This window comes from Lithobates pipiens, unplaced genomic scaffold, assembly GCF_037356315.1.
Source record: "Lithobates pipiens isolate NorthernLeopardFrog02 unplaced genomic scaffold, aLitPip1_a1.2 Scaffold_11, whole genome shotgun sequence".
NCBI classification, from domain to species: Eukaryota; Metazoa; Chordata; class Amphibia; order Anura; family Ranidae; genus Lithobates; species Lithobates pipiens.
The window spans coordinates 3,616,139-3,819,719 of NW_027507696.1; the positions used below are offsets into that span (position 1 = coordinate 3,616,139).

At 44.9% G+C, this 203,581-nt stretch overlaps 4 protein-coding genes across 9 annotated transcripts in view; 3 read left to right on the forward strand and 1 right to left on the reverse strand.

The window, feature by feature from the left end:
• Positions 1-9,112: 9,112 nt before the first annotated feature.
• REXO4 (REX4 homolog, 3'-5' exonuclease) lies at positions 9,113-21,549 on the forward strand. Of its 2 annotated transcripts, XM_077468205.1 has the most exons (10): positions 9,182-9,251; positions 11,605-11,723; positions 11,824-12,065; positions 14,130-14,437; positions 15,655-15,807; positions 16,401-16,594; positions 19,019-19,107; positions 19,534-19,608; positions 19,846-19,920; positions 20,876-21,549. In XM_077468205.1, exons 3-10 carry the CDS (start codon positions 11,856-11,858, stop codon positions 20,999-21,001), a joined length of 1,230 nt encoding a protein of 409 aa, XP_077324331.1. In that variant the 5' UTR covers positions 9,182-9,251; positions 11,605-11,723; positions 11,824-11,855; the 3' UTR covers positions 21,002-21,549. The 2 variants fall into 2 exon arrangements, with proteins under 2 accessions (XP_077324330.1, XP_077324331.1); XM_077468204.1 differs by lacking the exon at positions 11,605-11,723 and having other exon boundaries at positions 9,113-9,251.
• Positions 20,577-154,500, reverse strand: STKLD1 (serine/threonine kinase like domain containing 1). Of its 4 annotated transcripts, none has more exons than XM_077468197.1 (20): positions 154,261-154,498; positions 94,611-94,697; positions 91,019-91,063; positions 85,674-85,748; positions 83,221-83,325; positions 72,349-72,419; positions 68,898-69,013; positions 66,393-66,505; positions 65,354-65,514; positions 55,321-55,451; positions 53,197-53,274; positions 50,601-50,711; positions 50,372-50,512; positions 44,636-44,764; positions 34,746-34,871; positions 34,538-34,666; positions 34,286-34,426; positions 31,153-31,232; positions 24,510-24,560; positions 20,577-22,485 (listed from the first exon to the last, which is right to left on the reverse strand). In XM_077468197.1, exons 1-19 carry the CDS (start codon positions 154,354-154,356, stop codon positions 24,513-24,515), a joined length of 1,983 nt encoding a protein of 660 aa, XP_077324323.1. In that variant the 5' UTR covers positions 154,357-154,498; the 3' UTR covers positions 20,577-22,485; positions 24,510-24,512. The 4 variants fall into 4 exon arrangements, with proteins under 4 accessions (XP_077324323.1, XP_077324324.1, XP_077324326.1 ...); XM_077468198.1 differs by lacking the exon at positions 154,261-154,498 and adding an exon at positions 96,649-96,811; XM_077468200.1 differs by lacking the exon at positions 154,261-154,498 and adding an exon at positions 95,423-95,552.
• On the forward strand, positions 102,793-168,079 carry SNAPC4 (small nuclear RNA activating complex polypeptide 4). The gene is made up of 24 exons (XM_077468196.1): positions 102,793-102,835; positions 102,959-103,093; positions 106,321-106,358; positions 108,471-108,602; positions 111,963-112,088; positions 112,958-113,036; positions 114,663-114,744; positions 117,838-117,942; positions 121,292-121,364; positions 124,071-124,235; positions 129,011-129,158; positions 131,753-131,859; positions 132,868-132,962; positions 135,465-135,559; positions 138,717-138,805; positions 140,873-141,346; positions 143,128-143,220; positions 145,370-145,586; positions 146,521-146,591; positions 147,414-147,536; positions 154,724-154,751; positions 156,218-158,460; positions 160,804-160,909; positions 167,368-168,079. The coding sequence occupies exons 2-23, from the start codon at positions 102,964-102,966 to the stop codon at positions 160,900-160,902; spliced, it is 4,812 nt and encodes a 1,603-aa protein (XP_077324322.1). The 5' UTR covers positions 102,793-102,835; positions 102,959-102,963; the 3' UTR covers positions 160,903-160,909; positions 167,368-168,079.
• A 32,149-nt stretch (positions 168,080-200,228) lies between these two features.
• CARD9 (caspase recruitment domain family member 9) overlaps positions 200,229-203,581 on the forward strand; it is a 77,665-nt gene continuing 74,312 nt past the window's right edge. Inside the window, exons 1-2 of one of the 2 annotated variants that reach the window (XM_077468192.1) lie at positions 200,229-200,400; positions 202,825-203,032. The gene's annotated coding sequence lies outside the window, so the exon portion shown is untranslated. The remainder of the gene's footprint in view (positions 200,401-202,824; positions 203,033-203,581) is intronic. The other variant, XM_077468193.1, reaches the window with a different exon arrangement.

The window sequence follows — 203,581 nt, forward strand, 5'->3', positions numbered from 1 at the left end:
CTGCGCATGCGCGAGTCGCGCGGCGCTTTGTGAATGGGACGCGCTGTGTTAGGGAACACACAGCGCGCCCAATTACCCAGAAGACCGAAGATCACAGAGGAGCAGGAAGAAGGCAGATTAGGAAGACTGCCTAGCAACAGCAATTTGTGACCAGGTAAAAAAAAATTGTTTTTTTAAATAATATCAATGCTCTTTTTTTTTTTTTTTCAGGGTAGCCCTCCACTTTAAAGCGGGAGTCCGCCGGGACTCCGCGTTTTTTTTTTTTTTTAAAAGCCAGCAGCTACAAATACTGCAGCTGCTGACTTTTAAAATAGTGACACTTACCTGTCCAGCGCGCCCGCGATGTCGGCACCCGAAGCCGATCTGTAGATCGTTTCTCGGGTGCTGCCGCCGCCATCTTGGGTATGGGAATCAGGAAATGGAGCCTTTCGGCTTCATTTCCCGGTTCCCTACTGCGCATGCGCGAGCCGCGCTGCACAATAAGGACGGTCCCCGCTGCCTCTGGAATCCGTGTGTTTTCCCAGCAGGCAGCGGGGCACTTGCGGAAAGGGGCGGGCACTTGCGGAAAGGGGCGTAATCTACGCCCCTTTCCGCAGAGAGCTATCCCGGAAGTGGGTGCATTTACCTGGATTATCCAGGTAACTGCAACCCCCTCCCCCCTGAAAGGTGCCAATTGTGGCGCCGGAGGGGGGGGAGGATTCCGATGAGCGGAAGGTCCATTTTAGGGTGGACTCCCGCTTTAATTCAATTTCCTTTTAGATTTACCTTCAACTGTGTAGTACCAGGGCCTGCCTGATTGCACACAAACGGAAAGTGTTTTGATTTGACCTCCTAGACCAGTGATGGTGAACCTTGGCACCCCAGATGTTTTGGAACTACATTTCCCATGATCCTCATGCACTCTGTAGTGTAGATGAGCATCATGAGAAATGTAGTTCCAAAACATCTGGGGTGCCAAGGTTCGCCATCACTGTCCTAGACCTATTATATGGTTTTGGTAATAGGAAATCTATAGAAGAAAACTGTATAATGTATGGCCAGCCTTACTCGGGGGGGGGGAAAGCTGCTTTTACGCTTTTTGCTGCGTTTTTTACCGCGCTCAAAACAAAAAACACAATCCCTTTCTATCCCCGTGGGACTCCTCACACCACTGCGCTGCAGGTGAAAAGTCCTGCAGGCTGCCACTTTGGTGCCCGTTTTCAAAATTGCACTAAAAACGCAGGTCCCAATTGAAATGAATGGAACACATGGCAAAAAATGCATCGAAAAAACACAGACGTGTGCATTTTTTTTGTCACATGTCCAATTTTCACCAGGTGCATGCTGGGTATTAGGCACCCAGAAACGCACTTGAAACGCATCAAAAACATGCATTTTCATACAAAATCCTGTACTTTGGGTATATGACACCAGATGTGCTGCATGCCATCTACCCAGCTAGTTTGGATCGCTGCTGAAGGTGTCAAGGGGACAGGGGCACCCTCTTATACATATATTGGAACTGTCCATTGAGAGTCCCCTATTGGACTTCGGTCCGGCAAATTACTGTCTCGTCTAGTTGGGGGATCAATCCCTTTCTCCCCAAAGTTTTTTTTATATTTGGCTGGGCCCCACTTAAAATCCCTGTACCCCATAAGAAACTGGTACGTCACGTCTTGACAGCAGCTCGCTGTCTGGTGGCATTAAATTGGAAAAGGCGCTCGCCCTCCCCTGCGAGAGGCGCTCCACGCCAGAATTAAGGACGTGGAGTTGATGGAAAAAATGACTGCCAGAAGCTCATAATAGGGTCTGGGAGTTGTGGCATCTCCGGGAGGACCCTCTATGAACAGGTAGGCCGAACCAGTAAGCCCTTGTACACACGGTCGGACATTCTGACGGAAAATGTCCGATAGGACCGAGTTGTCGGATAATCCAACTGTGTGTGGGCTCCATCGGACTGTTTCCTTCGGAATATCCGACCAACAAAGTTTTAGAGCTGGGCTGTAAAATTTTCTGATGACTTTGTCCGATCGTGTGTAGAGAATTCCGATCGGACAAAGTGCCACGCATGCTCAGATCAAATTCCTAGACCAAAGCTATTGGCTACTAGCCTGAACGTAGTCCCGTCGTAACGAAATAACATCACCACGTTCCGAACGATCGGATTTTCCGACAACTTTGTCTGACCGTGTGTATGCAACACCAGTTTCGGACAAAATCTGATGGATTTTGTTGTCGGAATGTCCGACCCGTGTGTACAGGTAAGCCTAAATTAAGGCTTACCTGTAGGTCCAAGAAATACCTCCTAAACCTTACCAATCATTAGATGTGGTGGCTGCATTAGTTTTCTTTTTTAACCCTTCTTTTCTTCTGTTTGCACCTGGTGATCTGGCCCATAACACACCTCTTGTATTAGAGCGTCCCCACAAGGGATGGAGGAGCAACAGAGACACCTTTGGACAGCAGCATGGGGAGTGTTGCATGTACTAGCAGATTTACATACTCTAACACAGTTTTTCTCAAGGCGCCCCAACAGGTCATGTTTTCAGGCTTTCCATTATTTTGCACAAGTGATTTAAAGCGGGAGTCCACCGGGACATTCCGCGTTTATTTTTTTTATTTTTTTAAAAGCCAGCAGCTACAAATACTGCAGCTGCTGACTTTTAAAATAGTGACACTTACCTGTCCAGCGCGCCCGCGATGTCGGCACCCGAAGCCGATCTCTCGATCGTCTCTCGGGTGCTGCCGCCGCCATCTTGGGTATGGGAATCAGGAAATGGAGCCTTTCGGCTTCATTTCCCGGTTCCCTACTGCGCATTGCGCGAGTCGCGCTGCGCAATAAGGATGGTCCCCGCTGCCTCTGGGATCTGTGTGTTTCCCAGCAGGCAGCGGGGCACTTGCGGAAAGGGGCGTAATCTACACCCCTTTCCGCAGAGAGCTATCCCGGAAGTGGGTGCAGATACCTGTACTGTACAGGTACCTGCACCCCCCTCCCCCCTGAAAGGTGCCAATTGTGGCGCCGGAGGAGGGGAGGGTTCCGATGAGCGGAGGTCCACTTTAGGGTGGACCTCCGCTTTAATCAGTTTCACTTTCTTAGTAATTACCACAGCCGTTTCATCTGAGGGAAATCCTGAAAACATGACCTGTTGGGCGCCTTGAGAAACACCGCTCTACCAAAATTGAAGGCAAACTCTAGCTCATATTTAAATGGCAACTACCGCAACTTTTATTTTTGGAACAAAGGCTGTACATAAATAAATAAAAGCTGATCATTATAAGGACCCACGTCAGTGATAAATAAGGACGAGCTCCGGCGTGTTCGCACAGCCCACGTGCAGGGCCCGCCAGGAAGTCTGCGCTGCGCTAATCACAGGCAGTGAGACACTGGCCCGATGCACGGCTGCAGAGATCAGGAAATGTCTCACTGCCTGTGATTAGCGCAGCGCAGACTTCCTGGCGGGCTCTGTACGTGGGCTGTGCGAACACGCCGGAGCTCATCCTTAGTGATAAATAGTTTGCCTCAACCCCCTAACTGCTACATCTGCAAGACAGCTTGTTCTGTTGAAAAACAACCGACCTAAAAAGAAATGGAATGCGGCCATCACGTCTACGAATTGGTAAGATGCAATATAATGAATACTTGCTTTTAGGTTTAACCACTTGCCGCCCGCCCTATAGCAAATAGACGGCGGCAAAGTGGTTTCATAATCCTGACCGGACGTCATATGACGTGATCAGGATTATGAGCCGCTGCGCGCCCCCGGGGGCGCGCATCGCGGCGATCGTTGTTGCGGGGTGTCAGTCTGACACCCGGCAACTATGATCTCGGTAAAGAGTCTCCGACGGAGACTCTTTACCACGTGATCAGCTGTGTCCAATCACGGCTGATCACATTGTAAATAGGAAAAGCCGGTGATCAGCTTTTCCTCATTCGCGTCTGTCAGACGCGGGTAGAGGAGAGCCGATCGGCTGCTCCTCTGACAGGGGGGGTCTGTGCTGATCGATTATAAGCACAGCCCCCCCGAGGATGCCCACACTGGACCACCAGGGCCGCCACCAGACCACCAGGGATGCCAAGGACAAGGTATGCCACCCTAGACCACCAGGGATTCCAGTCAGTGCCACAATGGATGCCAATCAGTGCCCACAATGGGCATCACTGATTGGCATGCATTATTGATTGGCACTGATTGGCATCCATCAGTACAATATATTATAATACAATGCCGCCTTTCAGTTCCCATCTGTGCCGCCTATCAGTGCCTACCCATGCCCACCTGTGCCGCCTACCCATGCCCACCTGTGCGCCTACCCATGCCTACCTGTGCCGCCTAACCCATGCCCACCTGTGCCACCTATCAGTGCCCATCCGTGTCGCCCATCAGTGCCACCCATCAGTGCCACCTATCAGTGCCACATATCGGTGTCCATCAATGCCACCTCATCAGTGCCACTTCATTGGTGCCACCTCATCGGTGCCCATCAGTGCCGCCTTATCATTGCTCATCAGTGTAACCCCATCAGTGCCCATCAGTGAAGGAGAAAACTTACTTATTTGCAAAGTTTTGAAACTGAAACAAAAAAAAAACATTTTTTTTTTCAAAATTTTCAGTATTTTTTTATTTGTTTAGCAAAAAATAAAAACCGCAGAGGTGATCAAATACCACCAAAAGAAAGCTCTATTTGTGGGAAAAAAAATTATAAAAATGTCATTTGGGTACAGTGTAGCATGACCGCGCAATTGTCATTCAAAGTGCGACATCGCTGAAAGCTCAAAATTGGTCTGGGCAGGAAGGGGGTTTAAGTGCCTGGTATTGAAGTGGTTAATACTGTCCAGGCTGGGTTCACACTATCTTCGCATACGGCTCACAGCAGGGGATTGCTGCGTCCTCGTTCACCATTTCAGGTCCGATTTCAACAGAAATTTTTGGATGGATTCAGACCTGAAACGGACCAAAAGACGCACAGGTCCCGATGCAAATTCGCACCAGAGTGGCAGCGGAGATATGTGAACCGGTGTTCTGCCATATAGTGTCCTGCCATCGGATACTGTCCGCCCCGTACTGCGCATGCGCAGCGCTTGTGCAGTACGGAGCAGAAGAAGCTTCGGGAAATCTCAGAAGATGAACGGCGCCTGCGCCGCGAGGGGAGGTGGTAGCCCCACCATCCAAGCGGACATAGGGCTGCCGATATTGGAGGGCCGCTCGCCACTCTTCGGGCTCGGTCTCGCTGCGCTCGGCTCTTTTTATTCCAACTCTATGTCCACTTGGATGGTGGGGATAGAACCTGGACTCACGGCGCAGGCGCCATTCATCTTCAGGTATTTTCGGAATCTGCGTGTGCTGTGTACTGCGCATGCGCAGTACACAGCGGACACTATCCGATGGGGGACACTATATGATAGGACACCGGCTCTGGAGAGAGTCTGTCAAAATCTCCTGCTATTAGGAGTTGGATGTGGAGAAACCGCATCCAATTCACAATATTGTGAACCCGGCCTAAAGAAAGAACAAAACCTAAAACGTGTTAATATGTTACATTCAAGCTCAAAGTTTAAGTTTATCATCTGTAAAATATTACACAGCAAACTGGCTGCTTGGGGTATCCTAACCCAACCGCACCTGCCAGCAATTCACAGTCATGGCCGGTGCTACCACTAGGCAAACTAGGCAGCCGCCTAGGGTGCACTGCTGCCTAGGGGGTGCCCGGCTGCTGATTTTCCTCCACCTCTGCAGCCTGCAACTAACTCAGTCACTGGAAGCTGCTCCGTCCGACCGGTGGTGTAATTAGAAGCGCATCACAGCACTGGAGCCCCAGGGCTAGAGGAAGCAGAGCCAATCCTTCCTGTATAGCGCTGCCTCCTGTCACATGGGCAGGGCAAAGGCGGTGGAGTCAGGGGTGGAGCCAAAGAGGGCAGCAAAATTAGGTTTCGCCTAGGGTGTCGAAAATCTTTGCACCAGCTAGGGTTGCCGCCTATCCAGGATTCACCCGGACAGTTCGGGTTTGGAATCATGTGTCCAGGTTTCAGACTGCCTGAAACCCGGACACTTTATTTAGACTGGACTATGGCTTACCAGCAGGGTTGCTGGCTTAGAGTGTGTGTTACACCCTTTCTCACTGCCCAAAGCCAGCACTGACAACCCCCCCCCCTCCCCCCCCCAACACACACACAGGCGGGAGAGGAGAGAGGGCTCGATTTACACCTCTGAGCTCACCATCCATCCCTGTCTGTGACTGAAGTCTCCCCCTTCTCTCTCCTGCCTCTGAATAAGTACACTAAGGCAAATCAGGGCTCTCAGAGCACCCCTTACATCAGAGTTCCCCTTTACACCAGAGTAGGGCTGCAACAATAAATCGATATTATCGATAATGAAAATCGTTGTCAACCATTTTCATTATCGATTAGTTGGTCCGCACCTCCCGCCTGTCTGTTCGTTGAAAAAAAACGAAATAAATCCTCTCCTCCTATGTCATCCTTCCTGTGTCCTCGGCGCCGCTCTCTGTGACCAGGCACGCACTCGCCGCTGCACGTCTGCGGCGCGCCTCTCCTCCTCGCTGATGTCACATGATCATTCACACAGATCTCAGCCCCGCCCGCTGCTGCCTCGAGGGAACAGAGAGGGGAGGCCGAGAATCTGTGAGGAGGACACTGAGCCGAGCTGCACACAGAGTGTGAAAAAAGGTAGCGGCTATCGGCTAAACGTTGTACCCAGTAAAAGCACACACAGCATTCAGTGCCCCATCATCATTTGCTTTCCTGGGAGGGAGAGGGGGGAAATAGAGCCACATTGGTGTTTCTGCAGGGGGGAGGGGAATAATAGTGCCCCATTGGTGTTTCTGGGGGGGGGGATAGTGCCCCATCATTGGTGTCCCTCGGAGGAATAGCGCCCCATCATTGGTGTCCCTGGGAGGAATAGCGCCCCATCATTGGTGTCCCTGGGAGGAATAGCGCCCCATCATTGGTGTCCCTGGGAGGAATAGCGCCCCATCATTGGTGTCCCTGAGAGGAATAGCGCCCCATCATTGGTGTCCCTGGGAGGAATAGCGCCCCATCATTGGTGTCCCTCGGAGGAATAGCGCCCCATCATTGGTGTCCCTCGGAGGAATAGCGCCCCATCATTGGTGTCCCTCTGAGTAATAGCGCCCCATCATTGGTGTCCCTCTGAGTAATAGCGCCCCATCATTGGTGTCCCTGGGAGGAATAGCGCCCCATCATTGGTGTCCCTGGGAGGAATAGCGCCCCATCATTGGTGTCCCTGGGAGGAATAGCGCCCCATCATTGGTGTCCCTGGGAGGAATAGCGCCCCATCATTGGTGTCCCTGGGAGGAATAGCGCCCCATCATTGGAGTCCCTCGGAGGAATAGCGCCCCATCATTGGAGTCCCTCGGAGGAATAGCGCCCCATCATTGGAGTCCCTCGGAGGAATAGCGCCCCATCATTGGTGTCCCTGGGAGGAATAGCGCCCCATCATTGGTGTCCCTGGGAGGAATAGCGCCCCATCATTGGTGTCCCTGGGAGGAATAGCGCCCCATCATTGGTGTCCCTGGGAGGAATAGCGCCCCATCATTGGTGTCCCTGGGAGGAATAGCGCCCCATCATTGGTGTCCCTGGGAGGAATAGCGCCCCATCATTGGTGTCCCTGGGAGGAATAGCGCCCCATCATTGGTGTCCCTGGGAGGAATAGCGCCCCATCATTGGTGTCCCTGGGAGGAATAGCGCCCCATCATTGGTGTCCCTGGGAGGAATAGCGCCCCATCATTGGTGTCCCTGGGAGGAATAGCGCCCCATCATTGGTGTCCCTGGGAGGAATAGCGCCCCATCATTGGTGTCCCTGGGAGGAATAGCGCCCCATCATTGGTGTCCCTGGGAGGAATAGCGCCCCATCATTGGTGTCCCTGGGAGGAATAGCGCCCCATCATTGGTGTCCCTGGGAGGAATAGCGCCCCATCATTGGTGTCCCTGGGAGGAATAGCGCCCCATCATTGGTGTCCCTGGGAGGAATAGTGCCCCATCATTGGTGTCCCTGGGAGGAATAGTGCCCCATCATTGGTGTCCCTGGGAGGAATAGTGCCCCATCATTGGTGTCCCTGGGAGGAATAGCGCCCCATCATTGGTGTCCCTGGGAGGAATAGCGCCCCATCATTGGTGTCCCTGGGAGGAATAGCGCCCCATCATTGGTGTCCCTGGGAGGAATAGTGCCCCATCATTGGTGTCCCTGGGAGGAATAGTGCCCCATCATTGGTGTTGAATAACAGTGCATAGAAATATTGAAGAATCACTTATTTTTATAAAACTGTACAATACATACATAATATTACACCACGTCTCCGCACTTTTTTTTTTTTTTTACTTCTAGTTGCAAAAAAAATTATAGTTCACCTCTTTTCAGAATGTTTTTGTACTGCTGCAAAGTTGTGTAATGTTAATGTTAAACGTTTTTTATTCTGCAGTTTGAGTGTAACGCAAACGAAAAAATTGAACATTACCTTTTTTTTGTGATTTTATCCGATTAATCGATTATGAAAATAATCGTTAGTTGCAGCCCTACACCAGAGGCCACAGTGTTTCCCCTCACATCAGAGTCCTCAGTGTCCCCCCATAAATCAGGGTTCCCAGAGCATCGCTTGTTATAGGCCCCAGAGTTCTCCCTCACATCAGAGTCTGCAGAGTCCCCCCTTACAGTAAAAGGGAACTCTGCGAGTTCAGATGTAAAAGGAGGAACTCTGCGGACTCTGATGTAAAGGGGGACTCTTGTTATTAACTTCATATGATTAGAAATGTTATTTAATAGAAAAATATATGTATAGTTTATACTATTAAAAAAATTGCTGTGCGCCGCTAAAGTGTTTGGGTTTGACTTGAAGAAAAGGTGGTGACCCTAGCACCAGCCCTGTTCACAGTGCAGCTCACAGCACCCTCAGGAGAGAGGCCTGCTATCACTCCTGTGCTCCAGCAGGGTTTTACACATATTCACAAAAACTTCTTTCCTGCAGATGGGGTTCTCAGATGCCTACTGTTACCCTTGTCCTCCAGTATAGTCAGCATATTATTACCTGTTACCTCTTTCCTCCAGCAGGGGTCCCCAGATATTCAGCATGCAGTAATCTCAGTCCTCCAGCAGAGGTCTCCTGAATACCAAAGTTGTGGAGGAACGGAAGTGCTGCAGCTCATGTTGTACACGGAGGGATTTGGCCGGCGGCTTCCGGTCTTCTCATGTCACATGTGTTGTTGGGAAGTTGAGTAGAGCTGCAATGTGAGGAGCTGCACACAGGTGAGATGTCTGCAAACTGCACAGATTGTATTGTGTCTTCCACATATAACATCTATTTCTATTATTATGAGTTTAGATTTCATCTGTTTCTCTTTGGGCCATTTCTTTGAATGGAGCTTTACATGTGTGTGATTCTCATCAGATGCTATTTTTTTTTACTTTTTCTTTAAAGAGTTTTTGTTTCTTTTACGTGTTTTGAACTGTAATATTTCCACCTTGAATATCACTTCCAGTGGGAGGGAATGAGCTGCTGTATGAAGATCCTTCTCATTACATCTAATAGGGAACAGAAGGATCCTGCCTATTACTGCTTACACCAGTCAGCCATGACATTATCCACCATAATAGTATGACCATTCACAGCCCTGAGCCGTCACGGCACGGATTCCAAAATAATATCCACACGAATAATAATTGGCAGGAGCCAAGGTTTGCCAGCAGAACATTGCCCAAATAGGGTGCCCACGTGTCCCCGGATTGCCCGGGATCGTCCCGCAATTCGCATTTGTGTCCCGGGCACCTTCATTCAGGGACAATACATCGTCCCGGAATGAAATGAGGACACATAGCCACCCTAATAGAAGATTGCTAAACTGGTTGCTAGGGCCACCCCACCTGGTGTCTAGCAACCAGTGAAGTCACATTCGCGCAGTCTCGGAGCAAAGCCGAGGGGAGCAAGACCTTTACCCAGTGCTGACCTTAAAAGGTGAGCAAATGGAACTGGGGCTGGGGACAGTACAGTAATAAATGAGGCTGACAAAGTGGAGCCCTGCCCTGGGGGGCAATAAAAAAATTAGGCTGACAATTGGGGGGGGCAATAACAAAATGAGGCTGACAAATGAGGGCAATAAAATTAGGCTGACAAGTGGGGGAAATACAAAATATATATGTAGAGAATGTATACCACCTGTCTAAACTGGTGACCACTGCTTTTTTGTTTTTCCAAAAATTGGCAAAAAAAGTAAAAAATCGGCTGTTATTCGGCTGGCATGAGGGCGTGCGCGCTTGGCGGGGGGGGGGGGGTGTCCCTGAATGGCAGTTTGGAAATGTGGTCACCCTATGCCCAAATCTGGCTTGCCTTCTTCCCATCACTTCCTCAGGTGAAGGACTCACACACCCGACCATCCACATGATGTAATGATTTTGGCTGTGGACACAGGTCAGCACAAGTGCCCTGTCTGGTCCAGGAACCACGAGTCTCTTGCCCATTACAGCTTAAATCTAAAAGGGAAAAGGTGATATAAGGGTTGTGCTCAGAACAGCCTACAGCAGGGGTGCCCAACCAGTGGCCCGGGGGCCACATGTGGCCCACGGAGCTCTCTGATGTGGCCTGCGACCTCCTGCTCTGGGAGATAATAGAATACTGTTATTAAAGGTCAGTTTATTACTAAAATCACAATGTATATAAGGGCATATATTTTCTGCAGTGGTTACTGATCTGCAGGTGCAGAGCAATTTACCTGCGGGTTACCTGCACGGAGCCATAGACTTCTATTATTACCTGCGAGTTGAAGGTAAACCGCAGCGCATCAGTGTGAAAGCAGCCTTGGACCCCTTTCACATGGTCAGTCCGACAGTTCGACCAATTGGACCCTCCATTCATTTCTAAGTAGCGGCAGACATAGTTTCATAGTTAGTAAAGTTAAATAAAGACACCAGTCCATCCAGTTCAACCTGAGTGAGTGTCTACAATTGTCCCTATCCCTGTACATTGCACACTCGCATTGGTCCCTACCCTCAAGGAGCCCACAATCCAAGGTCCCCATTCATATACTAGGGCCAATTTTGGACAGAAGCCAATTAACCTACCTGCATGTCTTTGGAGTGTGGGAGGAAACCGGAGTACCCGGAGGAAACCCACACAGGCACAGGGAGAACATGCAAACTCCAGGCAGGTAGTGTCATGGTTGGGATTTGAACCAGCGACACTTCTTACTGCTAGTTGAGAGTGCTAACCACTGTGCCGCCCGCATAAACTGACTTGTGTTCTACCTCCAATATGATCCACTAAAAAGTATTGTGGGCTGCATCCATGTCCACTCTCAAAATGCAGAGTGGACACAGACATGCTATCCACCCGCTCCGTGCATTGTGGCCCGCGACCGGTTACCAAGTCGCTTAAGTGGCCCTTGCTCTTCAAAAGGTTGGGCACCCCTGACTTACAGTCTAATAGGGAATGGGAGCTATGGGGCTCCTGCTTATTACAGTTTACATCTAATAGGGAACAGGAGCTATACTTGCCTTTTTCGCTACAGCTTACGGTCTATTAGGAAACAGGAGATTTGGGGATCTTGCCCATCGTAGCTTACATCTAATATAATATTTAGTTATAGGGGGGCTTTTTTTATTACAGCTTGCATTTGAAGGGGAAGGGGAGGTATGAGGGCCCTGCTCATTACAGCTTACATCTAATAGGAAACGGGGGCTATGAGTGTCTTCGGTTACAATTTACATCTAATGGGGGAACAGAAGGTATGAGGGTTATGCCTATTACAGCTTATAGTGAAACTTACTAGAGACATAAATGTGGTTTAATAGTTTTATGACTGACAGTTCTGTATTGAACTTCCAGATATTTATTCTGTCACCCATGACGGGACGGAGATGGGGAAGATTGTAGTGAAAAAGGACAAACCATCTTCTGGGGAGCAGGAGAAAAAAAAACTTAAACATACCAAAAAACAGAAAAAGAAGAAATTCTGGAAAAACAATCCAAACGTTACCACCCAGCAGGCTGAGATCAAAAAGATTTCTGCGCTACTTCCACCAAAGAAGCCCGAAGAGTTTTCTTCCAACTGGAAGGCACTACAGGCAGTGAGTATGGCCTATATTTGCTATGGTATTTAAACTTGGCTAAAGTGAAAAATGAAGCCTTGAAATGCATGCAGGTCTTGGCTGTTATGGGTTGTTAGTTTTCATCCAGGACTTGCTGTAATGTCCAATGTCATCCCAATGCCTAAATTGGCTTGTTTCACTAATTTGGTGTTCTGGGAACACTAGTTGCTATGAATTTGCAGGCCAAGTTTTCCCAACTTTGCCCACTGTAGACTTTTTTTTTTTTTTTCCCCCTGTCCCTGAGTGAGAGGGTTATTTTGTTGCATGCAGTTTTTTTTTTTCTCCAGATTATCTTGCAATCTTTGTATATTGACACACACCTGACAAAAACTTAACAATGTTTCTACTTTAAAAAAAAAAAAAGTAATATTAGAACTGTTGCTAGTAGTAGTCAGTCACATTTAAAGTGGTTGTAAACCCTTACAACACACTTTGACCTACAGGTAAGCCTAGATTAAGGTTTACCTGTAGGTCCAAGAAATATCTCCTAAACCTACATGGTTTAGGAGATATTTGCCGAAAGACAGGCACCGCTGTCTACGGCGCATGTGCCGCGGCACCCGTCAACAGTGATATGCCGCGCGTGGCGGCTCCCATGCGTGGCGGCTCCCATGCGTGGCGGCTCCCATGCGTGGCGGCTCCCATGCGTGGCGGCTCCCATGCGTGGCGGCTCCCATGCGCATGCGCATGCGCGGGAGTGATGTCATCGCGGCTTCGCCGAATGACAGCGGCGGAGCAGCGAGACCCACCGAGAAGATGGATGCGCCGGACTACAGGGGACAGCGGTGACTTCGCTGGCTCCTGTGTCAGGTAAGTGACACATAATGGACTACTATGCAATGCATAGTAGTCCATTATGCTTTACCTTTGCAGGGAATGAAAGAGGAAGTAAACTCATCAGGGTTTACTTCCTCTTTAACTGGGCCTGTTTGGTAATACAGAAAAAAATGTGGCTTATCTCAAGACGTTGCTACTTATTTCAAGACGTGAAATTTCAAGTTGAATGTGACTAGCTATACTATGACGTGGATAAATTAGTACCTTCAGACCTACTGACAATTTGGGATGTATACCATGAAACTGGTGATATAATACATAGTTAGATTTATTATTTGTAATCTTTATAATCTGCCTTCATGGCTATGATAAGGTAAGTGAGCTGGGAAGGATTAAAGAGGAAGTAAACCCTGATGGGTTTACTTCCTTTTTGATTCCCTGCAAAAGTAAAGCATAATGGACTACTATGCATCGCATCGCATCACATCGCATAGTAGTCCATTATGTGTCACTTACCTGACACAGGAGCCAGCGAAGTCACCGCTGTCCCCTTGTGTACGGAGCCTCCATCTTCTCGGTGGGTCTCGCTGCTCCGACGCTGTCATTTAATGGAGCTGCGATTACATCACTCTCGCGCATGCACACGGGAGCCGCCACTCGCAGCATATTGCCGTTAACAGCGGCGCGCTCACTGCGCCTGCTCGACGCTGTCTACGGCGCATGCGCCGTAGACAGCAGTGCCTGTCTTTTGGCAAATATCTCCTAAACCGTGTAGGTTTAGGAGATATTTCTTGGACCTACAGGTAAATCCTTAATCTAGGCTTACCTGTAGGTCAAAGTGGTTTGTAAGGGTTTACAACCACTTTAACTGTTGTGTTTAAGGCACCTTGAAATGAAGAAGGGAACTCCCTATTTAAGCTTAAAATCAGCTTTTAGTGGGTGTGTGGCAACTCTGAGCACAGATATCAAGTGCTTACCCCATCTGAACTGGGAAAAAAAAAAATGTTTTCGAGACTTTTGCAGTAATATATATGTGTGATGGCATTATTATTTCAAGGCTACCTGTCAGGATTGAGGCTGCTATTAGGTGCAGGAGGACCCCAATGCTTGTGGTGCCCTCTTCCCTTGAACTAGCATTATTTCTGGAAACCTGGCAGTGGTGGCCCCCATCATGGGGTGGGAGACGCCATTGTGCCAGGTAGCGGCTGTCCTAATAAGTTATCTTTACAAGTTAATGCAGTGTGTTATTCTTATTTCCTTTTTTAGTTACTGACATCCGAGAAGAGCAGCACTATTACTGAATCAACACCAGCAAAGCCCTTTAAAAAGGAGGAAAAATTGACAAAGTTAGGAAGGCAGAAGGCTGACCCACTAATTAAAGAAACCGCCTCCAGTGTCTCCACGGTCAAAGAGGGTCCAACTGACGACAGAAAACCAAAGAGAGCTACAGAGAATGCTGGGATTATAAACAAGGGAAGTGAGAAGAGAAGGAAGTTACAAGCAAAAGGGGACGAAAAACCTTCTAAACTTCACAAGAAGAAAGCGGCCGAAACAAGCACACCGGAGACACCAAAGTATGTTATTTTCTTTACAATGGCTGGGCCAATTCGGTTCTGAACTAAGTTAAAGAGGGATTCCACCAAAAAAAAAAATATATATATATTAAAAGCCAGCAGCTACAAATACTACAGCTGCTGACTTTTAATAAATGGACACTGACCTGTCCCGGGTTCCAGCGATGTTGGCAGCCGAGGCCGATCGATCGCTCGGCTCTCGGCTGCTGCCACCACCATTCTAGGTGAGGGAATCAGGAAGTGAAGCGAATCGGCTTCACTTCCCGGTTCCCTACTGCGCATGCACGAGTCGCGCAGCGCAATAGGAATTGTCCGCGCTGTCTCTGAGACCCGTGTGTGTCCCAGCAGACAGCGCGGCAGGACAGGAAATGACATAGACTCCCACGGGAGTCTATGCCCGGAAGTGGGTGTAAATACCTGTCTTTGACAGGTATCTCCACCCCCCTCCCCCCTGTAAGGTGTCAATTGTGACACCGGAGGGGGGGAGGGTTCCGATCAGCGGAAGTTCCACTTTAGGGTGGAACCCCGCTTTAATTCTCCAAATGTACAGAGATTCTTATATTTTAATGCCACCATCACACTGTACATTTATATGGCACCTGACACATTCCTTGGTTCTATATAAACAATGCTAAACTTCTCTGCACTATTGGAGTTTAAACTGTAATGTCCCAACCACAGTCACACACTATTATTCATTTATTTTGCTCTGTTCTCTGTACAGAGAACACTGAACTAGTCACAACAGTCTCTGCTTCAGGTGAGCTTGCACTTTAATGTTCCAGTCACATGCTATTATCGATTTTACTGTATATAGCTCTGACATATCTTGTAGTGTTGTACAGAGAACACTGAACCAGTCACATCCATCTATGTACCAGAGAAACCTCTGCTCTGTCTCCACCACAGTTGCACACACTAGGTCAGTGACGGCGAACCTTGGCACCCCAGATGTTTTGGAACTACATTTCCCATGATTCTCTTGCACTCTGCAGTGTAGTTGAGCATCATGGGAAATGTTGTTCCAAAACATCTGGGGTGCCAAGGTTCGCCATCACTGGAGTAGGTCTTATTTGGGTTGATGGTAGTTAACCTGCCACACAGCGCGAGACAATACAAAGCCAATGTGCTCATTGTCCTGGGGGGTCCAACTCCGCACCTCTGGTGCTGCAAGAATGTTAACTACTTTACCCACTCTGCTACATTTTGGTTTATAGGCTTGACCTCTGGTTTGATGACGTGGATCCGGAAGACATAGAGGCAGCGCTGGGACCAGAAGCTGGTCATATTGCCCGCAAGATGCAAGGCTTGCCAGAAAAGAAGTCTGATGCAGTAGACATGATTCTGGTGAAAGATCGAGCGTTTGAGGGGTAAGCTACAATAGAAATCTGAACTATAAGCAATAAGTGGGCTGACCTCCTGAAAATGCTAGTTTATCTGGCTTTCACTGGATTCCATGCTTTCTGAACCATTGGCCTAGAACAAACAGTGAAGGTTGAATACACAGTGAGGTGCTTGGCAACAAACATTTTCAGAGTAAGACTTGGTTTCCACTATTGCGACCCCCAAAGTCATGCGCTTTACTGTGCCACTTTGCAATGCGATTTCATGCAACTGGTGAGAACCATGGGAGGACAAGTTGCACTGAAGTTGGAACAAAGTAGGACAAAAACCTTTTTCTGGAGCTGCTGCACCAATTAGAACGGGGACCATTGAAATACATGGATTTTGACTTGTAATGCGACTTCACATGTGTCAAAGTCACAACTTACAGTAGTGGAAACAGAGCCTTAGAGGCCAGCAACGACTACCTTCATGTTTCTCTTTGAAAAGGTCTTCCTAAACTCCAACCCCTTGACAACCTCATGGCTGAAATCCCTCAGTCTTCCCTTTTTTTTTTTTTTTTTTTACACCTAAGGTGTAAGATGGCTTTCAATCTGTGATTGCATTTATTTTCTCACAGGCTTACCAGGACAGTTGCAATGGACTGCGAGATGGTTGGTGTGGGCACAGATGGTGAAGAAAGCATAGTTGCCCGGGTGTCTCTGGTCAATCAGTTTGGCAAGTGCATTTATGATAAGTATGTCAAACCCACTGAACATGTTACGGACTACAGGACAGAGGTCAGCGGCATCCGGCCTGGGAATATTAAGAACGGTAAGAACTTGCAGCATTTATCATTAAGGGTAACGAAGGGTTGGAACTATAGCTCCTTCCCCATTTTTAATTTATTTTTTTGAGGTTATTAGGCAGAAAGCTGTATGGTATAGATCAGGGGTGTCCAAACTTTTTTTTTTTTTTTTTCAAAGGCCAGATTTGATGACGTGCACATGCGTGAGGGCCGACCATTTTTTCCTGACATTCTTTAACCACTTCCTGCCCAAGGTACATCCTTGACTTTGTGCGGGTATATCTGAATGATGCCTGCAGCTACAAGCATCACTCAGATATTGTCTTTTTCACCCGGCGTCGATACCCTACACTATAGGAACAATCATAGCAGCTGTTCCGCCGCTTGATCATTCTTATAGGCAGCGCCCCCCCCCCCCCCCTGCTGCCCTCCGGTGCTTCTACTGACTCACCGCTTCCATCGGTGAGTGGGAGAACGGATCCACCGGCCCCAGATGTTTGCCATAGAGATTTCCAGCGGACCAGATGGTCGCCGGAGTCTCTATGATCGTTTGGAGGCTGAGCACGATGTTTTGATGTCACACGCGGTCTCTGCATTCAAACAAATGGCGCCGCCTCGGCTGGGAAGCCGAGATCGTGGTGTGTTTTTTTTTTTTTTTTTTTTTTTTTTATTATTTCAGGCTTCCCAACCTAGAGTTGAGATCTTATTGACCCCATAACTCACTGTAAAGAGGACCTGTCATGCGACATTCCTATTACAAAGGATGTTTACATTCCTTGTAATAGGAATAAAAGTGATTTAAAAAATATAATATAAATATATATATTATAAATATTTTTTTTTGAAGTGTCCAACTAAAAAAAGACAAGTAAAATTTTAACAAAAAAAATAAAAATTGTAAAGTGCCCTGTCCCCGTGTGCTCGCACACAGAAGCGAAGACATACTTAAGTCCTGCCCACATATGAGAACGGTGTTCAAACCACACGTGAGGTATCACCGTGAACGTTGGAGCGAGAGCAATAATTCTAGCCCTAGACCTCCTCTGTAACTTAAAAAATCTCAAAGCGTCGCCTATGGGGATTTTTAAGTACGGAAGTTTGGCGCCATTCCATGAGCTTGTGCAATTTTGAAGCGTGACATGCTGGGTATCTATTTACTCGACGTAACTTCAGCTTTCACATTATGCAAAAAAAAAAGCAAAAAAAGTGTTTGAAAATTTGCTGCGGAAATACCGTGCGAGATAAAAAGTTGCAACGACCGCCATTGTATTTTCTAGGGTGTTTGCTAAAAAAAACGTATATAATGTTTGGCGGTTCTATGTAATTTTGTAGCAAACAAATTATGAATTTTGTGTTCGTCTGAGCACTATTACACTGCCCAACAAGAATTCTTTTGCCTTTTGTAGCGGTGTGTGATGAAGAGATGAGCTCGGCGTGTTATTTATATAAACTGTATTTATCGGCTTATAACATGCACCTTCACTTTAAAAAGGAAGTTTCAGGAAAAAAATCTTAATTTTTAAATAAAGAACTGTGAAGCAAAATAAGGGTCAATGCCCATCAATGCCCATCTGCAGCCTCACAAGTGCCATGAATGCAGCCAACCCCGTTGCCATGAATTGAGGACGCGGGCCAGACTTTGGACATGCCTGGTATAGATATTCTCAATTTCATTGTAAATATTTTCAGCCCATGTCTAACTCGGTAAAAACCTTGTTGTTTATTTTTTGGGTGTTTTCCTTTCAGAAGTTCATTGAAGCAAAAAACAGTTCAATGTGATTTGTGGCTTTGTATTCCTGTACCCTCATTTTAGTGTTGAAAATATTTTTATTGAAACATATCAAGTAAAAACAATAAACAGTAACCATCATGAGGCAAATGCAGACAGGAACAGTAACAGGAGTACAATTACGGGAGGCCGGCTAATGACAATCGGCCATAGCCGGTCCCTGACGGGAAGCTGGGAGAGTAGAGAAGACGGCCTGCTGACCGATCCACGAGGCCACAGTAGTGAGAAATACTCATGGGTTACTACATGAGGCATTATTTAGACAATAACATAAAAAAGATAGAAAGAAAGAGAGAAGAGAGGAGCAAAGTAAAGAGGAGCAAGGCGGTATAGGGGAAAGCTAAGTAGCAAGAGGAGAGGAGGGAAACGGGGGAGGAAGGGGGGAGGGGAAAGGAATATGGGCGGGGGGGGGGTAGGGTAAGGGAGAGCCCACAGTGTCCTCATGCGTTCAAGATTTGGTTCATTAGAGTGTCGGAGGAAGAGAAGCGAAGCCAGATCGACCATTGAGAAATAAACTTGGCGTAAGTGTCATTGTCCAGTGCCAACATCTCTGTACCCTCATTTTAGACACTTGAGAGGTTGTCCCTTTTTTACCATTTTTTTTTTTTTTTGCCTCAAAATGAGTGGAGCTACTAACTGGTAGATTTGTTTTGTGTTTCAGGTGAAGATTTTAAGGTTGTACAGAAAGAAGTGTCTGAAATCCTTAAGGGGCGTATCTTGGTTGGTCATGCTGTGCATAATGACTTGAAGGTGGGTTGTTTATTGGCGCTCAGTAAGTTTTATCCCTCAATACTGGATTCACTGTTTACATATGTGTTGTGTGTGAACAATTATAACAGACCTTACCAAAAATGACTTTTTTTAACGTAAAAGTTGGTCATATAGGATTTGCATTACTAAAGTTAAACGGACATGTTTTATGATTGTACAGTCTCCTTTAGATCTGCGAACAACTATATGTGGAGGTCTGCCTGATTATATTCAGGCAAATGGGAGGTTCAGGTAGGACCTCACATTGAATAGTTTTTGTTCTCTACCTGCAAGTATATTTGTGGAAATCCACTCCTGTGTCATGCTCATTAGGCTGTATCCGTGGATCCCTTTGTTCTAGTCTACTGTAGTAAAATTTCTGTGTTTCGGCTAGTAGCTTGTAATCCCATTACCTTTTTGTTTCAGATTCTCTTTTTGGATCACCCTAAAAAGGCCACCAGAGACACCCAAAAGTACAAACCCTTCAGAAAAGAAGTGAAGGTATGTCCTCCTATATACTGGGGTGTGTGTGTGTGTGTGTGTGTGTGTGTGTGTGTGTGTGTGTTAGCTTTCTTACTTTTTAGCGTAAATGGGGGGGAATGTTCACCAAGGAGTTGGAAATTTTACTATAAAAACCATTAAAGTGATGTCCCGGTTCTAGCTGTATTCTTATGAATAGTATTGTCCTTCATCATATAAAGCAGCCTTCAAAATATTTAATTTTTTTTTCTCTGCTAGAGTGGACGTCCATCTTTGAAACTTTTATGTGAAAAGATCCTCAATGTCAAAGTACAGACAGGTGAACACTCCTCGGTAAGTCAGGATCCAGGTCTTGCACCCCTTCTGCTGTAATGCTCAAGCTAAGTCTATGGCTTTGACAACATTAAACTAATTAATTTTTTTGCATTTAAAGTGGTTGTAAACCCTTACAAACCACTTTGACCTACAGGTAAGCCTAGATTAAGGCTTACCTGTAGGTCCAAGAAATATCTCCTAAACCTATACGGTTTAGGAGATATTTACCTGAAGACAGCCACCACTGGGTAAGCTGCAGATCGCGGCGATATGCCGCGAGTGGTGGCTCCCGTGCGCATGAGTGACGTCATCGCTGATCCGGCGAATCGCAGCGCCGGAGCAGCGAGACCCACCAAGAAGATGGACGCTCGGAACTACAGGGGACAGCGGTGACTTCGCTGGCTCCTGTGTCAGGTAAGTGACACATAATGGACTGCGATGCGATGCATAGTAGTCCATTATGCTTTACCTTTGCAGGGAAATTTAAAGAGGAAGTAACACCCATCAGGGTTTACTTCCTCTTTAAAGTGTGTTGTGTGTTTTTTTTTTTTTTTTAATACCAAGATACAAAAAGGTTAATAGTCTGGCACACAGCCTAAAAAGAATCAACAGTAGTTGTTGCTCTTAATTCTATTACAATAACTGTTACGAAATTAGGACAGGAGGGCAGCCCATGAGTTTGACAACATTTTATTTTGTTAGATTCATATGGGATTTTTAGACAGGGGATCCCTGGGGCCCGATGTATTCCCAACTATCTAAGAACACTAAAAGCTAAAGTTGGAACTTTGTTATTATAGTTCCTAAATGTAGTTGACAAAACCTTTTCCCGTCATCATCGCAACAGCCACAAAAATAAAAACTCTGCTGCCTTACTAAAAAAAAAAATTACTTCTGTTTTGACTGGGAACTGTAATGAAAGTGTATAAATGATTAACATTAAATACAGTTTTTTTTTAATTTTTGCCTTTAGGTGCAAGATGCGCAGGCCGCCATGAGGTTATACACCATGGAGAAGAAGAACTGGGAATCGGGAATTAAAGCAAAATACAACAAAACTAAAGTGGAACCCCAAAAAAATGGAACAGTCTTCCCTTGAATAGCTCTGGTTGGACAGTTTAAATCCTGTTGACCCGTTTTGGATGAGCTGCCAGACTCGCCATCTTTCTTCCCCTATGTCATTTTGGTGCACCTTTCACAACTGATACATCTGAGGGTGTGTGTCATTCCTGTGAATTTTGTGATGGAAGAAATGTTAAGTGAACTTTAGACTTTTCAAAAAAAAAATTTTAAAAGATCAAAGGAAACGAGGAGAAAAAAACTGCTCCCCCCCCCCTTTCCTAGGTAATGCAGATAATATAGAGAACACAGCCAACTCATAAATTGGGACTTGTGATGTTTTATGAAATGGCCACTTTTGGAGATTATATAATTACAAACTATGGAGAGTCACTATGTGCAGTAACAGCTGCAATCGGGAACCTGAGAGTGAAACCTTCTTTTCTACTGTACATACTGACCACAGGTTATACAGTTCCATATCGTGTCCCTTTTTTTTTCATTTGCTTTGTAAGATGTCACTCAAGTGAATATTGGAATTTATTTTCTTCTCACTGTACAATATAGAAGAACCTCAGATTTACATTATTCACAGTTGTTTTTTTTTTTTTTTAAAGGGACAGTCCACCCAAATTGGAATTATTACTTGTAAGTGTAATCTATTTGACTAAGTCAGCCCCTAGCTTACTATTTTATTTTAACTAAAACTGAAGGCAAAACGTTATTTTTTTTTTTTGAATAGAGTGGAGAGGAATTGGAAAACCTGTTAGCAAGATTTAAATTCTCTTTGTCCTGTTTACCATTATTACTGAGACTAAAAGAAAATCCCAAATTTTAGGTTGTCACCAGAACAAGAATTCAGGGGAAATCTTCCAATGGGAACACTAATTCTGACCTCACTTTGGAGGGATTTTCTCTCATTTTCTGTTCTGGTAATGGGACAGGAAACAACCCCCCCCCCCCCCCCCATAATGAGACACAGGTGATGGTGTGTAAAAAATAAAAACGCCACTGGCGGTTACGCTATACAAATTGAAATAATTGAAGCGTTTTGCCTAATGTAGGAGTGATCTCTCCCTGACATACATTTTTGAGTCTGTTCCTGCCAACATGAGGTTTTTTTTGCTCTTTCTCTAACAGTTTTAATAATATTTAAATAAAATCCAACAGGGATGGTGGGAACCCCTTACAATGTAGGCAGTACAGACATCTCGCCAACAAAATCCAAAAGAGAGAGAAACACTGTCGCTGGTTTAAACTCCAGCATCCTATAAAAACTGAAATACGTTTTGGATGTACTACCCTTTTAATTCTCGGGTGTTCCCAATTTCTAGCAATATATACAACACGTTTTTGTGGTCTTCTGTAAATTATGTTTTTTTTTCCAATTCATATAAATTTTCTTTTGAATATTTCTCTTCCAGTTTTGGGCAGTTTCAATGGTCGGGGGACTCCAGCTTGTCGGATCTTGCTAACATGCCTATTCCACCATCATGTCTTCCGCTTGCAGACATCTGTCATGATCTTTAAAAAAAAAAAAAAATACATTTTATTTTTTAAATCCTGATTTGAAACATAAAATATGTTGCGCGTCCTCAATTGCAACAGTAAGTCAGATCCAATCTCTTCAAAGTTAGGTAAAGTGCCTCTTAGACCAGTGGTCATCAACCCTGTCCTCAGGGCCCACTAACAGGCCAGGTTTTTTTTTTTTATGTATTACCTTGGAGGAGATGCAATGATATCACCTGTGATGTATTAGTTATCTTGCAAACCTGGCCTGTTGATGACCACTGTTACCACTTAGACAGTTGTCACTGCAACAAGTGTAATTGTTAAGGCGGCATCTCAGAAGTTTAGATTTCCTCTCACAGCGGAAAAAAAAAACGCACACACTTTAAATATACTTTTTGGTGTTAAAAGGTGGTTGGAGCTGGGAAACCAAGCTCATTCCATGTATATGTAACAAGTCAATGGATAGAGAAAGGAAAACTCTGGACAGCCGCACTCCGGATCCAATCTGAAATAGTTTGTGCCTTTATTTTTCAGGTAAAAAAATCACCACATCACACGAACCACAGCAAAAGAGAGAATATGGAACAAAAAAGTGTTGACGCGTTTCATGCTGAAATCAGCGCTTACTCATTACTAAGCTATGAGTAAGCGCTGACTTCAGCGCGAAACGCGTCAGCAATTTTTTGGTTCATATTTTCTTTTTTGCTGTGGTTCGTGTGATGTGGTGATTTTTTTACTTGAAAAATAAAGGCACAAACTATTTCAGATTGGATCCGGAGTGCGGCTGTCCAGAGTTTTCCTTTCTCTATCCATTGGTTTGTGCAATTAGCCTGCACCTGGGTCTCCCTTTTTGTCTGGAAATTAAGCAGTTTTTTTAGGTGGATCGGTGGCTTTCTCTTCTCCCTATATGTAACAAGTGGTTGGTCATTCAGCTTGCACCAATCTGAGATTCAGATTTCAGGTGTGCTGTTCCTATAATAGTTTCCAGCAGAGTGGGTTGGAAGAGGTGCCATATTTTTATTGTAGCAGCAACATTCAGGTACATCCTTCTAATACTGTGCATCTATCTTGGGGTGGGGGGGGGGGGGGGGGTGACACACCTTGGTAAAAATATTTTTAATAACTGAAGGTGGATGTTGTGCCTGTACAGAAGCTGATAACTGTTTTTTTTGTATTATGTGTAATAAAAATGTTTTACTAACTGATGACTCTGAGATTGTCATCCTTTTGCAGGACAGAATGACAAGAAAGGAGGCGAGTAATTGCCCCTGGGGCAGGAAAACGGGGACAGTACTAATCTGTAAAACGCTTCTACATTTTACTGAAAAGAAACAAAAAAAAAAACTTACATTGCTATCTGTGATCCCACTGAAGAGGTTTCCCATAGTTTTTTCTTTAATGGAAAACCTTCCCAAAAGGGAAACGTAGACAAAAAACCGACCGAGCCTCTCGCTTTTCTCTACTTTTATACAGAACCAAATCAAACAAATTGGCTGGAGTTTAATAGTAGACACCCTCACAAGATATATTTATGGCACTTCTTCTGTACAAGCAAGCCCATAAAATATTTTCATATATTTTGCAGATAAAGTAGCCAGTTGTATGCTTTAAAGTGGTTGTAAACCCATGGGGGGGGGAGGTAAGCAACCTGCAAAGCATAATGAGCTAGTATGCATAGCATACTAGCTCATTATGAATAACTTACCCGAGAACGAAGCCCCCAAAGCGGTCCTCCATCTTCATGTCTGCCGCTGCCATGTATCCCGGAGTGACTTCCGGGTCTCGCTGCTCCGGCGCTGTGATTCGCCGGAACAGCAATGATGTCACTCCCGTGGCATATCGCTGCGGCCTGCCCAGTGCGCTGCTGTCTTTTTGTAAATATCTCCTAAACTGTGTAGGTTTAGGAGATATTTCTTGGACCTACAGGTAAGCCTTAATATAGGCTTACCTGTAGGTCAAAGTGGTTTGTAAGGGTTTATAACCACTTTAAGTGTTTTTCTTTTTCCTAAAAAGTAGGATTGCAACTAATAGGTTACCTCTCAGTTCTCCATCTTGGCAAGTGTTGATTCCACCAGTGTTACAATCTCCTAAAAAAAAAAAAAAAAAAAAAAAAAAGTGATCAGATGGATTAAATAAGGGGCAGCACTGCAGAATTACAATTTATTAACCGTTTTCATACATGTTTGTTTCTCAGTTTCCACAGAGGCAGAGCACAGGTACTTGTTTTCTGTGTTACATAGTAGATAAGGTTGAATAAAAACCATGGTCCATCCAGTTCAACCTGTGTAGGTGCACATGTGTCAGTGTCTATAATTATTTCCTATCTCCTTGTATGTTGTGTTCTTTAAGATGCACATCCAAAAGTCTCTTAAAAATACTCATACTCCCCGATGCCACCAGTTGTGGAAGAGAGTTCCACATCCTTATTGCCCTGACAGTGACAAAACCCCTGTGCAAGGTTAAAATGCTTCTCCAACCTCATTGTGTTGCCTGGTGTCCTCTTACACACCTTGGTACAGAATAGTTCCCCCCCCCCCCCCCAGTCGTCTTCCAGGACAGCCCATGAGAGAGGCCCAGCCTCGAACAGGAAACGCATCACCAATACACTTTAAAAGGCAGTCCCTCTGCTGAACTGGTCAGTTTTTGGCGTTTCCTCCAGACGGAGGAGATGCATCACCTGGAACCTGGGTGAGGGAGGCCTCTATTCTCTGTTACACCCACATCTTTACCTACTTGGCTCCACTGGGAGCAGCTAGTAGGATTTTCTGCAAGATGACCCTCCAAGACCACTCCTCGGAGGAAGGCGGTAGCTTGGTTCCCTTTCTCCTTCTTGCCTAGGAAAGGCCATGACTGGAAGTGGCATACCCCCTTGACAGCAACCAGCACAGGCAGCATGGGTTCCCAGTCCAAGTGTCTGGGTGCATGCACTGTCTGCACTATAGGACAATTTTGGGTGGGGGCTCGGGCAGTAGTGCCGTGGGGGTTATCGGTTCAGATCCAACCATGCCATCAGAGTCCTGCATGTTTTCCAAGCATGCAAGTGGCACTAAAAGCCGTGGCTGGCAAAGTCAGAACATAAGAGCAGCAACTTGGTTATATACCTTCTGCCACTTTGCATAAGGCTCTGACAAACACAGCCAGCAGCAAAGCCTCCTCATCTTCAGCAATGATTGCAATAAGTGAGGTGGTTTCAGGTGCGAATAAATACGCGCATGTGCAATTAGTCTTGTACAATGCAGTGAAAAGGTATTCATACCCCCTTGAAAATGTCCAAATTGTTTCATGTTACAACCAAAACGTACATTTATTTTTTTGGGGCATTTTAGTGGCACATAATTGTGAAGTGGAAGGAAAATTATAAATGGTTTTCAAAAACTGAATTAATGGGAAGATGGATGGAGCCAAATACAGGGCAATCTTAAGCCCCATACACACTATCAGTTTTTCTGCTGAGTTTTTCCTTCAGGTTTACCAAAACCATGTAGTGCAAGGGCCTGCCTGATTGCATACAAATGGAAACTCCTAAGGTTTGACCTCATATTATATGGTTTTGGTAAATCTGAAGGAAAAAGTCAGCAGAAAAACTGATAGTGTGTATGGGGCTTTAGAAGAAAACCTGTTGCAAAAGACTTGAGACCGGGGCGGAGGGTCACCTTCCAGCAGGACAACGACCCGAAACATCCAGCCAGAGCTACAATGGAATGGTTTAGATCAAAGCAAATTCATGTGTTAGCCCTTTTACACACGGGTCGGACATTCCGACAACAAAATCCGTCGGATTTTGTCCAAAACTGGTGTTGCATACACACGGTCAGACAAAGTTCGTAACCTGATGACGTTATTTAGTTACAACGGGAGTACGTTCAGGCTAGTAGCCAATAGCTTTGGTGTAGGAACTTGATCTGAGCATGCGTGGCACTTTGTCCGATCGGAATTCTCTACAAACGGTCGGACATAGTCCGATCGGATCATGTTGTCGGAAAATTTTATAGCCCTGCTCTTAAACTTTGTCGGTCGGATATTCCGACGGAAACAGTCCGATGGAGCCCACACACGGTCGGATTATCCGACAACACGGTCCGATCGGACATTTTCCATCGGAATGTCCGACCATGTGTACAAGGGCTAAGAATGACCCAGTCCAGACCTAAATCCAATTGAGAATCTGTTCCAGCTGTAATTGCAGTGAAAGGTGGTTCTACAAAGTACTGACTCGGGGGGGGGGGGGGCTAAATACAAATACACACCACACTTTTCCCATATTTATTTGTATAACATTTTGAAAACCATTTATCCTTTTCCTTCCACCTCACAATTATGTGCCACTTTGTGTTGGTCTTTCACAAAAAAAAACCCAATAAAATACATGTATGTTTTGGTTGTAACATGACAAAATTTGGAAAATGTCAAGGGGTATGAATACTTTTTCAAGGCACTGTATACTTTTGTATATGGTTGCTAAGAATTAATGCTCTATTTATATATTTTCACATAAGTTTCACCCAAAATTCATACAAATTTATACAAATTTATGATTGGACCCCAATGAAAAGTCAGTCCAGTGCTCTACAAACCAAAATCCCTCCTCCTTACACCAGGTCTTTAGCCATGCATTCATTTCTCTAATCTCCCGCTGCCTTTCCTTTGTTGCACACGGCACGGGCAATATTTCAGAGAATATCACCTTGGAGGTCCTTCCCTTCAACTTGCAGCCTAGTTCTTTAAATTGGTTCTTAACCACTTCCCACCCGGCCAATGCATATATACGGCCGGGTGGGAGCCGTCTACTCCTGTATGGACGTTCAGGAACGTCATTCAGGAGTAGCGGGATCACCCGGACACGGCACATCTCAGATCGGCAGGAGGGCTCTGTGATTGGCCCTCCTGATCACATGACGGCCGTGTCCAATCACGGCCGTCATGTGATGTAAACAAACAGCCGGTTGCTAGGCAATCGGCTCTCCTCTCCTCACACGGAAGTCACCGCTGAGGAGAGGAGAGCAGAACGCTGCAGCCGGCTGATGATCAGTGAGTATGGGCTGCTTTTTACAGCTTTTTACTCACTGATCATCAGTGTAGTGTAAACACACAACACACCACACAGTATAAACACAGTCCCCACATATGTCCCCAAAACACACATGTCCCCAAAACATACATGTCCCCAAATAATAAAAACACATGTCCCCAATAATAAAAACACGTCCCCCACATATGTCCCACTAAAATCACATGTCCCAATGATTATCTGCACACATATGTACGTGATCACCTGCACACATATGTACATGATCATTTGCGTACATATGTCCGTGATCACACAAACCAATTATTATACACTTAACGGAATTTTTTTTACCAAAAACATGTAGCAGAATACATTTTGGCTTAAATTTATGACAAAATTTGATTTTATTGGATTTCTTTTCAAATAGAAAAAAGAAAATATTGTTTTTTTTCCAAATTTCCGCTATTTTTGCGCTTATATCGCAAAAAAAAAAAAAACCGGAGTCGTGAATAAATAACACCAAAATAAATCTCTATTTGTGCGAACAAAATGATAACAATTTCATTTGGGTACAGTGTAGCATGACCGCGCAATTGTCACTGAAAGCGCTAGAGCGCTGAAAGCTGAAAATTGGGCTGGGAAGGAAGGGGGCGAAAGTGCCCTGTATTGTAGTGGTTAAGGAGCCTCCGCCTTCCATATCTTCTTTCATTGGTTCCAACGTGGACCAAGACAGCATGGTCATGCCCAGCCCCTCCCAGTAATTTATCAATGCGGTCCACTACAAGCCGAACCCTGACACCAGGGAGACAGCAAACCATTCGTTTGAGGCGTTCCTAGCGACAAATTATTCTATCAGTCCTGATTATAGAAGCCCCTATTACCACAAACTATCTAGGCCAGGCGTCTCAAACTGGTGGCCCCCCTAGCTGTTGCAGAACTACAAGTCCCATGAGGCGTTGCAAGGCTGACAGTTACAAGCATTACTTCCACAGTCAGAGGCATGATGGGGCTTGTAGTTCCGCAACAGCTGGAGGGCAGCCAGTTTGAGACCCTTGATCTAGGCCTACCCGCACTACCCTCACCACCCCTACTAGATGGGCTGCTCTCCCAGCTGTTAGGGGTAGCAGAGACATCTTGGGCTGCCACCTCTGAGCTTGCCACTCCCTCATCTTCACCCAAATTGGCAAATCTGTTTGGGTGCTCAAATTCAGGGCTGGCCTTCCTTTTCTGTGAGCCCCTACCACTCCTAACTACATTAACCCGTCTTCCTACCTGATAATCCTGACTTGCACCTCCACACTCCCCATTAACACTACTAGCCACCTTATTGACTAGCTGCTTGACTGCATCTGGCTTTAGTACTTTTAGACTTTAGTCATTGACCCAGAACAAGGAGAGGGGAAAAAAATGGAGAAAACACATTATCATTTCCCTTGCTTTGAATTAGTGATGCAAAGTATTAAAGCTAGAAGATCCAGGGCCGTCTTTAGGGCAGGGCAAAAGGGGCAGCTGCCCTGGGCCCTGTCATTGTTGTGGGCCCAAAGCAGCTGCCTCATACTTGCCAACTATCCCAGTTTACATTCCCTTGAAGTTTTAGTCCTGTGCTGCTACTAATGCTGCCCAGCTCTGCCCTATTGTTGTGTACAGATGACTCACCTGCAGACGCTGTGTTTACATGGAAATAACCGGCATTCATATGTAAATAGCAGTCACATGCATATGTAAATAGCTGGGGCCAACTGCATTAATATGTAAATAAAGGCAGCATTCATAGGTATATCATGCCCCCCTGTAGTGAGGAGAAGATGTGCTGTAACCTATAGCAACCAGTGAGCAGTATTACTGTACAGCAAACTATAGCAGCCAATCAACAAACAAAAATGTGCTGTAACCTCTAGCAACTAATCAGTGAGCCTTAAGGAGTGCTGTAACCTCTAGCAACCAGTCAGTAAGCAGTAATAATATGCTGTAACCTCTGGCAACCAATCGCAGCCTGATCTGATACAGTAGACTGATTTTAAATCTAGCTGCTAGAGAAGGTGGAGAGCGCAATTGCATGGGGGGAGGGGGGCCCTAAGAAAATTTTTGCCCAGGGTCCAATCAATATTAAAGACGGCCCTGAGAAGATCGACATGACAGCCATGGATTAGCATTTTTAGAAGGAGGGTCTGTTACTGATTTCCTTTCATTAAAAGTAAAATTAACAATAGTTCTACTCCTTACTCATCTCCTGCCATAGAACATTTTACTCTTTCTATTATATATTTTCTGCTAATTGTACACCGAATGCAGTGCATATGCAGTTTAGTGTGTATAAGCGTCCCATGGTGGGACAATGTAACTCCTGCATGCAGGTACAGCTGTAGAACATAGGCTGAAGACTGAGCACTCCAGACCTGGAGGAGGCCCAAAGAAGTGGAGTGATGAGGCTGAGAGTAAACACATACCTGGAGTGAGGTAAGTCTGCTATAGTGTTTAGGTATGCTGTGCAAAAGCACCCACAGTGACATATTCTTTCTTTAAAGCAGTTCTATAATGCTTTTATCCAGGGCTCAAGTCCTGCGGGAACGCATGGGAACGGAGTTCCTGTACTTTTCCCACAACAGGAACTCAGTTTCTGTTAGCAGCCGTGTCCTGCAAGACTTTGAAGTATGTGAGGTGTGTGGCAGGTGCTACACCAGCAGCCGCCGACACAGCTCACAATAGTAAGTGCTGCACACCTGACCATTCAGGTATTGCCAGTAGGGGGCCCCATGACAGCTTCCGCTTCGATCTACCTGTCAATCACAGCTAGCTGATGGGTAGATCAGGTCCCTGCTGCTAAGAGATTGTATTTAGTCAGACCTCTTGTGATGCGCTCCTCCCCGCCGGCCCCTCCTGATTTTCTCCTCACCCCCCCCCCAGTCTCCTGCATACTTGCTCTGTGTGTCCCGCTGAATCCCCCCTCCTCTATCTTCAGTGCCATATGATGAGAGACCCCAGAGGAGGAGCACAGCTATTCTGCTCACAGGACATGCAGGGAGAGAGGTGAGCTGAGGGAGGAACATCAGTTTGGGGTGGTAAGCTGAGCACAATACCTGGCAAAGTTTAATGCCAGGAGGGAAGTTTATGTGGAAATATGTGAAGGGTTGGAATAGCAGCGAGTGTGTGTTGGAGCCCCTGCAGAGTTTGCAGCCCCCCCCCCCCCCCCCCAAGCTAACATACATCTCCTAAGCAGGAACACATCACTATCTCCCCAAGCATTCTGTCCAGATAATGTGCAGTTCATTTATCACCTTTCCGTTTAACCCTGTGTTATCCAAACTCTGTTCAATGAAAAGTGTAAACTCACCACATAAACACTCTATATACAAAATAACATTCCCCAATAAAGATCAGAACATGATGATCACATTTGCATGGAAGCACAATGGAATGAATGGTGATTATTCAGAGAATTACCGTATTCATGTTTATTGAGGATTGTTTTTTTTTTTTTTTTATGTACTAACAGTTAAGTTTCATACACACAATACGAAAATTGGATGAAAAATACCACTTTTGAAGCGTTCGTGCATATGAGCGTATCATTTTTTTTTTTTTGGGTGGGGGAGGGGATCTTGGGTGGGAGTTCCCACACTTTTTCCCCAGGACTTGACCCCTGCTTTTATCACACTTGAATTTTTCCTTACCTCCACAGACTCGTACTGATCTTTAATTTCCCTCAGCAGTTCATTCATGTGCTGTGAGCATAATTCGGAGTGTGTGCTTCCTGAAAGAGACACAAGAGGGCAGAGTAGTAACTGCTGTTGTAACTTGTTATTTTGGCTCTTGTCCTAGAATCTATCACAGTAGTGAAGCTGAAGTTGTTGTGCTTTAGGCTGAACATCTTCAGCTGTACCAGGGGGATATGACCAACCCTGGATGCACACTTTGTATCTAGGGACAGTGGTTCGTATGTGCCTGTAGCACAGAGTGCTGTCGCATCCGATGCAGTCCAGCAGCCTCTAGCTGCCCATCTGAATACCTTCCAACTTTTTGAGATGGGAATGAGGGACACCTATCAGCAAACGTATGCAGGAATAGGACCCCCTTAACCACTCTAGCCCTGGAAGGATTTACCCCCTTCCTGACCACTTGTTTACGATATACGGCACTGCTTCACTATTGCGCGGTCATGCGACGTTGCACACAAACAAAATTGATGTCCTTTTTTTTCCCCACAAATAGAGTTTTCTTTTGGTGGTATTTGATCACCTCTGCAGTTTTTATTTTTTGCGCTATAAACAAAAAAATTGCGACAATTTTGAAAAAGAAAGCAATACTTTTTTACTTTTTGCTATAATAAATATCCCCCAAAAATATATATAAAAAAAACGAATTTCTTTCTCAGTTTAGGGCGATATATATTCTTCTTCATATTTTTGTTTAAAAAAAACAAAAAACGCAATAAGTGTATATTGATTGATTTGCGCAAAAGTTATAGTGTCTACAAAATAGGGTGATAGATTTAGGCATTTTTATTATTCATTTTTTTTTTATTAGTAAGGGCGGTGATCTGCGATTTTTATTGTGACTGCGACATTATAGCGGACACATCGGACATTTTTGACACTATTGTGGGACCATTGTCATTTATACAGAGCTCAATGCTATAAACATGCACTGATTACTGTGTAAATGGCAGGGAAGGGGTTAAACACTAGGGGGCGATCAAAGGGTTAAGTGTGTTCTAGAGAGTGATTCTAACTCTTGGGGGGGGGGGGGCTACCACTGACATGACAGCTATCACTGCTCCCGAAGACAGGGAGCAGTAGATCTCTGTCATGTCACTAGGCAGAACAGGGAAATGCCTTGCTTACATAGGCAATCCCCATTCAGGTGTTCCGTGACACGATCGCTGGCCCCAGGTGGACATCGAGTCCGCGGGACCCACGGACACGGTCATGGAATACGTGGCAGGCGTGCGCACGCCCACAATGCCTCGATTTAAAGAGGACGTACCTGTACTCCCATTTGCCCAGCCGTGCCATTGTGCCAACGTACATTGTCGTGCGCTGGTCGGCATGTGGTTAAAGCAGAATTGTACAAAAAAAACAAAAAAAAACAAGATTGGTTAACCACTTCCCGACCGGCGCACGCCAATGTATGTCAGCAGAATGACACGGGCAGGCATATTGGTGTACAGGTACGTCCATTTTAAAATGCCGCCCTGCCATCGCGTGCGTGTCGGTACCCCCGTGAGTCCGGTCGCGGGTTCCGCGGACTCGATCGAGTCCACGGGGACACCCGTGATCGTCTCACGGGGCGGCTGAACGGGGAGATGCCGTTGTAAACAGCATCTCCGAGTTCTGCCTAGCAACAAGTGATGCTGATCTCTGCTCCCTGTGATTGGAGCAGAGATCAGTGTTCACTAACACAAAGCCCAGCCCCCCACAGTTAGTAACACGCCCCTATGAACACTTAACCCCTACACTGCCACCCACTAGTTAACCCCTTCATTTACACAGGAATCACTGCATTTGTATAGCATTGATTGCTGTATAAATGGCAATGGTCCCAAAAATGTGTCAAAAATGTCTGATGTGTCCGCCATAATGTCGCAGTCACAATAAAAATCGCTTATCGCCACCATTACTAGTAAAAAAAAAAAAAAGATTAATTATTAATAAAAATGCCATAAAACTATCCCCTATTTTGTAAATGCTATAACTTTTGCGCAAACCAATCAATAATCGCTTATTGCTATTTTATTTTACCAAAAATATGTAGAAGAATACGTATCGGCCTAAACTGAGGGGAAAAAATGTTTTTTTATATATTTTTGGGAGATATTTATTATAACAAAAAGTAAAAAAATAATGCGTTTATTTCACAATTGTCGCTCTATTGTTGTTTATAGCGCAAAAAATAAAAACCGCAGGGGTGATCAAATACCACCAAAAGAAAGCTCTATTTGTGGGAAAAAAAGGACGTCAATTTTGTTTGGGAGCCACGTCACATGACCGCGCAATTGTCAGTTAAAGCGACGCAGTGCCGAATCGCAAAAAGTGGTCTGGTCTTAAGCCAGCAAAATGGTCCGGGGCTGAAAGTGGTTAATACATCATTAAAGCGGGAGTCCGCCGTTTTTTTTTTTTTTTTTTAAAAGCCAGCAGCTACAAATACTGCAACTGCTGACTTTTAAAATAATGACACTTACCCGCCCAGCGCGCCCACGATGTCTGCACCCGAAGCCGATCTCTCGATCGTCTCTTGGGTGCTGCCACCGCCATCTTGGGTATGGGAATCAGGAAGTGGAGCCTTGCGGCTTCATTTCCCGGTTCCCTACTGCGCATGCGCGAGTCGCGCTGCGCAATAAGGATGGTCCCCCGCTGTCTCTGGGATCCGTGTGTTTCCCAGCAGACAGCGGGGGACCTTCGGAAAGGGGCGTAGATTCTGCGGAAAGGGGCATACCTTCTGCAGATATCTACGCTGGAAGTGGGTGCAGATACCTGTACTGTACAGGTACCTGCACCCCCCTCCCCCCTGAAAGGTGCCAATTGTGGCGCCGGAGGGGGGGGGGATTCCAATGAGCGGAAGTTCCACTTTAGGGTGGACCTCCGCTTTAAAGTCACAGCTGCTATCCTATATACTGAACTGATAGAAAAACCGCAGCACAGTAACAGTGCTGTTCTTGTCTGTAGCACCAATCGGATGCTTGCCTTTTTTTTTTTTTTCTAATCACAGTAAAAGCACAAATAGGATTGCTCGATACAAGCAACGCCTTCATTTTCCTTGCACAGGTATTTTATATAAATGAAATTCTGAACTACAGATTATTCTTACCGTAATTCGCCATCTGGTTAAAGAGTTGACAGATATTCTCTACAATTTCTGGGTCATCAGAGTAGAGTAGATAGAGCTCTTTAATTAGAGAGAGACCATTTCTCCCAGATAGAGGCACCAGAACGCGATAAGCAGCCAGTTCTTCAAGAACAAAAAGAAAAAAAAAAAAATCACACTGTGGAATATACAGCCCATATGCAGAGGATTCTGGGAAGATGCTACAGGCAGATGCTATATACATATATACAGTACCTGAGTTTATCGCTAGACCTGTCAATGCCAAGCAAACATTTTTGGCCAGAATCGGGCGCTCCGCATGTATCTGTAGGCAATCCAGGAGCAATAGTGTTACAGATTCAATTTGATCCTCCATCACGTGACCTGTAAGATGTGAGGCAAACGCTTGTAGAATGGGCATAATAATGCATTTCTGCCCCTCTAATTTGCTTTTCCAACCTACCTTTCAGGCACAGAATCCACAGGGCTGGGCTTGCCGATTTTACCAACTGTCCATCGCCGGCATGTTTCTGAATCAGTGCTGTGATTAGTGGCACTGCTTTTTTCAGGTCATTATCTGATGCCATCTCTGCGACAGCAAAAAAATATGTGTAAGTGGTGCAAAACTGAACTCTATGAAGATATAGGGGCGCATTTATAAAAACGGTAAATGTTACATAGTTAGTAAGGTTGAATAAAGACACCAGTCCATCCAGTTCAACCTGAGTGAGTGTGTCTACAATTGTCCCTATCCCTGTACATTGCACACTCACATCAGTCCCTACCCTCAAGGAGCCCACAATCCAAGGTCCCCATTTATATACTGGGCCAATTTGGGACAGAAGCCAATTAACCTACCTGCATGTCTTTGGAGTGTGGGAGGAAACCGGAGTACCCGGAGGAAACCCACGCAGGCACAGGGAGAACATGCAAACTCCAGGCAGGTAGTGTCGTGGTTGGGATTCAAACCAGCGACCCTTTTTACTGCTAGGTGAGAGTGCTAACCACTACACCACTGTGCCGCCCAAGTCTGTGTGTCCGCCCATTCTAGTCTGTGTCTCCATTAAGGAGATTTATTCTCACTTCATGCCCCAGTTACAACGTTTGTGTCCCTATCCCTGTACATTGCACACTCACATTGGTCCCTACCCTCAAGGAGCCCACAATCGAAGGTCCCCATTCATATACTAGGGCCAATTTAGGACAGAAGCCAATTAACCTACCTGCATGTCCAGGGGCGGACTGACAACTCATGGGGCCCCCGGGCAATAGGAGATTATTGGGCCCCCAGGCAATCAGACATTATGGGGCACACAGTATACACATACATGTTTCTATTGGTTGAGAAGGAACTGGAGAGGTGGGGCAGCTATAATCTCAGGATTTTTAGACCAAAAGGATGTCGGTAAGGGACATTTCAGAGACAGATGTAAAAAAATACACAGATTTTTACATACTGTCCCTGGTTTTACTGAGGCTGGCAACCCTGATGGGGCCCCCTAGTGGCACGGGGCCCTCGGGCAGTGCCCGAGTGGCCCAATGGTCAGTCAGCCCCTGTGCATGTCTTTGGAGTGTGGGAGGAAACCGGAGTACCCGGAGGAAACCCACGCAGGCACAGGGAGAACATGCAAACTCCAGGCAGGTGGTGTCGTGGTTGGGATTCAAACCAGCGACCCTTCTTACTGCTAGGTGAGAGTGATAATCACTACACCACTGTGCCGCCCTAAATGTGACTTTTACCAAACTTGCATTGGTGGTGAAACAATCACTGTCATTTAAAATCAAATGCACCAGGAATATTCATCTGCAGTGAATGTTTGGTGAATGTCAGATCATCTGCTTTATAAATAATGTAAATTATAAAAAATAAAATATGTATTGCAGTGGTGATTTCCTATTTTTCTAAATAAAATTGTAAGCCCTTGTACACACGGTCGGATATTCCGACGGAAAATGTCCGATTGGACCGCGTTGTCGGATAATCTGACCGTGTGTGGGTTCCATTGGACCGTTTCCGTCGGTATATCCGACCGACAAAGTTTTAGAGCTGGGCTATAAAACTTTCCGACAACACGATCCGATCGGACATACTCCGATTGTGTGTAGAGAATTCCGATCGGACAAAGTGCCACGCATGCTCAGATCAAATTCCTACACCAAAGCTATTGGCTACTAGCCTGAACGTAGTCCTGTCGTAACTAAATAACGTCATCGCGTTCTGAACGATCGGATTTTCCGACAACTTTGTCCGACCGTGTGTATGCAACACCAGTTTCGGACAAAATCCGACGGATTTTGTTGTCGGAATGTCCGACCCGTGTGTACAAGGGCTTATAAGTGTTTGTATCTGTATCCATTTCAGCCTCCTGTCATTACCTGCACAGCAGCACTAAGGCTTGATTCACACTAACGCGTTTTTTGATGCATTTTGCAGAAATGCAAGGAAATTTTTTAACATGGGTTCATGGAACATGTTCACATCAATGCATTTTCCTGACGCATCCCATGGCAGCACACACAGTGGGGTTGTGACTCCGCCTCCACAACCTGATAGGACTGGTTAGCTATAAGGTTTGAAGAGGAGTCCACCGTTGCATTCTCCTTTTTTTCCTCACCTGTATGGGACATTACGTTCGAGTTCGGTTAGCAAGGAACCCCTTACCGCACCACCCCAGCTAGGTTCAGCCTCTCCTACTTGGAAGTCCCTGTCCGTACGGTCTCTAAATGAGCCATAACGCAGGGAGCCCCACTCTGGTGGTCTCAGGGGCAAAAAATTACTAAGCAGCAAGCCTTTTTAAGAAAAAACAACAACAACCTTAAAAAGGTTGTAATAACTGCAGCGGTCTCCCCCCTTTTCCTATCTGTTGAGCTCCCCAACATGTCTCCGTTCTCTGCCTACCTTCTGTTTCAGTCCTCAGTTTCCTTCCTTCTTTTTTCCTTTTTTTTTCCTTCCTTTTCCCACTCTGGGCATGCTGAGCCCTGTAGTCCCACGGCGCTGTGTCCCTTCCATCATGGCGGTTCCGTCTGGATGTTCGGCGCTCAGGAAGTGACACTCTCCCTTGCCCTCTGCGTTTGCCAGCATCCAAGATGGCGCAGGGCGGCGCAGGCGGCCAGTGCGCATGCGCGGCGGTGACGTTATTCCTCCAGCGACGGCGGGCTATTTAAAAAATGTCATTTTCGTTTTGAAGTGCTGCTTGTGCCTTCCACGCCATCTACCAGCCTGATCTCTGCACACAGCCTGCTGCCTTGCAAGACAAGTCCTCCTGAACTCTGGTAAGCTGCTTTTCTTTCATCCTTATGCACTTTGCCATTCATTTATTTGCTGCACCTTCTGCCCATACTCTGCATTGGCTCTTATACTGAAAACCTCTGGTCACAGGTGTACTCTATTCTTCCTCATGGAGACCGCTGCCTTAGTAGACCATCCTAGAACCATAAGGTAAGGGGGCGTATGGATTGGTAAGTAGCGAAGAGGAGAAAAAGAGAGCTCTGCCACTAATACCTTTCATTTTGGTAGCTCTGGCAGGTCTTCGGGGTCATCCCATTCTAAAAGAAAGGAACGTTCCCCCTCAAGACACTCTCACTCTCGGCGAAGTCGGTCAAGGTCTTCCCGTCATCGCAGAGAATCGCCATCCTCACATCGAGAGGAACACCATACCCGTCCTGCGGTTAATACCTGCTGGGTCTGCGGAGCGCAAGCATTACCTAGTAAGCTTGTCTGCCAAGTCTGTCTGGAGGAAGCAACCCGGGACAAGGAAGCGGACGCTAGAGAAGCCTCCAATATTATAAGAGACTCAGTTAAGGAAACGATCCTGCAGGTGACAGCTTATGACCCAATCAGGTCATCTAACTCAGCCTCAACCTCTCATTCTCCTCAGGATCCAGATGACTCCCCAGAGGATGAGGATCCTCTGACTCCTACAGTTTTTGACTTTGCGTTAATAAACCCCTTTGCGAAATCGGTTAAGGAGGCGATCGGTTGGGAGGAAGAGAGAGACGTTCCGCCTAAGTTAAGGAAATACTTCCCTAACCTAAAAAAAGACCCTGAGGTCTTCCCCTTTATCGAAGAGCTAGAGGAGCTCATAAGAGATGAATGGCAAAAACCAGAAAAGAAATCCGGCTTAAATAACAGATTAGCGAAGCTCTATCCCCTAAAAGAGCCAGCAGTGAATCCTCTTATCTCTGCTCCCGTGGTAGACTCATCACTGATGCGCTTAGCGCGCCATGTAACCCTACCAATAGAGGACGCCGTAACCTTTAGAGATGTGATGGATCGCAAAATCGATCTCGACCTTAAGAAAGCCTACTCAGCAGCGGGGGGGGCCTGTAGGCCCGCAATCGCCCTAGCAGCGGTCGGTAGAGCCATCACCTCCTGGACATCTGGAGTTGAAAAATTAATCGCAGAAGCGGCGGACCAAGACAAAATTATTTCAGCTCTGCAGGAACTTAGCCTTGCGGGTGATTTCGTAGCGGAGGCGGCAGTGGACGTTATTCGGTCATCAGCAAGAGCAATGCTGGCCTCAGTAACTTCCAGAAGGGCTCTCTGGCTAAAACCTTGGGTTGCTGATGCGACTTCCAAATCCAGCTGGTGTAAGATCCCTTATGATGGCACTAACCTTTTTGGCTCAAAATTAGATTCCGCAATATCAAAGGTCACGGGGGGAAAATCGGGTCTAATACCATCGGACAGAAGATCCAAGCAGCAGAAAAATCCGCCTTTCAGACGTCACCTTCCGGAAAGGTACCGGGATGTAAGGTCCTATAGACCCGGCAAAGAATTCAAACGGAATTGGCGAAGCACACAACCCTCTTTTGTAAGAGTCCAAAAATCGAAGACAACCGCGCCGGGAGACCAACAAAAATCTTTTTGATGCCACGCATGCCCAGCCCGCAATAGTTGGTGCGAGGCTGAGGCTATTTGCCCAAACTTGGGTAGACAAAATAGAAGAACCCTGGGCGGTATCCACCATTCAGCAAGGTCACAGGTGGAAATTCAAGCAAAAACCGCCAAAAAACCACTACAAATCTACCAAGCTACCCTTTTCGCGCCTGAAGCGAAAGCTTTTAGTCAGATACATTATGGAGTTGCTCCAGAAGCAAGCAATTATAGAAGTTCCACAGGAGCAGAGAGGAGAGGGGTTCTACTCCCCCCTTTTCTTGGTGTCAAAGAAAACAGGCGACCTGAGGCCCGTGTTGGATTTAAAGAAGTTAAACCAAATGATTCTAGTCGAATCATTCAAGATGGAGAGTCTCCAATCAATATTACTAGCAATAGGGGAGAAAGATTGGATGCTCTCGGTCGATTTATCCGACGCTTATCTACACATTCCAGTGCATCAAACCTTTCAAAAGTATCTACGCTTTGCGATAGGCAAACAACACTTTCAATTCAAAAGCCTCCCATTTGGGATATCAACGGCACCCAGGACCTTCACAAAGGTGTTACTTCCGGTTATAGCACTACTGAGAGAAAGAGGTCTAAGAGTCCTACACTACCTCGACGATATTCTTCTTCTAGCAGACAGCCGAGAAATACTTCTACGACATCGTTCAATTCTGATTTCCACACTCCAGCAATTCGGGTGGATAGTGAATTGGAGGAAGAGCAACCTGGTCCCAGTGCAGAAGATGGTCTTCCTAGGAGCCGAATTGGACACCAGATCCAACACGGTAGGGCTTCCCCAGGAGAAAATTCGTCCTCTTATCCGCAAAGTGAGAAAGCTACTATCAGTAGAACACCTATCTGCAAGAAAATGCTTAAGTATTCTGGGCTCAATGTCATCAACCTTTCTAATGGTTCAGTGGTCTCAATGGAACTCCAGGGTATTTCAGAATTCGTTCCTAAAACAATGGAACGGGGTGTCCATGTCACAACAAATAACAATCACCAGAGCAGTCAAGGAGTCAGTACGTTGGTGGACTCAAACCAACAATCTAACTCGCCGTCGTTCTATCGTTCATCCACTCCCAGAAATAGTAACGTCAGATGCCAGTTACCTTGGCTGGGGTGCGTATCATCTAGATCGGGGAGCACAGGGCCGCTGGCCCTTCTGTCCACAGGGGATAGTCTCGAATGTTCTGGAACTCAGGGCTGCATGGCAAGCACTTCTAACTTTCAGTCCTCTCCTTTCAGGGAAGAATGTCCTCCTGCGTATGGACAACACAGTGGCTGTGAATTATGTCCACAGGCAAGGGGGCACAAGAAGCAAAGTCCTAATGCGGGAAGTACGACCTATAATCGAGTGGGCCCAAGTCTACCTGACGGATCTGAAGGCAGTATACGTACCTGCAATTCACAACCAACTCGCGGACGATCTAAGTCGAATATTTATTTCAAACAACGAGTGGTCTCTCAGTCACAAGGCCTTTACTCTTCTGACACACAAATGGGGTGTTCCCGACATAGATCTGGCAGCGACTCCAGCGAATCGCAAATGCACTCGCTTCTTAGCAAGGACCGCCTATCCAGCAGCAACAGGGATCGACTGTCTCCACCATCCTTGGGAGTTTCGCCTTGGTTACATATTCCCCCCGGTGCCCTTGATAGCCAGGTTTCTGGCCAGACTGAGGACTTCGTCTTCCACGGTAATAGCAGTGTTGCCCTTCTGGCCCAGAAGACCGTGGTTTCCGGCCATCCTGCAATTGAGCACAGAAGAGCCTCTCCCACTTCCACTGTTCCCAGACTTGCTCTCACAGGGGAAATTTCTACACCCGTCACCAGAACGACTACACCTGACGGCTTGGAAACTGAAAGGGAAAGGTTACTAGATCAGGGTTGTTCATTAAGAGTAATATCCACCTTACAACAAGCAAGGAAGAAGTCGACAAACGACATATATAATAAGATTTGGAAAAGATTTTCTGCAATAGCCCAGCTACAGTCCTGGAATCCCCTTTCTCCTTCAGTCTCTCAGGTGTTAGAATTCCTACAACTAGGCCTAGAGAAAGGCTTAAGATCAAGCACTTTAAAAGTTCATGTCTCTGCCATATCCGCAATGACAGGAATCAAGTGGGCCTTAAATCCCCTCATCATCCAATTTCAGAAAGCATGCCTAAAAATAAGGCCTCCTAGAAAACCAATTTTTCCGACCTGGGACCTATCGATTGTCCTGGAAGCTTTAACCAAAGAACCTTTCTCGACGGGGGGATCAATATCCCTATGGGACTTGACACTAAAGCTATCGTTTCTAGTTGCAATCACATCGGCCAAGAGGGTCTCTGAGCTGCAAGCTCTACTAATCAAAGAACCACACCTAGTTTTCTTCCCAGACAGGGTCGTACTCAGACCTTCGGAACGGTTTGTGCCAAAGGTAGCTTCTAGCTTCCACTTTAATCCGGAGATCAATCTTCCCGTATTTCTCAACACAGATGGAAACCCACACCCTCTGGACGTGAAGTCTGCAATATCCGCCTACCTGGAGGCTACCGCTCCATTCAGGAAGTCAGAAAACCTCCTAGTCATTCCGCATGGCGCCAAAAAAGGTCAAGCGGCTTCCTCAAGAACAATATCCTCATGGTTGATTAAAGCCATCAAAAAAGCATATCTAGTTCAACATCTTCCAATACCGGAAAGCCTGAAAGCGCATTCGACGAGAGCGATGGCGACCTCATGGGCAGCATACAGCAGAGTATCACCAGAGACTATTTGCAAGGCAGCAACTTGGTCATCAAAAACCACATTCATGTCTCACTATAGAATAGATCCGGCTCAATTAACCACGGTTGAGTTCGGGAGATCAATTATTCAATCAAACTCATCTATATCCTGTACTTGAGTAAATAAAGAAAACTTCTAAAACGCACCCTCCCATGTAGCGAGTTATTTCCCACTGTGTGTGCTGCCATGATGCGTCAGGAAAACGGAAAATTGTATACTCACCTTTCCGTAATTTTCCTTTCCTGACGCATCCCATGGCAGCACACAGGATCCCACCCCTCTAAGGTGATAGTTACTGAGAATGCAACGGTGGACTCCTCTTCAAACCTTATAGCTAACCAGTCCTATCAGGTTGTGGAGGCGGAGTCACAACCCCACTGTGTGTGCTGCCATGGGATGCGTCAGGAAAGGAAAATTACCGAAAGGTGAGTATACAATTTTCCGTTTTTTGTGCCTCTGCATTTTTGGAAAGGGTCAGGGACTTTTTTCATGCAAAAGGCAGCATTTTGCATGTAATAGAAGTCAATGGACCTGCATCAAAAACGCAAGTACCGCTTTTTTACCGCGTTTTTACTGCGATTTGCATTTTTTTTCTTTTTTTTTCACTGTATATATCTGGTTGCTAAGCAACCACAGTGTAAAAAAAAAAAAGGAAAAAGAAAAAATAACGCGAAACGCGGCAAAATCGTGGTAAAAACGCGTGTCCAAAAACGCGACAAGCACCGCAAAAAGCACTGCAAAAACGCTCAAAAGCAACATGCATAGATGTGAATCGAGCCTAAGGCCTGATTCACACCTACGCAGGTTGCAGTTTGCATATTGCAGGTGCCTTTTCCGTTTTTCAATATTGAAAGTCTATTGAAGTCTATGGAATCAAAAACCAGAAAAAAAAAAGTCCCTGGCCCTTTCCATAAAATGTACAGATGTGAACTACATCCATTGGAAACCATGTTAGATTCACTGTAGTGTGTTTCTGCAGAACTGAAAACGCATTAAAAAATGCATAAGTGTGAACCAGGCCTTGGAGAGGGAGGGGCATCACTATGGGCCAATCAGAATCTGGTAGAAGTGCATGTGCTGATAGAGGGAGAGAGCAGATTTTTCAGGATGATGTTGTATCAGTGCGTTTCTTCTCCTTCATTGTCTGATTAGCAGATGGGAGATGACACTACCGTGTTCTTTACCTTAACCACTTCCCAACCAGCGCACGACGATGTACGGCGGCAGAATGGCACGGGCAGGCATATTGGCGTACAGGTACGTCCAATATTCAATGCCGCCCTGCCATCGGGAGCGCGCCGCCGGCGGCGCGCTCCCGCGCTGGTCGGGACCCTCGGGCATCCCCGTGATCGTCTCACGGAGCGGCCGAATGGAGGAAATGCAGAGTAAACAGTATTTCTCCATTCTGCCTAGCAACTAGTGACGCTGATCTCTGCTCCATGTGATTGGAGCAGAGATCAGTGTTCACTAAATGAAAGCCCAACCCCCCCGCAGTTAGTAACACACCCCTAAGAACACTTAACCCCTACACTGCCACCTACTGGTTAACCCCTTCACTGCCAGTGTAATTTACACAGGAATCACTGCATTTATATAGCAGTGATTACTGTATAAATGACAATGGTCCCAAAAATGTCCGATGTGTCCCCCACAATGTCGCAGTCACAATAAAAAAAATCGCTGATCGCCGCCATTACTAGTAAAAAAAATAATAATAAAAATGTATTAATAAAAATGCTATAAAACTATCCCTATTTTGTAAACGCTATAACTTTTGCGCAAATCAATCAATAATCGCTTATTGCGATTTTTTTTTACCAAAAATATGTAGAAGAATACGTATCGGCCTAAACTGAGGGAAAAAAAATGTTTTTTTATATATTTTTGGGGGATATTTATTACAACAAAAAGTAAAAAATAATGCGTTTTTTTCAAAATTGTCGCTCTATTTTTGTTTATAGCGCAAAAAATAAAAACCGCAGAGGTGATCAAATACCACCAAAAGAAAGCTCTATTTGTGGAAAAAAAAAGGACGTACATTTTGTTTGGGAGCCACGTCGCACGACCGCGCAATTGTCAGTTAAAGCGACGCAGTGCCGAATTGCAAAAAGTGGTCTGGTCTTTGACCAGCAAAATGGTCCGGTCTGCAAGTGGTTAAACAAAGTAAGTAGTGTGTCCCTCCTGGATGTGTTGCCTGGCAGAGGTGTATGAATCGCATACAGTGCCTTGGAAAAGTATTCATACCCCTTGACATTTTCCATATCTCCCCAATGATGTACAGGGCAGCAAAAAACTTCAAGGGTATTAATCAATCATTCTCTGCGCCCTATAAAACTAGAAATACGTTTCAATAGGTCTGCACTTGGAGGGGCACATTGATAGTACCATACAGTATGTGATTAGCATGCATGCTTTCTGCTGCATACTCCTGGGACATCTATACATTTATTACACTTTGGAAGCAGGATAAAAATGGGGACTTGGGTCCCCTTTGCTAGTTAGCAGGGTGGAATGCCGGGGAATGTCGTTTCATTCATTTGTGAACTGCCTCTCCCATGTGCGTCTTTCTTATTGATCATAAATTGATGAAATGATTGCCATTTCTCTTTGTAAAAAGTACCTAAGTGTGATCTGTGCTGGGACCTGAATAGACCAAGAGCACTAGAGCTGATTGCGGATATTCATTTTCTACTCACCAGTCATAGCCAGACTCCAGAGCAGGGCACAGCAGGGCACACACAGCTCCCTGCTTTCCAGGGACTGTTCTGTAATCTTTATCAGATCTGGAAGGAATCCCACTCTCGCCAACACCTCTGCTGCCACCTCTAATGAAATAAGCATGTCGTTATGGAAATTAACTCTTTACTATGAGAAGGGTCACTTTGTAGTTAAAAAATAAAAGACACTGGTTGTCACACAAAAGTCAAAACAATTCCAGATTTTCCACAGCAGGATAAAAAAAACTAAAGCTTTTTTTCTTATTACAGTTGCATGCTTACAGAGACAACAAATGGGAATGTTTGACCATTGCAAGGTCCATAAAGACATGGATGAGTGAGTTTGGGGTGAACTTGACTGGCCTGCACAGAGTCTTGACCTCAACAACATAGAATGCTTTTGGGAATGAATTAGAGTGGAGACTACAAGCCAAGCCTTCTTGTCCAACATCAGTGCCTGACCTCACAAATACACTGAAAGAATGGTCAAACACTCCCATAGACACACTCCTAAACCTTGTGGACGGCCTTTCTAGAAGTGTTGAAGCTGTTATAGCTGCAAAGGGTGGGGCCACCTCAATATTGAACCCTATGGACTAAGACTGGGATGACATTAAAGTTTATGTGCGTGTAAAGGCAAGTGTCACAATACTTTTGACAATATAGTGTATATACATATGGGATCTTGCTTAATGTGAACCTGTATTTTGTCCATTCAGGCTCACTTTAAAGGGTAACAAAAAACAACATGGCATATACAATTGCTACACAAGCTATGTTGCAATTTATTTGGACCAGTGCAGAAAACAAGGTCCATAAAGACATAGATGAGGGAGTTTGGGGTAAAGGAACTGGACTGGCCTGCACAGAGTCCTGACCTCAACCCCATAGAACACCTTTGGGTTGAATTAGAGCAGAGACTGCGAGCCAGGCCTTCTCGCCCAAACATCAGTGCCTAATTTCACAAATGTGCTTCTGGAAGAATGGTCAAACATTCCCATAGACACACTCCTAAACCTTGTGGACGGCAATCCCACAAGAGTTGAAGCTGTTATAGCTGCAAAGGGCGGAGCCAACTAAATATCAAACCCTAAAGACTAAGACTGGGATGACATTAAAATTCATGTGTGTGTAAAGGCAGGTGTCACAAAATTTTTGCCAATATAGTGTATATACACACAGGGGTGGACTGACAACTCATGGGGTCCCCGGGCAATAGGAGATTATGGGGCCCCCAGGCAATCAGAGACTATGGGACCACACAGTAGACACAAACGCACACACACACAGCATACAATCACACAATATACACAAACATGTTTCTATTGGCTGAGAAGGTACTGGAGAGGTGGGGCAGCTATAATCTCGGGATTTTTAGACCAAAAGGATGTCGGTAAGGGACAACAAAAAAAAAAAAACACACATTTTTACATACTGTCCCTGGTTTTACAGAGGCTGGCAACCCTGATGGGGCCCCTTAATGGCATGGGGCCCTCGGGCAGTGCCCGAGTGGCCCAATGGTCAGTCCGCCCCTGTATACACAAGGGATCTTGCTTAAAGCGGATGTCCACCCTAAAGTGGACCTTCCGCTCATCGGAACCCTCCCCCCCTCCGGCGCCACAATTGGCACCTTTCAGGGGGGAGGGGGGTGCAGGTACCTGTACAGTACAGGTATCTGCACCCACTTCCGGGATAGCTCTCTGCGGAAAGGGGCGTAGATTATGCCCCTTTCCGAAGGTCCCCCGCTGCCTGCTGGGAAACACACAGATCCCAGAGGCAGCGGGTCCATCCTTATTGCGCAGCGCGAGTCGCGCATGCGCTGTAGGGAACCGGGAAATGAAGCCGAAAGGCTCCACTTCCTGATTCCCATACCCAAGATGGTGGCGGCAGCACCCGAGAGACGATCAAGAGATCAGCTTCGGGTGCCGACATCGCGGGCGCGCTGGACAGGTAAGTGTCACTATTTTAAAAGTCAGCAGCTGCAGTATTTGTAGCTGCTGGCTTTAAAAAAAAAAAAAAAAAAAAAAACGCGGAGTCCCGGCGGACTCCCGCTTTAATGTGAACCTTTGTTTTGCCCATGCAGACTCACTTTAAAGGGTAACACAAAACAACATGGCATGTACAATTGATAAACAAGCTATGTTGGAATTTAATGTTATAAAACAATGACCTTTCCTTTTCAATCTGCAGCGCTGTCATTTTCTGCATAATTGAATGCAATATGGCAAACATTTCATTTGGTTGTTTGTGTTAGGCCGCGTACACACGGGCGGACTGTTCGTCCAACTTTGTCCGCTGAACAGTGTTTCAGCGGACAGTCCGCTCGTGTGTGGGCTTCAGCGGACAGTTTCAGCGGACAGTCTGACGAACAAAGTTTTTCGGAATTTCCGTAAGACTGTCCGCTGAAACTTGGTTTGAGCGGACAGTCCCCTCGTGTGTAGGCTTGTTCGTCAAACTAAGTTCCGCACATGCTCAGAAAGAATTTACACGGCGAAGGTTGCATTGCAGTGTATCGGACGCCGAATTTCTCGTCCCGTCGTACGTGCCGTTCACGTCATCGCGCAAGTTTTCAGCGGACTGTTTGTTCGTCGTGTGTGGTCAAGTCCGTTCATTCAAATTTTGAACGGACTGTTTGTCAAACTGTTTGAGGAACCTAGTTGGGCGGACAGTCCGCCCGTGTGTACGTGGCCTTACTGGCTCACTGATTTGCCCAGTCTGCACAAAGATACAAGCCAGATTTTAGGGACTCCTGCTTAGACATGTAAGTTTTGGTGAGATACTCCCCAAGGGTTTATGGCTTCTAAAGGGACATCAACAAAACATGGCACTTTACTATAAGGTTTGTTAACATCTTTGCAATGTACAATGATCACCCCTAGAGTAATTGTTTTTTGCTCAAGAAAAGTGGGTTAACTCTTTAAAGTGGTTGTGAACCCTTACAAACCACTTTGACCTACAGGTAAGCCTAGATTAAGGATTACCTGTAGGTCCAAGAAATATCTCCTAAACCTACACAGTTTAGGAGATATTTGCCGAAAGACAGGCACCGCTGTCTATGGCGCAAGCGCAGTAAACAGCGGCGCGCAGGCACACTGAGCGCACCGCAGTTAACGGCGATATTCCGCGAGTGTCGGCTCCCGTGCGCATGTGCGGGAGTGACGTCATTGCGGCTCCGACGAATGACAGCACCAGAGCAGCGAGACCCACCGAGAAGATGGAGGCTCCGTACACAAAGGGACAGCAGTGACTTCGCTGGCTCCTGGCTATGCGATGCATAGTAGTCCATTATGCTTTACCTTTGCAGGGAATCAAAGAGGAAGTAACACCCATCAGGGTTTACTTCCTCTTTAAAGCTGGTTCTGGCACTTGCCTTCCCTTCACATCCTTACCACTTCTTTGACTGCTAGGATCAAGGACAAAAAAAACTTGTGTAAGCTCCGAGTTAAACCCAACTGGTGCTTACACAGGGGCTTGTCTATGTGACAGTGTTGGGCCAACCACCAAGCATTAGCACTGTCACACTAGAGGAAGGAGAGTGAATGACTTGCTCCTCCACATATAGAAGTACTATATCCAGGGCCGTTTTTAAGGCAGGGCAAAAGGGGCAGCTGCCCTGGGCCCTGTCATTGTTGTGGGGCCCAAAGCAGCTGCCTCATACTTGCCAACCATTCCAGTTTAATTTCCCTTGTCTCTGATATCTCAGTGTGAAGTGCTGCAACTAATGCTGCCCAGCTCTGCCCTATTGTTGTGTACAGATGACTCACCTACAGACCCTGTGTTTACATGTAAATAACCAACATTCATATGTAAATAGCTGCATAGATATGTAAATAAAGGTGACATCCATATGTATAGCATCACCCCTGGAGTGAGGAGATGTAACCTCTAGCAACGAATCAGTGAGCAGTATTACTGTACAGTAATCTCAACAAGTAGAAATCATGTGCTGTAACTTCCAGCAACTAATCAGTGAGCTGTAATGTGTGCTGTAACCTCTAGCAACCATTCAATGAGCGGTAATGATACACTGTAACCAGAGCAGGACTTATGGTGGTGGGGGCCCCTGGGCTTGAGTCACTTTCAGGCCCTACCTTATATACATTACCGTATTTATCGGCGTATAACTCGCGCCCCAAGTTTAGGAGGGAACTTTAAGGAAAAAACTTACATTTAAATGCCCATCAATGCAGCCTTATCAGTGTCCATCTGCAGCCTTGTCCAGTGTCATTTGCAGCCTTGTCTGTGTAGCTTTGACATTTGCAGCCTTGTCATTGCAGTCTTGAAGTTTAAAAATGGCGCCTCTGAGATACAGAGTCCTGTGTATCTAGGCGGTTCTCGGGTCCTCTCGGCGACTCTCGGGTCCTCTCGCAGTCCCGAGCGGAGCCGAGAGTAGCCAAGTGTACTCGGCTCGGCTCACAATCACGCCCATCATGTCCATCATAGGGTGGGACTGGGTGTGACCATGAGCGGAGCCGAGTACAATCGGCTATGTATCTCGGCGGGGTCAGCGGGGCCCCCTTTTGGGCGGGGCCTGTGGGCTTGAGCCCAGTCTAGCCCAATGGTAAGCCCGGCCCTGACTGTAACCTCTGGCAACCAATCGCAATAGCTGCCTGATCTGATTCAGTAAACAGTTTTTGAGTCTAGCTGATATTTACTGTATGTCTCAGAGCAGGTGGAGAGCAAAACTGCATGGGGGGGGGTGGGGGGTGGGGGGGGGGGAGTCAGGAACAGTTTTGCCCAGGGTCCAATCAATATTAAAGACGGCCCTGACTATATTTACATAGTTTTTAAGTACAAAACAGTTCCAAGTAGAGAAAAGGATGAGCATGTCCAGAAGGGTAGCCAGCAACCTGCTACATTGCCATGCATGAGCAAAACAAAAAAAACATACAATGGGAGAGCAGGCATTGTACTATGAATATTACCTTGATATACGTGCCCCAAGGTAGTATATCATGATGAATGACAGCATAGCAGACATAACTTAAAGCAATGACTTAAAGCGGGGTTCCACCCTAAAGTGGAACTTCCGCTGATCGGAACCCTCCCCCCCTCTCCGGTGTCACAATTGGCACCTTTCAGGGGGGAGGGAGGTGCAGATACCTGTCAAAGACAGGAATTTACACCCACTTCCGGGCATAGACTCCCACGGGAGTCTATGCCTCTTCCTGTCCCTGCGCGCTGACTGCAGGGACACACACGGGTCCCAGTGACAGCGCGGACAATTCCTATTGCGCTGCGAGACTCGCGCATGCGCAGTAGGGTACCGGGAAGTGAAGCCGCAGCGCTTCACTTCCTGATTCCCTCACCTAGAATGGCGGCGGCAGCAGCCGAGCCCCGAGCGATCGATCGGCCTCGGCTGCCGGCATCGCTGGACCCCGGGACAGGTGAGTGTCCATTTATTAAAAGTCAGCAGCTGCAGTATTTGTAGCTGCTGGCTTTTAATATTTTTTTCCACAGTGCAGTCCCGCTTTAAATAACTGGACCTTTGGAACAGAAGCAACAACCGCAGACACACACAGAACACAAAAAGGCATTCATTCAAAGCAAGCAATATGCAGCAAGCAATAACAGCCCAATAGAATTCAGCACTAATCTTGCCTCAGCAAAGTCTGTTTTTGCTTAATGTATTAAAGCATTTTGCATGCTATGCTGCTTGCTCGGTCTTATAGAATATAGCTGATAGTGTTCATAATTTTACATTGTCTGGCTCACCACTGACTGTAAGCATTGTCATCAGACTGAGAATTCCAGACAGTAGCGGTGCATCATGGGAGTAAAGCCTTGCTGTCTCCACCAGCATATTGATGAAATGGTCACTGGTCAAATATCCCTCTATGTCTCCTTGTTCCATCCCTGAAAACAAACAGCCCCTCCGTCACTATATGTAACAGAATTTTTGCAGACACGTTTACAATTTATGTTCACACTGTGGACGGATCACCTTGTGAAAGGAGATGATGCAGGATTCTGCTGCCTTCTAACTGCACATCGGAAGACTCTCGGTGTGTCGTAATTGCTTGTGAGACTAGCTGTATGATCTGCCCCCGAGGTCCTGAAATATGACAACCTTTGTTAACCCCTGCAGTGAGATAGAGCAAGCCACAATAAAACATATCGGGTAGCAAAATATGTAAAAAAGAACTCCCCTGAAAACCATCTGTCTTGCGTTAACGTCAAAGTCCTGGCAGGTCTTTGGACAGATGTTGTGACCGTCCATTGGGGTTTCTTGCCAAAGTTTGGAAGCCGATGTCAGGCTTTTCTTCCACAGAGAAAAGTCATTTTAGGCCAGTTTAAAGAGATGTGAATCAACATAGCAGTATGTTAATAGGATGCAAAAGGAATTTACACCAACATACAGCAGAGCGAGGATTGATCCCAAGACCTCAATACCACAGGACTAAAGTAATAACCGCTATTTGTGAAATCTAATTTCATCAACAACACTTCAAACAGCCATAAAACATGTGGAAGGTTTTAAAACATTAGGAGCTATGCATGGCACCTCCTCCCTTTGCCTGATGTAACTTTTAACAATGAGGGTGGCCACAGACACACCATACCTACACTGACTACCAACGACCTTAAAGTGGTTGTAAACCCTCCCCCACAACTTTGTCCCATGTAAATCGGCATAAAAAACCCTAATGAACACTGCTTGTAGATATCTCCTTACTTGCTTAGTATTGTTGTAATCCTTGTTGTTCTGTAGAATGAAGTCACCGAGCATGCCCAGATCTCCCCTGATTTACGGCACACTCTCTATGTCTTATCTATCTGTTATCAGGACTTCCTACGGCACAAAACTGAACTCTGCTAATCACTCAGAGCTTCCTCCTACACAACATGTGACCATGTGACCTCACATACAGTCTAAACTTGTCCATTACTGCAGTCTTATCAGCTGAAGCTGATAAGTCTGACAAAGGGAAACATTAGACATCGGCACAAGTAAATACTACGAAATAAACAAGTAAGCTATGAACAGGGAAGCAGGGTTGCCATAGAAACGTTGGATTGAGAAGGAGGCTTGGTTAACAGTACAGGAAGTGCGCAATGTAAGGACGGAAATACACTCCACTGTGGACTCAGAAAACAATACTTAAGATGGCGCTGCCTAACCCCTAGAAACAAGTTTTTTAAAGTTTCTTTAAACAGTAAGTAATATGTGATTTGGGCTGGATTACAGTGGCTATAGTCTGATAATTACTTATTATAATGGACTCAATGAAAAGAAGCATCAGAGTGGGAGAGTTTCTTTAAAGCAGGGTGGACACAGAAACCAAATTATAGTTCCTGTCTAGTTTGGGTGATCAGCCAAGTTGTATATTGGCAGCCCCTTCTATATAGTGGAGAACCTCAGTCAAGTTTTCGTTGTTCCCTGGGCATGATTTACTAAAACTGGAGTGTGCAAAATCTGTAGCATCTGTACATGGTAGCCAATCAGCTTCTAACTTCAACTTGTTCAATTAGGCTGGACCTGGTTGGTTTCTGTGCAAATCTGTGTGACGGAACTGATCCCGCACTTCGATTAGGTGCTTCGGTCAGTATACCGCTTCCTAGGTCTGAATATAGATATCAGATATTCCAACCGCTCACAAGCACAAAACAAGACGACACTTGCTTAGCTGCTCAACATGGACTGTTTTATTAGAACCAAAATGCCAAGTATTTATAATACAGTAGAAGACTAAAACCTAACCTAATTAGCATGAGCTAATTATCTAAATCAACACTCAGACTAGTTGACTGAGGGATAAGACTTTTCGGCTCCTAGCTCACTAACAATTCAATAAACATTACCATAAACATCAACACAGGGTTAATTAGCCCAAACAACAATGTGTGGAATACTATTACAAGCCAGACTAGACTCATTATACAAGCCAACAGACAGGTGGCTGGAGTTCATGACATTAGTATCTGACAGTGTGTGTCCCAACAGCATGAGGCAACACACATTATATATACATATATATACAGCATTGAATCTGATTGGCACAGATTATAGTGGGGTTCTCATTCACCTTGTGCCCCTTAAAATACAGGGCCCATAATCAGTCGGCAAGAGGCTCGCATTCAGTCCTCTCAAAAAGCCTGTGCCAGATTTTGTTTTAGTAAATGAACCCACCTGTGTCCTTGTGTGGGAAATTCACCTTCATTTCCTGTCCTGACAACAGGAAGAGAGGGGAAATCTCCCCAATATGTAATACAAACCTGACAGATATTCTAAGCATTCCCCACTATCCAAAACAAAAGTGAAGGGGAATCTTTTCTCAATTACTGCCTTCCTAGGATTCCAATAAATCCAACAATTATCAAATGTGTCTAACATGGCATATTACAGGGTCTGGCTACTCAGAAAGGTTAAATATGTCAAATGTCCAATTTTCTGTACCACTGTAGAGATTCTTACTTACACAACTTTTACTGTATATAATGTTACTTATCTTCATATATTGTAACTTTTATCGATTCTGGTTGTATTTAGACTCCCTGGACTCCCACCCCCTCTATTGTAAATGCCTGAGGTCACTTACCATCTTTGGTATATCTGGCCAACACCCTTAATGCTGATAATTGGGCCTCTTCAAACTCTTCATAATTTTGCATGAATTCTGAAACAAAGATCACACGTGCTCCCTGTTAGCCAGTCTGTAAATAGTAGAACCGTATTGCCAAATTCCACTGTTTAAACTAAAAGCGTGCAAAATATCATATGAGAACATGACAGTGAATTTCAAACCAGATAGCGAAATCAAAAATACTTACAAAACCTTACAAAAATACAAAACCTAAAACAACTGCAGTTTTTTGTTCAGTGCTTATACAGTATCTTGTAGATCAGAGCATTTATTAGCACAAAACTCCAGATAAATAACAGAAATCAGGATTGTGGATGGATCGCTAACCACCTCTGTCTAATTTTTGTTTAGGATTTTGGAAGAAAATGTTTTTGCAGTTTAAAGTTTTGTGTTGATGGAAACTCTTAGTCAAAGAACCAACACATTTTGATCTATTTTGTATATTTTTTGTTACATATATTTAATAATAATAAGATAATATTTATATTATTTCATATACCGTATTTATCTTAAAATCAGGGAAAAATCGCGGGTGCGTGTTATATGCCGATCCTCCGTGATTTCTCAGCGATTTTTGGGCTCTGGGCGGCTTTCAGCCGCCTTCGGCCCTTCTCGCGGCTTTCGGCCGCCTTCAGCCCTTCTCAGCGGCTTTCGGCCCTTCTCCGCGGCTTTCGGCCGCCTTCGGCCATTCTCGGAGGCCGAAAACCGTAGAGTACGGCCGAAGGTGGCCGAAAGCCGCGAGTGTGGTCGAAAGCCGCCAAGTATAGCCGAAGGTGGCCCAAAGCCGCTGAGTACGGCCGAAGGTGGCCCAAAGCCGCTGAGTACGGCTGAAGGCGGCCGAGAACTACCGGGCGCCGTAGAGATACACAGGACATCTCGGCGGCGCCATTTTTAAAAATAAAAGCTGACGTTATCACTGAGGGGACAACGATGCACAAGGCTGCATGACGGACAGGCTGCAATGACAAGGCTGCAATGATGGACAGGCTGCATGAAAAGGCTGCAAATGACACTGACAAGGCTTCAGATGGACACTGATAAGGCTGCATTGATGAGCATTTAAATGTACGTTTTTTTTCCTTAAATTTCCCTCCTAAAAGTTTTTTTCCTTAAAATTCCCCCCTAAACTTGGGGTGCGTGTTATACGCCGATAAATACGGTAGTTTATGTGAAAATATTATTCAATGTGGTTGATGTTTATATGCCTACTATATTTCTATTCCATATTACATTTACAGTTGTAAATTCTTCTTTTCGTGGTTATCTGTATTTCACTGCAGTCACTTCTCTCACTAAGAACTGCTGAGATAAATGTTTTACTGTATAGAGAGTGGAGGTTTTTTTTTTTTTGATCAGTCACACTAGCTGATAAATTTGTATTGATTGAGGATCAACAAGCCACAACCACTGTTCAGCATTGCTAAGCTGAACCAAGAAAGTGGACAAACATGGCTGGCTCAATGTACACATGTAGTTACTAAGTATGAATGAAAGTTATTATGTGTCAGCAGGAGGATCCACCGAACACAACTGGAAACAAGGAAGAGTTGCTTTCTAAAGACATTTCAGCTGGCTATTTCAATACAGAAAGGATGACCCACCGCTCCAAAGTAATCCTCGAGGACTGAAGCTCTGTCTCCTATTGATGAGCCCCAGGTGCTGACCATTACACACACCATGAGCAAACAAGCAGGACAAAACTCTGGATATCCGCACACTGGAAAAAGACTTGAAATCCAATCTTTAATTGAAACAACGTGGGTCACATCAAAACAAAATCAAAAAATCCACAGCAAAAGAATAACAGGGTACAGGAAAACTGACGCGTTTCGCACCATAATCAGTACTTGCTCACAGCTATGAGTAAGCACTGATTACAGTGCGAAACGCGTCAATATTTTCCTGTACCCTGTTATTCTTTTGCTGTGGATTTTTTGATTTTGTTTTGATGTGACCCACGTTGTTTCAATTAAAGATGGGATTTCAAGTCTCTTTTTCCAGTGTGCGGCTATCCAGAATTTTGTCCTGCTTGTTTGCTTATTTCAATACAGAAGATGGATTCCTCTATTGCTGCCTTACTTAGGATGCTCTCTAGGTTGTTCTCTTCGAGTTGATCCAAAACCGAAGGGGGCAGTGTCTTCTTCACTCCAGACAAAGGAGAGCCAACCAGAGCCAAGCATTTCTTGATGTAGGGTTCAGTCACCAAATCTCTGTGGATTAGAGCTGTTAGTTTGTAAATATAATCCAGCAAAGCAGTCATCATTCTATGTTTTAAAAGCAGACGTTATATAATATACGTGTGTGTGTGTGTGTGTGTGTGTGTGTGTGTGTGTGTGTGTGTATGTGTATGTATATATATATATATTGTAATGTTCGGGTGATTAAGCACAATTGGTAGATGCACGTTTTAGTCTACATCAGGCAGGCGTTTTATGGTTAAGGGCCTGGTAGCCCACGTTTATTATAAGAAAACAAAATATTAGTTCATCCAGTAATCCCACGCAGGGGTTTAAATTCATTCAGCACACAAATGAACATACCAAGCCACCTGGCTCTCAATTGTCAACAGTTCCTCTGCTTGCTCCCAACAGATTTGTCAACTCTTTCCAGCCCCCTGGACTCACCGACTTCCTTAGTCTTCCTGACTCTCAAGGTTGTCAGCCTTTCCCAGTCCCTTACACGGACTACAGTCTCCCACAGGGCAAACCACTCTTCAGCCAGCAGCAAGCTGCTCACACTCCACCACACCCATCTACAACTTCCTGTCTTGCTTTTTAAAGACACTGCCTTAACAGGTGGGTTAATCAATTTTATTCCCTTAAAGAGAGCACAACCCAAACAGAGGGGAAATATAGCGTCCTTCCAGGATCCAGCCACGGCGTCCATTACATATCCCCCCCCTGTGTTTCGATCCGGAGGGAGGAACACCAGCACCCATCATGATGGTTGGGACACCTCTGTGCTGGCTGTCAGCCACGTAGGCCCAACCCTTTTTCCGGGTGCGCTTCCAGGAACATTCCCCCCTGGATCTTAACAGGTTCCTATATTTTCCTATACTCAGCCTTCCTCTTCTTTTGGGGTCCCTGGGCTTATTCACTTTTCTTGGGGGAACTCTGCCTTCCTTGATCCCTCCTTTCAACTTACAAATACCCATTTTACCCTTCACCATCGGTATTTCTGGTTCAAAACAGTTTTTCTTGGTACCCACTGCAACCAAATCATTGTTTACAGAACGAACTCTTAACAGATCACAGCTTTCCAATTCAGTGTTTGTTAGAGGAAGACCCGAGGAGGGACTACATCCGACGGGACCATAGCACAGCTCCATCTCACCCGTTGTCCAACACTCCATGGTTACCTGTTCTAACAAACTACCCTGACCCAAGCATAAACCATTTTTTCCAGGTGTACACATTACATTGTTATGGCAACCAACATTAACACTTTCTCCCATAGTGTCTCCGGGCACCTTAACTTGTACCCCTGGGCCAGTGACAGAAAGCATCTCTGCTACTGCTGAGTCCATTCTGGGCCCTTCCTTCTCATGAGGCCTAGCGGGTAAGGCAGTATCTGCGCCCTCTACTGACAACTGCTCCGCCGCACCTCGGACCACACCAGCAGAGATTTTTCTAGTCACCGCCCCAGGCGGACAGACCTCTGATATCTCAAGCAGTTCTCTCGCGTGCCTTCCATACCAATCAATAACTAGAAGTACGCTCACAGAGAATTTGGAGATCCTGTGCCAAATGGGTAACCATTGGTCCCACCAATTCCACTGTTGGTCATGGTTTCCCAGCACTGCCTGTACCACCTGGCTCCACCCATTGGTGCTACGCAGCACCACCTGGTCCAACTGCAGTGGAGATACCCAAGTATACAGCAAGTTCATTTTTACCAACTCTAGCATTTCCAGTAAGGTTTCGGTCATCTCTAAACATCCCATGTCTAAACACCAGAACTTTCTAGGGTCTTCTACCCTGTCCAAGACATGGAGGGGCTCAGCGACTGCAGGTTGAGAGGGTGAGACATTTGAAGAGACCTCATCCTCCTTGGAGGTACTCATCATCACGGCCTGTTGCTCCCCTGGAGAGCTGTCAGACACATGTCTCACACTTATCCCTTCTGCACCAGTGTTGGTGAGCCTCTGCAGGTCATTACAAGCCACACTATCACTTTGATACTCAATATCATTTAGCTGTGGAGCTGTGGACAACACATCTGCGATGCCAGTGCCCTGAACTGCTTCTTCAGAGGGGAGGGCAGCAACCTTTGCAGGGACCAAGACGCCCTCAACCACCTGCGGGTCGACGATCCCCCTGTCTGGCATAGCAGTTGTGTCCACAACCTTGTTACTTAAGCTAGCCTTATCCAGCATGGCTAGCAATTGTTTGGCCCAGCTGTCCCAGTCCATTGTGGTTCCACCATGGGTGTTCCACAGCGTTGCATCACCTGCTGTAGAAAGCCGCACAGAAACCTGGGATTCATTAGCTTTAACTGCACATTCCTCACTTCTATATACATCATTTTGTAACACCACACTTTTATCAACGTTGCATTGGGGTGATGCTTCATCACCTAAAGCTTGGTGCAGCACACCATTTTGAACACCTTTTCCTGGTGGCATTACAGACACATTCAGCTTTGTACACTCAATTTTTGCAGGCTGAATTAACCCCTTGCCCACTGGGCTACATGTAGGGTTGTGGGGCTGCGCCCACACGCTCTCACTGTGTGAATTAGTCCCCCCTTGTTCCACCAGCATAGCACCAGAGCCATCCTGGGCAGCCTCTGACTCCAACACATGGAGACCCCATGAGACTTCCATGGACAATCCTGTGCCTCTGCCTGTCATGGGAGATCTCCTACTCTCATCACTGGTAGTGAACACATTACCAACCTCACTCTCAGATATGACATTACAAGAAATACATGTTTCAATGTCATTACACTCATCACGTTTAGCAATAGTATCACTTTTGTTAGTACGATCATTAGCATTCTCATTACATGTAGACACAACTGCTGTTTTTGTGGTTTGTTTATGAGCCACCATAACCTCTGAGCGACTCTTCACAGCACCTGCTCTCTGTAAAGGGGCACTTTTGCCTATTTGGGCAGCTCCATAGCTGACCTGGGAAACTCTCTGCTCCAACACTGCAAGCTCCTTGGAAGTTTCCCTGGGCAACCCTGCAGCAGCTGTCACTAGGGAACATGGTACCAGCACTGTTTTGGTCACCCCTAGCTCAATTTTTCCAGCCATCTGCTGGATCATAGCAGGCATATGCAGAGTCCCCATGTCCTTTTCAGTCTTTAGCCCTGCGTCTAGTTGGGCTTTACGCTGCGCCTCCCCACTGCTCTGGGTAGCACAATGCAGAAAGTCTATGTCCATTTGTACTGCGGATCTCCCCACTGGACATACTCCCACTTCATTGGATTCAGCATCATAAACTGAAACAGTCTTACCAGTTCCTGCAGCTGATGTCATAGCCTTCACTTGAGTGCGTTGTTCCACTGGTGTGGTGTCTCCACAGGCTGACTCCCCCATGTGGCCATGGAGCAAAACTGCAGCCTTTCTGGACCCACTGACGCCCCCTGTAGGTAACACAAGATCCTTTTTGATAGGGGTAACTGCAGACTTGCGCTCCAAAGCTGGTTGGCTATACCTCATGCAGGATTCAGGCTGATGTGCTCTTCTTTCTGGTCTGACGACTTTCCCTAAGCGGTCATGACAGAAAACCTTACGTTTCTCTGGATTTTCAAAACCTAGGTCTTCAGGTGACACTTCTCCCATCCCGGAGCATTGCTGGCGGCCCATGATGCGATGGAACTCTCCTCTACGAAGAATTTCCTCTTTAAACTTGCGGTAGTCATCTTGGTCCCCATCCATCAAATGGTAAACCGACCGGAACTCCATCCGCAATAAGGTTTGTAGCAGTTTTGGCCACCGGTTCCTAGGCCATTTTCTCTTTACAGCAACTTTTTCAAATTTTACAAGGAAGTCTCCCACCTCCTCTGTAGGCAGCATGGGTTGCACATAGTCAGAGGCCAAGATCTCAGCCCCTTGCAGTGCACCCCACTCTTTGCGATTCCGCTTGAACCATTCATTCACTGTCTCACAAATCACTGGCCCCTTTTGACTGGCCCTACAAGGTGGAGACATCTTCTCAGGCCATGCTGAGCTCAAGTCCTCTTTAACTTGATTAAACATGAACTTCTTGCTTTTTTGACTGCCTCATCCTTACAATCACATGCACACAGCAGCTTGTAACAGTTCTCAGCAGAAAAAGAAAAAAAAAATCTGATGTTTGATTCTTCCTTCACAGGTACACAACCTGCATGCAACATAGTCCATCCAATAAATGTATACGCAATGCTGTTCGCCTGGCTGCCACACACAGCTAGCAGTAGTTCCTGATGCGACTCACCATGGAGCAAGGACCCGGATTCCATCGTCTACATGCCCGCATTCTCCACCACTTGTAATGTTCGGGTGATTAAGCACAATTGGTAGATGCACGTTTTAGTCTACATCAGGCAGGCGTTTTATGGTTAAGGGCCTGGTAGCCCACGTTTATTATAAGAAAACAAAATATTAGTTCATCCAGTAATCCCACGCAGGGGTTTAAATTCATTCAGCACACAAATGAACATACCAAGCCACCTGGCTCTCAATTGTCAACAGTTCCTCTGCTTGCTCCCAACAGATTTGTCAACTCTTTCCAGCCCCCTGGACTCACCGACTTCCTTAGTCTTCCTGACTCTCAAGGTTGTCAGCCTTTCCCAGTCCCTTACACGGACTACAGTCTCCCACAGGGCAAACCACTCTTCAGCCAGCAGCAAGCTGCTCACACTCCACCACACCCATCTACAACTTCCTGTCCTGCTTTTTAAAGACACTGCCTTAACAGGTGGGTTAATCAATTTTATTCCCTTAAAGAGAGCACAACCCAAACAGAGGGGAAATATAGTGTCCTTCCAGGACCCAGCCACGGCGTCCATTACAATATATATATGTAATGTAATTGGACAAATTAATATAATCATAAATAAAAATATATTTTTTAAAATATTTTTTGAGAATCCTACTGGCAATGACTTCCTGAAGTCTGGAGCCCATGGACATTACCAAAGACTGAGTTTTTTCCTTTCTGATGCTTTGGCAGACTGTAGCTGCAGCTGTCTTTAGTTGTTCTTTGCTTGTGGGTCTTTCTGCCTTTAGTTTTGCCTTTAGCAAGTGAAATGCATGCTCAATTGGGTTGAGATCAGGTGATTGACTGGGCCATTGCAGAATATTCCACTTATTTTCCTTTAAAAGCTCCTCGGTTGCTTTTGCAGTGTGTTTTGGATCATTGTTCATCTGTACTGTGAAGCGTGGTCCAAATCGCATTTGCTGCATTTGGCTGAATCTGGGCAGACAGTATATCTCTAAACACTGCATAATTCATCCGGCTGCTTCTGTCTTCTGCTACATCATCAAACACCAATGACCCAGTACCACTGGAAGCCATGCATGCCCATGCCATCACACTGCCACTACCATGTTTTAGAAATGACGTTGTGTGCTTTGGATCATGAGCTGTTTCAAGCCTTCTCCACGCTTTTTTCTTCCCATCATTTTGGTACAGATTAATCTTAGTTTTATTCGTTCAAAGAATGGTTTTCCAGAACTGGTCTGGCTTTTTTAGATGTTTTTTGACAAAGTCTAATCTGGCTTTTCTATTCTTCAGGCTTATGAATGATTTGCATCTTGTGGTGAACCCTCTGTATTTGCTCTTGTGAGGTCTTCTCACGATTGTAGACTTTGACAATGATACGCCCACCTCCTAGAGAGTGTCCTCCACTTGTGTGGCTGTTGTGATTGTGAATGTGGTTTTTCATTACCATAGAGAAGACCCTGCGATCATCCACCACTGTTGTCTTCCGTTAAAGTTCAGGCCTTTTTATGTTGCTGAGCCCACCAGTGCATTCTTCTTTCCTCAGAATGTACCAAACTGTTGATTTGGCCACTCCTAATGTTGCTGCTATCTCTGATAGATTTGTTTCGTTTTTGAAGCCTTACAATGGCCTGTTTCACTTGAATGGACAGCTCCTTTGAACGCATGATGTAGGTTCACAGCAATAAATTTACAAATGCAAATACCACTGCCTTAGCCCTTGTACACACAGTCGGAGATTCCGACAACCAAATCCGTCGGAGTAATTCCGACGGATTAATTCCGGAAGAGGTCCGGAAGTGATGTTGCATACACACGGTCGGACTAAGTTGTCGGAAAATCCGATTGTACATAACGTGATGACGTTATTTAGTTACGACGGTACTACGTTCAGGCTAGTAGCCAATAGCTTTGGTCTAAGAATTTGATCTGAGCATGCGTGGCACTTTGTCCGTCGGAGTAGGCTACACATGATCGGAGTATGTCCGATAGGAGCATTTTGTCGGAAAATGTTTCCGGCAAGTTTCAAAACTTGGTCCGTCGGATATTCCGACGAAAACAGTCCGATGTAGACCCCACACAGTCAGATTATCCGATAGGAAACATTCCGACGGAATCTCCGACCGTGTGTACAAGGGCTTAGAATTCATTCCAGACCTTTTACCTGCTTAATTGATGAAAAATTAACAAAGGAGTAGCCAACACATGGCCATGATTTTAATTCAATTGTCCAATTACTTTTGGCCCCTATTCTTAAGAGTTGTATTTCCTAAACCGTTCCTCCGATTTGGATGTACATACCCTCAATTAAACTTGAGAGTGTGCACTTTTAGCCCTTAAAGTGGTTGTAAACCCTTACAAACCACTTTGACCTACAGGTAAGCCTAGATTAAGGCTTACCTGTAGGTCCAAGAAATATCTCCTAAACCTATATGGTTTAGGAGATATCTGCCCGAAAACGGGAACCGCTGTCTACGGCGCATGCGCCGTAGACAGCGGCGCGCAGGCACACTGAACGCGGCAGTTCCAAGAATGGAGCTGCCGCATTTGTCGCATGCGCACGGGAGTGACGTCATCGCGGCTTCGCCGAATGACAGCGGCGGAGCTGCGAGACGCCTCCAGCAAGATGGATGCGGCGGACTACAGGGGACAGCGGTGACTTCGCTGGCTCCTGTGTCAGGTAAGTGACACATAATGGGCTACTATGCGATGCGATGCATAGTAGTCCATTATGCTTTACCTTTGCAGGGAAAAAAAGAGGAAGTAAACTCATCAGGGTTTACTTCCTCTTTAACCATTATATAATTAGAGCTTGAATAATAATTTTGGGTAAATACCTGAAATAAACTAAAATTGTGCCTGTGTCCAAATATATATGGACCTAGCTGTATATATACACATACATACACACACACACACACACACACACACACACACACACACACACACACACACACACACACACACACACACACACACACACACACACACACACACACACACACACACACCATTTTACACGCACGTGAATTTTCATGGCACCCCAGGGTTGAATATTGAGTTGGCCTATCCTTTACAGCTATAACAGCTTCAGCTCTTCTGGGAAGGCTATCATTTTACCAGAAGCGCTTTCGTGAGGTCAGGCACTGATGTTGGACAAGAAGGCCTTGCTCGCAGTTTCTGCTCTAATTCATCCCAAAGGTGTTCTATCGGGTTGAGGTCAGGACTCTGTGCAGCCAGGTCCAGTTCCTCCTCCCCAAACATGCTCATCCATGTCATTATGGACCTTGTTTTATGCACTGGTCCAAATAATTTGGTGGAAGGGGGATTATGGTGTAAATGGTTGTTTTTCAGGGGTTGGGCTTGGTCCCTTAGTTCCAGTGAAGGGAACTTTTCTGGCGTCAGCATACCAAGACATTTTGGACAAAATTGTGCTTCAAACTTTGTGAGAACAGTTTGGGGATGGCCCCTTTCTGTTCCAACATGACTGCGCACCAGTGCACAAAGCAAGGTCCATAAAGACATGGATGAGCGAGTATGGGGTGGGGAGAACTTGACTGGCCTGCACAGAGTCCTGACCTTAACAACATAGAACGCCTTTGGAGACTACAAGCCAAGCCTTCTCGTCCAACATCAGTGCCTGACCTCACAAATACACTGAAAGAATGGTCAAACATTCCCATAGACTCCCATAGACATACTCCTAAACCTTGTGGACGGCCTTCCTAGAAGTGTTGAAGGTGTTATAGCTGCAAATAGTGGGCCACCTCAATATTGAACCCAATGGAGTAAGACTGGGTTGACATTAAAGTTTATGCGCATGTAAAGGCAGGTTTCCCAATACTTTTAACAATATAGTGTATGTACATATGGGATCTTGCTTAAAGTGGGGTGCCCCTAAGAAAACAAAAAATTAAAAGTCAGCAGCTACAAATACTGCAGCTGCTGACTTTTAATAATCGGACACTTACCTGTCCCGGGGTCCAGCGATGCGGGAGAACGATGCCCTCCCTCGTTCCCCGCACCGCTCGCGGCGCCGTCATTCGTACTGTGGGTACCCCTGGCTGTGGCTTCACAGCCGGGCACCCACTGCCCATGTGTGAGCGGCGCAGGGCGCTGTGATACGCCGCACAGTCATCTGGGACACGTGACAGGTCCCAGGTGACTGTGCGGCGCGAGAGGAAGTGATGTCACCAGCCCGGGCAAGGAAAAAGGCAGACTACGAGGGACCCCCTAGCAACAGGTATTGAGTAAAAAAAAAAAAAAAATGTCCAATTATTTATTTATTTTTAAGAATTTTAAGCACTTTATTTTTTGGTAGCAACACCACTTTAATGTGAACCTGTATTTTGTCCATTCAGGCTCACTGTAAAGGGTAACAAAAAACAACATGGCATGTACAATTGCTACACAAGCTTGGTTGCAATTTAGACCCCTTTCACACCACACCACAACTTGCGTCGGCGGTAAAACGCCGCTATTTTTAGTGGCGTTTCACCGCCGGATTTGCGGCGGATTTGCGACGCATTTCGGCCGCTAGCGGGGCGCTTTTACCCCCCGCTAGCGGCCACGAAAGGGTTAAAACCGCCGGCAATACGCCGCAATAGCGGCGTTTTGCCGGCGGCATTACAGCGCTGCCCCATTGATTTCAATGGGCAGCAGTGGTGGAGGAGCGGTAAACACACCGCTCCTTCACCACTCCAAAGAAGCTGCTGGCAGGACTTTTTTCTGACGTCCTGCCAGCGCACCGCTGTAGTGTGAAAGCCCTCGGGGGATCACACTACACACAATGGTGCAGCTTCTTTAGGGCGGATTGCAGTCGCTATTTCTAACGCTATAGCGCCTGCAAAACGCCCTGGTGTGAAAGGGGTCTTAATGTTATAAAAAAAAGGCCTTTCCTTTTCAATCTGCAACGCTGTAATTTTCTGTAAAATTGAATGCAATATGGCAAAAATGCAATTTGGTTGTTTGTGTAACTGGCTCACTGATTTTTCCAGAAGTCTGCACAAAGATACAAGCCAGTTTTCTGTCCTAATAGTTTTGGCAATATAGTGTATGTATATGTAAAAATAATAATCATAAAAATAAAATAAAAATTATATATATATATATATATATATATATATATATATATATATATATATATATATATATATATATATATATATATATATATATATATATATAATATTATTATTATTATTTTTTTTTTTATGCAACAGGATTTGAAATATAAGCCTTAAGTTAAATGTAAAAGGTATTAAAGGGTAAATCCTAGATTTAAATTTGGACTTATGAGATATTGACTATGTGATTAGCGCTCCGGCTTTGTTGCGCTCCTTCTGTCTGTTTGGGTTTCCTTTGGTTGCTCCAATTTCCTCTTTAAACCCCCAAACAACTGCTATTTGGTGTCTCACTAAAACTGCCCCTACAAAGTGTACATGTATGGGTGGACCGATCAGTTCTCTATGCAGTTTATAACCGAATGCCTCTATCATGGTGATACAGATACACTAGCGTCAATGTTGTCAGAAGCCTACTGATATGTTTTTGGATTGTTGGAGCACCTGGGAGAAAACCCACACAAACATGAACAGAGGATACAAACTCCATGCAGACAGAGAAAGGCCATTATTCAAACCTGTTCAGCCCACCAAGTCTCGGTATTCCATACTCACTTAGTTGATGATCTCTCTTCAGGGTTATTTTTTAGCATTTTTTGCAACAGGCAGCAAAGATCCTCTGGGTAACCGGCTAGCCCCTGAAGTGTCTCAAAAACTGTGCCCAGGCATGATGAGTTCACCTTGACCATCTGTAGCAGATCAGTAATGTCTCGATCCTGTGCCAAAGCATAAATAAACCAGCATTTCATTGATCTGTTATGCCGCGTACACACGATCGTATTGTCCGGCAGACTAATGCCGCGTACACACGATCCGCCGAAACGCATTTCACCGGACAATTCGATCGTGTGTGGGCTTCAGTGGACTTTTCCAGCATAAAGTCCGGCGGACTTAGAAAGTATTTTTGCAGTCCAATCTTTCCGCCGGACTTGGGTTTCAGCGGACAATCCGTTGGTCAGTGTGCTAGTCCGGCGGACTAAGAATGACGCATGCTCAGAAGCAAGTACGAGAAGGAAGCTATTGGCTACTGGCTATTGAACTTCCTTTTTCTAGTCCCGTCGTACGTGCTGTACGTCATCGCGCTAGCAAACGCCGGACTTTCTGTGTGTCCGTGTGTGGCCAAGTCCGTTCGGTAGAAAGTCCGCCGGACTATCCGCCGGACTAAGTCCGCCGGACAATTCGCTCGTGTGTACGTGACATTAGTCCGGCAAACAATCCGCCGGACTTTATAATGAACAGACTTGGCCACACGCGGACACTCTGAAAGTCCAGCGATTTCTAACACGATGACGTACAGCGCGTACGACGGGACTAGAAAAAGGAAGTTCAATAGCCAGTAGGCAATAGCTTCCTTTGCTTCAGAGCATGCGTTATTCTTAGTCCGCTGGACTAGCACACTGACGAACGGATTGTCCGCTGAAAGCCAAGTCCGGCGGACAAATTTTGAGTCAAAACAACTTTTTTAAGTCCGCCGGACTTTCCGATGAAATGAGCCCACACGCGATTGCTGGACAATTCGATCGTGTGTACGCGGCATTAGGAACATTAGACTGGTGGAGTAAATTTGGGAAAACAATGATTCTAAAGAACATACAGATTGGACAGAAGTCGTCATCAAGTCCAACAAAATGCATCCCAAAGACCAAACATCCGACTTCTCACTGTATATACAATGGACAGATTCCGGGGCCATAAAAACCTTCTGCTCTGTAATTAAAAGTGGCATAAATAAATAAAATGTTGATATATAACAGCTGAATTTCTATAGTTATCCCAGCAGGCTAAAACTGGTATGCCCAACATGGCTGAAACCATACTTATGTATGCTAGGTAAAAAACACGACAGACCCTTTTTAAAGACAATAAAAAAGCAGATAAAATCACAAAATGCAATTAATTAATAGATTTTATAGATTTAACTACTTTCCCTGCAATAGAATAGCATCTAATATAGAGTACCCTCACAAACTATGTATTTCAGGCAACTCCCTCCACTATGTCATCCTATCTAAGCCCTTGTACACACGGTCGGACATTCCGACAACAAAATCCGTGGGATTTTGTCCGAAACTGGTGTTGCATACACACGGTCGGACAAAGTTGTCGGAAAATCCGATTGTTCAGAACGTGATGACGTTATTTCGTTACGACGGGACTACGTTCAGGCTAATAGCCAATAGCTTTGGTCTAGGAATTTGATCTGAGCATGCGTGGCACTTTGTCCGATCGGAATTCTCTACACACAATCGGACAAAGTCCGATCGGATCATGTTGTCGGAAAATGTTATAGCCCAGCTCTAAAACTTTGTCAGTCGGATATTCAGACGGAAACAGTCCGATGGAGCCCACACACGGTCGGATTATCCGACAACACGGTGTACAAGGGCTAACAGTACAGATGTAGACTTAGCATTGAATCCTTGCTATGGATCGTAAAAGCTGAGGGTTATTTGTGGGTTATGCCCTGTACACACGGTCGGACTTTTCCGACGGAAAATGTGCGATCGGATCTTGTTGTTGGAAAATCAGATCGTGTGTGGGCTCCATCGAACTTTTTCCATCGGAATTTCCGTCACACACAAAGTTTGAGAGCAGGATCTAAAATTTTCCGACAACAAAATCCGATTGTTTTAAATTCCGATCGTGTGTAGACAATTCCGATGGACAAAGTGCCACGCATGCTCAGAATAAATTACGAGACAAAAGATATTGGCTTCTGGCCCGTTTATAGTCCCGTCGTACGTGGTTTACGTCACCGCGTTCTGAACGATTGGATTTTCCCACACCTTTGTGTGACCGTGTGTATGCCAGACAAGTTTGGGCCAAAATCCATCTGAAAAAATCTGATGGATTTTGTCCTCCGTATGTCCGACTGTGTGTACAGGGCATTAGACTTGCTTAGTTATTTGATTTGGAAAGTAAGACTGACCAGAAAAAAAAAAGAAGGAATACAAATGTAGATGTCAGACAGACAGGTGTAGCATACACAGTAAGATTGTTTTCACAGAATAAAAAAAGAGAATTTCTAAAATGATAATAAGAATTAATTTGTTGCCTTTGTTATAAATACAGTAAAGCCCTTGTACACACGGTTGGAGAATCCGTCGGAATGTGTCCTATCGGACCGTGTCGTCGGATAATCCGACTGTGTGTGGTATGCATCGGACTGATTCCGTCCGAATCTCCGTCGGACCCAATTTTCCAACATGTTGGAAATATTTTCCGACCAACTGGTTTGATCGGACATACTCCGATCATGTGTAGAGAATTTTGATCGGACCAAGTGCCAGGCATGCTCAGATCAAATTCCTACATCAAAGCTATTGGCTACTAGCCTGAACGTAGTCCCATCGTAACGAAATTACGTCATCACGTTCTGAATGATCGGATTTTTCGACAACTTAGTCCGACCGTGTGTATGCAACAGTTTCGGACAAGATCCGACGGGCAAAATCCGACGGGCAAAATCCGACGGACAAAATCCGACGGATTTGGTTGTCGAAATCTCCGACCGTGTGTACAGGGGCTAAGACCCCTTTCACACTACACCGCCCATTGCGTCGGCGGTAAAACGCTGCTATTTTTAGCGGCGTTTTACCGCCGTAGATTTACGGCGGATTTGCGGCGCATTTCGGCCGCTGGCGGGGCGCTTTTACCCCCGCTAGCGGCCACGAAAGGGTTAAAACCGTCGGCAATACGCCGTAATAGCGGCGTTTTGCGGGCGGTATTACAGCGCTGCCCCATTGATTTCAATCGGGAGCAGCGGTGGAGGAGCGGTAAACACACCGCTCTTTCACCGCTCCAAAGAAGCTGCTGGCAGGACTTTTCCCTGACGTCCTGCCGGTGCACCGCTGTAGTGTAAAAGCCCTCGGGGCTTTCACACTACAAACAATGGTGCAGCTTCTTTAGGGCGGATTGCAGGCGCTATTTCTAACGCTATAGCGCCTGCAAAACGCCCTGGTGTGAAAGGGGTGTTAGTGGAGTTCCCTGAAAAGCGTCTTTTAGAACCAAAAAGTCGCCACTACCTGGAGGTATGGGACACCTAAGAAACCTCTGCCAGATGTTCAGGAAAATGATGTGTTTTTTGCAATGCTCTTACCAGGATCCATTCTTATCTTCACCTTCGCCTCATCTGTCACCAACGCCTTCGGAAGAAAATCACTTACCACAAACGTGTCCTTGTTTTTTACAAAGATGTTGCTGGGTTTGAGGTTTCTGAGTCAGAAGACAGAAAAATATTTAAAGCACAACTTCAACTACAATCCCTTTTTTTTTAGTTTAGGGTAGAGTGAGAAAGGGTTAGACATGTGCAGAGTGAAATATTTTGTTTCGAAATTTCGTTTTCGTCCGAAAAATAAATTTCGTTACTCCCGAAATTTGTTTTTATTTATTTTGTTTTTCATTCAAAAATTGCATTCGTCCGAAAATCCACATGCATTACGGTCGAATCTGTCTTTGAAGGCTTATGGTGTCTGTCGAATGTATAAAGAAGATTCGACGGAGCTGCTAAACTCTATATAGCCTATAGGTGGAGCATTTGACTTCGGAAATGTACGATTGCAGCGTCGTACAGTTTCGATGCTCCGTCGAATATTATTATAAACGTGTGTGTTTGTCGTTGCTTTGTCGAATCTCCGTCGTTCATGTTGAATGAATGGTCTAAGCTCTTGTACACACGGTCGGACATTCCGACAACAAAATCCGTCGGATTTTGTCCCACGGATTTTGTCCGAAACTGGTGTTGCATACACACAGTCGGACAAAGTTGTCGGAAAATCTGATCGTTCGAAACGTGGTGACGTTATTTCGTTACGATGGGACTACGTTCAGGCTAGTAGCCAATAGCTTTGGTCTAGGAATTTGATCTGAGCATGCGTGGCACTTTGTCCGATCTGAATTCTCTACAAACGATCGGACAAAGTCACTTGTCGGAAAATTTTATAGCCCAGCTCTAAAACTTTGTCGGTCGGATATTCCGACGGAAACAGTCCGATGGAGCCCACACACGGTCGGATTATCCGACAACACGGTCCGATCTGACATTTTCCGTCGGAATGTCCGACCGTGTGTACAAGGGCTAAGTCTCACAGTGTCAGGTGTCATCTTTTCTCTCTATGTCAAATATTTTCTCTCTGTCGAATCTTTTCTCTATATGATCTTGGACTAATAGAGTTAAGGTTAGGAACATTCGACCACAGGTTCAATAGACACAGATTGTTATTGTCAGAGTCACGTCAAATCTTCTATTCTATATCGAACTGTTGTAACAATGAAAATGAAAATAAAGCATTTATTTATTTATGTCGGATCTTTCGTTTTTCGAATTCTGCGCTTTCGTTATCGTTTGTCAAAACGAAAATACCCGAAATTCCGGCGAAAATGCATTCGGACGAAAACGAATGCACATGTCTAGAAAGGGTAACAATTTCTGTTTTTGTAACCATTGGGAAGATTTTCCCTTACTTCCTGTGTGGTCACTGAGTCATGAACTGAGCAAAACGTCTACAATGTGGTAAAGAGAGTAATAAAACATTTTTATGGAATGCAGGAAAGGGTGAGTACGTCTTTCAGGTTGTTATTGCTGTCTCTGTCCCTAGAAGGCTGGAAAGCTGATGAGTAACTGCTGGAATGGGGGGGCAGAGATGCTAAGAACCACTTGAATGACATGTGTGCTACCTCTGGTAAATTGAGGAAGCAATGTTTCATAGTGGATGCAATTACACAGGTCAGTTAGGCCTTGTTTTAAAGCTCATTGAAAATTATAGCGGAACTAAAGTCCCTATATTTGCCTTTATTTTAACGGTCTGGCGTCAGCATCTGGTACCCTGCTTCTTTGGGTGCAGGGCTGCACCTGACTTCATTGGCCACATGTGCAGGAGTGAAGTCATCCCGGCATACAGGTGCTGTGCCGGAATGTAAACTGAACTGCACTTATGCAGATCAGTGTACATTCCAAAATAGACTGCGAACAAGCAGGTAGGTCTGACATCCCTTGCTGGCGCCAGCATCTGGTACCCTGCTTCTTTGGGTGCAGGGCTGCACCTGACTTCATTGGCCACGTGTGCAGGAGTGAAGTCATCCCGGCATTCAGGTGCTGTGCCGGAGTGTAAACTGAACTGAACTGCGCCTGTGCAGATCAGTGTACATTCCAAAATAGACTGCGAACAAGGAGGTAGGTCTGCCATCCCTTGCTGGCGCCAGCATCTGGTACTCTGCTGCTTTGGGTGCAGGGCTGCACCTGACTTCATTGGCCACATGTGCAGGAGTGAAGTCATCCTGGCATACAGGCGCTGTGCCGGAGTGTAAACTGAACTGCGCTTGTGCAGATCAGTGTACATTCCAAAATAGACTGCGAACAAGCAGGTAGGTTTATTTTACTGCAGACATTAAAATTGTCACTTTAGCTCCACTTTAATATGTAAACATTTATGGGCTCATTCACACTTAGCACACTGACTGTTTTTTTTCCGCACTGTATAAACACCAGACATTGCTAGGGCACATAAGAAACAATTGTTTTCTTTGTGCCCTGTTCACACTACAATGCAGCAGGAAGATGTGGTGCCGAGCGCTGTGGTAAAATGCACACATGTAGCATTTTACTCCAGTACTCAGAAAGGCACTGCATGTCACTGCACAGCAACGCATCACACCGGCCCCTCACTGCAGCTCACTGTTGGTAAAAACTGACAGCTGCTCACATACTCAAACGGAGCATTTAGCGTGCGGGCAGTGTGAACAAGTCTTAAAGCAGTAGTAAACCACTGAAGAAAAGCAAAAAAAAACCTGCAAGACAATGGCATAATGTGCTAGTATGCATTGCATACTAGCACATTATGAAATATTTACCTTAGAACAAAGCTCCCACAGCCCAACCCGGTCAGCGCTGAGGGGAGCTGACATGTTGCCTTGCAATTTGTTCTGGGGTCGCGGACTCCAGCGCTGCAAGTGGCCAGAGCCATGATTAAGTCACTCCTACGCATGCGAGTCCTCAGTGCCGGGCAAGTTCCAGCCCGATAGGCCGGACCTTCACTGCGCATGCGCCGCTGACATCAGAGGCTGCATGCAGGGTGAATTTCTCCTGTAGGTTTAGGAGATATTCATTTTAAAATGTCCAAGCCGAGTATACAACCGCTTTAAATGTCCATGGCCTGGCTATAGCTCCTGAGCATTGAGCTCTGAAGAAGGGGGCTTGTCTCCAGAAACGCGGCAGCTTTCCAACTACAGTGATCTGGTTATCCACCATGCTGGAGTTATGACTTTATATGCTTGTGACTGCCTCATATTTGTGAGCACGGTATGCTTTTGGCTTTGTAATAAATCATTATAGTGTTGAAGGTAATGTACCAGGCGTTTGTGCCCTTCTTTGTTTGCTTGCAGTGCTTTGGAGTTTCCTTGCTCAAGGAGAGCAGCATCACTTGGAACAGTGCCCATGTACCATAGGATGTGAGACAGAGTGAGCGCTGAGGCTTTTCTCTTTTTGGGTTCTCTAAACTCAGTGACTTATACATTAGCAAGGAAGTAATCTGATGATTAAAACTAAAGGGTACCTGTGGGGTAAAGCTCTTTTGTGAATGTAAAAGAGGGCATCAATGACCTGAGCAAGAAAACACTGAAGAATCTGTAAAGATAGAAAAGAAAGATCTAAAAAAATACTCGAGGTTTGCATTTCTTTTTCAGTTATAATGTATAGTTGTTGACTATTGAATACAACAGCAGACTACTCTGTACTGCCTCATACACACGATCGGACTTTGTACAAACTTTCCCGTGGACTTTTGTACAAAGGGCGTTGGCCATAAGTTTGTATTGCATACACACGATTGGACTTTTTAGGCAACAAACACGAACGTAGTGACGCTTCAACATACTAATGACACTTCAAAAGAGGACATTCAAGTACTCCAGCGCCACCTTTGGTCAACTTCTGTATTGTTGTCTGATCTTTTCCATTGGTTCTGAGCATGCCTGTTTGTACCTTGTACAAAAGTCCGATGGTTTTGCGTACACGCGATCGGACTTTGCCCCATCGGACTTATGTTGTCAAAAAGTTTGTCCGTTCGCACAGCCAACAAAAGTCAGATGAAAACTGAAAAAGTTTGTCTGATGGAGCGTACACACGATCGGATGTTGCTCCAAAAACAGCTTATTTGCATGTTTGTTGTCAAAAAGTGCGATCGTGTGTACGGGCCTTAACTGATAAGGCCCATACACACCATCGGACTTTTTGACAACAAACATGCAAATTAGCTGTTTTTGGAGCAACATCCGACCGTGTGTACGCTCCATCGGACAAACTTTTTTGGTTTTCATCTGACTTTTGTTGGCTGTGCGAACGGATAAACTTTCTGGCAACAAAAGTCCGATGGAGCAAAGTCTGATCGTGTGTACAGAAAACCAGAGGACTTTTGTACAAAGTACAAACAGGCATGCTCAGAACCAATGCAAAAGATCAGACAACAATACAGAAGTTGACCAAAGATGGCGGTAAAGAGCAGAAAAACCACGTTATTTGGTGAAAGTTGGCTGAAAAAGTCCTGCTGTGTGTATGCAATACAAGTTCTCGGCCGACGCCCTTTGTACAAAAATCCAAGGGAAAGTTTGTACAAAGTCCTATCGTGTGTATGAGGCTTTACTCTGTAAATCAGATGACCGTTGTAACATACCTGAAGGCCACAGAAACTCTATTCACATGCTGTAGATACTGTCCATATTTACACCACATCTAGTGCACATCCACACTCTAATATTAATATTCTGGCAGTTCTGTGATTGTTCCCATAAATGTCATTGTGATTTACCTCCTGTGTCACAGTAATTATTCCCATTACTACCAAAGTGATTATCTGCGTATTAATGGTATTAGGATTACATTCTTATAGATACATAGATGACTTTCATTAAAGTGGAACTTTAACCATAACAACTTTATAAAATATAATGTTCTTTAGCAAGGAACATCCATTCTACTTTAAAGTGGTTGTAAACCCTTACAACCAACGTTGACCTACAGGTAAGCCTAGATTAACCACTTGCCGACCGCCGCACGACGATATACGTCGGCAGAATGGCACGGGCAGGCATATTGGCGTATATATAAGTCCATGCCTGCCCGCGGGTGGGGGGCCCGATCGGGCCCCCCCCCGGTGCCTGCGGCGGTCGGCATTCGTTCGGGAGAGATCAGGGATGAGGGGACGGCCATTCATTCATGGCCACCCCCTCGCGATCGCTCTCGACGAATGGAAATCCCCCGTGACATCACTTCCTCTCCTGTAATGTAAACACAGGAGAGGAAGTGATGTATTCTCTCCTCCGTGTCGGTATTTTCCGTTCCGACACGGAGGAGAGCGGATCGGTGAGTTGCACCAACACTCTACACACACAGTAGAACATGCCAGGCACACTCACACCCCCCCTTTACCCCCCGATCACCCCCCCAATTACCCCTGCCCCCCAGTCACAGTGACACCAATGTCATTTTTTTTTTTTTTTTTTTTTTTTTTGCATTGGTGTCATTTGTGACTGTAATAACTGTTAGGGCAGTTAGAGTTAGCCCCCTTTAGTTCTAATGTACCCCCCTAACCCCCCCAATAAAGGTTTAACCCCGTGATCACCCCCCGTCGCCAGTGTCACTAAGGCTGGGTTCACATTGCAGCGGTTTATGAGAACGAATGTGATTCGCACCGCACTGCAGTGCAAATCACATCCGATCTCTGTGCGATTCGAGTTCAGCCATTCGCCGCACCCGCCGCACCCGCCACACCCGCCGCACCCGCCGCAAATTCGCACGGGACCCTTTTTTTGGCCCGCAGCAGAATCGGATCGCATGGGTGTTCACACCATGCGATCCGAGTTTGCAGATCGCACTGCGATATGCGAACTGATCTGGGGGTGTCAGTAACATTTCACTGACACTCCCAGCAGTTCGCATAGGGCAGTGTGAACTGCCGCCGGGAGGCATGCGATGCGGGAACCCGCCGCGGATTCGCGGCGTTTCCGCATCGCTCCAGTGTGAACCCAGCCTAATAAGCGATCATTTTTCTGATCGCCGTATTAGTGTCACAGGTGACGCTAGTTAGGCAGGTAGGTATTTAGGTTCGCCGCAGCTTTTTATAGCGCCAGGGACCCCCATATACTACCGCATAAAGCCCCCTGATTGCCCCCTAGTTAACCCTTTCACCAGTGATCACCATATAACTGTTACAGGTGACGCTGGTTGGTTAGTTATTTTTTTATAGTTTCAGGGCACCCGCCATTTATTACCTAATAAAGGTTTAACCCCCTGATCACCCGGCGGGTGTCATTTGTGACTAATAACTGTTAGGGCAGTTAGGGTTAGCCCCCTTTAGTTCTAAGGTACCCCCCTAACCCCCCCAATAAAGGTTTAACCCCGTGATCACCCCCCGTCGCCAGTGTCACTAAGGCTGGGTTCAGATTGCAGCGGTTTGAGAACGGATGTGATTCGCACCGCACTGCAGTGCAAATCACATCCGATCTCTGTGCGATTCGAGTTCAGCCATTCGCCGCACCCGCCGCACCCGCCGCAAATTCGCACGGGACCCTTTTTTTGGCCCGCAGCAGAATCGGATCGCATGGGTGTTCACACCATGCGATCCGAGTTTTCAGATCGCACTGCGATATGCGAACTGATCTGGGGGTGTCAGTAACATTTCACTGACACTCCCAGCAGTTCGCATAGGGCAGTGTGAACTGCCGCCGGGAGGCATGCGATGCGGGAACCCGCCGCGCATTCGTGGCGTTCCCGCATCGCTCCAGTGTGAACCCAGCCTAATAAGCGATCGTTTTTCTGATCGCTGTATTAGTGTCACAGGTGACGCTAGTTAGGCAAGTAGGTATTTAGGTTCGCCGCAGCTTTTTATAGCGCCAGGGACCCCCATATACTACCGCATAAAGCCCCCTGATTGCCCCCTAGTTAACCCTTTCACCAGTGATCACCATATAACTGTTACAGGTGACGCTGGTTGGTTAGTTATTTTTTTATAGTTTCAGGGCACCCGCCATTTATTACCTAGTCTCACTAGTGTACCCCTAAATTTAGGGGTGTCTACTTTCCAAAATGGGGTCATTTGGGGGGGGTTTGTGCCATCTTGGCATTTTATGGCCTTCAAAACTGTAACGCCCTTAGAAAGCCTGAAGGCGGTGCTTGGTTTTCGGGGCCCCGTACGCGGCTAGGCTCCCAAAAAGTCCCACATATGTGGTATCCCCGTACTCAGGAGAAGCAGCAGAATTTATTTTGGGGTGTCATTTCACATATGCCCATGGCATGCGTGAGCAATATATCATTTAGTGACAACTTTGTGAAAAAAAAAAAAAAAAAAAAAAAGTTTGTAATTTTCCCGCAACTTGTGGCAAAATATAAAATATTCCATGGACTCAACATGCCTCTCAGCAAATAGCTTGGGGTGTCTACTTTCTAAAATGGGGTCATTTGTGGGGGTTTTGTGCCATCTTGGCATTTTATGGCCTTCAAAACTGTAATAGGTAGTGAGGAGTGAAGTCAAATATTTACGCCCTTAGAAAGCCTGAAGGCGGTGCTTGGTTTTCGGGGCCCCGTACGCGGCTAGGCTCCCAAAAAGTCCCACATATGTGGTATCCCCGTACTCAGGAGAAGCAGCAGAATTTATTTTGGGGTGTCATTTCACATATGCCCATGGCATGTGTGAGCAATATATCATTTAGTGACAACTTTGTGAAAAAAAAAAAAAAAAAAAAAAAGTTTGTAATTTTCCCGCAACTTGTGGCAAAATATAAAATATTCCATGAACTCAACATGCCTCTCAGCAAATAGCTTGGGGTGTCTACTTTCTAAAATGGGGTCATTTGTGGGGGTTTTGTGCCATCTTGGCATTTTATGGCCTTCAAAACTGTAATAGGTAGTGAGAAGTGAACTCAAAAATTTACGCCCTTAGAAAGCCTGAAGGCGGTGCTTGGTTTTCGGGGCCCCGTACGCGGCTAGGCTCCCAAAAAGTCCCACATATGTGGTATCCCCGTACTCAGGAGAAGCAGCAGAATTTATTTTGGGGTGTCATTTCACATATGCCCATAGCATGTGTGAGCAATATATCATTTAGTGACAACTTTGTGTAAAAAAAAAAAAAAAATTTTTTTTTTGTCATTATTCAATCGCTTGAGGCAAAAAAATAAAATATTCAATGGGCTCAACATGCCTCTTATCAATTTCCTTAGGGGGTCTACTTTCCAAAATGGGGTCATTTGGGGGGGTTTTGTACTGCCCTGCCATTTTAGCACCTCAAGAAATGAGATAGGCAGTCGTAAACTAAAAGCTGCGTAAATTCCAGAAAACGTACCTTAGTTTGTAGATGTGACAACTTTTGCGCAAACCAATAAATATACAATTATTGACTTTTTTTTTACCAAAGACATGTGGCTGAATACATTTTGGCCTAAATGTATGACTAAAATTGAGTTTATTGGATTTTTCTAATAACAAAAAGTAGAAAATATCATTTTTTTTCAAAATTTGCGGTCTTTTTACGTTTATATCGCAAAAAATAAAAATCGCAGAGGCAATCAAATACCATCAAAAGAAAGCTCTATTTGTGGGAAGAAAAGGACGCAAATTTTGTTTGGGTACAACATTGCATGACCGCGCAATTACCAGTTAAAGCAGCGCAGTGCCAAAGTGTAAAAAGACCTCTGGTCATTTACCAGCAAAATGGTCCGGTCTTAAAGTGGTTAAGGCTTACCTGTAGGTCCAAGAAATATCTCCTAAACCTACACGGTTTAGGAGATATTTGCCGAAAGACAGGCACCGCTGTCTACGGCGCATGCGCCATAGACAGCGGCGCGCAGGCACACTGAGTGCGCCCCTGTCAACGGCGATATGCCGCGAGTGGCGGCTCCCGTGCGCATGCGCAGGAGTGACGTCATCGCGGCTTCACCGAATGACAGCGGCGGAGCTGCGAGACCCACCGAGAAGATGGAGGCTCCGGACTACAGGGGACAGCGGTGACTTCGCTGGCTCCTGTGTCAGGTAAGTGACACATAATGGACTACTATGCGATGCGATGCGATGCATAGTAGTCCATTATGCTTTACCTTTGCAGGGAATCAAAGAGGAAGTAAACCCATCAGGGTTTACTTCCTCTTTAATAATTATGCCACCAAAATTAGTGTGTGCTGTAAATTGCCTCCAGCAGTGTTCCTGTTTCTTCCTGCTGGAGGCTGCCATTTTGCTGAAGTCCAGAACGAAACCCTTCGATTTACCAGTTTTAAAAAAAAACAGTTTGATTTGATTGTGTCCTCAACCAAACTGTCAAGCTATCAAATGACTGGTGTCCTAACTGATCACATGTGCAGCACCATGGCAGTTCAAACAGAAGCAGCTTCCCTGGCTGTAAAGGGTAGGCGGGTTTAATTTTGCTTTCAGCAGATCGGCCTCTACAAACTCAGCAGTGCCTAAAAATGGAGAGCAACTGAGCATGTGCAGAACAGGGAGAGACAGTGTATTACTGGATTTCAAACAGCATAGGGACTTTTTTTTATGATATACATAGCTATACCTGCAAAAGTCACTGGCCTGAAGGGATTTAGCAGGACTTAATTTTCTGACTAACGTTCCACTTTAATGTCATAGTGATTATTTTCAATGATATCAGGGCGATTAATATCAAGGGAAAAGTACGATTTTCTTGGGTAATTTTTCTTATTTTGTCGCTTAAAGTGGAGGTCCGCCCGCCACTGCAAAAATTAAAAGCCAGGAGCTCCACATACTGCAGCTGCTGACATTTAATAATAGGACACTTATCTGTCCTGGAGTTCAGTGATGTTGGCACCGCCCCTGATGTTTCCATCAGCTGTCAGGTGCATGCTGCCTCCGTTTCTACTAAGGGAACCCTACTGTGCATGCGCGAGGCTCTGCTCCTCTCTCCTCCTGGCCCGGCAGCCGGGGAAGGAGGAGAGAGCCCGGATGGTGATGTCAATACCCGCAGGTGAGGCTCCTGGAAGTGGGAACAGGATACCTGTGAAAGACCTGTATCCTGTCCTCCCTCCCCCCCCCCGAAAGGTGCCAATTGTGGCACCTGAGGGGGGAAGTAGTACAACAAGCGCAAGTTCCAATTCTGGGTGTAACTCCACTTTAAAGTGTAACTAAAGGCAAAACGTCTCTCTCTTTTTTTTGGATAGAGTGGAGATGCATTAGAACAGTGTTTCTCAACTCCAGTCTTCAAGATACCCCCAACAGGTCATGTTTTCAGGATTTCCATTATTTTGCACAGGTGATTTGATCAGTTTCACTGCCTTAGTAATTACCACAGCCGTTTCATCTGAGGGAAATCCAGAAAACATGACCTGTTGGGGAACCTTGAGGACTGGAGCTGAGAAACACTGGATTAGAACACTGGTAAATTTTTTATTTTACTGTCTGTGCCATCAATTAGGGATATTCACTCTCTTTTCTTTACTTGCCTTTGTACTCTTCACCTGGTTGCCACCACACATGCTTGACACCATTTGAACCAAACAAGTTATATTATTTTGGTCTCATCAGACCACGGGACATGGTTCCAGTAATCCAGTCCAATTTGATGCAGTATGTGGCGTATGCCTAGGCCATCTTTATGTAAAACAACAATTCTTTTTTTCAGATCCTCAGAGAGTTCTTTGCCATGAGGTGCCATGTTGAACTTCCAGTGACCAGTATGAGAGAGTGAGAGCGATAACACCAAATTGAACACACCTGCTCCCCATTCACACCTGAGATCTTGTAACACTAATTAGTCACATGACACCGGGGGAGGGAAAATGGCTAATAGGGCCCAATTTGGACATTTTCACTTAGTGGTTCGCTCACATTTGTTGCCAGCGGTTTAGACATTAAAGCGGAGGTCCACCCTAAAGTGGACCTTCCACTCATCGGAACCCTCCCCCCCTCCGGCGCCACAATTGGCACCTTTCAGGGGGGAGGGGGGTGCAGATACCTGTACAGTACAGGTATCTGCACCCACTTCCGGGATAGCTCTCTGCGGAAAGGGGCGTAGATTACGCCCCTTTCCGCAAGTGCCCGCCTCTTTCCGCAAGTGCCCCGCTGCCTGCTGGGAAACACACGAATCCCAGAAGCAGCGGGGACCGTCCTTATTGCGCAGTGCAACTCGCGCATGCGCAGTAGGGAACCGGGAAATGAAGCCGAAAGGCTCCATTTCCTGATTCCCATACCCAAGATGGCGGCGGCAGGACCCGAGAGACGATCTAGAGATCGGCTTCGGGTGCTGACATCGCGGGCGCGCTGGACAGGTAAGTGTCACTATTTTAAAAGTCAGCAGCTGCAGTATTTGTAGCTGCTGGCTTTAAAAAAAAAAAAAAAAAACGCGGAGTCCCGGCGGACTCCCGCCTTAACCTCCTTAGCGGTATTCCCAAGTGTGGCTCGGGGTGAATTTTCAGTACCAAAAGCGGTAACCCCCGAGCCACACTCAGAATCACATTTCAGGATCCAGGCAAAGTTACTTACCTTGTCCCCAGGATCCTGCAATGTCTCCCCGCTGTGTGTGCGAGCCATGTCTCCGCTTGATTCATTACAGTGACGAGCTCCGTTCCCTGCAAGTGTTGCAACGCAAGGGGACGGTGCATGGCGCAAAATTCAAAAAAGTGAAAAACACACAATACATGCAGTACATTGTAATCTTATGGATTACATAACTGTATCAAATTATTTCACATCCTTTTGTCCCTAGTGGTCTGCCCAGTGTCCTGCATGCAGTTTTATATTATAAATACTGTTCTTTCTGCCTGGAAACTGGAGATTGTCCATAGCAACCAAAAAGTGTCCCTTTACATCAAAAGCGGTTTTAGACCAGCTAGAAAACAGAGATAATAAAATTACAATCACTTGCAGAATTTAGTGATTCGTGGGGAAATCTTTCATCAAACACTTAAAGTAACCACAGCGACAATTCTGCAACTGCGCAAATTTCTTTGCGAGTTTTTGATTTGATTACATTATTGAATAATTTTATTTATTATATTATTTATAATTATTTATAGTTATTTATTATATTATAATTTATGTTTTCATGTTTCAAACTTTATCATACCCGGGATGTCTACTAGACTCTGGTTTGGACAGATTTAAGTGAGTTATTCCTAAGAATTACAGGACTACAATATAAAACGCCAAATTTCCATGCAAAACAATTGTACTGCTTTCAGCATCAAAAATCTGACATAAGCATACCGCCAGGGAGGTTAATGGCTGTGTGTTGAGTTATTTTGAGGGGACAGCAAATGTACACTGTTATACAAGCTGTACACTCACTACTTTACATTGTAGACAAGTGTCATTTCTTCAGTGTTGTCACATGAAAAGATATAATAAAATATTTACAAAAATGTGAGGGGTGTACTCACTTTTGTGAGATACTGTATATACAGTATTTTTGTATATACTCTATATACCAAGACCGTTTAACCACTTGCTTACTGGGCACTTAAACCCCCCTCAGTCCCAGACCAATTTTCAGCTTTCAGCGCTGATGCACTTTGAATGACAATTGCGCGGGCATACAACACTGTACCCAAATGAAATTTTTATCATTTTTTTCCCACAAATAGAGCTTTCTTTTGGTGGTATTTAGTTACAGCTCGGAGTTTTATTTTTTGCTAAACAAACAAAAAAAGATGCAAAAAAATAAAAATAAATCATGTTTAATAGTTTGTTATAAAATTTTGCAAACGGGTCATTTTTCTCATTCATTGAAGTGCGCTGATGAGGCGCACTGATAGGCTGCACTGGTGGGCACTGATAGGCTGCATTGGTGGGCACTGATAGGCATAGTTAAGGCGGCACTAATAGGCACAGATAAGGCGGCACCGATGGGCACAGATAAGGTGGCACTGATGGGCAAAGATGGGCACAGATAAGATGGCACGGATGGGTGGCACAGATGGGTGGCACAGATGGGTGGCACTAAGGGGCACTGATAGGTACCACTGATAGATGGGACTGATGGGCACTGATAGGTGGCTCTGATAGGTGGCACTGCTGGGCACGGATATGTGGCACTGGGGTGCAGCACCTTTGTTGAGGCAGATTGTGGGCACTGCTGGGTGGCACTGTGGGCACTGCTGGGTGGCACTGTGGGCACTGCTAGGTGGCACTGTGGGCACTGCTAGGTGGCACTGAAAGGGGGGACACATTTTTTATTCATGTGGCAAAGCAGGGGGCAGGTGGGCACTGGCAGGGGGCAGGTGGGCACTGGCAGGGCGTGATCGGGACTGATGAATAATGGCCGATTACCGGCTCCGTTATATCACATGATCAGCTGTCATTGGCTGACAGCTGATCACGTGATAAGGGGTCGGGATCGACCCCTTGCACGGATCGGTGATCAGGCGAGTCTCGTAGACTCGCCGATCACAGAGCGCAGGCCACTCGTACACGGGACGACGTCAATAGACGTCGTCCCGGCAAAGGAGATCCGCGCTGTAGCCGTCATTCGGCTATAGCGCGGGTCTCAAGTGGTTAAGAAACATTAATACTAGGTTTACAAGAACACTATGAGCATTCAAAAGAGAGAGCCCTGTGCTGGTTGTATTCCTTCAGGTACTCTGTCTCTCATTGAAACCTCTGACAGCCTTTGAGAGTGTAATGCCGCGTACACACGACCGGACTTTTTGACAGCAAAGGTCCGACGGAACGAGTCCGTCGGACAATTCGATCGTGTGTGGGCTCCATCGGACCTTTGCTTGGCAAAAATCTGGCGGACTTTAGAAATAGAACATGTTTTACATTTTTCCACTGGAACTCCGCCAGACCGAGAAATCCGCTCGTGTGTATGCTAGTCCGACGCACAAAAACTGACGCTAGGGCAGCTATTGACTACTGGCTATGAACTTCCTTATTCTAGTCCGGTCGTACGTCATCACGTTTAAATCCGTCAGACTTTGGTGTGATTGTGTGTGGCCAAGTCCGTTCATTCGGAAAGTCCGTCGGAACTCCGCCGAAAGTCCTTCGGAAAGACCGTCGGACCTAGTCCCCCGAAAAGACCGGTCGTGCGTACACGGCATAAGGTTGAAGTCATCACTGACTCATTAAAATGTGTATGTAAATTTCAGCTATTATTCTTTTTAAACAACAGGCTTTTTAATACATGAAAAAGTGGAAAACATGCAAAAAGGACCCAAGTGCTGCCTGTTGACTGGCTGTACGAATACCAAATATTATCTTATATTTATCTTTTTTTGCTTTTTTTTTATACTGAGTCTTGAACAAAATACAGAAAATATGTACAAAACCACAATACAATCCATGTGATGTCAGTTAGTTAAAACTCTACTCTTGGCACAGCAAGAATGCAAGCACTATAATGATTATTCTCACATTAGAGCTACTGTAATTACATTCATTAACACCATAGTGCACGTCCCTTTTGAATGTAACTACTTACGTTGTCCTTAATCTTTTTTTGCTGTCCCCTGTTCAGATGCACAATATCAGATAGATTATCCTGACCACAGTAATCCATCACCATACAAAAAAACAGCGAGGAGCTCTAAAGAGTTTGCATATAACAAAACAAAAATGTTAAAACCAAGTTTCCAGTTCTCAAACACATGTGAATCATACTGTCTGATGCAAGAGAATAGATGATAATCAGAAACATTGACCTTGGTGTAATTCTAGCCACATAAATTAATTCTGCAATTTTTTTTTTTATATCAAGGCTGGGTCAAACTAATTCCGCGTACACACGATCAAACAATCCAGTGGAAAAGTCCCCTCCGTGTGTGGGCTCCGGCGGACTTTTTACCCAAAATTCCGGCGGACAAAGAACAGAAGAAGAGAAGACGGCGACAGAAGACCGTGCCACTGCTTGTAAAAGAGCTAGAAGAAGGCGCGGAGGTCCGGCAAGAAGAACCGAAGAGGGGGATAAGACCCCCCGAAGTCGGAAGATGAGGGCGGCGGCGACGAAGAAGAAAGCCGGGCACCTCCGCTAGTGAAAGAGCTAGTAAAAGAGCAGAAGATAGCGGTGGAGTCCGGCGAGAAGACCCCCCAAGACGGAAGAAGACCCCCGGAGCTGTGCAATAAACAATTTTAACCCTTGTGTGTTGTGTTTTTTTTTTACTTTTTTTTTCACAGGTGAATGGGTAGGGGTACATTGCACCCCATACTCATTCACATAGGGTGGGGGGCCGGTATCCAGGGCCCCCTTATTAAAGGGGGCTCCCGGATTCTGATAAGCCCCCCCCGCCCGCAGACCCTGACAACCAACGGTCAGGGTTGTTGGGAAGAGGCCCTTGTCCTCAACATGTGGACAAGGTGCTTTGGGGTGGGGGGGCCACATGGCCCCCCCTTACCCAAAGCACCCCCCATGTTGAGGGCACGCGGCCTGGTACGGCTCAGGAGGGGGGGAGGGCGCGCTCGCTCGTCCCCACCCCCTTTCCTGGCCGGCCGGGTAGCGTGCTCGGATAAGGGTCTCATATGGACCTGGGGGGGACCCCCCACGCCATTTTTTCGGTGTAGGGCTTCCCCTTTAACTCCATACCAGGTGACAGGGCCAGCAACGCTTCCTTCGCTGGTCCCGGCTACCTGGAGCCGCACTCAAAATGAATAGACTTTCCTCCGTGTGCGTGGGCAAGTCCGTTCATTTTAAAAGTACGGCGGATAATCCGACGGACTATGTCCACCGGACAAGTCACGTGTGTGGGCAGGTCCGCTCGTTCGGACAGTCCAGCGGCTTTACGGCGGTTTGTCCGCCAGACTAAGTCCGCCGGATAGTCTGATGATCGTGTGTACGTGGCATAAGTCTAAAAAATGTGGCTGGTAAATCACACAAATTAGGATTCGCTTTTAAATCTGCAAGTTTTTGGAGTTTTTCATTTTGATGCAAAAAACTGCTAAAACTACAATGGAAATGTGATTGTGTTTAGACGACATGGGCCATGATGACTATATAAAAAATAAATAAAAGATTTCCTACTTCATCCAACAGAAAGTGTTTGGAAAATTGTCCACAAGCTTCCATTATTTTTTTTTGTAATCAGAGTATCGAAAACATCCCAAGATTATATGTGGTTGGACTGAAATATTTAGGTAATGTAACTTTAGTTTACCAAAAAAAGGGATTGTTTATTTGCAGAGGTCTAGACGGTCTGCTTTGCAAATACAGCATTGTTGAGTTTTTGAGAAGATTATAAACGCTGCATAGAGGAGTGATTGCTGGATGAAAGTTCATTACGTTGTTGAGGGGACGGCGCCATCCATTTACAGGGGTCCTTCCAGTTCAACCTGCTGTGTAGTTATCTTGCAGATCTGAAATGCATTAAGCTCCACTTCCAGCCAACTCAATTAAGAATTAAGAGCTCAGGAACTCAGAGCAGAGCCATGTCTTCTACGAACTCCAATCAAAAAAAAAAAAAAAAAGAATAACTCATTGACCCTGCAGAAATTATTTTCTGCCACTGGATAGCCTCAAATTAAATGCAGGCCTGCATAATTCAATCCACTTCTTCTGAGCCCAGGCAGTCGTGGACCCTCGCAAGCCTGTAGTATAATGGAAATACCCAAGTACCGCTATATAAATTATATTTAAAATTATACAACAATTAACAATTACAGAGTTGCTTTCATGTGTGCATTTTATATCAGCCTAAATAAACCATTTTAATACTCCAATATTTAAATGCTCTGCGGAAAAGAAACAAAAAGAATAATACCCAGATTGTGTTTTTGTCCATTATTCACTATGTGGGTGGGTCCCCCCAAGCATAACCACTATCAACTGATCCATTTCGATCAATGTAACCTGTGAACTTTGATGCCAGACCCAGGAGCTAGGCCTTTAACAGCAAAAGCCAGAGGACGTTATTCTGATGATCTGCAGTATGGTGAATACCTTACCTTATTATCCCAGACCATGAAGAACTCTATATATGGGCAGATATTGGGGTGTTGAAGCTCCAGGAGTGACAGAGCCTGTACAGTAGAAAGAGAAAATGTAAACCAAATATGCACGGATATCCCTAGAAAGCACAGATATTCATGAAATATTTTTTTCTTAGCAAGACTGCAGCTTCCTGCCACATGTCTCTAGGTTGTGCAATATTCCTGTATTTGAACCATAATGGAAAATTGTATCAAATACTTACTGTAATTTTCCTTTCCTGAAGCCAAACCATGGCAGCATACGAGTGATAGGCTCTGCCTCTTTTCCACTCCCTCAGGACCAGTGAATAGCATAAATTCAAATTAATGTCTCCTCCTCCCATGCTCGTCTCCAGGATTTCTCCAGAGCCTCTCCCATCCTCTGGAACTCGCTACCTCCACTGGTCCGGCTATCCCCTACTCTTGCTACCTTCAGACGATCCCTGAAAACTCATCTATTCAGGGAAGCCGATCACGTCTCCAACTAATCTCCTACCACTTCCATCAGCTCATTCCCCACAGTTACAACCTTTTGTACCACCTGCCCCACCCTATTAGATTGTAAACTCTTCTGAGCAGGGCACCCCTAATCCTCTTGTATTTTATTGTATTGTAACTGTATTGTATCCTTTTTATATTGTAAAGCACTGCATAAATTGCTGGCGCTATATAAATCCTGAATAATAATAATAATAATAATAATAAATTAAAGACCTAGTTAGGCCCCACCCCATTCTTTGTATTTGGCTACATACCAAAACATACAAGGATGGGTCCGTATACTGACATGGTTTGGCGTCAGGAAAGGAAAATTACAGTAAGTATTTGATCCAATTTTCCATTTTCCTGATGCCGCCATGTCGGCATAGTAGTGATAAATAACTAGGTCACAAGGCGAGCTCTACTTGTCGAATCAATTTTAAATTAGAATGGGACAGAAGACGAAACAGTCCTTCCTCAGCTTTCCACTAATGGCAAGATCCCCAGAGCTACTCTGTGTCGCTAGAAAAGGTATCCTGGGGTGGCCATGATACTTCCCTGCAGATGGATTCCATGGACGCCTTCAAATGGGCAGCCCATGAGACCAAAACCACTCTGGGAGAGTATGTATCCACTGTTGAAGGAGGTTCACAACCCCTCACCCTATATGCATGATCAAACCTACTAAGACCAGGAGGTAACCTCTTTCCTCTGATGAATTCCAGCTGGAAAGATGAAAGGCTTAAACCATGATCTGAAAAGGGCAATTGTGGATAGGGACTTCAACTTTTGTACATGTCCAATTTGTGTGACCCTCCTGAGTGATCCTCTGGGAAGGTAAGCAATGCCCAGGTGACTGTTATATGGATGGCTGTCGCTACCCTTGATACAAGATGCTCTACCGGACACAAGTCTACTCCTTCTAGAAAGAAACTAATATATTTTTTTGAAGCTCTCAGAGCTTGAATCTCAGAAATCCTTCTGCTTGACGATCTTGCGATAGATACTGCCTAGTAGATAATGTCACAAACTGAACACTGTTCTGTTGAAGAAAATGGTCAAACTGATTTGAAATCCAGCAACACCGATAGATTCCACTGGGAAAGATCCTCCTTTGTGGTGGTCAAAAGCTCCTGTTTTTAAAATTTGTGCAAACAAAAGGATTTCCGGCACAGCCTTGTTATTGCCAACCTAGTCGACACTTGCAATCTCAAGGAATATAGGCTAAGGCTCATGCCTAATCTGGTCTACAAGAAGTCCAGAACAGCTGTCACAGGAGGTGCAGTAGTGTCAATATCTCGCCCTGCTAAGAGATAATGCAAACTTGTTCCAGATTTTGGCATAGATGTTGTTAGTAAAGTGCCTTCTCACACTCCACAAGGTAGCGCTCATCCTGGAGCAGGCTAGGTTCTCAAGCTACCCCTATCAGTCGTCCTGTTTGCAGCCACGGCCTGCGTATGTGCAAAGGGGAATCGTCGTCTGTCTCATGAGATGAACGGCCACGAAAACTCAAGGCCCTCATTGTCAAAATGGAAGAATGGATATGACTACCATGTTTACTCTCCACAGCCTCAAGAGGAATCTCATTACGAAAAAAGTTGGTGGAAAACATATAGGCTAGATTGCAGATCCATGGAGAAAATCAAGGGAAGATCAGTCTCTCTGCACAACATGGCATCAGTTGCCTATAGTCATCACCAAGGAGGAACTTGTGGCAATATGCTATTAAGAGAGTGAACCCCATGCTGTCGGGGTCAGGAAATTGCCTGCAAATTCCGAAAGCAGTTTACCTCCTAGGGGACTTGAACACACAGACAGACTAACAATCATACAAACTTTCCAGAGCACGAGTGGGCCCTATACTGTAGATCTTCTATGAGCTGGTCCACAGGTGGGGCCAACCACAGACCGGTTGGAGAAAATCAACCACAGATCCATGGAAAAAATCAAGGCATTTGTCCCCTCTGCCTTGGGGTGTGGAACTGATTCAGACATCCTCCTAAATTAGAAATTGCTGTGATTGCATTGCTTTTCACAGGGATTTCTAATTTAGGAGGATGTCTGAATCAGTTCCACACCCCAAGGCAGAGGGGACAAATGCCTTGATTTTCTCCATGGATCTGTGGTTGATTTTCTCCAACCGGTCTGTGGTTGGCCCCACCTGTGGACCAGCTCATAGAAGATCTACAGTATAGGGCCCACTCGTGCTCTGGAAAGTTTGTATGATTGTTAGTCTGTCTGTGTGTTCAAGTCCCCTAGGAGGTAAACTGCTTTCGGAATTTGCAGGCAATTTCCTGACCCCGACAGCATGGGGTTCACCTCTCTTAATAGCATATTGCCACAAGTTCCTCCTTGGTGATGACTATAGGCAACTGATGCCATGTTGTGCAGAGAGACTGATCTTCCCTTGATTCTGTGTAGTAAGAAGAAAGGTGCTAAAGAAGCTGTTTGGATTTCTAGGGTATTTAAAACTACCCCGCTTGGCTGGGAATCTCCCATTGGACTGAACCAACAGTTTCTCACAGTGTGCCTTCCAGGCTATCTTTGCTGAGATGAATAGTAATTGTGATCTAGTCTAATGGTTCTAACGGGGGCGACTTCATCAGATTTTCCCTCTTCTGCCACCACCGTATGTATAACCCTACTCATACTGAGTGACAGTTGATAACTGTGCCAGATTCTGTTTCCTCTATTATTCTAAACATCCCAGCTTAAACTGTTGAAGTCAGATTGAGGCACTGAGAAATGGTGAAACAAGTGGAGATTACTGTCTTCAGCATTCCTTCTTTGACTTCCACCATTTTGTCTGGTGGAAGCCAAACAGAGGAGTTGGCAGAGTACCTCCCGGCATAGTAACTGTTACGTTAGAGAGAGTTAATAAACCAGCCATATCCCCGCAGGGTGTTTATGAGAATCTTTTGGTGCATCAGCAATTGTTTCAGACCTCTGAATAGAAGAACAATGTTGTCCATGTATCAGCGCACCCGGAGAACTTGTTCTCTGAGTGGAGCTAACACAAGAGAGGCTCAACCCAGCCGGATGCTGCATGGAGGCAGAGGTGGGGACATAGAACTGCTTACTCTTTACTGGTGCATGGAGGTACGAGGAAAAAAAGAAAAATGGGTTGGGTCCTAAGGTCTTTAATATATGCTATTCAATGGTCCTGAAGGAGTTGAAGAGAAGTGGAGCCTATCACTAGTATGATGCCATTGTGGCGTCAGGAAAGAGGGTTAGGCTCCATGCACACTGAAGCTCAAAAAAGCTTTTTCTGGACGCCAGATTGCTGGCAGAAAACGCTGCTTGAAAAACATGCTTTTAACAGTGTTTTGTACTAGCGTTTATGAGCATCTTTTAGCGTTAGCGTTTATGGGCGTTTTCAATAAAAATACACAGAGGACACTCCAAAAATCTCACAGTGCATTCCAAACTCCCACAATGCATTGAAAAAATAAAATGCCAAAACACTAATTAACGTGTGTTTATGAGCGTTTATTGGCGTTTGTAGTTTTTTGGAGGTGAAAAACGGCACTTTGAATGCAAATTTCTGGCTTTCAGAAAAAAGCCCGTAAACTCCACTGCTCATTAAAGCTAAATAACGTCCATGTGTGCATGGACACATAGGCTAACATAGAGTGGAGTTTATGGGCTTTAAAAAAAAAAAAAAACGCCCAAACTCCAATAAACTGCAGTTTATCAGCTCCAGTGTGCATGGAGCCTTAGGCTAATAAATGCTCATAAACGCTAGTACAAAACGCTGTTAAAAGCACGTTTTTCAACCAGCGTTTTCTGCCAGCAATCTGGCGTCATAATTTCACCACAAAATGTTTATAATTGACTGGAATTTCTTAAAAGAAAAACACAAGTTTTAGGCTCCATGCACACTGAAGCTGATAAACTGCAGTTTATTGGAGTTTGGGCGTTTTTTGTAAAAGCCCATAAACTCCACTCTATGTTAGCCTATGTGTCCATGCACACATGGACGTTTTTCAGCTTTAATGAGCAGTGGAGTTTATGGGCTTTTTTCTGAACGCCAGAAATTCGCGTTCAAAGTGCCGTTTTTCAGCGGCAAAAAACGACAAACGCTCATTAACGCTCATTAACGCTCATTAACGCTCGTTCATTAGTGTTCGGCATTCTATTTTTCAATGCATTGTGGGATTTTTGGAGTGTCCTCTGTGTATTTTTATAAAAAACGCCCATTAACGCTAACGCTGTAAAACGCTCATTAACGCTCATTAACGCTAGTATAAAACGCTGTTAAAAGCAGGTTTTTCAACCAGCGTTTTCTGCCAACAATCTGGCGTCCAGAAATAGCTTTTTTGAGCTTCAGTGTGCATGGAGCCTAAGGCTCCATGCACACTGAAGCTCAAAAAAGCTATTTCTGGACGCCAGATTGCTGGCAGAAAACGTTGGTTGAAAAACCTGCTTTTAACAGCGTTTTATACTAGCGTTAATGAGCGTTAATGAGCGTTTTACAGCGTTAGCGTTAATGGGCGTTTTTTATAAAAATACACAGAGGACACTCCAAAAATCCCACAATGCATTGAAAAATAGAATGCCGAACACTAATGAACGAGCGTTAATGAGCGTTAATGAGCGTTTGTCGTTTTTTGCCGCTGAAAAACGGCACTTTGAACGCGAATTTCTGGCGTTCAGAAAAAAGCCCATAAACTCCACTGCTCATTAAAGCTGAAAAACGTCCATGTGTGCATGGACACATAGGCTAACATAGAGTGGAGATTATGGGCTTTTACAAAAAACGCCCAAACGCCAATAAACTGCAGTTTATCAGCTTCAGTGTGCATGGAGCCTAACTGTTACTGTCCCCGCTAGCAAATTACCTCTTCTAGGGCGAGATTGCCCTCCCGCTCATCTATACACTCCACCTGTCAATGATACAAAAGATTGAATGTTATTATATGTATTATTAAGAAAATCACCTTTGTAAAAAAGAAACCTTTAGGCTAGGTTCACATTGCTGCGATGCGGGAACACCGCAAATCCGCGGCGTTTTCCCGCATCGCATACCTCCCGCCGGCAGTTCACACTGCCCTATGCGGACGGCTGGGGGTGTCAATGTTATGTTAATGACACCCCCAGATCCGTCGGCATATCGCAGTGCGATCTGCCGACTCGCACAGGAATCGGATCGCATGGTGTGAACCCCCATGCGATCCGATTCCGTTGCGGACCCAAAAAAGGGTCCCGTGCGAGTTTGCTGCGGGACCGCTGCGAGTTCAGCCATACTATCTGTATGGCTGAACTCGCAGCGCTACGGAGATCGGATGTGATTTGCTGTGCGAATCACATCCGGTTCTCCCCCCGCAGCGGTGTGAACCCAGCCTTAATGGAATCAACTATGCGCTGAATAACATTCTGTATACTAGTGCCAGGCCGTTAATCAGCATACGGCTTCATTGCCCTGCAACCAGATAGCTGTACAGTTCAATGGGTATCTAAAGCTGCAATGCCCGACCAGAACTGGCCCACGTGAGCAATGCAAATTCTTCAGAACTTAAACAGCTTTTTGAAAAAAGAAGTTCATATAACTGGGGGTGTGGTTGCCATCATCCCTTATTATTATATATCCTGAGATTCCTCTTGTGATGGGATTTTACAGGCAACCAATGTATAGACAAAATACAAATTAGAATGAATTGTTTGTAACATTGAATTTTGTCTATACATTAATTGCCTGTAAAATCCCAACACAAGAGGAATCTCAGGATATAGACCTCAAACAGCTATCAGCCCTCCACAGTGAGAGTTAATGAGCCAAAGTCTATAAGCCATAGGTATAAAACAACCACCACTTGTATGGCCTTGAAATGCAAGATTGGAAAACTATTTTGGGACTATGCTCTGATAAAGAGGGTTTGCTCCTTAAAATGCATTGGCATGTACACTCACTGGCCACTTTATTATTAGGTACAGCTTGCTAGTACCGGGTTGGACCCCATTTTGCCTTCATAACTGCCTTAATTCTTGGTGACATAGATTCAACAAGGTGTTGGAAAAATTCCTAAGCCTTTGTATACACGGTCGGACATTCTGACGGAAAATGTCTGATCGGACCGTGTTGTCGGATAATCCGACCGTGTGTTTTAGAGCTGGGCTATAAAATTTTCCAACAACATGATCCGATGGGACTTTGTCCGATCATGTGTCGAGAATTCCGATCGGACAAAGTGCCACACATGCTCAGATCAAATTCCTAGACCAAAGCTATTGGCTACTAGCCTGAACATAGTCCCATCGTAACGGAATAACGTCATCACGTTACGTACGATCGGATTTTCCGACAACTTTGTCCGACCGTGTGTATGCAACACAATTTTCGGACAAAATCCGTCGGACAAAATCCAACGGATTTTGTTGTTGGAATGTCCGACCGTGTGTACAAGGGCTAAGAAATTTTGGCTCATATTGACATGATAGCATCACGCAGTTGCTGCAGATTTGTGGGCTGCACATCCATGATGCGAGTCTCCCATTCCACCACATCCCAAAGGTGCTCTATTGGATGAGATCTGGTGACTGTGGAGGCCATCGGAGTACAGTGACCTCATTGTCCAGTGGTGAGATGATTGGAGCTTTGTGACATGGTGCATTATCCTGCTGGAAGTAGCCATCAGAAGATGGGGACATTGTAGTCATAAAGCAGTGATTCTCAAACTGTGCACCGTGGCACAAGTGTGCTGCATTCGATTTGCAGGTGTGCTGTGCGAGTTTTGAAAAATATTTAAAATTTCTAACGTTTTGAAACCTTAAACATATCGAAAAATGAAACGGAAATCAATGTCACAAAAAGTAAAAAAAAAAAAAGTAACATATATAATGCGTAATTTCGTAATGCGCGACTTGTGCAAGATCTCGGGAGAACTCGATCGCTTTAATCATATCATAATAATAGAGACCGTTCCATTCCAACTTTAATGCTTATAAATAAAGTTTGTTCATTGTTTAGTGATGGAGAAATACTTAATCAAGTCTGGAAGAGAAATTGTTAAATGAAAAGCAAGGAAGCAAGCGAAAGTAAAACTAAATATATATGTATATAAATAAATAAGGTCTTCACCACAAAAATATTTTTCAGGTGTGCCGTGAAAAATATTTGGATCTTTTTGGTACACCACGAGACAAAAAAGTTTGGGAACCACTGTCATTAAGGGATGGACATGGTCAGCATTGAAACAATACTCAGGTAGCTCAGTTGTAATAAGGGACCCAAAGTGTGCCAAAAATATATCTTCCACACCATTACACCACAACCAGCCTGGACCATTGATACAAGGCTGGATGGATCCATGCCAAAATTCTGACCCCACCATCCTAATGTCGGAGATTTCCCCAATCAGAAGAGGGCAGCATTGGTGCAGCATTGGCCGTCATCTTAGTAAAAGAATGCGATATGCCCAGGGCAGGACTTACCATTGGGCTTGACTGGGCTCAAGCCCATGGTCCCCACCCAATAGGGGGCCCCGCCGAGATACATAGCCAAGTGTACTCAGCTCGGCTCCGCTCACAGTCCCACCCTATGATGGACATAACGCAGGGACTGGGTGTGACTGTGAGCCGAGCCTAGAACTCTCAGCTCCGCTCGGGACTGCGAGAGGACCCGAGAGCTGGCGAGAGGACCCGAGAGCCGCCGAGGGCCACCGGGAGGACCAGAGAGCCCCCGAGATACACAGGACTCTGTATCTCGGCTGCACCATTTTTAAACTTCAAGACTGCAATAACAAGGCTGCAAATGACAAGGCTACACTGACAAGGCTGCAGTTGGACACTGATAAGGCTGCATTGATGGGCATTTAAATGTAAGTTTTTTCACTTACACTTCCCTCCTAAAAGCTTTTTTCCTTAAAATTCCCTCCTAAACTTGGGGTGCGTGTTATACGCCGGTGTGTGTTATACACTGATAAATACGGTAATGTATAGAAGGTAGAGCCCGAAAGTGACTCAAGCCCAGGGGCCCCGACCACCCTAAGTCCTGCCCTGGATATGCCCCTGCCTACATCAAAGAGTATTTCAGTCTCTGAAACACCTTTATCGCTGTCATGTTAACTGTATGAATTCACGTGTTTCCTGAGCATATGCTCAGCTTGCAAAGCACTCAGGTCGGTAGCCTGCAAACCTAGGACACTCTATTTCACATGCATCATTGTTAGATTCTTGCTTAAACCCGCCCATTCCAGCATCCTCATCCCTGATATTAATTAATAAGGCCATCTATCACAGCTTCGGACCAACAATGAAGTCTGGGAGCTTCCGGGGTGCTCTATAATCTGGTTCAATGAGAGGCACCTCTTTAATCCTGCCAGTGGTTCGCCAGCTTTGGACTGCCCCTGGGTTCACTTTTAGGGAAATCGTTAACCTCTTTCCTGAAGAACCCAGTCAGAGTGTCAGTATATTATCTATAGATGTGTTTCAGACCTTTTTAACAGCAAATCTCCTTTGTGACGCTGGCTCCTCCACAAGACAAGTCACCCCAAATGCTCCAGGCGGCCATTCCTCCAGCACCTGTTAATATACAAATGATTAAGGGCATATGAGACTCATGCATATGTATATACAGTATGTACATTTTTGGACGGAAAGGGTCATTAAAATGTATCTAAATCCAAGAACAACAATGTAATATATATTGCAGCTAATGCCTCGTACACACGATCAAACAATCCGGTGGAAAAGTCCGGCAAACAATCCCCCCTGTGTGTGGGTGGACTAAGAAAGTATTTTTGCACTCCAATCTGTCCGCCGGACTCGCATTACGACGGACAGTAAGGCCGTGTGTGTGCCAGTCCGCCGTACTTTTGAAATGAACGTACTTTTCCCGCCCGGAGAAAAGCCCGTTCATTTTGAACGCGTCTCCAGGTAGCCGGGACCAGCGAAGGAGGCGTCGCTGGTCCCGTCACCTGGTATGGACTTAAAGGGGAACCCCTACGCTGAAAAATCGGCGTGGGGGTCCCCCCCTAGGTCCATATCAGACCCTTATCCGAGCATGCTACCCGGCCGGCCAGGAAAGGGGGTGGGGACGAGCGAGCGCCCCCCCCCCCCTCCTGAGCCGTACCAGGCCGCGTGCCCTCAACATGGGGGGTTGCCTTGGGGAAGGGGGGGCCGCACCTTGTCCCCGTGTTGAGAGAAGACCCCCGATCCGCTCATCCATTCCACTTTAGGGTGGAACCCCGCTTTAAATACACAATTGAAAGGTTTTGTTACATCTGTTCAGTGAGTGCAAAAGATACCTGTTGATCCTGCCAGAAATCCAGCGGTGCCCTGTGCAGTCTTATTGTAAGCAGTATTCTTGGCCTTGCCCAGGTCTCTTCTACAGAAGAGGAGTTGTTCTTTAGTCCTGACAGGCTTCGGTGTCACAGTTGGTACCTTTCAGGGGGGAGGGGGGGTGCAGATACCTGTCTATTTATTTTAGTTACTTATATAGCGCCATCAATATACGCAGCGCTTTACATATACATTGTACATTCACATCAGTCCCTACCCTCAAGAAGCTTACAATCTAAGGTCCCTAACTCACATTCATACATACTAGGGACAATTTAGACAGGATCCAATTAACCTACCGGCATGTCTTTGGAGTGTGGGAGGAAACCGGAGTACCCGGAGGAAACCCACGCAGGCACAGGGAGAACATGCAAACTCCAGGCAGATAGTGTCATGGTTGGGATTCTAACCAGCGACCCTTCTTACTGCTACGCGAAAGTGCTACCCAACTACACCACTGTGCCGCCAAGACAGGTATTTGCACCCACTTCCGGGCATAGACTCCCATGGGAGTCTATGCCTCTTCCTGTCCCGGCGCGCTGTCTGCTGGGACACACACGGGTCCCAGAGACAGCGCGGACCGTTCCTAGTGCGCTGCGCGACTCACGCATGCGCAGTAGGGAACCGGGAAGTGAAGCCGCAACGCTTCACTTCCCGATTCCCTCACCCAGAATGGTGGCGACAGAGGGTAAGTATTGTTCTACAAAGGGAAATTTGTGGGGGTATGCTAAGAGTGTTCATTTAGGGGGCTTTGTGTGGGGAAGGGGAATGAGAGAAGAGGATTTGTGCTGGGGGGGATTAGGAATTTTTAGGGGTAGAGAATTTGTGCTAGGAGAGGGGATATTTTTTTCTTGGGGGGGGGGGGGCATTTGTGCTGGGGGGATTTGGGGGATGGGGGCCAAAGATTTGTGCTGGGAGGGGGGATTTCAGAAGGGGGGATGATTTGTACTGGGAGGAGGGAAAAGGATTAGTGCTCAGTTGCCAGCACTGGCGGAGGTCACAACCCTCGGGGGACACATTGGGCCTGTGTGAAGGGGGGGGGGGGGCTGATGGACACATCAGTAATAACATATGAGAGGAAGAAGTCTGTCAGCAGACAGCCGGACCATGCACACAGTGAAGGGGCACATCAGCGGTGAAGGGGCAGACTCTGCCCGGAGCTCAGTCCAGGACGCGTTCTGTGGATCATTACCTTGTATCTCTCCATCGCCGGTCACTAATCTCAATCTTGGGCCTCGCCGGCCTTCGTGGAAAGTAGCGTCCACCTGTTACCATGGAAACGTTCGTGAGCAGCCGCGCGCGCACACGTTCTGAGCGTTCCATCGTTACCATGGAGACGGCTGGAAAAAATGGCACGCCCCGCCGCTCTGATTGGCCGGCTGTCCAGCCTCTCACCTTCAAAGGAGTAGCGGTACGGAATTCCTGGAGGCGTGGTTTGCTTTAATACTCATTTAAAGGGACAGTGGCCATAGAAATGGCGAGTTTATAGGCAAACTCCGCGACCCATTAATATATAAATCCTGCGGCTCCTTCACATGCTTGTGTATGGGGGGAGGGATATAGACCCCCCCCTATTCCTCCTTAGGCGGTAAAGCCAGGCGGTCTTGCTCTGGAACTGAACAGAGAAAGAGTTGAGTAGTAGGGAAGAGGCAGGGCTGGTGCGAGGATTTGTGACACCCCACCAGACATATACAATTAGTGGACCTCCAGCTGTTGCAAAACTACAAGTCCCATCATGCCTCTGCCTCTGGGTGTCATGCTTGTGGCTGTCAGAGTCTTGCTATGCCTCATGGGACTTGTAGTTCTGCAACAGCTGGAGGTCCGCTAATTGCATATCCCTGCCCTAGGCAAAACCTAATTTTGCCACTCATCTTTTCCCTGCCCCTGTATACCCCATCTTTTTAATTTAACACCCATCAATTGCAGCCTCACCAGCGCCCATCAAATGCAGCCTCACCAGCGCCCATCAAATTCAGCCTCACCAGCATCCATCAAATGCAGCCTCACCAGCGCCCATCAATGCAGCCTCACCAGCGCTCATCAAATGCAGCCTCACCAGCACCCATCAAATTCAGCCTCACCAGCGCCCATCAATGTAGCCTCACCAGCACCCATCAAATTTAGCCTCACCAGCATCCATCAAATGCAGCCTCACCAGCGCCCATCAAATGCAGCCTCACCAGCGCCCATCAAATTCAGCCTCACCAGCATCCATCAAATGCAGCCTCACCAGCGCCCATCAAATGCAGCCTCACCAGCGCCCATCAAATGTAGCCTCACCAGCACCCATCAATGCAGCCTCACCAGCGCTCATCAAATGCAGCCTCACCAGTGCCCATCAATGCAGCCTCACCAGCACCCATCAAATTCAGCCTCACCAGCGCCCATCAAATGCAGCCTCACCAGCGCCCATCAAATGCAGCCTCACCAGCGCCCATCAAATGCAGCCTCACCAGCGCCCATCAAATTCAGCCTCACCAGCGCCCATCAAATGCAGCCTCACCAGCATCCATCAAATGCAGCTTCACCAGCATCCATCAAATTCAGCCTCACCAGCGCCCATCAAATTCAGCCTCACCAGCACCCATTAAATTCAGTCTCACCAGCGCCCATCAAATGCAGCCTCACCAGCGCTCATCAAACGCAGCCTCACCAGCGCCCATCAAATGCAGCCTCACCAGCACCCATCAAATGCAGCCTCACCAGCACCCATCAAATTCAGCCTCACCAGCGCTCATCAAATGCAGCCCCACCAGCGCCCATCAATGCAGCCTACGGAAAAGCGAAGGTTACATTTTTGTGTGACCCTCTGCTTTAAGTAAAGTAGTGCGTGCGCACAGATGTAAGCTCACCAATGCAGATTATCACCTGCAACAACTCATGAATGAAGGAGGCTGTATGCAGCACCAGGAGCTGCCTGGCATGAAAATATTCGAAAGCGTTTACACTGTACTGCAGAATGTGCCTGTGCGCACTCGGTTCACACTGCAACATAGGATATGACTTGTGAGACACAAAGTCGGATGACGTGAAATTCAATGTTTCCTTATGAGAGCTGTCTTTACTGATACTACACAAGTCTGTCCAACTTTTAGGAAAGGTTCCTGCGCTACTTTGATACGACTTCAATACGCCAGAGTGTAAAAGTCACCTCAAAGTCGGACTCCAAAGTTGCGCTGAAAGTCGCGCAACTTTGGAGCCAAGGCTGGACTGGGACAGAAATTTGGCCCTGGACTTCATCCAGACCGGCCCACTTACATTTTGAGTGTCCCATCAGCACCCCCTTACATCAGAGTGCCCCATCAGCACCCCTTACATCAGGGTGTCCCATCAGCACCCCCTTACATCAGAGTGTCCCATCACCAGCCCCCTTACATCAGAGTGCCCCATCAGCACCCCTTACATCAGGGTGTCCCATCAGCACCCCCTTACATCAGAGTGTCCCATCAGCACCCCTTACACCAGAGTGTCCCATCACCAACCCCCTTACATCAGAGTGTCCCATCACCAACCCTCTTACAACAGAGTGTCCCATCAGCACCCCTTACATCAGGGTGTCCCATTACCAGCCCCCTTACATCAGAGTGTCCCATCAGCAGCCCCCTTACATCAGAACGTCCCATCAGCAGCCCCCTTACATCAGAGTGTCCCATCAGCAGCCCCCTTACATCAGGGTGTCCCATTACCAGCCCCCTTACACCAGAGTGTCCCATCACCAGCCCCCTTACATCAGAGTGTCCCATCACCAGCTCCCTTACATCAGAGTGTCCCATCACCAGCTCCCTTACATCAGAGTGTCCCATCAGCATCCCTTACATCAGGGTGTCCCATCACCAGCCCCCTTACATCAGGGTGTCCCATCAGCAGCCCCCTTACATCAGAGTGTCCCATCAGCACCCCCTTACATCAGAGTGCCCCATCAGCAGCCCCCTTACATTAGGGTGTCCCATTACCAGCCCCCTTACATCAGGGTGTCCCATCAGCAGCCCTCTTACATCAGAGTGTCCCATCAGCAGCCCCCTTACATCAGAGTGTCCCATCAGCAGCCCCCTTACATCAGGGTGTCCCATCACCAGCCCCCTTACATCAGGGTGTCCCATCAGCAGCCCCCTTACATCAGAGTGTCCCATCAGCAGCCCCCTTACATCAGAGTGTCCCATCAGCAGCCCCCTTACATCAGAGTGTCCCATCAGCAGCCCCCTTACATTAGGGTGTCCCATTACCAGCCCCCTTACATCAGGGTGTTCCATCAGCAGCCCCCTTACATCAGAGTGTCCCATCAGCAGCCCCCTTACATCAGAGTGTCCCATCAGCAGCCCCCTTACATCAGGGTGTCCCATTACCAGCCCCGTTACACCAGAGTGTCCCATCACCAGCCCCCTTACATCAGAGTGTCCCATCACCAGCTCCCTTACATCAGAGTGTCCCATCAGCAGCCTCCTTACATCAGGGTGTCCCATCAGCAGCCCCCTTACATCAGAGTGTCCCATCAGCACCCCCTTACATCAGAGTGCCCCATCAGCAGCCCCCTTACATTAGGGTGTCCCATTACCAGCCCCCTTACATCAGGGTGTCCCATCAGCAGCCCCCTTACATCAGAGTGTCCCATCAGCAGCCCCCTTACATCAGAGTGTCCCATCAGCAGCCCCCTTACATCAGGGTGTCCCATCACCAGCCCCCTTACATCAGGGTGTCCCATCAGCAGCCCCCTTACATCAGAGTGTCCCATCAGCAGCCCCCTTACATCAGAGTGTCCCATCAGCAGCCCCCTTACATCAGAGTGTCCCATCAGCAGCCCCTTTACATCAGAGTGTCCCATCAGCAGCCCCCTTACATTAGGGTGTCCCATTACCAGCCCCCTTACATCAGGGTGTTCCATCAGCAGCCCCCTTACATCAGAGTGTCCCATCAGCAGCCCCCTTACATCAGAGTGTCCCATCAGCACCCCCTTACATCAGGGTGTCCCATCACCAGCCCCCTTACATCAGGGTGTCCCATCAGCAGCCCCCTTACATCAGAGTGTCCCATCAGCAGCCCCCTTACATCAGAGTGTCCCATCAGCAGCCCCCTTACATCAGAGTGTCCCATCAGCAGCCCCCTTACATCAGGGTGTCCCATTACCAGCCTCCTTACACCAGAGTGTCCCATCACCAACCCCCTTACATCAGAGTGTCCCACTGAGCCATTGGCCCACCGGGAAACTCCCGGTAGTCCCGATGGCCAGTACATGCCTGTTTGGAGCCCACCTAGTGTGAACCGAGCCTACAAGTACTGTCAGTGCATCACAACTCTGAGCGCAAACTGCATTAAGCCTCTTTCACACCATGGTGCAGAGATGTCAGTTTTCGGCGTGCGTTCTGCAAGGGCTCAAAAAAAAAAAACCCCAACGGTTCTCTATGTGCCCTGTTCACACTAATGCAGATTTTTTTTCTGTGCAGGAATCTGCAACGTGTATGCAGTTTTCCGCATGGGGAAAAAAACCTGACGTGCATAAAAACTGATGTCCGTGTACATAAAAATAAGGTAAACTGATATCTCTGCCCAAGTGAAATCTGTGCAGTTTTCCTATCAGTTTTCATGCACATATGGTGTAAACAAGCCCTTAAACTTTGCTGTGATCTTTGCAGACATATAACTTAACCACTTCGCGCCGGGAGGATGTCCTGGGACGGCCTCGAATTCCCGGGGGTATATCTGAATGATGCCTGAGGCCACAGACATCATTCATTTTCAGCCGGTGATTCCCTGCACCATAAGAATGATTATAGCGGCTGTTGCGCCGCTTGATCGTTCTTACGGGCGGCTGGAGGGGACGTCCCCCCCCCACCCCCTCCCGCCACCCTCCGGTGCTTCTACCGACTCACCGCTTCCATCGGTGAGTCGGACACAGGATTCACCGGCCCTCGGATAATGATCATAGAGATTTCCGGTGGAGCAGATGGTCTCCGGAGTCTCTGTGATCGTTCGGAGGCCGGGCGCGATGTTATGACGTCACGCCTGGCCTCTGCATTCAAATAAAGGCGCCGCCTCGGCTGGGAAGCCGTGATCATTTTTATTTTATTTTTTTATTTTTTTATTTTAGGCTTCCCAGCCTAGAGGTGAGATGTGGGGTCTTATTGACCCCACCCCCATATCTCACTGTAAATAGGTCCGATCGTGCCATATTCCTATTACAAGGGATGTTTACATCCCTTGTAATAGGAGTAAAAGTAATCAAATTTTTTATTTTATTTTTAAAGTGTCAAACTAAAAAAATAAAAGTAAAATTAACAATAAAAAAAATAAAAAATTTAAAGCGCCCCTGTCCCCGTGAGCTCGTATGCAGAAGAGAACGCATACGCCCCGCCCACTTATGAAAACGGTGTGCAAACCACACATGTGAGATATCGCTGCGAACATTACAGCGAGAGCAATAATTCTAGCCCTAGACCTCCTCTGTAACGCAAAACATGTAACCAGTAAAAAAAATTTAATGCGTCGCCTATGGGGATTTTTAAATAGCAAAGTTTGGCGCCATTCCAACGAGCGCGTGCAATTTTGAAGCGTGACATGTTGGGTATCTATTTACTCGGCGTATCTTCATCTTTCACGATATGCAAAAAAATTGGGCTTTTTTTGTTTGTTTTTTTAAAGCATTTTTTTCTGAAAAAAACGTGTTCGAAAAATTGCTGCGCAAATACCGTGCGAGATAAAAAGTTGCAACAACCGCCATTGTATTCTCTAGGGTCTTTGCTAAAAAACATATATAATGTTTTGGGGTTCTATGTAATTTTCTAGCAAAAAAAAATTATGAATTTTACATGTAGGAGAGAAATGTCAAAATTGGCCTGGATGTGAAGTGGTTAAAAGAAAAAATTGGGCTAACTTTACTGTTTTTTTTTTTTTTTTAAAGCATTTTTTTCCTGAAAAAAACGTGTTCGAAAAATTGCTGCGCAAATACCGTGCGAGATAAAAAGTTGAAACAACCGCCATTGTATTCTCTAGGGTCTTTACTAAAAAAAAAAAAAAAACATATATAATGTTTTGGGGGTTCTATGTAGTTTTCTAGCAAAAAAAAAATAATGAATTTTGCATGTAGGAGAGAAATGTCAGAATTGGCCTGGGCATGAAGTGGTTAAAAAAAAAAAAAAAAAATCTCCAAGCAAGTCATTTCCTGTAATGTGTTTTCTCATCTGCAAAGGGAAGGGAAACAGCAAATGCTGCAAGTCCTTGTGGGTAATATATGCAGATCTGTGAAGCCAGACCACGCCCTCCGCCTGCACGCTGCACCGTCTGCTCAGTCACGTGGAGGCGGCTGGCTGACACTGCACTGTCATTTGCATATGATTACCCAGAATGCCTCGGTGCTGCTCTAGCAGTCACACACCAGTGTTTGCAAGGTAGGCCTGCTACAGGAAACCCTCAGTCCTCTCTCTTCAACTAACTTGCTTTAAAAAAAGAAAGTCTCTTGTGTCCATTTTGCATTTTATGCTGTTTAATTGTGTTTTTGTTCATTTTTTTAGGCACCATGGCCGCATTTGATCTGAAGGCGGAGAAGGATAAAATCCAGAGGGAGATTGAAGCACTTGAGAGAAGTTTGGGTCCGAATGCTGCAGCGCTCAGTGTGGAAGTGTCCGATTCTGATGACGATTCTGAAGGTCAGCAAACTATAAATGTGTCGCTTTGTTTTATAAATGAAGGAAAATCACGAGCGGGCGCAGTAAGGCAGAGCAAAAAGGATGTTTTGCTTTATCCGTTTATATTTCATACGTTTACAGAGACGCTGTACAGAGAGCGTCAAATCATCGTTTTTTTCAACAGAGCCGTTCTATACGTTCTAATGTCTGAACCGCAGTTACGCGTTGTTGTTATTATTATACATTTATATAGCTCTTGTGCATTTTGTGCTTCTGTAAGAAGAACGTTTTACCATTTAAATCAGTCTGTGTGCCAGGGGGTAGTGATGGGCTCGGGCGTGTTCGCACACCCCACGCGCAGAGCCGGCCAGGAAGTCGGCGCGGCGCTGCGCTAATCACAGGCAGTGAGACATTTTCCCGATGTGCTGCTGCAGAGATCAGGAAATGTCTCATTGCCTGTGATTAGCGCAGCGCTGCGCCGACTTCCTGGCGGGCTCTGCGCGTGGGGCGTGCGAACACGCCCGAGCCTATCGCTGGCCAGGGGAGCTTACACTCTAATCTCCCCCTTAAAGCGGAGTTCCAGCCACAAACGTTTTACAAACACTGGCCGATCCGTCCATCGGATTGGGTGCAGGCGCCGCCATTCTAACTAAGGCCCCTTTCACACTGGGGGCGGTTTTCAGGCGCTACAGCGCTAAAAATAGCTCCTGTGTAGCGCTTGGAAAAAAACAGCCCCCCTTTCACTCCAGTGTGAAAACCCGAGGGGCTTTCACACTGGAGCGGTGCGCTGGCAGGACGGTGAAAAAAAGTCCTGCTAGCCGCATCTTTGGAGCGGTGAAAGGAGCAGTGTATTCGCCGCTCCTACCCATTGAAATCAATGGGACAGTGCGGCTATACCACCGGTGTCCTATCATATAAGGTCCTCCATCCAAAAGTGTCCGCTGCGTACTGCGCATGCGCAGTACACAGGATGACAGATTCCGAAAATTGCCAAGGATGAACGGTGCCTGCACCGTGAGTCCAGGTTCTATCCCCACTATCCAAGTGGACATAGAGTAGGAATATAAAAGAGCCGAGCACAGAGAGGCCGAGCCCGAAGCGTGGCGAGCGAAGCTCGCCCGCGAGGGGCCCTCTAATATTCACAACCCTATGTCCGCTTGGATGGTGGGGCTACCACCTCCACTCACGGAGCAGGCGCCGTTCAGCTTCGGAGATTTTCCGAAGCTTCGTCTGCTCCGTACTGCGCATGCGCAGTATGGGGCAGACACTATATGATGGCCGGACACTATATGGCAGAACACCGGCAAAGCGCTGCTGCAACGGCACTTTGCGGGTGTTTTTAACCCTTTTTCGGCCGCTAGCGGGGGTTAAAACCACCCCGCTAGCGGCCGCAGACCGCCGCTATTTATAGCTGCTCTTTACTGCCGACGTCCGCACCGCCCCAGTGTGAAAGGGGCCTAAGGGAAACCGGCTGTGGAGCCTTGCATTCGCATGGCACTTTGTGAATGGCCAGCTTGTCTTATGGGACACAGACAGGTCCCAGAACACAGCAGGGGGGACTCAAGAGGACATGACGTCCTGCGCCATGGCCCAGCTGGAACAGAAGTACACTTCAGTAGTACTTCAGAAAAAAAAAATGTTTTTAAATATCCAAAAACGAGGGGGTGGTCTTTTTAGTTTAAGACCACCTTTCAAATTGGGTGGAACTCCGCTTTAAACACACTGGTATACGTTTATATAACTCTCACATAGTCCGTGCTGCTGTACAGAGAACATTTTACCATTGACATTGGTCTCCGAACCAGGGGAGCGTGCACTTTAATGTCCTCCCCAAAGGTACAGATTGTTAATATACATTTATATAGCTCTAACATATTCCATGCTGTTGTACAGAAAACATTTTTACCATTTACATTGGTCTCTGCACCACAGGAGCTCACACACTAATGTCCCCACTACAGTCACACACTAGCAGTATTCTACATTTATAGACTTGTAACATATTTTGTGCTACTGTATGGAGAACAGCCTACAGTTGCAGTTCGTGCACCAGAGGAGCTTACACTCTAATGTGTCCCTCGAAGTCACATATAGGGATGAGCTCAGGCGTGTTCGCATGGACCACGGGCAGAGCCCGCCAGGAAGTGAGCGCAGCGCTGCGCTAATCACAGGCAGTGAGACGTTGCTTGATCTCTGCAGCTGCACATCGGGGCAATGTCTCACTGTGAGTGATTAGCGCAGCGCTGCGCCTGAGCTCATCCTTAGTCGCACACTGTTGTGCATTTATATTGGTCTGATATAGTCTGTGCTGCTGTACAGAGAACATTTTACTATTTACATCGGTCCCTGCACCGGGGGGCGCTTACACATCATTGTCCCCTCTACAGTCACACTTTTATTATAATATAACTCTTCGACCCCTTTCACACTACACCGCCCATTGCGTCGGCGGTAAAACGCCGCTATTTTTAGCGGCTTTTTACTGCTGGATTTGGGGCGGATTTGCGGCGCATTTCGGGCGCTAGCGGGGTGCTTTTACCCCCGCTAACGGCCGCGAAAGGGTTAAAACTGCCGGCAATACGCCGCAATGGCGGCGTTTTGCCGGCGGTATTACATCGCTGCCCCATTGATTTCAATGCGGAGCAGCGGTGGAGGAGCGGTAAACACACCACTCCTTCACCGCTCCAAAGAAGCTGCTGGCAGGACTTTTTTCTGACGGGGCTTTCACACTACAAACAGTGGTGCAGCTTCTTTAGGGCGGATTGCAGGCGCTATTTCTAACGCTATAGTGCCTGCAAAACATCCTGGTGTGAAAGGGGTCTAAACATACTTAAACAGTGTTGTACAGAGAACACGGAACGATTCGCATCAAGCTCTGCACCAGAGGAGCAGCTTACGTTCTATTGCCCACCCACAGTCACACACTTATACCTTTTTATTAAAATTAAATCTTCCCAAATTTCCACCTTCGGCAGTTGTCACCAGGGTAGGTCTCCCTTTTGTCACCTCTTGTTCTACTGACAGTTGTTATATTTTAAATTATCCTCCCTCATTTGCTGCCTTGTTCTTCTGGGCAGTGTTGTAGTATTTACACATTTTTATGATATAATATGCATGAGCAGTGGAAGTTTATGATATTCTCTTGTATTTGTTTCTGTGCACATACTAGTTGTATATGGATATTCTTGGGGGGCTGAATTTATTTTTTACAGGAATTCTTTACCTGTTTTGTTGTTCATTATTTGCAGATGATCTTGAAGAACAATTTGATGGAGAATTACAGACAGTAAGCATGCTTAATTTTTTTTTCTGCTGTTTAAAGTAGTATATTGTATAGAATTTATTTATCAAAAAAAAAAAAATGTGGTCACCGTGCTGAGCTGCAGCATGATGGCCAAGACCATACAGCGGTTTACCAGGACAGGTTACACTCAGAACAGGCCTCACCACAGTCGAACAAAGAAGTTGAGGGGTGGGGGGCGGGGTCAGCCTGTCAGTGCTCAGACCATACGCCGCACACTGCATTAAATTGGATGTCCCAAAAGTAAACCTCTTCTAAAGATGCTGCACAAGAAAGCCGACAAGCAGACTAAGCACATGGATTACTGGAACCATGTCCTGTGGTCTGATGAGACCAAGATAAACTTATTTGGTTCAGATGGTGCCAAGCGTGTGTGGCAGAACCAGGTGAGGAGGACAAAGACAAGTATGTTATGCCTACAGTCAAGTATGATGGCGGGAGTGTCATAGTCTGGGGCTGCATGAGTGCTGCCAGCACTGGGGAGCTACAGATCATTGAGGGGACCATGAATACCAATGTGTATTGCGACATACTGAAGCAGAGCATGATCCCCCTCCCTTCAGAGACTGGGCCACAGGGTAGTATTCCAACATAACGACCCCAAACACACCTCCAAGACCACCACTGCCTTGCTAAAGAAGCAGAGGGTAAAGGTGATGGACTGGCCAAGCATGTCTTCAGACCTAAACCCTATTGATCATCTGTGGGGGATCCTCAAATGGAAGGTGGAGGAGCACAAGGTCTCCAACATCCACCAGCTCCATGATGTCATCATGGAGGAGTGGAAGAGGACTCCAGTGGCAACCTGTGATGCTCTGGTGAACTCCATGCCCAAGAGGGTTAAGGCAGTGCTGGAAAATAATGGTGGCCACACAAAATATTAACATTTTGGGCCCAATTTGGACATTTTCACTTAGGGGTGTACTCACTTTTGTTGCCAGCAGTTTAGACATTAATGGCTGTGCGTTGAGTTATTGTAAAGGGAAAGCGAATGTACACTGTTAAACAAGCTGTACACTCACTACTTTACATTTTAGAAAAGTGTAATTTCTTCAGTGTTGTCACATGAAAAGATATAAAAAAAAATTACAAAAATGTGAGGGGTGTACTCACTTTTGTGAGTGCGTGTGCGGAAAAAATACATTATATATAATATCATTTTTTATTTTATTTTTCCTTCATAATTGACTGCTTTGATAAAGCCTCATTAGTTTGAGGCAGGGGGTCAGGGGTTACATCGAATCTAACTATTACTGCTTGTGTCCTTGACCTCACACATTGTCCCAAAGTGTGTATAAGATCAGCAAATGGCGGAGCCCCGTACTTATTCATAATTGTCATGTCCACATCATTCTTTCATTTGACACTGTTATGCACTCTTAGGAACCTGGGGAGGGGGGGGGGGTGTAGTTGACAGGGGGCAACCGCTGTCAGAGTTCAAGTGACATTCTCACTATGGCTGTCAAACGGAGAAGACTCAGATGAAATGGGTAATGCTCAATTTAGGGGAAAGTGTGAATCTTTATCAATCTTATGCCGTGTACACACGATCGAATTGTCCGGCGGAATTGGTACGGCAAACAATGCGGCAAACAATCCGCCGGACTTCATAACGAATGGACTTGGCCACACACGGACACTCCGAAAGTCTGGCGATTTCTAGCGCGATGACGTACAGCACGTACGACAGGACTAGAAAAAGGAAGTTCAATAGCCAGTAGCCAATAGATTCCTTCTCGTATTTGCTTCAGAGCATGCGTCATTCTTAGTCCGCCGGATTAGCACACTGACGAACGGATTGTCTGCTGAAAGCCAAGTCCGGTGGACAAATTTTGAGTCAAAACTACTTTCTAAATCCGCCAGACTTTACGATGGAAAAGTCCGCTGGACCCCACACACGATCGAATTGTCTGGCGTACTGTGGTCCGGCGAACTATTCGATCGTGTGTATGCGACATTAGTTATAATAATTTAAGACTGTTTTTTCATTTTACAAAGGTTCATATTATCTGGTGACTGTGTGTTTACATCACTTAATGCTCTGCTTGCCCATTCTATCTGCCTCTGATTCTATGCCATTTTTCCTCCTTCTGTTAGGATGATGTCACCTGGGAAGATGGCGGGAGCTCGGCAGAGATGTGCCTGCAGATGAACCTTGTATACCAAGCGGTAATAGAGGAGAAACTGCAAGAACTGGAGGTGCTGATCGCACAGAATAAGGAGCAGCAGGTATTGTGGGGGTTATTAGTGGCAAAAGAGGGATTTATTTATGTATAATTCTAGAAATACTTACAAACGCCATAACAGATTGGTACAGATTGGTACCGCTCCAAGACTGCAGTGCCAGACTCCCAGGTTTACACTTTGTATTCAAGTGCTGCCAGAAATGGAGCGCTCCAAAATGTAAGGCCCCTTTCACACTGGGGCAGTTTTCAGGCGTCACAGCGCTAAAAATAGCGCCTGTGTAGAGTCTGAAAGAACCAGCCCCTTGCTTTCACACTGGAGCGGTGCGCTAGCAGGACGGTGAAAAAAGTCCTGCTAGCCGCATCTTTGGAGCGGTGTATTCACTGCTCCTAAACCGCTCCTACCCATTGAAATCAATGGGACAGCACGGCTATACTGCCGGCGCTTTGCGGGCGGTTTTAACCCTTTTTCGGCATACCGCCGCTCAAAGACGGTAAAGCGATGCTAAAAATAGCGGCATTTTGCCGCCGATGCCCGCACCGCCACAGTGAGAAAGGGGCCTAATATTGCATGCAGATACTGCCGCACACTGTGTTCAGCTACAATGTAATGGAAAAACTGGATTTAGCTCCGATCCCAGCCCATCAGTCACATCCTCTGACATGTTTCATCCACATTGGGTCTAATCGTAACCTCTACAGTTAAGCCCAATGTGGGTGAAGAATGTCAAGGGGCATGACAGATGGGCCGGGGTCTGAGCTGAAGCCTGTCTTTCATTTATCTTACCTTGGAGTTGAATGCAGCGTGTGGCGGTATTTGCATGCTGTAGAAATACTTATTTTACTGACTTGTATAGCAATGCATTTTTATACAGCACCATTCACATCAGTCTTTGCACGTGAAGGAGCATACAGACTAATGACCACCTATAGCTACAAAGACAAACATTAGGGTCAGTTTGTTCAGACATATATTAGAGGAGAAATATATGCTTTTGGATTGTGGGAAGAAACCAAAACAGAATCGGTAAGAACTTACAAATTTCAAGCAATGTCCAGTCTAGTATTGGACTTGTGGCCCTGTAAGCCCCTGTACACACGGTCGGACATTCCGACAACCAAGTCAGTCGGAATTTTGTCAGTCGGAATTTTGTCAGTCGGAATTTTGTCAGTCGGAATTTTGTCAGTCGGAATTTTGTCAGTCGGAATTTTGTCAGTCGGAATTTTGTCAGTCGGAATTTTGTCCGAAACTGTTGCATACACACGGTCGGACAAAGTTGTCAGAATGTCCGATCGTTCAGAACGTGATTACGTTATTTCGTTATGACGGGACTATGTTCAGGCTATGTTCATAGCTTTGGTGTAGGAATTTGATCTGAGCATGCGTGGCACTTTGTCCAATCGGAATTCTCTACACATGATCGGAAAAGGTCAGATTGGATCATGTTGTTGGAAAATTTTACCGAAAAGTTGGAAAACTTGGTCCGTCGGATACTCAGACGGAAACAGTCCGATGAAGACCACACACAGTCGGATTATCCGACAAAACGGTCCGATCGGACACATTCCGTCGGAATCTCCGACCGTGTGTACAAGGGCAAAGGCAATAGTGCTGTTCTGATGTTCAGCATGTAGCAAGGCAACATCACCCAATTATCATTTAAGAAAACTAACAATTTTCCATTCCATTCACTGTGACAGTGAGCTATAAGCCAGTGTGCAGGGAACTATGTCCAGTTCCCCAGCACTGCCAGCAAGTTGCTGTGGCAATAAATGTAGAACCTTTGAGTGTAAGCATGAGCTTTTGTGACCGGAGCCTTTTAAAGCGGTAGAAAATTGCAGAAAAAAAACCCTGCAAGACACGAACATACTTGCGTTAGAAAGAGGCTCCCACAGCTCGCCCGGTCACCGCCAAGGGGGCTGACCTGTTCCCTCAGTGTTTCTTCCGGGTTCGTGGGCTCCGGCATTGTGACTTGCCGGAGCCGTAATGACGTCACTGCCGTGCATGCGCACAGGAGTCCTTCGTTCCGGCACGAGCTGCCAGACCTTCAGCACGCATGCACCATTCACGTAAGCAGCTGCATGAAAGGAGAATATCTCCTAAACTGTGTAGGTTAGGGAGATATTCATTGTACCTACAGGTGAGCCTTATTATAGGCTTACCTGTAGGTAAATATTACCAAGTGGACAATACAACTGCTTTAAGGAATCTGGTACAAACTGCTCTCCAGCAGATCTAAAGAAGGGCTGATTAGTTTTGCAAGGTCAAAATGAATCTCCTCTTTATCAACCTGGTGCCCAACCTGTGGCTCTTTGTCACTTCTTGCCGGCTCTAGTCTGTGTTTCCCTGTTGCCCTGTTATAGCAGTGAATTCTAGCAGTCTCATGTAATGGGTCTCCAGTTTAGGACTGTTTTCTGAAGCATGTCCCCAGTCTCCAAAAACACTTATAGCATGTCTGCAGTCTCTGACCATCTCCTGTAGCATGTCAGAAGTCTCTGACTATATCCTGCTGTGTACCTGCTGTCCCCAGGGCCGGACTTACCATTGGCTTGACTGGGCTAAAGCCCATGGGCCCTGTCCAATAGGGGGCCCCGCCAAGATACATAGCTGAGTGTACTTGGCTCGGCTCCGCTCAGTCATTCCCAGTCCCACCCTGCAATGGACATAACACAGGGACTGGGCATGACTGTGAGCCGAGCCGAGTACACTCGGCTCTGCTCGGGACTGCGAGAGGACCCGAGAGCCGCCGAGATACACAGGACTCTGTTTCTCGGTGGCGCCATTTTTAAACTTGGAGACTGCAATGACAAGGCTGCAGATGGAAGGGCAAGGCTGCAGATGGACACTGATAAGGCTACATTGATGGGCATTTAAATGTAATTTTTTTTTTTTTTTCCTTAAACTTTCCTCCTAAACTTGGGGTGCGTGTTATACACCGATAAATACAGTAATGTATAGAAGGTAGGGCCCGAAAGTGACTCAAGCCCAGGGGCCCCCACCACCCTAAGTTCTGCCCCGGCTGCCCCTGACGCTAGATATTCAGTGAAGGGTCCACCATATCAAGAAAATTTACCACCACTGGTCTATCATCAATCTATAGGTGCTCTACACCTTTAGCGAGCTACCAACCACTAGAAAAAAGTCTCTATTTCTTTGAAGAAAAGGCCAGAAAGTGTTTGCTGTTCTTAATAAGCTGAGTCTCACTGTCTGCCCAGATTGGACATATATCTCGCTACCTGCTGTCAGTAAGACTTTTATTATTCTCCATAAGACTTCTGCCTGTCCATGTTCTTTCATGCAACGTTGAAGCAAGCATCATACCATCATATAAAGTATTTTTTGTTAACGTTTTTTAATAAAACTTTTGCAAATTAGCAGGTATGAAAATCTGTATTCTCATTTCAGGAGGAGCTCATGTGGGAACTCGCTGGCCGAAAGACTCAAAGGGCTGGAACCACTAAACTCTACCCATTAAATCTGGCTTTGGGCCATTTCATGAAACCATACTTTAAGGATAAAGTCAGTGGATTGGTGAGTTTTTTTATTTTTTATTTTTTTCTCTCATATAAGGATTTCCCACCTACCTTCTTGCGTTATCTGGGATATTGCTGCCTATATCAGAATGTGAGATGTAATTGCATTTTGTATCTCTTAAATGGGGTTGTTAACCCACAGTGCGCAATTCACACTATTCTCTGTTTATTATTGTAATCTGCCCCTGTGTCTGTGCCTTTATAAAAAAAAAAAAAAAAAAATGCAGCTATGTACCTGATTTCAGAGCGCCACTTGCGCTCATGTGACCGTCCGGCTCTCTCCTCTTTCAGCCTGACAGCTGCAGTGGGTGGGGCCGAGAATTCCCCTGCTGACGGTCACATGAGCGGTGCTCTGAAACCAGGTATATAGCTGCATTTTTTTTTCTTTTTTTGATATGAGGCACTGACATGGGGCAGATTACATTAATAAATAGAGAGCATAGTGTGAATTGCGAACTGTAATTTTAGCAGCAGGAGGGGATGGGCCGGACATGGAGCTGACAGACAGGGAGCGGGCGGAGGAGAAAACAGAAGAGGACAGGAGAGCTGCAGTTGACGGAGGCACGTAAACTGACTGTCAAGGCTCAGCAGCCATGATAAACTGTGGTCAGTTTACAAAGGGGGGGGGGGGCAGAAGCAGGCAGCATCAGCCAGGTATTTCAGGTGTTACAGGGGGCCAAATTACACATCACAAGCACTGTGCTGTTGTTCATGCTTTAAAGGAACAGGATCCATTTATTTTAATTTTTTTAGGGTAACCGACCCTTTAAAATGAATGTGGCTGGCGCTAATAAAGTTGTGTGAAATGCAAATGATAATTATGTGTAAGGTCTGTAAATTCCAGAATTACTTTAACTTTCCTCCCAGGGGCCTCCAGCCAATCAGGAAATGAAAGAAAGAAGTGCCCATATTGTAAAAGCATTTAAAGAACTGATCCACAAGAATTGTAAGTAACACATTCCCTCCCTCTCACCTCTAATGGCCGTGCACACGATCTGAAAATCGGCCGGAAAATACAGATTTTGATCGTACCATGATTGGATTGTTAGTACAGAACTTTTCGAGAGCCGATCATGACAATATATCCAATATTATTTGATCGGACAAGTGCAAAAATTTTCCTCGTACGATACCAGATCGTAAAATTTTCGTTTAGTCAATACAGTTGTCATCCAAAAATACAATACAAGTACATTACAACACATGACATCACTTGCGATTTTGTTTTTTTGTTTTTTTTTCTGTCGTATGAGAATTTTCGTGACTTTAGTAACCTATTCAATTTCTACTTGCGACTATTAAGCGAAAAAAGTCGTACGATCTGTCGTGCAATATTCGGATCGTGTGTACGGGCCATAAAGCTGGTCATACACGGAGCAAAGTCATAGACGCTATCACTTTTGCGCACACCAATCAGTATACCCATTTTGGGTTTTTTCCTTTTTAACAAAAACATGTAGAAGAATACAACCCCTTTCACGCTGAGGCGCTTTACAGGCGCTACAGCGCTAAAAATAGCACCTGTAAAGAGCTGCTCCTGTCTCTCCAATGTGAAAGCCCGAGGGCTTTCACACTGGATTGGTCCGCTGGCAGGACGCTAAAAAAAAAAGTCCTGCAAGCAGCATCTTTTGGAGCTGTGTATACATCGCTCCTGCCAGTTGAACTGAACGGGCGCCACCAGCAAAGCACTGTTGCAGTTGCGCTTTTTGGGAAGTTTTAATCCTTTTTCGGCCGCTCCCGTTAGAGGCCGAAAGCCCCACTAAAAATGGCGGCGCTTTAAACTGATATATATATATATATATATATATATATATATATATATATATATATATATATATATATATATATATATATATATATAAAAAAATTGTATTTATCAGTTTAAAGAGGAAGTAAACCCTGATGGGTTTACTTCCTCTTTTTTTCCCTGCAAAGGTAAAGCATAATGGACTACTATGCATCGCATCGCATCGCATCGCATAGTAGCTCATTATGTGTCACTTACCTGACACAGGAGCCAGCGAAGTCGCCGCTGTCCCCTGTAGTCCGCCGCATCCATGTTGCTTGTGGCGTCTCGCAGCTCCGACGAATCACAGCGGCGCAACCGCGATGACGTCACTCCCGCGCATGCGCACGGGAGTCGCGCCTCGCAGCTCCGCCGCTGTCATACGGCGAAGCCGCGATGACGTCACTCCCGCGCATGCGCACGGGAGTCCACAAATTTGGCAAATCCATTCTTGGATTTGCCGCATTTAGTGCGCCTGCGCGCCGCTGTCTACGGCGCATGCGCCGTAGACAGCGGTGCCCATTTTCGGGCAAATATCTCCTAAACCATATAGGTTTAGGAGATATTGCTTGGACCTACAGGTAAGCCTTAATCTAGGCTTACCTATAGGTCCAAGTTGTTTGGAAGGGTTTACTTCCTCTTTAAAGCGCCGCCATTTTTACAGCATTTCTTCAACAGGGGTTGTAACCATTTAAACACTAAACCTGAAGACATTAAATGCACTTTTTCATTGATAAAATGTTTGTGTCATTTATATATTTATACCACACTTGTTTTCTTGTCCAGGGAAGCCCACAGATAGTTTGGAACTGAGAAAAGCAATTTTCAGCGATACATTACAGAAGTTGCTGCAGCCCAAAATGCTTAAGTAAGTCATGCAATAAAATCTGCATAATCCTATTGTATTTCCATCTTTTGCTCCTTTCAGATGGGCATCAACCATTCAGTCAAAAAAAAAAAAAAAACAGATTTCGTTTGCATCATTATTCAGTTCAATTTATATCAGTCTTTCGTGTGTGTGTGTGTGTGTGTGTGTGTGTGTGTTTTTTTTTTTTCTATCCATGCACTGGTGTCCTTTAAAGTGGTTGTAAACCCTTACAAACCACTTTGACCTACAGGTAAGCCTAGATTAAGGCTTACCTGTAGGTCCAAGAAATATCTCCTAAACCTACACGGTTTAGGAGATATTTTACTAAAATACAGCGACAGCTATCTACGGCGCATAGGCGCACTGAGCGCGGCACCGTCAACGATGAAGATGCCGCGCGTGTCGGCTCCCATGCACATGCGCGGGAGTGACGTCATCGTGGCTTCGCCGAATGACAGCGGCGGAGCAGCGAGACCCACCGAGAAGATGGATGCGCCGGACTACAGGGGACAGCGGTGACTTCGCTGGCTCCTGTGTCAGGTAAGTGACACATAATGGACTACTATGTGATGCGATGCGATGCATAGTAGTCCATTATGCTTTACCTTTGCAGGGAATGAAAGAGGAAGTTAACCCATTAGGGTTTACTTCCTCTTTAAGACTCTCTTTACACTGAGGCGCTATAGCGCCTGCAAAAAGCCTCTCCTGTCTCTTCAGTGTGAAAGCCGGATGGCTATAGCAGTTCGAGGGATAGGACAAACAATTTATAACAGAGGTGTTTTAGAATGATCAGCTTTTTTTATGTAAAACTTTATCCCAAAAGGAACAAAATTTGGTTATGTAACTGCTTAACGACTGTTAGCTGGAGTGTGGCCTCAATTTGTTAGTGTATTTAAACTTGTTAGTATATCTACAGTGCCTTGAAAAAATATTCGTACCCCCTTGAAATTTTCCATGATTTGTCATGTTACAGCCAAAACCTAAATGAACTTTATTTGGATTTTATGTGATGGCCCAACACAAAGTGACACATAATTGTGAAGTGGAAGAAAAATTATAAATGGTTTTCAATTTTTTGTTTTTTTTTGTTTTTACAAATGTGTGAAAAGTGTGACGTGCCTTTGTATTCAGCCCCCCCCCCCCCGAGTCAATACTTTGTAGAACCACCTTTCACTGCAATTATAGCTGCAAGTCTTTTTGGGGGTGTCTCTACCAGCTTTGCACATCTAGAGAGTGACGTTTTTTTTTTTTTTTTTTCCATTCTTTGCAAAATAGCTCAAGCTCTGTCAGATTGGATGGAGAGCATCTGTGAACAGCATTTTTCAAGTCTTGCCACAGATTCTCAATTGGATTTAGGTCTGGACTTTGACTGGGTCATTCTAACACATGAATATGCTTTGATCTAAACCAGGGATATGCAATTAGCGGACTTCCAGCTGTTGCAGAACTACAAGTCCCATGAGGCATAACAAGACTCTGACAGCCACAAAAATGACACCCAGAGGCAGAGGCATCGTGAGACTTGTCCTTTTGCAACAGCTGGAGGTCCACTAATTGCATATCCCTGATCTAAACCATTCCATTGTAGCTCTGGCTGGATGTTTTGGGTTATTGTCCTGCTGAAAGGTGAACCTCCGCCCCGGTCTCAAGTCTTTTGCAGACTCTTAACAGGTTTTTTTTCTAAGATTGCCCTGTTTTTGGCTCCATCCATCTTCCCCATCAACTCTGCAATGGTTTAGATCAAAGCATATTCATGTGTTAAGCCCTGTACACACTATCAGATTTTCTGCTGATTTTTGTCTTCAGATTTACCAAAACCATGTAGTGGAAGGGCCTGCCTGATTGCATACAAACTGAAACCCCTAAGGTTTGACCTCATATTATATGGTTTTCTGTAAATCTGAAGGAAAAAAAATCAGCAGAAAATCTGATACGGTGTATGGGGCTTTAGACTGGCCAGTCAAAGTCCAGACCTAAATCCAATTGAGAATCTGTGACAAGACTTGAACATTGCTGTTCACAGATGCTCTCCATCTAATCTGACAGAGCTTGAGCTATTTTGCAAAGAAGAATTGGGAAAAATGTCACTCTCTAGATGTGCAAAGCTGGTAGAGACATCCCCAAAAATACTTGCAGCTGTAATTGCAGTGAAAGGCGGTTCTACAAAGTATTGACTCAGGGGGGCTGAATACAAATGAACGCCACACTTTTCAGATATTTATTTGTAAAACATTTTTGAAAATCCTTTATCATTTTCCTTCCGCTTCAATTATGTGCCACTTTGTATTGGTTACATAAAATCTCAATAAAATACATTTAAGTTTTTGGTTGTAACATGACATGTGGAAATTTTCAAGGGGTATGAATACTTTTTCAAGGCACATTAACACAACCCCCCACCCCACCCCACCCCACCCCACCCCCAGACTGATAATGCTGCTGTCAAAAATTGTTGTTCCTTCATCCAGAGTGAGGGCACACTTAGCCCTTGTACACACGGTCGGACATTCCAACAACAAAATCCGTTGGATCGTGATGACGTTATTTTGTTACGACGGGACTACATTCAGGCTAGTAGCCAATAGCTTTGGTCTAGGAATTTGATCTGAGCATGCGTGGCTCTTTGTCCGATCGGAATTCTCTACAAGCGATCGGACAAAGTCCGATCAGATCATGTTGTTTGAAAATTTTATAGCCCAGCTCTAAAATGTTGTCGGTCGGATATTCCGATGGAAACAGTCCGATGGAGCCCACACACTGTCGGATTATCCGACAACACGGTCCGATCGGACATTTTCCGTCGGAATGTCCGACCGTGTGTATAAGGGCTTATACAGGTGGTGTGATACTGGCTAGATCACCAGATGAAAACAGAGGGGAAAATGCTTAGAAAAAAGAAAACCAATGCAGCTGCTATATATGCAATTGTTGGGTTTAATACTGCTATAGACTCCCTCGGGTCATGTGCAGAGCTATTCATTGTTTATTTTTTTCAAGTATAACATACTGAACATTTTATTTGTTTAGCCAACTGATATGTTTTAATTAAAATGTGTTCCTTGTAAGAATTAACTGGGAAATGATTCTCTGTAGGATAGAATATCTCCAGCAGAAGTACGATAATGCCAAAAACGACATTGAAAAGAAGATTTTAACAAAGCAGATCCAAGAGGCGGAGCGTGAAATAGATGATATCAAGTGAGAATTTCATATACTTTTTCCATTACTTTTTGAAGCACAACTGGAACTTCAATGTGCTAATGCAATGGATTTACCTCCAGATCATAACTACATTGGTTAGATAGATGGCATAGCACTTGGTCAGCATTTCCACCCATGAAAAATTCCTTGGATCTGTATACAATGAGGGGAATTAACAAAGAGTGGCACACGCATAAAGCCTGCACCACTGTTCTAGATTGAGAAAATAAAGCAGATATTGATCCTAATTTTACAAAGGTGGCACAAGCCATCTTGTTAAAGAGGAAGTAAACCCTGATGGGTTTACTTCCTCTTTGATTCCCTGCAAAGGTAAAGCATAATGGACTACTATGCATCACATCGCATAGTAGCCCATTATGTGTCACTTACCTGACACAGGAGCCATCGAAGTCACCGATGTCCCCTGTAGTCCGGAGCCTCCATCTTCTTGGTGGGTCTCGCTGCTCCGCCGCTGTTATTCGGTGAAGCCGCAATGGCGTCACTCCCGCGCATTCGCACTGGAGCCACCACTCGCGGCATATCGCCGTTGACAGCGGCACGCCGCTGTCTACGGCACATGAACCGTAGACAGCGGTGCCTGTCTTTCGGCAAATATCTCTTAAACCGTGTAGGTTTAGGAGATATTTCTTGGACCTACAGGTAAGCCTTAATCTAGGCTTACCTGTAGGTCAACGTGTGTTGTAAGGGTTTACAACCACTTTAATTGAAAGCGATCTCTGGTCCATTTTCAATGCCACGTCTGATCCAGGCACAAAATAGAGGGCAAGAGAGTTGGAACTGTTTGCTTTAGTTCACTCTGCTGGGCCCCCTTGCCATTCTATGCGTGATCTGCCATGTAGTATGTTCCCTGCATGCGCAGAGCGAGGCATGTGAGCTGTGTGGCAGGTTACTGGCAGGCAGTTCACATCCTGTATGCCATGTAGAGTTTGGGAAGCATCTGCTGCAGTTTTCTATGCTGAAAACTGCCAGAATGACTCATTTTAGGCATGGAACCTGCAATAAAATTTTCACTCTGAAAACCATTTTCACCACTAGCACCAGTTTCCTGCACAATTATAATGGCGCAAAGCATTGTTTCCAACCAATGTGACATGATTAATCGCCCTCCAATGAGTCTTCTGTGTCTTGTCCCCTGGGCTCATATATAGTAGGGATCGCTTTCAGCAGCAGGAAAGACCTAGTGACTTGCAGTGAAATGTGTATGCTTGGAGCCCTATTTTAATGGTCTACAGGTATATGCAGATGTATTCAGTTTTTTATTATTATTTTAAAGACGGTACAGTGCTGATCTTGGTTTTTCTATCTGTTTTTTATTTTTATTTATTTTTATACAAAATTTAATTTTCATTTTTTATATTTTACATTACGCTTGAAGGAAAGTAGGTGTTTTATTGTAATCCTATATTAGTGGAAGTGTTACTTCTGCGCTACCTTTTTAGATTACGTGTGTTAATAGAGATTTGTGGTGTACTATATTGGAGCTGCTGCTAGCGTCAATGCGTGTTCCCACACACTCAGCTTTAGGGAATGTGACAATATGATAGGTGCTGCGCTGCTCAGATGCAGTGCTCAAAATAAACAGTAAAAAATATCACCAATAGATGAATAAATGCAATGAAACAAATGTAAAGGATGGATTTAGTTCAACTCGACAGAATAAGCACTCATGAAGATCGGCACCACATCCCACAAAATTTTTTAAGAGAATATAGTGAAGAGAACAAAGGGATTTTAACTGTGCAGCCCATTTTTCATTTTATGACAAATCATTCAAAATACATTTTTAATTATTTATTTGGCTCAAGATTAAAATTTTCATGCATACATGAACAATACAAACATAATATTAAACAAGACAGTGATGGTCATAAATAATACTGGATAAAGATATTTTATTGCACACTATCCCGACATGTTTCGCAAAAAATTGCTTCCTCATGGGATGTGCGAATATTCCAGCGATTTAAAATATCTAGGTTGAAACAGAAGATACACAAAAATTACAATCAAAACATACATAAGATGTATAGGGATGCACAGGAAAAAAACACACTGACAAGGAACACCAATTGGGTAGCGGGCAACACTGAGCCCCAAGCCACATGACCCACCTCCAAGCGCTGCCAGATAGACACATCGCTAATTAATCCACCCCGCAAGTCTAATGTTGCCAAATAAACCGTAGAGGGCTAAAAATCCAGCTAAAAAAGAAAAGGCGAAAACACTAAAAAAAAAAAATAGATGAGTATATCTACCACAAAAAATATATAGGATTAATACGTTGCCAAAAAGCGCAACAAATGGGGATGAAAATCCTCCAAAGTTAAATGTAAAAACCATATACTCGTATCCAACTCAATGGTGGGAGATCTCAATATGTAGTCCATTAATATATAATTGATGTTATACAGATATAATAGTGCAAAAAAAGTCCAGTAAATGAATCCACATTTTTTTGTGCCTGAAACTGTCACACACTGTGCCGCCCCCCCCCCCCCCCCCCCCACGGTGCTCTATGTTCTCAGGACTCTCAACTCCAGTTGGCTGCCATACAGCATGCATATGATTAGCCTCCCAGATTGGTGTAGTAATTGCCACCTCCTCCTCTGTACCGCTAGGGGGCTCTCCATTAATACCGCCTCCTGGAGTCAATATTTTTGGAGTATTGTGCCTTTAAGACCACGTCCGATTCATGCTACCCACATGCCTTGATCATATACATGGGGAGATATCAAAAAGCCTCTTGCTGTGTAGCATTATGGTTAGGTTAAAAGTTTTAATAAAATTCAATGCACTTACACTTCAAAACGCTTTTAAATGTGTCTCAATACAAAATTCCCAGGCTTCGCTTCCGCATTGACGTCGCTTCCGGTCTGCATCCGCCTCCGCTTGCCCTACGCGTTATGTCACGTGACCAGTGACGTAACATGTAGCTGGTCTGCAGCAGCACTATACTTTCACTTTAGAGGACACGGAAGCAGCAGGGAGAGCCTTTGAGCGGGGGTGGGGGTGGGGCACGTTGAGACCGAGCCTCGCTGTGTCTATGGATGCACTCAGCACAGTTTGGGAAAGGGAAAACGGGTGTACCACCATAGGAAGCAGCTTTCTATGTTGGCACACAAAGAAGAGGAGAAGCCAAGAGCATCGGACCCCAGAAGAGAAGGTTCAGGTCTGCCCTGTGCAATAACATTGCACAGAGCAGGTAAGTATTACATCATCATAATAAATAAATATAAATATATATATATTAGATTTTTTTATTTATTTTTTTATTATCATTTACAACCACTTTAACACTTCAATTTTCTCTTTTATTTATTTTTAGCCAACTTAAGGAGGATGTGTTGCTGGGACAAAGGACCGACTCCCATGATTGGGACAAAATATCCAACATCAATGTAAGTGGTCTTGTTGTTAAGTGTTATATAGCACTGTAATGGGGTTTGTGTATTCCATCGCCAGGATGTGCCATTGTATTTTTCAGTCACGTAGAAAAAGGTTCCTTCCTCCTGCAGAGTTTATACCACATGTGCCAAACGCCAGGCCCGCGGGCTGAATGTGGCCCTCCATGTTATTTAATGGGAAGAGGTATAAGTGGGCAGCCTTTGAAAGATAAAGTATAGAAGCATTTCATTGTTCAGCGTTGGAGTCTGGAATCAATGGCATTCTGAGTCTCTTTTAGCTTGAGTTCTAGCTGCAAGGAGTGTGCATGTTTCTCCTGATATTCAGATGTACACGCCTTCTGAGTAAATTGTTTGATATTCTTTATTCTTTATATAGCTATAAAAATAAGATTTAAGCTGTCTATATATGGATAGATCGAATCGAATCTCGGTTTAGCAGTGACCAACCGAGATTCTATCCTTGTATAGGCAGGCTGATTGTACCCAAGTCGATCCATGGTACAAACCAGCATGTCGGATTTTTAGAATGCAATTATTGCCAGTGGCTATAGCTGTTGGCAGTAATGATTGTGCTCTCCAAGCAGGAACGGCTCCCCGCGATCCCTTGCCGGAATAACACAAAAGCTTCACCGGAGGGATTCCCCCATCAACTCTGACTGTTTTGATGGGGGGGGGGGGAATCTATGCCGAGCAAGGTTGCAGGAATAAAAATAACAATCTATATCTTGCCTAATAATTATAGTGCCTGACTGTGGCAGGAACATTATTGTGTAATCTGCTTTGAGAAGGAAGATTATAGACGGTTCAAATCTCTTGCTGAACGGGAAGATATTCCAACCATTTATGGGAAGGCTGAATGTACTCAAGTTGATTGATTGCCTGTCTATTTTTACATGTAATAATTGCAAGTGGCTGTTATAGTCGCTAGCAATAACCGCTGTCTTCTGACGGGCGGAGATGGCTTCCCCCCCCACCGGGAGAACACAGTGGCTTGGTGGGAAGGATTCCCCTGTCAACACTGACTGTTGATGGGGGAATGAAGTGAAATTTGCACAGACCAGGCTAAGAGTGCCAAGATGCTTGAGCAATGTTATCTCAGCTATACAAAGGTATGTATGAAATGTAAAAAAAAAAAAAAATGCTGTATGCATGCAGGGAACTGGTTTGGAGCCGATGTTGGTCACCTGAACTTAATTCTAGAACTTAGCCCTTGTACACACGGTTGGAGATTCAGACTGAATGTGTCCGATTGGACCGTTTTGTCGGATATTCCGACTGTCCGACGGACCAAGTTTTCCAACTTGTTGGTAAAATTTTCTGACAAAATGCTCCGATCGGAACATACTCCGATCATGTGTAGAGAATTTCGATCGGACAAAGTGCCACGCATGCTCAGATCAAATTCCTACACCAAAGCTATTGGCTACTAGCCTGAACGTAGTCCCGTCATAACGAAATAACATCATCACGTCAGATTTTCCATCAACTTTGTCCGACCGTGTGTATGCAACAATTTCGGACAAAATCCGACGGATTTGGTTGTCGGAATCTCCGACTGTGTGTACAAGGGCTTAGATTTGTGATCCCTGCAGAAGGAAAGAATCAGCTATTCGGAACTTTTTGCTTTTCCTTTTTAAAAAGATCACATAAATGTTTTCCCATTTCTTTTGTTCCCGGCAACCTTCTCCTGTCCCATTAAAGTTTCTCTAGCATTCCGTGTCACAGCTCATCTTCTTCATAGTCTTTGTCATCATTCATTCATCTTGTTTTCAGATGATGGGTGGTAATCGTAGAGCACCAACTCTGTCAGAAATGGCATACAGGGCTTTACCCAGGTTTAGGCCGGATTCACACTTATGGCATTTTTAGTGCTTTTTTTTTTTTTTTTCATTTTGCAGATTTGCACTACAGATCATGTTCCCTAGGAAACCATATTAAATGGACTGTAGTGCAAATCTGCAAAAAGCATTAAAACTGCATAGGTGTGAATCCAGCCTTATGCTAGATTCACACCTAATGCATTTTTAGTGCTTTTTGCAGATTTGCTCTACAAAACGTGTTCCATAGGAAAGCATGTTAATTAGGCTGTAGTGCAAATCTGAAAAAATGCAAAAAGCACTTAAAATGCATAGGTGTGAATCGAGCCTAATGCTGCGTACACACGACCGGACTTTTTGACAGCAAAGGTCAGACGGAACGAGTCCGTCAGTCAATTCGATCGTGTGTGGGCTCCATCGGACCTTTGCTTGCCAAATATCCGGCGGACTTTAGAAATGGAACATGTTTTACATTTTTCCACGAACTCCGCCGGACCGAGAAATCCGTTGTGTGTATGCTAGTCCGACAGACAAAAACTGACGCGAGGGCAGCTATTGGCTACTGGCTATGAACTTCCTTATTCTAGTCCAGTCGTACGTCATCACTTTCGAATCCGTCGGACTTTGGTGTGATTGTGTGTGGCCAAGTCCGTTCATTCGGAAAGTCTGTCGGAACTCCACCGAAAGTCCGTCGGACCTAGTCCCTCGAAAAGTCCGGTCGTGTGTACACTGCATTAGGGTCTCTCAGTGCTCAGAAATGTCAAGACAAAAGGAATGGCTTTTAGGATGTCTGAGAATAGTTCATTCAGCTCAGCAATAGGTTTAATTTCAGTGCTTTTTGTGTAACATTTTTCTGTTTTTGCACCCAATAATTCCTGTCCAGTTTGAAGGAATTCACACCCCGGAGAGACTGTGCAGAATTTGGCACAACGATGAGCACCCGCACATCAACAAAGAGGTCTGGTCAGAAGAAGAGATCGAAAAATTGAAGGAGATCGCAAAGGATCATAACTTTGTCGACTGGCAAGCGATCGCACAGGAATTGGGGGTCAGTGCTCAGCAGTTACAGACAAAAATATAATGGCACTCAGACTGCTAGTAGAATGTTTTCTTTCCACGGATGAGCTAAACAAACTAGACTCGATCTTTTTAAAATGTAGGTGAAACTGTCAGCCATTTTAAACCTTTTTAACCACTTTCAGACCGGACCATTTTGCTGGTAAATGACCAGAGGTCTTTTTACACTTTGGCACTGCGCTGCTTTAACTGGTAATTGCGCGGTCATGCAATGTTGTACCCAAACAAAATTTGCGTCCTTTTCTTCCCACAAATAGAGCTTTCTTTTGATGGTATTTGATTGCCTCTGCGATTTTTATTTTTTGCGATATAAATGGAAAAAGACCGCAAATTTTGAAAAAAAATGATATTTTCTACTTTTTGTTATTAGAAAAATCCAATAAATTCAATTTTAGTCATACATTTAGGCCAAAATGTATTCAGCCACATGTCTTTGGTAAAAAAAAAGTCAATAACTGTATATTTATTGGTTTGCGCAAAAGTTGTCACATCTACAAACTAAGGTACGTTTTCTGGAATTTACGCAGCTTTTAGTTTACGACTGCCTATCTCAGTTCTTGAGGTGCTAAAATGGCAGGGCAGTACAAAACCCCCCCAAATGACCCCATTTTGGAAAGTAGACCCCCTAAGGAAATTGATAAGTGGCATGTTGAGCCCATCGAATATTTTATTTTTTTGCCTCAAGCGATTGAATAATGACAAAAAAATAATTTTATTTTTTTTTTTACACAAAGTTGTCACTAAATGATATATTGCTCACACATGCTATGGGCATATGTGAAATGACACCCCAAAATAAATTCTGCTGCTTCTCCTGAGTACGGGGATACCACATATGTGGGACTTTTTGGGAGCCTAGCCGCGTACGGGGCCCCGAAAACCAAGAACCGCCTTCAGGTTTTCTAAGGGCGTAAATATTTGACTTCACTCCTCACTACCTATTACAGTTTTGAAGGCCATAAAATGCCAAGATGGCACAAAACCCCCACAAATGACCCCATTTTAGAAAGTAGACACCCCAAGCTATTTGCTGAGAGGCATGTTGAGTCCATGGAATATTTTATATTTTGCCACAAGTTGCGGGAAAATTACAAACTTTTTTTTTTTTTCACAAAGTTGTCACTAAATGATATATTGCTCATGCATGCCATGGGCATATGTGAAATGACACCCCAAAATAAATTCTGCTGCTTCTCCTGAGTACGGGGATACCACATATGTGGGACTTTTTGGGAGCCTAGCCGCGTACGGGGCCCCAAAAACCAAGCACCGCCTTCAGGCTTTCTAAGGGCGTTACAGTTTTGAAGGCCATAAAATGCCAAGATGGCACAAACCCCCCCAAATGACCCCATTTTGGAAAGTAGACACCCCTAAATTTAGGGGTACACTAGTGAGACTAGGTAATAAATGGCGGGTGCCCTGAAACTATAAAAAAAATAACTAACCAACCAGCGTCACCTGTAACAGTTATATGGTGATCACTGGTGAAAGGGTTAACTAGAGGGCAATCAGGGGGCTTTATGCGGTAGTATATGGGGGTCCCTGGCGCTATAAAAAGCTGCGGCGAACCTAAATACCTACCTGCCTAACTAGCGTCACCTGTGACACTAATACAGTGATCAGAAAAACGATCGCTTATTAGGCTGGGTTCACACTGGGGCGATGTGGGAACGCCACGAATGCGCGGCGGGTTCCCGCATCACATGCCTCCCGGCGGCAGTTCACACTGCCCTATGCGAACTGCTGGGAGTGTCAGTGAAATGTTAATGACACCCCCAGATCAGTTCGCATATCGCAGTGCGATCTGCAAACTCGGATCGCATGGTGTGAACACCCATGCGATCCGATTCTGCTGCGGACCAAAAAAAGGGTCCCGTGCGAGTTTGCGGCGGGTGCGACACGAATTCAGCCATACTATCTGTATGGCTGAACTCGAATCGCACAGAGATCGGATGTGATTTGCACTGCAGTGCGGTGCGAATCACATCCGTTCTCATAAACCGCTGCAATGTGAACCCAGCCTTAGTGACACTGGCGATGGGGGGTGATCACGGGGTTAAACCTTTATTGGGGGGGTTAGGGGGGTACCTTAGAACTAAAGGGGGCTAACCCTAACTGCCCTAACAGTTATTACAGTCACAAATGACACCCGCCGGGTGATCAGGGGGTTAAACCTTTATTAGGTAATAAATGGCGGGTGCCCTGAAACTATAAAAAAAAACTAACCAACCAGCGTCACCTGTAACAGTTATATGGTGATCACTGGTGAAAGGGTTAACTAGGGGGCAATCAGGGGGCTTTATGCGGTAGTATATGGGGGTCCCTGGCGCTATAAAAAGTTGCGGCGAACCTAAATACCTACCTGCCTAACTAGCGTCACCTGTGACACTAATACAGCGATCAGAAAAATGATCGCTTATTAGGCTGGGTTCACACTGGAGCGATGCGGGAACGCCACGAATCCGTGGCGGGTTCCCGCATCGCATGCCTCCCGGCAGCAGTTCACGCTGCCCTATGCGAACTGCTGGGAGTGTCACTGAAATGTTAATGACACCCCCAGATCAGTTCGCATATCGCAGTGCGATCTGCAAACTCGGATCGCATGGTGTGAACACCCATGCGATCCGATTCTGCTGCGCACCAAAAAAAGGGTCCCGTGCGAGTTTGCGGCGGGTGCGACACGAATTCAGCCATACTATCTGTATGGCTGAACTCGAATCGCACAGAGATCGGATGTGATTTGCACTGCAGTGCGGTGCGAATCACATCCGTTCTCAAACCGCTGCAATGTGAACCCAGCCTTAGTGACACTGGCGACGGGGGGTGATCACGGGGTTAAACCTTTATTGGGGGGGTTAGGGGGGTACCTTAGAACTAAAGGGGGCTAACCCTAACTGCCCTAACAGTTATTACAGTCACAAATGACACCAATGCAAAAAAAAAAAAAAAAAAAGCAATTGGTGTCACTGTGACTGGGGGGGCAGGGGTAATTGGGGGGGTGATCGGGGGGTAAAGGGGGGGTGTGAGTGTGCCTGGCATGTTCTACTGTATGTGTGGTGTGTTGGTGCAACTCACCGAACCTCTCTCCTCGGTGCCGGAACGAAAAATACCGACACGGAGGAGAGAATACATCACTTCCTCTCCTGTGTTTACATTACAGGAGAGGAAGTGATGTCACGGAGGATTTCCATTCGTCGAGAGCGATCGCGAGGGGGTGGCCATGAATGAATGGCCGCCCCCTCATCCCGGATCGCTCTCGAAGGAATGCCGACCGCCGCAGGCACCGGGGGGGGGCCCGATCGGGCCCCCCACCCGCGGGCAGGCAGGGACTTATATATACGCCCATATGCCTGCCCGTGCCATTCTGCCGACGTACATCGGCGTGCGGCGGTCGGCAAGTGGTTAAAAGTAAAAGTTCTGCCTAAAAAGCTGACATTACAAGATGGCTACTATTACCCATATTGGTTACATAGTTAGTAAGGTTGAATAAAGACACCAGTCCATCCAGTTCAACCTGAGTGAGTGTCTACAAGTGTCCCTATCCCTGTACATTGTACACTCACATCAGTCTCTACCCTCAAGGAGACCACAATCCAAGGTCCCCATTCATATACTAGGGCCAATTTTGGACAGAAGCCAATTAACCTATCTGCATGTCTTTTGGAGTGTGGGAGGAAACCGGAGTACCCGGAGGAAACCCACGCAGGCACAGGGAGAACATGCAAACTCCAGGCAGGTAGTGTTGTGGTTGAGATTTAAACCAGTGACCCTTTTTACTGCTAGGTGAGAGTGCTAACCACTACACCACTGTGCTGCCCGAGTTGTCTAAGCCTCTTCCATGCACCCCCCTGAAACTGGTTTCATTGGTTTTACTGGTGTCTGAAATCTGGGCTACCGCTCGATTCACATCTGTGCATTTTGCTTTTGAGCGTTTTTGCAGTGCTTTTTGTGGTGCTTGTCTCGTTTTTTGACACGCGTTTTTACCGTGATTTTGCCGCGTTTTGCGGTTTGTTTTTTTTTCTTCCTTTCTTCTTTTTTTTTTTTTTTTTTTTTTTTTTTTTTACACTGTGGTTGCTTAGCAACCAGATATATACAATGAAAAAAAAACGCAAAACGCGGTAAAAAAGCGGTACTAGCGTTTTTGATGCAGGTCCATTGACTTCTATTACATGCAAAACTCTGCATTTTGCATGAAAAAAAGTCCCCTACCCTTTCCAAAAGCGCAGAGGCACAAAAATGCATTGATGTGAACATGTTCCATAGGAACCCATGTTAAAAAATGTCCTTGCATTTCTGCAAAATGCATCAAAAAACACGCTAGTGTGAATCAAGCCTTAGTCTTGATTACTTCAATCCTCATATTCAATGGCAATGCTATAGTGGCCAGTAAGGGTGTTCTCATTAAATTAGATAATATCAGTTGTTGTTGTCTGGGCCTAGTCAGATGTCAGGCCCTGGGAACAAACTGAAACCATCTTCAGAGGGGCACACAGAAACTGGCTGTCTAGCTAATAAGGGTCGAAGTAGGTGTTTGCTCCTTACCAGGGATTTAACCAAGTCATCTCACACACCTGTACACCCCCTATGAACCGGAGCAATTTTTACAATTGTGTTATGGACCTGTTTTATTCTTCCAGAGACTCCACTGATGAGAGCTCGGCAGATATAAGATAATCTCAGCCTTGTAGTCCCTGAAAGAAATAAGACCGTACAGACCAGTAAATCTTTCCGTCTTCCTTCCTACAGACCCAACGTACAGCGTTCCAGTGTCTTCAGACATTCCAGCGTAATAACAAAGCCTTCAAACGGAGCGAGTTCACCAAGGAGGAAGATGAGATGTTGAAACATTTTGTCCAGCGAATGAGGGTCGGGGAACACATCCCTTATAAAAAAAGTGAGTGTTAAATGACGAGCTTCATCTGAGGACAGCCATGTTTGCTTTGCCTCCTGCTTATAGCAATTGGTCCCCATGAAAAGGGAACTCCTGCCGTGCAGCAGTTCTCTAGGTACTACATTCATTTTGTGAGCCACCATTTTGAATAATTAGCTGCAGGATCCTGTCACAGAGCAGTGTCCATGCAACTTTCTGCTGTTGCTTTGCAGCACACGTATAGAATTTTAGAAATATCTCAGATTTTGTTGTGCATTTCGGGGGCAACACCCTATGTGGGGAAGGTTGCATCCATTTAATGAGGCATTATTTACAGACTAAAAAATATTTACTTATCTACAACATTTTTGGACAGAAACTAAGAAACATTCATATTACATTAAGTATCGGTAATCAGTATCAGCGAGTACTTGGGGGGGGGGGGGAGGGAGGAGTATCAGTACTTGTACTCGGTCCTAAAAAAAGTGGTATTGGTGCAACCCTAATATATACAGATTGTGGGGTGGAGAAGAGGGATGAAGAAAAGAGTTCAAGGAGAGAGGATACCAAGGGTGGAAAGTACAGAGGAGAGTATTGGGTGATTATCGGGCAGGTCCAAATTACATGTACAAAATCAAGCCCTGGTTGGGTACATCTGATACAGTTGGAGGTGGCAAGACGATGAATAGCATGTAGTCTAGCAATTTTTAAAGTGGTTGTAAACCCTTACAAACCACTTTGACCTACAGGTAAGCCTAGATTAAGGCTTACCTGTAGGTCCAAGAAATATCTCCTAAACCTACACGGTTTAGGAGATATTTACCCGAAGACCGCCACCGCTGTCTACGGCGCATGCGCAATAGACAGCGGCAGGCAGCAGATCGCGGCGATATGCCGCGAGTGTCGGCTCCCGCGCGCATGCACGGGAGTGACGTCATTGCGGCTCCGGCGAATCACAGCGCCAGAGCAGCGAGACCCACCAAGAAGATGGACGCTCGGAACTACAGGGGACAGCGGTGACATCGCTGGCTCCTGTGTCAGGTAAGTGACACACAATGGATTAGGGCTGAAACGATTAATCAATATTATCGATAATAAAAATCGTTGTCAACGATTTTCATTATCGATTAGTTGGTCCGCACCATGCGATCCGCGGAGCTTCGGCCTAGCTCCGGAGCTGGCGGCCATCTTGGTACACCCGGCGGCTGCGAGCTGCGCGCTGACGTCACCCCCAGAGCGTTGTTCAGCCTGTGTCTCTGAGCCTCAGCTAGCCTGTGTGGTTCCATGGATGATGACGAGGCTGGAGGGGGTGTGTGGGGACGGTGACACAGCCGGCGGAGTTCCCGGCTGACAAGAGGACGTGGTGTTTGTGTGTGTGGTAAGTGTTCACCAGTACTGTGTTCTGTGTTCACCAGTACTGTGTAAGGGTTATTTTTTTGTTAGTATTAAATACATAAATAAATTCAATAATGTATTTATTATTATTCCTATAATAAGAAATAAAATAATAAATAACCCTAGCCCCAACTCATATTCCTAACCTAAACTTGATAATAGTTATCTCTGTTGTCTAATAAAAAAAAAAAACACACCAAAGCCCAAAAACTCTGCATACAAAAACATGTAAGTCATGCATAAAAACTTGTGGGAAAAAAAAAACACGGAAAAATGCTAAAAAGACGCTATGCTCAGGTGTGAATGCAGCCAGAAGCAATCCTAGCGGCTAACTAACTGCTGGACTGCTTTTACAAGCAGCAGGAGGGGACGTCCCCCTCCCCAGGAACCCAGAAGCAAAAACCTTACATCACTGTCCGCGGGAAAGTAAACGGTACCATTTGTAAAAAATAAAAAGCATTTAATCTCGCCCATCTTGGCGTTTTGAATGCTTTCAAGACCAAAAGGAGGGATCTGGGGTTCTTACAGTTTGCAAACTGATTTTCCAAAAAAAAGCATGGTGGGATGGGGGAGCTTGGTTTAACTATTAAAAAATGAATTAAATAGCATTTGTGTTGCTCAGATTCAGTGTAAAGTGTTGCACCTCCCCATCGCAAAACATAGCTGTGGCTCAGCGCCTTTCACTTGAATGGGTCATTTTAGGCAGAATGAGACAGAAGGTATAATGTTGGCTTTGGCAAAGGGTGGTAAAAACGTGGCTGAACTGCCTTTTTTTCTTTTGGCAATATTTAATCACCACTGTTTTTTTTTTTTTTATATTTTTTTTTGCTAAATAATTTAAAAAAGGACCAAAAATAAAAATTTGTATTATAATAAATCACACACACACACACACACACTATATTTTTATATATATATATATATATATATATATATATATATATATATATATTTATTTATTTATTTATTTCTCCCCTTTTTCATTTTTTTTTTATCCGATTAATCGAAAAAATAATCGGCCGATTAATCGATTATGAAAATAATCGTTAGTTGCAGCCCAATAATGGACTACTATGCGATGCGATGCATAGTAGTCCATTATGCTTTACCTTTGCAGGGAATCAAAGAGGAAGTAACACCCATCAGGGTTTACTTCCTCTTTAACTTTTAGGAAATCAGTAAGAACTGTGTGTTTATTTTTATTTTTTATTTTTTTTGTGTAGTCTCTTATTTCATGGAGGGTCGAGACGGTTTGCAGCTCCTGTATCGATGGACAAAGTGCCTGGATCCCAGTTTGCGGAAAGGCCCATGGACCAAAGAGGAAGATGAAGTGAGTAATTCCATCATATCAGCCATATTGCTCTCGCATCTAAAGTAGAATGTGAGAGTAATATGTCATTGGTAGGATGCCATTAATTCCACCTCAGAAGTTTAGTGCAGACCTCCGTTGGAGCTAGCGAGTCAATAACTTGTGCAACGAATAAGGAGTTTTGGAAAACCCTATCTTTTATTGTGATTTCAAGGAAGAGTTATGTCTGGTTTAAGCCCAATGTACCAAAGCATCGGTACAAAGAATATCATTCACAACTTGGCAGTTTGAATGTGACTGGAGAAAGTGAAGAGAGGGCATTACACAGCACAGACAGTAAGGCCGATTACACACGCGCGGACTGTTCGCCCAACTTTGTTCGTCAAACAATCCGACAAACAGTCCGCTCAAAATTTGCATGAACGGACTTGACCACACACGATGAACGAACAGTCCGCTGAAAGCGTGCGCGATGACGTGAACGGCACGTACGACGGGACGAGAAATTCGACGTCCAATACACTGCAATGCAACCTTCGCCGTGTAAATCCTTTCTGAGCATGCGCGAAACTTAGTTTGTCGAACAAGCCTACACACGAGCGGACTGTCTGCTGAAACCAAGTTTCAGCGGACTGTCTTACGGAAATTCCGAAAAACGTTGTTCGTCAGACTGTCCGCTGAAACTGTCCGCTGAAGCCCACACACGAGCGGACTGTCCGCTGAAACACTGTTCAGCGGACAAAGTTGGGCGAACAGTCCGCCCGTGTGTACGCGGCCTAATTGTGCGAGTTGCTCTGTGAATTTTAGTTTCAGTGGATCACAGACCACTCAGATTTTGGCAAACCAAGCCAAGTTTCTAATCTTAACACCATTGCAGTGTGTATTGGTTGGCATTATGCTTTCACTGATTTGTTGCATTTGTGCATGAAATTGCAGAAGCAGTTGTTTTCCTTTGATAAAAGAGCAGGAATGCTGAGAATGTTAAGGTCTCCATAGCTTATTTTTCATTTTTTTTTTGTCCCAATTCAGATGTTGTTAAAAGCAGTCGCTAAATATGGTGAGAGAGCTTGGTACAAAATTCGATTTGAGGTTCCGGGAAGGAGCGATGTCCAGTGTCGGGAGAGGCAAGTCTCAGTCATTTACATTATTAATGGCATGTAATGTTTGTAACCTTTTTTAAGATTTCCTCTTTGCATGGATAGGAGTCAGTGTGTACAGGACACTTTTTACTGTTTATGTTACAAACATCTACATCAGGAGTTCTGATCATAGGTGTAACTAGAACATTCAGGGCCCCAGTGCAAGAAACCATGAAGGGCCCCCCCCTGACCCCCAGCTGGGCCCTTTCTTCCGAGCCTAGTGGCAGATCGCCCAGGCCCAATGCGACCTTTGGGACCCTGGTAGTGCTGCCACTGGTGTCAGATTTTTTTTCTTACATTTTTTTTATTTATTTTTTTAATTTTATTTATTGTCGTTTTTCATTTTTTTCTTAGTTTTTCTAATGCTGCGTACACACGACCGGACTTTTTGACAGCAAAGGTCTGACGGAACGAGTCCGTCGGACAATTCGATCTTGTGTGGGCTCCATCGGACCTTTTGCTTGCCAAAAATCCCGCGGACTTTAGAAATAGAACATGTTTTAAATTTTTCCACCGGAACTCCGCCGGACCGAGAAATCTGTACGTGTTTATGCTAGTCCGACAGACAAAAACAGAAACTAGGGCAGCAATTGGCTACTGGCTATGAACTTCCTTATTCTAGTCCGGTCGTACGTCATCGCGTTCAAATCCGTCGGACTTTGGTGTGATTGTGTGTGGCCAAGTCCGTTCATTCGGAAAGTCAGTCGGAACTCCGCCGAAAGACTGTTGAAGCTAGTCTCTCAAAGTCCGGTCGTGTATATGCGGCATTAATTTCCTTCTTTCCTTTTTATTTTTTTATTTTATTTTTAATTTTTTCTTTGGAGTCCCATTGGAGCGGTTGGTAAAATATTAGGGGTTCAAACAGAACTTCACCTTTTTGAGAAAGAAGATTGAGGACACAGCCCACAATTTCCATCAATGCAGGGTCAGCTGCACAGAATGAATGGACAAGAATAGCTAAATTACATATTTACTGGCCACTTCCCCACTCTCCATCTTAACGCATCCCCTGGAGGGGATCAGTTCTTCCATATGCCAGGTCCCCTGAAGCATGGGATCGGGCTGCAGCTGTGACCCCCCCTTGTACGCCCCCGGTTCCGAGATCGCCACCTACATGTTTTTTTTCTGCCTCAATGAATTTGAAAATATTAAAACCAGGCAAGCAGCATTTTTAGGAGAAGCCTAGCAATTACTGCATTTTCTCAGTACAGGTTCAGAGATTTTATATATATATATATATATATATATATATATATATATAATATATAATATATAATCTCTCTCTATATCTATATCTATATGAGAGAGAGACTGCCTCAAAAAGTAGCAGTTGCGCTCTTCAGGCAAAAGCAGTCATGTAGCATGTGGAACACTGATAGAAGCATGAGAAAAGAGGCTGCTTTATATTTATAAATGTAGAAAGAAAAAGGGGGATTTTTACGGTGCTTATATTGGTACAAATTAGATACATAAGATATAGTAAAAAAAAAAATCACGTTTATTAAGATACAGTTAAAATTTCGCACATAGTGCAATAACCAACAATGTACATAAACAGGTTATACATGAAAAGGGTCCTGAAGGCAAAAAAATTAGGTACTTGCAGCACTTTATCCCAACATGTTTCGCAATAGCTTCTTCAGGGGATGTGCAAGCCTCTGCTAACTGAGCCCCCAGAAGCAAAGAAAGCCAGCCACGAAGTATGGAAAAATGTGTATGACCCTACGCCCACAGATGGCCGCTCAACAGAGGGGGGCATAGACAGAGGTAAGTCAAAGTGCTAAAAGATGAGTTGTGTCAAAGCAAACTATGAACAGCTGATGCTAGGAGTTATATGTAGCAAATAAGATCAATTCAGCTAGATCTCTCAATATGCAACTCTGGGGACCAGTGTCACACTAGGAGACATGATCACCATTCGCCGATATACGTTGAATTGCCAAATGTGGATACAGAAACCCTCCGTGCCTATGCCCCCCTCTGTTGAGCGGCCATCTGTGGGCGTAGGGTCATACACGTTTTTCCATACTTAGTGGCTGGCTTTCTTTGCTTTTGGGGGCTCAGTTAGCAGAGGCTTGCACGTCCCCTGAAGAAGCTATTGCGAAACATGTTGGGATAAAGTGCTGCAAGTACCTCATTTTTTTTTTCCTTCAGGACCCTTCTCATGTATAACCTGTTTATGTACATTGTTGGTTATTGCACTATGTGCGATATTTTAACTGTCTCTTAATAAACGTGATTTTTTTTTTTACTATATCTTATGTATCTAATTTGTACCAATACAAGCACCGTAAAAATCCCCCTTTTTTTCTTTCTACATTTATAAATTAAACATGTAAAGGGGATGAGGTGCCTACTTTCTATGGGTGTTCTTTGGTAGTCTAGACCACAATTCCAAATTCTAGGCTGCTTTATATGATGGAAGCGAGCCTTAAAGCTTTCATGGCATTTCCATTTCAATTGTTGAATTTTTTTTTCATCCTGTAGGTACGTCAAAGGGCTTCACAAGGATATTAAGAAGGGTAGATGGGACACGGAGGAGAAGGATAAACTTATTGAACTTACAGCCAAGTACGGTGTTGGTGAGTTTCTGTCCCTTATCATCCAGCCTGTTCATACTTGTGCAGTTTCCTGCAGAATAACGTTTTCTCTGCAGGACATGGAAAAATAAGGCAAGCTCAACTTTTTGGCAAAACAATTTTTCTTCCTTTTCAACTGGATAAGAGTTAGAATATCTGTCAACCTTTTAGCGTAGTCTGTGCCCCCCACTTGGAATATCACTCTCTTTTCCTGTCCTGGTGACACCAGTACAAGATATGAAAGGCTGCGCCTGTCACTAGGATAGAAAAATACAGAGAACAATGAAAGCAATAAAAACCTGACAGACTTTCTAACCTCTCTCCACTCTACTAAATGAGTGTTACTGTATCTATTGCCATCGGGGAGTGAGCCCATCACTTCCTGTCACTGTGACACTGACCTGTTACCAAGTAGTGAAGATGGATATCTCTGCTAGGGACGGCAATCAAAAAACTCACCATTTCCTGGTCTGTTCAAAACTTCACTTTTAAAAAAAAAAAAATTTTGTTTTTGTCTACAGTTGTGCTTTGAGGTCGAAAAGATGGTTCACATCACTGCAGTCCTCTGCAACTAGATACTTTTAAGCTGACAGGAATGAAAGGAACAATGCAAATAAAATGTAATTTTAAGGCTTGTTAAAACTCCAAAGATACTGTCGACATGATACAAACTGAACTAAAATTGCAGACAGTCCAATACAAAATTGTTCATAGAGCCCATTACACGCCTCACAGATTGCATCAGATGTCGCTGACGCATTCTTCAGCGTGCTGGCGATGCTCCTCTCGGCCAGGAGACTTCATTCACATCTTCTGGACTTGTCCAGCGATTGAATGCTACTGGAAGGAGGTTCTCCTGGTGATAGGCAGGACTACTAAGATTAGTATCCCTTGTGACCCTAAATACTGTCTGCTGGGGCTCGTGGAACAAATGTCGATCCTCAGAGCTAGGAAAACGCGTATATCCCACGAAAGGCCATCACCATGACCTGGAAGCAATCGTCCCCCCCCTTTCTATCAAGTTTTGGAAGAACCTGGTGAATGCTAATTTGCCCCTCTATAGGGCCACCTACTCGAGCAGGGGTTGCCCACAAAAGTTTGACAAGGTGTGGACCTGCTGGTTGGATGAGACCACTACGGCAACTGATGTAGTGATTAACCCATAATCCTTCATTGAGGTCATAGTGGGCTGTTAGGTGGCCCAAATGCTCCTATGCTATTTTATCCTGTTTGTATAACACTTAGCACAAAACCTCCTGTAATAACCTCTCCCCACATTGGGGTTTAGCTAGTTAAAGTTGTATTGTTTTGACCTGTCCTGATGCGGCCCATTGCTGCATAAGTGACAGATTATAGGTTAAGAGAATATGTTCATATGTGGCCTGTTGCCGCATTTGAAGGTTTGCCCCTGCGTGGGTAATGTTTGGCCCCTGCGTGGGCAATTGATGTGCTACTGAAAACTCAATAAAAACGATTTTATAAAAAAAAAAAAAAAAAAATTGCAGACGGTTGGGCTAACTCCCATCATAAGTTATCTCGGTGAGTCCTAAAAAAACCCACGGAGTTAGGTGGAACTGCCTCACCCAATCGCCGCGCTTATTACCCGGCTGCTCAACTGTCCCACTTCTACTTTGACCAGGAAGACAAATTTGGCTACCTCGTATTGGCATGCTCTGCAGCTCCTACCCAAGTTGCACACCCTTTCAGATCCTATACGGCGACACGCGTAATTTAACCAAAATGGGTAGATGTAGGGGACTGGTCTACTACCACCACTGCAGGATCTGGGCGCTGCCACTGCGCCGGCTAAAGGCTTCCCCCATTCAGGCTCACACGCCACTATGGGATCATTTTAACCTTCCAGCGTTGCTCACCCTGCCAGACGTTGATCTCTGGATTAACCGAGGGGTTATACATCTCCATCGGTGATGCACAATGCAGGAGTTAAATCATTCCAGGATCTTAAAATAACCTTTAACCTGCCCAATTCCACGTTCTTTCTTTCTCCAGCTTCGCCGCACACTGCAGTCCCAATTTGGAAATTCTACCCCCCATCTCCCTTCTATATACCTAGTGGACATTCTCCTCAGTGTGAAAGCACTCGAGCTTTTACATTGGGATTGCAGTTGCAGCTTCTTTCAGTCGCTTTACATGCGTTTTTTTTTAAAGCTAAAGCGCCTGAAAAACACCCCAGTGTGAAAGGGATCTCAGTGTGAAAGCACTCGGGCTTTTACATTGGGACTGCAGTTGCAGCTTCTTTCAAGCGCTTTACAGGCGCTTTTTTTAACGCTAAAGTGCCTGAAAACGCCCCAGTGTGAAAGGGGTCTTAAAGATTTAATGGAGGCCAAGATGGCAGCTTCCTTGGCTGAAAACGATAGGAGGGTTTACTTCCACTTTAACTCATGTTTCATAGATAATAAGGTTGAATAAAGACACCAGTCCATCCAGTTCAACCTGAGTGAGTGTCTACAATTGTCCCTATCCCTGTACATTGCACACTCACGTTGGTCCCCACAGGGTCCCCATTCATATACTAGGGCCAATTTTGGACAGAAGCCAATTAACCTACCTGCATGTCTATGGATTGTGGGAGGAAACCAGGGTACCTGGAGGAAACCCACGCAGGCACAGGGAGAACATGCAAACTCCAGGCAGGTAGTGTCATGGTTGGGATTCGAACCAGCGACCCTTCTTACTGCTAGGTGAGAGTGCTAACCACTACACCACTGTGCTGCCCTATTATTGATTGTGGAAATACAATAGTGGTCTCAGCAACCTATAATTATTTAGAATTCACTGCACATTAGATTGATTACACAAGAGGTAGTGCAGAAGTGTTATCAAATATTTAATATGAAGCTCCTTCACTGACCACCAACATCTTTGCTCGAACTTGTTCCACTTAGAGGATCTTTGGCCATTGTGATCTTCTGCATTGGGTTGATGCAACCTTTGCACATGCGCTGGAGTTCATTCGTCTCAGCGGTTTCAAAATTGTACACCGAGCTGCGCATAAAGTGATTTGAAACCTCCAGCCTGTATTGAAATAAAACCGTTTTGGTTACACATAGCCTAATATTATGTAGAGATATACTTAATTACCTATATGTAAGTATGTTTGTTTTTTTTTTGTTTTTTTTTTTTCCCTCTACCCTTGCAGGTCACTGGGCACAAGTGTGCAAAGGGGTACCAAACCGGACTTCAGCGCAGTGTCTGAGCAAATGGAAGCATTTAACAGGCTACTTTAAGGTATGGGAATGTTCTATTACGGCCTGTGCTTGTGAGGGCTGTTTACAATATTCCTATTTTTAGGACAAAAGTACAATTATTTTAATTTTATTGGTAAAATACCAAACATGTCAAGACTCATAATTGTGTGTTCTTATGAAATGACAAAAAACAAATCGACTGGTACCTAAAGTTTTTAATAGGTGATACTGCAAAAGTCTTTAGAAGTTATCACTTTAGAGTTATTTTTGCAGCAACAATTACTGTTTACATACACATGCAGGCAGTGTGTGTTTTGCATACATGTGTATACACTGGGTCTTTTACTTTTTTTTGTTTTTTTTGTTTATTATATTACAGTTTATTTTATTTACACTTTTTTTTGTTTTTCATTTAACTTTATCGCTATCGCAAGGGGGCTAACCAGCCCCTTTGTTATAGCACGAGCAGCTGACAGGTTCTCTTTATGGAGACACCAGAAGTTTATTAGACCCTTCAATGTCTCCCCTGCCCTCCAATGCAGATAATCAAGCACAGACCATGCTTGATGAGCTGCGTCCTTGGCTAAAGTATACAAAGCGTGACTGCTATGAATCAGGCAGTGATGTGACGCATGTTACTCCCAGCTTCATTTGTTGCAGCAGGATTGAGGAACCAATGTTCCCCCATAGTCTTCAAAGTTACCACTGTTTACTGCATTCCCAGGTTCCCTGGAGGAATAGGAAAGCCCATGAACCACCGTGGACGAAGGGGAAGGGCGTTTTCCCTTCTCACCACTGGATAAATAATGGGGTATCCCAGATCACTGTAAATGAACAGCTGATCGCCAGGTAAAAAAAAAAAATGACATTAAGCTCATGGCTGCTGTTGCAACCATAAGCGTGTTTTAACCACTTCAGTACAGGGTACTTATACACCTTCCTGCCCAAACCAGTTTTCAGCTTTGCGCGGTCATGCGACGCTGTACCCAAACAAAATGTTTGTTTATCTTTTTTCTTCCCCACAAATAGAGCTTTCTTTGGTATTTAATAACCTTTTGGGGTTTTTATATTTTGAGCTACAAATTAAAAAAATAATAATTTTGGACATTAAAAAAAAAGTTTTTTCTACATTTGTTACAAAACTTTTTGTAAATAAGTTTTCTCCTTCATTGATGGGTATTGATGAGGTGGCACTGATCAGAAGCACTGGCAGGCATCACTGATGGGCAAAGATTTCCATCCCCAATGGGCAATGATTGCTATCCCTGGTGGCCATGGGTGGGCATCCTCGTGGGGGCGGGGGTGCTTCACTGATAATCATGGGGGGGGGGGGGAGGGTGCTTCACTGATAGTCAATCAGTGCAGCCACCCCCCCCCCCCCCCCTGTCAGGAGAGCGGCTGATCGGCTCTCCTCTACTCACATGTGTCGAATAGAGGACAAAACAGATACGCAGCTTTTCCTGTTTAAAATGTGATCAGCTGTGCTTTGGCACAGCTGATCACATGGTAAAGAGCCTCCGTCAGAGGCTCTTTACCTAGATCAAAGATGCGGTGTACTGATCGCCAGGCGCCCCATCCTGCTGGACGCCATATGATGCCCAGTCAGGATAACTTGCCACCCATTACTCTGTTATGAGCTGGATTTTTTTTTTAAAGTGCAGTTAATTCTTTCTTTTCTTTTCTTTCTCGACCTGTTAAATACTGTATACCATTGGTAGTGCTGTTAATTGTTCTAAAACTGTAAAAAAGTACCTGTTGATCCTGCCAAAAATCTTGTGAGCTGGTTGCTTCCTGCGGTCTTTCCCTGTGCTGACAGAACACCTCCCCCACCTCCTGGTTTTAAGGAAAGGGGGAAGATGTTCTGTAGTCATTTCCTCAGTGACAACGTTGTTCCATAGCAGATATGGCACTGTGACCCTAGGACAGGAAGTGTTAAAAAATTTCTGATGATCTTGTAAGAAAGAAAAGACTGAAGAAAATAACCCCCCCCAAAAAAAACAATGCAGCAACCTCATCTAAACTGGTTAGCTGCAATATATTAAATTTTTGTTCTTGATTTTAGATATGCTTACATTTTGTTTGCCATTTCTACTTGTGCTCTCTACAGAGAAGGGTGAGAAAAAGTAAGCCGAAACTAAAACGGCTGGTAAAAAAAAGACCACCAAAGCCACAGAGACCAAAAAAGCCCCCAGAGGCAATGAAGATAAAAGAGATGGAGAGTGATGAGGAGATTAGCAGTGGTAGCAGTAGCAGTGAAAGCAGTGTCATCATCATCAGCAGCAGCAGCAGCAGCGAGAGCGAGGATGAAGATATGGAGCTGATGGAACAATCCGGAGAAGGAGAGATCTCCAGTTTGCTCCTGTCTGTTCCGGATTTGGATTTGTGGATCCCTAGGAAAAGGAGCCCTGGTTTGCAGGGCAAGAACCTCCATGTCTACTGTGCTGCCTCTAATAACTCGCCACCAAGAACTACGAAAAAGAGGAAAAAGAGCGCTTTTAAATTCAACACCATTTTGAAGGGTATTGCCTATCCTCCATCCACCGACACAGTTACTGAGACAGTTGAGGACTTCCTGAAAGAGGTAAGTTTAGCTACAATGCAAGATTGGCTTTTAAGGAGCATCTATGGTCATTTTTATTTTTTTAGTCGCTCGCCCTCGCCTCTCTCTCGCCCTCGCCTCTCTCTCGCCCTCGCCTCTCTCTCGCCCTCGCCTCTCTCTCGCCCTCGCCTCTCTCTCGCCCTCGCCTCTCTCTCGCCCTCGCCTCTCTCTCGCCCTCGCCTCTCTCTCGCCCTCGCCTCTCTCTCGCCCTCGCTTTCTCTCGCCTCGCTTTCTCTCGCCTCGCTCTCGCCTCTAACTTTTTTTTAATTTTGGATGGAGTAAGGGAGGGTTATAACCCCTGTCGTATTTTTATTAATTTGTTTAAAGGGGTTGTAAAGGTAAATGTTTTTTCACCTTAATGCATTCTATGCATTAAGGTGAAAAAAACATCTGACAGTGTCACCCCTCGAAAGTCCCGCGCTCGTCCCCCGACGTCCTTTCCACCGTTCAGCCTGGCCGCTGATTGGCTGGAGTGGATGGATTTAAGGCAGTGCAGGCCATTGGCTCGCGCTGCTGTCAATCACATCCATTGAAGCAAAGCGCCGGGGGGGTGGGGCCGTGTGATACAGCTAAGGGCTATAGCCACCGGCTGTATCACGGGAGCGTGCCCACAGGTGCTTCTCACCATGAGAGGGAGCTCGCATGAACGTGAGAAGTACCTGCGGGAGGAAGCAGAGACAGCCGCCGAGGGACCCCAGAAGAGCAGGTTTGGGGCCACTCTGTGCAAAACGAGCTGCACAGTGGAGGTAAGTATAACATATTTGTTATTTAAAAAAAATAAAATAAAATTTACAATCCCTTTAAGTATAAGGATGCACCGGACACCCAGCAATAGCACAGTGGCAGCAAGGGTAACCAGAGCGTCCCCTCACAAGTTTACCAACCGTACAAACAAATTGCATTCACCCCAACATATAACTGGACTTTGAAGCAAGGAGCACATGGAAGGGCGTACCCTTGGTTTCCCCACATCTCCAACATTTAAAATTGGCTTCTGACTACCTCTGATGAAGTCTCACAGGTACCCTGTAGCATCTTATAAGTAGCTGGAAACCAGACTCCTGAAGTCACGTAGATATTGAGAAATTATGTGCAAAATAAAGTATAGGTTCACGTTGTTCATCTGTAAATTGTTGGTTCAAATTTCTTTTCTATTTCATCAGAAAAGTGGAGCATCATTTTCTATAGGTGTAACAAAAATGGCGTAAACAAGAGAGGGTGGTCATTGGTTGAATTGGAGATGAGGCTTTACATATGGTTTTAAGTGTCTACAACATAGGGAGGTTTGGAGGTTTTCTACCCAAAGAGGTAAGGAAATGTTTGACCTGTAGGGCTCCTAAAAGGGCAGCTGAAGAGAGGCCATGGCAAGAAGGGCCATGGCAAAGTCGGCGTCGCATCGATTTCGGACAGTGCCATTGCCGGCAATAGCCGCCGATTTGGCATGCGGTTTGAAATTTCAGATCACATGCCAAATCGCTGCAATGTGAAACAGAGCAAAAAGACAAACATTTTAATTAGTTATACACACGCTGCCAAAAAAGTATGCAGGTGGTTCAGAGCTACCTTTATTAGAAAATAGAAAAGTTATTTATCTTTCTAGATTATGTTTAGGTGTTCACCTAGCAATACGTATGTATTCAAGGAAGATTTTATACAAAAACCATTTAAAAAAAAGAAAAGAAAAATGAAAGCAAAAACAATATACTTTTTAAAGAAATTACTCATTACACTTTTTTTTCATTGAACTGCTTTTCTGTCACTAGGAAAAAAAGAATGGTCACGAAATTCTGCAGATTCGGGAAGAAGATATTATCAAAATTCTTATGAGGAACACACAAGAAAGTGAAAGGAAACAGGTGGGTCTCTCTTAACAGAAACTGCACACCAATACTTTTACCAGGTATGCTGTCCTCCCAAGATTGTGTTCCTTCGCAAACGTCTTCCCAATGTTTCACACATATTTATTTTAGAAGTTTATGATATTAAAGAGGAAGTAAACCCTGATGGGTTTACTTCCTCTTTGATTCCCTGCAAAGGCAAAGCATAATGGACTACTATGCATCGCATCGCATCGCAGTCCATTATGTGTCACTTACCTGACACAGGAGCCAGCGAAGTCACCGCTGCCCCCTTGTGTACGGAGCCTCCATCTTCTTGGTGGGTCTCGCTGCTCCGACGCTGTCATTCGACCGAGCCGCGATGACGTCACTCCCGCGCATGCGCACGGAAGCCGCCACTCTCGGCATATCGCCGTTAACAATGGCGCGCCCAGTGAGCCTACGCCGTAGACAGCGGTGCCTGTCTTTTGGCAAATATCTCCTAAACCGTGTAGGTTTAGGAGATATTTCTTGGACCTACAGGTAAGCCTTAATCTAGGCTTACCTGTAGGTCAAAGTGGTTTGTAAGGGTTTACAACCACTTTAAGTTCCAGGCTGCAATGCTTCAGTAACTGTCAAACATACAATTTTAGAAGATGTGCCATTTTGGAACCAGTAAAAAAAAAAAAAAAAAAAAAAAAAAAAAGCAGCAGTGTGACAGTATGATTGCAGTCACGTGGATGGCAGATGTGGCTTACCTAGATCTTTTTGTGCTATTTTTCAAACCAAGGGGAGGAATTCAGAGAAGTGTGAAGGGACAAGTTGCCCTCGGTAGTTAATTTGACTCCATGTTTTATTCTGTGACACAGCTTATGTCTGTCATGTACGTTTTTCAGTACTGTTATGCCCCATACACACAAGCAGATTTTACGTCATGAAAAAACTTGGATGGTTTTTCAGACGGAATTCCGCTCAAGCTTGGCTTGCATACACACGGTCGCACAAAAGTTCTCTGAACTTTCGACTGTCAAGAACGCGATGACAACACTACGACGAGCCGAGAAAATTGGGTTCGATGCTTCCGAGCATGCGTTGAATTGTTTCCGTGCATGCGTAGGAATTTTGCGTGTCGGAATTTGTACAGACGATCGGACCTGCTCTCAATCTTTTGCTGGCTGGAATTCAGCAAAAGTCCGATGGAGCGTACACACGGTCGGAATTTCTGACCAAAAGCTCACATCCGACTTTTGCTGGCAGAATTTCTGATCGTGTGTATGGGGCTTTAATTGCTTCAAATGTGTCTAAAACCAAAACATTTTTATTTATTTTTCTAATTTTTGATTGAGTAGTGAAGAGTTATAATCCCTGCAAGGTTTTTATTGCTTTCTTTCCCCCGTCACTGAGGATTTTCACCCTCTTTATTTGTCTCAGCAATCATTACCACAGAAAGTAAGGGCAAATCCACAAAGATAGAGCTGTCATTGGAACAGGTGAGGGCAAATTTTCCATTGAGAAGACCTGTCGTACGGACAACAATCTAAGCACAAATTTCCCTTATGCTGCGTACACACGATCGGAATTCTTGTCGGAAAAAGCTCTGATGGTATTCCCGACAGAATTCCGACGGAATTCGTCTCAAGCTGACTTGTCTACACACGGTCACATCAAATTCCGATCGTTTATAACGCGGTGACGTACAACACGTACGACGGGACTAGAAAAGGGAAGTTCAATAGCCAGTAGCCAATAGCTTCTGTCTCGTAGTTGAATCTGAGCATGCATGATTTTTGGCGTGTTCGGAATTGCATACACACGATCGGAATTACTGAGAGAAAGTTTTTCCGTCGGGAAAATTGAGAACATGCTATCAATTTTTGGCTGGCGAAAATTCGGACAGCTAAATTCCGATGGAGTGTATACATGGTCGCATTTTCCGATGAAAAGCTCTCATCGGTCTTTTTCTGGCCGGAATTCCGATCGTGTGTACGCGGCATAACTTTGAAAAGATCGCCTTTCACTTCCTGTTGTCTTTGGGACAGAAAGTGAAGTTAAATCCTCCAAATAGGACACAGATCGCAAAAGGAAAAACACAGGTGTTTTAAATATTTCCTATGCTATCCAAAACTCAAAACCTTTATGTACGTTGACTCCTTTTTATTTTTTATTTTTTTTTATCTCTGTTTGTTAGATCCAAAGAATAAAGCAAAGGCAGATTAACCCCCCTCCAGATTCAGATGATAATCAGCACAAGGATTCCAGCACGTCTTTGTCGCAGTTGGCTGTGACACGTCTTTACAAAGCATCAGTAGATCGGAGGCTGCTCTGTGCGGTGACGCGTTGGGTAGGCGATGTGTTTCTTCCGATTTCAACAAACCGTGGAAGGCGTTTTAGAGGAAGGACTTGGGGTAAGCCATTAAATGCACTTTTTTTTTTATTTGCATGTATTTTTTTTTTTTTTTTTTTTTTTTATTATTATATAATCTTTATTTATGTTCACAATTCTGACAAAACGGTCAAAAAGACAATAGCGATCAGATAACAGCTAAGAAAGGGAAAAGGACAAAGCAGCCCAAACAGGTATTTATACCGAGTACATAATATAAGGCCCGGTTGGCCATCCAACATAGAGGGTGTTAGCCCTTGTATACACTGTCGGATATTCCGATGGACAATGTCCGATAGGACCGTGTTGTCGGATAATCTGACTGTGTGTGGGCTCCATCGGACTGTTTCCGTCGGAGTATCCGACGGACCAAGTTTTCCAGCTGGGCTATAAAATTTTCCGACAACATGATCCGATCGGACTTTGTCCGATTGTGTGTAGAGAATTCCGATCGGACAAAGTGCCACACATGTTTTTTTTTTTGTTTTTTTTTGGGGTGGGGGGGGATTTACGAAAACTTTAATATACCATTGGATGATTTTGTTATATCTGACAAGTGCACAATAACTGTTGATCTTGTCAGAAATTCAAAGCTATCCTGTATCTGTCCACGCTTCCTGTGTTATCTCAAAGAGCCCTTTTACTTCTCATCATGGACTGCAGATTAGCATTTATGTTTTGAAAATCTGAGCGTGGGAGTGGTTGACTAGTTTAGTAAAATGCAACTTGGGAGGGCTGACACCACTCGGTTAACAAAATTGATGTGTGTTGGCAGCCTACAACTGTACTTGGATGCTTGCCTGGCAGATCAACTTGTATTTTTCTGTACTTGTAGGGTGTTCAGGGGATAAAACTTGGGGAAATGTATATGTTGCAAATATGTACTGCACTTTTTTTTTTTTTTTCTTGTCTTGATATTCGCTTTAAGAAATGTTTTATTTTTTTTTCTCTTACAGCTGATGAGGTGAATAAAAAACTGAGTTGTGTGACTATAACCAGCACTCCGATTTTCACCCTCCTCATTCAGGTGTGTGTTCGGTGTAATCTTTATTGTGCTTTTGTAAGCGTTTCATGTCTTTTATACCTTCTTTATAGGTTAACTTTTCACACTTCTAGTACACATAACTATTTATTTTCATGATGGACAGAATAGGGAATAGCTGAAACCCTGTCTACAGCTACAATAAGCTCCTGATACTCCAAGTAGATCTTAAATGAATTCCTGTTAAAATGGAAGACAGGAAGGCCATTCCTATAGGATTGGAAAATCGATGAGAAAAATATTCAAGAATTGGACAGCAAGATGGCTGTGTGGATAGCACATCTGCCTGGTAGGATTAGGGTTGTTTGTTCGAATCCCAACCATAGCACTACCTGCCTGGAATTTGCATGTTCTCCCTGTGTTGGTTTTCTCTGGGTACTCCGGTTTCCTCCCACACTCAAAAGACATGTTGGTAGGTTTATTGGCTCTGTCTAATATGGCCCCAGTACCCTGTTTCCCCCGAAAATAAGACCTATCGTGATTGTCGGTGATGGCTGCAATATAAGCCCTACCCCCCAAATAAGCCCTAGTTAAAGTCCTTGTAGGTCTTATTTTCAGGGTAGGGCTTATTTGGGGGGGGTAGGGCTTATGTTGCAGCCATCGCCGACAATCACGCTAGGTCTTATTTTTGGGGAAACGGGGTATGTGTATGTATGCTTGTGAGTAAGAGACCTTAAATTATAAGTGCCTTAAGGGCAGGGACTTGTGTGAATGGAAAATGTATATCTAAACCGCTGCGAAAATTGTTGGCGCCATATAGATACCTGAAATAAATGAATAAGTAAACCTTTTTGCTTAATTTCACAGTTTTTTCAGATAGATGCAGAAGGCTGTCTGCAGATGATCCAGCAGCGGAAATGTGAAGAATCAGAGTTTTTCAAAAGAGTCAAAAACACTACAAAGAAAACGGGCAGAAAAATGTCAGGCTCGGTAAGCAAAGGAACACATCAGAAAAAGAAAAGCCATGCCAGAAGCACACCTATTTACCTATATAACAGATGGACATCTTAAGCCATCTATAGATGGTTTGAATCTGTCGGTTCAGCAGGGACGGGATGAGATCAAACCATCTATAGACAGACTGATTGTATTCAAGTTGATCTATCGATCGCCTTGGGTACAACCAGCATGCTGGATTTTACATGTAATTACTGTCCGTCGCTATAGCTGCTAGCAATAATCACTGTGTTTTCCTAGCTGGGATGGATCTCTGTGCACCCCTGCTGGGAGGACACAATAGCTCTGTGGGAGGGATTCATCAACATTGATTATGTTCTACCCGTGGTTGCAGGAAAGAAAATCGCATCATCTATGGCCTAGCTTAGACTGTCCTTTCCCCAGGGTCATTTTGTGTATGATGAGTCATTCATGAGGATTTTATTAGCCTTTCTAGCTAGCACACATTTTGAGCAATTCTTGCAGTTTTTACATTTTTTGTACATGACTTTTACATTCTTTTAAATATTTTATGCTGTATTAACCACTTCAGCCCCAGAAGATTTTACCTGCTTAACCAAAGCATTTTTTTTTTTTTTTTTGCGTCGCTTTAAAGGGGTTGTAAACGCTCATGTTTTTTTTTCACCTTAATGTGAATAAAAATGTGTCTATGGTTGGAGCAGTGCTCCTCCTTGCAGTAGCACTCTGCTCTATCCATACCCTCCATGCGACACTCCCACTCTCACTGGCAAAAGCTTTAGACCTTTACTGTCTGAACACAAGAGGGCATATACCTCTTCAATGAAGTAGAGCCCGTATGACAATGGCCTCCAAACATCGGCCCGGGGGCCAGTTGCGGTTCTTGGAGAAATATATATACACATAATTATCATTTATTAATTTTTCACTGGACTATCTTTTTCTTTAATACTGTTTTTTTATTAGTCTTCATCACATACACTTGCTAATCTTATTACAAGTACAATTGCTGATACATTTATAAAGACAACGTTTTCTTTTCTCAGATTTTGTAAATATGTCACCTTCTATACATCACTGGACTATCTTACTATCTTTCACTACTTCACTGGATAATTTTCTTATTTATTTATTCATTATTAACCACTTACAGACTGGACCATTTTGCTGGTCGTGATCGAGTCCGCGGGACCCGCGACCGGACTCACGGGGGTCCCGACCAGCACACGAGCGCGCCGCCGCTGGCGTGCTCGCGATGGCAGGGCGGCAAATTTAAAGGGACGTACATGTACGCCCATTTGCCTGCCCATGCCATTCTGCTGACGTACATCGGCGTGCGCTGGTCGGGAACCGGTTAATATCAACACTTGGTATTGATTTATATTTATATTCACATAGATTGAATATATTTTTTTTTTATTCATTTTAGTTAAAGGGATTGTAAAGTGATTTTTTATTTTTATTTTATTTAACCACTTAAGGACCAGGCCTCTTTTTCGGACTTGGTGTTTCCATGTTTAAAACAGTTTTTTTTTTTTTGCTAGAAAATTACTTAGAACCCCCAAACATTTTATATTGTTTTTTTTCTAACACCCTAGAGAATAAAATGGCGGTCATTGAAATACTTTTTTTCACACCGTATTTGCGCAGCGGTCTTAGAAGCGCACTTTTTTTGGAAAAAATTCACTTTTTTGAATAAAAAAATAAGACGACAGTAAAATTAGCCCAATTTTTTTTTATACTGTGAAAGATAATGGTATGCCGAGTAAATTGATACCCAACATGTCACGCTTCAAAATTGCGCCCGCTCGTGGAATGGCGTCAAACTTTTAGCCTCAAAAATCTCCATAAGCGACATTTAAAAAATTCTACAGGTTGCATTTTTTGCGTTACAGAGGAGGTCTAGGGCTAGAATTATTGCTCTCGCTCTACCGATCGCGGCGATACCTCACATATGTGGTTTGACCACCGTTTTCATATGCGGGCGCTACTCACGTATGCGCTCGCTTCTGTGCGCAAGCTCGTCGTAACGGGGTGTTTTTAAAAAAAATTTTTTTTTTTCTTATTTATTTTAATTTATTTTATTTATTTTTACACTTTTTAAAAAAAATAAATAAAATGGATAACTTTTATTCCTATTACAAGGAATGTAAACATCCCTTGTAATAGAAAAAAGCATGACAGGTCCTCTTAAATATGAGATCTGGGGTCAAAAGGTCCTCCGATCTCATATTTGGGCTAAAATGCAAAAAAAAAAAAAAAAAAAAGAAAATCTGACATTTAAAAAAAAAATATACCTTTAAGAGGTATGGGCGGAAGTGACGTTTTGACGTCGCTTCCGCCCTCCTATGGTATAGAGACGAGTGGGGGCCATCTTAGCTTAACTTGTCTCTATGCCCAGCAGACGGAAGGACCCGATCGCCTCCGCCGCTACCGACGGCTCCGGTAAGCGGCGGAAGGTGCGGGAGGGCGGCGGGAGGGGGGGTGGCACCTCTCCCGCCGCCGATAGCGGTGATCTAGCGGCGAATCCGCCGCGGAGACCACAGTTATCGTACAGCCGACCGCCGCCTGAAGAGATGGATATCTCGGTTGTGGCAGCAGCTGCTGCCGTTACCGAGATATCCCTCTTCAAAAATAGGACGTACATCGGCGTGCAGCGGTCGGCAAGTGGTTAAAATAACAAACATCTTATACTTACCTCCACTGTGCAGCTCGTTTTGCACAGAGTGGCCCCGAACCTGCTCTTCTGGGGTCCCTCGGCGGCTGTCTCTGCTTCCTCCCGCAGATGCTTCTCACATTCATGCGATCTCCCTCGCATGGTGAGAAGCATCTGCGGGCGCGCTCCCGTGATACAGCCGGCGGCTATAGCTGCTCGCTGTATCACACGGCCCCGCCCCCCTGGTGCTCCGCGTCAGTGGATGTGATTGACAGCGGCGCGAGCCAATGGCTGCTCTGCTTTCCATCCATCCACTCCAGCCAATCAGCGGCCAGGCTGAACGGTGGAAAGGACGTCGGGGGACGAGCGCGGGACTTTCGAGGGGTGAGGTAAGTAAAACGGGGGGGCTGGGGGCACAGGCACTGTCAGATGTTTTTTCACCTTAATGCATAGAATGCATTAAGGTGAAAAAACATTTACCTTTACAACCCCTTTAATATTGAGGCGGCGTTATGGATTTTTTTTTAATACTATCATTTCAACTTTTGCCCTGTGTATCTGAGCTGCACAGAATGGTATGCAGATGTAATTAACCCCCTGGAATTTGTCTGCAGGGTAATAAATATAATAGGACTAATTCTTCAAATGTCTGCATAGTCTATTATTTGCAAAACCCATGTCAGATGTTTGCATTTTTCACAGGTTCACTTCTCAGATGTGCACAACCCTGCACACACTCCATGGCCTCAGCCATGTGTTATTAAGAAGTCTGTTCCTACCAGCTACAAGCCAACATGTGGCAGGGCGGGAAGTCCTGTTCACATCTAGTATACCAAATGTTGTATCGTACATTGCTGAACAAACTGTTTTTCATTTTTGTGTTTATTTTAATGTAAACCGTGTACCTTACAGGCGGATTCTACCATTTACTTGTAGAATTTTCAGAGTGTGTTTGGAATCTGCAAAATGAAAGTTTACTAAAAATATCTTAAGGTTCAGAATGGTTCACACATATACAAAAAAATTGCTGATATGGAGGAACTCCTCCATCAAGCAAGAGAGACCCCGGCTAAGTTCAGGAAAACCTGGTCTTGCTGGCTGCGTTTTAGAACGACGGACGGCTGTATTAAATGCTTGACTTAATCTGCTTACGCCCCTAACCAGAGGGTGAGGGAAAAGGCAGGAACCTCTGTCCCTATCCACCATTATCCTTTTACCCTTTCCCACATTTGGCCATTCTGGGCCATACACTTATACACTTCTGACCCATGCATACACCCTACTAATGTGTGATACCACCTACCTCCAACCTGAGGACCCCTAAAACCATTTAACGACACCCAAACACCAAAGCCTTACATGCCGAGTTTCCGTGAGCATTTGGTGAAACCCCTCTTTTACAGTACCATGTATTACCAACTGCTACCACGAACATATAATGTGTCGGTTTTGAAGTGCTTGGTGTGATATACTGTAGATTTACCCACCTCATTGGACGTAGGCGTGGCATCTTCAGAGATCCATTTCTCGTACACCGATATTTGACTTTGACTCTTTGATACAATGAGGAAAAGGTAATTAATACTTTTTTTTTTTTTTTTTGGAGTTGATACCGTATGCTACATTATCACTTATGTGATATGTTCAATGCATTGTATTTGCATTTGACAAATAAAGCTTTTGAAAAAAAAAAAAATACAGAAAGGTTTATACCTGTCTAGAATCAGATTGTGTGAGGTATTAGAACAAAATGGTAGTATGTTTCATTTTAGGCACCAGAAACCTACATATCGAATTCCAAGGTAAAAGATTGTTTACATGAGAGGTATTTCTGTAAACAAAGTGATGTCTTAAAGAGGAAGTAAACCCAGATTGGTTTACTTCCTCTTTCATTCCCTGCAAAGGTAAAGCATAATGGACTACTATGCATCACATCGCATAGTAGTCCATTATGTGTCACCAGGCATGTACTGGCCATAGGGACTACAGGGAGTTTCCCGGTGGGCCGATGGCTCAGTGGGCCACTCTGATGTAAGGGGGTGCTGATGGGACACTCTGATGTAAGGGGGCTGGTGATGGGACACTCTGATGTAAGGGGGCTGGTGATGGGACACTCTGATGTAAGGGGGTGCTCATGGGACACTCTGATGTACGGGGGTGCTCATGGGACACTCTGATGTACGGGGGTGCTCATGGGACACTCTGATGTACGGGGGTGCTGATGGGACACTCTGATGTAAGGGGGATGCTCATGGGACACTCTGATGTACGGGGGCGCTGATGGGACACTTTGTTGTAAGTGGCTGGTGATGGGACACTCTGATGTAAGGGGGTGCTGATGGGACACTCAAAATGTAAGTGGGCCGTTCTGGATGAAGTCCTGGGCCGAATTTCTGTCCCAGTCCAGCCCTGTGTGTCACTTACCTGACACAGGAGCCAGCGAAGTCACCGCTGTCCCCTTGTGTACGGAGCCTCCATCTTCATGGTGGGTCTCGCTGCCCTGGCACTTTCATTCGACGGAGCCGCATTGACGTCACTCCCGGGCATGCGCACGGGGGCCGCCACTCGCGGCATATCACAGTTAACAGCGGCGCGCCCAGTGCCTGTCTTTTGGCAAATATCTCCTAAACCGTGTAGGTTTAGGAGATATTTCTTGGACCTACCGGTAAGCCTTAATCTAGGCTTACCTGTAGGTCAAAGTGGTTTGTAAGGGTTTACAACCACTTTAAGGTACTGGAGTTATGGGCAAAATGATATATTTAAACAAATGTACTCTTATTTCTTATCTCTATATATACTACAACATAATTAAAAATGAAGAAAGGGTTAGCACATTCTTGGATCCCTGTCCTCTGTAGGTCTTTTAATGTTGAAAAGAGCTAGAGAAGAAACATGATCCCCCTAACCTCAACAAGATCCTTAGGCAGATCTTACCACTTGGAAAAAAGGAAAAAACTGCGCTATGATAAAAATATTATACTAATCGTCTCAATGGAACTTTGATCAGCTGCGGCTTGACTGTATTACATAATTACAGAAAAAAAACACATGAAAAATTGAGTAAGCTGCGCTAAATCATAAACCCACATAAAATTCAATGAAGTAAAAAACATTAGACGAAATTTCAATAATAATGTGCAAAATTAGGCCTATTACCCCCAGTCCTAAAGAATAAGGGTTATAGGATAATTGATCACCGTGAACAACGAAAAAAGAAAAAAACAAAAATATATATAAAACAAAATAGTGAACACTCAATGTGTAATTTAATTTATATAGACATTTAAATTCCAACAGAGTCCAATATAGATGAAATCGTCAAACCTTCTACTGTGTAGCAAGTGCTCGATCCACCACCATACAGCCAAAATTACTCCTTACCAGAATTTCATGATCCCCCCCACTACAGAGGGTCACCAACAGCATGTAACAATAGATATCTCCCACTTCAGAAGGGTCTCAGCTGTTCTCCTCCCTCCACCGATATCATGACCAGGTTGTCAAACAAGTATCTTTAGTTATCTCCCATATATTAGGTCATATGTGCCAATTCCATGCAAAAGAAATGAAGCTCCAATGGTGTAAAACCTTTTAATATAACTCAAATATAAAAACAAAAATGCACTTACAAAGCACAAAGGAAAGATCAGCCTTAAGTCCGATGCGCCGGCCGGACACAAACGGACAAACTCGTCGTTCCTGGGTACAATTCCTTCTTAAGGGGTGACGTCAGCGCATCGATCAGCCCAAAAATTTCATCTAATGTTATTTACTTCATTAAATTTTATGTGGGTTTGATTTAGCGCAGCTTACTCAATTTTTCAGATCTTACCACTTATCTTTCCCTCATCGAACCCTACAAACGAGCCACGAACTGTACTAAGCAGAGCAAAGGAAAGTATTCCCTTTAAGAGTGGCCTCACCAGCAGCATATATTCACTTTTCCTTCACTTTTCCTTCACTTTTCCTTCACTTTTCCTTCACTTTTCCTTCACTTTTCCTTCACTTTTCCTTCACTTTTCCTTCACTTTTCCTTCACTTTTTCCCACTTTAGCCACTGGGAGCAGAGAAACTATCCCTTACCTCTGGGTATGAGGTGCACGAAACTCTCCTTCTTCTTTCCTTCCCACATGATCGTGTTGAAACCTGATGGTAGACTCCAGCAGCCTGCACTGTCATGTGAGGGTGGAGAGGTCAGGCTCGGCCTTGTGTAAGCCCAAGTTGTGATGTGGGGTTTGCACCTTGTTTCCGGTCTTTGTTACCCTGTGCTCTATTCAGCTGCCAGAAGAAAAGCAAGTAATAAGTATATGCAGTTTGTGTGGCCAGTATTTCTTTATAACTTGGATAAGGTTCTAGTGTGTGTGTGTGTGTGTGTGTGTGTGTGTGTGTGTGTGTGTGCGTGCAATGTTTAACCAGTCCTACTGTTAAATCAAATAATGTTGGACGGACAGTTAAACATTTGTAGCATATGCAGCTAAAATTACTATTTTGTCCTTTATATTTCTTGTGCACTAGAGTTTATTACATTTTGTTCTGATTTTTGTAGGTTCCCTTGTCACCAAAGAGCATTCTGGGTATGTATGCGTTTCTTATTTATACATATATGTCACTAGTGAGAGACGGAGACATAATTGTACTGTATAGCTTGCAGAGCCGTGTGGTGGAGAGATACTTTTTCTGGTGGCCAAGTGCTTCTCTGTTAAAATCGGGCTATTTGTAGCTACCACTTCATTGCACATAAAAATTAAACTTCAACTTGTTGACAAATCCCAGTGTTCTAGAGCCAGTTCTTTCATCTTCCATAATACAAGTGAAGAGGAAGTTATAATAATAATAATAATGCATTTTATTTATAACGTACTTTCCATCAAAAGATCTCAAAGTGCTACATAGTTACAATCAAAACATACAGGATAACATAAATCAAAAAAAATTACTAACAAGAAAAGTCTTTAATCCTTTTTCAAAATTATCAGTAGACTGAGAAACCCTCAAACTATCAGGCAGAGCATTCCACAGACGTGGGGCAGCAGCACAAAAAGCCCCATCTCCCATTGTCTTCAATCTAGTTTTTGGAATCTGTAGACAATTTTAAATTAGTTGAGCGAAGAGAACGAGATAAATTTTGCAAAGTAAGAAGTTCCTTAAGATAAGGTGGAGCATGTCCATATATGCATTGATGGGTAAGAAGAGAAACTTTATACTCAATCCTAGCAGAGACCGGGAGCCAATGGAGAGATTTAAGAATCGGAGTAATATGCTCATGCTTCCGCACTCTCATTAGGTCCTCGCTGCAGAGTCGTGAAAATACTGTAACCTCTGCGGACTCGTTCTCGGAATCCCAATGAGAAGTGCGTTGCAATAATCCAGTCTAAGCCCTTGTACACACGGTCAGATATTCCGATGGAAAATGTCCAATCGGACCGTGTTGTTGGATAATCCGACAGTGTGTGGGCTCCATCGGACTGTTTCCGTCGGAATATCCTCCGGACCAAGTTTGAGAGCTTAGCTATAAAACTTTCCGACAACATGATCCGATCGGACTTTGTCCGATCACGTGTAGGGAATTCCGATCGGACAAAGTGCCACGCATGCTCAGATCAAATTCCTAGACCAAAGCTATTGGCTACTAGCCTGAACGTAGTCCCGTCGTAACGAAATAATATCATTGCGTTCTGAACGATCGGATTTTCCGACAACTTTGTCCGACCGTGTGTATGCAACACCAGTTTCGGACAAAATCCGTCGGATTTTGTTGTCGGAATGTCCGACCGTGTGTACAAGGGCTAACAGTTAACCCAGTTACTAGGGCCTGCCCTTCATCTTTATATTGGGTGTGTTGCACAAAAAGCAGATGCTGGTTCTGGTGATGATGGGGATTTCTTATTGCACAATGTTCATAGACACATCAGGCTACAAGAGGTTCTTATCTTTTCACATTGTTGAAAAAAAAAAATCAATGTATGTACAGCCAAAATCTATATTTTGCCAGTAAGACAAATAGACCATTCTTATATTTGCTGTATTCTTTTAATTGCAGTGCAATCTTTTAATGACCAGAAGTCCGATCCTGTGATTTCCCCAATGACAGCAGAAATTGCATCACCACCCCCACAGAAATGCCGCCGTTCCAAATCCAAAATTACCAGAGTGAGATCTGATGTGCCAGCCCCTAAGCTGAAAACAGTCTCTGAATTGCTAAGGGAAAAAAGAATGCAAAAAAAAATTGCCACCAAAACTGTTCAAAGCACCTCAGTATTGTCTGGAAATATCCTGGTTCCACCACAAATCCAACAGTCTGTGAACCCAACAGTACGACTTCAGACTATGGTGCTGCCTGTGTCTTCAACTACTTCACAGCATACCTCCTGGCCCATTAGGCCATTTTCTCCTACGCCAACATGCCAGGTTGTAACAAACAATGCTTCTTCCAATCAGATGTCACTAGTCGGTGATGGACCTATTAGCAGACTAGTGGCAGGCCCTACATTAAATGTGCCAGTCCCCCAAAATGCTAATGTTCAAAGAAATATTCAGAATAGGCTACCGGGTGTGCCACCATCAACTCAGCCATTGCCTAATCAAGTAATCAGAGCAGTGTTCCCTGCACAGGGCCACAGTGCAGTTCCCATGACTATTCTGATTACTCCTCAGGGTTTGATTTCAATCCCAACCCAAGCTCTATCAACTTTAACCCAGCAATCGGGAAACCAGAGCCCCCGAATTGTAAGCACATCATTGAATACTGGAGCCACTGGGACTTTTGGATCATCAAACAGTAACATCACAAATGCACCATCAAATAGTTTGTATGTTCCAGCCCAACCTTTGCCTGCCACCACTAGCTCCAAAACCGAGCAAAGCATTGTAACATCTTCTTCCGTTGTTAACTGCCCTCAAGCATCTGCCACTCAATTGACAATGCCTGCTCCATGTGAAACATCTACGAAGCCATCCCAAATCTTGCCTGCTGTTACCAGTCACTTAAGTAAAGACAGCACTGTGGGGACCTCTTCGGTTGGAAGTCTACCACAGATGGTTGATTCTCATTTGCAAACAATTGCCCCAATCGAAGTTTCCAAGATGTCATCTGTTGCCGTACCTATTACAAGTTCTTTAAGCCATGAAGATATGGCTACCACCTCTGTTAGCAGTCCATTAGTGGCTGGAGCATGTTTATCTACACCTGCCCCAAAGATGCTATCCCAAACTTTGCCTCCCACTACAAGTTCCTTAAAACAAGAAGGCACTGAGATGAATGCCTTAGTTGAAAGCCAACCACAGCTGACTGATTCTTCTTTACCAACTCTTACGCCATCCAGTGTGTCTAAGGTGGCAGGTCATGTTTTGCCTGCAGTTACAAGCTCTTTAACACAGGTAGACACAACAGTATTTTCACAGGATGTGAGTTCAAAAAAGGAGGCCTGTTCACATTTGCCGATAATTGCCCTATCCAAGGCTTCCGCAGTGCTATCTCAGATGGTGCCTGTTGTTACAAGCTCCTCAAATCGCGAAGGCACTTCTGTGGCCTCTTCAGTTACAAGCCAAACACAGCTGAAAAGCACTTGTTTGCCAAAAGCTTCCCTTGCTCCAGGGCTTCCTGACAAGGCAAGTCAGCTTAAGCTCACGCCACAAAAATATCCTATTGTTAAAATAGCCAAACTTTTGCCAACAAATCTTCCCAGAGAGGAAGCGGCAAATGTGACAAGTGATCCACAGCGCAATCCTGCACCAAATATCTTGAAGCGGATCACGAACTCTCAAAAGAAGATTTTAGATTTGAAACTCCTCTCTTTAGAAGAAGAGACGAGCGTGAAGGAATGGCTTCAGGGAAAGCAAGGGGTGGAAGTACCAAAGCAAAAAATTCCTTATTTGCCTCCTTCTATCTGCACTCTCAAAACTTTTTCAAGACTTCTGTTGGAGAAAAAAACATTGGAAGAGAACGCTTTTAAATTGCTGCCCTTTTCAGATATCGCAGAGGTTAGCGCACCTCAAATACAAGCGACTGTCCGTGATATGGTGGAAGAGAGGCTTAAGGACAATTTGGCCTACCAGCTTATCAAACAGCGTTTCCTGTCTGCGTTTACCATTCCTGGGTTCCTAGCTGTTCTCCCACCAACTCACGTTAGTAGCAAGCAGGAGGACAGTGACGAGGACATCGAGGATTTAATGAATAGTGAAACGACAATGGTTGAGGCTACACCTAAGGGGAATTGTGCGGCTCCAGCAGGAGATTCATTGGGCGGTATATCTGAAAGGGACACACCAATGCTTGCAGAACAGGTAGGATTAAAGGTATTTTATACTTTACTTGAAACATAAAAAAAATGAGTGCCAAGGTCTGCAGGATTTAGATTTTCATTGTTGTCCCTTTTGGTGTTTCTTCTTCTTGATTTAATACTTGCTTTTTTTACTTAGGCCCCTTTCACACGGGGCGGATCAGTAATGATCCGCCCCGTGATGATCCGCTTGCTCAGCGGGGATCGCTCCGTTGTCCCCGCTGAGCCGGCCGCGGCGGACAGGGCGGTCTCCGCACACTGTGCAGGGGCCGCCCTGTCAGCTCTCCGCTCTCCTCTATGGGGATCCGATGAACACGGACCATCTGTCTTTGTTCATCCGATCCGCTCTGCAGACGGATAGAAAAATAGGATTTTCCTCCGTCTGCAGAATCGGACAGTAGCGGAGGCGGACAATAGCGGGTGTCTGCGGATGTTCATCCGCAGTCACCCGCTATCCCATAGGAATGCATGTATGTCCGTATTACATCCGCAAACGGATGGATGAAATACGGACATACCATCCGCATGTGTGAAAGGGGCCTTAGTGTTACTAAACCCAGAACCTGCATTCACTATATCTGGTCTCCCACAGTACACAGAACGTGGAAATGCAATTATTTTAGTAAATATAAACATAAATACCTTTTCTTCCCAGCAGTATATAGCAGCCTTGTGACTTGTATCAGTTCCTAGTAAAGCTTGTAGGAGGAGTTTTCATAGTTACGTAGTTGGTAAGGTTGAAAAAAGACACAAGTCCAACCTGTGTGTGTTCCCAGAACTGGACGGCATGCTCCAGGTGCAGCCAGACCAAAGTCTTGTAGCGTGGGAGAATTATCGTTTTATCTCTAGAGTTATTTCCCTTTTTTAATGCATGCCAATATTTTATTGGCTTTGCTTGCAGCAACTTGACGTTGCTGAGCCTCTCATCTACTAGGATCCCCAGGTCCTTTTCCATCCTAGATTCCCCCAGAGGTTCTCCGCCCTAGTAAGTAGATTGCGTTCATGTTTTTGCCACCTAAATGCATTATTTTAAATGTTTCTACATTAAACCTCATTTGCCATGTAGTTGCCCACCCCATTAATTTGTTCAGATTTTCTTGCAAGGTTTCCACATCCTGCGGATAAGCTATTGCCCTGCTTAGCTTAGTATCATCCCCATCCCCATATTACTCCCATCTCTATTAGCCCTTGTACACACGGTCGGAGATTCCAACGGAATGTGTCCGATCGGACCGTTTTGTCGGAAATTCCGACTGTGTGTGGTCTCCATCGGACTGTTTCCGTAGAAGTATCCGACGGACCAAGTTTTCCAACTTGTCGGTAACATTTTCTGACAAAATGCTCCGATCGGACATACTCCGATCATGTGTAGAGAATTCCGATCGGACAAAGTGCCACGCATGCTCAGATCAAATTCCTACACCAAAGCTATTGGCTACTAGCCTGAACGTAGTCCCGTCGTAACGAAATAACGTCATCACGTCGGATTTTCCAACAACTTTGTCCGGACTGTTGTGTATGCAACAGTTTCGGACAAAATCTTGTTTGTTTGTCTGAATCTCCGACCGTGTGTACAAGGGCTTAGACATTTAGGAGCACCTGTTCTTTCCTGCCTTCTCTTTTGGAGTAATTTTGGAGAACACCATTCTTTTTGCACATTTGTGGACTTTTTATTTTTCATACACATGAATTTTTCAAGACTGTTGTGTTTTGTTTTTTTTTTTTATATCCACACACATAATTATATTTGAATACTGCATTTTTTTTTTTTTTTAGTAGGTTGGTATCTGTTAGCCCTTGTACACACGGTCAGACATTCCGACAACAACATCCGTCGGATTTTAGCCGATGGATTTTGTCCGACGGATTTTGTTCGAAACTGGTGTTGCATACACACGGTCGGACAAAGTTGTCGGAAAATCCGATCGTTCTGAACGTGATGACGTAATTTAGCTACGATGGGACTACGTTCAGGCTAGTAGCCAATAGCTTTGGTCTAGGAATTTGATCTGAGCATGCGTGGCACTTTGTCCGATCGGAATTCTCTACAAACGATCAGACAAAGTCCGATGGGATCATGTCAGAAAATTTTATAGCCCAGTTCTAAAACTTTGTCGGTCGGATATTCCGACGGAAACAGTCCGATGGAGCCCACACACGGTCCGATTATCCGACCACACAGTCCTCGGACATTTTCCGTCGGAGTGTCCGACCGTGTGTACAAGGGCTTAAACTGTACTAGTAGCCGTTTTGAATGTTTATTCGTTTCTATTTAGCACGGATTTACACAAGGTTATATTATATAGAGCACAATGAACTGCTTTGACGTGTATTATTTTTCTAACAGGAGACAGCGTTGCATTGCGGTACTGAAAACTCAAGCAGCATTGACGATACTGAGAGGATAATAACCAGAAGAAGTGTTTACTGCCGACCGGTAACCTGAAACTCTGGTATGTAATAAACAGGGATGCTTTGTATCAGATATGCCTACAGGTAACAATAGATGGATTCAACTGCACTCGCATGCCACTATTATTTACATTTTTTTTTAATGTATTACCATGTGCTTTGCTATACCCTTCAGGGTTAGAAAAAAATAATCCCAAATTACTCTGACATTAACAGTAGCAGACTTGTGATGGGTTGGTGACTCAAAGTATTAAAGTAGGGCAACTAGAACATTCAGTAGGTATGTCTCTCAGGAAAGGTTAAAGCAGTTGTAAAGGTAGAAGGGTTTTTATCTTAATGCATTCTATGCATTAAAATAAAAAGATTTCTGTGTGCAGCATCCCCCCCCAGCACCCCCTAATACTTACCTGAGCCCCCTTCCTGTCCAGCGATGTCCACGAGTCCCTTCGGCCATCGGGGAATCTCCTCTCCTGATTGGCTGAGAAACAGCAGTGACGCCATTGGCTCCCACAGCTGTCAAAGTCAGCCAGTCGGGGGAGAGAGGAGGCGGGGCTGAATTGCAGCTCCATGTCTGAATGGACACACGGAGCTGTAACTCGACTTGGGTGCCCCCCCCCCCCATAGCAAGCTGCTTGCTTTGGGTGCACTCGACTGGAGGCAGGGGCCAGGAGCAGTGAAGAGAGACCCGAGAAGAGGAGGATCCAGGCTACCCTGTGCAAAATTACTGCAACAGGACAGATATGTATAGTATGTTTTATTATACAGGTCACTTGCATCCCCTTCCTGCCCAGGCCATTTTTCAGCTTTCAGTGCTGACACACTTTGAATGACAATTGCCACAGTCATGCTATATTGTAACTATGTGAAATTTTTATCATTTTCTTCATACAAATAGAGCTTTTGGTGGTATTTACCCGCTAGCCGACCAGCCGCCACAGTTACACTGTGGAATTTGGCATGGCTGCGTGAATCGCTGTAGGTATACATCGGCCCTTTAAGGCTCTACTGCAGACGCGCGTGTGCCCCCAGCGTGTCCCTGCAGCCGATGCATGTGCCCGGTGGGCGCAATTTCCGCCAGGCGCCCACGATCGCTCGTGACAGAAAGAAAGAGGTGTGTGTGTGTGTGTGTGTGTGTGTGTGTGTGTGTGTGTGTGTGTGTGTGTGTATACACACAAATCCCTGCTTCTGTCAGGGGAGAGGAGACAGATCGTGTGTTCCTACCAAGTAGGAACACAGGATTTGCCTCCTCCACTAATCACTCCCATCCCCCCACAGTTAGAACACACACAGTGAGGGAACATATTTAACCCCTTGATCACCACCTAGTGTTAACCCCTTCCCTGCCACTGAAATTTATACAGTAATCAGTGGCTATTTTTAGCTCTGATCGCTGTATAAATAGAAAGAAAGAAAAAATAGAATCGCCCTAAACCTATAACTATAAACCAAAATAAACCGTGACTATAACACACAAAAATATGCAAATCATTTGAAATACAATGTGAATAGTAAACAATTGCACTTGGTAAATAAACCCTTGGTTACACACAAGTGCGTAAACCAGACACAGTTCAATGTGAATAGTTCATATATGTGAGTGAATTAATTATAAACATTATGAAAAACATATATAAGAAATTATAATCATGAACAATGGTGAACAAAATTCAGTCTGTGCTTGGAACAAACAAACAAACAGTCTGTGTATGAATGACTAAAAAGTGTCACATCCACCCGTGTCAAAATCAAGGATAAAGTCCATCCATTAATAAGATGAATCTTCAGCCGCTGATGAAAAACGTGTGTAATCCACCACCGCTATGGAAAGAATCACTTCTTACCAGATGGCCATGATCCCCCACTACAGAGGATCAGGGAAGGCATGTAATATAGACTTAGTTATAGCTTCAGAGCGCATTAAAACCACTTGACTGCTTGCTAGCCCCTCTTCAAATCGCCTCATTAGTGGGTACACATAGCATGTAAAGGACGTAAATGCTCTGATAGTGTAAAACCATCAGAAAAATAACGCACTTGCAAATGTGGCATCCGCTAGAAAGCCTACACGTTCAGACAAACCCGTCCTGGATACAAATGATGACTTGAGGTGACGTCAGTGTGTCCTCCTGCTCCGCTGTATAAATGCCAATGGTCCTAAAAAAAGTGTCCGATTTGTCTGCCGCAATGTCATAGTCCCAAAAAAAAAGAATCACAGATCACTGCCATTACTGGTAAAAAAAATAAATAATAAAAAATGACCTAAATCTATCCCCTATTTTGTAGATGCTATAACTTTTGCGCAAATCAATCAATATACGCTTATTGCCATTTTTCTTTTCTTACATCAGGGGAGCCATAGTAATTACTATGTGGGTTATATATCGGACCGACAGGTGCTGGACACTGGCACACCCCTAAGGTGTGTTCTTCCCCCATATAACCCCTCCCATTACTGGGAGTCCTCAGTTTTTTTTGCCAGTGTCTAAGGTGTTGGGCACGAGTAAAGATGTGTTAAGCTGAGCTCCATGGGTAGTAATCCTTGATGAGGGCCAGCCATGCTGACTAGATCCATTCTGTCTTTCATGGGCTAAATGAATGGTACCCGGGACCTTGTGATCCGAAGAAACAAGGTTTTGCTTGCGAATGCTTCTCTTTGAGAGCTGGGCCCTGGAATCCACTACTTTTTGGTAGTAAGGCCATAAAGTTTTACTGGCAGGGTGCTGTCGCAGGTCCAGGATTGTGGGTTAACATGAGAGTTCCCCGGTTCCTGAAGGTTTCCTTTAAGGTCTCGGAGCCTACCTGAAGGGTGAAGATTGGGTTTTTATCTTAGTCTATTAAGACTAGAGTTCTGAGAGCCCGGATGGCTCAGTCGGCTTTTGATCTGAGGGTCCGGGGTTTGGATCCCTGTTTGGGTGCTGCCTGTGGGGTCCTTGGGCTGCTGATGGGGTAGTCTTTTTATGCAAGAGTTTCCATCTCCTCTGAGAATGTTCCTAAGGATCCAGAGAAAAAGGTCTCTTTCTAGCCTCTGGATCAGCTGTTATCCCAGTCGGTGATATCAGAGGTTCCCTTAGTGGAACAGGTTTTTTTTTTGGCTCAAACCTTTTAAGCTTCCAGAACCAAACAGAGAGGTAAGACCCGTTCTAGATCTCAAAGATCTGAATCAGCACTTAAATATCCGATCCTTTAATAATTCAATCGGCTGTCCATCCTGCAAGGAGGGGAGTTTCATATCTCCATGCGCCAAAGTTTCCCTCTTACCAGAAATTTCTGCGGTTTGAAATATAAAATTATCTTTTCAGTTGTGGCCCTGCCATTCAGCTTAGCCACAGCACCACAAGTGTTCTCAAAGATTCTGGCACCCCCTTTAGCCAGGTTAAGGGCTCAATGCATAGCAGTCCTACCCTACTTTTAATAGCTCATTCAGTCTCAGGTCTAAAACCAGTCTGATCTCAGCCGTAAATTTCTGAAATCTCTGCGTTAGATTCTCAACCTAGGAAGATTCTCCTTAAAACCATCAAGGAGATTACGGTACTTGGGGGCTGGTTATAGATGCCATACAGAAGAAGGTATTCTTACCCCAGACAAGAATCGGTTCCATTGTAGGACAAATTGAGGCCTTGTCTGTTTCCAATACGCGTGGCTCCCAACATAGAGCCTAAATTGGTGGTGGTTATCCAGCAAAAGGGAAAATCTTTATGCTGGAAGGTGTTAACAAACAGATGCCAGCCTTCTAGGCTGGAGAGCAGCCCTGGAAGAAGATTCTGCCCAGGGAAGAGGGTCCAGGTTAGAGGACCTTTGCCTATCAACTTTTTTTTTGGAAGTTTCAAGCAGTATGTCTGGCCCTAGAATCTTGGCAGTCATACTACGGGACTGTCCTGAAAGGATTCAGTCTGACAAAGCCATGGCAGTGGCTTACATCAATCACCGGGGGGCACGAGAGGTCCTGCAGCCCAAAAAGAGGTGAATTAATGTTCTAGCTTGGGCAGAACACAACACTCCTTGCCTATCACTCCAAACTCATCAAACCATATCTTTATGGCCAGGGGCACAGTCTTTCTAAAACCATGAAAGACCTTCCCCAAACTGGTGTCAAAAGGTTGGATGCACACAATTATATAAACTATATTTACATACTGTAGCATTAAAGCTATTTTGGCCCTACTTCTCTTGTGGGTCACAGGGGTGCACTTCGTTCTGCACTCCTGTGACCGCAGGCTAAAGTCTGCTGTTGACTGACATCACTCAGCCAATCTGGGCACTGGATCGATCCCGACTTTATTGCCGAGGTCCACCCAGATGCCTGGACTGGCAGGTGGATCAGCCTCTCAGCAAGCCATTGGGGGACTACGCCAGCCGCTTCCACTCCCTGCACAGTGAAGAGAGCCAGTGGCTGACAGTCACCGACTCTGCTCAGTGAAGACCAAGAACTAAAGCAATCAACTGTCTTTGATTCCTCAGTTCTCAGTCTTCGAGGCAGCAGGGCACAGATGCAGCATTGGACCAATGCTTCAGCCACCTAGAAGAGTAATTTTGTGCTTGTTTTTTTTTTTCAGTTCCCAATCTTCTCTTACTCAAAAATTTAGAGGGTTGTTCATATGTTTGGCCATATATTGTAGACACGTTGGGAAAGTGAACAAATCTATGTTGAGCTAAAAATTCACCTGCATCTTCTGTTAGGGCTTGTTCACACCAGATGCAGTCCAGTGTGGTTTTAATCTACATCCACAACTCATTCACTGTGTTTTCCATGTATTCCAATGGCCCTAGTTCACACCGCACCAGTGCAGTGCGTTCCCAGTGCAGTCAATAAAAGAACATGCAGCATTTTTTTCTTTATGGAATGCATCTGAATGCAGAAAAACACATCAAGGCACTGAAAATCACCAGCTAATTGCATCAAAAGCATGCATGTAGAAACACATCCTGAATAGGGTGCCCACGTGTCCCGGATTGCCCGGGATTGTCCCGCAATTCACATTTGTGTCCCGGGCACCTTCATTCAGGAACAATACAGTGTCCTGGAATGAAATGAGGACACATAGTCGCGATAATAGAAGATTGCTAAACAGGTTGCTAGGGCCACCCCGCCTGGTGTCTAGCAACCAGTGATGTCACATTCGCACATTCGTCTCAGAGCAAAGCCGAGGGGAGCAAGACCTTTACCCAGTGCTGCCCTTAAAAGGTGAGCAAATGGAACTGGGGCTGGGGACAGTACAGTAATAAATGAGGCTGACAAAGTGGAGCCCTGCCCTGGGGGGGCAATAACAAAATGAGGCTGAAAAGTGGGGGCAATAAAAAATGAAGCTGAGAGGTGGGGGGCAATAAAATGAGGCTGACAAGTGGGGGGCAATAAAATGAGGCTGACAAGTGGGGGGCAATAAAATGAGGCTGACAAGTGGGGGGCAATAAAATGAGGCTGACAAGTGGGGGGCAATAAAATGAGGCTGACAAGTGGGGGGCAATAAAATGAGGCTGACAAGTGTGGGGCAATAAAAAAAATGAAGCTGACAAGTGGGGGCAATAAAAAATGAAGCTGACAAGTGGGGGCAATAAAAAATATATATGTAGAGAATATATACCATCTGTCTAAACTGGTGACCACTGCTTTTGTTTTTCCAAAAATTGACAAAAAAAAGGTCAGTCAAAAATCAGCTTTTATTCAGCTGGCACAAGGGTGTGCGCGCTTGGGGGGGGGGGTCCCTGAATGGCAGTTTGGAAATGTGGTCACCCTAATCCTGAATGCAGAAATTGTGGTGTGATCTTGGCCATTAGTCATGTGACTTGATGCCACCATGGAATTGGCTCTCTAGATGTAATTCTTTATTCATTATGTAATTATTTTGCTACCCTTTGGGGCAATTATAAAGAGCAGTGAAAGCAAACAGATTTTTTTCTTTAACATTTTTTGTTACACACAGCAATTGTGTGTAGTTGTCTGCATTCACCTGTGCTGCAAAAGTGCACAGTTGTCAAAATGCTTTGTTATAAATTGCACATCTGTTTTCACCTCATCAGGAAAATGCTCAATTACATTGTTCCTTTTCTAAGAGAAATAAAAAGTTGTATTTTATAAATGACAGCCTGTCAAATTCTAGATGTCCTTTTTTCTGATTGGACAGTGACATCTGGACTGTGTTGTGGGGAAAAACAAACCTTTACACGCAATGTCCATCAATGAGTCCCAGTGTTTGTCCTGTCTCTGCAGGTTTACTTGGGCATGTCCGTTTTGATTTTCATTCTTGATGGAGACAGGGCTGATGTTTTTAGCTTTTTAGTCTAGTACAGGGATCTGCAATTAGCGGACCTCCTTGCAAAACTACAAGTCCCATCATGCCTCTGCCTCTGGGTGTCATACTTGTGGCTGTCAAAGTCTTGCTATGCCTCATGGGACTTGTAGTTCTGCAACAGCTGGAGGTCGGCTAATTGCATATCCCTGCTCTAGTCTATTTTGAACAGTTTGGGTGCTTGTTTATGATCCTTTTTATTTGCTCTTTTGCAGGAAACAAAAAAAGGAAGGCTTTTGTATGGTGTGGTCGTACTGCAGACTGAGTGGGCTGGACAAATCTTGATTACTTTGGAGTTACATTCGCCAGCATTTGAGCTCATTGTATTTCTGCTGGAGGTGCAGTCTGTTGACTGAATCTGAATCATTTGACACCTTTGACATTTGCCTGGGCCAACGGCCATAATGGGACTGAACTAGGTCTAAGTCGGTCACCTTTTCAATTTTAAAGGAAGCAATGACATCACTGGCACACAGTAGACCAAGTCATCAAAATTAAAGGGATAACCGTCCTATTTTTAAATGAGAATTGAATTGCCGTGAGCAGTGACAGCCCTAAGGATGCCAGATCTAGCTTCCCTTGAATATTGGCAGCCAAGTAGCTGCCCCATTGTCTGAAATGTAAAGAAGATCAGTATGACGGTGGCTTCTGATAAACTGTGGGCATAGACATTATGCCACAAAATGGCGGCTTACTGGAAATACTGCAACATCTGACCGTTCTCCAAGGAAGCTTAGACTGTGGGAACATGTAATCTGCCATTGCCGGCCTCCTCCTGGGAATGCTAGGTTCCTCATTACCTGCATATGTGTTCTGGGTCACTATCTCAGAAAATACTAAATGCAGAGTACTAAAGCAACCAGCATTTTCCGAGGGCAGGGTCTACAGATTTCTCGGAGTACAGGTTTTCTTTAAAAATGATCTATACATTTTGTTGACTGTTTTTTCATGTTTTTTGTGTTGCTAATGTATATATTATGTTTTGTTAGGAGTTTTATATTATTTATGTCAGTTAAATTTAAATGTTCTGAGTGAACTAAAGGAACCTGTTTTTAGGAGACTTTTAGAGAAATTCGACATCCAATTCTCGGGTTCCATAGAAACTGGTTCTTCTTCTGTATTTCAGCTACCACAATGCCCCATGTTACTCACATGTAATGCCGCGTACACACGATCAGATTGTCCGGCGTACTTAGTCCGCCGAAACACATTTCAGCGGACAATTCGATCGTGTGTGGGCTTCAGCGGACTTTTCCAGCGTGAAGTCCGGCAGGCTAAAAGTATTTTTGCAGTCCAATCTTCCCGCCGGACTTGGGTTTTCAGCGGGCAATACGTTCGTCGGTATGCTAGTACGGCGGACTAAGAATGATGCATGCTCAGAAGCAAGTACGAGAAGGAAGCTATTGGCTACTGGCTATTGAACTTCCTTTTTCTAGTCCCGTCGTACGTCATCACGCTAGCAAACTCCGGACTTTCTGTGTGTCCGTGTGTGGCCAAGTCCGTTCGATAGAAAGTCCGCCGGATTGTATGTCGGACTAAGTACGCCGGACAATTCGATCGTGTGTACGCGGCATAACTAGCGCTTTCTTTTAATAGGCAACATAAACCGCAGAATGTAAGTCAGTAAGGAAGAAGAAGAAGAAGTCAGAGATTTACACCATGGGCAAAAAAAAAAAACTTTTTTTACTAAAAGTGAAGTATTTCTTTGACTGAAACATAGAGGATTACCAGCCATAGTTATATTATGTGAAGAAAAGAATAAATGAAAGGTCGACTCTTTAAGTTGACCACACACGTAACAATCTAATTGTACAAGTTCCTTTAGATCTATCAAGAGCTTGTACAATCAAACTTCAACATATAGGGCCAGCCTTAGCTGCGATGGTAGCTTTACCCATTTCCTGAGATCAGGATGTCTGTCCATGATCCTGCAACCTGACAACCATGCTGAGATAGCCTGTCATTGGGATAAGGTCATACGTTGGGGGAAGTGGATTGTGTTTGGTAAACCATTCTTGTGATTGATTGTCGATTATTGAAGTTCCCAGTGCTAATACATGGACATAAGCCTCAGGTCAACCAATGAAATTATACAATTTTGTTTAAGTAAAAAGTGCTAGGAAAGCCGCGCTCAGGTATGTAATAGGTTGCTGCCGCCCTGCAAGTCCTCAGCCCCCACCTGGAGGCTGTGGATATACAGCTGTTTTATAAAAAAATAATAGGGCTCTAGGCGCTACCTCTAAGGAATATTTTATGGGCTAGTTCCTCCAGCTGTTGCAAAACTACAAGTCCCATCATGCCTCTGCCTGTGGGAGTCAGGCTTGTAACTGCCAGCCTTGCAATGCCTCATGGGACTTGTAGTTTCGCAACAGCTGGAGGGCCATCAGTTTGAGACCCCTGATCTAAGCCCTCTATACTAGACGCAGTCAGTGGCCCACCTACACGGAGGAAAGGCCCCGAAATCACCTCCAGTGTTGGGATTAAACTAATTAATCTTTAACGGGCTACAGTATCCAAATCGAGGCTATCCAAATTGTGTACGGTATTCCCCTATATTGGGTGTATATGCCGTAGGTGCTAAAAGATGAAAATGATAATAAGCACCTACGGCATATACACCCAATATAGGGGAATACTGTACACAATTTGGGTAGCCTCGATTTGGATACTGTACCCCGTTAAAGATTAATTAGTTTAATCCCAACACTGGAGGTGACTTCGGGGCCTTTCCTCCGTGTAGGTGGGCCACTGATCACGTCTAGTATAGAGGGCTTAGAGAATCTTCATAAATCACGGGCCTAGCCCATAAAATATTCCTTAAAGGTAGCGCCTAGAGCCCTATTATTATTTTTATAATACAGTTCGTTTAGTCTGCCTTGCTAGCCAGGGTGGTGTTTTCTTTCAGGGCAGCAGCATGATTTATTATGGTCCATTATGACCAGTGAGGTACCCCATATTTATGCCAAAAAAAAATAAATGCATTTATTATTGAATGTCCTTGTCAAAGCAAACCTTTTGGCTACTGTAAAAGGAAAAGTCTTTCCTAAGAGCAGAATCTATGGGTACCCACTATTGCATTAGCCAATGCGGCCTTTTGTGTGCCGTTTTCTGATTTTTTTTTTTTTTTTTTTGCTTCCCTCTTGCTGGACTTCCCCGAACGGTGGCCTTTAGCCTCTCCCTCTGGCTCCCAGCCCAATGCATTACAGCATCCACCGATTTCCCTCTTACTATCCTCATTCAATTGTGGGATAGCAAACAGATGGAGCCTGGCCCTAGTAGGTGGCGCTTACCCAAAAACACCGGGAGCGTAGTTCAGTGAAACCATAATCAGAATTGTGCACAAAATAGCAATTTTGTTTATTTTTGACAGGTATGCTTTATGCAGCTGATGTTGAGTTTCTGGTGCTTCAGAACTGAGCCTCCCCCAATGTTCTTTATATAGTAAAAATAAACTAAAAAGGAACAGATCCATTGGCTATACCAGTGATGGCGAACCTTGGCACCCCAGATGTTTTGGAACTACATTTCCCATGATGCTCAACTACACTGCAGAGTGCATGAGCATCATGGGAAATGTAGTTCCAAAACATCTGGGGTGCCAAGGTTCGCCATCACTGGGCTATACAGTTCATCAACTCTGTTCCATCATGTTATGGACCAGTTTTCAGGCTTACCTGACAAAGGTGTAATTGTATTTTGTGTGGCACTGTTTAGGTTGTCAATGTTAATATTTTCATATGATCACCATTCGCAGTCTGCAAAGAAAAATTCTGCAGCACTGGACCTGCTGGTGAAAAGATTTGTTTTTGTTTGTTTTGTACCTGGAAGTTTCACAGCTATTTAATTAAAGGGCTGATTTCTCAGTTACACAATACCTGTTGCCTGGTCTTTCCTTTCCTTTCCTTTCCTTTCCTTCCTTCCTTCCTTCCTTCCTTCCTTTCCTTCCTTCCTTCCTTCCTTTCCTTCCTTCCTTCCTTCCTTTCCTTCCTTCCTTCCTTTCCTTCCTTCCTTCCTTTCCTTCCTTCCTTTCCTTCCTTTCCTTCCTTCCTTCCTTCCTTCCTTCCTTCCTTTTTTATATAGCATGATTCACTGGTCTCAAGTTGCAAGAAGTTGAGAGATTGCTAGAGAGAAAACATTAATTATCAAAGTAGCACAAATCCCTAACTTACGCAGACCGTGCCTTTATACCTAGTACACGCAATTAGAGGTCGACCAATATGGGTTTTTCTCTGGCTGATGTCGATATTTAGAAATCGCGGCGGCCGGTGGTCGATATATGATGCCGATTTTTTTTTTTTTATTTTTTTTTTTTTTTTGCCCGATATGTTAGGCCGATTTTTATTTATTTTTATTTTTTTTCCCCCCCTTCATCTCATAAAATCTAAGTTAGACACCTTTCACACTGGGGCGTTTTTCAAGGGGCTTTTGGGCTAAAAATAGCGCCTGTAAATTGCCTTCAAAACAGCTCCCCTGCAGTCTGTGTGGAAGCCCGAGTGCTGTCAGAATGAGGAGATGCGCTGGCAGGACGTTAAAAAAAAAAAAAATCCTGCAAGCAGCATCTTTTGGAGCGGTGTAAACCCCTCCTCCACCACTCCTGCCTATTGATATTAATGGGCACCACTGCTAAAGCACATGCAATGCGATTTGGCAGCAGCACTTTGCAAGCGCATTTAACCCCTTCCTCGGCCACTGGCTGGGTTATAAGTGCCCCACTAGCAGCCAAATGGCGCCGCTAAAATTACAGTAAAGCGCTGCTAAAACTAGCAGCGTTTTACCGTCAACGCCTGCCCGCTCCAGTGTGAAAGCAGCCTTCAGTAATGTGATACAGAAAATTTCTTACATTTAAACATTTATTAAACAAAACCTCCAATCAGTTCACTTGTATGTATAATTTAGATAAAAAAAAACAACTATATATTAAATACACAAAAACAGGTACTCAAAACTTTTGGACAAAAAAAAAAAGGGCTAACTTTAATGTGTGTTTTTTTTTTTTTTTTTTTTTTTTTATCGGTGTATTTTTAAAAAAAATAAAACGCTTTTTGAAAGACCTCTGCGCAAATAACGCGTCACATAAAATATTGCAAAAAACGCCATTTTATTCCCTGGGGTCTCTGCTAAAAATATATATATATATATATATATATATATATATATATATATATATATATATATATATATATATATATATATATATATATATATATATATATATATATAATAATATTTTGGGGGTTCTAAGTGATTTTCTAAGACAAAATACAGGCTTTTTACTTGTAAGCAACAAGTGTCAGAAAAGATTTAGTCTTTAAATGGTTAAACTGAGAACTCCTACACAGGGAGTTCAGTCCATTGAAGAAGAAACATTGTATCTCTTTGATCTTTTCTTGGCAGACTGCCCAGGGAGGAGGAAAGTCGCTTCACTGATTAACTTCAGGCAACTTACATTGACTTCTATTACAGAAGTCTTTTGCAAGTCGCGCTAAACATATAATCGGCCTTTTTATCAGCACAATCGGCCGATGCCGATTAATTAAAAAATGCCAAATATCGGCCGATATATCGGTCAACCTCTACACACAATCAGAAAATTGTATAAAAAATACCACTTTCGGAGTGATCGTACGATAATCTGATTATTAGTACACAGGTTTCAAGAGCCAATCGCGGCAGTTTATCCAAAATTATCCAAAGGGACAAACACGAAGATTTTTCTAATAAGATACCAGAACATACAATATTGATTACTCCGTACAGTGTTGTCCGGAAAAAATCAGAAGACCAAGACTATGCATGCTGGGAAACGAAAGAATACATTACAATACAACACATTACATCACTTCTAAAGTTGTATTCTGTCATACAAGAATTTTCATAACTTAACCACTTGGCGCCGGCTGCACGCAAATATGTGCCCTCTGGGCCGAGCGGTTGCATATTTGCGTGCAGTAGTGCAAAAACAGGCGCCCTGCTATTGGCAGCTTTCCAGTCATATGACAGCCAATCATGGCAGTCACACGAACATGTCTCCTGGCATTCTAAATTCCTTAAAAGGTCAGCAGGTTGCGGCTCCAAGGGGTTAAAGTGATTTGTAAGGTCTAGTTTTCTTTTTTTTTTCTTTAAATAAACAAACAAACATGTTATACTTGCTTGTTCTATGAAGTGATTTTGTACAGAGCAGTCCAGATCTTCCTCTTCTCTGGTCCCACGTCGGCGCTGCTGGCCCCTCCCTCCTGTTGTGTGCCCCTCCCTCCTGTTGTGTGCCCCTACAGCAAGCAGCTTGCTATGGAGGCACCCAAACCTCAGCTCTATGTGTCCATTCAGACACGGAGCCATGGTTCAGCCCGGCCCCAATCTCTATTTTGATTGGCTAACTGACTTAGCCAGTTGTACCGCTGCTGTGTCTCAGCTAATCAGGAGAGAGAGTCCCACATGGCCCAGGGACTCGTGGTTCTCGCTGGGCTGCTGCACACAAAAGGCTTTTTATCTTAATGCATGGAATGCAAGAAGATTAACCACTTGCTTACTGGGCACTTAAACCCCCCTCCTGCCCAGACCAATTTTCAGCTTTCAGCGCTGATGCACTTTGAATGACAATTGCGCGGGCATACAACACTGTACCCAAATTAAATTTTTATCATTTTTTTCCCACAAATAGAGCTTTCTTTTGGTGGTATTTAATTACAGCTCGGAGTTTTATTTTTTGCTAAACAAACCAAAAAAAAAAAAAAAAAAACATGTTTAATAGTTTGTTATAAAATTTTGCAAACAGGTCATTTTTCTCCTTTATTGAAGTACGCCGAAGAGGCGGCACTGGTAGGCTGCACTGGTGGGCACTGATAGGCCGCGTTGGTGGGCACTGATAGGCCGCGTTGGTGGGCACTGATAGGCCGCGTTGGTGGGCACTGATAGGCCGCATTGGTGGGCACTGATAGGCCGCACTGGTGGGCACTGATAGGCTGCACTGGTGGGCACTGATAGGCTGCACTGGTGGACACTGATAGGCATAGTTAAGGCGGCACTAATAGGCATAGTTAAGGCGGCACTAATAGGCATAGTTAAGGCGGCACTAATAGGCATAGTTAAGGCGGCACTAATAGGCACAGATAAGGCGGCACCGATGGGCACGGATGGGTGGCACTAAGGGGCACTGATAGGTACCACTGATAGATGGGACTGATGGGCACTGATAGGTGGCACTGATGGGCACTGGTAGATGACACTGATGGGCACAGATATGTGGCACTGGGGTGCAGCACCTTTGTTGAGGCAGATTGTGGGCACTGCTGGGTGGCACTGGGCACTGCTGGGTGGCACTGACAGGGGGGGACACCTTTTTTATTCATGTGGCACTGGCAGGGGGCAGGTGGGCACTGGCAGGGCTGGCCATGATCGGGACTGATGTCCCGATCACGGCCGCCGGTGATCGGCTGTTTTTTTTCTCCTCGCGCTGATAATAGCCGATTACCGGCTCCGTTGTATCACATGATCAGCTGTCATTGGCTGACAGCTGATCACGTGATAAGGGGTCGGGATCGACCCCTTGCTCGGATCGGTGATCAGGCGAGTCTCATAGACTCGCCGATCACAGAGCGCGCCGCGCGCGCCCCTCAATAGAGGTAGTCCCGGCAAAGGAGATCCGCGCTATAGCTGTCATTCAGCTATAGCGCGGGTCTCAAGTGGTTAAAACCTTCTGACTTTACAACCACTTTAGGTAACCTGTTCTTTTTCAATATGAGACCAACATGCAAAAAACAAAACAAAACCGAGGATGATTACTGTATTTATTGGCGTATAACACGCACCTTTTTCCCCGTAAAATCAGGGGGAAATCGGGGGTGCGTGTTATACGCCGATCCCCCACTGTTTCTAAGCCTTTCTGCCGTTCTCTGCGGCTTCTGGGTCATTTCGGCTAACTTCGGCTGTTCTCGTCTATTTTCGGACATTCTCAGCGGCCTTCGGAAAGCCGAAAACCGCCGAGAACTACCGAGCGCCGCCGAGATACACAGGACATCCGCTCTGTATCTCGGCTGCGCCATTTTTAAATGGCAGACACAGACAAGACTGCAAATGACTGACAAGGCTGCATTGATGGGCATTTAAATGTAAGTTGTTTTTTTTTACTTAAACTTCGTTCCTAAAAGTTTTTTTTTTTTTCTTTTAAATTCCCTCCTAAACTTGGGGTGCGTGTTATACGCCAATAAATACGGTATTCGTCTGATATTCTCATTGTGTGTATGAGGCTTTACCGCTCTTTCATTGCTTTTGGGTTAGGTATAATTTCCAGACTTGCACTACACCAGCCAGGGCTGGACTGGGACTAAAATTTGGCCCTGGACTTCATCCAGACCAGCCCACTTTAATTTTGCAAACACGCAAAAAACAGTATATAAATTGTATGCAATTGCGCAAAAAAGCCCCTAGAGAGCCCCTCCTTACATCTGGGTTCCCAGAGAGCCCCTCCTTACATCTGGGTTCCCAGAGAGCCCCTCCTTACATCTGGGTTCCCAGAGAGCCCCTCCTTACATCTGGGTTCCCAGAGAGCCCCTCCTTACATCTGGGTTCCCAGAGAGCCCCTCCTTACATCTGGGTTCCCAGAGAGCCCCTCCTTACATCTGGGTTCCCAGAGAGCCCCTCCTTACATCTGGGTTCCCAGAGAGCCCCTCCTTACATCTGGGTTCCCAGAGAGCCCCTCCTTACATCTGGGTTCCCAGAGAGCCCCTCACTTACATCAGGGTCCCCATATAGCCTTCCCCTTCTTTCAGGGTCCCCTAGAGAGCCCCTCTTAAATCAGAGTCCCCAGAGATCACCCGCCTTACATCAGGGTCCCTAGAGAGCCAGCCCCTTACATCTGGGTCCCCACAGAACCCCCCCTTAAATCCAGGTCCACAGAGAGCCCCTCCTAATATCAGGGTCACCAGAAAGAGGGCAGGTAGTGGGCCGGGACCCTGTGGTTGGGGACTCCTGCACGGACTCGGGGGGTTAGGGCCCGAGATTCGGGGCTATAGCCCCAGAAGTCCCTCCCAATGATGTCACTGGCTGTCACTGAAGCCGGCCCACTGAGCCATCGGCCCACTGGGAAACTCCCTATAGTCCCTATGGCCAGTACATGCCTGACACCAGCTGCACTTTACAGATTAGCTCAAGGAACATTTGTCGTTCTTCAGTAAGTGCAACAGCTTTGCTAATGTTTACAACATTTTAGTATAATTCAGTGCAGCCTTAAGTTGCAAGGAAGCTACATTTGAATTTTTTGTTTTAAAAAAAAAAAAAAAAACTATACCTGACTACATATTGAAATGGAAAGGAAATAGTTTTATAACTTTAGGGTCAGTTCACACCAGATGCAGTTCTATGCGCTTTTTTTCTGCACAAAATGCATGGACAGTGTTTTCCATGTATTCCAACTGCTCTAGTTCACACCATGCAGTTGTTTTCTGCACCAGAAACTGACTGCATGGTGTGAACTAGAGCCATTGGAATACAATGTGCATGCATTTTTAGTGCAGAAAAAAAGCACACGGAATTGCACCTGGTGTGAACTGGCCCTTAAAGCCCAAATTTGTTTTTTGTTTTTCTTTTAGTTTTTGTTTGGAGCAAAGAGTGGTTAGAGCTGCTGTGTTTTTTTTTTTTTTTTAAACACTACCTGTGTACCAAAAGGGAGAATTTTCCTTACATCCTACCCTGAGACAAAACAGGAAAAAGAAGCTGCTCTTTAGTTGTGCATTCCCGCATGACCTGTGTCCTCAGCCGGCTCCTCAGAGTACCCCTCTCCTGCTCCATGAATTGCCGCTCAGTCCGATGTCTGTTCTCCCCAGCCAGAGTCCCGCCCCCACTGAGTCCGGCCCACACTGCACTGCATACTTCTCCCGGGTAAACAAACTTTAAGCACACAGATGCAGTGCAGCCCTATGAGAGACGGCTCCCCGGAGGACACTTCAGGCTTGTCTGCCAGCCCCCCTCCTCCCCCGTCATACACAGATGATGAAAGGTCTTTCTGGGAGATATGCTGATCACCCGTCCAGCACACTGGATGGAGCCCAGGCCAACATGGATGAGTGTGTGGCCTATAGCTTGGTCATGGTGAGTGAGAGGACCCCATCCCCCACAAATCATTACATACCCCCTCCATCTCTCCCTGGGGACAGGGACCCCCACCTCCCCTGGGGACAGGGACCCCTTCTCACCTGGGGGCAGTAACTTCATCTGCCCTGGAGAAAAGGACCTCATCTCTTCTGGGGACGGGGTCAGTCCCCCAATGGGGCACCTAAAAATAAAAAAAAAATAATTAAAAAAAAAAATACTGATACCAGTGGTGGAACTACAGGGCTCACAAAGGTCATACCTGTGACCACGCCCTGGAGTTCCACCACCGGATTCGGAGGGAAGGGCCCTGGCTGGGGTTCAGGGGGGCCCTTCATGGTTTCTTGCATCGGGGCCCTGAAGGTTCTAGTTACGCCACTGGCAATATACACCACAAATTCTCCAGTCCTCAACAAGTAGTTTTGGGTGGAGCTGTTAGTGCAGCAGCTCCTCACAAGTTTTTTTTTTTGGCAGCCCACTGGATTGAATGAAAAAAAAAAAACTAGTAATGTATACTAGGCTTTAGTGGTACATACGAATATGTGTTCTTTAAACACAATAAACAAATTGAAGTTGGTTTATAATGGTTTGGAGGTGTCTAAGAATGCATTAGTGTGTTGATTGGCCAGTTAATGTATTTGTCTGCCTTTTGACCATTGATGAATAGCTGCACAAATGATTCCATGTGGAAGTTATTAAAGAGTAAATCCACTTTCGTTGATAAAAAAAAAAAAAAAAAAAATCAGTCCTCTTTGGGTGATCAATGTACTGTACACTGCATAGATTTTAACAATATTGCACTGAATTTTACAGAAAATGACAGCACTACAGATTAAAAAGGGAATTATAATTTTAATAACAGGTAATTACAATTTGGCTTGCTATATTATTTTATTTGCTAATTTTTTTTCCCCATGAAAGTCGATTTAAGCAATCGCGTTACCTAAGCAACAATCCCTGCTAAATTCAAAGAAAGAAAACCATCTAAAAACAGATTATTGTGCCTTACCTCTTGTATATCAATTCTGGGTGCACATGCATTTTAATAAAAAAAATCTTTGCTAAAAAAAAAAAAAAAAAAAAAAAAACATGGAAGCTGCAATTGCTCATCTGTCCTGAAAATTCTACGTGTTTTGCTGCAGAGAACAAGTATTCTTATAAGGACTTTTGACTCAAACGACTAAAGCCTGAAGCTGCGTCCCCCCTATCCACACACATGAAATGGATGAGGGAATCCCCCCCCCAGCTGAGCTATTTTATTGCCCATGCCCTCACAACTCAATGATCTGATTGGCTACAACACTGACCGACACACAATTTTCCATCAAGCCCATTCAAGAGCAGTCCGTTCTAAAGCCTCATACACATGATAGGACTTTGTACAAACTTTCCCTTGGATTTTTGTACAAAGGGCGTCGGCCCTGAACTTGTATTGCATACACACAGCAGGACTTTTTCAGCCAACTTTCACCAAATCATGTGGTTTTTCTGCTCTTTACCGCCACCTTTGGTCAACTTCTGTATTGTTGTCTGATCTTTTGCATTGGTTCTGAGCATGCCTGTTTGTACTTTGTACAAAAGTCCGATAGTTTTCTGTACACACGATCAGACTTTGCTCCATCGGACTTTTGTTGCCAGAAAGTTTGTCCGTTCGCACAGCCAACAAAAGTCTGATAAAAACCAAAAAAGTTTGTCCGATGGAGCGTACACACAGTCGGATGTTGCTCCAAAACAGCTAATTTGCATGTTTGTTGTCAAAAAGTCTGATCGTGTGTATGGGCCTTTAGATTTACTGCTCTCAAAAAGGAATGGCCATAGTTTCATAGTTAGTAAGGTTGAATAAAGACACAAGTCAATCCAGTTCAACCTGAGTGAGTGTGTCTACAATTGTCCCTATCCCTGTACATTGCACACTCACATCGGTCCCTACCCTCAAGGAGCCCACAATCCAAGGTCTCCATTCATATAATAGGGCCAATTGTGGACAGAAGCCAATTAACCTACCTGCATGTCTTTGGTTTGTGGGAGGAAACCAGAGTACCCGGAGGAAACCCACACAGGCACAGGGAGAACATGCAAACTCCAGGCAGGTAGTGTCGTGGTTGGGATTTGAACCAGTGACCCTTCTTACTGCTAGGTGAGAGTGCCAACCACTACACCACTGTGCCGCCCTCACACCACCGTGCCGCCCTGGCTCACAATTCGACCAATCCCTGCAGAACCAGCTGAATTTTCGATTCATCTATTCTATGGCCAGCTTGAGGGTCAACTGGTGTTCCAGAAGGACGTCTGCAACAGCAGACATATTCGGCTTAGGAAAGATTTACTATAAGCAAAAAACTTTGATCCTTTGGAAAAGAATATGGTTTCAAAATAAGAAGTTAAACCAGGATCCAAACCTGAATTCCTTGGAATCAATGAGGGAGAATGTCACCTAACGGAAGAGGCATCAGCACAAGGGACAAACCCTACTGCATGTAAGTTGCTTAATGTCCTGATTTTTGTGTTTTTTTTTATTTTGACTGTACTTAGGCTTTAACCTAACACGAGTAGTTTTAAACAATTCTTTTCACAGAAGGCACTTTTTTTTCCCCCTCTCCATTTTCAGGTTTTTATTTGAATGGGTATAATCTTGTGTGTCAATCTGGAGACATCAGTAGAGATTTTATCTGCGTCAGAAAGTACAGCAGGTTGGACCTGCAGAGCAGGTGGGGAGAGGCCTTTTTTACTATGATTAAAGTAATTGATAAACACACAAGTATTGAAACTCATTTTACCTGTTCTACAGTCATTACTGTTTCATCTTCCTATATACACACAATGTTGTTTAATTGCAGCTTCTAAAATCTCATCTTGAAAATATAATTATTTAGAAAGTCCTTTGCAAAGCATTAATAAAACTTTTTTTTTTTTAACCACTTAAGCCCCGAACCATTTTGCTGGCCAAAGACCAGACCACTTTTTGCGATTCGGCACTGCATCGCTTTAACTGACAATTGCACGGTCGTGCGACGTGTCTCCCAAACAATATTGACGTCCTTTTTTCCCCACAAATAGAGCTTTATTTTGGTGGTATTTGATCACCCCTGCGGTTTTTATTTTTTGCGCTATAAACAAAAATAGAGCGACAATTTTGAAAAAAACACATTATTTTTTACTTTTTGTTATAATAAATATCCCCCCAAAAATATATATAAAAACATTTTTTTCCCTCAGTTTAGGCCGATACGTATTCTTCTACATATTTTTGGTTAAAAAAAAACCGCAATAAGCGATTATTGATTGGTTTGTGCAAAAGTTATCGCATTTACAAAATAGGGATAGTTTTATGGCATTTTTATTTAATAATTTTTTCTTTACTAGTAATGGCAGCGATCAGCGATTTTTTTTTTTTTTTTTTTTTTTTTTTTTTCCTTGTGACTGCGACATTATGGCGGACACATCGGGCATTTTTGACACATTTCTGGGACCATTGTCATTTATACAGCAATCACTGCTATACAAATGCAGTGATTCCTGTATAAATGACACTGGCAGTGAAGGGGGTTAACCAGTGGGTGGCAGTGTAGGGGTTAAGTGTTCCTAGGGGCATGTTACTAACTTTTGGGGGCTGGGCTTTCATTTAGTGAACACTGATCTCTGCTCCAATCACATGGAGGAGAGATCAGCGTCACTAGTTGCTAGGCAGAACGGGGAGATGCTGTTTACAACGGCATCTCTCCGTTCAGCCGCCCCGTGAGATGATCGCAGGTATGCCCACGGCGATTGAGTCCGCGGGAACCGTGACCGGACTCACGGAGGTCCCGACCAGTACACGAGCGCGCCGCCGGTGGCGCGCTCGCGATGGCAGGGCGGCATTAAAGATTGGACGTACCTGTACGCCAATATGCCTGCCTGTGCCATTCTACCGACATACATCGGCGTGCCCCGGGCGGGAAGTGGTTAAATCGCATAATTTTTATTCGTTTTTTTCTGTTGTACAACACATTACAACATAAAACCTTTCCAACAAATACCCATTTTTTAACAAAAAAGAAAAAAAAATTATATTTATGCTCACCAGATATTTGAATAGTCAGTCAAAACACTTCATCACTTCAGAGCCATTCATACTTTTTATCTCCAGGCTTGTAGCTTTAAACCAGTATTTGGCAAGCTTTCATTAATAATAATCCCCATTTCTTTTTCATACATCATGGGACACAGTCAGGATAATATTCATTACCTGCTGGGTTATACTTCACCTCCAGGTGAATGGACACTGGTAGACCAAAGGTCTTTAGACAGGAAGTGATCCCCTATATAACACCTCTCATACAGGAAGTACTTAAATTTTTTTACCAGTGTCTTCAAGGTGGATGGCATGGTTTGTCTGAGCTCAAGGTCTCTAGTCCCACAAACAGTTCTTAAATTAATCAAGGGATTGACCGATCAAATTCATTTGACACAGGCTTTATACAGGCTTAGATAAATGGTACCCGAGCCTCGCAAAGAAGACTCAAAATCCTGCAAGGTTTTGCCTGTAATGTGGCCTCTGGGCGCTGGACCCTGTGAAGTGGAATCCTGGACACCACAGTACTAAGGCATTCCTGCAGGGTGCTGTACAGGTCCAAGGAGTGGTTCCTAAACAGGAAAAAGGTACTCAGTCCTTGAAGGTCCTCAAGTGACAGGAACCTGCTGTGAAGGGTGAAGATTGGGCTCTTCATTTCTAAGCTGCCCTGCGCCTGAACGGGTAAGTGAAACCCCCTTATTTACTTATGTTGTGGAAAATTTTAGATGTATTTATTATATATATTGTCATAAGAGTCCTCCTGTGTTCATTCTCCCCCAACCCGGTCTAAAAGAGCTGACTGGGGCAGACTGATGCTGGTTGAGATCCGTTAGGTAGTGGATAATATCTTGGGCTTGGAAAAAAGGTGTTTGTGGAGTGGGGGTATGTCCGCCAGCAAAAGGGCCCCTGTACATTGTACAGACGATCGTCTGGGGACATATGCTTGCTCTGCGGGCATTGGTTGTGTGCGGATGTGTGCTCATTGTCTCTACTGTGTCTGATCAGCACATGGAGATAGGCAGTGCACATCTGTAGATAGCTTTCCATTCACAAGAGATGTAGAATTATCCAAGTATACATTGTTCTCTGGAACAATGTATATATTAAGGATTTCTGTCAATGGAATTATAGTCATCGTTCATTGGTTTTGTAGGGTTTCCATCATTGAAAGCATTTAGTCAATCTGTGTCACAGACTATTTGAATGTATACATGTCTGTGATTGGTACCTTGTATTGTATTGTATTGTATTGTATTGTATTGTCCTTATATGGGCATTCACATCCTGTTACTGCTGTGAGGTCACATCCTTTGTGGGAGGTGTTCAGCTGTTGGAGGCAAACCCTCCAGGGCGTGGCTTCCAGTGGGAAAAGTAAATAAAAAGCTTTGGTCAAGGTGAGCTCAGGCTCTTGCTTGCTGACGATGAAGCAGAAGGAAACACTGCTGTTGATGTCTCTTTAATGGGTAACCAGAGGGGCCTGGCTGAGGAGCAGCCAGGCTGAGATGAGGATGTAGGTTGCATTGGGGATGTCTGGTCATTGGGATGAATGTCTTGTAAGGTAACCTAAAGCATTATATCATTTAAGATGGAAATGGGTGCTTATTGGAAGCACAGTAGTAGTTGGGGCTATGTGCATAGCATAGCAGCCAAATTTCTACAACACTTATTGCGGGGTGTCCCAGTGATTGTTACAATCAGTCAAGCTAGCTAGAGGCTGGATACCTGTGTGCGGTGATCATGTGAGGGACTTTTGGGCTAGCTGTGAGTGTTTGCAAAGTGTACTTTTTTTTGCTTGTGTCTGGCTGTTTTTTACCCTGTATGATGGCGCACGACTATGCGCCATTTCGCCTTGGTTTACCAGGGCGCACGTGCATTCGTAAGAGTGCCGCTGTACTCAGCAGTTGTTTGGCGGCCATGGCGCACATGCATTCACAAAAGTGCCGCTGGACATAGCAGTTTGGCGGCCATGGCACACACGGCTTTGCCGCATATGCGCAGTAGCCTTTATCTGGGCACAGGAAGATTAGCGTCACACATGAATGCAGCCACGCCCGTTCGCCAGGACCACACATGTACATGCACACGCATGCACAGCACATTCCCGAGCACAGCCAGCTAATTTAAGCTGTATATGCCAAGCATGTGGTGCTTCCAGAAAGCAGCTGTGGGACACAGAGCAGACTCTGAACAGGCACTTGCAGTGGTTTATTTCTCTTTACCTGGGTCACGTGAGTCACCGAGTGTTGCTTGGCAGGCTAAAGTGCTTAGCAGGATTGTTGCATAGAGGCTTGGTGAGCCCTATTAAAGGGTCTCCCTAATACTACACCCAAGTACTCTCCTTTTCGTGGCTAGTAAATTTCTTCAAAAAAAGAAGAGTGTGACTAACACTATAGGGAAAGGCACAACTATGTCATTAGTAGTTCCTGATGAACCTAGTCCTATCCCTAGTGTTGTATCCCCTGAAGGACCAGAGGCTTCCAGGCAATCTGAGCCGCTGCGCCTATCTGGGATTGTGCCTACAGTCCACGCTGCTGCGTCACCCTTTTATAACTAAGGATGAACTGTCCTCAGCCCTAGCCGGGTTAGAGCACAGGATTGCCTCCATCCCACAGGGTGGCAAGAAGCATGACATCTTCCCCTCCCTGGAGCCTCCTAGTTTGGAGCAGGAATGGGTTGAGAATGGGGAGAAGCTAAAAGCTCGGGGTTCTTTTGGATGGCCTGGCAGATGAGTCTGCTTCCAAGCAATCTGGACAAAAGGGGTGTAGGAACCTCCTGGGCTTTTCACCATCAGATATCTGTAGCTCAGATTTGTAAGGCTGCTACCTGGTCTTCAGTGCATACGGTCACAACATTTTATCAAGTGGATGTTCGAGCAGCCGAGACTTCGGCCACAGTGTACTGTGGGCTGCCGTATAAGTTCTGATGGCTAGCCTATTGTTTGGCAGGGTGTCTCGCCCCCCCCAAGGCTATTGTTCTGGGACGTCCCAGCAGGTAATGAATATTAGCCTGGCTCTGTGTCCCATGATGTATGAAAAAGAAAATAGGATTTTTTTTGCCATACTTACCTGTAAAATCCTTTTCTTTGAGTACATCATAGGACACAGAGTTCTCTCCCCTCTTTTTTGAGGATTCAGTGCTTGCTACAAAACTGAAGTGCTTCCTGTATGGGAGGGGTTATAAAGGGGATCACTTCCTGTCTAAAGACCTTTGGTCTACCAGTGTCAATTCACCTGGAGGTGAAGTATAACCCAGCAGGTAATGAATATTAACCAGATGCTGTGTCCCATGATGTACTCAAAGAAAAGTATTTTATAGGTAAGTATGACGAAAAAATCCTATTTTTAGTTGATGCCTGCTAAAAGCTTTATTTAGTCTAGGTTCACACCTATGCAACTGCATTTGATGAGTGCATTTTGCATTTTTAAACCAGCGTTTTTTTATGTGTTTTTTTTGCATGCAGTTTTACAGGGTTATTTTGTCTGTTTAAATGCACTGTAAAACACACTGTATAAAACTGGTTGCTAAGGAGAGGGGCCGGGAAGCCAGCCACAGCATCCTTCGCAACCAAGCAGTCATCAGCGGGGGCTCCCCGCTGAAAGTTGAATGCAAAAAATAAATAAAATTGCAAACAAAATGACGTGGGGTTCCCCCACAGGACTTTTGGGTCTAGTATGGATTCGGAGGGGACCCCCCATGGCAAAAAGACGCCCCCCACCCCAAAGCACCTTGCCCCCATGTTGATGAGGACAAGGGCCTCTTCCCGACAACCCTAGCTGGTTGTTGTCGGGGGGGTCTGCGGGCAGGGGGCTTATCGGAATCTGGTAGCCCCCTTTAAACAAGGGGACCCACAGATCCTGGCCCCCACCCTATGTAAATGGGTATTGGGTACATCATGATCCCTGACACCTAGATGTGAATGGAGCCTTAGGGTTCCAAAAAAGCTGTCTGAAGCTTGGTGAATGTTTTGCACACACTTGCTGAGTTTGTTGAAGTTGATTCTTATTAATGTGTTTCTGTCCTATGGGGTATTTTCAAAACATTGATGCTTTCATTAAGCACACACTGTAGGTTAATTTTTGCAGATTTACCTGGAAGTTATTTCTAATGTAACATTACATATTTTTGCAACTCCATATTTACATGACTTTTCTTTATACTGTCAGAATTTTTATACTGGAATAATAAAAATAGATTTTATTTATGAGACTATGCAAATCTTAGAATTGGGAGATTTCCATTTTTTCATGAATGTCAACAAGAAATTCAAGTTTGTTTATCTGTGCTATTTTGAAGACAAGTGACACAAATGATATTGCTTAAAAATATATATTTATTTACTAAAAATACAGTGCAAATTAAATATCCGGTATATTTTGTGATAAAACAAATAAGTGGGTATACCTCTACATATCAAAGATAAATGATGGTTTAGATAATATTCACAGTTAACCACTTAAAGAGGAAGTAAACCCTGATGGGTTTACTTCCTCTTTTTTTCCCTGCAAAGGTAAAGCATAATGGACTAATATGCATCGCATAGTAGCTCATTATGTGTCACTTACCTGACACAGGAGCCAGCGAAGTCGCCGCTGTCCCCTGTAGTCCGCCGCATCCATCTTGCTGGTGGCGTCTCGCAGCTCCGACGATTCACAGCGGCGAAGCCGCGATGACGTCACTCCCGCGCATGCGCACGGGAGTCGCGTCTCGCAACTCCGCCGCTGCCATTCGGCGAAGCCGCGATGACGTCACTCCCGCGCATGCGCACGGGAGTCGACAAATTAGGCAAATCCATTCTTGGACTTGCCGCATTTAGTGCGCCTGCGCGCCATTTTCGGGCAAATATCTCCTAAACCATATAGGTTTAGGAGATATTGCTTGGACCTACAGGTAAGCCTTAATCTAGGCTTACCTGTAGGTCAAAGTGGTTTGAAAGGGTTTACTTCCTCTTTAAGGGCTAGCCTTGTTTTGGAATTTAGGTGTTTACATGTTTAAAACATCCTAGAGAATAAAATGGTGGTGATTGCAATACTTTTTTTAACACCGTATTTGCGCAGCGGTCTTTCAAACGCACCTTTTTTGGAAAAAAAAAATCACTTTTTTTAATAAGAAAATAAGACAACAGTAAAGTTAGTCCAATTTTTTTTTATATTGTGAAAGATAATGTTACGCCAAGTAAATTGATAGCCAACATGTCACACATCAAAATTGCGCCTGCTTGTGGAATGGCGTCAAACTTTTACCCTCAAAAATCTCCATAGGCGACGTTTAAAAAATTCTACAGGTTGCATGTTTTACATTACATAGGAGGTCTAGGGCTAGAATTATTGCTCTCTCTCTACCGATCACAGCGATACCTCACATGTGTGGTTTGACCACCTTTTTCATATGCAGGTGCTACTCATGTATGTGTCCGCTTCTGCGTGCAAGCTCATCAGGACAGGGCAATTAAAAAAAAAAAAAGTTCTTATTTATTTTACTTGATTTTATTTTTTTTACTGTTTAAAAAAATAAAATAAAAAAATTGGCTCACTTTTATTCCTATTACAAGGAATGTAAACCTACCTTGTAATAGAAAAAAAGCATGACAGGTCCGCTTAAATATGAGATCTGGGGTCAAAGTCCTCAGATCTCATATTTGGACTAAAATGCAAAAAATAAATAAATAAATAAAGAAAAAATTGTCATTTGAAAAAATTTAAGAGCTATGGGCGGAAGTGACGTTTTGACGTCGCTTCTGCCCTGCTATGGTATGGAGACAGGTGGGGGCCATCTTAGCCTCACTCGTCTCCATACCAAGGACGTGAAAGGACCCGATCGCCTCCACCGTTACTGACGGCTCCGGTAAGTGCTGCCGATGGCAGTGATCTTTGCGGTGAATCTGCCGCGGAGACCACCGTTATCGCGCACACGACCGGCGCCTGAAGAGATGGATATCTCGGTTGTGGCAGCAGCTGCTGCCATTACCGAGATATCCACCTTCAAACTGCTGACGTATATGTACAGGAGCCGGTCGGCAAGTGGTTAAGCTCTTATAACAAAATATCACATTTCAATACTTGGATGATACTTGTATATTTTAGACCTGGTAACTTGTGAAATATCTTTCCATGTCTTCACTATCTTATGTAAATAATCTTGTTTACCTTAACCACTTGACAACTGGGCACTTAAACCCCCCCTCGTGACCAGACCAATTTTCAGCTTTCAGTGCTCTCCCACTTTGAATGTCAATTCAAACAAAAAAAAATGTTTTCTTCATCCAGAAAAACAATTCTGGAGCCCCTCACATATGTGAGACCCCTGTGTTATGAATCCCACTAGTCCCAGTGGCAGGGTACAAGATCAGTCCAAGAGGCAAGCAAAAAGGATGGTCAAACAGTCCAGGGTCAGTTCCAGATCAGGCAGAGGTATGTACAGAATCGGTAGGCAGAAGCGTGGTCGAATAACAAGCCAGGGTCAGTTCCAGATCAGGCAGAGGTATAAATAGAATCGGTAGGCAGAAGCGTGGTTGAATAACAAGCCAGGGTCAGTTACAGAGCATGTAGAGGCATAAGGGGTGTAAAGGTAAATGGCAGGAAGTGAGGGTTATGTTTACCATACTACACTAATAATGTAGTGAAGTATGGTAACGCCGGAAACAGCCAACTATGCATAGGCCTGGTTGGGAAGGACATTGGGGACAATAAAAAGTGGTGTCTCTTCTCACTCCTCCTTTGGTGCACACCTTGCATTTTTTTTCTGCCGTTTTTGGCCTGTTGGTCTGGGAGGGATTTTTTCGGGAAAGTGTCGTTTGGAGAGTCTACTAATCGTATCAGATCGAATGGTTTCTGGTGGGCCATTTGGGAATGCAAGGACAGTGGTGATTTCCTCTTGGTAGGCAAGGAAGGATTTGGGTCTTTCAGTGGATTTGTGATAAATTACGTAACTGTTATATATGGCCAAATTAAATAAATAAATGGAAACTTTTTTTATACCACTGGTAGGTTCGTCTTGTGGCAAGGTAGGGTTCTGGTCATTGAAGTCGACACCGCCCATGATCATATTGTGGATACATGTTGGCTTTTGAACTCGGCCATCCCTCCTGTTGATCTCCGTGAAGGTATTATTGTGGATCGTGGATGAAAGAACGTACACATCCCTTCTGTCCCTCCACTTCACAGACAGAATTTCCTCATTCCCTCATGTCTCCCTTCCCCTCCCCCTCTTCTTAGCTTCTTGTTGACGAGGCTTTGAGGAAAGCCCTTCCGATTCGTCTTTACGGTGCCACATGCTGGAGTTTTCTTTCTGTGAAGGTTGCGGAACAGGGGTAAACTTGTATAAAAGTTGTCCACATAGCGATGGTAGCCTTCCTCCAGGAGTGGTTTTATGAGTTCCCAAACAACTTTCCCACTCGATTCAATGTATTCTGGGCAATTGGGGGGATGTAGCTGGGTGTCCTTCCCTTCGTATACCATGAAGGCATAGGTATACCCTGTAGTGCAGTCGTACAATTTGTATATCTTCACCCCATAGCGGGCCCTTTTGGAGGGAATAAATTGTTTTATGCCCAGCCTGACAGAAAATTTGACAAGGGACTCATCCATGCAAATGTGTTGGTCTGGGGTAAACAACTGGGGGAAGATATCAGAAAAATAGTTGAGTAGTGGCCGAATTTTATAAAGCTTGTCAAAATGTGGGTCATTTCGGGGAGGGCACTGGGTATTATCATTGTAGTGTAGGAATCTCATAATCATGAGATATCTGGTCCTGGGCATTACTGAGGAAAAGATGGGCATGTGGTGGATGGGGAGGGTAGACCAATACGAACGTAAAACATTTTTTTTGCTTAGTCCCATACAAAATGTGAGGCCCAAAAAAATTTTAAACTCCTCCACTGTTAGGTCTCTCCACTCGTAGGGACATGCATAATAGGACGTTGGGTTGCTTGCAATAAATTGTTGGGCATATAGGTTGGACTGGACCACAACTGATGCAAGCATGTCCTCAGTAAAAATAAGGTTGAAAAAATCGATCAGTGAAAAATTTTCTGGATTCACCTGGACTCCTGGCTGGGCAGTGAAAGGGGGAATGATAGCTTCTCCTGAATTGGGAGGAAGCCATAAGGGTTTCTGAAGGGAATAGGGAAGGCTGGCATGGGACCTAACCCTTTGGGACTGAGCTGACACCCCACTGGTACGTGGCCTTTCCAGAGGTACTGCGGTGCTGGTGGATGGCATTGCGGTGCTGGTGGATGGCACTGCGGTGCTGGTGGATGGCACTGCCTCCTCACCAGTATGCCTTCTTCTGGCGGGCAGACTCTTATCTTCCTCCTCTGAGGCTGTCTGTGTTCCACTGGTTAGGACAGGCTCGTAGTCCACGTCAGACTCCACAATCAGAAAATTAGGAATCCGAAGCGGAGAGCTCCCCGTTGCTCTCGTCAGCCACAAGAATATTGTATGCCTCCTCGGCTGAAAATAATCTTTGCGACATTCTCACAAATGGCACTGATGTGGCAGGTGACACTGTTAGGTGGCACGGATAAGTGGCACTGATGACACGTGACACTGGCAGATGGCACTGGTGACAGATGGCACTGATGACACATTGCACTGGTGTGGCACTGATGTGGCAGGTGACACTGACAAGTGACACTAATGTGGCAGGTGGCACTGATGACAGATGGCACTGATGACACTGATAGGTCCTCTAGTTTGTCCTTCTGCCAGCTGTCATTGGGGCCCTTTTAAGAAGTATTGGTGCGCTTAATGATGGTGTCATTAAACCTGCACGCAGTAAGATGTAGAAAGGTACGGTAACATTTTGACATAGAGTGACATGGATTCTGGCTAGAGGTGGTGATAGTTCATTGTAACTGTGGCATAAGTTGGTATAGGGACGGTGTGCTATATACCCTGCTCTCAGTGGACCAGTTCTAAAAACACGGTCAAAAGTGGGCATATGCACTCGGTGGAAGGGACCCCTTCAGTCTCCTCCTGACGCTTGTCATTCAGCTGTATAAAGCAGAGTGTGGATGAACACTCCAGTCTCCCTGCAGCAACGGTGCTGGTGAATCTGTTAAGCCTCAGGTGTTTTTGCTTCTAACCTGGGGTTTAAGTCTTGGTGGGTTGGCCTCCTGCTATCAGATGAATACACTGACAGGTGTGTATACATAGTCTCCTGCGGTGGCCTGAGTCAATTGAGAAAAAGTACATGTGCTCGCTTGACTTTAGCTCCCCCCTGCTGGCCAGAGGAGGGTAGGGCAACACCTTTGCATTCCCCTTAAACACCAACATTCACATTCCTGTAGCACTGAACTCTTATTGGTGCACTTTATAAAACGTCTGGAAAAACATCAAGGTTAAACAGTATCAACCTCTTCTTTCCTTACTCTCATCTCTTGTTTCAGCAGCCAGTGCTTTTCTGCTTTTGGCCTCATGTAAAATCTCAGCTGGTGTGTGGAAGAAGATATGGAGGGTTTCAATCTATCAATAAAAGTCTATCTAGGATGAATCCACTTTTTTTTTTTTTTTTTTTCTTTTTTTTTTTTTTTTAATCGGTGGGGGGGAGACCAAAAAAAAAACATATTCAAATCTAAGGGCAAAATAACAATAGAAGAGAAGACGTTACAGATAACCAAACCATAAGCATTGCTGAGGTAAATTGAGTAATCCCAACTTCTTAAGAAAAGGTCAAATAACGAACAAACATGAAAGCGGGGTACATGTACTCATGTAATAAAAGAGGAAGTAGGAATAAATGTTATGAGTAAGTGTGATAAAAGTAGCTGTGTGCTTGGTGAGTCCAAATCTTTAAAAAATGTTGATGGCCGGTGGAGTAGTATGTGTAATCTCTATCAGATGCATTCATTATATGCCAGCAATCTATTGGTGTTTTGTAAGGATTTATTAAAGTGATTTAAGAACAGTATTCAAGAGAACGAATTTGCCTGTGTCCAGGGAGGCTCTGGGCTGATATTAAAATTGCCCCCTAAGATCAATAAGCCTTTAGCAAACTTGAGCATCTTGGCTACCACCTTATCTATCAATGTTACTTGCTGGAATTTCACTAGGGATGAGCTTCGAGTTCAAGTCAAACCCATGTTCGACTCGAACATCATCTGTTTCGGTCATTCGCCAAATTCCGAACATTATGGGCCATTCGCGCCCAATTTGAGTGGCACATCACGGCCCATACTTTACTGAGGCATCGCAGTGCATTGCTGGCTGCTGATTGGCCAAGCATGCACTATGACCCACATGCTTTGGCCAATCACAGCGCAGAAAAAACAGAGAGCCACCCTGGCTTTGGCCAATTATGTCTCATAGGGTTTAGTACACGCCCCACACTATATAAGACCGCCTGCATGGCGGCCTTGTGTAGTGTGTTGCGGCGGTGGTTCAAGACATAGAGAGAGACGGCGTCATTTAACTTGTTAGAGTAGGCAGGCGAGTCAGTTAGCTTCAGTTACAGTGTGTAGAGGATATATATGCATCCCAGGTGTGTTTTTTATATATATATATATATATATATATATATATATATATATATATATATATATATATATATATATATATATATATATATATATATATATATATATATATATATATATATATACTGTATTCAGTTTAGTTAGATCCATTTCTGTTATTCTAATTCATAATATACTGTCAGGCAGGGAGCTGCAGTATTTGCACTTGGTGTACTGTGTCCTTTGCACAGTGTGCACCTAAAGCTTTACCTGAATACAATTGCCAGTGTTCTCATACTAATACTACAGGCAGGCAGTTGATTCTGCTAGCTGCAGTATAATCAGTGTGTGTGTATATGTGTGTGTGTGTATATGTGTGTGTGTGTATATATGTATGTGTGTGTGTATATGTATGTATATATATATATATATATATATATACATATACAATGTGTGTGTGTGCAGCTACATCTCCCTGCAGGCCATTAGTATGTCTGGAAGGCCAACAAGGAGACGCAGACAGTCACGAGCCAATAAAAGAGGGCAAGCAGGCTCTGTGTCTAGAGGCAACAGTGCTGGTTGTGGACATGGTGCATCCTCATCAGCACGTGGCTGTGGGTCACACTTGTCCTTTTTTTCAGCCGCTGGCTATGTTGAGCCGCAACATGCCGACGACTTGGTAGAGTGGCTGACCAAGCCATCCTCATCCTCCTCATCCTCTCTCACCCAGGCTCAGGGTTCTTTGGAAAAGCAGCTGCCAACGCGGCCTCTTCCCTCGGCTCAATGGCATCAGTTACTCCTTCCCACCATGTCCTCGTGAGGAGTCCCCCGAACTGTTTGACCACAGTGTTTTGTACATGCTCTAGAAGGATGCCCAGCGTTTTGAAGGCTCTGATGTTGGTACCCAGCTAGAGGAAGGCAGTAATGTGAGCCCAGATAGAGGGGGTGCCCAAGAAGGACAGCAATCTGGCAGTCATGTTCCCCCAGCTGCAGCATACTGCCAGGTTTGCCTCATTGATGAGGAGGGAGGGGATGATGAGGTCACTGACTCCACGTGGGTGCCTGATAGGAGAGAGAAGGAGAAGGAGGCACATCTTCAACGAGGCAGGATGCCCTCCAGGGGCCAGCTTAAGGGCAGCACACTGACTGCATTACACCGCAGAGCTCCACATGTGCAGGGCGCTGCTGTCTCTGTGCATTATTCCAAAAGTTCTTTGGTGTGGGCCTTTTTTGAGACAAGTGCATCAGATTGCACGACGGCTATTTGCAACATATGTCTTCAGCGTATCTTGCGTGGCAAAAACATCAGCCGCTTGGGCACCACATGCTTGAAAAGACATATGTCAACCTGCCATGCAGTTCGTTGCCAAGCGTACATAAAAGACCCATACCAAAAAACAAAGCAGACCTCTCCTTGCTCCTCAGCTGGGATCTCCAACTGCACTAGACCTTCAGTCCTCTCTGAAACCTGCACTGAGAGAAATGAAGGTGTAGAATTAGGTGTGTCACAGCCAAGTACTTGCAGGCAATCTGCCATCTGTACACTTATGTCAGATTGTACCAGGCCCCAGCTGCTGCACCACCGAAAGAAGTTCACTCCCAGCCATCCACATGCCCAGCGGTTGAATGCTAGCTTGGCTAAATTGCTAGCACTTCAACTACTGCCTTTTCAGTTGGTAGACTCTGCCCCTTCCGTGAGTTTCTGGAATGTGCGGTTCCTCAGTGGCAGGTGCCCAAATGCCACTTTTTCTCACAGAAGGTGATTCCGGCTCTCTACCGCCATGTGGGAGGCAATGTCTTGGCCTCGCTGGACAGGGCGGTCAGAGGTAAGGTGCATATTACCACTGACTCATGGTCCAGCAGGCATGGACAGAGACGTTGCATATCTTTCACTGCGCATTGGAAGACTCTGCTGGCAGCTGGGAAGGATGCAGGACAAGGTGCAGTAGTGTTGGAGGTTGTTCCGCCACCACTCCTCCAAAATGCTACTACTGGTGATTCTGACACACCTCTCTCCTCCACCCCCTCCTCTTCTTCTTCCTCCATGGCCTCTTCCTGTGCTTTGTCCTCGGAACCAGCGGTGCTCCATAGGCATTCAAGGGGCTACGCAAGTACACAGGCAAAAAGATGCCATGCGGTGCTTGAGCTGGTGTGCTTTGGGGACAGGAGCCACACTGGTACAGAGATTCTGTCAGCTCTGCAGGGGCAGACTGAGAGGTGGTTGACGCCACACCAGCTTAAGCCAGGAATGGTGGTTCACCAACCTCCTCTCCGCCCTCCAACAGGGACAACTGACCCATGTGCTCATGTCCTTAACTTGGTGGTGCAGCGGTTCTTGGGCAGGTACCTGGGCTTACAGGATGTCCTGAGGCAGGCCAGGAAAGTCTGTGTGCATTTCCGCTGGTCATATAATGCCAGTGCTCGGCTGGCTGACCTCCAAAAGGAATTTAACCTGCCCAAGAACCGCCTAATCTGTGACATGCCCACCAGGTGAAACTCAACATTGGCCATGCTGCAGCGGCTGCACATACAGCAGAGGGCCATCAATGAGTACCTGTGCGACTATAGCACCAGGACAGGGTCAGGGGAGCTTGTTTTTTTTTTTTTTTCTCCCACAATCAGGGATGCATGCACTGTCCTGTCACCATTTGAGGAGGCCATGAGGATGGTGAGCAGTGACAGTGCATGCATCAGTGACACTGTCCACCTTTTGGAGCACATGCTGCGTGGAATAATGGACAGGGCACTTGAGGCAGAACCAAGGCAGGAAGAGGACTTCCTTACCTCTCAAGGCCCCCTTTATCCAGACAGTGTTCCTGCTGGCCTGCCAATCACACAGGAAGAGGAGGAGGAGGATTGTGTCAGCATGGAGGTGTAGCCTAGCACTCAGCATCAGCAGCAGTCTTTAAGGGATCATTTACAGTCCCAAGAAACCCATGGACTTGTATGTGGCTGGGAGGAGGTGGCTGCGGATCATGTCGTCCTTGGTGACCCAGAGGACTCCGGACCGAATGCCTCAGCTAACCTACGCTGCATGGCCTCCCTGATCCTGCAAAGCCTGCGGAAGGCTACTCGTATTCGTCGGATCATGGAGAGGGATCATTACTGGCTGGCAACACTCCTTGATCCACGTTACAAGGGTAAGGTTGCGGACCTGATCTTGCCGTCGCAGAGGGAGTAGAGGATGAAACATCTTCAGGGGGCCTTGCAGAAAGGTCTGTGCAACGCGCTCCCAGAAATTGGGAGGTTACAAATTCCTGGTCCTGGACGATGTGTTGCTGAGGCTTCTTGGTCAGTCACGAAAGGAGCGGTGGAGAAGGTGGCCGTCTGACCGATGCATCCAGACAATTTTTTAGTCTGCAGCCCCAAGGTATGATCGGTTCCAGCAACCATCGCCAGCGTCTAATTTACATGGTGCAGGAATACCTAGGGGCAAGAGCAGACTTTCCCATCTAAAATCCTCTACTTTACTGGTTCTTGAGGATGGATCACTGACCAGAGCTTGCACAGTATGCAATTGAGCTACTGGCCTGTCCTGCATCTAGCATTCTTTCGGAATGCACATTCAGTGCTGCTGGAGAATTTGTAACTGATCACAGGGTACGCCTGTCCACTGACTCGGTTGATCAACTGACCTTCATAAAAATGAATCAGTCTTGGATCACCACCAGCTACCAAGCACCTGATGCTGATGTAACCAAATCATTTTTTTTGAAGGTCAGATCCCTTCAAGACTGCCTCTGCTGATGCTGAGTGACTATTCTGTTATGCTGAGTGACTATCCTCTTCCTCAGTGATGGTGCTGATAGCTTGTAAGAACATTTTTGGTTCTGGGTGCCGCCACCAGTGGCTAAGGCCCAATTTTTTAGCCCCTGTTTAACAGGGGCGTGTAATTAAAAATTTTGATGCAATACTTTGCAGCAGGGCTCATTCCTGCTCTCCAACTAGAGTTTCTGTGAGGTGTTGCAGTGTTGTGGCACCAGTGCCTAAGGCCCAATTTTTCTGCCCCTGTTCAACAGGAACATGTAATTACAATTCTTGATATAATATTTCACAGCAGGGCCCGTTCCAGCCCCCACCAAGAGTAATTGTGAGGACTTAGTGTTGTGGCACCACCACCACCAACAAAGGCCCAATTTTTCTATCACTGTTCAACAATGGCATGTAATTACAATTCTTGATATAATAGTTCACAGCAGGGCATTCCAGAGCCCACCAAGAGAAACTGTGAGGGCTTACAGTGTTGTGGCAACACCAACACCTAAGGCCCAAATTTCTGCAGAGCATATAGGGCAAGCCTCTTCTTTCAAACATACTTACAAATGACTCCTACTTGCAAAAGAAGACAACGAGAAGTGAGATGAAATCTACCCCTAGGAAGGGAAATTCTCTCCTGTAAGAGTTGATATGGGAAAAAACGTGTCTCCTCTCCACTGATGCTTTATCACCAATCCTTGCTTCACAAAAAAAACCAAATTTTCAAAAAACATTTGTCATTGGGACAAAATGTGAGGTGAAATCTTCTGAAGAGGTGCACAGACAGCAAAACAAATGTTACAGGGGTGATAACCCTTCCCTATGTTTTCCAAAAAGCTTAACAATAGATTTTTTGGCTGGAGCTGCACTTTAAAAATTTACCAGTTCAAAATTACAAACGGATTCTACTTAACAACAAACCTACAGTCCCGGTGTTGATTGCACCTCCTGTATACTGCTGTTCAAAGTATATACGGCCTGGAGGCCCAGCACCTTTCCTTTTTTTGGGTGCAGGGTTCCCCTTAATATCCATACAAGACCCAAAGGGCCTGGTAATGGACTGGGGGTGGGGGGGAGGAGTACCCATGCCTTTTTGTCTCACTGATTTTCATCCATGTTGTCGGGACCAGACATTAGATTAAAGCTGCAAGCAGTTTTAAATGACTTTTATTCCTTTAAAATTTTCATTTTGTGCATGTGATTGGAGCAGAGATCAGTGTTCACTAAAAGAAAGCCCAACCCCCCCACAGTAACACACCCCTAGGAACACTTAACCCCTACACTGCCACCCACTGGTTAACCCCTTCACTTCCAGTGTCCTTTACACAGCAATCACTGCATTTGTATAGCAGTGATTGCTGTATAAATGACGATGGTCCCAAAAATGTGTCAAAAATGTCCGATGTGTCCGCCACAATGTCGCAGTCACAATAAAAATCGCTGATCGCCGCCATTACTAGTAAAAAAAAAATTATTAATAAAAATGCCATAAAACTATCCCCTATTTTGTAAACGCTATAACTTTTACACAAACCAATCAATATTCGCTTATTGTGATTTTTTTTTTTTTTTTTTTTTTTTTTGTAGAAGAATACGTATCGGCCTAAACTGAGGGGAAAAAATGTTTTTTTTTATATATTTTTGGGGGATATTTATTATAACAAAATAAAAAATGAGTTTTTTTTCAAAATTGTTGCTCTATTTTTGTTTATAGTGCAAAAAATAAAAACCGCAGGGGTGATCAAATACCACCAAAAGAAAGCTCTATTTGTGGGAAAAAAAAGACGTCAATTTTGTTTGGGAGCCACGTCGCACGACCGCGCAATTGTCAGTTAAAGCGACGCAGTGCCGAATCGACAAAAAGTGGTCTGGTCTTTGGCCAGCAAAATGGTCCGGGGCTGAAAGTGGTTAAGGGACAGTCACTCCACAAAATTACAATCGTCACCCACAGCTCAAAAACAGAACCAGCACTGACTGCAGACTCAAAAGACTTTTCAGCAACTTACTAAAACCATGGGATGAAAATTGGTGTACAACAGATAAACCGTTATTGCAAAATAACAACTTCTTGAATGCAAATCCACACAATAAAAAGTTGGTGGGAGGGAGGGAGTTCCTGTAAGTGGCTATTCTTCCAAAATTATTTATACAATAATTCTTTTAAAATCAAGAGAGTTCCTTAAAAATAAAGGTTTCCAGAAAGATAGCATCACATAGTCCGTGTGTTGTATAATGAATCTCATACTGTACACTGCAGGGATAGGCAATTAGCGGACCTCCAGCTGTTGCAAAACTACAAGTCCCATCATGCCTCTGCCTCTGGGTGTCATGGTTGTGGTTGTCAGAGTCTTGCTATGCCTCATGGGACTTGTAGTTCTGCAACAGCTGGAGGTCCGCTAATTACATATCCCTGCTGTACAGCCTAGGGGACATAATATTTTATAATACTGCACTATAGTGGAAATCTAAGGGGAAAAACATTAGTCTAGCTGTATATTCATCAAATTATATATTTTAAAATACAGCTGGTAAGTTCTACCTATAGTCTCTCTATCCACAGTTCCATGCTGGTTGGTTCAGGCTAATAAAAAAAATCTGCTGAACCAAATTAAAGTGGTTCTGCACTGACCAATTTTTTATTTTTTTTTGTGCGGAATCTTTAAACTATATGTGTTTAAAAAAAATACCTTACTTTTCCTGACTTTGCCCACTATCCGTGTCCGTATTTCAGTGTAAATTCTTCTTTATTTCAAAGTTTTTAGGTCGATGTCATTTTGCTTGTGGGCATTTGAAGCCCACAAGCAATCACTTCCTCCTTCCCTCTTTTCGGAGGAACCAGCATTCCTTGCTGGTTCCCAGGACTACGGGCTACAGCTACGAGTTGTGCCCTTTTCAATGTTGCCAGGACAAACGGGCGGCGTAATGACGTCAAGTCGTTGAAATCTCATGAGATTTCGCTACTGATAGGCGCAATGACTCCTGGGATTAGACAAGATCACAGGAGACGGTGCGGAGATCAGCGGAAATGATGCTGATCCCCGCAGAAACCCCGCCCATAGCCGCAGGGGAAGAAAAAGAAAATTGCTGAGAACGAGAGGTAGGAGAAAAAAATTTTTAAATAAAGGGGGATTGAGAAATATTTGGAGGTGCGGAAAACAAATGGCAATAAGAGAGAAAAATGTGTGCAGAACTGCTTTAAAAAGGTTCCACATTTGTCAACATTTCTTTTAGAGGTCCTCTAATGCCGCGTACACACGAGCGAATTGTCCGGCGTACTTAGTCCGCCGAAACGCATTTCAGCGGACAATACGATCGTGTGTGGGCTTCAGCGGACTTTCCCAGCGTAAAGTCCGGCGGACTTAGTATTTTTGCACTCCAATCTTCCCGTCGGACTTGGGTTTCAGCGGACAATACGTTCGTGAGTATGCTAGTCCGGCGGACTAAGAATGACGCATGCTCAGAAGCAAGTCCGAAAAAGGAAGCTATTGGCTACTGGCTATTGAACTTCCTTTTTCTAGTCCCGTCGTACGCGCTGTACGTCATCGTGCTAGCAAACGCCGGACTTTCTGTGTGTCCGTGTGTGGCCGTTCGGTAGACAGTCCGCCGGACTATCCGCCGGATTGTTTGCCAGACTAAATACGCCGGACAATTCGCTCGTGTGTACGCGGCATTAGTGCATATAATCAAAAAGTTTTCCTCTACTGCAGTTTTTCACTTACAGGGCTCCTGCCTACTACCTACCCTGTGACTGGACCGTTATGCCACGTACACAGGAGCGGAATGTCCGACAGAAAAAGTCAGACGGAAGCTTTTCATCGTATATTCTGATCGTGCGTATACCTCATCTGACTTTTTTTTTTTTTTTTTTTTGAAAATTCTGATGAACCTAGAAATGGAACATGTTTGAAATATTTCCGGACCAAAATCAACGCATGCTCTGAAGCAAGTACGAGACGGAAGCTATTGGCTACTGGCTATTGAACTTCCTTTTTCTAGTCCTGTCGCATGTGTTCTACATCACCGCGTTCTTGACGGTCGGACTTTGGTGTGATCGTGTGTACGCAAGACAGTTTCAGCGGAATTCCGTCAGAAAAACCTTCAGAGTTTATTCCAATGAGAAAACTCTACAGACTGCGCTATCCAGTCAAATTTGGGTACTTTTGCTGCTTCTATTTAAAATGTGTATTTATGTATTAATTATTACAGAGCTTAATTAATGTGTGCATTTTATATTTGCCTAAAGTTTAACTTTAATATTATAATTTAGGCACAACTTCTTTTTAACTTTATCTCTTTATTAAGATATTTATTTTGTTTACAAAATACATCAAAATTGAACATCCCCTCAGTCCCCCCCCCCCCCCCCATCACCTTATCAGATAAAAAAAATATATAAAAAAGGATGATTTAGGCACAACTTCAAGAGCCTGTGCAGAAGGAATTTCTGTAAAACTCTGATTAAAAAAAGAAAAACATACTGATTTTATTTTTTTTATTTTTTTTATTTATTTTTTTAGCATTTTTTTTGTAACCTGGAATCGGTGACGTGTGAATACAGATTTTGCTGTGCATTAATCACCTGTTAATCATCAAATGATTGGTGTTTATGTAATTATTGCCCAATTGCTCAGCCAATCCACACTTCTCTGCTGACACAGCAGCTGGTAATTGTTTTGTAACTTTGAGGACATAAAAAACAAAGAAACAAAAGGGAAGAAGACTGAGGAGGAAGCTCTGCTCTTTCATATCTTGCTGCTGCTGTGATGTGCTAATATTGTCGTTTATACTGACGTATACGGGCTTAAAGGAAAGCTACAGACTTTTTGATGATTGTATTTTTTTTATTTGTTTTTATTTGTTTTAAAGGTACCTGATGATGATGGACCTGGAATTATCCATTTTGTAAATGTAAGTTGGTACTTTTATACATTTACTTTTTTGTATAAATTGTAATTCTATCTGTACAATGTAGACAGCCATGTTTGTTAGATATACAGACTGCACTTCCTAGTGCTGCACAGCGATTATACTTTAGGCCTGATTCACACCTATGCAGGATGTAGTTTGCATACTTCAGGTGCATTTTGCGTTTTTCAAAACACATTTTTGATCCATTGAAGTCTATGGAACCAAAAACCAGAATCATAAAATGCACATATGTGAACTACATCCATAGGAAACCATGTTAAACGGACTGGAGTGTGTTTCTACAAACTGAAAACGCACAGAAAAATGCAGGTATGAACCAGGCCTTACTGTTCTTTTCTCAGCAAAACTTTTACATAGGTCTGTCTGATTAAAAGTTTCTGTTTAAAGGGGTTGTAAAGGGAAATGTTTTTTCACCTTAATGCATTCTATGCATTAAGGTGAAAAAACATCTCACACTGCCGGCGCCCCCAGTCCCCCGCGTTTTACTTACCTCACCCCTTGAAAGTCCCGCGCTCGCCCCCGCCGTCCTCTTCGCCGCTTAGCCTGGCCTCTGATTGGCTGGAGTGAATGGATTGAAGGCAGCGCAGCCATTGGCTCGCACTGCTGTCAATCACATCCAATGACACGGCGCGCCGGCGGGCGGGGCCGTGTGATACAGCGAGCGGCTATAGCCGCCGGCTGTATCACGGGAGCATGCCCGCAGGTGCTTCTCAACATGCAAGGGAGATCGCATGAACGTGAAACGTACTTGCGCAGGGCCGGTGCTACCACTAGGCAAACTAGGAAGCCACCTAGGGCACACTGCTGCCTAGGGGCGCCCAGCTGTTGGTTTCCCTACGCGTTTTGCATGCTCTCCAGGCTGTAGCATGTAACTAACTCAGCCTGACTTGTAGTGTAATAAGAGGTGCAGCAGAGCACTGGAGCCACTTCTAGAGGAAGCAGAGCCGATGCTTCCTGTATAGCAGCGCCTTCTGTCAGATGGGCAGGGCAAAGAGGGTGGAGTCAGGGGTGGAGTCAATGGGGCGGCAAAATGAGGTTTCGCCTAGGGCAGTGATGGTGAACCTTGGCACCCCAGATGTTTTGGAACTACATTTCCCATGATGCTCCACTACACTGCAGAGTGCATGAGCATCATGGGAAATGTAGTTCCAAAACATCTGGGGTGCCAAGGTTCGCCATCACTGGCCTAGGGTGTCAGAAATCCTTGCACCAGCCCTGTACCTGCGGGAGGAAGCAGAGACAGCCGCCGAGGGACTTCAGAAGAGCAGGTTAGGGGCCACTCTGTGCTAAACGAGCTGCACAGTGGAGGTAAGTATAACATGTTTGTTATTTAAAAAAAAAAATATTTTTACTTTACAATCCCTTTAAGGCTAGGTTTTCACATGTGCAGGTCCTCCATGCTGCGTTTTGCATGGGCACAGCAGCTCATTCATTTAAATGTGCTGCTGTAAATCTGTGAAATCTGGGGGGGGGGGGGGGAAGATTCCTGACCCTTTTTTGAAAATGTTGGCGCATGGAACCGCATTGAACCGCACGGTTCATTTTGTGCATCCGAAACGCACTGCATTTTCCTATGCATGGGATACCATTCGCAATTAATCTGCTAAAGAACGGCGCATTTTGCCTGTGGGTCGCACGCATTCCCTATGGCACATATGTGTGAACTTAACCCGTCACATTGGTTACAATGTAACATACTGAATACACTGTTTATTTTGGTTGTAGCTCCTTAAAACAAGCAGGAAGCCCTCGTACACACAGAGCTTAAAAAAAAAAAAAAAATGCGTATGCAGGCATTTGGTGTTTTTTTTTTTTGCTTTTCTGTTTTTGTCTTTTTTTTTTTTTTTTTATGCTTGTAAAATCACCTTTATGTTAGCCTGTTTGACCATGCAAGTATAGGCATTTACAGGCAGAAAAAAAAGCTCCAGAGGCGCAATCGCAAGAGAGCTTTTACCCAGAAAACACGTGTATATGCATCTAAACACACACATATGCCTGTAAATGTTTTCCAATGGGCAGAATAAATTATTATTCTGCCCAGTAGAATGCATTTACATTCAAACTCCATACACACGTAAAAACACATACATATTCTAACATTAAAGGCGTTATTTTTCTGCCAAATTCTGACCATAAAAAAAAAAAGCTGCTTTATTTTTCATAAGCCATACATGAGGCCTAAATTGTAAGCTCTGCAGTCCAATCTCTCAGTGGAATGCACCCATTTAGCTGAAAGTGGCACTGGCAAGGGCTACACCGATCCCCTATACACACTACGACAGCACTGAGTGCCTTTACTATACTTTTAACTCATATGATTCTTTTTTTTTTTTTACTGTGTGAAATACCAGACAGCATATCATTGTCCCGCATTGCATTAGTTGTATTGCTTTTGCCATCCAGGTGTGTCTACCTTTTACGCCAACCCCTTTCACATGACTCTCAGGAACTGGGTTGACACTCTTGCACTGTGGAATGCACAGAGGAAGTATCCCACAGACAGGCAGATCCTCCCAGCACCCAATCTGTGCTCAGCCTGACACCCTCTCCCCTGTCTCCCTGGAACACTCACATGGCACTGGAAAAGACCACTGGACCCTAATACTAAAAGGTCAGTGCATTTTGTATCCCTAATGCTTATTGTGTTTGTAAACTTTGTCGCACTGAGACAAAGAGCTGCAATATTTTTTTAAGCCCTCTGTTTTCTTTTTGAGTAGAGTCAGCAATCTTGAGATTGTCCAACAACTACAATTAGCAGCATGCTCTGCTAGCTTTTGTTCTCATCTGCTGGGGAACTACAAATCCCAGCTTGCAATTCTTCACAACCTGGGAATGTGGTACTTTGTACCCATCTCTTTTTAAGTACAGATTTAAATGCAGAATTTTGTTCTGTCTGATATCAGAGCTATCGCTGTACAAAAACATTCCTTTATCTGCTGCTTCAGTCTCGTCATGTAAATTAGGAGTGACCAAATATTCGCTAGAGACCAAAAAGAAAAGTAATTATGGAATTCCCTCGCTTCGTTTTATAAAGGATTCGCTCTTATTCAATCTGTTAATTTGCCAATTACCCTTGGCACTATTAGTCCCTTATCAGGGATAAGACATAAATCATAAAATAGATAATAAATCCAGGAAACTACCATACCAAAGATATTTT

Bases quoted from the DNA above. Each gene is read 5' to 3' on its own strand.
- REXO4 (XM_077468204.1), top strand. From the start codon at position 11,856: ATGGGGAAGATTGTAGTGAAAAAGGACAAACCATCTTCTGGGGAGCAG. The intron at 14,438-15,654 runs GTATGTTATTTT...TTTGGTTTATAG, and splicing joins AGCACACCGGAGACACCAAA to GCTTGACCTCTGGTTTGATG. The intron at 19,609-19,845 runs GTATGTCCTCCT...TTTCTCTGCTAG, and splicing joins CCTTCAGAAAAGAAGTGAAG to AGTGGACGTCCATCTTTGAA.
- SNAPC4 (XM_077468196.1), top strand. From the start codon at position 102,964: ATGGCCGCATTTGATCTGAAGGCGGAGAAGGATAAAATCCAGAGGGAG. The intron at 131,860-132,867 runs GTGAGTAATTCC...GTCCCAATTCAG, and splicing joins GGACCAAAGAGGAAGATGAA to ATGTTGTTAAAAGCAGTCGC. The intron at 146,592-147,413 runs GTGTGTGTTCGG...TTAATTTCACAG, and splicing joins TTTTCACCCTCCTCATTCAG to TTTTTTCAGATAGATGCAGA.
- STKLD1 (XM_077468197.1), bottom strand. From the start codon at position 154,356: ATGACAGTGCAGGCTGCTGGAGTCTACCATCAGGTTTCAACACGATCA. The intron at 72,420-83,220 runs GTAAGTAGTTAC...CTATCTTTACAG, and splicing joins AAAAAAAGATTAAGGACAAC to ATTCTTCAGTGTTTTCTTGC. The intron at 69,014-72,348 runs GTACCCTTTAGT...CTTCTGACTCAG, and splicing joins AAAAGAGCTTTACCCCACAG to AAACCTCAAACCCAGCAACA.